This window comes from Harpia harpyja, chromosome 23 (genome assembly GCF_026419915.1).
Source record: "Harpia harpyja isolate bHarHar1 chromosome 23, bHarHar1 primary haplotype, whole genome shotgun sequence".
NCBI classification, from domain to species: Eukaryota; Metazoa; Chordata; class Aves; order Accipitriformes; family Accipitridae; genus Harpia; species Harpia harpyja.
This window is the reverse complement of record NC_068962.1, coordinates 11,343,019-11,586,811: the sequence shown is the minus strand read 5'-3', so window position 1 is coordinate 11,586,811 and position 243,793 is coordinate 11,343,019. Positions and strand designations below refer to the sequence as shown.

General features: G+C 38.6%; 2 protein-coding genes and 1 long non-coding RNA gene across 6 annotated transcripts; 1 reads left to right on the top strand and 2 right to left on the bottom strand.

The window, feature by feature from the left end:
* Nucleotides 1–10,404: 10,404 nt before the first annotated feature.
* PAWR (pro-apoptotic WT1 regulator) lies at nucleotides 10,405–94,350 on the bottom strand. 3 transcript variants are annotated; one of them, XM_052774676.1, is made up of 8 exons: nucleotides 94,120–94,158; nucleotides 93,271–93,948; nucleotides 51,268–51,396; nucleotides 29,067–29,101; nucleotides 20,890–21,037; nucleotides 19,373–19,477; nucleotides 14,509–14,591; nucleotides 10,405–10,751 (listed from the first exon to the last, which is right to left on the bottom strand). In XM_052774676.1, exons 2-8 carry the CDS (start codon nucleotides 93,790–93,792, stop codon nucleotides 10,679–10,681), a joined length of 1,095 nt encoding a protein of 364 aa, XP_052630636.1. In that variant the 5' UTR covers nucleotides 93,793–93,948; nucleotides 94,120–94,158; the 3' UTR covers nucleotides 10,405–10,678. The 3 variants fall into 3 exon arrangements, with proteins under 3 accessions (XP_052630636.1, XP_052630634.1, XP_052630635.1); XM_052774674.1 differs by lacking the exons at nucleotides 10,405–10,751; nucleotides 94,120–94,158 and adding an exon at nucleotides 94,329–94,350 and having other exon boundaries at nucleotides 12,641–14,591; XM_052774675.1 differs by lacking the exons at nucleotides 10,405–10,751; nucleotides 94,120–94,158 and having other exon boundaries at nucleotides 12,641–14,591; nucleotides 93,271–93,954.
* A 53-nt stretch (nucleotides 94,351–94,403) lies between these two features.
* Nucleotides 94,404–108,771, top strand: LOC128135621 (uncharacterized). The gene is made up of 5 exons (XR_008233170.1): nucleotides 94,404–94,540; nucleotides 105,471–105,579; nucleotides 105,706–106,526; nucleotides 107,696–107,775; nucleotides 108,074–108,771. It is a non-coding gene; the product is annotated as an uncharacterized LOC128135621 (long non-coding RNA).
* Nucleotides 108,772–108,900: 129 nt separating this feature from the next.
* PPP1R12A (protein phosphatase 1 regulatory subunit 12A) lies at nucleotides 108,901–235,879 on the bottom strand. Of its 2 annotated transcripts, XM_052774673.1 has the most exons (25): nucleotides 235,505–235,879; nucleotides 184,687–184,817; nucleotides 166,928–167,046; nucleotides 158,113–158,272; nucleotides 156,064–156,208; nucleotides 153,075–153,149; nucleotides 152,538–152,626; nucleotides 152,251–152,408; nucleotides 148,771–148,898; nucleotides 145,161–145,376; nucleotides 144,270–144,364; nucleotides 141,148–141,270; nucleotides 139,128–139,289; nucleotides 138,509–138,685; nucleotides 134,680–134,770; nucleotides 132,624–132,821; nucleotides 132,278–132,446; nucleotides 130,155–130,273; nucleotides 129,385–129,450; nucleotides 125,247–125,263; nucleotides 123,918–124,059; nucleotides 123,120–123,224; nucleotides 122,186–122,233; nucleotides 117,622–117,672; nucleotides 108,901–111,049 (listed from the first exon to the last, which is right to left on the bottom strand). In XM_052774673.1, exons 1-25 carry the CDS (start codon nucleotides 235,739–235,741, stop codon nucleotides 110,963–110,965), a joined length of 3,108 nt encoding a protein of 1,035 aa, XP_052630633.1. In that variant the 5' UTR covers nucleotides 235,742–235,879; the 3' UTR covers nucleotides 108,901–110,962. The 2 variants fall into 2 exon arrangements, 1 of the variants encoding a protein (XP_052630633.1); XR_008233169.1 differs by lacking the exon at nucleotides 138,509–138,685 and adding an exon at nucleotides 118,668–118,698 and having other exon boundaries at nucleotides 110,997–111,049; nucleotides 125,247–129,450.
* Between the last annotated feature and the right edge of the window lie 7,914 nt (nucleotides 235,880–243,793).

Below are 243,793 nucleotides of genomic sequence, written 5' to 3'. Positions count from 1 at the left end.
GCTTCCTCCGCAGCAAGTCAGAAAGCAGGGCAGAGAGTTATCGGGAAGAGACTATTTTGTCCGGAGAGGTCAGTGTTTCAACCAGAGCTTGAGTGATTTAAGCAGCCTGTAGTCAAGTGGGCTATGGGATTTCTCTCTCCTCCGCTCTTTAGCATTCCATCCAGCCTGGTCCCTCCTGAGGGCTGACATCCTTCTCTAGTCATTATGCTACTGAAGTAGATTTCATAAACAAGTTAATACCAGTGGTTTCCCAAGTATGGGCCACAAATCACATGCCCTGGATCTACAGAAAGCTGGCTAGCTCTGTCAAGCTGACTCCGCTCACTTCACTTAGGAAGAGAAACAACAAATGAGAAAAAAATGTACTGAAGAGAAAAATGGATTGTACAGTTGTATCTGTATTAAATTAACAGAAGAGGAAAGAAAACCTTATAGAGAGACAAGCTAGAAACACAGATGCTTTCCTACTGTTGCTTTTCCATGTAGGCATTTTCTGTAATTGCTACAGAAGCAGTTATGCAATCCTGAACAGATCCTCTATTTAACATGGTTATATTTGGGAGGAAACTTGGGAATTAGTTTTTGTTCTTGTACAATGAAATTACTTGTGGTGAGACTGCCCTCTTCCTGGCTTTCTGGCATACAGCTCTCACAGGAGGACGGCATGGTGACAAGGGAAAGTACATGGAGACTAATTAATCTTGTGTTGCATCTGTTTTTAATTCCTAATTTAGAAATACAGTACAAACAGATTCTAGAATGGCCACCCAAAGTTCTGAACATCTTTTCCAAAATATCCAGCTCTCCAGTAACACTAAAACCCATTAAACCACAGTCTTAGCAATGATCATCAAATCCACCTCTCCCCTTCTAAGAAATAACTATTTCAAATCCTTTCCCTACATTTTACCCTAACTGAAAGAAAGGGGAAGGAACGAGAAGTGTTTACGGTATCTAGATAGCGAAAACATTAGTTCTCTTGAATACTAAACGTGAGTTATAAAACACAGAAAATTTCAGAGTTGAGGAGTTCTTGTGGAAAGTCTTAGACTAGCAGATCTATCCCCTTTACAGAAAAAAAAGGTCCTTCAAATAAAATCAGAATCCTTCTACAGCAGATCAGAGATGAGAAAGGTAGGCTCCGCTTCCTTCAAATGCACCTGGCACTATGAATGACATAATGGCATTTCTCCTTCCTTTTAAAGGATCCTTTCAAAGGACTAGATGCTGCCCAGGTATTGGGTTTTTTTTTTTTTAAACACAGAGCACAGAAACCACCCCACGCTAAGATCATCCCATGCTATTCTTTAGTTTCTCTCACAGACATTACTCTTACTTTGCTGTGATTCAAAGGAACAGGTTATTACTGCTAGTGACACTGGTCCGTAGAGTTTGGAGTGCTCTGTCCTTAAGGCTGCTGCTCATAGTCAAATTCCTCCTTTCCTCAGTGAAGAAAGTCCCATCACAGCCACTCTGTTATCTCTTCATGAACTGTTTTTTAAATTCTGCCTGGTTCCTGCAGAGCTTGCAAACTCCCAGATTTCTCTGCAGCTCCACTGAACCAACCTTGCTGTCAGCCAGTATCAGACTCACCCACACAGTAATTCAAGGAAAGACGTAACAGAGTACACAGCAGCACACACACACACACTCACAGCTGTTGCTCAGAATTTGCTACTGCTTCTGCTGAGCTGTCTTCATTGCCTGCGGATACTTTCTCATTTCTCTTTTTATTACATATCACTGAGACAATTTTAAAAACTACATGTGCCAAATACACTTTCAAAATACACCTGAAAACATGTAATAAGTTTTAAGCCTTGTACTGTGATGTTTACCAAAGATCATATAGGCTTAATAACAGCATATAGATCTTTTTATCAGCTGAAAACTGACAAAAGCAGTAGCCTTTATAAGCTTATCTGCCTGAAAAGGAAGAATCTCCGAGCTCTCACCTTTCACAGCCCCTAACCTTTCACAGCCCCTAGTCTGGATGCCTTTCTAAGTTGACTGGATGCCTTTCTGGTTGACTGCTGTTATTTTGCTGAGTGCTGGGACAGGCTGTCTGCTGGCAAGAGGACTCCAGCCACCCTCCTCTCGCATTTGACTTACTGTGCCCGTTTTGTTTTAAAGCCTTTTTGCAACGTCCTGTTCTTTCACACTCTGACCCCTCTTCTGTCCCTTTCTACTTCCTCTGTACCCCATAGCTATTACTCTCTGTTGCACTAAAGAAATAAAAGGAAAAACAGAATCAGCATGCATGAGGACTTATTTTTAAGTAATGGTATTTTCCACAGGTTCAGTACAGCCTAGCTACTGTGATAACTATTTCCATGCCAACACATCAACCAAACAGCCTTGTCTTTTCCCCTCCCAAGCCAAATATCATCATCTCATACAAATATACTCCTTGCAGGCATACTTACCAGCGCCTCGATCCCTACCTGCCATCCAGCCTGACCTTTGCTCACGTTCCCGTCTCTCAATGACACACCCTAAATTCTCGCTGTGACACACAAACAAAAAATAGTGTAGCAGACCTGCAATGAAGTCAAGCATCATAAAAAGCATAGTTAGAGGAATGAGAAAAGGCTGTATAACACACCCAGCCTTTTCCCTGTATGACACTGAATTTGAGGCTTGCTTTCCCTGGCCTTGCAGCTTCCCATCTTAGGCTTGGGATCCTAGAGCCACATTAGCAAGAACTGTAGCAGTACACGTGTATTTGGTCTTTGCAATTCACCAGGCAGAACATGACTCACTCGGAACTTGTGCTAAATTAAAGTGTTTCCTCTTCTATTTTGGAAAAAGGCCTAATATTTAGCTATATTCTGTGCTCACTGGGAAATTGTTTTATAGAGAACTGATTTCTTAAGCACCATAAGAAATATTCTTCAAAATGCCATTTTATCTCTTCTTGGAAGTGCCAAGAATGCTTAACAAGCTAAATAACATAATGTTACGCAGGGGACAAAACAGGGGAAAAAGTTCTGCCCATGATTTCAAATTTAGATGCTTTATTCAAAGTGATTTAATTATTGCTTTTCTTGAGAGGTGATTAAAGTTCATTAAAATCCAGAGTAACACTTGCCAAGATCTCAAAACAGTTTACTATTTTAATTCTTGCGTAATGATGAGAAAAAATATGTTTTGTTTCAGTCTCTTTGGTGAGGAGATATGGTATTTTGCCAGATTACAAGGAGGAAAATTCTCCTTGGTGCCAACGCCTAGTAAACTGCATCCTGTGTGTCACTGCCTCGGTGCTGAATGGGGCAGCTGACAAATCAATAGCTGACTTGCTTTAAAACCTTCCTGTTTCTGGGCATTGGGACACGCTGTTATTTGCAAGAGAGCAGTGGGAAAGACAGGTAAAAATTTCATAGAGGAAGAGCAGAGGAGGAACATGACATTCCGCCAATTTGCAAATAAATGGAAGCTGATTCATCCTGTCCAGTGGGTTTTCATATCAGCACTCAGTTAATGATACTACCCTGAAATATGTTGGTTCAGCTGCCTAGCTGCAGCAGCTTAGCGGACAGCACAGTGTATCTACAGCATGGCCTGAGAGAGGAAAAAACCAAACAGAAAGTGCTTACCTATAACTCTTGCTCCCCGCATAGGTACTTCAGTTGTTTACTTTCTGTAATCGCTCAGCTCTGACTGCAGCACGGGGCCAGAAAAGACTGCTAATAAATTCAAATATTGAGCATTTGGCAGCATCGATACAGGCATTTCCTGAAGCCTTAACTGTTTTTGCATCCACAGCATTAAAAATGAGTAAAATACATAGAACACTTCAATTGCAGAGGTAAATAGTAATCTGCTGGGATAACCTTCCTTAGATTTAGAATGTAAACTGAACTATATTTCAGCTTAAGCACTGAAAATCTCAAGAGGTATCAATAAGGCAAAAGATAACAGAAACAAATGAAACCAAGAAAAAGGACAATTACACTCGTCTACTGTAGAATCCTCAAGTAGCCAAATGAGATCTACTTAAGTGTCATAAAAAATAATTCAGTGCTGTTGAAGAAAAAAAGGATAGTGAAGTGAGAGACCTGGAAAGCTTGAGTCTTTAGCTACCTATAGATTAGAAGCACCACTGCAAAAGACCCGAGAAGTCTGCATCTTCACTGACCTACAGAATAGACAGCCCAAAGACATCAGCTTAATTCATCCATTTCAGTAACACTTTCGGATATAGGAGTTTAGTTTCTACTTTGAATACTTCTTTGACCTCTCATCTGAGCTAACGTCCAATTTACAACCTTACTGTGGATCTCTTAACAAAATTCAGTATGGCACATTGCTCTCCATTACAGAGGTAGCCCTGTGAACACCTGCTGGTCACTACTGCCTTTGAATCGGCGAACACTTCCACTTCTTACAAATCCCAAATAGCAATCCACTTTCTTCAACTGGTGGAGTAAGCTACACTGTTATTGCCAGGAACAGTTGCCAAATATTGGAATATGCTCCAACAGAAGGAAGCCAGTACAATTCTTTCTGCTCTCAACTGCCTCAGCTACAATATTAACAGCATTCAAAAAGCAACGTAAACTCAATGGATGGGCTGCCAAATAAAAAGGATGCGATTCCTACATAGAGAGTTTCTCAGTGGAGACTCCTGACAGCTGCTTAAAAGAAATCTGAAAGAGCAGCATACTTATAGAGCTGCACAAGCCGTTTTATTCAAAATAAGCAGCACCTTTCTGGCGATCCTTATCCAGTTCTGGGCTTTTACAACTGAGTGCACCCAGAAGAGTATCCTTCTCCTGCTGCTATGCAGATCAACCAAAAATACACATGTGAAATCTCAGTGAAACAGAAAAAGTTAAGAAAGTGAGTAATGAATGCTACTGAATACTAAAGAAAGTAGGAAAATGTAAATAACGTTTTCTTTTACCTATTTTTTTAGTCTTAGGTACTACTTAAAAACCAGTTAGTAATCATTGCAGTTCTTACAGGAACATGACTTTCAAGCAATCAATTTTTGGATTACAATTTTTAGTATTAAAAAATGACGGCTCATTACACCAGCAACAAATCGCTAATTCTAGTTAGCATTTCCTATAACAAAACAGTTAATTTTTCAAACAAGTACAGCTATTTAAATGGATGCAAGGGAAGCACCTGAATAGAGTCAGTTACATAAAAAAAAAAATCATTCTAACCTTGTAAACATAAACATACGATACGTATATTTATAATTATTCTAAGCATTTTTAAAAAACTCATACAAGCACCACCACTTTAGACAGGCACAGTGAATTACATTAAAGTGTACTAAATGACTTCACTCAGTGACATTATATTCAACGTGCATTTTAAAAGACTTTTCAAATCATTTTGTTCTATAGCACTTGCATATACCTATCTGGTATACTGCAAAAGTAGTTGTCTATTTTTTTTTCTTCCCCACCCATAAATCTGTCAGCAGCTGTTGAAGACGACTTTGTAATACCTAAATCTGCAGGATGCAGCAAAAGGGTGCTCAGATGCAAGCAGATCAGAAGTCCTCCATATGGTCCCAGTGCTTTAGCAAGGGGCTCCCACCATATCCTGAGAATCAGCTCTATCACATTTCTGCTAGAGATCTAAACGCCTGGGGCTAGCCCTACACACTCCCAAAACCATCGAACATACTAACCAATATTACTGTAGTAGTACCACAAATTACATAATATTTGAAAAGTAATGTCCTAAATTTCTGCCTACTCATCTACAGCCTAGCATGGTCTAGGAAAAATATGACCAAAGCTCTGATTTTAGATAGCAATTTGCATAACTTGGAGGGTGGAAAGTCATATTATTTTCCTTTTTAAGTAAGTATCTGTGCAAAGGTGAGCAAATGAAAAGCTGGAGGTCATATTTTTCTCATAAAAACACTAACTATACTGCAGTGACAACTGGAACCACCTTTAGATCTTTATAAAATATCCAGTTTGTTGGCTTTTCCTTGTTGAAAACTATGTGAAAAAAATGGAGAAAACCCAGATTTTCTTCACCCTTACACACCTATTCCTCTCCCTAATATTCAATCCTGCACAGTCTCAAGCCCTACATTTTTTCCTTATTTTCTCTCTGCTTTTAACTATCTTTATAAATCCTAGAATCTGACAGTGCAAATTGGAAGTGGCCAGTCTTTTTTAAACATCACTTCTCATACAAAGCCAGAGCAACACAATTACAGGGGGTTTTAAGTGACATTTTATTACAAACTATAGTGAGCAGAAGCAGTTAAATGGGAACAGTGATTCAGTTGGGAACAATTAGCATTTTCTATCTAATTGCCTCACAGAGAAATATGAGAGTTATTTCTAGAGAGTCTCAACTTGCAAAGCTTCAGTGGTTTTATTGTCCCCACCCATTAAATATATTTGGTAGCTGGCTGTAACCACACTTACACTGTTGCAATCAAAATTTTAAACTCTAAAATGCATCACTGTTGTAACGAGCCTTCAGGCAAAAGCAGAGATTAACATTTCTGAGAGACAGAAAAACAAAGATTTCATTCCACAGGCTCTCAGTCTACAAAATCTGATTTCCAGAGATAAATACTAATGCAGAATGTGTCAAGATGCCAATTATGAAGATGTAGTTTTCTCAAATATAATCTTGTGCAACAAAACCCCACTGTTTTTCTTTTAAATTATGCTTTGGGTTCTTAGAAAATACCCTGGTACAAAGAAAGGACAAGAGTTAATGCTGCTTCATTGCAGCGAGAGATTACACAATAGCTTGTTGAATGAGTCTGTAATACCTAAACATCTTCAGGTCATTTCATCAAGGGAAACCCATAAAAATTGCTTGAGCTCCTGCCCTCAAAGACTAAGCAGAGATTAAGTTCTCATTTTTGCTGTCACCACATTTTAAGTGCATCCTTTTGCTATTTCAGAAAGCATGGATTTTATTAGCCATAACATCTAAAGAAGTCAACAATTAGAAGATCAATTACAAAACGTGTTCATCTTCAACAGCATTTGTATACCAGAAAAAAAGGCAAAGCATTAGCACCAAATATGCCTACATTTTCATTATCTCCCTTATTAAAGAAATTCCAGATCTCAAAACAAAGTTTGATACCCATGTTATTTAATATTCTTAAAAATTTACAGCATATTGATTAAAAATCAACATAGACTTGGATTATGATCTCAGCAGTGTAGATAAGGCTTTTACCTTTTGTTATGTGTAACAGAGCTTTACTATGTAACAAATATCTACAAGTCAAAGGCATTAAAGATATCAAAGCTGGCACCTCTTACCTCAAAGATTCTAAAACTTACACAATTACTGCCAAAGTTTACTGTTTAATCTCTCAGCAATTAACACCACAGACACATTTCTTGAAGAAAGCCTAAAATACAAATTAAAAAGTAAGAGAATCTCACTTTTTCTTCTCCTTCATCAGCAACATCAACTACAATTCCATCACTAATTACAAACAATGTTTTGCGTGGTTTGGTCCAAACTAGTAGAAAATGCAAGTCAGATACTTCTAGAACTCTGCTGTTATTCTTTGCTATGTTAAGGTACTTGCAGGACTTCAGTCTGCAGAAACAACTGTACTCCCTAGAAGCCCATCAATGACTACCAAGGTAGTCACTCAAAAACACTGCTGGGTTTTGTCTTTTTAGCCAGATTTTCTTCAATGAAGAAGACAAGGACTTACAGATTTCTTTTGATCTTAAAGTGCTTAACCCTCAAATGTGCTCCTAGAACTTTTCCAAAGATTTAACTTCTAGTGCTTGTTAAAAGAAGGCTTGGAGGTTTTGGGTTTGTTGAGGTAAGCAACCTCATCAAGACTATAAAATGAGCCCAATTTAAACGTGTTAAGATTAAAAAAGTCTTCTCTGAAGGCAGCAAGTTTCACTTCCAAGAAAAGGCCTAGGGGACTTGACATTGCCTAAGAAAATGAAGCGCTGTCTTTTTATGTGGTATAGAAGACTCCAGCCATTTCCTAATCAAATATTAAAACATGCCAAATGCTTGATATTACTTCAAATGCCTTGAGTGAATCCAGAGGCTGCCAGTCAATTTTTTCTTAAACAGAACTCCCTACTGAGGTATTAGCAAGAGAGACTATGGGTATTGGCTGTGTAAATGGACCTTCCTGCTCAAGGAATGCCAAGTGAAATGTAAGCATCAGTTTCCACACACAAAGGGTTGTCAGCTGCTAGACCAGAAGCTCTCAGCGGCAAACCTGCAGATAGATGTAGGTGGAAACCCACTAGACCTCCATAGAGCATTGTGCTATTTGAGACCATTAGATACACATCAAAAAGATATCCCTGTTGTTGACTCCTGCCCAAATGCTTTCCATACATCAACATCACTCTTACACGTGATATTCCTACAAGGTTTCCTTTTCATTTTTAACAATTGGAGACTAACAGAACTTTTTATGGTATAACTAGAGCATTGGATCATCTTAATATCCACATCAATATTCAATCCCTCTCAAAACCTTGGTAAGTTCTTGGTGTCCCAGAGCAACTTCCAGCAGCAGTACGTTCCACAGTGTAATTATCCACCAAATGAGAAATTCTCACACAAATGTTTGAGGTCTGTTTAAGAAAGGAAAAAAATCCAGCAAAGAATAGTTCTATGGACACTGTTACACTTCATAGATACCACTTGAAGGTTCTAGCAGAACAAGGGAAACAAGAAGATACCAACATTACAGAAGAGAATAAAATTACAAAAGAGAAAGGAAGAGATGGGCTGGAGAAAAATTAGAACATCCACAGGAAAACATACCAAGTGCTAAGATCAGGTGGATATTGTATGGCAAATCCAGTGACTAAAGGAGGAACACAGAACAGGCACTTGTGTACTTGAAGCCAAAATATCCCAGCAAGACTGAAGAACCTACAATGCCAAACGCAAAAACTGAGGAAGGACATACTTTTATATTTTAAAACAAAATCCAAAGACCACTGAGTTTTCATAAACCAAGTCAACTGTAGGAGAAATGATCCTAAACCGAATTCACCCAACATTTTAAAATTTATTAAGTGCAAATGCTCATAATGTCTTATCCATGAAGTAACCATAGTGTTGAATGCATGGTTTCTTGTGGTATTTATGTTTCAAGTTGGTTTTTTAAAACAACATTACAAACTTTATGACAAACTGTGATATAGTTACTATCTCCCCAGTGTTTACTGATGATCCACTTTTTCTCCTTATGTGTAGTCTCCAGCAATGAATGAAAAGGAGGTTGTCTTTAATGATTCTGCCTGTGCAGGAGAAGAGACCATGTATTCATATAGAAACTTCAGAAATTAAATCTATTGTGAAGTCAACTCACTTCATTTGTGTAGAAGTAGCACTGTAACATCCTTCATTATCTTTTCCTGGGAAGGGCTATACTTCAACTTTGAAGTACAGGAAAAGGCCATTTCCATCTAACTGATGGAAGGATACTCACTACATTCCTGAAGCAGAAAATTAGTATAGTGGAAATATGCAGATTTCTCTCTTGTGTGTGTGCAAACACATGCACACTTGAAGAAGTGAATCTGAACATAAAAATAATTCTAGCAGCTAAGGTTGGGAGCTTCCCAGTATGGGTGACAAATCCAGCTAGAATTTTAGTCAGACAATATTAATTCTCCTTTAAAAACAATAAGTAGTCAGCCTGGATTAAAAAGAATTTTGTTTTATTTGGACAAAGGCACACAGTCTTTATTGTTAGATTAAACACGTATCTTTTACCTGCAATAGCAAGAATCTCAACATTAATTTTTAATCTGATATCACAAATAATATCGCAACTAGTCAATGTTCAAAACTAAAATGGATATTTAGTTATTTATAGCTTAATGCTTCAACTTTTTAAATGCATATAATGGGTATTTTAAAAAAATGACTCTGCATTATGAGACTATTTTCAGAGAAAAACTCAACTATCACAATTTTTCCAGACCAGAAAGATCACAACTAGCCCTGAAGAAGAATGGTTACACCAGAAATAAAAGCAAAAGGATTAAATTAACAAGGTAATGTACATCTGCTACAGTACAAGGAGAAATGGTAGGCAGAGATTTGCTACAGTAAGTCAACATACTTGGAAGATCATGAATGCTACTAAAATACGTATCAAAGTCCTTTTTGTCCTGGATATATTTAAGTAGTCCTAAAGAAATGCTTAATAACAGAAGTAGAAATGCTTCTAGAAATGCTGGTGTCAATACCTTTTGCAGGTATCAACACCAGAATGACCGGCATGGAACAGATCTGTAGTGAACCTCTGTATCATTAATTTACAAGATCCAGAATTCATTTGTTTCATTTTTAACAAAACTTTTAAGTATAATCCTTGGCCTCTCAGTCTTAGGCAGCTACAAGTACCAGCACGAATTTTTTTTATTGTACTGTTTTTAAACTAAGCAACTAAAATAGTTGCTTCTTATTAAACATCAGATGTTTATGATCATTAATACTGATGCAGATGGACCGACTCAACTGACATAAAGGGTCTGAGCCCAAGAAATACTGACACTCAGTCATATGTCAATGGTATCCATAGTTATTACTCATGTATTTGTTTCCCAATAATTACCTTTCCTCCTGGCTACTAATACTGATTTGTTTCAATTCAAGCTGGAAATAGCCATGAAGAACTTACAGAAAACCATAAAAAAGCTGGAGTCAGTGTAACTCTGCTCTCCTAGCAAAATCTTAATAGGTAATTTGATCTCCAGTATTCCTTTTGGTCTCTCTTACGGTAGCAAGCTTCCAAGCTGTAATGATAGCAGACAAGTTGAAAAGAGCTTTGATGTAGGTTAATCAGTTGTTTCCAACATACTAAAACCCCTGTATTTTTTGTAGTACTTATGCCAATCATAAATCTCTCCACAGCTAATTCTCAGTACAGCTGAATTAAAAGAAAAAAAAAAATTATTAGGTTATACTTCCTACTTTGGAAGTCATTGATTTATTTCTTGTTACCCTCTTTTCTCACTCTACCTCTCAAATTCAGAGCCAATCTAACACAGAAATAATTAATCTCTGAATGTGTAAATACAAATCTGGTAATTAACCAAGAAAAATTTTGCTTTAAAGACAGAAAAAAACACTCATTTGCAAATACAGACTGTACTCTTTCAGTTAATAGACACATCAAGTAACACTGAACTATAAACATGGCCATTTATTTAAAAAATGGAAAATGAGTTACTTTGAATTTCCTTGTAAAAAACACCAACTTTTATATATGGTTGAACCTCTTCTTTAGGGAATAAATCCCACAAACATTAGTGCATATTATCAATGATAAAAATATTTCTGCACAATTTTAACCTTCAGTTCTGGATGTAGTATATGTTTTCTATATGTGACCATAACAGGAGTATCATTGTGCATTATCAAAATAGGAATTATGTACTGTTCGATATTGAAGTATCTCCAAAAAAAATTTTCTTAGTTGTTTTAGTCAATGGGAGTACTTTTCTGTCTACATTTCCTAGATGACCCAAGTTACCCAGAAACACAGATGCTAGACCTAAGCGGTTTGGTATGAATTTTAAGACATGAAAGTTCAGAAATCTCCAGGAGACTTACCCATACAATTAATATTGCATATTAATGTGCCCCCCGCCCCACCCCATCCCCTACCTTTCCCCCCCAAAAAGCCCTAGTAAATTAATTTAGTCTAGGTACGTTAATAACCAGATTCATTCAGGAATCCCACAGCCTTCCCAAGTGAGGTGGGTTCCCAGTTACTGTGCTTTCTCTGCTTTTAAATCACACAACTGAAAACAATCGAGGTGTTAGACTGGCAAGGATATAGACATGGGTTAGTGAATTGCTGGTAAGGTAGCTAATTTAACACCTTCGAATCACCTAGGAGAAAAACTTACTCTATGTTTAAGCTTGACTATAAGGTTACCCTACTGAAATAAAAAGATAATGACAAGAAGTGAATAGACAATTATTAATATTCTACGCAATACATCATTTTTCCTAGAATCTACTAAACTCCTCCCAACAGTCTGATAATGTAAGCAATAATGAATTGTTACTGACGTACTTTTTTCCAAAACATCATCTAAATCTTCCAAACTGTCAGCAGACTGTTATGCTTCAAGATACAATTTGTGGGAATTTTTAAAACCATGAAGAGCTTTATATTTTTATTATAAACAACAATGATAATGTCCGCAGGTACTTTTATCTGTGAGTACCCAACAGCTCCTTTGTTCACATGTTCTGGCTGAAGATTACTGGTTTCAAATATTTGGAAACTTCCCTTGCCAGTACCTCTTCGAGGTAGGGTATCAGAAGTACTTCTGCCAAATATTCCTATCAGCTAGATGTCCAAGTTAACAAAAAGAAAAAAAAAAAAGTTCTAATTTTGGCATTACTACTGCTAAGTTTTAATCAATACACATGCAAACCAAGAAGAGGTAATATGAAGACAAGTGATTTTTGTTTATGTTCTCTGTTGTCACTGTTCTTTGGTTTAAAATGTATGTGAAATACAGTTTATGAAATACCTCATTAACAACTTCGTATTAATATCTGTGTGTTCTGCATTAACTCCTTAACGATGCTTCAATATGTTTGACAGCCCATGCCATAAATCGGTACGTATAATTCCTACCTAGCACACAGAGAAGGAAATCAGAAGTTCTTCCAGAGAAAGTTTCACATTTATTCAGAAGGCATACATCTCAACTGATTTTTTTATTACTTTAGATTTTTAATTTCATAAAACTGATAAATTAAGGGACTTTGTACTGTTTGAATAATATTGAAAGCAATATTCACTGGTGTATATCGTAGTTCAGAGGGCCTATACACACACACCCCCCCCATACCATTTAAACCCCTGAGTAAAGGTTTTAAATGGTGTCTAATTGGGATCTCATCCACTGTGAAAGAAAACACCGAGGCATCCTGGAATATAAGTGTCTTGAAAAATACTTTAAAGCTTTGAAAAGTTCCTCCTCATTAGAATATACAAATGCAAAATAACCTATCCTATATCCAAAACAATCCAAGGCGTAACAATATTACCTGGATTTGAACTTTAAGAAACTCTTACAGTCATTAAATACACATTATGAAAACAATTGGCAAATCTGAAAAGGTCATCGTTATTATATCTTAAAGTTGCCTTTACGTTTTAAGGTAACAAAAACTATATGCATGCAACTTTCTGACACCAAACTTCAAAATCGTCAAGAAAAAGCCTGGACTCTTCAAAATGTTTTCATTTCTAGTGTCCTGACTCAAACGACATATACATTTATTCTGATCAGGAATGAAAAATGTGCCGTATTAAGATGAAATAAAGTACATAAAATTCTTGTTAAGCTGAAATTTGAAGAGAATTGTTAACTGAGGTCTGTGGTTAACGTCAAGTGAAAATTTTGTCTACTCTCATGTTATAGAAGAATCAGTACACAGTCATAAGTGGATTGTAACATCTAAATAGGCACTTTTTAAACACCTTGTTAGTTTAAAATCAAGGATAAAAGGGTTTTTTAAACCATTTGATGTTTCAAAAGGGCATGAATCACTTGTATGCCCCTCTACTTTGTTATGTACAAAAATCTTCACCCAGCTTAAAAAATGAAAACATCAAAAAACTTATATTGGCTATGATCACTACAAACTTTAAGATGACAGCTTTAAGCAGAAGAGTATTGAAAAAGTGTCTTTGCTAAAATGAAAGCTCCAGGCTTTGTTTGAATTCTCAACACAGCAAACAAACTTACTGTCTGATAGCAAACTTGCATTTCATCGCTAAAGCAAAAGCTTTAAAATAAACTGCAGTGCACAACTTCAATATGATTCTAGGAACTCATTAATGCTGATACCACAGGTGATTTAGTGGTTTTTTGGTGGGGTTGTGTTTGTGGTTTTTTTTAATAAAACCTCTCCCTCCTGCCAGAATACTGTTATACAGAAAAAAAAAATTGCTACTCTAATATTGTCAGTCTTTCAGATACAGTAAAAAAACCTCAACATACAAGAGTTTTAGAGCAAGTAATCAATCTGCAAAATGTTATACATCAGTAATAAGGCATCCACTTTACAGCTGTTTAAACACAAAAGGAAATATTTCCCAAAATATATATTTTGGATCTGTGTAAACAAAGCTTCTATGTATTGCTTCCATTCATTTCAAAAATATACACCCACATGGACTGAAAGTGATCTTGGTGCTATGAATTTTAAATTACTGTAATTTATCCAGATGCAATCTGAAGATACAAAACCTGAATATTTTTGAACTTAATATTTTGAAATATGTCAAAAATGTTAATTATTCTTACTGAAAAGAAAGCTAAAAATATACCCCAGATTTGATGCCATTTCATTGAATGAAGAAGAAAGTACTATGAAAATAAACATTCATCTGGTTTCCTAACAATAAATATAAAGACAGTTATTATAACATACTGCAACACAGGAAGTATTACTATATTGACCTTAACGTTCAATCAGTAGTTTCTTAAATCTTTCCTCACTGAGGCTTGAATCTTCTACCTTGTCAGCTGTCCAACAACTTTTAAGAGGGTTTTATTTTCTTGCTTCAATTGTTCATTTTCATCTTCTATATCATCTAGGTCCTGTGAAAGGAAAAAGAAATACAAACATTTCTCAGGACATAAATACAAACTTTCACTTAGTTCCAGCAGGAATTTAGCATCTTAGCTCTGAAATGAACAAGTTGGGGTTGGGAAGAATTAGTGCCACAGTAGCTACCCTTAAATCTGTTAAACTAGCCTTTTTCCACGTGTTACTGTAATTACAAAACATTAATATTATATTCCCATGTAGAAGCACCTGTAAATGGAAACACATTATCAAAACTAAAGCTACAGCAGAAATTAATGCATCAAGAAACCAAAACAGGATGGGTGCGATAATTTTATTGGCATATACAGAGAGTGTATTAGTCAGCTATTGCCTCTGCTCCCCAGACTGTGCTTGTCTGCAACTATCCTGCTCACATATACACATTACTGGTTATTACTGCAAGGTGACCTGCTTTGTGTTTTAAATTAAGTATCAAAATTTTCACAAACTGCCTCTCCACTTTTTTTTCCACTTTCTGTGAAAAAAATTAAAAGGCATTTTCTAACTTCTGTGTAAACTGCTACTGAAAGAACAGACAGCACACACAGTAATAATGGATGCTTAAAACAGATTGCTCCTACCCCAAATGTTCATCCTTCTTCCACCAATTACCATATTTACCCAGTTCCCATTTCACTTCTTCGCTTCCTACCACGTCTTTTCAAGCGTTTGGAGTGAAAACCAGTGAAATTGGCTGTTTAATGTAAGCATTACTTCAGTAAAAATAATTTTGCTGTACAAAAAAACCATGGAAGAAAACAGAATGAGAACAAAAAAAATGAAGAAACAGAAGAGAGACCTCAAAGTCAGCACTTTAAGGAGGAAAATGAAAGCCAGGCAAAGGAGGAAGAACCAGGATTCTCATTAGAGATCTTAGATGCCTTTTGATTGAAGTCTGCAAAACCCTACTGTTGCCATGCTAGATTAAACATAAAACAGTAGTACAGATTTTCTCTCTCTTGTTCCTTGAAGTTGTTAAGCAGTATTTGATATACAGAGACTATTTTCTTATTTCTTTTTAGTGGGGTCATTCCAGAAGTGCATGCTAGAGATGTTGTGTTTAATCGATACTATGGTTTTTAAAAGCCTCTTCAGTTTGCTAAGCCAAAATCCATATCGCAATACCTTCGCAATTACATTATTGGTTTTGTAATGTGGAATCAAGAAATCACTAGCAGAAATTCCTCTTTGCCTCACAGAAGTAATGCTGCATCACAGTATGAACAACTTCCAGGAAAAGCATTTGACCACACCGACACAACCGATACAAGTGACTTAAACACCCAAGCATGGAAAGTTTTGATGGATAGCTACTATAAATACAGTTTACTATGTAATTGTAAGAAATACACTTTTTCTCTCATGCAGTTCAAATCAATAGTCAGATGGAAGGGACAACGCTTTTTCAATAAAATGATTTTTTTTTTCGTTCAGTAATACGTAACTTCTTGTTAACCTAGCCATCAGATGCCTCAAAGCTTACCTAAAAACCTTCTGTTTACAATACCTGTAGTTTACTCAAAATAAAATATTAGAAGTTTTTTAAATGTTTATGCTGTAAAAATAACATTCCAAAGATTACTACAAGTAAGAGTTTCTTGAATATGAGCCAGGAAAAATAACTACTGCAGTTTAAATATCTACAGAAACAATGGACTGAGAGACGCAGGTGGGGTTTACTACTCTGAAATTTAAAGTTTCTTATTCAAAATTCGAAACTACAACACTAATTTATGCTTATTAGTGAAAAAAACGCAATAACAGGAAAGCTTGGACTTCACATACCAAGGAACAAGTAACTACACAACTAATTGGATTGTAAATCCTCACTGACGGACTCTCTCCAAACATACATTTAACTACAATGACATCTTAGTGAGGTCAGAGATGACCAAGTATAAACTAGTCGACAGTTGAACTTAGTCTACAAATATTTAAATGTCTTGAGATGCCTTTCCCTTCAGCCATTTGAGGTTTTTATGAAGCAATTACCCCTTTCTTAGAAAAAATGTGGCAGACATACTTTAGTGGCTAATGTACTGGAGTGAAAGAGTGCCATTTATAGCAGAAACCCTTTTCTGTTTCTCAATATAAATGCAGCTGATGATGTTCTTTAAGTATCTTTGTGATGCACCGACTGATGTCAGTAAAATTATATTGTTACATTAAATAAATATATTTAATTAAAATGAGAAACAGTCTGCCAAGAAGTTTTCAGGATTCTTGGAAAAACAGTTTTTCAAGTGTAACACAAGACCTTTGCCAATCAAGGATGCATCCATGGTTATGAACTGACTGAAACTTCTAGAAAGAGCATTTCTTTAAATATGAGGACTGAGCAGTCAGAAAGCTATGCAATAAAACGGCATTTTAAGAAGTAATTTAGGCTCTTTGATGTGAAATTCTTTCCATATCTGTGCAACTTAACATGCAATAACTGTATATTTTGATTAATTGAAAAGATGGAGAAATACCATGAATGCGTAGATGGTCAAATTTAGAGACCCCTATTTAGGTTGCCTACCAGCAAAACTTTTTAAAAAGATCTCTGCATAAACTCACTAAGTAAAGTTTAGTCCTCAGGACATTCTTTTATCTGAGCAGAAGGCTGAAGATCACAACTGTTCTTCTGTGTGAAGCATCCAATCCTGGTGCCAGGTCCACAGAGTAACATTCCATGAAGAACAGATGGATGTCCAAGTGCTGGCTCTCGTGATCTCAGTTATGACAATAAACCTTAGGCAAATATAACTATTAATTTCCATAACCTTCTATCATGGGAATGATGCAGTATTTCTGTAGCTTTTCTTAATATTCTAAACCTTTCCTCTTTCTAAATCCACATGGATAGTCAATATAGAAGCAACCATAAATCCAAGACCTATTAAAAAAGAAAGTAAAACTATATCCGTTTTAATGGAAGCATCATTTGAGACATGATTCAAACATTTTGAGACAGGATTCAAACTTTTTAAGAAGATAAATTATTATGCTGGCTACAAAGTCAAAAGGCAGCTATTTCATCATTAAGAAAAGCCTAAGGGATGCAAACATAAATAAATTGCACTGCAATTAAGCTAACAATGTTACAGCTATGAGAAATGCTGACCTGACGGAGAAAAATAACCATTCTCTTACGTGTTTTAGAAAAGCTACCTAGGGAGCACCAATAAGATGGCTTTGTAGATCTCATGGAAAGGTACAATTTTAGTCATTCTATAATAAAGAGGTTTTTGAAAGGACTATATTCTGGTTTATGTTTTCCTTCCACACAACAAGCAGAAATTGCCATCATACTTAACACAGGCAAGGCACAGGCACTGCTTGACTTTACTACAAATGTTCAAAGACACTTTCTAGTCAGCCACTCAATGGATTTAATTTAGGACATCGTACTTCAAATATAGCAGAAAAAAATAACATTGTTTCTCGAACAGCAAACCTCACAAACAGTCAAGGTCCTAAACCACAGGCTTTCAGTCATTTACATTCTTTTGATTTGTTCTTTCTGACCTCTGACTCAGGAAGTCGGGTGTGACCAGCAGTATTAAGTAGCTTTACTATCCATTATGTAGAAGGAATGAACACTTGCCTTGACTGCAATTAGGTCATCAGTTTAGATGTGACAGATTCTTTGCAGAATGGAAGAACGACATGAAGATCAATTCCTCGATTAAAATAGGAATCCCTCCAAAACAGACAATACTTCATTTATCCTACAGATTAACTCCCAACTTTCTTCATAAAAGAATAAAAGATACCTGTTTCAGAATAACCTTATCTCCTTTCTTTCCCTAGATTAGTTTGCAAACTTCTAAATGTTGTCCTCCTTTGCTACAAATGAATAGCGCAAAATGAAAGTTTGCCACTACACACATAGAGTTATTGCCTCCCTTCACTGCTAGATTGACCAAGGCCAGCTCTGAAAGTTTCTTCTGAATTTTTATAGGCATGTCTGCACTGGACTAGTAGAGGCATATATACCTAGTACATCCAGACTCTGCACCTCAGCCAGGAAGTGCAAGATGAAGGTCACTAATCCACTCTATGAAAGAGTTCCAGCCTGTCCTTAAAACCAGGACTTGTTAAAATCGCAATCTTCTATCCACTTGAAAACTTCTCAACCTGTCCCATTCCCAAGTATGTCTGACTCTTCTACCCTCTCTTCTCCTGCCTACACACCTTGCCCAAGCGATACTAGCCCAAGTCTCCTGCCCCCTGTCTCTTTCTGCTTTTACTTGGGAATCAACAATAAAGAGTATGAGAATATGTGTAAGAATATAAAGCACTTACTCCCAAATATTTCTAAGATCATCTAAACTATTATTAGTAATTAAAAGCTGACTAAAATGAAATTAAATTTCTAATTACTTTGTCTAACAAAAGTCCTGGGTAAAAATTTACTGAGAAAACTGTCAAAACCCCAACTTAATTATTTCCTGGTATGCTACGTAGTGAATTTGGAAAGAAGAGGCAGTAAAGAACTCTTGCTTTTATAACCTTGCTCTACGAACACTTACAGCAACAAGAAATACAGGTACTCCAATAACACACAACTTACGGAAGTTAACCATGACAAACAGAAGTCACCTGGAAAAAATATAACTTATTGACATGCGTCTTGAGAAGTTACACAAATACAAAAAAAACTCCACACTTAATTCTATTCTGAACTTGCCCAGTGGATGCAGGTGCCTGAAAAAGAGCACAGAAAATACAGAGACTTTTATCCCCTCTTTACACAGCACCATATAAGAAAGTATGTGCTTACTCTGTTTAATAAATCAATTTCTTCCTTCAGCTTTCCAATTAGTTCCTCTTTGTCCTGTGTCATCTTCATTAATCTCGCATTTTCCTGTCTCTCCTTTGCAAGTTCCTAAAACCAGAATATGCAATGAAGTTTGAAATGTAATTTGGGGGTTTAAGAGAGAGTTTTAAGTTATTACCATTTAAAACAAAGAAGAAACCCCCCCACACACTTACCTATAATTCCTTTTCTACAGCAAGTCAAACCCACGTCTTCAAGCCCTTACATTTCAAGGAGCTAAAGAATCATGTCTAAGAAAATATTTTACCCACAACAAACCTGTGTGATATTTCTGATACCAGAGATAATGTTTTAATTAACATTTAACTTAAGCATGAACCCAAATTGGATAGGGGCCCAAACCAGAAATAAATCTAAAGTATCAGCTTCCAAATTTGTTACACTGGCAGAGTTAGTCCTCCTTTTTTTTGTTTGTTTGTTGTTGGCTTTTGTTTGGGTTTTTGGTGGTTGTTTTTTATACTACCATTAACAAGGAATGAAGACTCACTGTTAGATCTGTGAGCCTGAATGTGAGAAAAAATGAAAGTGTCCATTAGGAATTCAGTAAATCAGGGTTCAGGATACTGAAAGAAAGCCCTTAAATCTTCCTCTATTTTCTGTGTTACTGGCAGTTAAATTATTTCAGAAGGAAGCTGATTTGGTAGGGAGGATTATGGTGTACTTCACTCAAATCAGGCTTCCCCAAGTCTTTTAAAAAAAAAAAAAAAAAAGGAAAATTAATTTCTACAAAATATGTTTTATTTTCATCCTTTCCAAAAAAGATCTATTCAAATTGTGTTTACTTAGTAACTTTCACCCATACAAATTCAAGAATATTTGGCAAGTTACCCACAAAAATCCACTTCAGAGGAAGACAGAGAAGCCAGTAATAGATTACACAGATGACATTATTTAGTAAAATACTGGTTTAGGTAAAAAACACAGCTTTAACGTTATTACATTTTCCCAAATTGTTTGTATGAAGAATGTCTGAAGAAATGACAACTTTGTTTAAAATATGTATTTTAAATGTTTAAAACTTTAACAAACAACTGGATAGAAATTAAATTTTATAATATTTCAGTACATTAAAAAAGTCCAAAATAAGAATTAGATCAAAACCAAGCTTGCGAATTTTCTGAACAGCCAGTGAGCCCCTCCTTCCCTCAAGTTATTGACCCTGTGTTGGTGTGTCACGAGGTACATACAAGAAATACACAGAGCACTGCTGGCTCTCTAAGTGTATTATCTTCACCTCAACTATTTCTCACTTATATACCAAATGAAAACTAAACATCTGTGATTAGAAAGTTCACATTCTTCTTAGTCAGTCTGACTCTTTATACATTTTTATAGACATAACTATCTGTACTTCAAGCAGTTATCATCATTTCTGTGTATTTTACTGGTAGATTTCCCCATGGAGTTTCAAAGGTACTTTAATTCAGATACATGCCACGCAGATATTAGTTGGTACTTACCCTTTCAAGTTCCTCAATCCTCTTTTCCAAAGCATTACTTGGTACAGAACTGCCAGAAGAATTTGCATCCCTGCTGTATCTGCTGTAAGTTGTCCTGTCTGTTCGGGAGTATCTATTTGGAGCATCATCTTCTGGTGCATTAGCTGTGCTACAAAGGCAAAGAGCAAAGCTGACACCTATTTATATATTTAACAAAATGGAAATGGTAGAAGTAACAAGAAGTGCTTTCTAAAGCACTCAAAAGGTCAGTCTAATAAACTGCAGAGAACTTATTTCACAGCTCTTGTGATGCTAAGAACTCACAAAATTCACTGCCTCAAGGAGTCAAAAACTTGGATAATGCAGCTCTCATCACATACGTAATCAACTTTAAACACATACTTACACTTACCCTATCTTACTTTTAAACTTTTATGAACTGTGCACATTAAAAACCAAGCTAAACAACTTTATTTTAAAAAGTAAAGTACCACTATAGAATTTAAACCAAGCACCTTTTTAAGTAGATGAAAACATAAAGGATGAAAAACAAGTGCATGTCCAAAATGTAAGAAGCTTATACCTATCAACTGACTTTTCAGGAACTATGGATATGGCCTGTAAGGAACTGGAAAGCAAACCAAAGTGAGAAAGTGATGTGGCCCAACATATTAATTTTATGCCATTTCCAAATATTTTACTTCAGAACTTGGATACACACCAGTTTGTCATTGGTCAGTTGGTAGGCACTCACTCATTAACTGGCGGTATGTTTTTTGTTTTAGATCATGTGTCTATTCCTTAAAAATCACTGCCATGGAATCTTAACAGACAAGCATTGCAAATGCACATAGGCTAGTTTTAAAAAAAGCTTACAGGTTCTCATTTATGATTGCTATGTACAAAACCAGTGCTAATTTAAAAATACATATGAGAGGTCAATCATTTTCAAAGTCACAAGTTTACCACTGTCCTTCCCATAGCTATTTTCTTCCTAATAGCAATGTTATTTACCTTCAATGTAGAATATAATGAGTAATTAAGAGCAGCAGAACAGAATGCCCTGGGACCAGGCAGAGATATACAGATCTTTTCCTCCTCAATCCACCAAAACCATATACTTCTTAGACTTTGAAAATATACAGCTAAATGGCAAAAGAGAAAAAAGAGGGAAAAAAAAAAAAAACAAACAGAAAGAAGGGGGGGGGGGCAAAAAACCCCAACTTGTTCAGTCTTCAGCAGGAGAGCTAGAATGGAGATACTCAAAAGCCATCTGGACATGATCCTAGGCAACCAGCTTTAGGTGGCCCTGCTTGAGCAGGGGGGTTGGACCAGATTCCTTCCAGAGGTCCTTGCCAACCTCAACCAGTCCGTGATTCTGTGAAATCACACAGCTGAAATATGTATACAATGGTTTTCTAGAGCACTTAGGAAAAGAATGAAAAGCACTACAAGTATCCCTACAACATTTCCTTTAAAACATAGAAGAGTATACGATTAATGTGTTCATTTAACAATTTTGCATTTCATAACTCTAGAAAACCCCTGCTGACAATGTGCAAATCTAGATGGATACAGTGCAAATCAAAAGCAGGAGCGTCTGGCAAAAGGCTGTCTTTTCATGGATATAAATACTGTTTTGCTCCAGTATGTGTGAAGTTTCCAAGGCACACTGACACAATTGTAAGGAATTTTGTAGCTTAATGTTATTACCATATTTAGCACTGTTTATTCTTCATCTAGAAGATTTTTTTAAAAAACATTTCTAGGACCGGATATGCATGTTGCAACACAAAATAAGAGAAATATTTTAGCTTAACTCTATAAATTCTAGATTATTTAGCTTTCTGAGAGATGTGTTGTTTCATGCTGTTAATGTCTCAAGGACAGACCACACAAAAAAGGCTCAATTTTTCGTCACTCAAAAAATGAACCCTTTTGCCAATATACTGGAGTATCTCAACTCAGCTCCAGCGAGTGATAGTGGCAGATGCTCCTACAGGAAAGTTAGAAGAAAGAATACCTAGATAGGACGGGTTTCATTAGTACTGAAAATTAAAACATTTTCAGTATTTTCCCTGAAAGTCACTCAAAAATTTCCTCACCTATTCCACTGGGGAGCAGACCCTACTGAATACACTCCTTTTCAGTATCAGCAAGTACAAAGGACATATCATGAAGATTTCTAGGAAACGGGATTTTAAAAAAAACATTTAAGGAGGCATTAGTACATAACCTAACACAAGGAATGTGCCAGATACAAAGTTAGTTATTTTGGCTGTTATAACCAATGTCCAGTACATAGCAACAGCAAAAGAGGTACCATACGAGACACAGTAGACACATCTTTTGCAAAGAATGAAATTTTAGTCTTCATATACAATGTCACTTTGTGAGCCTTAAACAAGAAGGAAAACTTATCTAGAATAACAGTATCACTGAAATTGGTGTCTATGCTTTACTAAAAGAAAATACCTATCAATCAGCCCCAACAAAGATATCTCTATGGAAATAAACCTGAGTGTGTGTGTGTATATATATATATAAAATCTATTTTATATTTATAAATATGTAACAACCATACTAATACTACTAATAATAATCTGTCCAAACTGAAGCGCTTTGTATACTACTAAGAAAACAAATTGGGTTTATGCCTTCTTTTGGGGAAGAGGAGAAAAGTATATGCATGTGACAGCAGAACTCGTTTAGTTTGAGACTGCAGCTGAAACCTTGCTTCCTCTACTTCCCAACTGAACAAACGTTTACAAATACTTGCAACTTGGAAGTTGCTGGAATCTCACAAAAGGTATGAAAGAAAAGAAAGCCTATTGTCAGTAGATGTACATTGGGTAAAAGTTGTCATTAGAACCAGATGAAAATGATAGAGTTCTGCAAGTTGAAAAAATTTAGAGTCACTGCTCAAGAATGCAGTTCAAAACGTACTCCACTTTTTAGCATTCGAGTAACTTATGCACATATGACTGTTTCAACACTTGCAGTTGAAACATCTAGCCACAGGCTATGGCTGCAGGAAACAGTATTTTTTTAATTATTTTTCCAGAAGAATATCTGAGATTGTATTTGTAGCCATATGTACACTGGATCAGAGTGCCCACTCGGAGAGTAGCAAATGAGAATGCATCTGGATAAAAACATCCCTCACTACTGCTTCAAAAGGGCATGTTTAACAAGATGTTTAACAAAATTCAACTTCTTGTTCCATCAGCTTACTTTCAATTAGCCACTATCAAAACCTCATTTTAAACATGTATTCCTGTACTAGAATGCTGAAAACAGCAAACACTTTTGCAACTTAGCAAGATTTGCTTTTCCAACCTTTTTCTGGCTGTACTTAAATAAAAATCATATAGCGAAATCAACCCACATCACACTTTGACTCTCTTACACAGAAACAAAAGGTTTGTTTCAGAATTATGTTCTAGTAATTTCCTTTAATATAAAATAAAATCAGTTATTCACACAGGGGTAGGTTTAACAGCAATATTACAGAAATGTGGAGTAAATCTTGCTCCTTCCAGTGTCTTCCCAAAGCACTGTCCAAATTACAATTTCATCCAATTAAAGTCACCTAGTCAAAAGCAGATTTCATTGATTTCAACTCCAACACTTTTTTTTTTTTTTTAATTGTCAGAATCTTGTAACTATTGTAACTATACTTGATTTGGAAACTCTTAATTAAATGATGTCACTGAAATCCAGCCGGTTGCTGACAGCTTCTTTGGAAGAATGAGCAAAAGACAGTATTTCTAAATAGGCCACCCTGGACTTCTGTTACTTCAGACTGCTTAAACCAAGTCCACGGCTTTCAGAGCTGAGCTGAGGAAAGGGAGTCTTGTCTTCTCTACAGCGGCACGTTCCCAGCCTCCTCCACTTTTCCTGGCTCTGGCCTTCAGGTGACTGAGTAGGAAACCATTCAAAGAGCTGATGCAGCAATCCAGCAGCCCAGCAAAGGAAGCCATCGACTTTCAGACACAGTGGCTCCCTGAAGCATCACCCTGTCCAGCTGCACGAGCACTGACACAGGGGACAGCGAGGGACTGCAGCCGACTCAACTTAGACCATCAAAAACTTCTGCAGAAATAAACGCTACATGTTTCTGCCTTCTCGTAACATCAGCATTGGCTGAAAAGGGGATACAAAAGTCAAGAAAAGCACCTCGAGTGACCTCTGTCTATTTTAAGTGTTCATACCTGCACAGCAGAGGTCCCGATGTAACAAGTTAGATGAGACAATGCTTCAACAGCCAACCCTCGCTGCAAAACTCCCAAACACAGGCAAGCAGGCAAGTCTGGGCATAGTGTTATGAAATGGTACTTTGCAGCTGTATTATTTTTTTTTAATTAGTGAGACCAAGATTAGTATGATGGAATGTAAATTGTTATAGTTTAAAATTTGTAGTAATCTAAAAACACTGAGCAAGATAATTTCAGCAGCACTCTAACATTTCCTTCAGAGCACCTCCAATGAGTGCTCTGAAGCACTAGCTTCTTCTCTTCTTGTGATCTCTTCATCCTCATTTACTTTTCAACTCTTGCATGAATGTTAAACTTGAGTACAATGTAGTGTTTTAGAAGTAGTAGGCAAGGGTCTCTACCTGTTGGGTTCCATGTTAGTGTGCCATACTATCCTAAAAGAGGGGGAAAAAAAAAAAAAACAAAAAACCCAAACCAACTCTCTGACATTTTGTCTGGAAGTCATAAAGCCATACCATATTGTATTCATTTCAACTAATAAACAAACATATAAGGGGAACACACCCCTGAACCACTAAGAGATTTTAATCTAACTCTTTCTGTAAACTGATCCAGCCTGATCTGTCTGATCCATGAACCATGCAAAAATCTTGAGTTATTTTAAATCCTGATTTGCAAGGTTTTCTTTTCAATTTAAGACCATTCTAAAAAAGACACTAAATTGGTTCAAAAGCTAGTAGACAGTCTTAAAAATAAGCTGCTAAAACAAATTCTCTGTGCTTATAAAAATATTCCTATGTCCACATACATATCTTGCTTTACTGTTACTTGCAAGCAAACTTTTTAGTTCACAGAACACCAAGAGAAACCCAATTCACGTTTACATGTAGATTACGCTCAAATATTTCAATAAACAGAATACACTTTGTCATTCTCTTGTTTGAGAAATCAGTGATGACACCAACTATGCTGACAGCATCAGACCAGAATCAGAAAACCATTCTTGCTAATGGCAATGTTGCTTTAAAATAACTACTCACAAAGCAGTGCAAAAACTGGTAGACCCAGTTACAGTAATAGTAGCTTGGAATGGCCAAGATGAGGCGTATCACATTAAGAAAAGCCTAGAGAAAAATGAAAGATGAGGAAGTTGATACAGGCTATTACAACTGAAGGATACCTACACATTTTAATCACATGAAGCTCACAGTCAGATCAGATGGCTGATCACAGCTCCCAAATACTCTCACGAACATGTCCTGTGGCCTTCATGTCAGCATGACCTTGAAGATCCTGGTCACGCTTTTAATAGATCTTACAGTACCACTCCAGATCACAACAGAACCATCACTTTCTTTTGAAAATATTTTATGCCGTTGATCATGCAACTACAAAGGAACCCCTCCACAAACTTTTGGGGTGCAGGTGAGGGAATTTTGGAAATAAATTCAGAAGGCGGACTATGATTATAGACTAAAGATCCTCATCCCAAACTTTTATTTACTTTACTGCATAAGGAGACAGGCTCAGTTTGTCCAAGTCAGCCAGAACAGAAGTAGAATAACACATCAGCAGCCAGCAGAGTTCATTCGTAAACATGTCTTCCAGTCAATGGACACTCAGTGAAACGGGTTTCTCAGCAATGTCATATAAATGTTTAACCACGGATTGCTGCATCCATATAAGGCAAAGTAGCCAGTGTGTCTGATTAAATAGGTAGTAAAATCTGTGCAATTCCTTGAGCCCTGGAACATATTGAGAGAACAGCGATTCCATGAAAACACACAGCACAGATCCTCCTCTGCTCTTAAGCCTCTCTTGTCTTGTTAGGTTCAGGAGTCTGGGTACCTCAACGTAGACACAAGAACAGTTATATGGGAAGGGAAAGAGAAGGTACTGGAAGCCCGGGATGGTATCGGTAACCCAGGACTAGAAGTCAGAAGAGGACAGAGGGAAGGGGCAAACAAGCCAAACATTGTCAGAACAGAAGAGAACTCTGGTCTTGACTCCTCTAGCACTCACACCAGAAAGTGAAGCCACTGGGAGACATACTTTGTTCAAGTACTCTTACCTGAAAAATTACTTCAGGGGAGATAGAAATTTTCAAATAAAGAGGAAAACCAATAGATACCGTTAACTCTAATCACAGTGGGCATTGTAGACCTCATGGAAGAAGTACAGTTAGAATAAAACCCAGTTAGTATTTGTGAGCACTGGGCACTGTGCTGACTTCACAGGAAAATAATCCCTTCTTTTCAACATGAGGTTTGAAGACTACGCAATGAGTAAGATAGATGGCAACATACATAACAAAATATTGAACAGCAGCTCACAGCAAGTCAGATTCCTCCTGAATGTGATGCCAATCCTGAGGGGGAAAGTTGACAAACAAACAAAGAACCTACATCCCACACATAACTAAAGCTGACTGAACAAACACTGCACAAACAAGTCTTATTTTAGCATTTTCTACCTTTGGAGTCTCCTATTTTTGCAATGCTAATGCAAAGAATTAGTTTATTTTCAAATAAGCTATGAATGTTACTGTGCGAACTTCTATTTATTACCACCACACACACAACCAAGTTTTTGTAAGTGAGTATATACAGCATGTGAACAGAGTAAAGATAAGGGTTATGAAAACCACAAATCCCTATGACACACACGGCTAAGTATTCAGGAGTTACAAATAGCACAGAAAATCTGCACAGGGACTGAAGAGGAAGTGGAGACTGAATTAAAATGTGTTTGATTAATAAGAAAATAATCATGAAATTATATAGTCATTAAGGTTGTGACAGTAAGTTCACCCATTCCGCAGTGACAAAGTGATTTAAAAAAAAAACCCCTACAGCAATAAAAAGCATCACTCAACTAGGTTTATGAAAACCCAGGAATATAAATATAAAAGACAGCACCACACTAAGAAACCTAAAGCGTAACAGGATAGGTTATTATTTTTTACAACAAGGGTGGTGAGGCACTGGAACAGGTTGCCCAAAGAGGTTGTGGAAGCCCCATCCCTGGAGGTGTTCAAAGTCAGGTTGGATGGGGCTTTGAGCAACCTAATTTAGCGAAAGATGTCCCTGCCCATGGCAAGGGGGTTGAACTTTGATCTTTGAAGGCCCCTTCCAACCCAAACCATTCTATGATTCTATAGATGAACAAGTCTGAGGGGTGGAAAATACACCAGTGAAGGCTAGATAATTGTAGGTACTCTTTGCGCTTACTTCTACAGCCAGGATGTACATACACAGATGAATTAACCACCTACACATTTTACTTGAGTAAAGGGTATCTAAAAGAGACTACATTCATGTGTCAAATAAAACTATGTTCACACAAGTGCCTTGCTTCAGTTGATGTTATTTTAGACCCCATGCTACCATGACATTTTCCTAATAATTGTGATAGCTGTGTCAATATTAATTCCACATGGGCAAAAATTGCACATGTTGGTCAGGTGCGTCAAGAGCTTCTGAAATATTTTTCTGATTTAAGAACTTGAGTAATGCCCAGGGTAACACTTGGCTCAAAGACAAACAAACAGGACATGCTACATGTGGGCAGCATCCCCTACAACTGAGACAGTAGTATGACAAAAGCATAGAAATTTCCTTCGATATTACTGTGGAGAGCAACAAAATTATCTTCCTGTATTAAACTTCAGAAGACAGTGGTTCATAAATTAACTGTGAAACCGCTAGCTCCTAGGTAACATGTAGTCAAGTTAGATATTTGCTTGGGAAATGTCTGCAATGGTAGACCCAGCAGAATACTAGCTGAATTTATTTTAAAATAGTAACATAATAGAGGGGTTTGGATAAGTTTGCTGCATCTCTCAGGTCCTTACCCCAAAATCAGGCTATATATCTACAGTAGCAGTATGACGGCCTCTACTACGAACACCCATTTTAATCAGCTTTATTTCTAGCAGAACTATGTATGTAAAGAAACGTGTTGTGTACAAAGATCTCATACCTTTTATACCTGCTTGAAACCATCCTGGAGGAGTCCTAAAAGAAACAGAAAGGAAAAACTAATTAATTTTCCTTGTATTTGTACTTCCAAAATACTTTATCACGCCATAGAAAATGAAGCCTGCAGTTAAGAGCAGGAGGCCCACGCCTCAAACAGCTGCTGTACAACTTAGTTTTGCACTATTTTGCTGTCAGGAATAAACAGAACGCCAGTATTATTGTCACCGTGTTACTGCTTCCAAACACCAGCTCACAACCCTTAAATGACAGTTTCTGGTTACATCTTAAAACTGGATGCACATACTCCATCCCCCAGCATCCAGAACATGCAGCTTACCAAAACTGTATACACCCTGCCACCAATATACCTTCACTACCACTACCAATACAGAAACGCTTGTGCACTTTGATAGCTGTTCATCTACTTGTCCAAGAGCAGCAGAGCAAAACTGTTGCAATTCTTCGGCACCATGGCTGTCCTTCTGGACAGAAAAAAAAAAAAGAACTGAAGCCAGCCAGTAGTCAGGGTTGAGACCCAAATCAATTTATTACATATAAGATGGGTCATGGTAACTACAGGTATGCTCTTCGGCATGCTAACCCAGGTGTTGCAACCTGGGTTACCTCAGTTTCTTTCAGGCTAACTGAAGTGGTCTTCTCCTGGCCTTTGCTGTTAAGCAGGTAGGCTAGAAGTCTGTACGCGGATGTTTCATGCACTCAAATGTCAGACAGTGACTTGTCAAGCTACATTAAGTGAATTTTCAGATCGTTGCTTTCTAAGCACCTGCAGATGCTTAATGTATTCTGACTACAAACTTAAAGAATACTCTGCTTCTCCTTTGACTGCTATTTGGAAATTATCTTAACAACTGAAATAGCAAGAAAGAGAACACATTTTACACATGAGTACAGATTTTACATATGAGTTTGATGGTGCAAGAGCTGTGTATCTGGCCCTTTAAAGACACATACCTGGATTACTTGCAGATTACAAGTCTTACCGTATTTTTTTTATAGCTTAAGGTAAAGAATTTCATTACTTTTCAGATTCCCACAATGCAGTAAGATATTTTCAGTAAGACTACATTTTGTTTGGGGTTGGGGGGGGGGTGTTTGTTTTGTTTTTTCATTTGAAAAAAAAATCCATTACACTGTTATTCTGGCTCTGTGAAGATGGAAACAAAAGGAACAGTGGGGAAAAGGGCTCATTTATTGTTACACAATCCTTGAAAAAACATTGATGCATTATGTACAAATGAGAAAACCTGAAAGAATATATGTGCATCAATAATGCTATACTTGTAGCTTCCCAATACCAGTGTGATCACATAGAAAAATTAAGACATGTTTCAACTGGTTAATGATGGCTCAGATTAGACAGAGTAAGTCCACAAATATTTTTTAGGATGTTGTAAGAAGAATATGAACCAATTATTTTATTAGTCATAGACAAAACTCCCCACAGCATCAGCAAATACTAGGTAAAAAGTCAGGAATGCATATTTAAGGAATTAATGAACTGAACAATTGCCTTTACTGGAAAAAATAATGGCAAAGCATGAAATACTGTCTATTTATGACACAAACTGCAGACAACAGAATGAGTTCTCAAAACAAGATGCAAGAGAAATTCCATCCCCTCCAAAAATCCTACAAAACATTACACCGCCTTCACTGATCAGTGCGTTAATATCTTTGTAAGTAAATAAACAAGCTAAAAAATAGGATAAAAAGAATATTCTTTTATTATATAAAATGAAGTTGACAAAAATATTTGTATTACAGAAACAAAACTTGATCTTAAAGTGCATTTTATTTAATGAAGCATTTTCAACTTCTGCAACATGTGCTACGCTTTCCCTAATACAAGCAGAAGAACAATATTCAACAAAGTTACGTCATGGGAATTACTTAAGGAAACCCACAAAGCGTTGTAAAATTGCTGGTTTAACACTGATAACTATTTTATCATTGATGACAGCATCTGAAAAGTAGCAATTCACAGCTATGGAACAGCAACCTAAATTCACGTCTAAAAGGGCAAGGAAACAGAATTTTTAAAATCAAAACAGTACCAATGCTATTTTTAAAGTTTACGAGAAGTTCGTTATCTTGAAAGGTCATGGCAGTAGGGGGAGGTTTCTGAGGACTGGAAGGAAGTAAATGTCACTGCTATCTTCAAGAAGGAGGATCCAGGGAACCAGAGGCCAGTCCTTACCTCAGTCCCCGAGTAGGTGATGGAACAAATCCCGAAGGACAAGAAGGTGAAATCAGCATGGACATATGAAGGAGAAATCATGCATGACTGACCTGACAGCCTCCTACAACAAGCTGACTGGCTCAGTGGATGAAGGGAGAGCAGATGATGTTTATCTCAATTTTAGCAAGGCTTTCAACACCTTCCCACATAACATACGTATAGGCAAACCGCTGAAATATGGACCAGGTAAGCAGACTGTGAGGTACAATGAGAAGTGCCCAAAGGGTTATGAACAGCAGCACAAAGTCCAGTTGGACGCCAGTCACTTAGCAGGTTGACAGAGGGGCCAGTACTGTTTAACATCTTCATTAACGATCCGAATGATGGGACAAAGTGCACCCTCAGCAAGTTCGCAGACTACACAAAACTTGGATGAGCAGTTAATAATATATCAGACAGCTGTGCTGCCATGCAGAGGGACGCTGACAGGCTGGAAAACGGGCTAATAGAGACCTCATGAACTTCAAAAAAGGGGAAATGCAAAGTCTTGCACCTGGGGAGGAATAATCCGAAGCACCAGTACACGCTGTGGACCGGTTGGAAAGCTGCTGTGCAGAAAAGGCCCTGGGGGTCCTGGTGGACAGCAAGTTGAACATGAGCCAGCAATGTGCCCTTGCAGCGAAGAAGGTCAATGGCATCCTCAGGATGCATTGCCAGCAGGTCAAGGGAGGTGATCCTTCCCCTCTGCTCAGCTTTGGTGAGACCACAGCTAGAGTCCTGGGTCCAGTTCTGGGCTTCTCAGTACGAGAAAGACATACTGGAGAGATTCCAGCAAAGGGCCACACAGATGGTGAAAGGTTTGGAACATCTGACACGTGAGGAGAAGCTGAGAGTGCTGAGAATGTCCAGCCTGGAGAAGAGAATGCTCAGGAGGTATCTTGCCATACGTATAAACAGCTGATGGGGTGAAGAAGATGGAGTCATACTCCATTGTGCCAGAGAAAAGGATGAGAAGCAAAGGACAGAAACCAAAATACAGGAAATTCAACTTAAACATAAGAAAAATACTTTCTTACTGTGAGATTAAACACTGGAGCAGGTTGCCTGGAGAGGTTATGGAGTTTCTCTCCAGGGAGATAATAAAAACCCACTGGCCACAGTCCTGAGCAATCTGCTACAGTTGACCCTGCTTTGCCTGCAAGGGTTGGACTAGAGACTTCCTGAGATCCCTTCCAGCCTTAATGATTCTGTGCTTCTGCTCCGCTCGTCTGAGTGTTCCATCTGCATTCTTCTCTCAACTTAGTGAGTTTAAGTGAACACATACCTAACATCTGGCAGCTTCAGAAGATTTCATTCTGTCCTGTAATATTGTCATCTAGGGGCTTGCGAATCTGAACTTTCACATACAGAGGACTGTAACGGCCTGGGTTTTAGCTTTAAGACAGTCAGCAATGACTGACAAGGTGATTTGACTCTGATGTATGTGAAGAGATTCAAGTAGTTTCATCTAATACATTAAGATACATGTTCACTGTACATGAAAACTGAAATGCCGTATCGGTAATACCAGTCACAGCTCTTTGTGGTGATGGTCTCAGAAACATCCTGGTTGTCCCATTAGCCATAGACAGGTGGTTCAACTCTCTTTTTAAGCTTGGATGGAGAAAGAGACACACATAGGTGACTGAGTCAAAATTTTGCCTAACTGTCTGTCGATACAGTTCTTGCCAATAAGGTAGGAACTCTGGGCTCTAATCTTCCTCGTTTCATGTTTTTTAAACAGCTTCTTTTTCAGGAAAATGCTGAAGCCTTGAGATTATGGCCATGCTTCCTGGTGAACATAAGCCTCTGCTTACAGTGAAAGGCAGAATTCACGAGAAAGGGAGAATTTGCATATGACATTGCAATCTAGTGAAGCACATGTACCCTTGTACAAAGAAATCTCTGGATCTCGGATGCTTGTTTTCTACTCTAGACACCAAAGGGATGCAGCGTATGCATCATACACCCTCAAATCTGCCAAGTCTTTTTCATATAGTAAATGCAAATATAAGGTGTAAAGCAATTTATATACATAGACTTGTACATTTACCTCAACAAGAGACTTCTAAAAGTTTGGCACTACTATTCAGAAAAGCCAGTTCTTCAGAAGAAGAAAGCTGGGAAAGCAAACAAATGCTCAAGGACAAAGTACACTGCAAATACTCTCATTTGCTACAAATGACAGCTCTTAAAACTAAAAGAAAAAAAAAAATACTAGCCCTTTGTAACAGGTGTTTCTAGAGCAAGTATTAGTGGTTTTTATTTTTGTAGTTTAACTATGAACAAAAAAGTTCGAAAATACACATCTGATGCATAAAAAAAAATTTCCTTTGATAACCAAATTAATACTGCAGATTTGGTAAATTGTGACTTTTATTATTTTGGAATCTCTAATGTATATGCAAACCAATCATTCTCTAAGGTGATGATGCAAGCACCAGGGAAATATATAATTTATCTCTGTTCTCATGTTACGAAATTTATTTTGTGTGTGTTATTTATTCAAAAGTTGCTGGGAACAGGAATATATGTAGTTATACTATAAACAGCATTATGCATCTATTTATCAAAAATGAATCTAAGCTTTCAGACTATTCAAAAGCTCTTAAAATGAGGCAAACGTGTCTTATAATTTAATATCTGGTCTCCTCCACCACTTTTGGAGAAAATAAGGTTGGCAGAAAATGAAGAAGGGCAAGGAGAAAAGAGGGACACCCCTGTTCTGCAAAGAATTAACCTAAAACCAGATGATTAGCCATGTATATAAATACTAATTTACAAATCTTGCTTATATTCTTTAGTATTTTTAAACTTTGAGTTTCAACCCATGTTTAAAATATCTAGTCATTACTATAAAAATGATTGATTTGTCAAAATAATTGTTTATGAGCAATGAAGACATCAGTTTATTTGAATGTCTCCCTTTAAGGAATTCTCTTTACTGCCTGTGGAAATCCTGAACGGAAAAGCAATCAGTAAAGAAGTAACCCATAAAAATTATGCTAATGATTTCCTTCATACTGGTGAAAAAACATTGCTGCCAAAGACATCTAACAACATCAGTTCTTCATCCAGGGTTGAAAACACTTGTTTCAATACAGTATTCAAACAAAGCTTTAAAATTACTTTTACTTCTTGCATATGATCTCTGGCAGCTTGCATTACCTTTTAAGAGTATATACTACTGCTAATAAATTATATAATCAAGTAGTCTTCCTCTTCCTCCATCTCAAGTGGGAGTTCAGGAACACTGCAGACTGACGATATGTCAGCATTGCTCCAGAAAACTGGTCATGCTCCCTTTTTGTCATGTCTACAAAAGTGTTTGTGCAGCCACGTATTAATGCACAACAGGGTGTGAGCTAAGTAAAAATAACTAAGGAAAAAGCAAAGATTTGTCTCATTCCACATGAGCTCCTTCATCTGACTCACCACACAGCCTAACACACGCACACTTGCTGCACAAGAGAAAGAGAATGTGTAAGGGCAGAAAAGGCAGCTGAGACCATTTCCATTAATGAAACCATTTAGTGACAATTAAATTTTTGTCAAACTAGGATGTAAGCAACTTTGCTAACTCCCCTCTCTGCTCCTGGCTCATCTTGGTATTTCATCTGGCCAACACAGAGATCACACAATCTGGTCATCAGGCTTTAAATAAATAGAGTTGTCTGTGTTTACAAGTGTCTGACAAAGATTTCCAGATGTTAAACCAACCCTACCATTACAAATCCACTAGTTAAAATGCACTAACAAGCATTGTTTTTAAACATGTACAAACTCTGGAGTCAGCTAGACTATGAAAACAGTTCACTAGGAAGCCTTGAAAGACTACTTAAAAGTTTTGCAAACAATTAAAGCAAATTCTCTGGATCAAATCAGCCTGCTAAACTACACTGGTATATATACTGCCATGTAGAATACCTGCACTATTTCAGAATTTGACTATATACTAATGTAAATTATGACTACATAATAATATTCCTGCAACATACAAGGTTAAATTTTGACTGAAATTAGGCCATCAGAACAATTTATTTTTTCATATGCAATCCAAATACAGGCTGCCTACAAAGTTTCCTATACATTCTTCAAGATGTGAGTAAATATGACTTCACTGCATGGAAGAAGGAGGTCTGCTGCGGTTTCTTGCCTTTTTACATATCAAGGAACAGGTAGATTCTATCTCCATCCAGTCAATCAAGTTAACTCCAATCTCCTTCGTGAGTCACATCTTGATTCAACTACATCTATTTTCTTCTTACATTCAGTACAACTTTACATTGCCATTTCCTTGGAAATGGCAGTTACATATCTTCTGCAATGCAAACAAAGTTTCATTCAGATATTAAAGTGAGATAACATCTGAATGCATGACAACTGAAAGGCAATCTGATCCTACTACAAACCAGGAATAACTCTAGGTGTGAAAAGTAGGAGAGAGAAAGATGAAATATACTTCTTGCCCCTCCCCATCAAAATTCCCCAAAAGCAAGCATCTCTCAGGAGCAATAGAGTCATGGAGATACCATTTACCTTCCATTCCTGATTCTAAACCCCTTGAAAATTTCTAGAGATGTTTTTCATGGAATGCAACACAAAGTCAACTTTGAATGGACATGCTTTCACCACCCGGGAGGGGGAACGGAACCTCCACTCATTATTTCCACAGAAACCATTCTTTCCAGAAGCACTCCAAGGTGCTTTCAGTAAGCTTAAAGCAGCAATTATATCACTCAACTATTTGCACCCCTTGTAGCTGTGCACTTTCTAGATCTCTACTTGGACAGAATACTTGTACATACAAAACCATCCCAGGCTCCTTCTCCTCCCCCCTTATTCTCCTAGCTGCCAAGATTTTACGTCTATTTCTGAGATTCATTACATTTTATTTTTTCCTGCTGTGGATTTCCTAGAGAAGACCTTAAACACTCTTTACTCACCCAATAAATCTCTTTTATAAGCTGTCATTCTAAATATAAGCTTTTATTTCTAAAACTGTTAGGAAAGTATGAAGATATCACCACCTATTAATCAGTTACAAAATAAACTGAAACAGGAACCTGGTAAGTTTAAACAAAAACAAAAGCTGACCTACTGTTATTAAATAGCCTGACAAAAATTTTCGTATTTTGATCTTCCTTTGATTTGTACTCTGTCAAGTTGGAACCAACACATTTTAAGAGAGCCTTGTTTAATTTACATCCAACTGATCTTTTTAAAACATGCCATAATGAACAACACATAACAGAATAAATCTTTGAGAAGGAAAAAGATATTCCTGTATTCTGGAGATTAAAATTCAATTGCCAGAACTATTTTGATATTGCGGCACCCAGACACTTAATTCCAGATCAGCAATATAGAACAACCTCTTACATGCGAAGCAGTTCATGTAGACAAGCAAGACCTAAAAAAATGTCTTAGGGGAAAAGGAAGATACAGTTTCTTTACCTGTGCTAAAGCGAGGAAATTTAAGGTTAATATACCCTCTGGTCACATATTTCTGAAATACCGAGTGATTGATTCAGGTAAGCGTTTATAAAAGTGGAAAGGCAATGGCATTACAGTCTATAAAAGGATGATGCTTTCTTTAGGAAGGAAGCAATAAAAGAAAATATAAAGGTAAATTCAGTAAGTAAATTAATCTGTCAGAGTGGCTGCCTATATTGGGGGTAGCAGGCAGGCGCAAACGGAAGATCCAAAGTGAAGACACTTCTCCAGATGTAGAGTAACTTAAAAATAAATTAGGACAGCACCACAAGTTACCAGTTCCGTAGACTGACTTTGAATTTCCCAGGCCCTTTCACTGCAGCCCATTATGAAATCCACACATCTCATCAAACAGGTTTCAGGCAGTCTCTTCTATCCCTTGACTATGCAACCCTTTGGGAAGAAAAGCTATTCCAATTCTTTTTTCAGAAGCAAAATCTGAACACATGTCATTCTCTGCGACGTGTGCGCATTTCTGGACAGTGGATGAATGATGTCCTAGGTGAAAACACCGCAGTTTTCTTTACCTGACAGAGCAGAGCCTCAATGAAGTACCACACGCAGAGCCTGCTCCTGTGCAGGTTTTGCTTTTCTAGAAATCAGCAGCAATGAAGACACCCACGCAAAGAACACCTCTTCCCCAAATCTGCCAGGATCCAAGGGTACCTATGAGCTCTGGCCTTGTCTGGCTCCTGCAGAGTGACTCAAACGTTCTTACACACAGGCTGCCCGGGCACCACCGCCCGCAGACACTGCGGGGCATGCCCCTTCCCAAGCCCAGCCGAGTGGGAAGCGTGTTCAAAGGCACTCGAGTGCCTCAAAGAACCAGCCAGGCTGCAGCACAGCCAGCAACGTGGAAGTCTGCCGCAAGGATGTTCATCCTATCCTGACCTACTGAAATATATTTGCAGCATGTTTCCAAAAGTGTTCTGTAGTACACACATTTTCTGTCTTTAATTACTTCACAGGATAAATTCCAGCTATTCCAACTATTAATTACCTGTCCAACTGTGAAGAAAAAAAATCAAATACATTAGTACACCAATTATTAAACTGTGGCACAATTTTAGGTCAGGCTTATTTCGTATCATGTTAATATAATTTAAAAATCTTAACATAAGGGGTTTTTATCTGTTCTTACATAATTCCACAGTTGCAAAGGTATCAATGTTTTGTATGTAGAAAAACCTCAATAGAATATGTAAGTTCATGGTGGTTCTCTGCCTAAAAACCAGTATGAACTAAATCTAATGCTTAAATTTTTGGTTTACTTCTTGGCCAATATGGTTTACACACCTATTTGTATTTTTATACAAATAAATGGAGGATTTTAAAGTTTATTAGTTCTTATACTTCACCAGTATCTCTTTATCAGCTTTAAAATAGACATTAATAACACAGAATCAGAGAATGGTTAAGGTTGGAAGGGATGTTATATTACATATATTACATACTTACATATAAGTATTTTTATATATCTTCTCTTGTTAGATTGTAGCATATTGTTTTCATGTTGAGTGATAAACATGGTCATGTGATTTAAGACTATAGTATGTTTACAATGTCCTAGAGGTTTCAAAATTATTACCTATAACTTGTAAAGCAAATTAAACCAAATTATTAATTACAGATGAAAATTTGCTCACAAAAAAGAGACACCAACATGAGAAAATGAAAGAAATACAGTGCTGAAAGAAATACAGTGCAAATATTACTTCCACCTAGTGATCAGCCTCTGTAGTGAGCTAAACCCCAAAGGAGTGGGGAAAAAGAAAAAAAGAAAAAAAAACGAAACAGATTGGAGAAACAAATTTCAGTCAGGGAAAAGTTGAATGTCCTCAGTTCTGTTCACTTACTTAAGTGAACCTTAACATTAGGTTTTTTACAGCCTCATCTACTACCTTTAATTAATATGTAATTAATAAGGACTTCAAACAAGAACTAACATAGACATGCTAAAATGCCTGTGTGCAAGTGATACATCTTATTCCTACGAAGTTATGACTCATCTCCCTGTTTACATAGAGCCAGGAAGCCACAGAGAAGCACTGCAAGAACATCCAGGGAATCAAATCAAGACATCTAGCACGAAGGTAAGTATCCTCAATTCCTACCTATGAAGAAATCTATCAAGGACGTTAGGTAAGAGGAAAAAATTAAAGAAATACCTGCAGGTAAAACAAGTAACTCCCAGGGAAGACAAGTGTCTTCAAGAAGAAAACAGCGCCCAAAAATAAGGAAACCAGAAATACTAAAATATATGAACAGAGTTTTTTTCTTTATTTGTTATTTTCCATTTCTATGCCCAAGCAATATTCAACACCAAAGAGCCAGAACAAGAGCTCAGGACAAGCAGTTAGGCACTTGGAACAAAAGCTATGAAGGAGCTGATCAGATCAGGCTGACAAAGCCTGAGTAGATCTCAGGTGACTCACTGACAGAGCAGAGCCGGAAAAATAATCAGACAGACAGTGATTATATCCAGCATATGACCGTCATGGATCAGTGTTGAATAGTCATAAACTGAAAAGGTAGGCTTCCTAAAATTCCCTGAGAAGAAAGGGAACTTGGAAATACTTGCACAAAGCTCCAAAATTCAATCTGTCAGTCAGTCATAAAAAAAATAATCAATACGTTTCCAGAAACCTGAGGAACACCTCCAACATGTAAGCAAAAAGCACAGGATCTAAAACACATAACTTGACACTGAAACAGGAGAGCATTTTAAAAAAAGATATAATTCAGATGGACATAAACCTTTACAGAACAGAGAAATTAAGAGAGTATTCTCAGTTCTTAAGGGTCTTTTGCAATCTAAATGATTATATGATTCTAGGATCTTGAGTCACAGAAGAGCTAAGTCACGATATGAAACCCACAGCAGAGATGACAGTGAAAACACAAACAGAATTTGCTGAGGTACTTTATAGCAAGTGTAAATATAAAATCCTGCACGGAGCTTTGTGCATAGACCCTTCACACCACACTACCCTGTGTCCAGACATACAAACAGACAAAAGACAATTTCTCAAAATTATTTTTGATGGAATTTGTCTCACATTTTACAGAGCTTTATAACTTTTTCAACCACACCTTAGAGTGCCAAGCTGCTTGTTGACTTGTCTACACAGTGGTTCGCACACTATGTACTAGAAACACAACTAGTGATAAAAACAGCTTCTTCAGTGAAACCAGTTTAAAACAACGAACCCTCATGCCCACCTCTACTCGGTGCTGGTTCCAAGAAAAGAGAAGAGGCCCTCGTCGGTGAGTTTACCAGCAGAATGGGCCTGACAGCTTCTACTAACAAAAGAGTAAATGGAGGCAGACAACCCAGAGACTACTCTATGGCTCCAAAGCCAAGTGACACAAAAGTCGCCACATCCATACTCCAAAGCACTTGACGGCGGATCTCCTCCATGTCCCATGTGGCGTCCCTAAGAAATAATAATCTGTAGGTTCCCCCCCAGTCAAAAGCATCTCAAATACTGAGACGGCTGAACTACAGCCCAAAGCGGTGTTTTCATAGCATGAAACCTAGGTCTGTCTTGCACACCCTAGCATGTTGATTAAGGGCATGCTTTCTGAACCAGCAAAGGCTAGTAATGTCCTCGTAGCACTACACAGGCAGCCAAACCTGGTGCTGTGATGTTCATACTACATGCAAGGACTGGTTCCTGGCACATTATTCCTCAAACAGTCCCTCGGTATGAGATAGGAGAGCCCTAGGTAGCATGAACCAAAACCATGCCAGAAAACCTTTCTAATAATTAAGCCATAGGCTTTATCAGCAGTGCAGCAGTTGAGCTCACACCCAGGTCTTGCTGTTTTTAGCAGCATAAACTTAGTCAGACTGTCTCCACCAAACCACCCTGAATTCCAGATTCCTCCTCCCTCCTGAGCCATCACATTAATTACACCAGACTACAAGGATGTAGAGAAGCAGGCTCCCCCCCCATCCTCACACCACTACAGAACTGGAACATGCAGCTTCTAAACGCACAAGCACATCTGCGTAACTACTACCACTATGATATTCTCTAAGTTAGTATGAATAACACGAATGTATGATCCGTGTTATAAAAATTTTTGACAACTATTGCTATGTCTATTTCTGCAGAGCTGTATAAATATCTGCTCATCTTTCTGCAATAGTGAGCAAGTTGTCTCCCCTCTCCACCTTGCACAAAGATATTCACAGCATGGATCCCCTTGGTCCATGTAGGTTCTTGCAGAAGAGCATTCTCCTGCTCTGTACATACCCCACAAGTACTTATAACTTTGTTACCTAGGCTTCAGACTTGTTCCTGGCATGAAAGCAGTATTAATGAAAAATCTCTCTCTAGAATAGAATAGCAGAAAAGTGCAAGAATCAGGAGTATTACCATACCTTACAGAAGCTTTTGATATCAGTCGGGCTGTGTCATCTATTTGTACAAGCAGATATGGCAGGAAATCCTTCCTTTTTCAATAAATTTGCATTTACCCAAGGACTCTTCTTCTCACAGAAACCTCAGCTAAAGTGTACCATTATACTCTACGGGATCACATTCCCCACCCCAAGAAATTTTAAGAGAAGACTGGGCAGAGATATCCACTTAGACATCATCATTTTTGACAGCTGACCAGAATTTCCATATTGACTCTTTCAGAGCTAAAACAATCTTCTCAAAACAGCATTCAGTTAGCTGAGTTAAAAAGTGATGCCAGTCCAAAAAAGAAAGCACGTGGGAAAGAAAAATTAATTCCTTCACATGAGGCCCCTGCTGACTGCTCAAAACATTAGCTGGGAATTTGAGAAACTGCTTCCTATTCTTTATGTCTCTATGAAGGCTCCAAACCAGTGTAACACCAGCTAATGCACCAGCTTATGCAGTTCTGGGGCATAGCTTCATGAACTCAACAGTGAAAGAAACCAACAGTGCAACACCGAAACAAACACTTGCTCATACAGGCTGAGTACATAGCAGCAACATCTCTAGAGAATAAAAGTAAACAAAGCCCCCAAGAAATAAAATCTTAATGGAAGGATCACAGCCGAACTGGAGAGAAACTAGAAGGAAGAAATCATAACTCACACACTTTGCTTCCCACTTGGTCTGCACAAGGATTTAGAAAGTACTTGAAGAGCAAGCTGTGCTGAAACCCCTGCAGTTCCTAGGTACAATGGTGAACCTAAAGCAGGAGTAAGAAGCCTCCACACCACCTTGCCTTCACAGATACAGGCTTGATTCAGTTTTAGTTTTCGTGCAGGTCCTGTCATGAATAGTTGTCCATGTGCATAGGCACACAGAACCAAGTATTCAATTATAAGAGACTTCATGGGTACGTTTAACTTTATTTACCGGGAGTGAAATGCATTCCTGAAACAAAATTTTAAAGCTTAAACCACTTATCCACTAAATTAAATTTTAAGGAACACAGATGTTAAAAATGTTCATCATTTTGTATTTCTTTCTAGGAAAAGCAAGGTTTGCTTGTCAAAGGTAATCAAATTTATGCTGACAATGATCAGGCACTGAACACGAATGATGCCTTCCACAAACAAACGGAACGATTCCTCTTTTTGATCAGTCATTATGAGGACAAATGTTGGTAACTATGTCCTAGTATTTCCCTACAAGAGCAGAGGTCAGATGACTCAAAGTAGGGATACCCAACCTGCATCCCCAAGGCTACGCATCACCAGCCAAACAACTTCATCTGGCTGGTACCCAGTTTACAGCCACCCGCTTTCCCTTCGGTCTCGCATTAGTAACTGCTAGCTCTCAGCTTCCTGATTTCTTAGGGGCAAAGGGGACTGTGGTTTCACTTGTAAGCACTTTCTGAAAGCAGCGGTATTAGATAGTGCACGCACAATATAGTTGAATCAGATTTGCTGAGCAAGTGCAGATCCTTTGGGAACGTAAAACCCACTGAACATGCATGGATCAGCAGCACTACACATAGGCATACACATACTAAATTTGCTCACATGAGAGGAGAGGAGGATGATTTTGGCAGAGAAACCCATGCTGCTACAACATTGTCTATTACATAGCCCATTCAGCTGAGAAATCCAGACTCCACTGTTTCAGAATTCAGTTTCTACTAACACACACACAATTTAACTAAAAACTAGCAATCTCATTTTTGCAAAACAATTCATTCAGTGTCTTTAAATACTTCAGTTATACCAGACAAGACCACCATGCAACACTATTACTCCTAAACTCAGAGGAGTTACCTTGCAGATTAATTAAAAAGTTACTACACGGGGTGGGGTTTTTTCCGGTCTTGCAGTAATACAGACAAAAAGCATTTAAAGAAAATCAAGACTGCAAAGTCAACCAATTCAGTACAGGTCAAAGATGCTGACTTATGCAACCTTCATTCAAATTCTTACAACTACATGCATCATGATACTGCCTTTCCTGACATCACCACAAGATGCATTTTTCCACAAGATCTCTTAGGTGGAAACAAAGAAGAGTACTCAGTGAGTAGTGTTCAGTATTTTGCGTTTGCCTGTTTTTCACAAAGTGGCCACCATGCCTTATTTACTGCTATTAACGTACTCAAACTGCTCTGAGAATACATGCTCATATTGCTAGAAACTACTTGAGTGATGGCCTGATTATACGTGATCATGGAAAGATGAAATTCCTGTGTTCCTGTTTTCCTTATACAGATCACAGGAATATTTTGGGTCTCCCAAGCCATACCAACCCATGGCAGTTAAACATCTGAAGCACCTGGTTCATTTCATGAACTGTACAGGGCAGCAAATTCCCTGCAACTGGTGTCACTTACCTTGAAAACACTGCGCACACAGGATTGACTTCAGATGCAAATATATTTTTAAAATTAAGTGATCTTTTAATACTTGAATAACATTGAATTTGAACACTTTTTAACCCATTTTTATGGGAACATTTTTAGACATACAGTAAGATTTCCACACGAGTCTTTCTATTGCATTCACTATTATTAAGTGCTCTGCGAATACTAAGGACTGTTTTCATACCATCTCTGTGAAGGGGATCACATTCTTAATCTGCAAATAAAACCCCCAAGATTAATATTATCTGGTAATTAATTGTCAAATATTAGAGTCCCACAACCTGATTTGGCAGAATTACATACAACTTCATGTACACAAACACAGATCCTCCTACTTTACATATTTCTGTATTTTAATCACATTTTATTTACTCACTTTTTTCAACAATACCAATATTATAATCACATTGTTATGTAAAATAATCTTTGGCCTAACATCTGAAGAAATATAACACAGAAAATAAAACACATGCCTTAATACATTTGGGCATGCCCTGTAGCACAACTGCATTTCTACAGACAGAAATTAACACCAAGTAACATCATGACAATATACTTATAAAAGAGTAATTATTACTCTTGAATGCATGCACACAGTTCTCCTTTGCAAGAGCTACATGAAACGTAGATGCAAAGCATCTTTGAAAGCTGTGGTCAGCTATGAATAGATATGAATATCATTACCACATACTTTGGATAATGAGAGTAATTGCAAAACGATGCTGTATGACATTACACTGCTGCGCAAAATAAAAAGCCAGCAAATGCAAAATAGACAGGTATAAACTGCAATGCCAGTTGAGAAGCTTATTTGGCAGCATATTCTTGGCAAAAGATTCAAGTACAAAACTCTGGGGAAGCTTGTGTCAAGCATGTTTTCAGCTGTGTTTCCTAACAGAGATGCACGTAATACTTCAGTTCCCTGCATGCCTCAGTTTGTCACACAGCTAAGAAGTCACTAGAGACTTTTATTCCCTAACTTTATTTTTACTTACTGCTTTCAGCATAGCTTATAAGGTACCTCTATTAAATATTTACATAAATATTTCTAACACTGGCGTAAATCACTGCTTCAGAAAATTTCAACGTGTTGCGTCCCATCTGAAGTAAAGGATGGTATTTAAGCAATCAGAACTGCACCAGAGCACTTTTGTGGGAATACCTTTAGACCACACTCCTCTTAGAAATTGCCTACAATGTTCTGGTGAAATGTACAGCTTTTTTAGAACAAAAGGTTAAAAAAAGATCAGATGTGGTTTTCCTTCCATTTTCATAGGCTCTTGGATGACTTACGACTAAACACACAAGTCATGGTCATCTAAATGGTCATGCTAATAAATCAAGTTTAGATGACTTCACCAACCATCTAACCCATTCACTACTGAAGTTAACTATGATGGACCCAATCTGCTGTGGCACAATTTTATAATTATACCATTAGGTGAATGCTGATTATGTAGACATTTCATCCTATCCTCCAGTCAACATAGATTCTTTCAAAGGTACTGGGTAATTTCTACACTGAACAGAATGAATATCCAAGCATCTATCACAAGCTAATCTCTTGCAGAGAACAAAAACCTACATTGCTGCTACAGAGAGAGTGAGAGCAATCCAAGACATGGCAATACTACTGTGTATGCAAGTCAGTGTTGTGGAGCTGAAAACTAGAGCAACTTCTCCTTTTGTTGTCTTGGATTAACAGCTCCACAAGAATTCAGTACTAGGGTCAAGGTTTAGCCTGTCTACTAATGCACATAATTTGAATTTATTTCAAGAATATGGTACAACATAGAGTATAAAGACAAGTTTCAGTGCTACAGATGAAGTGACACTTTTTGTCTAGCAAATCTGTCTAGCATTGTTGACTGTGATACATCTTACAAAGTTGTATCTTGTATAAAATAATTTGGTAAGATTCAACACCTTCATTTCTTGAATTTCTTGTTGCTGCACAATCTAAGAGCAATACAGGTACTCCAAGAAATGCACATTACAATTGCATACTCAAAACAAATTCATGGTTGGAACAAGATGATCACAATTTCTAACTAGAATGCAAGGGTCTTGAATGAGGTCCTGGGCTTTGCAGCACTATATAATATGCAATCAGGTACAGCAAAACAGTTGGTGTGGCTTAACAAAAAGAGTAAGTCATGCCTCCCACTGGGGTCCCAGGCTTCAGAACACTTGAGAAGCAAAATTCCCCTACTAGTTTTGTGCCAGCAATACAAATTCAGAAGCAGGTTTCTAGCAGATGACATTAGAGAGATCTTTGGCAGTCAATCCAGACACAAAAGGTATTGTTAACTGTGACAGTGATGATCTGCAGTTTCTTAACTTGGAATTAAGAAATACACTGGACAAATTTTGCTATTATGTAGCAATAATAAAGATCAGCATTCCCTTTTTACAGCAGGATACTCTAAATTATTCTCATTTTTATAAATTGTTACCTTTCACTTGAACGATTCAGGGTATTTATTTCACAAAGGTTGAACCTCATTATCTAAGGGACTCAGAGCTTCCCCTTTTCATGCCCACAGGCACAAAAATTGGTATCTCACACTCTAATTGATCCCTATTTCCAAGTTAAGTTAGCGGGGGGGGGATATCATTCTGACATGCTTGGTCCAATTTTGCCAGGAAGAGGAAAGGCTTCAGCTGATCTAATTTTAGATGCCTACATTTGATCTAGTGAGACCCCTTTTGTCATCAGTGGGGAGAAAAACACACACCTAGAACACCATAAACCCCATCTCTATGCCAATTTCAAAACTCTGAAGATCTCAAATACCTTGTTGTTTCTTGGTGCTTTTGCCAATACATATTTACTCAACTATTTCCCTATCTTACACTTACATGTCAAACTGTTCACAGCTGATGAAATTTTTTGCAGTGTGTTCATACAGTGCACAGCACAACAACTAGCATTCACAGACACTACAACATTTGAAATAAAACGCGAGCAGAAAGGAACTAAAGATAACATGAAGCAAAGGATTTCAAACTCCTTCCAAGGTATTGAGAATGACAGTTCTGTGTGATTATGGCATAATTTCCAGAAAAACAGCTAGCTGTGAATTGAAGATTTTAAGGGATGGAGGACCTACACATGTGCCTCCCACTGCAAGGCTTCATGTTGGCTTTGGATTAATCTTCTCAGCCTTCCCAATTTGCTCCCCAATTTTCCAAGAACACCATAAAGTAATACAGACACCACAACATGTTATCACACTCGGGTATCTCTTCTATAATGACATGGAAGTTATGTTAACCCTACTGCCACAGGATCACACTAAGAAGGGTGCATATTTATGCATCGAGTCTCCTAAAATATTCTCCAAACAACTGAATTCCAGGAGGCAAGTGACCATGGTTATCAGCACAACCTGAATGCCTTGATGTAAAGTTTAAGGCCTTGAATACGGTGGGTTTTGGGGGGGGGGTTTTGAGCATTAGCACAATATTAGCATTTGTGCACATTCTGGAACTCAGCAAGTCTTCTAAGAGACTTAAAAAAAAAATCATCAGTAAACCAACTATTTTTCCAGCCAAATCTTGTAGGTTCTTTGATGCAAGTTTTCTTTATATGGAATATATACTAACACCTTCTTCAATTAAGAAGAGAGAAGATGTTCATTACCCTGAACACAGTTATCGTTTCTGTCCAGCTGCAAGACAGACATTGCTGTCAAAATAGTTTCACAACATTTTCAATTTTACCGTCTCTGCTAAGCAAGAGCTAGTTTTATATAATTGCCAAACTCCACTGATTCCTAGTTAAAGTAGTAACTTTAACTATGCTTGGCCTTAGCATTACAAATTTTTAGCTAATTTGTAAGAGTTCTAAGCTTCATTACATGTAACTTATCACTCTCAGTCTGCATCCCCATACACATCAATGAGTAGTCCACAGCACTGTGACTCAAGCTGAGAACCACTGAATTGCAACATTAAAAATAGGAGGAAATCAAGCAAGGAAGTCAGAGCCAGATGTAACACTTGTGTTTGGGAGCAGATCTAGTGTTGATTCACCTGGTGAGGTGTGGCTTTCCACACTTTCTTTTGCTAAAGTAAAGTAACAGTTCTGATTGTAATTGTTTTTCAGTGTTTGTAACGTTGCCAGACATATCATTTTCCATATTTCCAATATAAAATAATTGAGATGCTGATTTCTGCTTAGTTCTGCTTCAGGGAAAATACTCTCAGGTCTGGTATATTTTTAGACCTATTCTTAAACAAATCTCCTATCTCTGTGCTTTAGATCAAGGACTTCAAATTCAGCCAGAGTTTTCAAAAAAATGTGTGTTTTGCCCATGAGAAGGAGAACAGCAACTTCTGAAAATGTTAAAGTAGAACCGAAAGATCAGATTAAGGATTGGAAATAAAACCTTATTAGCAATGTATTTGCCCATCAAACTTGAAGTCAATAACTGTCTTGTTCACCATAGTCACAGTAATTATACATTTACAGATTTGTTAAAATGGTAATAAATGGACAAATCAGTGAAAACATCTGTAACTACAGAAATGTATTTATTCTGCTTAGTAGATAGAACTAGAAGAAATAGATAGAACTAGAATAAATATTGGTCAATGGCAACTAGAACTGACTGAATTCTTAATCCAAAACATGAACTCTACTTTTAAGAACAGAATTAGGCTTAACTTGCATAGAGTAGAATCAAAAGGAAACCAAGTCATCAAATAACACTGAAAGAACACTGTCAAATTCTGTTCAAATTGGGCAAGTTGTAAGTCTTCTAATAAAAAGCGAGTTGACACGAGTCAGTAATAAACTGATTAAGTCTTAGCAGCTACAACTTTCTAAGGTTCCATCTGTTCTGTACATGTGCCACCCTGGGTCTTTGCCAGATCTGAGGCCTGGGACTTTCTTCTGTATTGTCAGTGACAGGACACCCCCGCTGTGCTCTGTCAACAAAGTAGTGCCTGTTTGAATACAGAGGTGACGAACTTGGAACCATGTGGGATACAATTAATACAGACAGCCTGGTAAACAGAAACTGAGATTGTTGGTCAAGAAGAATAGAAAATATGGATGAAAAAAACAGGGCATGGGAATATAGCCAAAGCACTAAGTAATAACACCACTAGGGGAAACTGTAAGTGACAACTTTTGGAATATTTGCTGAAGAAGTTAAACCAGAGTGAATACAATAAGAAAGAGTCTAACAAACAACTTGGAAAAAGCATAAAAACATTTCAGAACGAGGAATCCTGCCAAAGAATCTGCAAAGACAATAGGTAAGTTGTAAGAGGCATAATCAGAGGAGACAGTTTCTCTGCAGAAATATTTTTGTCGCTGTTCACCATGGAAAAGCACGGTAAGAGTCTCACATCAGAGCACTTCTTCATGGAAGACTCAAAGGGCCTGTTTCGAACAGAAGCACTGGTAAAACTTAAAAACAAATTAACAAAATGGAAAAAGCAGCTAGTTGCCAGAATGAGAAGGTACTGACTCCTTGAGCTTTGAAGAAACTATTGATGTTACTGAAAAATGTAATAGCTGAACTACTCAAGATCATATACAATCTGTCACTTAAAACTGCCCTAGTATCAGTGGTTAACATAATCACCATCTTTAAGAAGATTTTGAAGCAGACCAGAGAACTACAGACTAGTAAACTTGATATTTATACTGAATAAAGTGGTGTTAGTAAGTCTAAAACAGGGAATAAGTGAGTAAATACGATACACTGTGGGAAGAGTCACCAGGGCACTTGTAAAATAGCTACACTTTACAAATCTAATACAGCTTTTTTTAAGTAAAAAAATGTCCAGAAGAGAAAGTTGGTTGACAGCCTACTGAATTTCAAAAATGCATTCCCCAAAGCCTCTTAAAGAAATTAAGCTACACTAGAACAAGAGCCAACATCCTTTTGTGAATAAGTCACTGGTGAAAAGACAGGAAACAACGGTGGACCCTGCTGGTCAGCTTTCGCAGTGGATGGGAGTACCCAGAACAGTTCCACAGGAACCTGGTCAGGGACCTGTGCTTTTCAATATATTTGGGGCAGAGATGTCCACAGATGTTATTCAGAACAGAAAAGATAAGGGTCAACTGAGAAAACATGCAGGATTTCTCTACTGGGAGTGGCTAGGAGGTGAAACAGGAGATGAAATTTGGTGTACATAAGCACAAAGCGAGAAAAAAAGGTAAAAATGCTTCTTAATTTGCATATGCATCAGCCTCTGAGCTTGTTATTATCACTCACAGATAACTCCAAAATGTTAAGTTAGAGTAGACACACACAAAAATAGTAAACTCAGTGCTCAGCAGACAAACAGGCAGGTATCAGGAATTGTCAGGAAAGAAACAAGAGAACAACACAAAACCCACTATTAAACCACGCTACAACTGCATGCTGTACTGAATGAACTCTTCAGTTCTGTTTTCTGATCCCAAATAAAATACAGTCAAACCGGAAAAAGTACAGAATGTTATTGAATATCTCCTGTACAAGGAACAACTAAATAAAATAGAATTCTTCAGCCTAGAGAAAAGGCAGCTGAGAGGGGCCATGCTCTTTCTGCGGCACTGAGGCACATAGAGGAAGCAATTGTTCCCCATGTCTTCCACTGGGACACCTTGGCAAAGTCATATGGAAACAGATGGCAAATGACAGGTTCAACTTAAACAAAAAGGAGGCTGTTCTTCACATTCCAGGTAATTAAGCTGTAGACTTCTTTGCCATAGGCTCTTCTGAATGTTAAACACTAACATGAGCATATGAAAGACTGGGCAAAATTTTAGAAGGAAAGCGCATCCAGACCCACTAAATTCAGTGATGCCCCCTCTGGTTATGGGTGGTTTGAAAACTATGACCATGTGCTTGCTCTTATCGTATATTTTTCTCCCTATGCATGTGCTATTGCCTCTGTTAACAGAGTCAACAGGCAGAGCTGGATAGCCTCAGTGTGTACAGCTGGGTTTGCACATGCTGTTAGGTAACAGAAAGGGAGGAGAAACAAGACAGGCTAAAGAGACTAAGGGCACAAATGGAAAGAGGCAGAACATTTGCCACAGGTAGTATAGTATGCAGGAGGTGTACTGGGCATAACTGGCAATGTTTTGATGGAGGGGGTGGGCTGCAGGACTGAGTGTAACCTTTGGCGAGGGGATTGGAGAACCAAAAAAAAGGAGAAGAGATTTTACAGAGGCAAGGGGTGTCTTCCCTAAGAGTGTGCATGTTCGTTTCAATCCCAGAATCAGTAATTAGAAGTTTGTTAATTGACAATAAATTAAATTAGGAAATTGGGTCTTAATCTGAAAAGTCTACCTCCAATTAATTGAATATTCTAAACCCGTGAGTATTTTTCACTTGAACCTCCAGGTTTCTCTTCCTCTCATTAAATATTAAGTTCTACGGTGAACATCAACACCATTACCTTCAAAGTCCCTACAGAAATAGAGGATTCTGTTGTCAGAACCGGTTTTCAGTAGTGTTGAGTTTGGGGAATGGAACCTCACACCCTGTTTTTAGTAATGTGACAACTCCTGAACTTCATGTTTGTTTCCATATAGTGTATAATTTACTCTTAAGTAGGAATACAAAGAAGGCAGCAGTACGAGTTTTAAAACTGAGTAAAATATCAAAATGAACAAGTGTTAAGATCTCACCTGTAACAAGTATGAGCCAGGGGTATCTCCACTGGAAGTCTCATTTTGTATCGTATTCTGTTGGGTAATAGCATCCTCCTTCTTCCGTTCCTTCTGCCCTGCTTCATCATCTTCATACTCATCGAGGCTCTAAAACCAGAAATATTCAGTTATAAAATAGTTTTTCTATGTTGCTTCACATGCTTCCCATATTTCACAAAATTCATGCATCAGTGAATATTTTCAAAGATTAATTTCATATTTCAGAAAAGTTTAATTAAATGTTTAAATGCTTTTCTTTCCGTGGATATTGATATCTCCAATACAAGAATAAAGTTTGACAACTAACTGCTTTTTCTTAATCACAAAAATAAGAAATAATCAAATCAAGATCCAACTTGACGAAGCTTTAAGCAACGTTGTCCAAGTTCAGTGCTAATCCTGCTGTGAGCAGGAGCTTGGACTATACCTGAGGTCCCTTCTATTTGAAGGGCTCTACAATCCCGCTTGTCATAAGCAATAATTTTACCACTACATAAGAGATTTTGAGGAAGTACAGAAAAAGAAAAGTTAATTATACTCATCAGCTGATCTTTTTTGACGCAGTGGCATCTACTGAGATTGAAGTGTCAGTCTCACCCATCTTAATTTTGCTCTCCTTGTTTTTAGTTTTGTCTTTGAAAATTTACCATTGAAAATTAGTCATTTTTAAATTAGTTGGACAGTCATTAATTACTAACCATTAACACATATATAACATTTTGGCTCTTCAACACAAATGTTTCATACTAGATTTGCTGAAATACTTGATTCAAAAGGATTAAGTTTCTAAAGCACTGACTGTTGCCAGGTGAGAAACAGGAAAAGTAAATAAATAAATAAATATTGGTAACACTGCCTCTGCTCTAACTCAAAGCCACACTGAGGCCAAGGTAGAAATGTGAGGACTCAACCAGCTTTGGACCAAGTCAGCTATGGCTAGATCATTTAGTTTAATGTACACAAATTTACAGAAAGAAAAAAAACACAACCTCATGTTTGGAAGACCAGCTTGAAGCAGACATGAAGCTCCCCAAAAATTTGACCACAACATCACAAGCTATTTGCCAGCATTCTGCATTAAAACAAGAGGTGTGTGAGACCTAGTTACAAAAACACAGGGAACTAACCATTCTAATACCTCAGAAAAAGCTTCTAGATTAATGTGCAATTGCTTGGGAAACAGAGAACAGGGCTACAAGAGAACAAAGATGAATGTCAAATTACTTCAATGGAAGTTTCTAACACACAAAACCCAAAATCACTATTCTGAGGCTTAGATACTGACAACCTCTGATATCTTATCCAAGGGATACAAAACTAGTCAAAAGCATATAATGAGAATGCTGGATGTAGTATTTTTTATTTTTTAAAAAGAAAACCAGTGTTATTTACTAGCTGAAAATAGCACTAGCATACAAAAAACTAACTTTAGCTGCTCCAAAGCAAACACTACAGTGATAGAAGTGCTAGAAAACTGACAAACCAGAAACTTACATGTTTCCAAAAGTGAACATAATAAAGAGAACATAAGTGAACCTGAATGAAGGCCATTTAAATTCTCTACAGCACTCATGGCAGAATACTAATGCAATTTCACCAGACTACTTATAACCAACATTTTAATGCAACTGGTGTAGACCTGTCTACTTCTATCACTAGAAACAGGCATATTTGAAAGATTATTACAGCTGAATCATTATATATTCAAAAAGACTTTCAGTAACTGGTCTTTTCAAATAAAATAATTATAAGTAAGTATTTAATTTGGTTCTCTCAGGTCCATTTTTAACAAAGCCTTTAAAAAACACTGTCATGGCACATTCTAGGAGATCATCTTTAAATCAACATCCTCTATCTTTTATCAACTGTAAGGCTTAAAAATTTTGGTTACATAAGCTTAAGTCTGTATCCTAATTTATCCCATTATCCTAATAATCCATTCTGAAGTGACAAAATAAGAAATAACGAGCCACTACTGTGACAAGAAATGGAGTAATCTTCAGCTCTTACAAAACTAGTCTTGTTCCAAAAGAACTACGAGGCTCACAGAAGGTAGCACATAAGACTAATGTCATGCGGATGAAGAATGATAGTGTGTTAGAAAAACAGGAAAACTTCTGGATTGTTCTGCTGGTCTCCAAGTTGTTCATTTAAGAGAATGGAGATCCCAGATAAACTCAAAGGAAAGAGACAGCTTGACATGCGTTTGAAATAGCTGCCTCTAACAAGTGTAGGAGAAAACCAACTGCAGACAGAAGAGACCAGTAATCTTCACACAACTCAAAAAAGCTTTGCATTTTCAAGGAACAACATTCTTTAAGGAGAAGCATAAAGCTCAAATTACAATACCGTAGGTTAAAAAAAAAAAAGTCTTTGTGGCGACTAAGTAGACAAGTGCTCCTTTCTTCACAAATTCTCTCCTTCTTCAGATACATGCTTCTCACAAGCCTTCCAGAGACCATCAGCATTCCACAGAAATATTTTTCTCTGAATACAGTTACATCTGTGAGGAAGAATGTTCTTCTCTCTTTCGATATAAGATCACCTGCTACTAACTATTCTCTTAGCAGTTTTGGACAGGAACAACATGTCATCATCCGATACGAAATTTCCAGCCACAAAATTTTAAACTAAGCATTTCAGTTAGGATTTGCCAGCGATGCCCATTCCCACCCTTTCCCTTCTTCTCAGGAAGGTCCAAGATCACAAAAGACTGCTAATCTATACCATCAAAAGGTATTCAACCCCCCCAAATAATTTGTATTTCCAAAGTTAAAGGCTTTCTTCCCAAGCAGTGACCAGTTAGATAAGCAGTTTATGTAAATCTAATTTGGAGCATATAACCTCTGCTTTAAAGGCTACTGGGACTTGCTCCCACTCGTTTCCCCCTCACTGGAGCAGGCACCAAGCCAGCTGGGTCCAACACATGTTTGAGTGGTGAGAACCACAGAAGCAGCGGGTTTTTATTTCTTGTTATAGATGAGGTAGAAGAGTCATGGACAGGTTGATCCTCACCGTTTGCAGCCCATGTGGTGCATTTGGCTAGGGTTGCCAATGCCTTCCTGCCCTAAAGCAGATTACTAGTCACTGTCAAGGACCTTCTCTGGTTTCCCAAACACAAAGGTTATGCACCCCTTCCAAACATACAGACAGGCGCATACCCGCACACTAATGTAAACCACGTCCATGAAATGCCTGCTGAGCACAAGTCAACATGATAACTACGGAATTTTAACATTTTACTGCTTTTTATTGAAGTTCTTAAGTTTTGTTTCAATAAGCATTAGCCTTAATAAGGAAATCCATTTCTTTTGTCTCACGATGAAATAGGCTTTCTTACGCAAAATACTACTTTACATTCAATATCCTGCTTATGCACTTCTCCATCAGCTTCAGTTAGATAGCTAATCTTAATGCTATTTATATTCTAAGCTAACTTTTAGAGTAATAAAAATCAATAAAAGCCAAGTTTCAGTTGCTAGATTAATTATTATTGAAAAATTTAAAAAGTCCAAAGTGTTGTTACACACTTTAAAAGCCATTTTTGTTCAAACTGCCCTGCAGCTGAAACCGCCTCAGCCCACAGGACATTTCAGTCAGACGGATTACTGTGTCGCTCGCATTGCAGGCTTCTCTCAACTGCTACACTTTGCTTTAGAAACTAGTTTCACATCATTGAAAAAGACATAAATGCAGTAATTACTTTCTCTGTCAGCACAGCGGAGAAATGGACCTGTAACCACCGAGGTATAATTCTGACCCATTATATAATTCTCTCTGTCCATTCCCTTCCCCCTGCTTTTTTATTTTGCTGCTAGGCACATACCATTTGAGATTCTTATTTTCCATTAAAATCATCTGAGTTTTGTACAGCAGATATTCAATGTGACATTCCCACATCTGATCTTAATATAAGGAATCCACAGAAATTCTTTAGGTTTTCTAGCATTTCAGTAAATGTTTGAAGCTGTAGTATAAACATTTTTCTGTAAACCTCCAGTATGGAAAATACAAGCAGAATAAGATGCTTTCAAAAGAATCAGACTGATGAAAGAAACAGCCACAAAGATATCCCCACATTCCAGCGCACCACCAGCCTGCAGTTTAAGGAGACGTTGTACAAAGAACATTTCTAATGATTCACTGCTTTGCTTCCTATAAACATTTGTGCATTGCTAATAACAAACAAAAATTGGGGAGGGACTGCCTTTTCCATGAAAACAAGCAGTACTCCTACATGCAAAAGATCAGATTCTGAGCACACACAAGCTGCTCTTGCCACAAGAAATGGTGCTGAGTCAAAATGTCGCTATCCCCATCCCCCTTCCTGCACCAACTTGCTTTTTGCCTTGCACTTCTGCTGGCCAAGCACATATCTAAGAACTTCCCAGTTCATTTCATGAAAGGTCAGTCAGGTTAGTTTCAGCAGTTTTAATTACCCCAGCTGATTTTGCCTGAACCAGATACGAGCCCATTCAAACTATTTATTTCGCAAAACTCCAGGAATGGTTGCGCTGCATCAGCTTTTTAAAAATGATGAGCGCTTGAGATAATATATTTAACCAGTGTAGCAAGATGTGCAAGCAGATACTGTCAGTAAAACCCTGTGTTCAACTTCACATTCGGCAATAAATAGAATCTCTACAGCAAAAGCACCATCAGTTACCTTGACTTTTTTTTAGCTTCTTAACCATGCTAACAATCTAGGAGAGGAAACAAATCTAAGCTCCTTTCCACTGCCCCAAAACGACTTTGAACAATTAAAAAAATTTTTTTTATAATCAATTTTACCGCAAGGACATTTTCCATGTTTAGTAAGAGTTCAAAATGCACTATCACAAGTTCGTATCAAGATGCTGGGTAAGTGCAAAGGTTTCCATTAAATGTAAATATTTCCTAAAACCTTCAACAGTAGAAATACAAGACAAGACACAAGAATTGTTTTTAACTCTGAAAAAAATGTAACTAGGCAATTAACTACAATAAAATACATTTTGGGAATCAAAACTATTTTTCCCTCCGCTGATCATCCAGAAAAGCCTGCAAAAGTTAACCGCAAATAAAAGATTACTATTTTACACATCATTTCTTTATAATCACTCTTCTTACTGCAGCACTGGGAACCAAATGCTTCTTTGCTTTACCACGCACAGCTCTGATATCTGTTAAATACCATCTTCCTACCTCTTTGCACAGTATCAAACATTTCTGTCATCACCTCCCAAAATACACAGCAAAACAAGCAAAAATCCCAAACCTCAATGATGAGATTATAGTACATTTCCCCTTCAGAAGCACTATTTTTAATCATACTTTTTAAACACACTTTTATTACAGTGTCCAGACAATACCCAAAATATTTAAGTAAAACGGATTTACAGTAATATATTCTTTTATTAGAACAACGGGATAATTGGAAAAATTACGTCTTTTTCCCTAGGTTTTCATCAGGTTTAGCTTGCCTAAGTGCTTTTAATTTACAAGTCGGAAAACATCCTTATAGAGGTGAAAAGAGCTGATGTTATTCATAGGAACTATCTAAAATCTGCAAACAGTTTTATGGGTATGGACTACCCAGTAAAAGATTTTATTTTTTTAAGAATACTTGACCTTAATTCTCACATTAAGAGAGTCCAAAAAAGGGTACTGAACTCCAACACGTTATCTGAACGATCTTTGTGCACTTCTGAAAGTCTACATATCCAAATGGAGCAGTCCAATATCAACAATGAGCATGATCACAAGCATGGATTTTTAACCCAGAAAAAGAGTAAAGGCAGGAATCTTTGGTATCTGAGATCAAAAGAGACCTGAATGCAGCAATGGGTCAGTGACCAGCAGGTGGGCCAGAGCACAGCTGACTGCAGCCATAGGATGCGCTCATCCTTGACAGCACTGCCAACAAAGCAATCCAAAAAGATGAGCATCACTTAGAGGTCAGCGAGATGCACATCTTGCTCTACAAAACTCATAGTATTCATGATTATAAGTCACATTTACATTTTGGTTGAACTCTATCCTTTTCTCACCATAATGAGAATTTACAAGTGCCTACTTCGTATACTCAGTTGTATTTCAGAGCAAATACAAATTTGCAGTCATAAAATCCACTTAGAAATGTTTCTGGGGAAAAAAACCCAACATATTTGTCTGTATTAGAGCAAAATAACAAAGTACTTTGAATTCTTTTAAAGCTTTAAGTAAAACATCAACTACACCAACACCAGAATGTCAATTATCCTTCATTATAATAACAAAAAGCAGCTATGTTTGCAGTTTGTTATTCAGCAAAATACACTGTTTGGCCACCACTGTCTTCAAACATACCACAAGAATGAGTTCAAAAGTCAAATGTTTAACTTAAACTAATCGCCAAAAAATCCTTTATCGCAAGGCTTGTCACGAATGATTGGTGGAAATGCTCAATTTAACTACTTAGTACGTGATATTAATATTAAAGTCACAGAGTAGAATGCCAGGGATACAAGAGAAACTGCAAAAGACAAGCTATCTAGCATTATTAAAATCCTTCGAGAAAAAATGAAATAAAAAATATGGATTGGCAAGCTATCAGAATTAAGCACCAAACTATTTAATACTACAATCAAAGTTAGCATCTTAGAGCCTTTTCTGATTGATCACCACCTAAGAATGGAAATACTGAGCAGCAGAATTGACTGAAGATCATTATGCAAAGAAGTCAAACTGGTGACACCTGTTCCATGGGGAAATTATTATACAAACATAATGACGACTCATCCAAAAGCACCACCAATGCCTTGCTCTTAAAAAGAAAATAAAAAAACAATAGCAAATAAGGAGGCTAAGAGAAAAGCAGCCAAATCCTCTTCTTGCTGTCGGTATGCTCCACAGGCAGTTCCAGCCCACCTGACTTGCAGAACTACAAGGCCCAGACTTCAGATACAGCGCAGCTCTATGTGCTAGAAGACTGAAATTAAACATCCCGCTCCTCTTTGAAATTCCACACACTGCTCTTACCTCTATGCTCTAATCACATTTTGCTAGTGACAAGACATCTTTTCCTTTCTCTGCTGATAGTTTACATCTGGTATAGTGTTAATGAACACTACATTCTATACACAGAAATCACTAATAGCATTGAACATACAAATCGTATCTAAAAGTTACAGAAATGCTCCCCAAAATCACACACACTCACACAAAAATTTGCTCCAAAGTGGAGTCAGTCACCAAACCCATCTCCTTAGCCTCCTAATTAACATTCTGAAATGATGCATCCTACCTAATACAAAGATTGGAAACCAGTGGCTGAGCAGAAAAAATCTGGCAAAAAAAAGTTTGCCTGTTGCAGCCAGGAGGAAAAAAGAGAATTGTTGAGGATATTTGCACTGTTCACAGAAGAGCTAGTTCTCAGTTTGCATCATGCCATCCATGTTAGGAAACAACAATCACAGATTGCAAGAACAGAAAAGAGAACTCGTCCTGGATGTACAGAAAACAAGCTATAGTTTACAGACTTGATGCCTGCCTACACTATCTTTCTTGTAAAAATTGCTCCTGTATTAAATAGGATTCTGGGAGATACTGGTATTAGAGAGCATGTAAACTATCTGAAACGGGAGCAGTTTACCCACCCGGAACAATGGCTGAACAAAAGCCACTCAAAGAACAGTTAGTAAATGAAGTTAAAATGCCTGTAACCACTATCATTTTGACTTCCATTGCCATGTACTTCTGCCAAAACTAGGCAAATAGAAACAATGATCCAAAAGAGAGAAAGATGTATTGTCATGTAGATAAAGACCATACAGATTGAGCACCCTTCTCTTTAAAATCGAAAGAACAGCAGAGAAACAAATCTTGGAGAAGATTAGCACACTATTTTCAAAACATAAGTATTCCTTTTAAGGTGACCATGTAACATAGAAGGCATCCAATTCCTGTTTTCTTCCCTAGTACATCTATGGTATTTCTAAAAAGAAATAAAGATGAGATCAGTATTTGAGGAATGTTCTGAAAGGAGATCAAACAGGTTAATCAGTGTACTATATTTCTAACTATCCTATACTCTGAAGCATGCAGTTTGTAGCGATTTATATTGTCTGAATATCAGGTTGCATTTAAAGTGGGTTTTTTTTTTTAAAAATGCAGTACAGTGCCTTCATAGGTTTCTGCTCTCTTGCTTAACAGGCTAATTGTCATTTTTCTTTTTCTACCCAACTGAATCTCATTCAGTGTTTACACACAGTGGGTGTGGGATTGGTCAAACTAAACAAAGCCAAAGAGGCTGCTGACAACCAAGCGAGCACGGACAAGCCACGACAATAGACTCAGAACCAATTCCAAGGGAAAAAGAAAACTTCGGCACAATGCCTTTCTGAGACTTGTACTGCATTTCTCATTTGGGAGTGGGATCTTCTGAATCCGTAGAAAAGCTGATAAAAATATCAACCAGCTTCTCTGCTTTCCCAGCTGTTTCGAGTCCTCATACAAATAGCTGTTCTAACCGGACAGATATGAGGACTCTACACTCAGCCATGGGGCAGAAAGGGAGAGGAAGTACTGAAAAAGCACCTTAAACAGGATAGGCACATATCTGAATAAAAACTGTTGAATTTGACTTTCAAGGCAATAAATAAGGACTTTTAAAGCCCTCAGCACTGATGTCAGGAATACAGTACTGATCGAAACCATACAAGCAGACAAAGCATATCTGTAGTACTGAAGCCTGCTAGGATGGCAATACACAGGTAAGATCAAAAAAGTTTAAAGCTGCTGCTGCAGTCAATATTGTAACTATTTCTTGGGAGAACACCTTATACCTACAAATTAGTCCTAGAGACAATGCTGTGAAGCTGTTTCCCAGCCTAGACTTCTGAGATCATTCTTTAGCTCTGCATTTGGAAGGAAGACCACTTCCTCAGGGGCTCTGCCAACACGTTGGTTTTTTTTTATAAATGCTCGTATCAATGTCCAAGGCTCCTGATGGAAATCCAGTCCAGGTTCTCATAGTGCAATCCTATGCTCTAACAGCATGAAAGTCTTCTGTCACCAGCATTTGTAACCCTGCTTCTTATGGAAACTGTGCTCAGAAATCACAGGTCTTTTGTACCCATATTTTTTTGAATTCACTAGTGATGGGGGGATGAGGTGCGTGGTGGTAGTGCATTCCAGGCAGTAATAAATAATATTTAATAATAGATTAGTATCTTCAAGATATTAAAGTTGCACGTGTGGGTTTTTTTTTTTATTCAAGTTTGCTAAAAGTGAAAGATGCAGATTAGCTGCCACAGTAATTCAAGAGCCAGACAAAGCAGGCAGTTACCCTTCCACCTGAGCAGTCAGCGCTGTACACAGCCCTGAACCAGCTCAGCAGGTGTTTGACTCTTCCCATTCAAAGGCTCCGTGAGGAACTGAGGGAACTATAGTATTGACTTAGGAGTCAGGGGGAGAAAGCGTGGGAGACAGAAAGAGCTGTGGGAAAGGATGATAGAAAGAACATGTAGCTGATGCCTGGTGAGAGGGAGCTACTCAAGTAAACAGATTACAGTAGCAAAAATAAGCAAGCAGGCAAAGGACAAATCTGTTTCAATCGGTCTGAGAAGCAAAACTACGCATTATACTTTTTTGTGGTCTTTCTGTCGCTGTCAGAGTGATCTGCCTAGTTTCCCCTGCAGCACTCACCCAAAATCTTCACATTTTGATTACCAGGTCTAAGACAGAGCTGGACATACTCCGCTGCCAGAAGATAAGGAAAACTAAGACATCAGGATGGGAACATGCAGATAGACAAGACTTCACTGCTCAAGAGCATTTCATGTGCATGCTTTAAGCCCACAAAGCAGTACCAGCAGGTTCAAGAACCTCAGTACAAAAGTAGCATTTGAATATGGTGACCTCAGAACAGAGAAGAACATGCATAGACACAAAAACAAATCAGTCTAGGTGTGAGGAAATGTAGGATAGAATCGTAATGGGAGGAATGAGTCACGTCATACCTTTAGTTCAAAACAACTGCACTCACTGCAACCTTACACTAGTGTAACTCATTGCGTAAGAGAGCGATTGTGTATCTACAGCAAATCAAACCAGAATAAAGCAGGAATAAATAAAGCAGGGTAAATGCTGGATAAACAAAAGCTTATATTCACAAGTGCAGAAAAAGTTTGCACAAAAAAAGGCATTTTTCCATTAGTGTTTTTTAGATTGTTGACGGACTGATACAGTTTGGGGTTTTTTTAGCTATACAGTTACTTGCATGCAATACAGCATAAGTCTTGGCCAGGTCTTCAGCAACCAAGAAGTTCTTTGCATGTCAACAGGTCTACCTTTTCAGGCCAGACAGCTCAAGCACATCATTAAGATTTCGTCTTATACAGCATTTGTTATCTTGATTCATAACATGAACTATAACATGCATTCCTCAACTGTAAAATAGGAATAAAGGGTAAAGTCCTCTTTTCTGAAGTACTCAGAAATCTACCCATTAAAGGTGCTCAGGAAACTTTGTTACATGCTGACATGGATCTGCTCTGTGCTCCAGACCCAAGGCATTGGGACGGGTCTCCCTTGCTGAGGCACAGAATAAAAGGGCTATGACACCCCTCCCCCCCATTTTCTATTGAGTGTAAAGAGAGCCTGAGGTTAAGGTTAAGACTGATACACAAATTAACATGCATCGTCTTCTCCATGGTAACTGTTCACATGCGTTGTTTTCTGTAGACCAAACTGTGGTAAACACAAGGTAATTCACGCTTTACCATCCCCCAGTGCAAGGTAAACAATTTTACATATCCTGTAGGTAGCAGAGGGTAGGAGCATTCACACCGTTACCATGGAGCAGCCCTGAGCCATTCATGTGTCCAGCCCCACAGCCTTTCACTCCGACCAAAGAGGACAAGGAGAGGAATTAGCATGAGCTGACAACACTGGAGACGGAATTCAGAGCTCAATTCATCTCGTGCAATAACCTAGCACAGCCAAATGATACTTTAAATCAAGAAAAAAAAAATCTGTTATTAAGAAACTTAGTGACGAAAAAAACTTCCAAGGATAAAATGATGCTCCGGTACAGTAGGGGTCTTCAAGTTGTAAACAAGGGTGGGAGGGGGAACCAAACAAAACCAAAAACCAACAGCAACAACAAAATAAATCCCCCAGCCATTGCTACACTGGCACTCCAATCCAAGCCAGGGGAACGCAAGTGAGGAAGTATCCGAGGAGGAGCCAGGACTGAGGATTCTGTTAACGTTATTAAAACGTGCTTTTAATTTCTCAGACTACAAGCTAAAGCCTGTAATAATGTCACTTGGAAAACAGAAGGCTGAGTGAGCATCTGAGGGTGAAAAGGAATGTTTTCACAGGCGCAGTTAGTAAATACCACTGGCTCCTGCAGACATTCTTCCTTAAATGGAAATTAACATTGCTTTAGGTTAGAAACAAAATCTCTTGATACAATAGGAGTGATAGGCTAGCTATTAACCTTTTAGCACCTGCACTAAAAGATACAAAAATTAGCAGAAGGCTATATATATATATATAAAATAATAATTTTTTGTTCAATAAATATTTAAAACCTTTCCCCTCCCCTACCACGTGATTCTTGTCTGTAGATTTGGAAGAGTAAGGAATCCAAAACTCTCTTAAACGCTATTAAAACAATGTGGAAATAAAAAGTCTCTCTGCATATCTATAACTAACTGTATGAGGGCACTAGACAATTTAAAGAAAGGAAACTACGCCAGATAGAATCAGAACTGAACCTTCACCCTAAAGTTGAGCCAAACTTTATTTGGACACTGAAATAACTCTGCATTGCTTTGATTTTATTTTTACTTCCTATTTTTTATTTTCACATGCCCCCCTGCAATTGCTTTTTCCAGCCAAGAAAACAAGACTTCTCCCTCCCCCAAGATTCCTAACAAATTTAACATGATGGACAAGGGCTGGGGCTCCACAACTGCTTAAATTAGCCTGTGGCCATTTAGCAATACTCCAACTCTCCCCCTTTCCCCCTCCTGCCCATGGGCATCTACCAGCCCTCTGCATCACCTCCCCTAACACCGGCAAAACACGTCAGGGTAATTTATTTACTAGCAGAAAAAGTGAATAGTCTTTTGTACACCTTGGTCTAACTAACTACAGGATCAAATGAGTCCCAGGGTCAGCACAGGCGAGTCAGGTAAAAAGCAAGGAGCCAAAGCAGCCTGGACATGGAAAAGGTTAAACTCTCATAAAATTAAAACCTCAGCAATTCAAACCAGAGAAATATTGAAGTATTCATGTAAAAGTACATACTAATGTGGAACATTATTAACTATTTTGGGATATAAATAGTGTTCCTGATAATAGTAAACACCATCTATTTCTAAGGGGAAACAAACTATTGATTCAGATTTCAGAGCTCTGACACATGGCCAAGGTGACTTCTTTAACTTGCAGGTTGTACGGGCTACAGAACAGTTTTCCCCTTCTAACCTGCACGGCTGCTAATACTCTAAGTAGCAACAAGAAGACTACTACAGAGCTGCAGAGCTCATCCAGCCAGCCACTGGAAGTTTCACCACAATGCCATGCAATAGCATAGCCTCATGTTATGATTCCTAAGGTAAAAAAGCCCATCAGCAGTCAAGGACAGTGGATTAACATACTCCTTCTTACAGCTTGGCTCCACACACAGCTAGGCCCTTGTAATTGAAAGAAAACTGCAACATAAATATAAATGAGCCGAATGGAGAGACGAGACAGGCTGGACTTCTTAACGTGGCTTTTCTACCACAAACAGCATGAACTTAGAAATACCTACAGACTGGTCAAACAGCCCAGCCTCATCTTCTGCTCCTCCTGGAGCCTGCACTGCCCATTCTTCTGTCCCAGCACAATGTTTACCTATACGGGAACTGATCCCACTGTAAATTAATTCATCAAAACACAAAAATGTTATTTTCAGACCTGCCACTTCCCCTATTATAAAAGCAGGTGTCCCCACAGAACAAAAGGGATATAGCATAAGGACAGGAACCACTAGACCTGGCCTAACTCCTTGTGAAATTTGTATCGAATTACCCCCTCTCTTGGCACAGATATGCAAAAATGTCATTAAAATATGTATACCTTGTATACATAGCGTTCATGTTAGTAATTTCTCCTGCTAACATATGTGAGCATAGAGAACAATAATTTTAGGAAGAAATATCCATTGAAATCAAGACCACAAACATCGTAACACAGCTATTACACTACGCCCTGTGTACTACTGGTATTCTCTTACTACTGCTTTAAGTAAAGTTTTCCACATTTTTTTTAATGGAACTCCTTTTTCTTAAAACAATTAGAACTCTATTCACACTTCCATGATTTTTTTTCTTGTAATTCTGACATGGATTTGTAATAAGATAAAAAGAAGGTATCGTTAATTAAGCTGTAGTAGTTTATGCCTGAAATATAAGTCTGGCTGGCCTAGAATCTTTTCTGGCTGTGAATCTGAAAATGTGAAACAGCTAGGTTAACATTTGACTATCTTTATTTATATATAATAGGGTACCTTATTAACTGGATTTGGGGTAATAAAAGGCTTTGGCTCTCTTCTGTAGCTGCTTTTCAATTTATGGTTTGTGTTTGAAGACTGTTTTTAGAATGTGTGAGAAGGAAGACGTTAAGTACATCTATGCATTATCGTATCAAACACCCACAAAGGCTTTCACAGTCGTTCACCACTGATAAGAAATGCTGCAAGAAAGGATTTCTCCCAGAAGTCCAGTTAACATTATAAACAACCTATTGGGTCGGTGACAGCAAAAAATCACCTTGCAAATAGGATGCTAACTGATTCACTTATGCATCTCATTGAACTTAATAAGATTTTGTTGCAAAAACAACAAATACATTACACAGAAAAACCACAAACAAAAAACCACACACACAAAAGAAGGGCAGAGAGCAGTCTGCCTAGAAAAGCAATCTTCATCAGTGGAGATCTTAAAGAACACATCAGTGTCAGATAAATGTCAGGGATAACACAGGTACAAGGATCCTGTTGGGACAGGATGACAAACTAGATGATTCAAGGTCCCCTGCAGCCTTATTTTCTAGGATCTTATAACAGTACACTCTTTGCAGGAAAAGTTGCAGTAGCAACACATATAACAAGGATAACAAACTGCACCAAGAATGTATTTCTCCCCGCCAACCTTCATGCGTACATCCCACATAAACCAACTGAAGTTGCACAGCAAACCAGGAGAAGCAAGAATAAGAAGCAGCAGGGGAATTATGCGATTGCACCATCCAGCACGTATGGGACTGCAGCACTTTGGTTCTCATCAGAAGACATGGGCATACACATCAAGAACTCCCTAAGCAGAATATTGCTCTAATCTGGGAAGGTAACAGTATAAAAAAGGAACCAAAAGTTTGTTTTACACCTGCTTTGCTCTCAAACACATTCCCACTCATCCCTGCCAAGAAAGGATGTTGCGACGATTGGAGTGTTTCCCTGAATGAAGACAACTGCTCTTATGTAGTTTTGATGTACACACTTTTTTTTTTTAAAGCACAGAATATCAGTTCTTAAATTAACGTTTTTCCCCTCCTGACCTTATCCAATTGTCTGCACCATAGTAGTAACTTCAATTACTACTAGTCTGTTGTATCTACTGAAGAAACTGTGATCCATATCCATTTTCCCTGCTTGTTCAGTCAAAATTACTACCAAACTCTGCCTTCCTATTAACACAAGCTATTCACAAGAAGACTACAACAGACTTCTGTGGCTAGCATCTGCTGATCTAGATTTATGCTCCTGGATTTCCTTTTTTAATTGTAATCATAATTTTATGCTCAAATTCTCTGAAAACTCATCCAGTATTCCAAGGTTTCTTAGAAATCAGTATTACTGGACCAGAGACTACTTTGGTCAATTGCTTTGAGTGCAAGTTATCTGGACATGCTTATTTCCAAATGTTTGTCCTTACTGGAGATGAACTGACTCCCTGGAAAATCCTCTTTTGACATGAATAGTTATCCCCGTTTCCACCAGGCAGAAAACAGAAATATTTCTTGAACATGTGCTCCTAATGGCAAGCACTCAATGTAGCATAATAATACCAATCTAACCAGAAAGACATAACAACATGACTTAGATTATGACCAAATAATTGTTTGAGGAAAAAATGGCACGTTTAAGTGAGACGGGATCCTCCAAATGAAATGTAGCACTTGGCCAAGGCTATGCTACCAGACCTCTGAACTGAAAGGATTCATTTAAAGTATCCAAACTGTTTGAAACAAACCCCTTATTTTGCATTGTCATGGGCTAACAGCACACCCACTATCAGTAACTCTACTTTAAGTGAGAAAGGCAAGCAAGAGGCACAAAACTAACACCATCATAGCTGATGGCTGACCATAATCCCAAGTCTAAAGCACATCTCTCTGGCAGATGAATGCAGCTTCTGCTGGAAGAAGGACAGGTCCAACCCACTCCGTAGTGGTCACAGTTCTCAGTAACAGATGCTGCTTCCAGAAGAAATATCTGAAAGCCACCAGTTGAACCATCGATCTGTGTGTGGTGCAAAGTGCTGGAAACATTGGGGATTTATCTGACTGCACTGGCTTTGATACATTATACTTAATTTATAATCTTTTAAAGGAGAGACAACAAATGTAATTTTTTTTGTTTTTCTTTTTAATCAATCCAACAGTTTGTTTTATTTATTACACTCCTACAGTGCTTTAATTTGTGGTTTTCTTCAAATGCCACCCTCCACTCAGCTGCACCACTGGCGAAGCTAACCATGCTGAGCTTTTAGTTATTCAACAGTGTAGACTAAACATTTACCTCTATTTGCCACAAAGCACATGCACTATTATAGTCTATTCTTAAAGACAAAATTTTAATTGAAGTATTTGTAAAGAATGCCTATTTTGAAACACAGCTTTCAACTGCTCTGTGAAACCCTTTGGCAAGGATATTGTGCATTCCTAGGAGGATTTAAATTAGTTTGCTGCAGACCAAAACCTGGGTTACGGATAGTAACTTGGATACAGTCACACACACACACACACACAAAAGAGAACATTCTCATTCCTCCTGATCTTTTTCCTTGAAAAACACAACCATCAACATGCAATGTCCGTTTTAATAAGATAATGTGAGGGGGTTTTTGGTAAGTGAAAAATACTTACTGCAATACTGTTTCTAAACCACATTAAACCTGTTTGTACTTCTCAAAACTACTACAGAATCTAACTTTGTAAAATCCTATGATATTTGAAGTTGAAGCTGCTAGTTTTAAACTGACATTTGAAAAGATAATTTTACGTTGAGGACTGGAATTGTACATCTCTATTTCAAATGCAATTCCTGATTTTTTTTAATAGGATTTGAGACATGCTTGTCTTAAAATAATTTATTTGTTCACTCCAATCTGATTTTTCCCCTCAGCCTATCAGTAGGGCATCAGAATAAAAACAGGCCTTAACATAAAAAAGAAACTTAAAACAGTCTCATTAAATCACATCATCTCAGCATTCAGTTCCCATCTTCTAGGGATTCTTCATATACATGATAATTAGTTTCCTGAAAGGCTAAGGCTTAAATGTCATTTCTTTGTGGTGTAAATTCTAAGTATTCAAAGTAAATAAATTAGTGATACTCTTTTATTGCTTAAAGCAATGCAGAAGCTTGAAGCAATCATACAACTGGCAAAAATTAGGAGTTCCCAAAAAAGGAAGTAAAACTTCATTCTTCACATTCCAGTAGACTTAAAAAGGGCTCCATTAACACTAACGGGGAAAGGGCCAGTGACCTAGAACTTTACTCGTGGTCCGAAACTATTAATGAAGTCTGAGGAATAAAGAGTAATGGGTATTCAAAATCCAACTCCTGTGATGCAGCAGGAGAATGAATAAGCTGTGCTCTAATTTACTCTGACGTGCAGCACATCATGGCTGCAGCAGCAGTATGTTAGAACAGACCATCTTTCAGGAGTCACATTCTTGGGAAATGGCCGATTCCTGGGGATTCTCACACAGCCTTTAGTTTAACAGCAAAATAGTTTAAAAAAAAAAATAAATAGATCAAACAACTTTTCTTACACAGAAGTCAAAGAAAGAAAAAGAGTTGGGGGGGGGGGGGGGGAGAACATCTTATTTAGCCTTATGTGAGAAGGAGACCATAAAATCAAATGGATTTTATGAATACTTTAGCATTATTATTGAACACTATTGAGCCTTCTCCCATCCGCAGATTTTACATTATGGATGTCACATTTACTCACTACTGGAAGACAGAGCCAATCTGAGTATGTCCCTTGAGAAACTCCCTCAAACTGTCAAAGAAAAAGACTTTGGGGCATCTCAGTTGCCACCTCTTGTTACCTAGCTAGCACATGCTTTACTGATAAGTAAAAATAGAACACTGACAAGTATTAGGATGACAAAATTACTTTGAACTTCCCCCAAATTCTTTTTGGGCTCCACAACTAGACCAAGCACTTTATTCACGAACAAGCCATTCCACACCATTCTGATTAACAAAGCAAGTACAGATTTCATTTTTGTATTGCCAAAGTATAAGTTTAATATCAGCATGACTAAAGAGTCAAATCAAAATCAAAGGATGGACCTTACTTTCAACCCAGGAACAAAGAACTTCGCCACCAGAAACCACATATTTGAAGATTCATAGTGTCCATTAAGCAAAGCTAAAAAAAAAAAAAAAAAATAATTTCTTTGGACACACAGTTTAGAATTTGGCTTTCTGAAAGGAAACCAAGGAAATAAAACACCATTCTTGAAAACAACAAGCTAAGTGATGCTTCACAAACAGTAGCATCATTCAACTTCCAAAACCCTCCTGTAAAAAAAAAAAAAACAAAACCAAAAAAAAAACCAAACCACCACACACTATGCGGTCCGTTCTATTCTAAACATTTCTTAAAACTTTTAAGAAAGAACATATACTCTTCTTAAAATACTGGAGTAAGTATTTTTTCTTATCAGCACAAAGGCAGCAAATAACTTTTATCAAAATAAACACTACCAGAATGATTAAGATATTGGGATGGACTTGAAAAGTTATGATATTTTTCTACTGGTCAGAATAAACATTTGATGTTGTTTTCACATTCAAATTTAAACCTCAACTATCTATAACTGGAGAACAGATACATTTGTATGTGCGTTCCATAACTTACCAAGATTATGAGTCTCCTAGATGGCTCCTGCAAGCAATAGCAGAATTCTTTAAAATACTAGAAATACATGAATACATATCTATCCAAATAAACACTGACTATTTTTGTTACTAGAAATACTTTTGGTTCTGTTAGCAATTAAAATGCTTCAGTTTAAAGAATGAGGAACAACCTAAAAAAATATTTCCTACTTAGAATTACTGTATTGGACATATCCTTTCTGGATCCATCTTGATTCCATCATTGAAAGAACAGTTGAGTTAGTTAAGCTCCTTAGGCCCCTGAAACATCTGGAAAGAAAAGGATCTGAGAAAAATGTAAACTTTAACTGGCTTCTGAGAAAGAATTATCTGTGTCTCAATGTAGTTTTCATCGTTTCTTTCGCCTTAAAAATAGCCCGAACGGCACTCTCTCTGATACGCTTCTGATGACCAGAAACTCCAGTAAGGAGAACCAGCAAAAAAGAAACTTCTCAGATATGCTTCTGCTCACCAACAACAAGGGCAAGGAGAACCCAAAAAAATAATAAACAATGCCTTATACTCCCCTTACTTGTATTAAAACATGATTAAAGTACAAAATCAGAGTCATTTCTGAAATGAGGGAACCAAGTAAACAGGAGGAAAAGAAACTATAGAGGGTCTAGAGCAAGAGCACATAAAGCAGGGCTTGTTTAGTCTGCTGAAGAGGAAGTCAAGGAGCAATTTAATAGCAACCTAGAACTATTTGAAGGTTGGTTACAAAGATGACGGAGACAGGCTCCTCTCAGAAGCAGCAGATGACATACCAAAGTGTACAAAATGCATCAACTGGACACTAGGCACATTTCAGCGAGAGGGCAGCACAGCACTGGGTCAGGCTACTCAGAGAGACAGTGGAACCTCCATCCCTAAGAGGTTTTCAAGCTTCGGCAAGACAAAGCCATGGCTGACCTGATCAAGGGCTGCCAAAAGTACTGCTCTAAGACTTCCAAAGGCCCCCTTCAACCAACATTTCTGTGCGTTTACAGAACCAGTGAGGTGGTTCGACTTCTTTTTCATGCCCTGTCCCCCACTCCCCCCCAAACTGGAAATCTCAGGATCCACTTGGCTTTTATTTTACTTACATTTGAGCAACAGCTGAGATTAATACTTCCCTTCCTAAGATGATTCAGGCAAAACGTTCTGTGATTCAAAGCTCTGTGCAAAAAAGGATTCAGGCACAAATCCAAAGATGCATCCAAAAAAACATGCAGAAGCAAACAATTTGGGGAAAAAAAAAATCCAAGCAAACGAGCAATCAGATGCATTTGTTAAGAAGAATGTGTAGAGAAGTTCTCCTAAAATATGCAAAGGAAAAGCTTTTAAAAGCCAAAGTTTCTGGTTTTGAAACAGCCAACTGAGATCCTATTATTCATTAGGAGAATGGAGAAAGAGTGACTGTTTAAAATGCACACTGATAGATGTATACTTCTTCCTGTAACATTTGCATAATAGGTTACCCACCTCCAAGAAGTGAGCTGCCCTATCCAAAGGTTTCTTTACCGCTTTACTGTTCCAACTCTTTCTCTACTGGCTACATACATAATATACATATATATATATATACAGTCAAGTCACAACTCGTATCACACCCCATGACAAAGACCGTATATTGAGCAAAGAGTTCTGAATGCACCAAATCCAATGAAGGTCAGGTTCCAATGGATTTGTGATCTGATGGTTCACTTCAATCAAAGTTGAGAAACTCAGAAATCTCTCTCCTTTGCATGAATTATTTTCTGCTGTGTTCTGGCAATGCATTCACTTTCATTACATTTCCTTCTGTTGCATATTAATTGACTCTCTTCTTTTATTGGCCTTCCATTATGGAATATGTAAGAGCTTTATTACTACTGAGAGAGGCAACTTTCTCAGATTTAAGGAAAAAAGAAATCGGACTCATGGGTTAAAAGCTGTAGAGGAAAAACAACCACAAAAGATTACTTTTACCACTACTTTCCCAATAAAGAAAGTTATCAACCCATATACAGGGCAGCCCTGCTCATCTTCTAAAGATAAAGAGACAATATGCATGCTTTTCACAGATAACTCTACAGATCCTATTCCATTGCATACAGCTGCATGATCTTAGTGAGAAGCCACAGAACACACGAGTGCAGGCTTTAGCTATTCATTTTGCATGGCACTGAAATAAGTCCAATGAAGGCCATTTGAAAAGGTATACTGGATGTAGGAGTCCAATTGTCTTTCCAGTACACATGAATAAGACCTAGCTCCGTAACTGAACAACCTACGGGAATAATGACTTCACACTCATTTTTCCCTCTGATTTTGAAAGGCTGCTTTCCTAGGTTCCCAAGCAGGACTTCTGAGGAAAGGTGATACAAATAAAGATAATACAAATATGACTTCTACAAAATTTCATAAACTGGATTTGTCTACAAAACATAGGTTATTGAAGTCCAAAAGGTACCTACCAGCATTAAACTAACTTATTTTTCACAATGATTTGGTGTACAACAAGGCACATTAGGCCAACTGTATTTTCACTATAAAGTAACTTCTTGTCCTGGTTTTGGGTGGGAAACCACACCACTTCTCAAGATTTTCCCAAATGTCCCACTTAGACAGGAACAGGCTGTTTGATGAAAACAAATAAACCTGCAGTCAGTAACTACAGTAAGCAGTGGGTGTACTGACAAAGGCAGATCTATGCCAGAAATTAACTGACAGTAAGTATTTTACCAAAATTAGGAACCAAAGACAAAAATAATGAAAATCTTTGGCCAAATCATAGCAGCACAAAATAAAGTCGGTAAGGCCTGTCTTGGGAATAAAGGCTGCCTTCAAACTAAGCTCAAGTAAAAAAGCACACAGCTCAGTGTATTTTAATTTTATTTGGTTCTCAAAACAAACTGCACTTAACATTCCTAGTAGACATTAACATCTGGAAGTAACACACGCATTTTCTGTTACAGTACTCTACTAGCAGGTACAGCACTGTGATTTCCAGTATGTAGGCTTCACAACACCTTTCCCCCTTGCTATTTACTATCAAGGGATGACTATCAAGGGACTTTCTATGGGGACTAACTAGGCAGCTGCCAAATGGCTGAAACGAGTAAATGGCCGGTGACAATTCCTTCTGCCTCATTACAAGCACATTGAAGTATCTTGTAGCATGAACTAAACCTTAAAAAAAAAAAAAAAGTAAAATTAAAAAAAAGTCTCCACTTTGCTTCCTAGTTCTCTTTCCAAATACTTTAAGAGTTGAGTGGGAATTGTTCCTTCTTGTTATCTTTTGTCCAGGTTTTGGTGCTGCTGTTGACGACATACCAACAACGAAAGTCACTCCAACAGAGAAGCAAGTTTAAATGTAACATGACTGCATGGACTGAAACCCTGACAAGTTCTTGTTGGATCAGCTGACAGCAGCAGTAGACATCTAGCCATAGTTCAGCAAGAACTGACCCAGCCGTAGTGCTGAGCTGGACATCTTCAAACCCAATATTCCCTAAAAATCAAAGGATTCAATCCAACTGCTGCGTATAAAACTTTCTGACCAATAGATGAAATCTTTAGAGGACAGGATTATGTTCTGAACAATAAAAAGAGCCTTCTGGAGATAAACGGCTTTTTATAAAGCTCTTAGAAATAAATCCACCTTTCAAGGATGGTTCCATCTTTTGAAGAGGATTGGTCTTGAAAGTAAAAAGCACTCATCTATAAACTCATTAAAATTATAAGCAGCAAATGCATTTAAGCAGAAAATAAGCACATTCTTGAAAAGCTTCCCAATTAAAAAAAAAAAAACAAACACTAAACATCCATGATTACACTTCCACCTATTTATATTGCAGACTTCCAAAGGTGTTAAAACATTTGAGGAAAAATAAGAGCAACAAAAAAACCCAAACAACAGCAAATGCTTATTTTGTTCAAAACCAAACCATTTCACAACTAATAAACTGATTTTTAATTTAAAAGCAAAATCCATGCACACTTTTTCCATCCCAACACTACCAGTTCTGTGATCCCTTGTAACACGTTGTCTGTTCTGGGTGAAGTGTATTTAAATACCTCCAAAATATCCCCCTCCCTCTTGCCACATTCCCTTCTCCCCCCCTCACATTTTCAACTAATACTTTGACATTACTGGCCTCACTAAACTCAATCCCACAAATTCCTGACATTCATGTCTTCTTAATCTGAAACGTAACTTGAGGAGGTGGTTAACATTTGACCTTTGCTCTACCTCAGACATACCTGGAGACAAAAAAAAAAAAAGTCCAAGGCATGCAATATGCATTCACAGTCTGAGAGGATGTTTTATTTTAAAGGTCCCAGCACAGAGTTTTTCAAAAAAACAACCCATTAAAACTTCAAAAGGTTAATTTAATAAAAATTCCCCTACAAGCATAGTTTTGCATAAACATTGCAAATTCATACTAAGAATGATGATCTAAAGCAATAAATAAGAAATAAATCCCTAGAAGCATACACCCAAGAGTCATGGTGAATTTAAGAATAAAATGGCTACCATACTAATGAAAACAGTCTCATTTATTTGAATTGGATACTACGGCAGAGAATGAACAACTACAAATCATACATTCATTACAGCAGTAGACACAGTACCTAACAGGCTATTAAAAAAAAATTAGAAACAAATTACTAAGACAAATGGAGGCTCAAGTTAGGAGACAAATCGGAAATAAAAAAGCAAGCTACTTCTGCAAAATAAGAAAATCTAGCTATCTACTTGCTCTAAACCAAGCCAAGCAAGGACTCAAATACAGTTCCCTCTGCCCTTTTCTTTCCCCTTTAAGAAATAAGTTTTAAAACTGAATCTTAAAGATTATTCTAGCTTTTTATCCACCCTCCTACCTTCCTTCATTACACACACACAAAAAGAATAGGGACTTTAGAAGCTTGCTAGCTGCACTTCAAATGGGTTACTCTCTTCGTTCCCCTCAGTAAGTGGGGTTTTTTGTTGTTGTTCTATTTTGGGAAAAAGATTTACTACAAATTAAATCCTGTCAATGATCAATGAGAAATTTTGTACTGATATCACATATTTTAACCTCAAATGAACTTGTTCGGGCATATAGGCTTCACATCCTTTCTCCTCTTAATTACTAGTGCATACTACTGCTGGCAGTGCCAGAATTTTGAGGGAAGAAAGAAAAGAAAGGGTTGGAATACCAGGGATGAACATGATTGTTTAATGAGCCAGTGTCTCTTTGCTAGGAGATAGTCCCCATTTGCTGTTATCTCTGTCGGCTTCAGGCATTTTGTTTGCCATACAGTTAAGGCATGACTGCACATGCCATTTTGAGATTGTTCTTGTTAAATAAAACCTGCAGCTACAACTGATTAAGGGAATGTCCTCTTACAGACATGATGTATGACACCAAAAATTTTTATCAAGTACTTAAAGTAAAAAGTGAAAAATAAGGTGAATAATTTTCTTTTGTTTTCAATAAATTTTCACTTTCACTTACAATTGCACTTTTCAAATCAACCTCTACCAGCAGCTGCTGACTCATGAAAACACTGACTAGAAAATTTGTAATTTTCTCAGAGCAAAATATTTTAAGGTACACATTTCCATAATTACAAGCCAAGTAAACTGTAAAAACTTTGTTTTCAAACAAGCTTCCTCTGTATGTAAAAAAAGGAGCAGACAGAACATATTATTTGAAGTCTTCTTTGGAAGGGCTGCCTATCACACAGAAAACATGCCCTTCCTTGTACCTGTAGCTGACTCAAAGCCCAGGCCCTCCAAATCAAATCAGCTGCACTTATTTTGGTTCAAGCCTAGATGCAGGGCTGATTTCAGGTCAGGTGGCTATCTCCACGCACAAACATCTGCGACCTACCACTGAATTCTTTAAGTTTCTTTGCCTGGACAGGCTGCTTCCCGCCTCACCCAGTCCACTCTTGCACATCCCGTTCAGCACATTCGGTTCCCCACGCCAGTACCATTCCCTCTAAGCTCACTTCTTACACCCCGTCATCTATGAAGTTCATAGCATGCTGGCTTACAAAGAGTTTGTGCACATGAAGGGAGCTAGAAAACTATGGTCCAGGCTAAATTCCTGATATAAGGCAGCATCTTTTATAAACATCCTTGATGGCAACCTCTTTACAGCGGTACACAAGCTCCCACTTCTATGCAATTTCTATAGCCCTGTCCTGATGTAAAATTAGCCTTTCCTTCAGCATCATCCAAATGAAATCGAACAACCAACAGGTATTTTGAGCTTTGATCAACTAAAAGATCCCAGTATGACATCTGAGTACTGATTTTAATTTAAAGAGGAGAAGCGGCAGTCTTTCCTATGAATGCAAGGCTAATGAGCAAATGCATTTCATTATTCCCTTGTCAGATACTCCTCTCATATTTCATTAGTCTGTCTGCTTTTGTGTTGGTAACTAAAAACTACCTTTTTTTTAAGAATATTTTTATAATGTTAATGTTCGAAGTTTATTATTTTAATACTAGTATCAGCAACATCTAAGCTGCACTTAGAAACACATGAAAAATATTTTCATTTATTTCTCAGGCTTTTCTTTAAACGCAAATCCTAATGGTAAAAAAGTGTAGTCCCCCTACCCCACTATACTGTGATATTTTAGGGGATTCATTGATTATTTATTAGTGCAGCTTCCTCATAAAACAGTGTCCAAGTGGAAGAACCATCCCTGCACAAGAGAGAGAAAAATCTGAGTTCTGAAAGTTGGATAAAAGCAGATAATGGAAAAAACTCCACTTAGAACTGTGGAAAAATACGTTACAGGCCCTACTTCCCTTTTGCTAATCAGTAACTTTTGATATTGACAAAATACTAGTCCAACAACAGATCCTGGTTCATAAGGTCCCTCTGAACTTCAGCCGGAGTCCTGCTATGCAAAACCAATGATTCTGGCAAACCAACTGAAAAAAAGCCTCTTTGGCTTTTGTTTCAGATTGAGATCACTACACTAAACTATTAATTACATAAATACTACCAGTTCAATTTCTCAGATCCATGGGGGAATAAAGAGGTGTAAATTGTACATTCTAAATACTGGCTCATATAAACGTGACCAAGGTAATTTTCACATTTTAGCTTGGATTCATATACATTTATATGAACTAAAGTTTTGGTCACCTGTGTTTTAAGAATGCCTGTAACATGCTTTCCATTTCAGAACCTATAATTAAAAAACACTGTACACACAACTTGACTGGAACACACTTTTCTTTCTCCTTTCTCAAACTCAAATTATGCCCCTCTACTTTCTCTTTGCCACATGCTCACCTCTGTTTTTCCAGTACAAGTTTTGTCTGACACATACTCATTTTGGAAGTGTTTTGGAATATTAAGGGAGAATCCAGTTATCTAGTCATTGCAGTTTTAAAGCAGTTAATGCTTACAGCAACCCAGCCTGGTTGTTTTCCAGGATTCTTCCAAAAAGTTTATCTCAGTCTCAGAATTATGAAGAAACCCCAAAGGCTCTATAAACGCAACCCCATATGCAAGTATGAGCGCTAGATACATCATGCATTCAACAGACAAAAAAGAGCAAAAGAAAATGAAGATAAAACAACAGATGACACAAAAGAAGATCATATAGGAAACATTACCAAAAACTAAGTTTTCTTCATGTTAGGTTATTGACTGAAGTTCTGATGTTCTAGCAGCAAAGGGAATTTATTCTGTTCTAAAATTCCATTTCTTCACTTTAGTTACTATGGTAAATAAAGTATAATTATCAGTGATGGCAGTAATGAAGCTGAAGACTTGAGCTTGGGCACTTGAACATTTAGTAGCTTTTAGTTTGCTTGTTAATAAAACCTATTACAACTGAGTATGACATTACTCAGATAAATAATCCATCCTTATACCTCTGTTTAGTGAGCTGCTTATTATTTATCCTGTTCATCAACTCTCTACAGATAGTGCGACCTGTAGCCCTAACCAAGAAGAAAATCCACAAAACTCTCTTCTAAATGATGTCTATAGTTAGCTATCATTCCTTATCATCTGCTTTTTTAAATATCACAACATTTGTGATCTTTGTCAAAGTTCTGTAACATATTAAGGGATAGCCACATCTTGAATTTATCCTCCAGTTTAGCCTTTTTTGTTATTTATTACAACTCCAGTAAATCTTTTTTTTTTTTTAATTAAAAAAAACTAAACACATTTAAAGAAGATTTTTACAAGCGTATTTTAAAGGGACAGGAACACATTTTCAGATACATCTTTACCATTCCATTCTGCCAAAGTGGTACAAAAGCTATTCTTTGTAATATCACCACTTCCAAATTAAGGTCTGTGACACACAGACCTCAGGCACACAAATCAATGTAAAATCTGCACTGATTTAAAAACATGGCTGTACTTATGCAACGTAGTGGCAAGTCCACTAAACACTCTTGGAAGTGGGAACCAACACTGACATTCAAAGGTGTGAGAGTCAGCTTGAACATCACCCCATCACATTTGCATACCCACACTTCCCGGTACCTCTAGATGGAGCTAGGTTAGGTCAGCATGATTTATTAACTGCAGGTTCAGCAGTGCACAAGCACCATCATGGTGCTCCCAGATTGACCCCAGTGGGATCTCAAAGCAGAACAACAATTCTCAACCTAAACCAGTAAGCTGTACAGCTTATAAAAAGCTGTAGGGATGTCTACACTCATCATAATGGAATAAATGATTACTGATAGCTTACAATGTAGAGAATTCAGGCTTCAGATCTCCATTTCCAGTCTCTCTGAGCCAGCTAGCAGTAAGTGCTGAAAGCTTTAGAACATGAACACGTGAACAACCTGCAAATCTTTCTAAATAAACAGAACACAAAAAAATTTATGAGGAATCAAAAAGGGAAGCAGAATGGTAGCTGGGAATATTTCACGCGTGCATAAATACATTAATATACCCATTTCTAATTTCTTGATTTGATTCTCAAACATTCTTGCATCTTATAAAAAATGTAACATGCTATGAGAAGTGGTTTCTAGTGTTGAGCTGCTTAGCAACACCTGCGTTCAAATAGCCTCCGGGTAAGTTTGACAAAAACTGATCTGACATCTGATGAGCTCAATTTTTTTTTTTAATTGAAAGAAGCAGCAAACCCACAAAATGGGATTATATTAAAACGCCCATTTATGTTTTACAGTAAAGACGACTGTCAGATAATGGGATGCTCCTCTGTTTCTGCCTCAGGCTAAAAATAACTCCTACATTTTGCTGTAAAAGTCAACTGCCTGAGGTGTCTTTATTTCATGCAAGATAATTACGATGCACATCATCTTCAACAGCATACGAGATATCTTTATGTGCACTCACTGTGCAACTTTTCTTAATTATTAGTTTATTTTCCTTTTCACAAAGCATTACATTTAGGGTTTCTATGTCTTTCTAGCCATAGGAGTTCACTAAGAAGTATTAAGGACTCTGTCCTTTTTCAATTTTTTTTGATTACTAACAAATCAGAAGAGTAGAGAAATAGGCTGAACAGGAAATTCTTTCACAGATGTGTTAGGACCAACTAAACTCTAGCTATGCCATTATTCAGAAATGTCTGAATGCAGGCCCCTAAATATTTGTTTGTCAAGTGCAGGCCCCTAATTTAATTGTTAAGTATGCTCAAAGTGCCCAATACCAATATACTTCACTGGAATGCTTTATTAAAGTAATTAGCACACCAAATATATGCTACTTACTTAAACATTTAGATGTAGATTTCCAAATCTGAGAAAATTATCACATTTCTGAGTTTACTAGAGTATTTAATACCTTTGTGAAAGAAATGTGACTTCTTTGTGAAAGAAGTGCTTCATTAACGTAACAACCTTATAGTCAGACTTCCAGGAACGCTTTGCCATTGCCCACTGTACTACAAACTTCCCTAACACCCAGTTCTGTAACATCCTTTAGAGTACGATTGCATGCTCCTCCTGTCTCATTTTTTTTCTCCCCAAAGCAGAAGCCTACAATTTGGTATGCTCAAGTGTCATGAACAAAAATGAGAAATCTGTAAACTAATAATGTAAGCCCCAAACATATCCTTTAACCGCTTCTCAGCATACTATAGCAGAAATGAACATAATTTAAAAAAAAAAAAAAAGTTTTTTGGCATCAGTTACTAATGTGGAGCCTCTCAGTTCACCACATCTTCACCTTTTTTTCTTAAAGGACAAACCCAAAGGACTGCTCTCCAAAATTTTCTCTGTACATTCAGTTTTTAAATCATCCAGCATGTCTCAGCATTTTATAGATGTTTGCAGCTTTTGTCTAATTCAAATGACAGCAACGTACAATCATCCTTTGAGGCACAACATTATGCACACAAAAAACTAAATCTTTGATCTTCGAGTTAGTACATTAAATTAAATAGCACTTTTTCACATAAGGATCTGAGAGCTTTTATAGGAAGGAAAAAAATGGTAACACTAAACACGGCTATGTAACAGACAGAAGTTAAGCACTCATTTCGTACAGTTCTAGAACACAATTTGCTGCAGGACCAAGCACTTCCAGGTTCCACTCCACCTCCCACATTGCAAAATACCCAGATCTTTACTCAAAACAGACTTCACAGAAAACTTTCAATATAAGTACATAAGAAGTTACATGACTATTTACATAAAAGCCTACAATACTCCAGGAAAAAAAGAGAAAGATAAGCTGACTTTTTGTTCTGGAGGCAACTCTAGTAGCTACCAGCTTCAGGAAAAACTACAAATCATTAAATGGTACCTCTGAAAAGATAACAGTTACATAAACCAGCATGAAGAACAGAACAGACATGCAAGGAATTTTCCCGGGGTTCCAGGTTACATGTGCTGAAATTGCGTTTTTACATTCTAAAGAATGAGTGCCATATAACATAGTATGAGGAGAGCTAATCGGTTAACTAAGGTATTAGTAGGGTATTGCTAAGTACTGTTGTCTGACCAGTGATCAGTATGACTTCTGATATTTGGCTTGTTGAAAACATGAAGATTGAAGTCATGATACTATTTCAGATTGGATTTAGTCTACAAAAATTCATGAGCCACATCAGCACAACTAAAATATATACTCTACACCTCAATTTCTAATTAACAGTCTGGGACACAGACGACAAGCATAGCTGCTGCCAAAACTAAGGCTAATAAGGCACTGGCATAGTTCTAGCTTGGCAAAGGATTGCTTAATTGATCAATAATAATAATAATGAATAATTCCTAGTTTAACATGCAAACACATAAAAGTGGTTTTATGGAAAAAAATTGAGATTATACTTAAATCATTGACTAGTCTGTTCATTGCACCTCGTAAGAATTATTCATATCAAATTAGTTCTAAGAGCTCTGAGAGCAGACTAAGAGTTCTTAGAGCTCTTTCTAAATGGCTATCACAGTATATTGTTGTTTTAAGAGCTTTTTTTGAACTTAGGTTTGTTTAATAATCTGCTTCAGGGTACCAGAACATTAATTAGCTCCTAAACTTTGCAGTAAAGGTCATCTTTCATAAGCTTAAAAGACCTTGAAGAATATATTTATATTTTAAATTCAGGAAAACAACATATCAAATTGAAAAGCTTCATAGTCCTAGCCAGAAAAACAAATGTTCTTTTTTTTTTTTTTTTTTTAAAAAAAAAGGGGGGAAGGGAGGGAAGAAAAGCTGTTTTGTAAAAAAAAAAAAAAAAAAAAAAAATAATTTAGCCTAACAGTTTTCTGCTCTTTTATTTTAAAAAAAGACATTAGTATGCAAATATGTACCTAAACACTGAAGAGGATGAAAAAAAACCCCAAACCTGCAAATAACTCACTCTCATTTGCTACCATCTAATTTAGCATTCAGTATTAAAAACTTCTCTACCCTTTCCAATTATAAAAGATGTAGGTCAGCTTAATTTCCTTTAGTGCTGCTGGCTTGAGAGAGGAGGTAAGACAAGACAAAAAAGCACTATGTTAACAATTAAGAAACTATTTTAAATCAATGACCCATTCAAGAATGAATATTGCATTTGTTTATTTTGCCACCACTTCAATCATTAGGAGCTAGCTTCTTATGTAGCCTTTATCCACATACAGTTCATAAACACAGGAGCCGCAGCCTCTACACTTTGGAATTTCTACATACAAGCAAAAAATTTCAACAGCTATCAGCAACGCTCAAGTAATTTTCCCCCTTCTCTCCCCAGAACAAAATATAGAAATGAAAAGATAAAATATACAAGAAAAACAAATGTCAACATTTTTAACCTCAAGCCAACTGTTTATCTGGTAGGGCCTGGATACTTCTAGATGTTATAGCACACAGGTTTCTTATCTGAATTACTAAACGAGTAGGAGATTGGCTTTTGGTAACTAAAGAGGACATTACAGAAGAGCAGGTTTTATGACATAACTTGCTGTTTTGTACTGAACAACCACATGTGGTTGGTCAGATAATAAGATATTCACGTTTCCACTGTAAAGGTCTTTAACAAGATACTTATTTCAGAAGTCTGCCCTTATTACAAATTCTGATAAACTAAAAGGAGCTGGTTAGTGAGGTCACCTGAACTTGGCCGCACAAGGACTTGTATGATGAGGATCCAGAACTTCTCGTTCAAAGTGGTACAACAGTCAGGGCCTGTATGTCAAACAAAACAGAAGAGCACACAAAAAATTTCTAAACCTATCTGGATGAATAACCTACTTCCAAAAGCAAAAGTCTACAAGGGAGCATGTGGTGGATGTGAACAGATCAGCAAAAACACCCTCATCTTCAGGTATGGCTCCACAGTGGCTTAAGCCAAGGTTTACATCAGGTGAACCATCTTCCTCAACAGCTGAGCCACAAAAATCTGAAAGTTCAAGTGCTTGCACAGAATGAGGAAAAGTACTACAGCCACCCCTACGACAGCCTTGCTCTAGAGTAACTAGTGAACAGGGATCATGACATGAGGCTAACAGATACCACGTTGGGTTTTTGGAAGGAAGAGGAGGAAATAATAATCATAATAAGGTGGCTCATCATATATAAGGGTTCTTACAAATGTGGACCTCATTGCCCAATGATTTTTTTGTAAACTAACAGTTTCCACAGGTTCAAGGGGAGACTGAACAAGTACTCGGCAGATAGGAATTAAAATGAATTTATCTATTTAGTAACCTTCATCTGATGCTGCAAGCCTTCAAGATGAAAACTGCCAAGAGGCTAGAAAACTAATCCACAGGAAATACCTGATAAGACTTCTACATTCTTTTTCCTTGCTATGTATCTGTTATCCTTAGTCAGACCCACTATAATCAGTCTTATTTTCTTACAGTGTACAGAGAGGAAAAATTCAGCTAGAGCTTTACAAAGCAATTAAATGCACCTTGTGTGCATACAGTGGGAAGAGATTGGTCCAGATGACAGCAGGTTTCAATTGAAATTCCATGTTCCTACAAACATTAAACTGCATATTGCATGGAAAATAATTCACAAAATACGTACCAGTAACTACAGCAGACAAGCAGGACATGCACAGGTTCCCTTTGACCCATCAAAAGAATTAGTAAGGTCAGAAAGTGCTGAGAGGAAGAACAGTGAAAGGGGAAATCCCAATTGCTGCTTGCTTGGCTTCTGCCTACCACTCTCGTCTCTGGTCATTGATGTATTTGGTTTACACACCATATATACAGACAAACAGCAGTTACTCCACAACACTTTTTCCACATCCAAGTGCTGTATGCATTCTGCCCAGCTATCCTGCCTCTGTGCCTCAAATCTCATTATAGCACCTCTTCTTTCTGCTAAATAAAGCATGCCTAGGTTGTTGCTCTGCCAAAAACCAAAACTATCTTTTTTCCAGTTGTCCCAGGCAGCCATCAAGTACAGAGCTAGGCTCTTTGTAGCAGTGCATGGCAGGAGACAACAGATGTAAATTTAGTAAATTTAAAGGAGAGAGGTTCTGACCAAAAGGGAAAACACTTTCATCGTAAGGACAGTCAAGCACTGGAAGGGTTGCCCAAAGAGGCTGTGTCGTCTTCACCCTTGGAGGTTTTCAAGACCTGACTGGGTAAAGCCTTGAGCAACCAGGTTGGATTAAAGACCTCCTGAGGTTCCTTCCAACCTTAATTTCACTTAGATTCAACGTCTACACACAGAAAGCACTCAGTGCTGCCCCAGACCATGCTTCTACAAGTCTTTCACCTACTAAAAAGTCTCTGACTTAGAGGTTCAAACTATTAGCTACCTACATAGGCTTTAGATCATTAACAACAAGATAGCATTAATTTTCTTGAAGTACTGCGTAACACACTGTCCGAAGCCCGTGCCTAGCACATATTTTTGTTTCATATTTTTGTTTAAAGGTGGATGAGAGTTGAGAGTTAAGATGGGTAAAATTTGCAGTCAACAGTGTTATTTTTTTTCTCTGAGGGTTTTTTGTTTGTTTGGTATATTTTGTTTTGTTTTTTAAGCTTACCTTCACCCAGGATGATGTTCTCATATTAGGCACCAATCCTGGCTACATCTAAGATGACATATTATTACATGGTAAGACTATATGAGAGAGCTGAATATGACATTTGCAGACCTGGAATAACAGACTTAAATGTTCCATCCAGTCCTTCCTAGCAACATGCAAGCAGATCTAATGCAGTAAAATCCTGAAATAAAACATCAGGGTTGTGGTTTTTGTTTTAATTTCCCATGACCTTGTAAAGCACGGGAAATAGTCATCCACCTACGGTCTTCCAATTGGAAAGTCTTTAAATACACAACTTCAACTTAAAAAGTAGCAGAGAAAAACATACATGAGTTTGCGTATATGTAATGAATATAAACCAGATAAAGATAGTTTTAAGAAATCAGTACAAACTTGTGTGGAACTGAACACTTAACAGTGACCTTTCCAAAACTCCCCTGGACACTTTGAACTACAGGAGGATTTAGAAAACAACTATGCTCCAGAGATGCAATGAAGAAAGAAGTATGAGAAGTTCACGCCAATAAATATTTTGCTTATCAATTCATACTATGATATTTAATTTAGAGTTGGGGTGGGATTTGTTTTAACCTTTCCTGTGAAAAAAGGAATCTATTTCCCACCAGCTCTCACTGGAATATACAGAAACTAAATTTTGACACAGGATCTTTTTTTTTTTTTTTTTTTTTTTCCCAAGTGGCACAGAAAGATCTGCTTAAACTCAGTTGCCATCAGAGATGCATGAATATTCAAGCTGCATAAAGCAAAACTGAAATAAGGGTAAGGTGTAGTCAATGGACGGTTTTTAGGAGGATGGTTTCTTCCTTCTCTCACACAGGAGGTGGAGAGTTATTTGTTTTGGGAGGTTTTATGGGTTTGGTTTTGGGGGTTTTTTTTAGCTTGGTTCTTTTGAAAGTAACACATCTGGGATACAGTACATTCAAAGCACAAACAGGCTGCTGTAAAGTTATAATGCAAGTCTGGAGACATTATCAAATAATTCACAAGGCTGGTGGTTTACGAACAACTGCAGAAATCAATCCATTTGTGGTTTTTACTCTCCTGTACCCTCAGAGAAAGTTACATCTGTGGAACTCAGTGGAGAAGGGTTGTATTTTTTACTTTTTTCCATGTTTTTTAATTAATAATTTCTGAAAGTAGGTCTCAAATAAAAAAAATTGCTATAAAGACATAAATCACAACTAAATCACATACCCCAGTCTAGACAGAAACGTCTCAATCTTTTAATAAAAATGCTCTCCTCTCCCTTCTTTGAGGGAGTATTCTTCAGCCTACTGAACGTACAGCAGAAAAATAAAAAAAGAATTATAGACTAATTTACTTTTAGCTTTGGAAATTAAGAACTCAAGTCAGCAGTTTCACTAGAAATAGTCAAACAGAAGTCAAAATGAGGAAGTCTAAAATGCATGCAGTCTATAATTTGTTCCTTCTAGTACAGAAATAAACACAAAAGACTAATTTTATCTTAAAACATATTTTGTATTACATTATTTATTCCAATCATCTCCTTCCTATTGTGTTCAATAAATGAGTCTCTCAGTAATTAGTTCTGAATATTCACGTTTGGGATGAATCAGCATCCCCAAATTCACGAAGGCATTTGGAAGTCATGACAATTCCAAACGCTGAGGTTTTAGAAGCAGCAGCTTTGGAGTGCTCCTCCATTTATCCTTGCATTTTTTTCAACCTTCAGACTTTAATCTTTATTTCCTCCACAGCTATGAATATATCAGAACTTACTTTTGAAAACACTGTTACAAATACCCGAGACTGCTATTTAATCCCATTACCTTCAGAAGACAGTTCTAAGTAAGTGTTACAAGAGATGAGACAGCAAAGGTGGATCCAGCTGGAGAATGAAACCAAAGCACCACTCATTATTCATCATTCAGGGTAGTTTTGTTTATAATATTATAAAGTTTTAGGGGGTTGTAATATTGTTTAAATATTAAATATCAAAATACCACAAGTTTTCCACAGAAAAGCTATTTTAGTATTACTCTTCCAAAGTATTAATAGCTTCACCTACCTGAAACAACACAACAGAGCAACAAGATGGACTGACCTCTTGCTGTCTTTCAAACTACTTATTCTTTTGTCCTGCTGCCTTGGAAAAAGCAAAAGTTTTCCAGCACTTCCACTACCAAAAAGGAACTAGAAAACCCTAAACAACTTCTCTCACATAGACAACTTTAACAATTCAGCTGTATTACTGTACACAGCTCTCATATTAGGGTTTTCTGCACCAGCAATTCCAGAAACTTTGAAAGTTTCCTTCAAGGGTGAAGAAGGGCCTTTGCCTTGGTCTCCCTGCAGTATCCTTAAAGCCAGAGTTGTTAAATATGGCCCACAGAAGCGTACTATCAGGTGGTGGAATACTGGCTGCATCTTCAGGCTCAAAAGGTTGAAACCATTATAAACTTCCACTGGCAGCCAGGTAAGCGGCATCCCTCAGGGGCTGGCATTAGTGCCAATAATGTGCAACACCTTCATTAACAACCTGAACAATGGGATGGAAGGTACTCTAAGCAAGTTTCTGGCTGACACCAAACTGGTAGGGACTGGTTAAGAGGCTGGAAGGCAGAGCTGCTATTTATACCAGCCTCAACAGGCTCAATATATTCAAAACTTTACTAGGCAAGACCCTAAGCAACCTGATCAAAACTGGCCCCAGTTTGAGCAGGAGATCAGACCAGACAATTTTTTCAGAGTTCCCTTCCAATCTGTATTACTGTTACTATTCTGTGCCTGTTAGAGTGTAATGTATTATACACCAATGCTGAAAAATCTTTAGTACCCACCTTTAAACACATGATCAGACCCAAGGCAGGTTGTCCATACCTGTCTCTTGTGATGAAGCTTCAGCTACAGTATAACCTCACAATATTATTATTCATGTTTAGGATATGAGTTTAAATCTCTTGAAATTACCTTGAGTTATTATTTTCACATTTGCATGCCCGAGACACTAGGTTCAAATAGCCAAAGCAGAAGTTTCTTTTTGGTTTGTAGGAAACCATCAGTCCATCATTTAAGAAAAGCATTTCGAATTTGAGGATCAGACTAAGGCATTTTTAAAGAACAACAACAATTAAATATTTTCAGAGCAATTACCTTTTACAGCGATGCTACATACAAATTTCGGAAAAAATTGTCAGGTAAGTCATTTTTAGCAATACTTAGCGGTGTGTTCACTTCAGCGAAGTAACTTGTCATATCAACACTTCCCTCCCCATGCTTTTCAATGAGACTGAAGTCACCTCAATTCCACTGGAAAGCAAGATGCTTCATATGTTTATTTCAGTGTAAAAGTAAACAAATGTACAGCTGACAGGCTGTTTCTGCTCCTTACCCTACAATATTTTTTCTTCTAGATTATCTTGTCTTTTAAGTAGGCTTTAGGAACAATCAACAACGGGACAGTGTTTCAGTCTTAAGTACTAGAGAAGTAGCCTAGAAAGTACACACACACAAAAAAAATTATCTTCAGCCAACCAACATCTACATTTATTTAGGGTTATTGGCTACATGACAGACTGGCAAGAAAAGGCAGTAACTGGCAAGGCTGAACATTAACAAGCTTTCAACCACCAATTACAACCTAAACTAAATACTTCGCTTACTTGCTCTAGAATTCAGTACTCAACATGAGAGGAAATATTTTACTTACATTGCATTTATTTTCCACCTACTAACTGTATCATTTCAGATGATTCACCCCAAAAACAGGAGTGAAAAGAACCAACCATACAATAATGTTTTCCAATTATACCTAACTATTAAAAGATCATTTTAAAAACCAACCTTCCCAAAATTTCACTTAGATATAAATGCAAAGTCAAAAGAATTAGAGGGGAAATTAATGGCTTCTGATACTTTTCCATCACAGTCCTTCCCATTCCAGTAGGAACGGGTGCTGAAATTAAAAAGAACTAAGTACGTAAAAGAATCGGTACTTTCTGGTAGAGTCCTGTGAATTCCAGCTGTAGGTACTGGTCTACAATCTGCTTCTCTATGAAAACAGTCTTATTAAATTCAACAAGAAGTTATCCATATCACCTCTTTAAGAGAAATTACATGACTTCCATGTATCTTTTCCTCTGGAAAACTACTGCACTGCCCAGCCTTATTGCAAAACAGCATTATCATAGAGCATAGAGACCCCAGGTTTGGAAGGTCCACATGCAATTATTTAGAAGGTGCTACACGAATTTGGAATTGAGGACTTTCCAGACTTCTAAGTTCATTACGTGATTTATTTGACCAAATAACTTCCCTTACCTAGCTAAGTGTCAGGATATTAAAGCATACTCTTAAACAAAACAAGCCAAAAAAAAAAGGGGGGGGGGGGGAGGATATAAGCTTACCACATACTAAAAAAAGACAGAAAGAAAAGAAAAAAAGAATATGCCCTTTGAACAGGTACTGCCCAGGGGATTGGTTAAAATCAGAATTCACAAAGGCTTCAACAGCAAAACAGACTGGATGTAAACAATCTCAACACAATCCTTTTATCGGAATCTGAAAAGGCTTGTATTACTTCTTTCACCCCGCCACATCTAAAGAAGAACCACAAATGAAACCATAATAAAATGAATGCATTCACTAGACAAAGCAAGCAGGAGGATGGCCTAACATATCATGAATGGTCACCCAGGTCAAATAAACATATTTCAGACTTCCGCCATAACACTAATACCTCTGCATGGATGGTAAGGGTATCAGTGGCCAGAAATGGGGGGGGGGGGGGCTCCAGTACTTCGAACACACACTCTTTTTCCCCCAACATATGCACAAAGCAAGTATGCTGTTTTACAAGAAAATGCACAGAGATGTTAGACAATGCAAAGACACTACCTCATTAATATGCAGAGATGGCTAGAATGGCTCTTTCATTTAACTTAATCCTTAGGTAGAGAATCACTAAGAAATATACTGCTGAAGGCAATCTTCTGGTCAAAAGAGTGCAACCACTAGTACAGGATTCCACTCCTCTCTCTAGTTTCCAGCCATTCACAGAAGGGTTTCAATTCCTTTACAATGTACCCAGTAATTGCTATGCTTGACACATTTGGCATTTAAATTTTCCTGAAGTTTTTTTCCAACTGGAACACAGCAACTTTCTGTCAGTCTACACAACTCAGGACGCTGGACTACTCTAGTAGCAGGAACTCCTTCTTTCCCCACAGAAAATGCTCCTTGCTCTCTGCTTACTTACAACGCTGGCGTTTGGTGTGACACCTACCAAGCACAACATATGCAGCGCCTTCTGAAGAGGCAGGCAGACTCCTGGCAGCAAGCCAACAGTGTAGTTTCAAGAAGTCATACCCTTATTGCTGTTAATAAGAAGGTAAGAGATGAACATGGACTGGCTAAACATCCTATGCAGATTCCACATTTGACTCACTTCTACCTACTTTTACTCTATTGGTATCTCCAGTATTTCCCACAAAGTATTTTCCCTCCCAACAGCTCAGGAGGCTGTTGTATCTCAAATCTGGCAGCTTCACGTGCAAAATACACAGATCCAAGTTCTTTACACCTTTTTAAATCATTCATCACCCTGTTATTAACAGAAGAACACTTCTGAATTTAGATGACTTCCATCTGGTTAGGTGAAAATGTAAACTTTGTCTATAAGCACACATTAAATAAAAGCCAGCTATCTAACTGTCCTTCCTAGACAGACCAAGATTTTGATTGTATATACACCTTTTTTTTTAAAAAGGTAACTACAAAAATAGTTGTTATTCTCCTGGTTGGGGTTCAGGAAAAAAAAAAAAACAACTTACCCACACAGCTATGCCAGCAGAATCCTCCAGTGTAAACAGTTACAAAAGTAAAGCTGCACTTTCACCAGTGCAGCTTGTTTTGCTTGGAGCAGGACAGAAGAATTACTACAACAATACAAAACATAACTCTCATCCTATATGTGGGTACCTCACAAAGCACTGTCAGTGTAGCATAACAGGAACTCTATGTGTTTCTTGGATAGATACTAGCACAGCTGTAAATGAGAAAAACGTTACAAGTAAACTTAACACGTGCATCAAGTGAATACCTACAAGCTGAGAAACACTTTCTAACACAGCTAAAAATAGTTATAAAGCTTAATATTTAGAAAAGGAAACTTACATAGTAATGAGAATTACATACAATTTAGTTACCTTTCACAACCTGAAGAACTGCTACGAGGCAACAAAACCCAAATCCCACAGCACTTAATATTCAGAGTGAAATCAACTTTCAAGATTCAACAAGCTATCAAGAAACTACTTTACAACCACTGAAAGGGAAAAAAGCTGCAAGTATTTCAAAGCCATTTTCAAAAGCCACCATTATTTAGATAAGCACTAGTGCTGAGAAGATAAAAATCCGGCCTTTACTTCTATCACAACGGCCTCTAAATACAAAGTGTCGCCACTACTCCCAACCTGTCACCATCTGTTTTCACAGCTTCCCCTATGGTTTCTGTCCTCACTGACTTCAATACAAAATACATTTAAGACACAGAACTGTTTAAGACCTAGCTCTGTTACCTTCCTATTGAACAGGAGAGAAATTAATCATTAATGAATAACAATCTGCTAACATTTTTCATGCCTATTTCAAGATAATTGAGACAACACAAACTTTTACTTTCCTTATTCCACCACCTTTCATACCATTAAATTTTCCAGCTGCATTGCAACTGAAATTAGATCCTACTTCTTTGGGGTAAAAACTGTTTTTGTATTCTGTTTTGAGCAGAGAAGCTTGTAGGCACTATGTATCTTCTGTGAGTGCATTTTGTCAACAGTTACCCTTTTTCAGAGTATCAGAATCTCCTCTTATCATCCTTCTCCACCACAGTGGCATGCTGATCATAAAAGGGAGTTTAGCATAAAATGGCTACTCCATTCTAGAGAAAGGCCATTTTCTTGAAAAATAAGACAATGAAACACCCAGTAGAGCTCTAAAAGAACACCTCCTGAAAAGTAATTTTAAAACATACACCACGCAGAGCTACGAGTGCTAAGTGGTTAAATTCAGTGTGTACTGCTACCAAGTCACTATGTACAGCATGGTAAAGCTATGCCTAGCATCTAATGAGAAAGAGAGCAAGAAACTGGAGTGTTGTAGCTTATTCCAACAAGTCATCATCCACATCGCGGCCTTCTTTTGTCAGAGAACTTCAGCTGACCACGTTGAATCAGTGCTTTAAAGTATTTTCTCATGAATAAATAGATATACGAAAGACAGTACAAGTAAATACATTGCAAAACATTCATTGGTAAGTAGTTACCTACATTTGACGCTGGAGACAGTTTTTGAAGCTGTCCACCATAAGGAATGATCTAGTGTTCCCTAGTTAAATAATTCTTCAGAGTGCATGTGGTAACAATTAAAACCATTTAAAATACCGCAAAGAGATAGCTTTGCTTAAGTATATGCCAGTCAAAAATGCAACACTTACTACTAGCAAGTTTCCCCAGTAATACCTTGTACAACAGCCATCTACATTATTAAAATTTGACCCCAAAATTGTGATGGAATGCTCAATCGCTAGTTACAGAAGTAATTAGTATAAAGATACAAGAAGTTTCCAAAAAGTGCCAACACATGGTGACAGGCAGCAAAGTTATTAGGCCCTCACAAATACGAGAACGGGCAAGAACTTGCTTCTCAATGCCTAAATATGTTGTTAACCTTAATAAATAAACCACTCTTAACAATGCAGCGGAAACTACAGTAGCAAATTCACACATAAGATTCTAATGGCTGCTGAGCAAGGAATGTATTTTCCTGGAAAGCAAAGCGTATTTTGAGCAATACTTAAACAAAACAAACAAACAAAAACCCCAACCACCACCAAACCCACCAAACTAGCAAACCCCAAACCACACCACCCAAAAACTACCATAGGAACACTAGTTCAGAAAACTCATTCGAAGAACTAGGACACGAGTCTCAAAGCGTGAAAAGAAACCCACCAGCCAAAACCAAACAAAAAGACCATGACTGTGGACGGGGTACACAGCAGAGGCCCCCAAAATATGATGTTGTACAATGCTTGCTGCAAGGCACAAAACCATTATTAACTGGGCTAGGTCTAGTTTACTTAGGGAAGTAAAGATACAGCATTTTAAGAGTTCCTACAGAAGCACAGGGGTCAGGTATTTAGGAGACTTTGTGTAAAACAAACAAACCACAGTCTAGGAAGCTTGCACACTCCAAGGGCAGAGAATTAAAGAACTCACTTGCATTCCTCACTTTCCGAAGCAAGAATATTGAAGACTTATGCCAAAACACTTCACCTCAAACTGAAGGCTATGCAAGTAATTATTCTGAAAAACACACAATTATAAAAATTTCTACTGTTCCTAAAACTCATTCCTCAGCTTCTCTCATGAAAGTGTCTGCTGTGAAAGTGCCCAGGATTCACAAAAAAAGGATTAGTGACTTCAGGTATGGAGAACATGATTTCATCTTCTCCTGCCGCTTCAGAAACAAAGATCTTGCTTTTTAGAGTTATTTAATAATCTATAATGTTAACCAAAAGAAGAGCTGCAAGTTTTTTCAACAGTGATGGTGGTCATCCTATTAGTGCAAAACTGCAGACTAAAATCCAGCTTTGTTCAGTTTCCTGTGGCCTTTCTTATTACGTGCAAAAAAAGCTGAAGACTTAGTTATCATTCTTCTGAATTCCTCTAGGAGTATTATAAATCAATGCCAGATTTTTATACTAGTAGCAAACCACAGAGGACAGTGGTGTTGGCCGATAAAAATATCTTCCTCTGCCTTCAAAAAAATGCTCTTTAAACCACTACATTTTTTCCAGTGCAGGAAATTCTTTTGGGTTCCAAACTGAGTAATATTTACACCTGAACATCCATTCAGAGCCGATAAATCAAGCTTCCTTTCATTACTATTGTTCTGACCGTACTTTAACAGGCAGGTGTCTCGGTTGGGTCTTCCAAAAGCCCTAGAACTTACCGTCTGCCAACAAGAGGACATTCAAAAAGCGTCGTGGGCCGTGACAGGTCTAATTTATTTAGATTAAACGGCACCTCGTCCGTCGGGATGCCGCATCCTAACGACCACAGCGTACCCCTCCGACCGCGTGCAGGCCTTCACGCTGCTTCACGCGGCGCGGGGAGAAACCTTCACCGCCGCAGCCGGCCCACGCGAGAAGCCCGGGCGTGGGCGAGGAGCGCTCAGCAGAACAGCACCGGTGCGCAGGGCCCCGCGGGACGACCACCCTCACCCCCCCACCCCGCGCCGGGCGCTCCCCGGCGGCGGCTCAGCTGCGGCGGCGGCCGCCCCCCTTCCCTTCCCGTTGCGCTCCGTTCCGTTCCCCGCGGGCTCACCTCAGCGGCCGGGATGTTCACCACACCTGTCGACCTCCTCTTCTCCCTCAGCTTCCTCTTCTCGATCTGCCCCTTCCCCTTCCTGGCGCTGGGGCCCGAGCTCTTTCCCTTGGCGGCCAGCTTCTCCTCGCCCTCGGGGGAGCCCGGCGCGGCAGAGGCGGCGGCGGCGGGAGGGGGCTTGGCGGCAGGCTCTGCCCCGCGGCCCCCGGCGAGGGCCGGCGGCGGCGGCGGCTCCTTGCCGGGGGCGGCTCGGCCCAAGGCGGCGGCGGCGAGGCTGACGCAGTTGACGGCCCCGCCGGCGGGGGGCGCCGGGCGGTCCGGGGGGGCGGCCGGGCCGCCGGGGGGCAGGTTGTTGTTCAGCTCGGCGGAGCAGGCGCCCCCCGCGGGCCGGGGCTCCCCCCCGGCGGCCGCCCCCGGGGCCGTTGGCGCCTGCTTCGCCCGCATCTTCTCCCGCTTGGCTTTCCACTCCTCCAGAAAGTCCGTGGTGCTGCCCCCGGCGCTGCGGTAGCCGCCGGTCGCCATGTTCCCGGCGGGCTGGACGGCGAGAGCGTCCCACCAGCACCTCTGCCGCCGCCCGCCCTGAGGCGGCTCTGCCGCCGCCCGGAGAGGAGAGGTCCCGGCGGGGCGGGCGGGAGAGAGACGGGGGCGGGGAGAGAGACTCGGAGAAGCGCAAACACCCTGGAGAGAAACAAAAGGGGGGGACGTGAACCGTCCCGCAGCGCTGCCCGCCCGCGTCCCGCCGCCTCCCCGGGAAGCCCCCGGGTTCGGGTCTCCATCAGCGCCCGGCGGGATCCCGCCGCTCGGACCGCGCAGCCCGGCCCCGGCTCAGCCCGCCGGGGCTCCCCTCACCCCTCGGCGCGGGGCCGCCCGGAGGTGCCCGCCTCCCCCGCTCGCCGCCGCCGCCCCGACGCCCGCCCGCCGCGGCCACGACGCCCGCGAAGCGCCGTCCCTCGCCCCCCGCGGCAGGAGCGTCTGCCGTTCTCCCCCCTCCGACGCCCGCTTGCCTGCCGGGGGACCGTGTTCCCGCGCGGGGCGGAGCGGAGGCGGCCGGAGCTCACCTCCCGCCCGGCGGGGCCGCGGCTCGGGCGCTCCCCAGCGCCGGCGGCACCAGGTGAGCGGCACCGCCTCCCGCCGTCCCGGAAGGAGCGGCGCGGCCCCGAGGCTTCCCGAGCTTTCCCCCTCCCTCCCTCCCTCCCTCCTCCTTTCCCCATCGCGGCGCGGACAGAGCCGAAGCCAGGGCGGAAACTGCCGAGATGGCCTCAACAATGGGGTAAGGGCGGGGAGGCCCCGCCCGGCCCGGCCCGGCCCGGTGCCGCTGCGAGCCGCGACCTGAGCCGCGCCGGCTTGCCGGCCCGCCACCTGCCCCGGGCAGCGCCGGTACGGGGGAAAGAACACGAACCCCGGCGCTCTCGACGAGAGGGGGCGAGGGGCGCCGCGGCCGCCTGAGGAGGGGAGGGGAGCGGAGCGGGACGGACGCCGCCAACCGCCGCCCGCCCGCCCCGCCTCAGGCCGCGCTCCCGCCCGCCTCAGGCCGGGCTCCCGCTTCGCCGGCAGCTTTAAGGGGCGGCGGGCGGGGGCTGCCGGAGCCCGGCCACGAGGGGCCGGAGGAGGCGGTCTGGTGTCTTTCTCTCACACACACACACACGTACACCCCGGCCCGCGGGGGGCTCCGCCGCAGCCGCCCCGCACCTGCCGGAGAGGCTCCGGTGAGGGGGGCGGAGGAGCCCGCCGCGCCCTGCCGCCATACCCGCCGTGGGGCCGCCTCACCGCCGGGCAGGTGGCCGGGGGTCGGCTGTCAGCAGCGGCGAGGCGAGAAGCCGTGTGTAAAGCCCGGCTGGGTCAACCTTTGGCTTCGGGTGTCATTAGGGAAACGCCGGTTTGGCCTGAACAAGGCGGTGAGTGCCGCGGCTCTCGCTCCGTCCTGTAATGGGGTGGACGGGAAGAGCCTGAAGTTAATTGCTCCTGCAGCATAACAACTTGCTCTCGTCTGCGGCTCTGGTGGGCAGACCGAATTTATTCAGTGGAGTTCACTCCCGCAGGCGGAAGGTTGGGAAGGAGCCTGCCTTTTTGCGGTGTTACAAGCATTCAAAGGGTTTCCGCCGGTCACGCTGCGAAGGCTTGAGAGATGTCTCGTTCGTAAATAATACAGCCTTCAGTGGGGAAACCGAACTGGGTTAAATATTAGGAAAAAGGCACGTGCAGGGAACGTGATGGGAGTACGCGGTACCCGTGAAACAGTCTGTGTAGGTGATCAACTGGCTAAACCTGCACAGAAAACTCAGCTTTTTTGGTTTGGCTGAATTCGCTATGACTTAATAGCACCCTGAAAATTGATCGTGGTGCTTCTGGAAATCATGGTTTTCAATAGATTTGTGGCTTGCTTAAGCCTGCTTTTTTATAAGCGGTATGCTGAGGGAAGTGAAGGAGTGCATCGGTGCAGCCTTTCCAGCAGGCTCGGGACAAGATACGAGCTTGTGTTAGAGGCAGAGGAAATCCATATAGCCTGGGCTTACGTAGCTGGGAGCACGTTCTCACCTTTTCATCACCTTTCTTCTCTCTTTCAGATTCAGTCCTGAATGTGTCCGCCTGGTTAATAAAATTCATTAGGAGTTCAGAATATAAACTTTGCAAAAGTTTTTGGTTTCTTTTTACAGAAAAAAACCAACCCTATAGATACTACAGATATAGATAAAACATATCTAGCAAAATGGGGCCCCAAATATCTGGCACTAGTCTCTCTGCGCCCTACAGTGTAAATTACAGGCTTAGTCCATGAAACCGCGTTCACTTTAGGTATTTCTCTACCCCACATTGGTATTTCTCTTCCACAGCAGTGGGCACTGTCTCACCCTACCAAACTTCTCTGCCCTTCTGGTGATCATTCATTTCCTTGGACTTTTCACTTAACTCATATCTGATTTCTGCTCTGGTTTGGGTTAAGGAGGTTTTTTTGGTGCGGCGGTTGGTTTTGAAAGGGTGTTTACATGTTTGTATGTATGAAAGTTAAGGTATCAGGATCCTCAGTGCAGACAAAACCTCTTTTCCTTCAGGCTAAGGGAAAATTCCAAAACAAAACAGGCTAGTTGTTCTCTGTTGCGCTGGAAAGCTGTAAACGGGCAGAAGAGTAGATGGTGAAAACTCAGTTCTGTACTAGCTCCACTCTTTAATACTCAGCAATACAAAATTAGTAAATTTGGTCATATCTCTATTTGCAGATCAAGCGCTTAACAAAAAGTTGACCTAACAAAAGTTTTGACCAAGCACTCTTCTGAAAAAAAACATTCTTACCTCAATTCTTGTCTGTAGAGGTTTTAAGTTAGAAAACTACTTGGTTGTATTTTTAGAAAACACAATTTAGAAAAAGGATCCTTCGTGTGAATTCTTGTCTGTCTTTCCCATTCTGTCATTTTTTTTCCTTTTATTCGATGAAGAGCTTTTCTTGAGAGAATTGTGTAACTGTGACAATACCAGTATTTCGCCCCTCACTATTATGCCCCATGAGCAGCACATCTTGCAAAAAATGAGTAAAAAGAGTCAGATTAGAAAGTTGCCGCTTATAGTATGTTGTGTATATGGAGAAATATAGCAATGCATTTTAGTTCTTAGGATACCCTCAGTTTTCCATTACCCCAGGTTTCCTCAGCTGCTGCCTGGGCCCCTCTCTCTTAGCTAGCAAGGCTTAGACATGCTCGCCCCACTTTGTGTCTTATCTGTCCACCTTTCTTATGTGTAGGAGGTGCTGTTGCCAGGCTTTAGCTACATCTACCATTGCTGTTGGATTTATTTTTTTTTCTCTAATCTTCTATAAAAAACATTGTGGGGTTTTTTTAGTGCCAAAAGGCTTTGTGTTCCTTACAGTCTGTTATATATTAACAGAAGTTATGTTGTGGTGAGTGAGGTTGGGTTTAAGTGCCCAATACAAAAACGCTGACTGTCAGATGTTTGCATCTCAATAAGGTTGTCTGTGCTGGAGAGCTTTCAGGGATAAAGTCCCAAATAGTTCAAGTATCACGCTGCATGTTTTCCTCTGCCACAATGGAGAACAGCTTAATAGCTTGCAAACGTTTTTAGAACAGCACTTTTCTCTTTTCTTACCAAAAAAATCTTCAGGATATTCTTAAGGCCTAGAAATACAATTCATTTTATTAGCTACGTTTTAAGCTGGCATAATGACAAGGGTCCCTAAGCCTTAAGATACTGGGTTTTATATATTCAGTATTATGGAATAAGACTCTCCCCTAGAGGTAAAATTACCACCAGGTTGGGTAGGATGATCTTGATCATCTTTGCCAGGCAAAACTCAAACACTTCATTTTTCAATTTAGAATAAAACCCAGCATTTATTCTTAAAATCTTGAGGAAATGAAGTGCCTTTTGGAGTTGGGCACTTCAAAGTTCGTTCCTTTGTAAAGGGTTGCAAGCTGTTAAAGATTTTTGTGATTTCTTCTAGAGATTCAACCAAATTATCCAACCTTACTAAGGTTCTGCGTACAAGTTTATCTGAGAATCTTTTTCGAAGTGGCAGTTTTCAAGGGCTGGAAAATAAAATAGCGAACACAGTAACATATTTCTGGCTGAGGAAATTAAGGACAACATCCAAATTCCTGCTCAATGTCTGTTTGCTTGTTACCATCATGCTCTGAGCTTAGTGAACATTTGTTACAGCCACTGATGCCCGTATGCTCTCCACTGAAACACTCCCTCCCTCTCACCCTCTTCAGCATCTCTGGAAGCTCTCCCCAAAGCCTCTCTTGAGATGACTGTATTTGCCTGCCTGTCTCTCAAATAAGTACACTCTTCCTTCTGCTCCAGACTTCACCCCACCTCTGCCTGCCTGTCTTCCCTGAACTACCATGAAACTCTGTCACTTAGTACACCCATCTACCGCTTCCCATATCTGATCCCCTTTGAAGTCCATTCAATCAGCGTTCTTCACGTTTCTTCTCCCAATACAAACTTTTTCAGTCACATACTAGTTCTACCTGCTTTATCACTCATGCTTTTTTAAACTAGGTTTCTCTGGTGCTGTCCCTTTAAATCTTCTCTCTCTGCTGCTTTAAATTCCACCTGCTGGATAATCCTCACACCCATCGCTGTACCCCAACTAACCTATCTACCTACTTAATTCTGCACTATCCTTCCATAAATGCTGTTGCTTAAAATTGCTATAACTCAGTGAAATCTTACTGCCGCCTTTTTGTAGAAATATCTGTTCCTTTTTTTATCCATAAAATTTCAAAAACCTCTCTTTAAACCTTTCACATTTAATCTCTTCCCATAACTTCCCTTTAACCTTCCTGTAAAATCCCTGCTTATGACATTTCTAATGTCAAATCTCCCCCTAAAAGTAAAATAATCCTCAAACACAGTACCACTATCCCTCTTGACTCTTCCTTTTAACCTTTTCTTACTAATGCTTTCCAAGCCAATGCTGTGCTGTCCTGCAGCAGTAATTCTCTCCTCTTTCCAACCGCTCATGCTGCCTTAGCCCACGTGCCTAGGATGAGACAAAACCTAGGGAAACATACTTTGCAAGTGTCTTCCTCCTTGCATGCTTTTGTTATCCCCAGTTATATCGCTAACAGAACATTTAATATCTCTGTCAGAGATGGTCAAAAGAGTTTAAAAAATCAGGTGGTGCTCCATAGTCTTGACCATTGGCCTCTTTCCCATCACTTCAGAAGATTCCTTTGTAGCGGATCCCAGTGAAGGCGTGAGGCTGTGAAGAGTAACGTGGAGATGCTGGTAGTCTCATTTCTGGACAGTGAAGTGATTGCATATTTTCTCTCTAACCAACTTCCTTTGAGTATGTAGAGGGCGTTTTTATTTCTGTTTACATCTGTACTGTTTGCTTTTCAGATTCTCTCTTAATCTTTGGTTTATCTCTTCTTACCTACCAAATTCTGTTATCGCTTCGTCTTGGTTGTTTTTGCATTGTTGTCGAAATGCAGATAAACTGCTATCCCTTGCAATTTAATACCACTTTCTGCTACTTCTGAGCTATGCACACTATCTAAATCTGAGAGGCTTAGCCTATCATCATGGATTCTTATTTCCTCAACTTTTCTTCCAGAAATTAATTAAATTATTTTTTTTTTCCCCTCACTGGAGCTTGGTGTCACAGCGCTAACCTTCTGGCAAGGTTTTCCTTTGTAAGGTTCTAACAATTAATTATGTTCTAGTCACTGTAGTCAGTGGTTTAACTGGATTATTTTCTTATGACTTGCGCCTGCAAACTCATACAAATCTGACAATCCTACTTTTACTGAAATACCAGTTTTATCCTATTTGCTGTGCTACTGAATGGGATGCTTAAAACTTTTTTTTCAAGTGCTAGGGCCTGATTTGAAATCTTGCATGTAAATACAACAGAGCTTTGTGAAATAGCTGGATTTATCAGGAGGTATTAGCATTCAAGATCAATCCTACAGTCCATCTTCTAGTTTGGTTTCTCTATGTGTTTTACCATTCTTGAACTCTGCTATCATTTCACCAAAAATAACTACGTAGTTTCTTTGAACTAGTTTGGTTTAACAGACAAACTAGTATTGTTTCTTGCAGGAAAGTTCATTCATCTAGCTGATGGAGGAGTGCACTGTGAAAAGGCAAAAAATACAAACTTGCAGAAAGAAGTTTGCTTGATTTTTCAAGTATCTTCATCAGAGATTGCCATCTGTCTCCAGCTGGCAGATAAGAATGACAGTGGGGATGGGAATGAATTCAGTATCTGTGCAGATGACTTCAAAGGCGTGATGAGAACGTTTTCTGCCACAATTCACAATCTCACTCTGTAAGATGGTCTGTTGCTGCTTCTCGTGTTCTGCACCATATGAGGGCACAGAGCGATGACTCAGCTTACCTCACTACTCCTTGCGATTTGTGATGAAGTTCAGTCAGCATAGCTTTGAAACAGTTTATTGAGCAACCATGCTACCTCTTTTTCTGTCCAAATAGGTACTCTCTAGGGCCAGATTTGAACAGTGAACCGGTTGAGTATGCTGTAGAGCAACTTGTTGAGGAGTAGGGATGAAAAACAGAGGTGGAGTCAAAAGGTTACACAGTGAGGTATAAGAAGGTAGAGAAAAACTGATGCTGACAAGTCTCACAGCGCTTGCGAAAGAAGGGAGGAAAGGGTGGATGCTTTAAGGCAGGCTATAAATATGCCTGAGGACCAGTTTGCAAAAGGCATAGAAGCAAATCCCCTGATGGCGAATTAGTAGGGCCAGGATATGATCGCCATACGAAAGAAGCGCTTGGAGGAGACAGTTTTTCCATTATGGTCCCTACTTTTGTCTTCACTGTGAAGGAACCTAGGGAGCGTCTCGCAGCACAGCTCTTCATTATGGAGGATCCATCAAAATCAAAGTGTTGGAAAGAAACACAACAAACTGAGAAAGTGAAAAATAACATTGCCAAACTGAGTGGCAGTGATAAAGTAGCAGATGGAATTCAGTGTAGATAAATGTAAAGTGACTTATGTTGGGAAAAATTTTCTAAGGTAAGATACCAGCTAGACATAATGGAGAAGCGCTGAGTCTGCCAAACAAAAATGCTCCCACAGAATGCCCATGCTTCCTTGCAATAAGAATACCAGGGAGCATAATGCAGAGGCATTGGATTTGGCCATATGCTGGTTTATTAGTCCAGCTCTACACTTGCTGTTTTCGGAACAAACTGCTTTCAAAATAGAGGTGCTCTGCTCTCTTTGCATTCCTTCACGAGAGAGAGAGAGAGCTCATGTAGTCTTATGGACATAAGCTAGCCTTGGGTGTTTTCTGGGGCCTGTCTTTGTGTCACGTTGTCCTCTAGACTCCTGAGTTCTCGGGGATACCCTACGTGGGCAGCTGGGCTCCCACCATCTTAGCTAGTGGAGGAGCAGCCAGGTTACCAAGCTGTTGTGCCATTTTAAGGTACTGTCTGTCACCTTGGTAATGAAGAGCTGACTGTACCTATCCATGTGACAGAAATAATATCATAGGCTTAAGTTACTCTTATAAGATAACCTTAAGTTATCTGAATAACACCACCTTTGTCACTTTTTATTATACGTTTCTAGCACCCAAGGAGCCTATTCATTCTTCTTAAAGACAGCATCCTCTGACAATACGCCTGGACAACACTCTCAGTCACGTGGTTTAGTTTTAGGTAGTCTGCGAGGAGCAGATGATCCTTATGGGTCCCTTCCAACTTGAGATATTATATGATTCTATGACCTCTATACAGCTTTCATAGTAAGTTTAAAACATTTTTAAACAGATTTTAGTCCACACCAAAGACAATTTGGTTCCTGTCTTCCTGTATCTCCAAATGTAAGCACGCAAATGAATAATTAGAAACCAAATCCAGTGGTTACTGGCTTACTGTCAGTCTGTCTTGTTGGTACTGGTTACAATTCATAACCCTTCAGGGCTGTTGTGTTGTGGTGGGTTTTTTTAATTAACAGTCCTCTAGCTCTTAAAAAATTATTTTGATTTTTTTGAAGAACCAATACAAAGTCAGTGAAAATTAATTAGGTCTCTTAATTCTCACTGTGTACCTCTCGATTAAACTGTTAGACTGCATCCTTTTGATCTAACCTTACGCAGGTGACGAGCTGCATGCAATAGAAAAGTGCAGCAGGCACAAAACTATGCCCAAAAGAATCAGAGCTAGGGCCGATGGATCTCCTCAGAGAGCTGACTAAGAAACTTGGCCTTCACTGAAATGCAGTAGATGATGCATGCAGAATTTAGTGTGATGGCTTTTTACAATGCTTTGTTTGAGCTATCCGTTCATTTGGCGATTATTTTTCTCCTGCACCACAGTATTTCTAGGGCCTACTGTGTTTCATATGACGGACTGTAATGAAGTTGCCTTGTAGATGGAATCAGGCAGATATTTCAGGAATTTAGTACTGGTTATTAGTAGCAATCATCTGGAAGTGTCCAAAACAAACACAAACAGCAATCAATCAATGGCTGTGACATATCAGTGAGTGTAAGCAGAGGAGGGAGAAGCACTGGGAAGAGTTCAGAGTCTGTGTGTATGAAACCAGACAGACTACAAAGGGAGAGGATCGCTTAAAGAACATAAAAAATAAAATGTACTTCCTATTGTTAAAATTATGTTGATATTTTATATTATGAAACTTATTTCAATGATATATGGCCGTGCTCTAAACATCTAGGATAAAAGCTTGGGACTGAATTTTTGTGTGAACAATTGGAACAAAATCTATGTGCTTATCTTGTAATGATTTTATATAAACAAATGTGGACAATGCGTAAAAACAAATTTTGTGTTTTGCTCATAATATACATTATTTGCTGTTTCAAGGTAAAAACTGCCAAGGTATTTGACAAGCTTTAAATACATATTAAAAAGATGGTTTAAGTTTAAAAGTTACTTGGAATAGGACAAGCTGCATACTTTGTCCAATGCTCAGTTTATGCTATTTATTCCCAGATAAGGCATTAGGACCCAACAGGTATCCCCTTATGTGTTTGCTTTATTGTCGGACACTCAAAAAGGGATGAAAGGAAACTGATGAAGAAATAGTGAATGGCTGTTTGCCTGCAAACACCTCGATGGGTTGAAAACAAGGGAAGAAGTCTAAGACCTTCCACTGCTTTCACCCTGAAACTATTTAGAGGTATGGAGGAGAAAAATAGGAAAGGAGCCTATGAAAAATAGTGCTGATTCCTGAGGAGGGGAATAACTGGATTAAATGGGAACAGGTGACTGGTAGAGGGTGCTTAGTTTATGGTAAAACCATCCCCTTGGATTAGAGAGAACCGAGAGTAGGTGGGAACTAAATGGCTGGGTAGAGACATTCCTACTGCGTGAAGATTAGATTATCGGTGAAAAAAAGATCCAGTGGTCAGGAAAAGATTAATGGGGTCTTTGAAACCATTAGGGATGTGTGCTTCTGAGGAGCTCGGGATAAGGCGGTGCGAGGAAAGGGGGAGCGGGAGGTGAGTAAAAGAGGAGGAGGGAGAGCACGGATGCTGGCGTTGCGGAGAGAGGAATTGTGGACAGTAGAGGAGTCGATAGAGGATACAACTGCAGAGCAATTAGCTCAGGAAGAAGAGACCAGTGCCTAGGTCTGAAGGGGGAGTGAAACAGGAGAGAGAAGCAGCAAATGAGTAGAAAATGCAAGAAGCAAGCAGAAGGATGGGGAGGTGGTGTAAGGGGGCAGAAAGAGGCAGCAGGTACCAGAAGGACTGAATGAGAAGTGCTGGGAACTGACTGTCCAAGGAAGGTCTTGGTGGTCTGGGTGGCACACAGGAGTGACTGGGAAGACTGACAGCTGAGGAGAAGACGGAGGAGAGCCTGTTCTCTCCAGCAGCTGTGGCATGTTGGTAAGCTTGTAGTGACTTGTCAGTAAAATATGAAGGGAGTTCTTGCACTCAGTGTCTGCATGTAGCAACTCTGAGTGCCGCTCCCCACCGGCGAAATTCAGAGTGCTCAAGGTCCCAGGGGAAGTGGCTCCTGGGGTCTTTTGGTTATTGTGGCTACCACCAGGGATAACAGGGAACGTAATTAGACCTCAAAGCCCTCTCTTGCACAGAAAATAATTATATATGGTGGCTTGGAAATAGGGGCAGAACCCTATCCATGCAGAGCAGAGCATAAAAGGTTGAGGAGGCTGGAGAAGGATGCGAGTGCCCATGGTGTGATGCACATGCTTGCAAGGCAATGAACAGGGAGGAGAGAGTGAAGGGGGCAGAGGGATAACTACGGGGACCTTGGAGTGAACAGACTGCTCTGGTCACAAAGCGAAGCAACACACATCACGATCGTATTGAAAGGGGGTTGAGCAAGAAGGAGTTAACCAGCGTTTTGGCATTTCAGCCAAGTGCAGTGCTGCGATGTGCTGCTGGCTTGACAGCTTTTGATAGGGCGGATTATTTTTTTGCTGTTCCTCTCTCTCGGCTGTAGCAGAGCCGTCCAGTGGTGCTCGGTGAGGGTCTACTCCTAGTCTGCAAGTCTCTCGACGCAGCACGGGAGCGCTCGCTGCGCAGCGGGCCCCAGCCTGCGCTGGCCCAGGGACCCGTTCCCCCAGAGCCACCGGCCGGCCCTCCCCGGGCTGCAGTTTCTGCCTCCCGACGGGATGGACTGCAGCTCGGCAGCCAGGCCAAGAGCTCTCGCTGCCATCCCCGGGGTCTTAAATCGTGAGCTCCTTTCGGTAGAGAGAGACCCGAAACCGCTCCTGCCCGCGTTCGGGCTGGCTCGGCGCATCCCTTGTGTCCGATTCATTGGAGGTTGCTGGTCTCTGCCGCGCTTCGCCTGTCCTGCTGGGACGGGCTGGGCTCGGAGCAGAGGCAGAATTTCCTCTGGTCGCTGTCCTTTGAGCCATTCCTACGTACAGCTGGAGGGGGGCGGAAAGCTGCGGAAACCGGGCGGCCCCCCCGGGCCACCCCCGGCCGCTCTGGGAGCGGCGGCAGCCGGCCCGGCCGAGCGGCCCCGGGGGACCGAAGCCGCCTGGTGCCACCTCCCGGCCCGGGGCTCCTCCGCCGGCTGCGCTCGGCGGCTGTCCTGGGCTCCAGGCCGACACCGGGCGAGGAACACGGGCGCTCGGTCCCGCAGGGGCATTAGACGCACTCGCCTCCCCCCCCAGCCCTTATAACTTCGGAGTTGCTCCTTTTTTTTATGCGGGGGACTAAGGAAGGATAAGGAAAGCTCGCTTGTTCTCCTAGAGCACTGGCATTCTATACAGGAGGAGCTCAGGAGGAGTTACTGGGCAATTTACTTCACGCAGCACCGATAGCCCTGAACTAAGCGGGAGGGAAGAACTGAGTGAGATTCGCTGCTTTTCATACAGCTAGAACTAGAGGGGTGAGCTGGCAACAGCTGGGGAATCATCCCCCTGGTATCAGCAGTTGATGTAAATGCGGATTTTTAAACTCACTTTTTCATTAAATCTTCTTTCTGGGCAGCGACTAGACTACGTCGCTAGATGTGTATTTTGTGTAAATGTTGTGTAAATGTGTATTTTGTGCCAGCTGATGTAATGAAGCCATGCTCCTTTCTTTGGAAGACTTGGGGTGCAGGTCCGGGTAACCCCTCAGAGAGCAGCAGCTTTATTTTAGTTAGCTGTAACGTAGCAACTCCCTCAGATCAGGCCTGTCGTTTTTTGAGGTAGGGACATATCGTTAAAACAGGGGCACATAACTTAGACACAAATGAGGGCAACAGGGCTATTTTCCGTTTTCTTTCAGGGGGAGATGAAGGGCACGGGGATGCGCAGCAGGCAGAGGGGACGCACAGGACAGCGGGATGTGCAGCAGCTTCTCCCTGCACTGGTTTGCTGGAGAGGAGTTCAGCCCAGTGAGTCTCTGCTCAAAGGACTCTGTAGTAGAACAGGTGGAGCACAGAAAGACCGTACCAAGGAAATAAATAGGTTCTTCTCACACCCTCCCCCCCCCCCCCCAGTTGTTTGGTTTTTTTCTCCAGCAAATAAAACAAAGGGAAAAGACCACACTGGAAGATGAATTGTGCTGTCTTGGCTAACTACTTCTAAGCTTTAACAGGTTCCCAAAACAGACATGTAGAACCCAGGTAAGAAGGGTGAAATAATTAAGAGTTGGAATGTGGGGCTTTTGTCTCTGCTGTAATTATCTGTGGGCCAGATCAGAAACGTTAGACATCCAACAGGTGATGATGTTTTTAGAGGAAAAGCGAACAGTTCCTCCTTTCTCTAAAGGCTACATACTTTTCCTATCTAATCAGTAATACAAAATGGGGAGGTGCTGACACAAGCAAGAATAGCCGATGACTTCATCAGTGTGGCAGCAGCTCTCCCTTTAAAGTGTGAGCAATTCGTTGTGGGTTTGGGAGGTTTTGTTTTCTTTTTTTTTTTAAAGTCTGTCTTCTATGCAGGAACCTGCAGTCACCTTTAGGACTGTTCTAGTCTTACTTCAAATCTCTGCTGAGACAGAGCACAAGACTACTTGCTGTTCCTCTCTAACAAACCCTAACTGCTGCTCTTGCAATCAAAACAAATGTAAAGCAACTAACTCTAGTCACCAGCATTTTTTACCCTTGTTATTAGTGGATTTGACCTAAGAACTCGAGGAAGCTGCATCACCATAGCTAAGTGTTAACATTGTGTACGTAACCATGAACTGCGAGAACTTCTTCTGAAAAACTTCAGCAAATACTTTCTTCTGTCCCCCAACAGACGGAGTGGCTATTCCTGCATGGGGAAAAAGACCTGTAGTTTCACAGAGGTGCCCAGCAGAGCTGCAACAAAACTATTCTAAGATTTGAAGCAGGTGGGAAAGCAACACTGTACAATTGCTTCTCCACCTTCTAAAAATAGGCTCCACAAAAAACTCTGTCATGTTTGTATGGCTGTGGAGTTTTTATTTTTTAAACCATACGTTACGTAGTGAGCTCGTGTTGTGTTTTGCTGTGGCAGTCCTTCAGATTGTAGCTGGAAATTAAATTTTATCTATAAAACGTATTAACCTCTCAGTTACACAAAGCGTCAAAAATTGTCTACTGCCCACACTGCATCACGTCAAGCTAGAGAAGCTGAAGCTACCACTAAAAGAGGAAGAGTGACTTTCAGCGTCACGAAGAACGTGGCTGCCCACACCTTCCATCCTGGACAGGCTCGAGGCCACCGCTGCCACCCTCGCCCCGGGAGCTCCCGGGACCCGCGGCTGCCCCGCATTGCAGCGTGGCAGACTTGGCCACCTCCGTTGATGCTTCTGCCGCAAGACCACAAGGAACACGACAGAAACAAAAGGGGGGGTGCGCCTTTCCGGAGGAGCTGGTGTGCTACACAGGTGGGTAAGACCTCAAGAGGCCCATAAAGGAACTGTGAAGTGCCAGCCGTGGAGAGTCAAGCCACTTCCAGGATCACCCAGATGAAGTTCGAGTCAGTGTAACGATTCTTTTCATAATCGCTTCATTTAAAAACAAATTAATACCTCCTCTGAGCAGTATTACAAGCCAGCAGCAAGGCATAATTCACAGTGTTGGTAGCTTTGGACAATTTTTTCTCCCTGAACAGGAGTTCGGACGTGATGGGGCCCTGAACTCTGACTTCGGAACAGTTTTGTTCTGGTGTGTCCCCTGCCTTTCTCCACGTGAACTGTTCATTTTCTGACATGGTGTTGCCTCTCCACATCCGGCATCGCGGCATACTTCCTCCTCGCCACCTGCTTTTCTTTGTGTAGATTTCCTGCCTACCGACATGCGGATGTTTTTGGCGTTATGTGGTGCCCTCGCTCTTGGCTATAAACCTCATGGTTAAGTCAGCTGGCAGGGGCGGGAGCCATCTCGTATAGAGCTCATTTCTGTATGATAAAGGTGAAGGAAATGATTAAAATTTCTCCCTTGACGCACATCTCCTAAAGCAGGTATCTTCAGCTACCCAAAAGCATGCTTTTTTTCTCTCCTATAAGATGATGCGTAAATAGTTCCTCTAAAAAAGAAACGAGGACATTCCTTCTATGACAACACATTTGCTCTTAAAAGACCACCAAATGGACAGTGGCCAGGAATACTGAACAGGTAGATTAACACCCATTGGTTTAATGTTCATCTGAGCACAAACCAAAGTTTAGTATGGAAGGTATTTCTGAAGGAGGGTATACCGAGAGTCACGTTTTGTACTTGGCGCTGAGCAAACAAATGCACCAACCTATGCAATATGAATTATAACTGCTCTTTTTGGAATCTGGCAAGGAAATAGCAGAAGTCTGAAAGCGGTATGCGGTAGGAACTAGGGAGGTCCAAAGGGAATTGTTTACAATGAGGGAGACAAGGTGGGCAAAAAATGAAGTTCCAGCTCCCGCGTCTTTTCTTCTAGGTAACTGCTACCGTTTGGAGCCACTAAGGTGAGGCAGTCCTCGCGCAGCCGCGCTGCCTCCACCCTCCCTGCCCTCTGCTGCTCCGGCTGCTTCCCCAGCTGCGGTCGCTCCTCCTGCCCGGGTTACGGCTTCCTTCACGGCCGGGGCTGGGCATGCCCTTCGCCTCTTAACTCGCCAGCACCAGCTACGTCCATGCCTCCATGTGTATTTGATGTTAATTCCGGGACATAGAGATCCCTTTCCGCACGGTGACAAGTCCCCTGAAAATCTAAGCTGCTGTTCTGAATTACCATTTAAGCCATTAGTCGCTTAAGGAAGCTTGCCAGAGTCAGCAGCCAGCAATAACACATTTCTTGTATGCAAACTGTCTCCTAAATAATAAAAGTGTCTCCTCCACTGCCCATTTTCTCTCTGTGGTAGAGCTGGATTTTCTGGGGATGCGTTTGATCTGCAATACGATCAGTACAATAAGACGGTGACACAAGTTTAGCAATTGCTTTGTGAGACTCGGCTAACATCATGTAAAAAATGGTTCTCAGATTCTGCACACAGACAGGTTTATGTAAAATGTATAAACATTTGTCCAAGTTGTTACAGATTGCATAAATATGGCATTTTTACTGTTGCATTTACAGATGTGCATGTACAATGATGTGCAAATAATCACAATTTGATTACAATCTTTTAAAGGTACTTGAACCTTGCATCCAAGTAACGCCATGAATGAAAAATGCCCACCAAAGAATTTAAATAGCAAACTTATAACATGGTTTAAATTCATAACAAATTTCAACGTCTTCTCAGTAAAACTTTCACACATTTAAAATAGTTTGTATTCATTTTATTTGTATATGTCAAAATACAATTTTTTTTTTCCAAAATAGTGGGTTTTGCAACTAGTTTCATGCAGATACAAGGTCTGCTCAGTACTACCAATAAAATCAATATAGCACAGTAGCCATTCATTTTTTAGATATAAAGAATAAATAACCTAAATATAAAACACTAAAATATTAGAAACACGTATTTATTCATTCACAGGCACCCAAACTTTACCAAATATAATCCAGAATATGCCTAACTGTCTTGTAACAGAACTCAATGCGTTGCAGCCATTCAATTCTGTATTTTATGTTAGCGTAAGACAATGGAAGTCCCTATGGTTCAGACCTACCTCTCATACAGATCAATTACAATAAGATATCTCATACTATCCGTGTACCTTTAAAATCAAGAATCCTGAGCGTGGTAGTAAGAGCATAACCTTACATCTTCAAAAAACCAATCAACAGAGAGAGGACATCACGTCTTCCTTACCAAAACATACCCCACCCCCGTAAAACTAACCCCCACCCCCCAAGTAGGCAGTAGAACACAATGACCTTTTTAAATGAAGGGGTACAAATTCACATTTAATATAGTATACAATATATCAATAATACAATAGCTACTACAAGCTTTACAATGTACAATTTGTTTTAATGGCTGATCCGTTCAGTGGTTTTAGGCAATAAACTATGTGCCAGTAGGATGTTGTATTTTGAATGGTTTAGTGAAAATATAAAAGCTGTTTCTAACAAAAGCGATCTTCACTTAAGTACTTTTTTTTGTTTTTAAAGGCCACTGAAATGTATAAAATGGTCTGACATGATGGTGTTATCAAATTGGATGCCTTCTCACATGGCAACAACAGTGCATATAAACATTAATGTGAGTGTAATGGGTTATGTTTTTCAAATGATTTAGTACATTACTTTGGCTAGCACAACAGTTTTGGACAGCACTCAGATAAATACAGGTATGTGAAATGTAGTGAAGCAGTTATATTTATGCAACTTTTTATTATGGTGAACACTATCAAATGAAAAAAAAATGGGAGGAAAAGATAATAAAGTATTTTATATAGTTTAGACCTTTTGTAAAGATAGGGCTCCATACAATGTACAATGTCTAAATTCTTTATACCATAAAAATTAATGAACTTTGTTAAACACACTATTCTGGAGTAGCCTAATTTGCATTAACAGACATTTGCAATAGGGAAATATATTCAAGCATGCCACGTGGTGGTCTGAAAAATCAAACCAGTACACATTTATATATACAGCATCACTCAGTACCTGCTCAAATGAATGTGACGATTACAGGATCTAACATCTTTCACTACAAACTTCTTTTTTTTTTTTTTTAAAGTGACCAATAAAGGCAGAAAACAGGACTCTTAAAATATTTCTAGTTTCAACTGACTTTTAAAGCATTTTGTATAGGAAATAAATGCATATTGCACAAACAGTGAAAGCAAATGTTCCACCAAACATCTCTGTTCCAGGTGGTTGGACAATACAACTCTAGGTAGCTACACAAATATGTAATTTAAAAGGGTGTGTGGTCTCTGCAAATGGTAAAGCTGTGAAAACACTGTACAAGAAAATCTGGTACATGAATAATTAGAAGGGAAAAAAAAATTCCAAACTTAAGATTTAAAGAAAAACTGAGTATAGAAAAAACTGGGAATTGTGGCACAACAAAAACATCATTGAGTAACTGTCTTCTGTGAGAGCTGAAAGCTTTTGTTGATGTAAAAGTGTTTATGTACAACTAAGGCTTACTGGTTAAATATCTGAGGCGTATCTGGCCTTGAACACTTTCCTTATTATGCTGTAGCTGTAAACAAGATTTCTCAGTCATTTTATCTTCTCAGCAGCTGCATTTTAACAGAAACAATGATCTTGATACAAAAAAACACACAGGTAAGAGGGCGTTTGGCAGGATATCTGAAAATGACAGTCTCCAAGGGATCTTCCCACACTTCCAGTGACTGCCATACTATGGTCCACTGGAGTTACTAGTGATGTGCAATACCGTTATTTGCTGCTGTAGTAAACCCTTTATTTGGAAAGTTTGCTTATAACTCTGATCAAGGCCCCATTTTCATCTTTTAGCCTCTGGTTGTCTGCCTTCAGGTCTGGTAGCATCTGTGAAAAATGAAACATGATGGTTATTTGCTATTACACCCAAAGTAAAAGCAGCAAGACTAAACAAGCACTGGGGAGAAAAATCTTTATTCAGCTTAAGCACCTTGGCAGTTCTCCCCCTTCATATCAGCAGTTCAGAAAAATCTCACCTTTTAGCACGATACAGTTAAGAGTTATAGATTAGGAGTTTTCACTTGCTTGGACTGGACGCACTAAAACTCAGTGGTGCAGATGACAAGCCTCTAACACAAGCATTTATAGTAGCGTGAGGAAAGTAATTAGATGCTTCAAATTTCAGTGCAAAACAAAAAAATGTTAATTACCAACAATTTAAAGAGGCTTGTCCATACTGCACTTGCACACTTTCAGAAAAACATGCTGTGGCTAAGCATATCTACCACTGTGCTCTTGGATGATTTCAATCTGATCAGATACAGTGTGATTCAGCTCGTTAGCTCATAGCATTAATCTTCCAACCACTTCCAAACTCGTGTTGAAGCACACATCCTATAATTTGAGATCATATCCCTGAATAGCAGAGTTCACACAAGATCAGATCATCGAAAGTGATCACTGAAACACCAGGCTGCATACTCAGGCACACAAGTTAGGAGCTGGCAAGTTAAGGTTGCCACAGGAGACGGGTGACACGCAAGCACAAAAGCTGGAAGGCAGAAGCCAAGTGAGGTGAGAGTTGGACAGGATCAGACAGGAAGGGAGGACAAGTCAGTGCACAGAGGTTCCAACTGGGAGAATTTAACCTGTCAGAGAAACCAGAAGTAATCTCGGCAGTTCTCCGTATCCACGTTCACACACTGATAGCAAACCACCTATAATACTCATGGCTAAATTACGTGTATGGTTTCCAGCAGCAGGTTTACACAGGAGGTAACAGCCTATTCCTGCACAGCGGTTATTCAGTAACCTCCAGTGCAAGTGCATGCAAGAGGTCTAAGTCCAGCTAGCGACCTATGTAACAACTGCTACACAATTTTTCATGATGAAATTTCCTTGCCGCTAGTTCTGTTTTCATTTTATTCAAGCAAAATCACACTTTCAACCCGATTATATTCCGAACATTATTAGGGAACAGAAAGAACTGAAAAGTTTAAAAATGCAGGGTTAATTAACTGTGCATTACACCAGAGGCTTCATTTACACATCTCCTCTGAAGGACTCCTGTCCACACTCAGTTCACCAAACAGCAGACACTCTCACAGAGTGAAACACGATGGTGCACTGAGGATGACTGAGGTTATAGGATCTCTAGTTCATTTACCTGCAAATACCAAAGCATGTGAAAGGAAGACGCCAGGAGATCATAAGAGGAAAAAAGGTGATCTCTACAATTAGAGTAAGTAAAAATCATTCTGCTAACCTGGATTCCAGCTCTGCTCCATGGTGGAGCTTAGGGCAAGCCACCTAAACTGAGCTCTTCACAGAGTCAGAGGGAAGCTTCCATTATAGTCAAGTGAGAGCTGTGCTCTGAACAAAAAGTGCTGTAAAATGCTGATTACTTTCAAAAACCGTGTCGAGATGTTTGAAATGGGGCAACACAAGTAATCATTTGGCAATTTTCAAGTATTATCTGGATTAAGTTTTCTAGGCTGTAAAAAAACCTGCTGTTGTCTGAGACAGACGTGCTACGGGTCATATCCAGATAACAGGCACGTGTACCGTGCATTTGTGTATGCACCTGTAATACTAGGATAAACCTGGGGTTGTTCTATGACATGTATCTGCAAACAATGAAACAGCCATTTGTTCAGGCAAAGCAACTAAAACCTTTCCTTCCTCCTTTTCATTCGGTTACAGACTTCATACCAAAGATCCTGGGTGAAACCACAACAGCCGTCATCTAGCTGTGCAAGGAAGCAAGGGAGTCTGGGTTTGTTCTGTTAAATGGGTATCTCGACAAGTGTTGTCACGTATGCTACCCAATGAAACCTCAAAGTGACTCCAGGAATGTCACAGTCCTCTTTCAACTTACTGACTAGGGAGATGGAGCCCATCACGCTTAATTACATACAGGCAGACCCACAGAGTGGTGCATTTTCTGGTGAACTGTTTTAACAAAAAAGCTGCTGTTCAAATTTAGAGCTTTAACATAATCATTACCATTATATGTCTGCAAATCTTTGTAGATAGATTTTAATCCTGATTAAACTAATAAGTAGAATAGGTATTAAGGAAATATTTTCTCTTTTATTGTGAGTCTGCTAAAGAATAGGGGAAGACTGGTGGGAGACAAAAGCAGTTATGAGTAATAGGAGATTGATCAGGAAGGATAAGCTCAAGTAACCTAAAATACTTGTGCTTCTCATCTATACTAATCCCCACATACTTTAAACCTAGCCAAAGACATTTATACAATTTTCTCGGAGCAGTGCATTCCTATGGTACTCAAACTTCTCATGAGGTGACACCACACACCTTCAATGTGCAGAGGCAGGGAAAAAACGCTTTGCAGTAAATTCAGTAAAATTACAGTTACATACTGTACTTAAAACTTTGAATTCCAACTTGCTTCTCACTAAAATAGCAAAGTATCTTCCTGTGATGAGATTCCTGAGTAAGATTACAAATGCACTATTTTGCCTATCTGTATTATATGACTAGCTAGTAACTTTGCAGTGCTGTCATTGAGCAAATAATTATTCAGTAATCACCTGAGATATGTGGAGCCAACTCAGATTTGTACAGGAATAATAATGTCTGTGTTTGCTGGAGGATTTAGCAGTTTTTAGATATGAAACAGCTTTGTAAATTAAGATTACAAAAAGCTCATGAACAGTTAAGGTACCTGTTCAGATTAATCAGGCTATGGTTAAGCTACCATCACAATGTCAAGCCTCCCTGCTGTGTTTTTATTGCTTTTATTTTGCTAGCCAGGCTCCTCAAGCTCTACAATGATCTGCCATTGAAAACTCCCCCTACAAAAAGGAATACTGAATAGTTTTCTGTGGGTTAACACCCTGAACTGGCTTACCATGGTTAAAGGAATGCCAGTGCTAGCAAAAAAAGATGGTATGGATGTGTGGCTGTGGATGGCAGTCATTAGATTAGCTCAGCTGCATTGAAAAACCACATTGCTAGCTGAAGCTGATGTGAAACGGGCTGCCCTAAAGGGACAGCTCTCCCTCCTCACGCAGCAGTACGCTCCTGCTGCTGTCTGCGTGTTAGTTTAGTGATTCAACAACGCTGGGGTGAGATGGATCAAGTAATATAACGAATAAAGGGATTTGTTTTCAGCCAGGTCAGTGAGCTGACTTGACTCGCTCAGCAAGGGTTAAGACAGGGGAACATTGAGGAATGCAGGGCCTGGACCAGGAACAACCTCTCTACCCATATCCTGTTGTTAGGCCAGCTCCAGGAAGACACGAAGCCAAAGGATAAACCTTCCTCTTTATTTCATGCCTCTTAGTGGGGAAAACCTGAGATTGGACTCTGAGCAGAATGAAAAAATGTACGCTCATTGCCTTGCTTCTAAAGTGGGAAGGGGAGTAGGCGAGGGAAAGCAGTTTAGCAAGAGTCACTGTGCAGAAGGAATTTTTTTTTTTTTTTCAACCTACACATCTTAAAAGCTCACTGAAACCTCCATCCTATGCAGTTGTTATGTAAGAGGAAGAAAGGCATATAGATGTGGTGTGGAATGAAACCACATTTTGTTCCTCATAGAAGTTTTGAACCTTCAGTGGGTTTCTGAAACAGCCCTGCAATAACACCAAGGACAACAAACTGGCATTTTTTTTCCAAGATGAAACTCAAAACAGCTCATACCTTTAACAGAAAGGGACTGAACCAGATGACCGAGTAAGTATGACCCAATCTGACACACCAGGCAGGTTTTTTTGTGTCTGTGTTTGCACAGCCCATGCACTATAGGATTCTGGTCCACGACTGGAATGCCTGAATATGTAGCAATATAAATCAATAACCGTAACTTAGTGCTAAAACTGGGTGTTTTAAGCTGTGTAGATAAAAATAAGGGTTGGCCAGAACCACACGGGAAGTTAATATGTGAAAATACTAATCGACTTGAAATTCCAACAGATTTCTGAAAGAAAAGACTTTGGTCCCCTCTAAACACTAAAACACACAACTGTCAGAAATAAAGTTGCTAATGCAACTGTTCAGGAATGCACAGTACTGAAATCAGTTCTCAAACATTCTTTAGTTGAGACTAGATTCATATCAATTCTATGCACTTCAATTATACTGCCGTAAGAAAGCTCAATTCCTAATTTCAATTTGTTAGAAAACTGGAGGCAAATCTATTTGAGCATTTACTCAAACATCAAAACAAGGGAGTGACTCCAGTGTATCCTAATGCGAACTCAAATCCTTTCAATTGTTGCCCAGGTTTTAACATGTCAAAGGTCTCCTGGATCATTGCCAATTTATCTTCAAGTAAGCAAGGACAAACTTCAGTGCTAGTAAGGACAATACCATACCATACCGACACATCTGTGACACCTCTGGTTGGTAGACCGGACACCATGCTTTAGCCACACTTCCATAACCGAGCAGCGGTAAGTCAGTTTCTGACACACAAGTGTTAATAGTAAAATTCTACCCAAGCACAAACTGAACATCAACACCTGCCTGGCTACACAAAGGAGAAGGAAGAAATTACAAGTCCACAGAGCGCAGTTGCCTACAGGACCCTGACAGCTTGGCAACCACTCGGGTCAAGGCCCTATTCTCAGTCACCAGTCGCTCATTTATGTGTCTCAAAGATTGAATCTGCTTTATTTGTTGCAGGTTCTGCAGGAATCAAAGAAATAGGAGTGAAAATGAGAAAAAAACCCACATGTATATTATGTTGATAAGAACTAGAGATGAGCAAAATTGAAAGAAAACTTAGAAGAGACAGTTCTGTTTAAAGTAGATAAGTCGCTGTGAAAGGAAAGTATCAAAGAGTGGCACATTCTTGAAAAGCAATCTAAGAACCAGCAGTGATTAGTCACAGCTTTCCAAAACAGTTCAGGATACATTAACAATGAGAGCTATTCCTGGAATTCTTTACTTAACATCCTAATTGCACAAACTAAATCTCCTATTCAAAAGTCTGTAAATAGTGACACATTTAACATATACTTTTACACGGCAGTGTAACAAATGATAGCAAGATTATTTAATCGTTCATTTAAAACCTTCACATACGGCTTATTGAAAGTAAGCTTTTGAAAAAAGGCATTATATTTGCATTCTCTGTTTTTCTTGGAAGCCCAACCTTCCCTGACAGGAATTTACAGGTTGATGATAGAAGCTCACATCCTGTCTTCCACTCTTAGACAGAATTATTTTCCTATACCATAGTTTGCTTTCTACATATTTCACTTCTAAAGACCCCTCAAGGAACCACAGACATTGTGTCCTCCCTTACAGCAAACTATCTTGGTCTGAATCCAAGGGAGCTGGCGGCATCGTGGTTGCCTTCTGCCTACATCTGCCTGTCAGCTTCAATTATTTCAACAAAACTTCGTGCATGTATTTTAATGGAAAGTATTTGGAAGTTAATGCCATTTCCAAGCACCAGAGGGAGCTCAAAAATGAGCTTGAAAGGAAAATTTTTATTAACCAATGACAAATATCAAATGTCAAAACAGTGGTACTTCTTTAAAATTTTGGAGTGCAACAATGTTTTCTATTTTATCATGTTCCACTAGTTTTCTAGTCATACTTTAACTCTATCAGTTTGGTTTGCCCTGTCCAATATTACATCCAAGGACATCATAGAAAACAAACTTGCCAAATTCCTCACCCTTCTTATTAATTCTATCAGTTTGGTTCACCCTGTCCAGTATTATATCCAAGGACATAGTACAAAACAAACCTGCCAAATTCCTCACCCTTCTTAATCATATCAGAGAACGTAACATTGATAAACCAGGAAATGAGAAAAGTCATACCATGACTGGCTAAAAAAAAAAGCCAGAAATGTACTAAAAAAGTATTTTTCTTCTGGGATTCAGTTTATACATAGTTGAAAAAAAATGGAAATCTGCGCATGTGGTAAATGTTACTTATTTGTCAACGTCTGAAATCTATCTACTGCTTTTTGTTAACTAAAACCTGATTATTATTCACTCTATAAAAATGAAAGTTTTTCTTTCAATATTGGTAACATGCTGTCTAATACATAATTTAGAGAGCATGAGGTAACAGCTGAAGCAACATTTAATGGTTAAATACCTATGGAATTATATGCTACCATTATTTTTAAGTTAATAAAACATAGGGTATCGCATCAAAATCATAGATTGTGATTCCATCTTGATTAGATCAAGATATGTTTCGCTCCAACCATCTCTGATGTTTCTTGTTAGCCAGCATGTTACAGAAGCCTAAGTCTCAGCACCTTTTTAGAAGTCGTACATGTATGACTGCTTATGCCGCTGTAACAGCTTCACTACAAGCTCTATGACATGAGTGATTTTGAAATGCAGCTGTAACTTAGTTATTTTCTAATGAAATTACAGAGACAAGTAATACTGCGAGACTACATGTTGCACTGACATAGTCATACACTTTGTTATTAATAGTTTAACGTGTAATAGTTTACTTACTTTCAGTTCCTCTTCCATTTCAGATATCCTTCTTTCTAGAGCTCTTCTTTCCTAAATCAAAAGATGTGTGTTAACATTGAACAATACCATTTTTAAAAAATTACTGCTTGTAAATACTGTGGTAACAGTGAAATACTTCAAGTTTCAAAGATCATACAACCAAAAGCATAGTGTGGATAGGAAACTTGTGATGGCAGTGATATATAGAAATTTTGTCACCCCTTCCTTCACACAAATTTAGACAGGCTGTTAAGTACCATTTGTTTGGATCTATTTTTCATGAGCTAGGCTTCTGTAATAGCTTAATATACAAGAAATGCAGAAAATGATCAGAAACAAACAAGAGTATTAAAAGAAACAAGCACAAAAGCATAAGCTTTCATAGACAAGCAAACGTAGCTGAAACATCTGTCTCAGCTCAGTGGGATCTGTCCACACTATAAACTGCAACGTAGTGTAGATACACCCAAATTTACATTAAAGGACTTCAGCTGAGTACCAAAGAAATCTAGCTACGTAAGACCACCTGCTTCTTGAGTAAATGTTTCCTGAATATTTTCTGCGTTTCTAGTATAGTTTTATTTTCCTTTTTTCCTTTTTACCTGAGAAGCAGGAGAAATTATCCTTTGGAGAGAACTTCAGGTTGTTTTGATTACACTGATGACAGTACCCAAGCTAGCTTATTGAAAGTTAGCTGAGGGTTTTCTATACTATGCTGCAGTCTGCAGTGCAGACACTCTACCATATTTCTACATGACGTTCTTTCGTTTAAACCTAATTTTCAACACATCTGACATATGAATAGCTAATGCAATAGACTTCAGGGGTTTATAGCTTGATTGCTTGCTCTCCTGTGTCAGACAATGCAGTGTGCCTCATTTAAAAGCAGCTGCGGTTATCAGTACTCTACATTCAGATTCTTCCAAAGTGTGAAAGGCAAAAGCAAGAGATTATTGCGAAGTGGACATATGCATCTGCATACAACGGTGTTACGCAAACAGCAAGCAGCATTGACTGAGGTGTGTAAAACTTTGGTTAGATCATACCGCCCAGTAGATACTGACTCTTGCCGGTCACCTTTCAGATATAAATCATTTGAATTTAGTTTAATCATAGTGCAGTTATACCCCAACATTTTCCCATTTTAGCAAACAACTTTAAAGGTTTATCAAAGTAATAGATTACTGCAGTTGTTAGTACTTAATGTACTTAACTCCTTCGAGTTAAGACCTTTCCCATAATGATACTGACTGATAGTAATGGGCATAGTAAGTACCAGCAAGTTAACTGCAGTAAGCAAGTGACTAACAAAAAACCCACACCGTCTTACATCACTTAGAATTGTATCAGTTACCTACTAGCTTTGAAGAATAACATATATTACCAGTGTTCTTATATTAAGCAGTATTTGACAATTCCTGCAATTACCAAGGGATGAATGATCAAATAGATCTCAAAATTTCAGATGGTTAGAATTTGTTAGTCCTCTTGATGCATTTGCTTAACTAGCATGTTGAGTTTGTCTAAGAACAACTATTAGCAATAAAAGCCAATTAAATAAAATCTGTATTTCATTAACTTTGTATACTTCACATTATATAAAAGAAACATTTAAATAGACTGGCCTAGATACAAGATTTTTTTTAAAACTTATTGTTTTGATTAGATGAAGCTATGCTTCTCTTTTTCCTGAACTGCTTACTCTTTTAGGAAGTGGCTTGAGGAATGCCAACAAAATAACACATTGCAGTTTCACTGGGAAGATTTGCCAGTATTATTTGATTAGTCCCTGGACTCAAAGAAAGGGTTTGAAATTTATGCAGTCTAAAATTTTATGATACACTTCAACAACTCTATAAGGTACGCCAAGGAACTTTTGTAACCCTCAAAATGAAAAAAATACATGCTAGTCTCTCAGCTTATAAAATACAATAGCTCATTTGTATTTATCAAAGCAACTAGGAACCACAGGCTTGGTGCAGTGAGATTGAGGTATGGGGGTATACATAGGTGAAAAATTGAACCCAGAGTTATAAAATTATTAAGAAGTAAAACCAGATGTATATACCTACATATATTTGTATATTCAGTAATAGCAAAAACCATAACTCTCCACAACCCAAATTCCCAGCTCATGAATTCTAAATTTGGGGGAAACTGGTTAAAGGTACCTACAATTCTGAATTCTAATCCAGACTGAAACCTGGCAGTTTGAGTTTTATTATCACATCATATGAAATCCTGCAAAGGACTTTTAGCATACTTTTCAGAGTGACAGGTCATTAATGAAACCCTTATTTTTCCCTATTTATTGTGAGGGCCTTGCATCTGTGATCCAATCTTCCCCCCCATCTCCATGGAAATAGCCCCTTTCTGGTAAACAGTTGTCAAATGAACAATATCGACAATCACCAAATCACATCATGGAAACCCACTTCTGAAGGCTGAGTTAAAAAAAAATTCGAAGCCAGTATTTTCTAAATTTGATTACTGTGCAATTCTAGGTTTAATAAATGTTCCCATCTTTTTTACTGAAAAGATATGTTTCAGCTTGAAAATGTCATAGTTCAAAGATGCCTTCACGTTTTCTCTGCCAGCCTTTTATTTCTTCCAATTTATTCTCACCACTTTACTTTTTCCCTCCCCTTTTCTCTGTGTAATTTATATAGACATCTTCAGGTTTGTATTTTGTTTTAGTGAAGTCATATACTTGGAAAAGTATACTTAGAAAAGCTCTACAATTTGTTTCTACGTTTTACATTTATGTTGTTACATTACACACTAAAAAGATGTCTTTAAAATTATTCTTAAATTCTGAATTCAGTAAGCTTATTTCTAGAGACCAGTTATTGATGACTAGCAGCTGAGAGACTGCTTCAGTCACTTTCAAAGCAAAAGTAACTCCAGATTTTAACAAGGGAAATACAATCACAAAGAAATTCCTGTTTTAAATTCTTGTCTGAGAAGAAGTTTAAAATTATAAAATACAAGGAACATCTCCTAAATCTTATGTAAATCATGTTTCAGCCATACAGCATCATCACTAACTTTATTTTTTTACCTGCTAGCTTTAATACCAATACATTTAGGAAGAGTAACATTTCTGAAAGACATTTTGCTGTTGGACTAAATGTCTTTACAAAAAAAAGGTGCAAGAATTTCTAATATAGCCAATTGTTTTAATGCAATGGCCTATTTGGGGAAAACGCAAAGCAGCAATTTAAAGCTGAAATAATGTTTAGCTATGCAGTACTGAACGCTCTGCAGTATGGAACCTATATAGTAATGGACGCAGCTAAATCTATGAAATAATTAAATGTCCACTTGTGTGGCCATGACAGCAAGCATGAAACCAATTAAAGCTGCTGATGAAACTTTTTTACTGATGAAATCACTGTCTACAGCAGGATGCCAAAAAATCAAGGAGAAATAGGTGCTAACAGGCTGCTGCAATTATCTGGAGAGATTATTAAGATAAAGATAATGGAACTTCAGGAAGTGCCTGAGAGTATTTCTACACCTCCATGTGCCCTATAAAATCTACCAAGTGTTTGTTTATACACCAGACAGGTTTGTAGAACTAAAAGTTGTGTTCTAAACCTCAAATACTGGAAAGTAAACATAGAAGGCTAGTGAATGTGAAGTTTACCAGAGACAAATAAATGTATAACTTATTACTGTCAAAGTCCATTTAGTTTTCTTCCCATTTAAGTGTCTAATGTGTCACTCCAGGATCAGGGGAGGAGAAAGGAACATGTGGCCAGGGTCATGCAGGAAGCCAGGACCACAACAAAACCGACGTAGTTTGCTTTACATTGCTGTGGAACTAAACTTTTCTAGGGATGGATTTTAAACTAGCATGAAACTACAGCCTAGAATTATCATGTGTCCAACTTCTGAAATAATTCCTGTAGTCCATCTCACATATGGATTTATTATATGACTCCTTTCCCATTCAATTTAGGGTTGTCTCTGACCCTGATGCCTCTCTTCCCACACTGCTTATTCATTCTTCCTCCCGCCTCAGTATCATATTCCCTCTGGAAAAAGTTACAGTACAGGGAAAGAGACAGATTATGATTAATTTTATATCATTGGCAGGTTTAAGGTCTCACGTCTGTGAGGTAGAAACAGCTACTTCATTACCAACAATAACTGGTAAAACAACGCACATGCCTCTGGAAAGCTCTGAGGAAATTAAAGTCTCTGAATCTTGGAAATGCATTAGAAGATGAGGCACTCTGAATCTGCTTAACCCTCTGGAGTGCCAACATTGTTTTGGATACGATGGATCAAGCAGCAGATCTCTGGAGGGCAGTGGGGTTTAGAACCTGGTTATCACAAACTAACAGGCAACCTGAAGGCAATTCTTAAGAGTAATTCCATCTCACAGCATCTCACATTCATTGCCACTTTGAAACCTAAAACCCCCAAATCTTCTAAAAAATGCAAGTTATAAGAAAGGCTTCTGTTCCCACTAAAATATATCCAGGATAGGGGTTGCAAAACAAACTAAAACAAAGCCTGAATTGGAGTACTTAAGAGATCTTTGGCAGAAACTCACCCTTTTCTCCATTTCCAAGAGTGATCTGTCAGCAAATCTTTCTTGTCTCTGTAACACAAAATTAATAAAGACATTGATACTTGTTCTTAAACAACATAAAACTGAGGAAAAACAATTCGATTGGACATTTTAGTATTCTGTCCGAAGTATGTCTTCAAAAGCATTTTAAAGTGTGTTCAGGGAAGTAACACTGAAATAAAGAACGAAGAAGAATGAACTGGATTTATCACGCACTTCCTCTGTGACCATCCCTAAGTAATTTGATCACTACATAGCTTTTGGCAAATAGGAGTAATATAGTATTTCTACCTAAAAGCATTACAAAACAAACATCTTTTTAATGTACATCACTAATGCTTACAGGGTACACATGGAAGACACAAGTACAGGTAAACTGTGGCAAATACGATCCGAGAATAGAAAACTCTTTCTACAGCAATTTATGACTAATTTAACTTTTGTGTACATATTTGGCATTACTGTATGCAGCACTGTTATCTGACAGCAGTTATCTGTAACTGGAATGCACTATTTGCTCTTCAGTTCTAAGATAAAGCTATCTAACCAGCCAGGAAGAACTGGCAGGTTATGCCAATCTGCCAGCAGGTTTATGAATTAATCAATCAATCCCGACCGACAGTTTGAATATAAACTTAACAGTGCAGAAAGCGTTTATCTCTACCCTGCAAAGAAGTTCTAGATACATGCTGGCAAGAACCACTACTACTTAAATAGGCAGGAGGCAGTCTCACACATTTTGTTCACAGCTGTAGACCAGAATCCTGCGCTGTTTTCTCTTTAGAAACAGAGAGGTACTCTTCTTCACTTCCATCTTTTGATAAGAAACAAAGCCGATGCCTAGTAAAGAGCAGCCCATAGCCTGGGGTGCTTCTAGTTTGTCAGCTAAGTACATGCTTTTTTGTTTTATACAAACCTGAGTGGTCTTCTCCAACTGTAGCTTAAGATCTGTAAGTTCCATGTTGGTATCATGTAACTGTGCTTTCAGTTTTTCATTTTCAGCTAGAATCTGTTCATAAAGCTAAGAGAAAATATTCATTTAAAAAACAGTGAGTAATAATTCAGTGAGATTAGCTGAAAAATTCAAAAACCATGATTAAGCTGCATGTAAAATGAACAAATACCCATTGATAGTCTAAGAAGTAAAAATCAGTCATAGATTTTAAAGGTGTTTAGAATTAGCAAGCACTTTAAAGAACTGTTACCAAGTATTCCTAGAAACAAGCAACTTTGCATAGGGAGCACATAACTTACCTTACACATATTAAAAAAAATACTTGCCACATTTTTGCTTCAGACTTCACAGATTAGACACCACAGTAAACTTTCTGACACACTCCTCTATTTTAAAGCAAGATCTAAACAATTTACAGTATATGTATGTGAGCTAGCAAACACATAAAATAAAAGGCTTCACATATGTATAAAGCAGTTTCAATGATACAATCAACCAAAAAAATAGCATGATAGTATTTGTCATAAAAAATGGATCTTGGCTCCTCTGAATTTCTTCCTTGCCTCAAAGAGAAAAGTGCAAAAGCCAGAAGCTGTTTTGTAATGTGCATTTTCCCCCACTGTAGTGGTTGCTCTGCTCCTCCATTCAGCTGAGTTGCTTTAAACTGCATTTGTTATGCAATGTGAGATTATTTCCAGACAATTTATGAATAACAGTAATAAAATTCTATTTTTGCACCAAAATTACTGAATCAGATACCTTCTTAAAATCAGTGCTATCTTCTTTTTCTAGTCTACTGCAGTATGGTTTCCGATCTTCAAGGTAACTCTGTGACCCCGATCGCCCCTGCGCTGAATCATAACGATCACCTGAAGACATGCTGAGGGATCCCGTATCATATCTGTAAAAGAAAAGTTCTTATTTTTCTTCGCCTTTGTGTTCAAAGTGAGACCATTCACTGTATCAGACGTTGTGAGTTTGCCATTACCGGGCTGAAAAGAACCAAATGCAATCATGTATTTTAGTTAAGCCACTGTCTTCTAATTTGATGCAAATTTAATTTTTACATTCCCTCAGTACTTGAAAATTCTGTGTGAAAATGTTTTTAAATTGCTCAGTCTGCCAAGTAAGTGCCTGCCTTGTGTGCGCAGGAATCTTTTAAATTAAATTAAAATATTTAATTCAAGCAAATATTTACATGTCTTAAAGGACTTTATGTTAGCTTAGATACTTTAATTCTTTATTTATAAAAAAGACCTATTTTTAAAAAATGTATTACTTTAGTTGAAGGGTTTTAAAAAAGTAATCTCTAAAATATCAGTCTAGATGAATTCTCCAAGTTTTATTATAGAAAACAAGGAGATTTCAAAACTATTTGTTGTGAATTCTAGTATTTCAACAGAAGTAGTTTATGAAACAAATCTTCAGCAAAGTCTTTATCCTATTAATCACTAAATTACAGTATTAATAAAGTTTAGAATAATTTCACTGTTCACTCTTCACTGATCGTGTGCCGTAGTAGTTCTATTTAACAGATCTTCAGCACAGACGGGACATAATAAAATCCAATAATTAATTCTAAAGGTCTAAAAACAAATGAAATTTTTAAAAAATTATTGATATTTCTGAATTTCCTTTTTAACAAATCTTAAGGAAATCTGATTTTCAGAGGCTCTAGTACTTTTCTTGAGATTCCTTAGAAAATTTTCAGTAGAGTATTCTAAAAGAGGAACAACAAGAACCTCTTGTCTTTTTGTAAAAGCTGACTTCATACTGAAAAATTTGTAGGGAATGGTACTGTATCCACTGTGTTCTACAAAATGCCCAGCCTGCCTTCAGTGCACTACAAATAGAGAGTCCAATATATTCCCCAGAATGGAGTATCCCACCCACATGTGGAAAAAAACATTCAGTACTGTAGCTTTACAATCGTATTTCATACAAATGTTAAATATGATTAATGCCTTTTAAAGCTCAACCCAGCTGACTGCTGGGGTTAAGCTGAATTTTTACATAAAGAACTTAAAATGAGAATATGTGAACAAAAAGTGTAACGATTTTAAATTAATTTGTTTAAATTGCACATACCTTGAAAGGCTATCACTCTGAGGTGGGAAGGGGTAAAAAGAGAGAAAAAGAATAGATCAAGTCAATAATTTAATTAAGTAAAATATATAACAATCTGTGAATAAGTACAGCTAAACAGTTAGTTATGTTAAATGCACATGTTATCCAACAGCATGTATTATCTGAACATTGTCAAGCTTCAATTCTGTTATGTCTGGAACTGAAAAGAAATATGTGCTAGAATGTACTTGCCAAAATATGATTTACAAGGACATTAACATTACACTCTAAGTCTGGACTGTCCTAAACATTGGAGTCATTTCAGCAGTCAGTGCATTCTGCAATTTGCCTGCCTGTTATCAAAGGCATCAGAACTGTGTTCCCTCAATTCTCTATTCCTTCTTCTTCTTCTTCTTCTCTAACATTAGCAATGTTTTGAAAGGTCAACATAATAATGACTTCAGCTCAAGATAATAATATAAACTAAGCCACAAGATCATAATTTCAACATAGCTCGATGGGAAACAAGCTACTATACCAACAACATAAGGAAGTACTTATTAGACTTAATTTAAATGACATAATTTCATTTTTTATATTACTTTCATTCATTCATTAATTCCACGTGAATCCACAGGCACAAAGTTCACTCACTTTACTTGAGAAGCGAAATTTAATTAGAAGTGATGACTTAAGAGTGAGGGAGTGCCCTCTAAGCATTACATCAGTCATACAAACCTTTTTCCCCTCCGGGCGGTCAATACAGATTCATCATTTATTCCAATTATAATAACAATCTTGAGCAAAGAAATTTCAGTCAGGAAACTCTACTGATGCATCACCACCTGGACATCCTCCAACGTTATTCACCTAGCAGTAGCTGAAGCCTTCCCCATAGGTGGGTTTTTTAGGGGGTGGTGTGGTTTGGTTTCCTTTTTTAGAAGGAAACTGTATTTTTTCAACATGCATAGAGGAAGAGAGCCACATTCTCCACAATACACTCAGTTTCCCCTTTGACGCCTTGAAGAGCATTTATTATGCATAGGATATCAAAAGTACGTGTTGTAGCCTAACCACTCCTACTAAAACATTGTTATTTTCTGTCAAGAGCATGAATAACGCTAAGAACTTAAGAGATTTTGTAGAAAATGTCACAGTTAGGTGGCACACACCTATACATGGATAGTTTTTAAGCTACTGGCCACAAGAAGATTAACTTCCACCTAAGTATTAGTCTTATCTTGCATTATCGTATACTTAAGTAAGATCAGTGTGAGATTACAGAATTCCACCATGTAATCAACAACCTACGAAAATCCCTTTTCCACTGCTTCCTTCTCACCTCAACAAAACAGAGGAAGTTTTGTCCATAAAGACTTTAGGTTTTCTCTTTTTATCTTGAAGGAATGCCGTATACAGAAAAATGCTAAGCTGGTCCTTTAACCTTTACCTACAATCTAGGACAGCCACCACAAGGAAGTAAACCATTCCTACGTTATTTCTTAACAAATACGCTTTCTAAAGGCTGTTTTTCTTTGCTTCTAGTGGACTCCCCATGGTGCCGTGGGAATGTGAAAACCTTCCAGATCTCCATTCCCCTGCTGCACTACAGCTTCCCGAGCGGAAAGGCAGGTTATTAAGTCACACACAGACCATCTTAGAAACAAAATTTTCCAGCTACACAGGGGTACAACAAATGAACTGGTGAGGTAAGAGAGCACTAATTACTAGAGGCAGGAAAGCACAGGCGCAGCCCATTCCCGTTCTCCTGGCTGAGGCTGGGAACCCGAGAAGCCGGACAAGGACGCCGTGATCTCCAGAGAAGTGCACACCAGCGGTTTCCGTCCCCCGAGAGCCGCGAAGCCCTGCTCTTGCTGCTCGAGCACCGTCCAGCCTCCACACCTCACTACAGGAGCAGCGCATTTCTCAAGCACATGCCTCTTCTTGCTCCTCTCGCTTTTCACAAAACACGTTTGGGTTTGGGGTTTTTTTTTAGCACAGCCTTAGCTGTTTTCTTTCTTTATTTTCCCCCTCAATTTCTATCAGTTCAGCTCAGTCACAGTTTTTGACATTTGACTGTGAAAAGGTGTAAGTCTACAAACTTTGCATAACGCTTGAGAAGAAATGATGCCAACCCAGATATCCCCGTGCATCCAAATCACTCCAGATGGATGTTCTTCGTTCAGTCGCAGAACTGAGCAGCCACAGTTACACTGGCAGCACACAAGCAGTAACGAAAAATTAAAACATACGTATCCTCATCTACACAACCTGAAATAATACTTACTTCTAAGCCTATGCCACCAGTCTCTACACACCACAAGGGTGCCCCTAAAAGAAACTGTATTTGAAAATGTACACTAAGCTCCTAGAGAGGCACATCACATTTTGGTGAGGTTGGGATAGTTACTGGTAATGGAAATAAAATATCAAAGTCAGGTGGAATTTTCTGTACTGTTACAAATGAGTGTTTCTGTAAAACTGCCACAGCAGTGAAACTGAGAAACAAAATTTGAGTACAGCATTTAATCAACACTATTAATGCCAGTTTCTCATGTTTACTCCCACAGAATCAGAAGACCTAATGACATTTATTATCCTAATATTGCTAGTTTTCACCTTTCACAAGTCGCATATCTGATATCTGGCTAAAATAAAATTTCAGCCCATTTAATTATTCATCTGAAATGAATAAGAACATATTTTTTCTGGGTCCTCAAATATGTCAGGCTAGAAATTATTTTGTCTAAGGTCCTTTGATTTTCTTTGTAGCATGCATCCATGTGCAAGGCTTGTTCTTGACCTCCTCTCTCTAGTTCAAATTCTTGAGTTACCACCAAAGCCTTTGGAAGGTTATAGTTATCATCTTCTACCTCTCGCTTGTAGTTTCATCAAGCAAAAAAACCAGCAGCAGCACCACATAAGGGAGTAACAGAGAATTTCAGTATTTCCAAAGTTTCTGTCTTCTGAATAGCAGTACATCAAATAAACAGCAGAATTGAAAAAGCATAACTATTTTCTGAATGTCTTTCATTGCAATTCTAAGTTTATTCATCTCTTTCCTTTTCTCTTCCTAGAACTGAAAAGGATTTATGAGCAAATAATGATGAATTTCTACAATAAAGCATGCAAGATTTGTGTCAAAGTGAAAGTAGATTTGGCAAAAAGGGAAGTGCAACTTCTTTAGGTATTTAAAAAATAAAAATAACACTGTTAATGATACAGTGGGAGGAAAGGAAACAGGGCTATGCATTTATGTTAACGTAACGCAGAAATAAAAAATACAGCAAAACAAAATGGCACGGAGTTAATCTCTTTAGTAAAGTATTTAAAGAATATGTAATGGAAGCTTTTACAAAAAGGAGAGAAACATCACTTGAGTTTCATTCCTCAGTAATGAACCTGTTTCTGTAGTGTGTTACTCCAGGGTTTAGGTCAAAATAAATACATTCTGCTATACCATTTTATAGTACAGCTTAAGTTACTACTTCCCTTTTAACCCCTCTTCATCCCATTGCCACACACCATTCAGTTTATAAGGATTTTTCCACCAAATCAAGCCTATTATACTGTTTTCCACTGACTTTTTAACAAGACTAATAATACTGAATTAGGATGCTCAGAAATCCATTTTCTTCAGTGGAGAAATGAGGCACATTGTGCTCTTCAACTTTCTATGCTTCCTTATATTAACTTCTCATATTATTTGTTAATTACATTATTGACAGCACTGGGTTTAATTTTAAAATGTTCTAATTAGTGTGCATAAGTCACTGGGCATCACTTATCTGAAAATAACAGAGCAGATGGAACAAAGATTTTTGCAATGTAGAAACTGAAAGCTCCCTCCAGGAATTTGCTGCAACATGTCCCTGACCTATGTGTCAGAAATTTCACTTACATTTTCTGGATGCTAATTCTACATAATCAGAATGGAAGAGAAAAACATCAGTTTTAGCCATTGTTAATATGTTAAAAATTGTTATTAAAGCCTGCAAAGGAAATGGCACTGAACCATGGCCACAAATTATGAATCAGAAAGCATTTGTAAGAACTCTACCATATACACTCTTTTAACTGAATCCAACTGCAACAGAAATTTTATGATCAAAATGTATCTGTGAGAAAGTTAATAAGCCAATTATCTTTTTTAAATTACCTGAGTTTCTTTCTTATTTGTTCCTTCTTCTGAATCGGACTGGTGTTCCTGTTCATTTTCATCACTCTGGTGAAAGAGGTGGGAGAGGAAAAATAATTAAAATATTGAAAGCTTACTGAGATTTTAAGGCATTCTAGATTTTTTAATATGAAAGCTAAGAGCAGTAGAATTATACCTAACTAAATTGTATAGAGAATATATAGGATATATGATGAAAATTCTCAAACAAGTACATGTTTTCAGTACCAGAGGGAGAGGAAACAGAACTTTGCATTTGGCACATGAAAATCTTGCTTTTACAAAATTACATATTGATCCCATGACAAAGAAAAGGGAAAGGGAATCAGCTGAAACATCAACTATAACCCTTCTAATCTGACAGCAGTTCTTTCAGTTGTAAGTACATGGCTACTTGTAATGTGCCAGATAATGAGTCTCATTCTTATAGCTTTGGTATGCATGCAATAGAAAAGAATTGTTCAATTAGTATTTTTTTCCTTAGATTATGATTAATTCCTATTAAGTTATGCTTATTACAGTATTCTAGAATTCTTTTTAGCATTATCAACATAACTTAGACTTCATTTTGATTTTGCTCCTGAAAGCTTCAAAACAGAGAATACGTAACTTGAACAAGCATCAGTTTTTCCAGAACAGTTAGTTATATATTGTATTACTCTAAACTATTCTCTATTTTAAGAATACACTATACACATCCCATACTGCTACATGCTAAGGCTATAAATCAGCAGTAGCAGTCGTTCACTTACATCTTGAGTCCAAAAAGAAACTCCTGTAGATCGTCGTTTTTCTCTCGGTCGCCGCCTTTCCCTTATAGACTTAGGCTGTGACTTATCTTCTTCCTTTTCTTCCTCTTTTTTGCCCCCTTCTGTTAATAACAACTTGCTTATTCATTTAAGTATGACACAATCTAATTTTCTGAAAATTTTCTGAAATAATTGTCAGTCTTTAAAATGCTTACAATTACTTTTTTTACCTGAAATAAATTCACTAAAGAGCTTCTTGCCACATACAGGGTTTGCTGCAATATACATTCCTCAGAATATAGTTCTAAAATACTGTAAATATTGTTCCAATTCTTGAACAGCAACTGCAAAATACTAATTCCATCTCAGCCACCTAAACAAAACGTTACAATGTAACAGTAGTACACTACAAATTGGACTTAAAATTCAATTTTCAAACCTGTCACATAATAATTCAAACATCTCTGTCAGTAGAGGTATAAAAGTACAAAATAAGAGAAGATAATTCTTCATCAAACAAGGTTTTTTTGCTTACATCAAGAATTTGACATTAAAAAAACCAAAACCTTTATAAGTCTCTTAAGTCCTCCTTAGAGTCCCCCTTTTCATCACAGTCCTCTCCATTTTTGCTCTAAGGAAGAATAAAGTGGAATCTCCTAGATTAGATTAATACTGTATTATGGACTTCCTTTTTCTTTAAAAGAAATGCAGTTGCAGTTCAAAACCAACATAATACCTCAGGACTGTGTTTGTTCCCCTATGTGTTTACAAGTAATCTGTACCAAAAAAAAAACAAAACAAAAAACTTGCCCAAACCAAAGTTATTTACCTATTATCATGCAGTCTATTCAGTATGAAGTTCTTTTATTAAAGAATGAAACCACAGTTTTGAGCTCAGATACAAGCATCACTAATAACTTTACCGTCACTAGTCTTCAGAGGTAAATAAACATTTTAGTGTGAAGCAAGAACTAAACAGAAAAGAACAAAATACAAATATTCTTGGTGAACATACACCTTTCCTAATTAAATAATTATGATTTTACCTCTGGGCTTTCAGATGGTAATGTATTTTTCCTCCTAAAGTCATAATTTGAAAAAAAACCTGCATGCATTACTAAAGAATCTTAATCTAAGTTTCAGTTCATGTTAGGACAGAGGGAAAAAAATGAGAAAGCATATCCCTGAAGCTTAGCCCCAATAACTTTCTCAGAAAATACCAATCTAGGGAATATGGCAATACTGCTACATAGTTCATGAAGGTTTGATCAATGGATCATTTAATCTGATCCTCCGTATAACAAAATTATCAATTTCAATCAGTAATTCTATTCAAGTTACTGATCAGTAACTTGAATTAAAGTATTTCTCCCAAGTCAACTGTGGCATGCCTCCGACAGAGAACAGGAGATCAAACGGTATGTCAACAGTCTCCTCCTTTGACAGGCTACTAATCAGGCACAACATCTCTGAGAATTATAGCAGGTAATTCACAGTTGAAATGAGGGCAAAAACTCTGTGACATCAGAGAAAAGCTTTTTTCTGACCTCTGAATCACGCACCTGATCCTCAGCTTAAGATTACATAAACGAGTTAAGTATCTAGAAGTACGGTTCCATTCAATGTTCTGAACTACCACTGGAAATATCCCCTCCCCTTTGTTTTCAGCTGCTCATGAAACCCTGAGAGGTCCTTAAAGCACTAAAGCATCCTTCCAGTCCTTCAGGGTGGAAGGACTGAAACAAAACCCCACTAATTTAGCAATTATTTCATCAAGTAAAATTCCTCCTCAATACCTGCAGTATTTTATTATAGTTGCTGTCTTAAAGGAGAAATGAAAGCATTATGTGGATACTGATGGCAGCATATTTGACGCTTCTATGACCCACCGATGGAAAACACAGATTCACATGCTAAACGGCTGCAAAACACCAAGTACAGAAAACCTTTTTTCCTCTCTATATGCAAGTCTTGGAATATCTTACAGAAGATGGGAGTAAGATACGTCCCCAGTGGTCTTATGTATCGCACCCCATTTTGAACTACCTTTAGAAACATAAGCTGCCCTTTGTCAACTAAAACAAACAAACAAACAAACAAAACTCCTTCACAAACAGTACTCCTACCTCTCTCACTTTCCTTTGTTCCACTCCGAGAATAGGCAGAAGTTATACCTATAAGGCTGTTTGGTCTGTTTAGTTGACTTGAAGTTGAAAGAGAGCTAGTAGAGGTGGAGAGTGAAGAGGTGGACGATGAAGAAGTTGAAGTTGAAGTTGGTCTATAGCGATGATACGGCTATTCAGCAGAAAAATGTCAAAATTAATTTACCAAGATTAAACAAATATAAACCACAGGATATTAAAACATTAAAATATATAAATAATTCTTAGAGTAGTACCAAAATTAAAATAATATAGTTGGAGTTAAGATTCGTATAATTTATCTACCTAAAGAGACCCATCATGAAAATACCTCTTCAACAGTTCGGGAATATCTTTGTCTATAATCATCATCTTTAGTTTCAGATTCTTTCTTTTCTTCTTGCTTTTCTTTGTCTTGCTTTTCTTTCTCTTCTTTTTCTTTTTCTTCATTTTCCTGTTCTCTGGTTCGCGTGGGACGACTTCTTCCTATAGTTTTTTCAGCTTCTTGAAGATCTGTCAGCGTTACACCCTGTGAAAACAGCAGCCAGAAAACAACGTTTCATATATCACTCATATTAATGTAGATGATCATATTATGTAAATACATATTTTAAAGACAAAATTCAGCTTAAGAAAACTAATTCTATCTATTAAGAAATAAATTTTACCTAGATATTCTACCTATAAGCTTTTCTCTCGAATCTTGGAACCAAACATCCCTCTCTGATTAGTGGCAAGTGTTTGCTGTAACGTGATCTACCACAGATTCTCCAGCAACACAATTTTTAGTTGAACTAGTATATACAGATCATGTAGAAAATCATATAGAAACCATTTAAGAACCCACTAGATCTTTCCAATATCATCGTAGGCATACTTAATATTTTTGAAGGAACCCTAAAAATACAATACTTATCAAATTTTCAGAAATGTTGATACTTTACAAATTCACTCACTGCAACTGGATTTTCAGGTCAACAACACATAAAAAATGGCATTGACAGCACCGGAGAAAGTTGCAACTCATTTCTTATTTCCTTGGTATTCTGACACCAAAAACTAGTTTTGAAATAAGCTCAGAAAGCAAACAATTTTTTGAAGACAGCTTTTCTCTACTGCACTTTTCAGCTGATGTATCTTACTGAGATAATGCTCAAAACATTTTGTAACCAATTCTTCAAAGCCAACTTTGCAGCTTATCAGTTATTTAATTGCTTTTGTGTTAATGTTTTAATACAGTAATTCCTGGTAGCTTCTTCACTGTAAAGATTCAACAACAATTGGTCTGTAGTTTGACCATCTCTCAGGGCTCTGAATCAGTATCAAGAGGTAAAAAAGAACTCCAGTAAGATAAAGTTGTATCAAGCAGTGTGGATCTCTCAATAGGAAAGGTAACCAGAAATATTTGAGGGGTTTAAAACTGCAAAGATTTGAAAGTAACATCAGTAAACAATGTAGATATAGACTTGGCCTTATTTCTTTGTGCTGTTTTATCAAGGAACTATTTGCTGATTTTTCTCAGTTTGTCAGCAGACACGGGAAGAGAGGGGTAGATGCACTCCAGAGGATAGTGGTTGGAAATTGCTCCACTGCCCAAAGAGCGTTCAAGTACCATTTAGAGATAATCTATTTTGGTACTGTCACATCCTTCCCTAGGTTAGGACTGCACTGGTTGCAATTCAGTATGAGGTAGTTCTGACAGAAATTGGGAAGAACCACCAAATATATCGGTATGCAAACTAAGAGAGAGAAATGCTGAAAGGAGACATGCAGTTAGATTCTAGATTATTAGCAAGTAACAAAAAACTCTTCCTTAGTACTCTTCCGTGCCCACAGAAACTAGGTTGCATGTATTTTTTTCCATGCCATGGATCTTATTAGCTAAATGTTGGTCAGCTCAATCACATTATCTTCAATAGTCCATGCACAGAAAAAGACATAGAAATGGAAGTGAATATAGTACGCTATGCTTATTTCTCAAGTATTAAGTCTTCAGCCAGAAGCGTATAGCTGTTAGTTCTTGAAGAATTCAAAGTCTTAGATTTAAACATCTACATAACATCAGATACAATTACTTGAGTAAGCCATTTTACCATAATGCAATCAAAAATTTCCTTTCAGTGGATGAGTCTGTGCTTTCAAAATTGTATTAAGTCACTCTTCAGCGATTAGAAAAAGCAACTTTCAGTACACAATGAAGGGTCCTAAAGCTTTCAGGGAAGAAAGGGGAAAAAAAAAGAAGCTTTATTTCATCAGGTACAAGTTGTTTTATACCAGGAAGACCCATCAGTTTATTTGGAGCTTTACTGGGAAATTAAAACTTCACTGTACTCAGAGAGCTACATGGGTATGTTTCCATAAATGTAGAAGTTTTAATAAAACTATACCTGCGTAGATCTTCTAGACTGTCTTGCTTGCCTGGATCTAGCTTTTCTTTGGGACTCTGACTCTTCATCCCGTACTGGAGTGAGGTATGATCTAAAGAGTTAATTACAAACAAAATTGGCAAACGATAATTTTTGTACAAATATATTAAATGGCCAGAAAAAAAAAATCCCACAACACAGTACGACTGAAAACCAAAGCAGTTAGAAGAAAATCTTTAACTGTATAAGACTGATTACATTGTAGACATTTCATCCGTATCATAATGATCTGTTCATCGAGAGAGTGGCTTTAGAACTCAATTAAAATACACAGTGTTTTCCTATTTAATTTAGATTTCTTTTTACCATTTTCTCTAAATATAAATTAAGCTTTTTTTGGTATTTCACTAGTCTATAACATAGGGGTAGAAGACCTCAGAGATTCAGCCAGTTACACATTTATACATAAAATTTGTGTGTGTGTGTGTATCAACTTTTAACATAACTTGTAGGCTTTTAGAAAAAAACTAAATGTACTGCTAATGCAGAAAAGCTGATTATACCATCTATTGTACCAGAGATTAAAAATCCATGGGGAGGTGGTTACCGTATTTTCACATGAATCATCCATGCTTTGAGTAATCCAACTACTTTGAAAAAACTGTACTTAAAAATAAATCCTTATGAAACCCACAAAAATCCTGTAGAATAATCAGGTAATTGAAATCAAAGCCAAAAGGCTACTAGAGTAGACATACGAGGTCTGAACTCTTTAAAGAAATTCTCCAATCCAGGTAACTGGGGTAAAAAAAACAAAAAAAAAAGAGATACTTATACATACATAAATGTATATATTTTGTAAGAATGCAACATGTATATATATGTACATATGTAAAACCATCATTAAAGAACTTAAAAGTTTGGAATGTATTTATTTTTTATTACAGAATATTCTGAGAATGCCGTTATAATTTAACATTTTAAAAAAACCCTTAGATTAGCTAAAAATGAGAAAATTTTGAAAAAGCAAAATCAGAAGGTTGCGAAAAGGTTGCTTAAAACACAAAACCTCTCTGAGCTTCTTTATATCCTAAAATTAGCTACATTAAAAACAGTAGAGTCAGATTCTGTAATATTTTCTGATTGTCTATGTTTTTAAATGTCATTAGTTAAGAATAACTGGCTAATGATTCAATAATTGGCTAGTGGTTATGTTTTAAAAGCCATCACCTATTAACGCTTAAATCATTTACCTATGGAAAGAGCAGTTCTTTGGTCACCTGATTATATATTTGTTAGCCTTAGCACATACCAAAAACAGTTCTAAAACAACTCTAAGTTTTAAAAATAAACTTCATTTACACAGACTTATGGATTACTGTCCATGTTCTACCTCTATTAAACGAATTACTCCCAAGCAGGAAAATATTTATAATTAGCTGCTATACTTGCAAATGTAGAAACATCTCCTATCTTACGACGCATCTTAAAAATCTCCCACTATATTAATTTGATTTCCCTATCCTGTTCTCTTGCAAACAGCATTTTTGACAGACTTTCCATTTTCCCAGAAGCCTAGGCACTATCTTTATTAGGAAATGGGTGCCTGTTAGCTGTTTTAGCTAACATGACCTGAAATATTACCTACCTAGGAGGTACTGATTGCAGAGCAGGTGTAATCTTTAGGGCTTGAAAATTGCTACAAATTAGTCGATATAACTTGCTCTTTAGTAACTGGTGTACATACACCTACCCTCCAATAAATCTGAAATACTTTAAGTCTCACTGAGGGAAAATGAAAACTCTCAACTTGCCAGGCACACACTACAGCTACTGTCAGAGTAGAAAGTGCCCTTCCCTAGCATCCCCTGTGCATGCCACACAGGTTACCTATGCAGTATTATTCATGATACAAAGATTTAAAGTTTGTCATTCTCCTCCCTGTTTCTCTAAACCAATCCTAAACATTAGATAAAGAATATAGCTTCTTCAGCTATTCCAAAAGGATGCACCATTACATGCTTCATTACTAAAAGTAGCTTAGAATGTCTTTACTTTTCAAATATTCTTTGAAATACTATTTCAAACATACTTTCTAAATACACACTTTCAGTCCATAAATATGTATTAACCAACTTCATTTCTTAAGAAAATATTTAGCATATATTTCACATACAGACAAGTTTTTCATGTGCATATAAACATACATAGATACACGCACATATATATATATGTATCTGTATATATACAGATAGATATGCATGTGCAGATACTGAAAGCACTACCTTCTCACATGCACGCAGTAATTATTCCAGTTTTGCCGATTTCTAAGATTTAATGGATATTTTAATATGCCATCAAGAATGCATCTGCAACAGTATATTATACAATCGGCCCAGGGACAGACAAAAACAAGGAATTTCAGGCCAACTGCAGGTATCTAAAACGTATGTAGTATATGCGCATTAGTATACACACACTAGTGAGAGCAAACAAGACGGCAAAAGCCTTAATTCTAAATTTCCTTGCTTTTCTAGCTCATATGAGACTGAAATAGCATTTGCATTTAAAAATTGGAACTACTTTTGAAAAAGAGATGAATTTTGTAGGTTTTGCTTTTGATTTGTCAGGTTCAGTCAAATTTCGCTACAGAAAATGCAGGTTCCGACTACGGTTGTTACTGAAATGGATTGTAAGCACGTGTGGGCATCTCCTGAATCATGGTGGGGAATTAAAAAAATAATCCCCGTTTCACAGAATTTCTTTCATCTCAGTTTTGTGTATGAAAGGAAGACTATGGAAAACACACTATCTTAAATAGGCTTAAAGCTATGAGGAATCTCTAAATGTTGTTGCTGCCTTAAGTGAATCAAAAGAATGCAGGTTTCTTCTGTAAGAATGAACAGCTTCATTATCTCCGTGAACATACAGGGATACACACATCTGGCACTGATACAGGAGATGCAGTTTCAAAACTACTGCAGGAACAACACAGAAATCTGAACTTGCATTTCAGCGGAAGTGTTAAAGGGTAAACATTTATAAATATCCAGAAGAAGAACAACCCAGGGAAAGCTAACAGGTATTAACCACCTTGTGAAATCTTATTTTTGCTTCCATAAATAGCAGGTAACAACTCTTTACGGAAACATAAATATGCATGAATCTTAATTCACCCTCCACATAACTGTAACAGAAAAAACACCATATTCTTAAAATAAGATTTACATCAGCTTCTTAGTCATTCTTCATATTGAATAGCTCTTAAACCATTGCATTTACAACTGTATATTCTGTTTCAAGTAGAAGAGACCCTAAGTGATGCAATGAACTAAACAGAATGTGTTGGGTTCAATACTCTTTCCTCAGTAGTGCCAGGCACACAAAATGACCAGAAAAATGCACGTAGTAACTTATCAACATACTGCCAGTGGCACAGTAGCTCAATCAGCAGCAATGTACTGGTAGTAAGTAATTAATTATTGATTTTCTTATTTTTAATTCAGTGTTTTTACATAGTTCCATTATGGGTATTTTAAAGAGGACTCATTTAACCTATTAACAGAAATACAAATATGAAAATATCACATACCAAATGAGAACCCAAGGCCAGTTAAAAATACACAATATCAAGGTTTAAATTTCATGAATGGTCTCTACCATTCTTGAATGGTACTAAGCTCTCAGATAAACTGAGGCACATTGCTAGTTGTTTCAACACACAGCAAGCAAACAACACTGCTTTACATACTGTACTATCCAAATTTGTGGTAACCAACACATTCCTTTAAATAAGAAAAAAATATAACTTTTGTATAAGAGCAACATTACTCTTAGGACCTTTACACACCTCCGTCTCTCCCTGACCTCTGATGTTGAGGACACAGTGCCAGAAGTAGCTGTAGTCATGGCTGTGGTAGTGGCTGTAGCATTTACAACTGATGGTGCAACAGGAACGGTCACTGCTGTAGGAACATTGTCCTTTTCTTTCTCAGTACTATCCTCAGCCCACAAACGATTTGAGGTACTACAGCATAACAAGCAGCAACACAAAAAAAAAGAGAAAAGGAAACAGCTAAACAATGAAAGCACTTTACTAAACAACTAGTAACATGTAAATTGAGGGATGGATTTTTTTTAAAAGCAAACTGAGAAATGTCTCTACTATGAAAGCTCAACTTGAGCTATTAAATTGAATAAATTAAGAATTGAGCAGTTCACAATAATCGAATTTTTATTCTTCACACCCTTCTAACATTGGATTCATTCTTTTATACCAACACGGCTGTCACTTTACAGTGGAAAGCCGTTCACAATTTTCAAGCCAAATTGTATAAAATCAAAACAAATTTAACAGGAAAGTGAAAAAATCCAGAGCCCCAGGATCTACTAAACAAGAACGCATGCACATACATAAGCACACAGTAGACCTGACAAAAAGAAAAAAAGAAATGTGCTGGTGCCATTACCTGCTTTGTACACCTGCTGAAGTAGAACCCGTTGTACTCTTTGTAGTAGTGTTTGCGCTGGCAGGCAGTGTTTTCTGAAGACCAGCAGAAGAGGTAACTGTTGATGCAGTACTTGGAACATTAGAACTAATCAAATCATCTTGTCTTCTACCAAAGGAGCCACTGAAGGAGAGACATGTGCAATGGATGCATTTGTATTACTTATCTTTGCTCATTAAAATAACACAAAGCTGTGAATGATCCATTAAATTCCCGCCCATGTATTCTGTGTCTCAGTTGAGCCTCAGAAAATTCTGGGGCAAAAGAAGCATTTTCTTCGCTATTTCCTTGACTAGGACTTCTAATTTATTACTTCAGAGGGCAGCAGAAGTGTCCCTTAGTCCTGACCATTTCTCCACAAGAAAAGGAGATAAAAGAATGAAATCTCACTGGTTTATGTATGACTGTCTTGATCGCATCTACTGAAGTATTCATACAGGGCCCCCAAAGTCCCATTTTTAAACTGCTGTTTCACCCACACTGAATACCTCATAAAATGCAGAATTTTACTCCACAGCTTGTCAGAAAAGAAAATGTCATCAATATCACTCCTCTTACAATTTTCAACCAATTAAATGTACTGCTTTTTAAAAAAAAAAACCTTTAATCATTCCCAGAAAGATTAACCTCCCACTCAGGCTTTTCCCTTGCTGTTCAAGTTGTAAAGAAGATCCAGTGGTTTCCACATTTTTATCCATTGGTTCTGGCTGAATAAATTTGGCATTACCAAGTCAGGATGTTTGCCCATGACTAAACCTCAGAATCCAGAGTTAGGACAGACAGAGCATCCTATTACTAACTGCAAAAGATTTAAGGAAATATGCTGCTTTGTCATTCTCCAATTGATCATTTTTTTCTATTACTATCAATTCTATAATGACAAAGAAAAAATAACTGTACAAGAATGACTAAGGAAATACACCATTAAAGCACCACATGCAATTTAAAAGTGATTAATACATTTTCTTTGAAGACTGGAGTGTAAATAGTGATAAAAGCTAATATGCAAAGATTATTCTAACATATCAACTGCTGATATTTTTCCATCCAGAACAGGAAATCTGTGCAACATCTTTCCTAAACCTAAAGTTAGGAAAATTGAGTTTTCTTTTTAAGGAAGGAGGTTAACAAAGATGTAAGATGTATTATGCTGTATGAAACAGCCTGACTACATGCCACTGACAACATCAAGGTCAAGACTACAAAACAGGTTAAGTACCCATCACCATGTATATCAGCAGCACATATCAATACGCAGCTTAGCTACCCAAATCTTTTATTTTGATCTATTCATTTTAGATATTTGTTGCTCCACTGATTCCAGTGAAGAACTTTACTCAAATAACTACATTGAAACTACACAATGGAGTAAAGTAGATCATGTATATATTTGCAGGATATCATTCCGAGAAAATCCTGCAAGATAGTAACCATGCACACCTGAAAATTATTTTCACATTAATCATCATTTACTCTGCATTCAAGTTAGTTTTACATATGCATTCTATGATGCTGATACTCAGTGTAGGTATGGCCATAATCTACCATTACGGAGAGCAGCTCAAGGCCTCTGATATTGTCATGCAAACCCCAAAATTCAACAGAGACAATATTTTTCCCCTTTTCTTTTCAGATACCAAGCAGAATTATTTCTATTCCAACACTTAAAATAGTTATCTTTGGCTACTGAACTAATCCGTAAAGAGTCAAATGAACCTCAAACTGAAATAAACAACAGAAGAAAGAAAGCACATAATTTTAATTATATAGCAGCTGCTGCAACACTCCAAGGTAGTAAAAATGGAGTAGCTTTAAAATCAGCACGAGCATTGCATCAGCATAAGTACATACTTTGCAATTATTATGAACATTTCAGTGTGTCACCATTCAACTGTCCTTACAAAGTGATTCAGTACTTAATTTGTTTCTTTTAATTTGTAAGCTTATTTTGATTAAAAAAAGATAAGAGAAAATCCCACACCTTCTTTGATAGCTTGTGTTTAATGATGTAGGACCTTCATTCAAACTGTTTTTCTTGACATCCTCCTCCCATTTTCTCCTGGTGTAGGAACTGCCACCACGTATTGAGCTAGCAGACAAGTCCCTGTAAAAAAGATTTTAGTTTAGTTTAACTTGTATTAAAGGTTGTTCTTGATGTAAGCTGAAAAGCAGTTTCAAATTAAAGATTAAAACCCTGGATAACACACTTAAAATAAACATAACTGCACAGAACAGGAATAAAATGACCCTTACAGACAATCATTTTCAATGATTAGCTAAATACTGGAAAAATACTACATTTATACTAACACTGTTAGAAATATAATAGAAAAGTAGCATCAAAAGAAAACTGCTAAAGAGGTTTTAATCAACATGAAATCAATCATCAGCTTTTATCTGTGACCACTGCTGGCTTTGTTTTTCTCAAAAAAGGAACAAGAGTTTTTTCCTATTTGCTCCTGAGATTATCCAGTGCAATAAAGGGAAAACTACTCGGGTTTTTGAGAAATTGATTTAATGTGATTTTTCATTCTTGGATGTTATAAGAAGAATTTCAAAAGCTGACTAGCCTTTAGAACTCATGATACTGTAGACTAGTATAAACGGGCCTGCAGTAGCCATTCCTGAGTGGCCTGCCACATATCACTAGCTGACATTACTTTAGTCATAAGGAATTTCCAGCCTGTTGTTGCAGTTTATAGCAGCAAGAAATAACCTTGCAAAAATCTACTTAGAAAAACTACCCTGACAACTGATACCAAGATGCAAAAACCTAAATTTCTAATAAAAATGTCAGCTCAAGATTTGAAGTAAAGTTCAGATAGAAAGAAGAAAAAAAAAGTCTTTCACAAAAGTATATATAAAAGGCAACCAGGTGTGCGAGGGAAAATAAAACAAAATTTTGTAAAGGTACATTTTATGTTCAGATACCTTTGGCCTTCAGAATGTACCTCTTTTTGCAAAAAAAATTACGCTAGCACTTCTGTGGTGAGAAACAACTTTAGAAAATTATCAAATACTGGCCAATGCAGTGTTATTTCTTACCACCATAGAGAAACACAAATTCTGAGATACCATCTACCACAGAAAGGTCCCAATGCATGACAAATTTTTCATAATTACTGAAGGTTTCACATTGCCAAGACACTACAGACTTCAGCACTTTTGTTGTAGCATTGGCTACTCGACTGAGGCTGGATGTCTGAGATTTGTTACATCTAAAAGCCCAGCGGGGATTCATCTTGAAGTCTTTTCCATTACTCACAGTAGGATGTTAGCTGGATTACACTACATCATCGAGAAGCTAGACAAGCAGGTGTTCAGAAAGGCAACAAGAATGCAGCATTAAGCTAAGCAACAAGCACAAAGATCTGGGACAAAGGCAGAAGTCTTAATTTATTACGGTACCTGTAGGACAGATGGTTAAATTCTACATGTAAAGAAGGTCAGACTAAATGTCAAAAATCTCTTATGGCTTTCAGTAAGCTGGGTTGTCTGCCACATCATACACTAGGCAAAGTACTGGTGCCTAAATAGGCTGGCCTAAAAGCAGTCTTCATCTTTGGTACACCAAGGAATACAGAAAGTTCTCAGCTTAGTTGTTTGGTCAGCACTGGGACTAGCAAGACTGATGACCCCAGCTCACCCAATGCATATGAGGAAAAATATTCCCCACTTTGGGAACTGTGTCTGTGAATAAGCTGTGATGGTTAAGCCTGGCATGTCAAGGACACAAATAAACCTTAACACTGAAGCAAAATTTAATCCCTTTGTTATAAGCAATAACAGTCTCTAAGAAATAAAATTGCAATGAAATATTTATCCCAATCTTGACGTACCATCTAGTTAAGACACTTTTGGAGAACAAGAGTTTTTGAGAAGATCTCAAGTGATTAAAAATTGAAATAATAATAATCTCTCTTATAAACAAATCAAAACTGACAAACTCAGCTTCACACAATATAGCACTCCAGGAAAAGATAAGCACAAACAGAAACTCCAAGCTGCCCTGTTACAGAAATACAGATTAAAAAAATCTGGCCAAGTAACATGAGAAATGCTAACAAACTAAGCTGAACTTTAAGGGAGCACAAGAGCTGGAATATTCCTGTTTTGAAACAGAATTTGTCACCCAGAGATTAAACTTAGGCAACAGTATTCTGCAAGCATAAGAAAAGTCAGTATTTATCTTGTGTTTGCACTGAAATGAACCATTCTCAAGAGTAGCGACAAAGCAGCTCCTCTTCAGACATAAGGAGATTTATCAGTCTTACAGGCAATGATTATAACAGCACATTTTGAGCAATGAGAGGAGTTTCAGTTCAGCTCATCCAACATTCAGCTATCTAGATACGATCCAACAAAACCAAAACATTAGGCAGACTTCTAAGTTTTGTACTATGCATTCTATATTAACTCAAGAAAATGTCTGAGTAGAACCTCAATAAATGAGAGAAGTGAAAAATGGGAACGTTCTGACAACGTAAATATGCCACGAAAGTACCCCTATGCTAACAGGTAACAAGCCTATGCACCTAAACTTTTTGTTTCTTTTATACTGAAAGCTACAGAAGAAATATCAGCAAAGGAAGTAAAAATCTCCAAAAAGAAGATGAAAGGTCAACACGTAAACAAGAAAAATAGAAGAACTGCTTTTGTAACTTAACTATGATTTTTGTAAATCATTGCTGTTGCATGATATGGTTTTAAGCAAAGGCAGTAGAGAAACACAGCATTTTATTATTATCAAAAGTAATAATGGAGCCCAGTAGAAGCACTCCGTGGCTCAAGACAAAGCAGTAAAATGCTTTTAGCACCCTTCAGTAGATTAAAGTTTACAACTTCGTATTTTGGATTTTATTTATTTTCTCCCCCAAGAATACAACACTTATTGCCCAGTTCTGCTCTTGTCACATAATAATTTGGATTTTAAAAAGGGTCATCATAATTTACAAGATCAAAACCTTCAGGAATTGGATTACCCTACAGATTAGCATAATCTATAGAGCTATAAATTAGCATTGTCTTAAAATCTCTAAGTTTGTCAGCCACTCTAAAATCAAGTAATTTTATATTTAACAGAAATTATAACTTCAGAGTCACCTGTTTTCTTTTTCGTCAATGTCAGAGGTACTGGCCAGTCGTCTTGGTATTGTAGGTGCAACATATGCAAGTCGGGTTCCTTTTCCATCTTTCTCCTGAAAGACATGTATTTTTTTATTACGTGTAACTATTATTGATTTTACTGCTATTGGCTGGAAAATCATCATTATGACAACTTCAGCTGTATTTGTTGTAAGTCAATTGTACTAAAGAGTTTTAAACTTTAGTTAAATATCACAAGGACTACAATAGGAAAAGGAAACTGTTTATGTTTTCATTCTAGTGATGCAAATGACTTGATTTCTCTTTTTTCTGCTTTGCTGCAGTACAATTCCAACACTGATTACTAAAAGCAACTCTTTTAGTATTTTTAGATAGTATAGTATAGTATTATTCTTAAGCCTGAAAACATTTAAATATTTGTATTTGAAACAGAACCACAAGTTCTATGCTGCTCAGTTACCTGTTCCAAATTAGTCCTTCATTTGGTTCAGTGTATTCATGTTTAATTACAGAACTAAATTTTTGTAAATAAAAAGTGACTATGGAATACAAAGAGATACTCCTTTTTTACAAGATTCTTTGAACATCACTCTCCAAGTGATGCCGAAATGATCAAACCTCTGATCTCCCTTAACTGTAAAAACTACTACTAGCTTTGCAAGTCCCCAAAAGGGAAAAGCCCGAGACCTATGCACCAGGTCACCAGACAATGAAGGTGCATACTACACTTTTAAAGAGACTACACAGAAGCTGCATAATTTAACTTCTCGGAATTTTGGTAAAGAAGAGATGTGTAGTACAGTCTTACTTCTACAATACATCATAAACATCTCTATAAGTAAGGTAAATCAGTTCCTCAAAATGTTGTTTCACACTGAAAACGATTACCTTTTCTTTGTTGTCCAATGAAGAGGAAAGTCTAGGACTTGAAGCAGAACGCATAACACCTGCAGAGTCTTTTTCTTTCTGAGCTTCTTTGGAAGCAGTAATCTCTGCAAGCGCACCGTAACTACCAGTTTTTCTAAGACCTAACCTCCACGAAGCAGGAGATTCATCTTTCCTCTCTTCCTCTTTGGGAGAAACCTTGGTTGTAGATGTCGGAAACTATAAAACACATGTAAATGAATTTACTTTATTAATTTACATTACTTGTGGTAATCCACGCTCCTTGCAGAGATTTAAGAACACAACTGGTTTTAATAATCATAGAAGCGTTGAATTCGTAGGGGAGTTGTGGTGAGAGACAGCCTACACACTCTTCTCTTAAATTAGTTAATGAGATAAGAAATGTAAGACTGGTCAAGGTATACTACTCCTCTAAAAGTTAGCTTAGAAAAACCCACACTTTGTAATACACACTGTGATCATGAGATGCAAACTTAGAAACATGCAAATCCAGTATCAACGTTTTGATTAAATATGTTATTTTGCAACCTGTACACAAACCTGTGCACACCAGAACCTCACCATAGATTTTTCACCCTTATTGGGCACAAGAACAATGCCAGTTTTGCGCAAGCCCTGCCTCCATGATGCAGGATCTACTGACTCCACGACAGGCATGATAGGAGGAATGAAATCATACTAAAGCCAATTAAGACAAGACAAAGATGAAGATTGAAAGAATGGAAAATAGAAACAAAAGGTTGTTTTAAAACCACATAGTTTGTTCCTACGTTTATGTTATGTAGCTCTTCATTACAGCACAAAATACCAAAAAGCAGTAAGAGACTTATAACCTTAGTAACAGATTCTTATTAAACACAGCACAGCATGTTTAGCTAATTCAGAGACAGAATTACAGTTTGCATAGAAGAGGACAGCAAAGTCTGCTGACCTAACAAGGTCCATGGCCTAAATCCTCATATGGTTGAGAATACTGGAAGATTCACCTTAACATACCTCTTATTTCATTCATATCCCTTAATCACATCCCATGCTAGCGTAGCTATCAAACCCATACCTTCACTCCCAAACTCGCCCTACTTCAGTGCCCTCAGAGAGAAAGCAGCATTACTGAATGACATATACACTGAAGAAAACCCAAATTCAAGCGTAGTACACTGCATCTGCACCAATTGTGAGCAACATATAGTTTGGCCATCTCTGGTGTAAAAGCAGAAGAGCAGCTGCAGTAGCACAAATAGTGCAAACCTGAAAAGGTAGGTGCAAGAGTAGGTGCAAGATCACACATAAAGTGCAGTTTTACCTTCATTAGTAAAAACAGTTTAAAGCCTTTTTGTTCATTGATATGAGCTGCAACTGCTTCTCTAGATCACACATATGTGCTATGTTACAAGACGATCAGTCTTGATATAAATGTGCCTTTATTTTGTAGCTACAGAAGGCCCTGAATTTTTCACATATAGTATTAGTTACTTTTAACCTCCACCTTTTACCTTTAAGACCCAAAGATAAGCCATTAATTACTGCATAATAAAATTAGAACAAACTAAATGCCAGTGTATTAATGATTTATAAAAGGTTATCATTCAGCTTAAAATCTTATTTCTTCTTCTTATAAAAAAGCTTTTTCCTTCCATACATCGTCATTTCATCACATACCAAAAAATTATGTCTATTTGTTCATTCAACTCTGGAATATCAAGCCACACCCCAGCTAGCAACGATTTGGTAACGTCCTATTGCTGAAGGTCAAATAGCTTAGAAGGCTTTTGCACAATACGAAATAAATTGATGGGAAGAGACAAGCTAGGAAACTTTTGACTTCAAGATGAAGTTCAGACAATCACAAGAAAACTTAAGTGTTTGAAGTGTTAGATACCTTAGAACCTCCAGCGTGCAAAGGTAATTAAGTGTAGTAAAAAAACTTTGGTGGAGAGCACATCAGTTAATCATATCGTATCATAACGAGTAATCAACTGTCACAAATACTTGTATTATTGAAGTGATTTCAAAAAATAAACTATATAAAGTAGGCCTATTTCCTTGCAGTAAAATTCACACTATATATTTGAATTCATTCCAGTTAGGCACAGTTAGTAAACCAGCAATTACTTGCAGTGTCTTCCCTCCCTCATGCATTTGCTGTGGTTTGTGTGGAAAACTTGTGGCTCTTGAGTTCTGCACAGCTCCTGAGCAGTGCAAATGCAGTTCCCATGACAGAGAACCGTAATTCCTTATTGAGCCAGCAGGAACTGTTTAGATTAAGGTCACAAAATCACCCTGGAATCTAGCTGTCTGCCCAGCCACAAAGCTCAGCGAGGGGAAACAGTAGTCATTCCTGCTGGTAAGCCGTGCCCATAATTCACCTTTTGGTCTCATGGTTTTTTGAGATAAATCTCGTGGACGTCAGTCACAATGATTTTTGTAAAGCAGCACTTGGGATCAGGGAGGTTGTACAGTATCCTGTACTCCTGTTGTACAGTATCACATAATATGATGCCGTTGGGCAATATATTCCCTGCATCTGCCACATTAAAGTATACTTTGTATGATGAATCGACATTAGGTTCTATTGTGAATATGAAACTGTAACTCCAATAAGCTGCTGGGAACTAAATACAATACATACTATTGACCCAGCAGTATGTCTTCTCTCTCTACTGTGGCTTCAATATATCATGGCTACCATTTCTCCTGAACACACTTTTCAGAAGCATCAGTAGATGGTAATGCTTTGATTGTGATTTGTATAGAAGAGTTGTAATGCTTGACAAATGAAGCCTTTCTGGCTTACTATCCAGTTTGCTTTGATATTCTAAAAGTTTCACTTGTATACCACCTTCTGACTATGCAGTATCTACTGTAATTTTTTTCCCCAGGCATAGATATCTTCCCTTTGACAAGCAAAACTAAATTAATTCCAATTAACTTTTCACATCAAGCTGTAAAAAGTTTCTTGCATGCAATATGGCTTTGCTAGGTGTGTTTTTGAGTGGTGCATTGAATAAGTCATGTGTCCCAACTCTCTAGCTCTTCCATGAGGTCCTAACCATACTGAAATGAGGGTTGAGATCTACAGCACTTTCTACTTGTTATTTCAGGTACCATTTTCAACTTCTGCACCTAAGCACTAGCTGAACGCTTCTGAAGACTCCTGAAAGTACCTTAGTCACACCTGCCTCCCTTGCCTTAAGTGCATCACAAATATAGGCACAGAGAAACACTAGAACTGTAGTTTCTAAAAATTTTGGAGCAGTCTGGCATAGAAAAGACTTTCAAAAGATGAAGTTTGGCTTCAGAAAAACAAGAACTCCATTCACTGTGCAACAGATTTTTGCTTTTTTAATAGGATCTTATGTTCAGCTCTTTTGTAGTTCTGCATTTTAAATCACTTGTTTAGAATCAAAACCATTCAAAACTTAAAAAAATTGAACACAGTTTCTGTAGAAAAACACAAAATATTCTAGGAATCTGTGCATATTTTCATCAATCCACTGGATAACTCAATCCACTTCTTATACAAGAATCAAAAAAAGTATGCTTACACAGAAGATTAGAAATCTAAAATCACAAGAAAGGTATTTTATTTTACCTTCTTAACAGGTGATGTAGGTGCCCCTTGGCCACCAGCTACTGAAGGCGCTGTCACAGCTACTGATGCTGATTGTGTACTTGTGGTATTTGCATTATTAGTTACAGCTGCCAAGGTTTTAGTTTTATCTGCAAAATATTTACAAGATTTTAATTTTCATTTTTCATTCACAATTTCTTCACTTCTACAACACAGAGTTGAATTTTTTTTGAAGAAATTTGACAGTTAACTTTCTGAACAGCATTTTATTATTTATTCCTCAGTGTTTTCCCCCTCCCTCCCAACCTGTATCTTAGTTAGGTCCACCTTTTTTCCATAATGGTCATGCATGTAACTTTTTTTTCTGTTATTTAGCAAGTGTTAAACACTCAGAGACGCAGAGACAGAACCACAGAATCATTCAGGTTGAAAGTGACCTCAGGAGGTCACCTAATTCAACCTCCTGCTCAAAGAGCATCAATATTGCTTACAGACAAGGTTGCCTGGGGCTTTGATGAGTCAGCTCTTGAAAACCTCTGGAGACAGAGATTCCACAGCCTTCCCAGACAGCCTATATTTTAGTAGATGGCTAATGACCACAAAAATCTAACAGCAGGAGGTATGTTGGCATCTAATAGTCAATCTGAACTACAGAAGATGCTAATTCAAAGTAAAACGTTTATTCTTGGATAACTGTGTATGTTAGGTGCAAAGAAATAATTAAGTGCACAGAGAACCCAGGCAGGGATCCTGGCCACTAGAATGAGCTGAGGCAGGGACTTGCCTTCCAGAGCTCTGACTTTCCGTTTGCTTCATTCCTTCTCTGTCCCTCATTTTTCCTACCCAAATTTCACTGTCTACCTACTCTACCCACCTCTGCTTTGTCCTCCCTGCCCACATTTCTTCCTCTGTCCTTTGTCTGTGTACCTTAATCCCTCTTACACAAACATAAAGAAAATGTCATGGTTGTGATACAACAACTGTTGTCACTGCACTTGGTTGAGCTTCATAATCTTACACGTCACTTCTGTTTCACTTATTCAAATTGCACATTCTTTGAAGTGGGATGCTACATCCTATCTGTGTAGTATGGAGCAACATGGGGCTCAATCCCCGTTGGTTTTGGCCCTACTATAAACACACCTTTATGTCTACACTACCCATACGGCATAGGAGCAGTTAATTTAGAAAGTATGCAATGTTTTCATACAGTGTTCTCTCATCCAACATTCAAATTCCACAAAGTACCAATCCACAATTGGAAATTGTGTAATTAATGGTATTGCAGTTACACACTTGTTTTAGTTATGGACCTAGATGAACAGATGTTTTGAATAATTACTTATGCAGTAATCAAATACAAATATAAAAAAGTCAGCTTACATGACTAACTGTGCACTTAATGGAAAGCTCTTTTTAAACACAAGTGAAAATAAATCATGGTAAACTTCTAGGTCATGGTGATAAAAAGTTCGATAAGGCAATGAGGACTGAAAGTACGATTTGAGATGATGCACAGGCAGATCTGCTGGAAATTTGCACATGAGTAATACAGCTTTAATATATACAGAAAAAGTTATCAGGAGTGAAAACATGGAAGGAGAAAAATGAATTTTTCACAACTGTATTCTGAAATTATTTCAAGGACAGCGAGAACATACTTGTATGCACAATTGAGCTAATATTGACTAACTTTCAAAAACCATCAAACTACCTCAAACAAAGTAAGTTAAAAAACCTAAACTGCTGAAAAATTTCTTTTTCAGCTTGTTTCCCTGTCCTTTAGGAGATGCTAGCTTCATATTTGTATTTCCCTTCTTGGTCTTACAGACAGAAATGTATTTATTTTTAAACTGTATTCTCATACAATCAATGAAACAGGATGTAAGTTTTAGGAAAACATTTCAAATATCCCAATAGATTAGAAATCACAGTTTCCAGTACTTCAGAATATTGAACACTATTGAAGTATTTTACAACCAGAATGCTGCTTATAATCTTAAGAATTTTCACTAGAAAACTACCTTAAGCTGAATAATGGGAAAAAGGGAAAGTACAAGCTTGGAATTTAGAGATGCAGCTCTACAGGGAAAAGCTTAAAGTCTAGCTTGCCAAATAAAGTATGATAAAGACTTGTTGATATTAAAAAACCCAAAGTTTACATAAATTAATTCTTGTGTCACAGTCAAATTTTCCTGGCACAAACTATCTACTGGTAACGAAGAGAACACAGTTACCAGAGTTATAAAGTTCAGGAGACATTACAGTTGGCTCAGTGACTGAGAAATTACTACATGTTACATATTACAAGTGGTTTGAGTTTATCAAAGTTCAGTCTCTGTACATAAGGGATGCAAGTATACTAAGGTGAAAGACTAATTACAAAGTTTGACAGACGGCTTTTCCAGCTTAACACTGAAATGCTGGTTTATTTCAAAATAAGAAAATTAGTAAACCATAGTAGACAGTTTGGTTTCGCAACTTATTTTTATTTCTGCCTATGTTAAATATTTATGATATATCGGTTAGCTCTAAAATCCCTTCTCAGTCTTACCTTTTCAGGTGAAGAAATCAGAAAGAATGTTTTAAAATGAGAACTGACAGCTCACTAAAAAGGGTTACTTATTTTAAAAACTGTAAGTATAAAATATTAACAAGATATTTCTAATGACATCTGTGTCTATGTATTGTATTGCTGCACTGTAATTCTAAAATTCTTTATTTGGATTGAACATACATACATCTTTAAACACTGATTGTCTGACATTTTCTGATTTGAAAGAAGAAGATGCTATGCTGTTCTTACATCACTACTTGCTTTAAGACTCTGATAACTGTTCAAGAAAAAAAAAAATTCCACTGAAGAGAGAAGTATGGAGTAACATGATTCTCTGCATAGAATTCCAAACTTTTCAAAGAACATTCCTTTTGAAATGAAGTTGTATATGAATTAACTGTTAACATTAAAATAGCACCTTTAAAAGTTTATTTCAGTACACACTGAAAACATATGCTCCGTTACTTTATGACTACCTGAGCCAAGATTGCCTGATTAATTGGCAATTACTTCAGGATGGCAAGAACAAATGAGTATGTTTGCACTTCTGCTATTCCAATCTCTCTACCAGTTCTACATACAAACACTGCTATGAAGCCTTCATTTCTGATCTGATCTTCTAACTTCTTCAATGTTTTCTGACACGCTACTTAAGGCTTATATTATTCCAACTAATGAATTAAAAGTATCAATTGTTTAGTAGCCAATCAAATAAGTAATTTAATAGCTTTAACCTAAATAGCACCAGTAATGACATCTGTTTGATATCTCTTGTTATGACTTGACTTCAGACATATATAAACTTGCTTTAAAATGATTGGAAGCTTAGTGAAATGCAGAAGAATAAGTGCAACTTAAGATACTTAACTCTGTATCATGTGACATTTAGTAAGTAAATTTATAAAGCAAAAACTTAAAGACAGACAATACTCCAAATAACGCACCTGTCTCTGCTTCAGATTCTGAGTCGTCATCCTCTTCCTCTTCACTAGAACAACTGGATTCATCCTTCTTTCCCTCTTCTTCCTCATCTACTTTTTCTTGCTCCAGAGACTCTATACTAGATGCATTCTTTTCTTGCTCCATAATCAATGTCTCCTTGCTAAGTTTGAAAAGAAAAATACTTACTAAGTCCAGAAAAATTTACTAAAGCCTATCAAGTAGGACTTTATGACAGCTTGTAAAGTTATCTTTTTTATTAAGAGCTTATCATTTTTCCTAGTTTACTTACTTTTTGAATGTTTTCTGTGTCTGATTATTATCCATGTTGGCTGTGGATTCAATCAGGGGAGATTTCTTTTCCCGTTTTTCACTATGAAGCTTCAAAACATATAGAATGATACAGTTAAATTGATAGAATGGTATCAGTGTGATAAAATTATAAATGGAGGGAAATCTTCACTAACTGCTACAAACACTAGAATATGTATAAGCTTTCAAAGTGTTAAAGTTCAAAATTCTAAAATCTCAGAAACTGTTATTCCAAGTAAGTTGCTCATTGTTGATGCTTCAGATCATAAAATGCCAACTGGACAAGGCGAGTAGAAGAGCACCTTCTTTCTTCCAAGGCTTTTTGGTCACCATAATTGACCAAGTAAGGGCATAAAAGATCTTTTGAGATGACTGTGGCATTACCTGAATTGAAGCTCCAAATCAAACCTTTGTTTTTAATCTATATGCTGCTCTGATCTGTATACCATAATCATTTGTACAATAAAGTATAACATATATCTATATCTATATATCTCTTTATATGCAAAAGGCCTACCAGATTCTGCTTCTTTTGTAATTCTTCTAAATATCCTAGAATATCTTCATCTGCCACATCAAACGCTGTCTGCCCCTGCAGAAGGGGAAGAAGTAGAACACCGTAATTGTAGAGCAGAATTTAAATATAATGGATTACGATGCCTTGTCATATGATGATACAGGTAAGGAGCACATTCAGAGAGAGAAATTAGAAAGTATAAGCCAAGCTCTATTACAAACTGTTAGTCTGTCAGTAGCTGAAAAGAATTTTGCAATATTACTTCTTTCAGGTAATTGAAACAGAAACATCTATACCTGATAAGTAAACACATTTTTTAAGAGACAAAAACATGACTTCAATAAAATTTTGCTGTCCTTTGAAGGAAAAAACCACTATCAAGGAAAAGCAGATTGAAAGAATATGATTTTCACAATATTAGTTCCAAACAACTATTCCAATGGCAGTTGTATGGATGGATCCTGAGCAGTTCAGTATCCTGTCCATCTTAGACTACCATAAGCTTGATTTTTTAAAGTTTAAATTATTTAAGCAAGCTATACTAAATTTAAGTAGTCATGCTTTCACATTTTTATAGTAAAACTGTAATTACATTTTACATTTCATTTTAGAAAAGATCTGCTACAACTATTTGTTTGTATCCCCCCTTAGTGTATGATTTCCATGGGACATGTACAGATCATCATGTGATTCGTTATCACAGAGTAATGCTGTCAGCTGGAATTTCTTCAGCTTGCCACATCTTATATCTACATAGTCGCTGCAATTCTCGACTAGACCAGATGCCCACAGGACGTGAGATTCTATCTTTAAGGCCTGAATTGATGAAGATTTTGAAAATTCCCTTTCTTCATCTCTACTTGAAGACGGGAAGGGCTGAAGCTCACACAGTTTCACAAAGAAAGCCTAACTTACTTTGATACTGCAATACAACGTTTTGTATTTGGAAGTTTGCATTCAAATACAAGAAGGCTGGAATCTAGGCAAAGTCCTAGATCCACTGGTATAAATGCAGCTGCATCAACGCACTGGGCGGACATACTGAAATGTTGGGAGGATCATGACAAGATCAGTCATGTAAGTACTTCTGTACAATAACGAGCAATAAAGACAGAGCTGTCATTTAAAAGTGGTCACAGCAGCTTATAATGATAATTAAAGACAAATCATATTTGTATCTGCTTATTTCAGTTTCTCAAAATGTTAACTAAGGCAAACATATTCCTAATTACACTGTGAAGGCTATCTTAACTGGTTAGAAATGATGGACCTTCAAATCACTAATTTTCACATCTGTAAAACTTCTGACCGTACAGCAGAAGCACGTGCACCTTTCAACAAGCATTACCCAAACAGCTTGAGGTCCTCTGACATTTGAACTATTCCATTTAGTATTACACAGCACTAACCTGGAAACTAAACAAAAAAATTATCTCAAGTTGGTATTTGCATTATGACTACAGTTTTTAATCTGGCTTTCTATTTTTAGGTAGCTATTAAGTGGGTTTATTTCCAAAAAATATGAGTTAGACCTACCTTGACCACAAAAAATCACTTTGCAAAAAACTGTTATAGTTGGAAGGTTATATCCAAATCCAATCCATAAAAGTTAATACCTAAAGTCAAGTGCTTAAATAATAATGGCTGAGTTCTCTGAGAGACTAAGTACCTACAACTGAAACCAAATCCAGAGGAGTTTTCAATCTTCTTATCTCCAAAAGCAAAAACACTTACTAGCTTACTTAAGAACACAACAGGCAAAACTTTCCTAGCTTGCACAGACAAGCCCATCCACCAAATAAAACAGCTTGTGACTCCCTGTACCTCCTTTATTCTTATTCTTGCCCAAGATGAGTTGAACATACTTTCATGAGAGTGATCTCTGGAATACCACCCTCCATATTTTCACAACGCCAGTAAAAAGTCTAACAGACAACTTGATAAACTGGCTTCAATTAATTGCATCAGTTTTTGACTGCCTGATACAAAATGCAGTTATACAGCTGATACTTGGAAGTTCTCTAAGCATTATAGAGAAACAGTGTTGAAGCTATTTCAAATTTAATTCCAGATTTCATTGATTTTATTACAAGCCACCTCATTTTCTAAGGAAGAAAAAGTGAACAAAGACTAAAAATGTTAAGCAGCAGTAGTTTTGCCCTTATGTGGAGTATATACTTGCTAGTTTGTGATCCATATCTGCATATTGTCCTAATTTATTTTAAAAAGTTTATGAAAAAATTCAATGAAGAATCCATCTCAAAAGTTGGGCAGGTAATTTACATATATAGTATTGACAGAAATTGGAAGCAGATCAGAATCTATCTGTAAAACATACTGCAAAGAGAAGAAAGAGAGCTTCAGCACTTACACGGTTGAATGAAAAGTTTTGGATCCTTGTGATGCCTATGTGAATCATGAATGTATTTATAACTGTTGGGAGCAAGATCTTGCAAAGCCAGCAAGCTATGCAGGCCTCTGTGTCAAAATTGAGGAAATATAGCTTAGGAAGCATTCAAGTTATGTCTAGGGAGTCCAGAGATGCCTACAAGTTTCTTCCAGCACACCCAAACCAGCATATAGTGATAACTCTTTAGTATGCCAACACAAGCTGATTTTAAGAGTTAGAACACTACCCAAAGGCATAATCATTGTTTTCAGTGATCAAATGAAACCTGTATACAATCCGTCAAGTCACTAATTTTGTACCTCTGAAATGTCAATAAACTCATTCTATTTTGAATTTCTGTGTCAAAGATTATATGGATCATTTAATGTAGAACTAAGCACAAAGAGGGCCTAGAAATTAATTTAGACAATCAGAGTATTTAGTTTTGAACACAAACATGCTGTTTTGACAAAACATGCATTATATAAAGCTCCACGTACAGTAAACAGCAGTTTATCATCACTTTTCTTACCCTGGCTTCTAAAGTCACTTTAGAGACCAGAACTTTGTATCTTGACAAGGATTACATAAAAATCCTACCACTTTGTTGACAGCCTCCATATCACATAGGTTTTCCACTAAAATGCGACATGCTTCTTCTTTACCCCAGTGAGCAGCAGCATGAAGTGGTGTCCAGCCATCATAATCTTTAATATTTACATCGTAGCGAGCCTGTATTAAAAGCCTAAAGAAATTAAAAGAATTAGATCTTGACACTGCTGACAGGGATAAATAAATTGTCGTAAAATTATAAAATTACAATAATATCCTTCTTCTTTTTCATCATACGTATTTTAGTTGGGCTTTTGTCAATTGATTAATTTTATTTCCTCACAGAACATTTGCCTTTTCATTTTTCAGTAGGTATATATATTTTTAATGAAAATTCAAGAAAAATAGCCTTTTCCATTTTCTTCTTTATTCACTTCCTCTTCATTCAAAGTCCACTGTTTCTATACAGTTAGATATTTTTCTCTACATGTGAAGTAAGAGAAAAGCCCTTTCAAAGAAAGGAGAGCTGTAAAATGTCAAAAATTGTTACAGTGTTCTTATCTAGTAAATTATTAAGACCTCCTCCTATTCTAATATTACTTGCTTGAAACTTGCACCTCCTCCTGTCATTAACATTTGATGTTGTAACGATCTAGTGTTCACATGCTTCAACTGCTCTCTGAGCAGGTCCTAAAATAGAGAACCTGCTTTTCAGCCTCCATTCAACACTCAAATTCAGCATGGTTCTGATGTGAGTGTCAAAGTGACAACGGACACTTAACCTGACAAACAGTTTTGTGGAAAGGGCTATCAGCTCTCTGAAACACTGTCCATAATTATTAAAAATCACAGAACGGTGAAGTATTCTTCTCAAAAAATTCTCTCTGTTTCTCAAGATCCAATAAATGTATAGTAATATCCTCCAATGAGTCAACTTTCACACATGCTCAGCTTCAAAGTCTTGCAGTCTTGCATCCTACACAGAGCACACATTTTTGATAATTTGAAGCCATCATGAAAATTGCCTGCACATATATTTTTCCCCTCCTAGGAAAAGTACATGGACTGGACTACAGAAAAGACACCAACTGAGACAGCTCAAAAAGCCCCAGTTATAGATAAAACTCCTTTACAGACACATGCTATTCTAAAACAAAAATTATTCTTTTCCAGCAGAATAATTTCTCTTCATCATGTTGAAGCATCAGGGTTTTTTGAAGCAGAACTCCCATTCAGTACATTGTATGTAATGGTTATGTTTAGGAAAGCTCTGTCATTCAACTTCTCTGTTGAAAAAGCATTACAAGGCTCTGCAGACATTAAAGGTAGCAATACTTACACAGTCGGGGTATGTGCTCGTTTTCATTCATGTTACAATATGTAAGTGTTCCTCGAACTGCTAAAGCAGTCAAATACATTTACAATCACAGTAAAGCAATGTATTATTAAGAATGCTTTACTTCAATAAAAGCAGAGCTTTGGTTAAAAACAAATTAAACCTCTGTTACGGTAAATACTTGTACTGTATTAATGAAAAGCTACCTGTGAATTAGCGGCAACCAAAAGCGTGAAGCTTTCCAGGAAAGATTTCAAGAGTCATGATTTTCAACAACAGTATCAAAAATGCAAAATTAAATTCTCTGTTCTTTAGGTCTAAAAACCTTTAGTCTGGATTACTAGACTCTGGATTACTAGAAGCATAAAGCTCTGCTTTATGTATGCAAATAAATATGGTGTCTTGAAAATATGCATCAACCAGAATGCTAACTGGCATTATAAAAAAGTATTAAGCTTGTTTACACAGTTGGCTTCAGAAACAAGGCAAGTTTTTTGTCAACTTTCTTCTTTAAATAAGTATTTACTTACTGTACACTGTGTTCATATTTTGAATGACTTCACGTAGAAAGCTAACAGCATCATGATTTATGAGTGTTTGAAAATATAAAATCAAGCTTTGAGGAAAAGATAGTTCCAAAGATTGTCATTTCCCAAGATACAAGCCCTAAAAGTCAGAAGTGTCCAATCCTATCAATTCCAAGCAGCATTACATCAACAAGACAATCAAATATGAAAAACATCCATTTAAACCACACTTACTTTAAGACTTCTGTATAGCCCTTAGCAGCAGCTACATGAAGTGCTGTACCACCAGATTTTGCATGCCTGACATCATTGATATGGCCACTGTTGAGCCACTGTCTTGCATCTCTTAGCATTATTCGTTCTTCTTCTTTTCGAGCTGCCTCTATATCAACCCCTAATTCAGACAGGGAGAGAGGATACAAAATATTTTAGTTCAAATACTTCAATTATGTAACAACTATGTATATTATGTATATCATGTTTATGTGATACAATAAAATAATAGCTAAACAATATGAATAATGTTCACAGTTAGATATAAATATCTTTTTGAAGATGAATACCAAGAGGTTATGGAAACATCCATTATTCCATGACACTTTGCATCCACAATGCATTTTTTTCCCAAAAGAGGGGGGGGGGGGGGGGGGGGCTACTAAAACTGGCTCTTCAATTTTAAGAATGACTACCAATACAGTAATAATCACTGAAGTGACCTGTTAAAAAAAGAGAAAAATTATATTTTAACCTTCTCAGCACCAAAATACAAGTCTTGTTTGATATATCTGTAGAAAGTAAAAAACAGCTACAATTTTTTTACAAGGAGATATCTATGGGAAGAGGAACAGCCTAGCTTCTCAACATTGATGATAAGAAAGATGGAGCTATATTTTTTTATACTTTCTAAAGAATTTCTGGTTTGTCTTCTATCACTGTGAAACACAAAGCTTATACTCAAATAGCCAAGCCTTTCGAAATCTCCCTTCATATCTCAGGAAAAAAAAAACAAACACAAAAACATGGAAAACTTTTTATAGTACATCTCACACAAAATTATCATACACTGATGAAAGGGGAGGAACACAATATAACATTTACAAGTATACACATCAAGTTAAAGAGACCGAAAAAAACCCAGACCCTGAATGGACAAAGCAAAGCATGTATCTGCAAGCATTTTTTAATTAGTACCACATGGAGTGATCTAAAGAACATAGCAGGAAAGGGGTCTTGAAGAGAACTATGCATAAGCATTGCTCTACCTATGCTGACCTAACAGTGACAACTTTGTGAGGAAAAGAGACTTGGGAATTGTACTCATGAAGAGCACAAATTGTATCTGGGTTGACCCCTAAGAGAAAATCAGTGGGCCAACCTTCAGCAAAATTATTTTATGTATATGATTTGTCTAGTCTTAGACACTGGTACGTAGAGACTTGGGAAATACATACTGTTCTTCTGCCTTCTGAATTTTTAATTTCTCATGGAGCAAAGCATTAACTCGGGACATAATAAAACCAAGTGAAATCTAGAAACAGGTACTGATTTACTAGATAAAACCACAAACCTCAACAGCCTTATAGCCTATAAAACAGAAGTTAAGATGATTTTTAAAACACTTGAGATAGGTGCTCCTTGACTCGTACCTAATTCTGCCTTCTTTCAGTACGTCCTGCTGAAGCTTCATCTGTCCCCAAACCGTTTTTCTCCAGCAACCTTGCTTCTATCACTTAACTCTCCTAACTGTCCAACTAATCAAAGCACAACAATATAAAGCAGACCGCAAACAAGACTATGAAAAGCTAGGACATCTCTTTTCAAAACTACTCTACATAATTAATTAATTTTAATTAATTTTCAAAGTCTTTATAATGAACAGCAATTTGAGGCTCTAATGTCTTCAAAGAAACTGTGAGCTATTAATCCTTTACAGGGTGAATGAATTCCCAGAATATGGAAACCAAATGAAATACAACTTGACTGTTGCCCATTTAGACACGCAGCAGAAACTGAGCTAAGGGATGAAGTGGCCTTCATTAAAGAAATTATTAACATCATGAAATGAAAAGACATAGATAACATAGAGATGATCATACGTAGTGCAATGCATCATTCTACTGTGTAAAATGTGATAAAACAGATTATAATAAATTCATCAAGCTCTTATCAAACCATTGGCAACCAGAAAGCCAGAGCAACAAACTGGCAAACTGAAAGCAATTTTACTGGCACTGCTGAAATACCCTTAAGGCAGTGGAGAGCAGACTGATATATCTATTACGTTACGTATGAATTAGTATTTCACAGATGCTGCAATTCCCCAATTATAGAGCAAGAAAACCCTTGAAAATGACAAGCCCAAATCAAAATTTCCTGAAATGCAGAAAGAAGGAATGTAATTACTACATGCTTTTGGAAACATAACATGCCATTTGTTTGGTTTGCGGTAGCATATGACAGTGCTACAACAGAGGTCACTTCTTTGTTATTATTCTTCCATCAATTCACACCATAACGGATATTCCCTGTCTACAAATATAGCAGGTTATACATTAACTGTTCTAAGCAGTTGACCTAACTCCTAGACTCATCCACTTAATTGATTAAAACAATCATTTTGGTGTTGGCAATTTAATAGAAATTAATAGAATTACATTTAATAAGAAACTGATGAAAACCCATAATCTGGAGGCTAAGTCTGCAAGATCAGGAAGATACAAAAGATTGTTGAAGGAAAGGAAGCAGAGGAAAAAGCTAAAATGTGCTTGTTTGAAAGAAACTGTCGTAAAAATTAAACACATGGAAACCTCTAAAACTGTCTTGCTCAAGACAACCCAAGACTAAATAAATCTGAACAGAGATTAAATTTTACATATCTAATAATCTTTATAACTCTGACAGATATGAAGAATGAAAACCAGGAACTCTGAATCAATAATGTATTGATAATCACCTATTCCCATTCCTCCAGAAGGCTCCTACATACTGATGTGTGAACTACCGCAAACTGTAACTTCCTCAGGCCTTTGCATCTGCTTGCCTTCCAGAACAACACAGCAGTGCAGATCAGCAGATCCTGGGAAAATAATTCTCTAGAGTACAGTCATTTACATGTCAGTGTTGTCTGCAAAACACTACTATGCAAATAAATAGTTTACATGTCATCTGTTAGTCACATTTATGTCGATCCTCTTCTTGCATGCCCAAGGTCTAACTGTGAATCCTTATCAGCATGAGTAACCTTCTCCACCTGAAGAATCCGATGTAAATTCCTATCAGTGTAAAACTGTTCATATGTGTGGCTGGTTGTTTTGAGGCACTTTTGTATAAAGGAAGAATAGAGAAAAAGTTCCTTCCAAACCCTGACCTTGAACTTCTAACGGTTAATGTTTAAGCATACTTGCCAGGTATGCCTAAAGGCCTAGAGAATTATGATAGAATAGCAATGCTTTTGCAGAAAAAGTAACTAATACTGAATATAGACTTCTGAGTATCACAAACGATTGCATTTCTGAAGCCCAAACAAGGTATAATGGCTGCAGAGGACTAACGGCTGCATCAGTACATTATTTTACAAGACAGTAAATTTCTGATCATACTGCAACAGAAGAAAGTACAAGAATCTTGCCAATCTAAACAAAACACCCCCCATTAACAACTGGCACAAAAACGGGAATTACACTTTGTGTCATAGAAAAAAAGCTGCTCTCTGAGGTAAGCTGAATACAATTCCCATTATTAACTACAGAAAGCGGAATGCAAACAGCCTTTATTATACCTTGTACGGACCTTTCTCCTTGCTTTTGTTTTCCAGACTCTATTAAAGCATCGGGGAAGAAGAAAAGGCTCGTCATGCGTTTCACAGACTTTCCTCATACGGCCCATAGATGGCAATGCGCTGCCTCCCAGCTCAGCTTCAGCCCCAGTGTTCATTCCCTCACACCACCGGGACACTTACCCTCTCTGGCAGTCCAACAGCTTCCTAAATCATTAACAATTTATTGCTAAATGCTGTCATTTTTTCTGATCAACAAGCGTTCTTCAACAGTTCCAAACAGGTCTGAAAACAGGGTGTCGTTCAGTGAGCATTTAATGAAATTCAGCATAAATTTAAATGCTGAATCTTGTTTCAGGACTCCTCAGCCATATAAAGGCATGTTTTATAGATACTGCATGGAAGATCAACCCACTTTTTACTTCATGTAGTGAATGTTTATATACAAATGTAATAGTTCGCATTTTATCCACATAAACAAAGCTGAGTTAAGCAATACATCTGAGAGTCTCATTACGTTTACCTATAATTAAGAATGAGGAACATTTGCTTCTCCTTGGAAAAGAAGAAGTGATCTCTCTGGTAGTTACTCAATAGCTACCACACTGTATCATTAACTCCTGATTCACCTCACGTCACCTCTCCCCACTAACTCACCTCCTGAGAATGTTTCCTATAATTCAAAATAACTGCTTAAGCAGTTAAAAATAATTTTAAGAGGACATCTGATGATAAACAGCTAAAAAAATCGCTTCAAACCATTACACTTAACCACTTAACCCTACTCGAGACCTGAAAAGAGGCAACATTTAAAACTGGCCAGGGCTAGCTGGGACTAAAGCCACATCTCTCTCAAGTCCACTAGTTTTCACCAGTGCAAATGAAAACTTTACACTACTGGCAAAACACAACTTCCACGACTATGGTATGTTGAAACACTGCAGAGTGGAAACACAAGGGATCATACCAAGAAACTGTAAATAATATTTTTCACGAAGATAAAGAATTACGTGGATTGCAGTGGCACCGATATATACATGGGATTGGCCCATAAGGAGAAACAACAGAACAGGTCCTAGTAGAAGTTTTTTTGTATAACACATAAAATAGTTAAAAACACATGGCATGCAAAAAGAATAGCTGTTCAGCACTATTTTGGAATAATTTCCATAAAACACCTAGTTTTGCTATTTGTGAAGTGTTCGTAACTGCGTCAAAAAATCTTTATACCTTACCTGAGTGCGTATGTAATTTATCTTCTCACAAAGAGAGATATAAATATATAGTTATAAAATTGAACTAGGTTTTAAGCTTAAAAAATGATTAAGTCAATAATTCCCCTTTGACGATTAGGGTAGAAAAATGCTTTCCTTACTATCAGAGTGCTATGGCTTCGCCTACAGGACAGCTAGTCCATTCGTTCAGAATTACTGCATAGTCCATTAGATCAACAGGGTCCCACTGTGCTCAGCAGAACACTGGTGGACTTGTCTGGGGATCTGTGGCCCACACAAGAGGACACATGAAAAGATGCCTGAACCAAGGGTCACAATTTAGAAGTGTCGCATATGGAGATCAGAATAACTGACAAAGATAGACATCGGATAATAATACTATACAAGCTCTCTTCTTTCATGTGCAACGCTCCTTATGACAGAACTTGTAAATCAAGAAGATTAATTTGGATCACCGACCATCTCCTCTCCAATTTAGCACTGGAGTCTGAATGCTAAAATAGGATGAGCCAACACTGCAAATCCTTCTTTCTATTAAGCCTGTAATGTCACATAGAGCTGAATTTTGTTGTATTCTGCAATTTATTTCTGTGAATTTAGTGTCTCCAGAGGCTCCCATTTTTTGTCCTATAGTTAGACATGTCCTTAAAATATAATTTGATACCTGTAAAAACTGGGCATAATTACAAACAAACTGATGATCTGTAGAAGGCTGAGTGGTTGCACAAGTGGAAGGCTCTGTCTGAACTTCTACAAAGACTGAAGGTCTGCAAAAGCAGCAAAAAGGGTAAACTAATATGGTGATTCTCCTCAGATTTCTAACAGAAACAAACATCAAATGTCATCACTTAAACATATCTGAAATCACAATGAACCTCATTGATCCTTCCAGGCAATCTTTTGCCACCAAACGACTCTGGCTGCTGCTGTCAGTATGTAGGAAGTCATACTCACAGCCTTAACTGAGCAACACAAAAATGAAACTTTAATGAAGGCAGGAATAAATACACATGGAAAGGCTGCAAGGCAAGAATGTTACAGAAAACGTCTACTCCATTTTCACACTGCATGTTTTACCTACACAGAGGTAAGATTGTTTGGCACCCAGGTTTGTTTATTTTCTAAATAGTCTGATCTTCCACTACCAGTAACACTGAGACAAGGCTGATCATTCCACAGACCCCACAGTTAACTCGCATTATCAAAACTGCGGCACTACTTTATTTTATATGAGGAGCAATGCTAAAGCTGGAGGGATAATTGCATTTGGCCACATGTATAATCAAAGATGAAACTGTCACAATGCATCAGTGTTAATTCCACATTAAGATAAACAATTAAGTTCCTATTTTAGAGCTATTAACTTCTCTAGCCACAACATACACAGAATTAGGCACTTTCCAAGTTATCACGATGACTAAATAATTATTCTGTATATAATATTAACTTTATATGCAAGTTAAGGATGCCATCAAAAGCACATGATTAAAACCTTATTCCTGAGACAACTGCCTCGTGATCTAATAAGACATACACTACAAGTTCACATCCAGATTCATACCCTTTCTATTCCATTCTCATCCACAATCATTAAATATTTCCTATGATTTCATCCCTGCAGGTAAAAGCACCTTCAGACACAAATTCAGAAGGAGGGTTGATGCATGCTTGCTTCCCTGCTTCTGTGAAACTGAAACTCCTAAGTGGTCTAACAGTAAAACAAGCTAGGTAGAATAAATATATATAAATGCATTCATATATATATATGTGTGTGTGTGTAAACTTACATATAAATATATATAAAATAAAATAATATATATAGGCTATATATATAACCATAGGCTTTAGTGTCCTGTTAAGACCAGGAAGGCAGGAATGCTGTCAGGGATGTTCACAGTGTGGTCACTCTTCAGGACAGCATCCAGTTCCTGTTCTCCACAGAGGGAGGTCAAACCACTCTGAAGCACAGCCCTAGCAAGTTGTTTCTCATCTGACATGGTGCCTCATTCCACCAATATATTTTTCAAATAATCTGAGAAGACCAATCTTCTGAAAATCCTTTAGCTAGTCAGCAAGCCAACTGACATAAAAATGTAAGAGGAATGCTTGGAAAATAGGTTTTCCATAGCAAGTGAAACTTAGTATTTTAAAACAACCTGAATTATCCCTTTAGAAGCTAACAGCTACAGTGTGGGAACATCTACATTCTTCTCAGACTTACAAAGACAGTACCATAGACAGTTTATTGTAAGCTTTAAATATGAAATATGTAAACCACACTGAAATTTTCAGTGAATTGTGGCATTTAGTTTAGGTTGCCAATGCTAATTTTACAATTGGGCTGTTCCAAATAATTAAACCTGCAAAAGAATAAAAATCAGCATGTAATGTTGAATCTCTGCATTGTAAAAATGTACATAAAAACCCCATGTAACAAATAATTTTTTTAAAAAAGCAGTAACATATAAATAAGAGATTTTGGAAGAGTTCTTCTCTCAAATAATGACAGTTTTACAAAGAACTACTACAGGCAATTAGTATATCCCATCAGTAAAGTCAAACATTTCAAAAACAACCTTAAAGAATTTAGGCTGAGGCACATTCCAGAAACAACTCTCCAGCAAAGATTGACAGTACTGTTAGAAAAGAGAACAACAACTGTAATTTTTTCCAAACTAATTAAAATAGACAAATGGTAGTACAGACAAAAAAAAATATTCACAACTATCTAACCTGATGGTCTCTGTGTGTTAACTATAACAACTGTTAATCAAAATTCCGTTAACACTATCAAATAATTGAATCAAAGCCTTTGTCAAATCTACAGTCTACTTCTGTGTATCAGTAGGTATCTCTTACTTCCCTGCATATCATGTCATCCACTTTCTTTTTACAATTTGCTTTGGGCATTAAATGGGTTTAACCGTACAAATTACATCAGGGCAAAGCCTGAAGCAATTACTAGTTTACTGTTACTGAATGTCATCTTCCTTCAACATAGATAATGTAACTCAGACCATACCACCCTAGTTCCTGTACTGGGAGTTCTGGGATAGCAGTGCATTTCTATTGGACTCAAGGTGGTCAGTCAACAACAACTGAATATTCTTTCCTCTGTGGAATGGAAAACCCAGAAACTTTCAAAGACCTTTCACTGGAAAACCCACCTGAGGACCTGAACATAGAAAACAGCAGTGTAAGGAGGGGGAAAAATAAATCAATACACCTTTTCAAAGGCCATTTTCTCTTGCAAAGACACCCCCTGCCAGTACTAGCAATTTTCTAGGAGCAAGATGCATAAATTTAGGGTATACGTTCTTAAACGATACTGTCAAAACTTGATACCTACCCATCAACTATTACATGAATGCTCACCCATATTGTGCTCTCAGAAGAGTACACAAAACTGTGAGGAACTTAAAGGTTCGTAATAGGTTCTCAGGCCTAAAACAAGTGCAATCTAAGACTACTTCTCCCAAGGAGTATTTTCAGACATTTGGCATTGTAGAAGGGCATTCAAAAGGTCAGAACTAGACAAAAAGGGTGATTTACGGGATACAGTATATTTGCTTACTCTTGTTTTAGTTATTCTAGGCTTTCTTGTAGTCAACAAAAAGAAACAGTTACCTTAGGGCTGGATTCACCTCATCCTAAAACTGACATCTGAGTCACCCTAAAAGTGCCTATTTCATTCCTCTCTAAGGCAGGAATCTCTTTAGACATGGTCTAAAGCTGGGATATAGAAGTCTGTATCCCAGATGCACTGAACACCATCCATAGCATCTGAATACCACCTCAATTCTGTTGAGTTAAGCGAATGCAGGAATCCAACCCAACACCTGGGTGCACCTTCCGACCTCCTTCTTCACAAGAGGCTGGGCTGAGTAAAAACACCTAGAAGACAGCTTGAACACTGCACATTGTATTGACAATTCTCTTTAGAAAATAAATTGACTTTAAAATTCCTAATTTAGCATAAGTTTTCAAATATGTCTTTAGAGTCCAATAAACAACACCACTCTTCCATATTCAAAATTACCTTGTCTATTTACTTCATTCTGAAGCAGCTCTTCCATTGCCTCTTCTTCAGCAATATCTAATGGAGTGTCTCCTTCACTATTTACAGCTCCTACATGTGCTCCTTGACTAATTAAATACCTGCCAATAGAAAAACAAACTGTAAGCGACATAATAAAGCTGATGCAAAAAAAAAGCAGCCACTAGGATATCATATGCAATGGGTATATACATGCACACATACAATTAATAGAAACAACTGTATTACGTACGAGTAAAAAAACCTCATGACTGTTTACAATCCCTGAATACCTCTGTCTTTTCCACATAACACCCATTAATACAAATAGCCCTCTGTTTGCTCTTCAGTTTGCCACAAAGACTCCTGACATGTTTAAATACATCCTTGCAAGAACTGAAAGAAGAAAATGGTTATATGATGAACAAAAACAAGCACAAGGTGAACAGGGGTTAAACCACCCGATTGCCATGAGCCCCTCATATTAAGCCACTCTTCCTAGAACTTCCAAATTCAGTGGCACATTATGTTTCTGTACTTTGTCAGAATGATGACTCTTGCTCTCTGAGGCAGCTTCATAAAGTTAATAAAACCAGAATCACCTCTGCTCCTAAGTACGCATAAGGTCAGCTTTTGGTGGGGAAAGAGGCAAGGGGGAGAAAGGAAGCAGTACTGTATTCGAACCCCACTAAGAGTTTTCTTAAAGTACTACTGTCTCAGGAGTCAACAAACCAGACTCAGTGGAATTTGTTTCTGAATTTCCAATTAAGTCAAATGGATCAATTCCAATAATAAGTCACAAAAGGATAAGTTATTTCACTGTATTAAACCATAAGCTTATAAAGTTATTGAGAACCTACAGCTTAATACATAGTCTGTTTCTAAGTAGGCAATGAGCAATAATTAAAACATCAATACAGATCAGTCTTATGCCTTCTGATCATAACAGTTCCACTTCCCTAACAAATTCAACAGTTTGAGCCACGATAGGACTCAACACAAGCAAAAAATTGCAAACGTACCTCCTGCCTTGCAGAGCTTAATTTACACTTTCCATATATTTGCGAAAAAAAAAATAATCAGGAAATACTCAGACCTGAAGAACTAGTTATCCATTCGGTAACAGGCATATGACATCAAAAACTCTCTCAGCCTATTCTCACAGGGGAAGTGCTCCAGCCCTCTGAATCATCCATCTCTGTGGCCTTCGTTTGGACGCGCTTGAGCAGGTCCGTGTCTTTCCCGTGCTGAGGACCCCAGAGCTGGACGCAGTACTGCGGGGGGGTCTCACCAGAGCGGAGCAGAGGGACAGAATCCCCTCCCTTGACCTGCCGATGCAGCCCAGGATGCGATTGGCTTTCTGGGCTGCAAATGCACGCTGCTGGCTCATATTTAGTTTTTCACCCACTAATACCCCCAAGTCCTTCTCCTCAGGGCTGCTCTCAATCCACTCATCGCCCAGCCTGTGTTTGTGCTTGGGATCACCCTGACGCATGCGCAGGACCTTGCACTTGGGCATTAGAACTTCATGATGTTTGCACGGGCCCACCTCTCAAGCCTTTAGCATCAAGTACTCTCATACGTTTCTATATTTCAATGTATGATTTAAATAGCACTTGTTATTAAACCCCCGTAATTACATCAAGAAGAGGTAAGAACTGACAGATCACAAAATGGACATTAATTCCCAAAAGTGTAACCATATCTCCTGGGATATGCATCACCCGTTGCTACCACTAACTTTGATGCTGGTATGCGGTGCTGTTTTTATACTGTTCCTCTTAAGAGAGTGCTGCTGTGACTCTTATCTCTCTCCAGTTTAAAGATTTAACTTCTGCAGGAATGAAAAATTAATACAAAGTAACAACATTTCTCAACAATACCAGTTGTACTGTTTTAACAGCGACAAAGTCTTCCTTCCTTGTTACAGATCAGATAATTGCTATGCGGCGTGTCTGCTAAACAGGCAAAAACAGCAGTGGGGAAACTAACTTTCTTACAAAGTCAAAATGTTGATTCCAAACCAAAGTCAACCACTGACAAAAAAAAAAAAAAATTAAAATAAAAAAAATCCCAAGTCAACATTCATTTTCTTTCAACCTGTTTTTTCTAATATAGACATGAAAAAGTGATGCTTAAAAAACCTGAGTTTTACTTGTTTCCACGTAATACCTACAGGGAAAAATTAAGCTACTTTTATAAGGAAAATACATAACTCATTGAGGTGGTTGTATTTGGTCAACTGGTCAACAACTTATAGACATGATAAAAGAAGCAATGCATAAGAAAGTGTAAGGAATGGACAAAGGCTACAGTAGCATTTCAGAAAGTTATTATTTAGATATATCAACAAGTTCATGATCAAATGATCCTTTAAAGTAGACTCCAAAAATGAAGCTGCTTACAGACCAAAATCAGATCAGCAGAGCTGGGGGGATTAGTAGGGCTGGAGAAGTAGAGTTATCTGAGTTGCCCTTTGCACGTGCTTACAGGGCTTTGGTTTTCCTGGGGCAGCGAAGGAAGGATGGGTGAACCTGCCCTAAGTTCACAGGATTTAAAGGGATGGGAGAAACAGAAGAAAGATGAAAGGCAGCAGGCTCCTCGCCAGGGAAGTGAGAACAGTCCTTTCCCAACCTTCTTTCAGCCACTCTAACTAGGCCTCCCCTCTGCTACTCCCACCAAGAAATTCATATTGATCCCCTCAAGTAAATTAACAGTGAAAGAGCAACACCCAGTATAAACCAAATTACTCAGAATCCAACTATTTCAAAGACACGTTTTAAGCCCGCTAATGAAATCCATGTTTGTTCTGTTCTCCACATCATTCAGTAACAGATGACCATGTCCTGAAAAAGTTTATGCATTTGTTTATCTTCATTTACAGTAAAAATAGTTTCAGCAAAGCAATGACAGGGTTCAGAGGGTGCATGAAGTCACCCTGGTGCTTACAGGATCGTAGCTTTTATTAGGAAACCTAGCACTACCAAGGGAAAGGACAGCAATCATTTCAGATGTGTAGGTAACTTGACTCTGCATCACATACAGAAAGGGAACAGATTTGGTAAACAAGACCAAGAAAACGATGCTCTGAGTTTGTAAGGCATAGCTGAGCAGAAGCCAGGACCAGAATAACCCTAAAAATCAGAAGGTTTTGTTGTTTCTTTTAAAAATTACTTTCCAAACAAACTGTACTTCAACCTAAATGTTAATTAAAACTTACAGTATGACTTCAAATATGGGGTTATTTGACATTTCAGTTATTCTGGTACCATATACTAAAATCTTCACATGCAACAGCATATTATTATGTGTAGGTATGAATGTGTATTTTAAAAGTCATCCATGTTTTGAAAAAAAAAAAACCTGCAAATAATTGTTTGCATTTTACTTTATTAAGTAGGTGTTACCTTCATCTTGAAATTTCATCTTTCTAAAGCAAGTAAACATAATATAGCTTTCATTTCGTCAGCTGACATTTAACTGATACAGCTACACATGTGCAGTGAAAAAGAAATTGGAACTGTGTAATAAAAAGTCCAGAACCATGCCCTTTAATAACATGCCTTGAAAAAGGTGCTTTTTGCAAAGATGGATGTAGTGGAAAAGTAAAAACATATAGGACTCCCACCATCACCTACTTACAAAACCTTTTGGTATAGCACTTAAATTTGTGTCTTTTGTCATTCACTTGCTGCAACACAGCCATGTTCAACAGACAGCTACAGAAGAGTAATACAGAAAATCTGATGGTAATTTGTATAATATTCTGGTAGGTGCTAATTCAAAATGTAAATAAATGAGAAGGAAACAGTAGTTTGATCCATAACATGCTTATTTTTGGAGCTAAAACTTTCAAGTATTGATACTGAGCTAAAGGTACCTCTTTTAGACACTCTTGTGGTCTAAGTATAGAGAATTGCAAGTATCCCAGGAATACTAGGAAAGACAACAGCAGGAAAATAAAATAAAATCGTTCCTGATACTTTTGCCCTGATGTTTCCACGACAAGCATTATGCAGTCTGGGTAAGAACTGGAAGAACAAGTTTGCTTTGTGATACCACTGTTTTGTAAAGGCAAAAATACTTCTATTTGAAATTTGTCTTTTAGGAATCACTGCTGTAAGTTCCTCAATAGCTATTATAGACTGAAGTTAACAACCTTGAAAAAAACATGAAACATTTATTTTCTATAATTATTATGAAACCCAGATTCTTTCCCATCATTTTATGAAAAATACATTTCAATACCTTTCATAAAGAGTTGGAATCTCAGTATCTCTGCAACAATAAATAACAACCCTCTCAGATTACTGTACAAAGCCAAACAGTCCACATCAAAACCAAGCTCAGGATCTGGAAGTTAAAGATTTTAACTAGCAACTTGGCTTACACTCTGAATTAAAAAAACAAACCAACAAAAAACCCTTACAGCTAACTTTTTTTTTTTAAGTCTATTAACAAAATGCATGTAGAGACACAAAGTAAACGGAGAAGACGACACCTCTCTCTCAAGACAGTTATATACAAACTTGAGTCTTATTTTTTAATTTAGAACTTAAGAAACTGGAAGATGCTCGAACTTTGGCTTCACTAAACTTTGTCAGCTGCAGACAAGATCTGCTGCAGATAACATTTTAATATTATTTATCTCGGCAACAGAAAGAGGGGCATATGTTTACATTCGAACCTTGCCCCACTTCACAGTATCTGGAAACAATTTTGTGAAGTCATTAGGGATATAATTAACTTTAAGTACTCGTTGAACCTGAAGGTCACCAGAAGGGTGGCAAACACAAGGCAGGGCAGAGAAGTGGCCACTGAATTGGTTCGGTTCATTAAAATTGCTTACTGAGGTCACTGGAGACTCACTAGTGAAAACAAGAGGTCCCTTCAACTACTTAGAAGACTGGACGGCAGTCTCTAACTCCTAAAATGTGAGCAGAGGGACCCTCCTAAAAAATCTGTTACTGAATAGAGGTTCAACATACACATACATTTAAAATAAAAATGTTCAGCGTGGCCTTCCAGGGAAAACATGGCTTAATTGCTAGTGGGGGCACTAACCAACAGCACAACCCACCACCCAACAGCTGAAACTGGCAATTTCAGCTAAACCCAGCTGTTTTTTTCTAAATACAAAGATGGTGGCATTCAAATTAATTCCATGAGTGTCTTAAATGAATGATAATAAGGAGCCAAAGACAGAAAAAGTGTCACGGTGTTCAGGCAGCTGTGCAAGCCATCATTTGAGGAAACAAACAATGAAAAAAAAATCTGCCCCATAGTCCACGGGATGTAAAAACAAATTAAAAACTTACACATCTTTGGAATGTGTGTTTTAATTGCCTTCTTTCAAAATGCCTTTCAGAATTATTTCACTGATTTTTTAAAAATATAAAGTATCAATACACTTTTAAAAGTACATCTTTGTAAATCATTCAATTTACTAATAAAAAGACATCCATAATAAATCTGGCCAAACAATTAGACCTTCAAGAGACATTTAACAAATAAAAAATAGAAAATTTTAACATTGCTGTTTCCAATTTTTTTTTTTTAAGTTCAAGTACACTGAAACTGTAACACCTGATCCTTTTCAGACCTTCTATTGGCTTGAGTGTCTTGGAATATTTCTTTAAATATTTTCATAGAATCATAGAATGATAGAATGGTTTGGGTTGGAAGGGACCTTAGAGATCATCTAGTTCCCACCCCCTGCCATGGGCAGGGACACCTTCCACTAGACCAGGTTGCTGAAAGCCCCATCCAACCTGGCCTTGAACACTTCTCACCGCAGAAGAGTTTCACTTCAAATTTAAATTCTTAACAATGTTGTTATTAACCCAGAAGCAGAAATGCTACCTCAAGCTCCCTAGCCCTTCTCAAAAGTGGTTTTGGTTTGGGTCAGGGTTTGGGGTTTGGGGTTTTTTTTCCCCTTTAAATTTGCAGCAAAAATAACACTTAAAGGCCAGGCAAGCAGAGGTATACCTACCGGCATATACAACATATCAAGAGATAAAATTACAACTTCTTTGTGATTCTTGAATTTTTAAGGTGCACTTCTCAAAATAACATATTAAAGAAAGGCCTGGCCTTTTTCTTTTTCTTTTCTTAAAAAAATCTTAAGTAATACAAACTTGAAGCAAATACAATAGCATTAGAATAACATTGTGCTAAATTCTGTTGTGGTACATAGTACACATATGTCCTGTGTCAGTGGGCAAGTTTCAAGGAAATGTACAGTCGGTTGAATACGAGTGAACAGCCAGTACCCAAAATACTCAAATACTCTCTCATGCACCCTCACACTGTCACACTTGCTTTTAAACACATTATTCAAAACCCATATAAATGTAAGAATAAAAGCCACAATTTCACTGTTTTTGAAATATATATCGTAACCCTTGTAAGCATTTGGCGGAGATGCACAACGCGGCATCTCCTCGTCCTCTTTAGCAACAACCTACACATAATTTCCCTTGTCCTCCTTTCCCCACAGCTGAGATACCCCTGCAGTTGTCTTTTCTCCTGAATCTATGATTTACAGAAGAAAATGAAGGCTCCATGTTCAATACTGGAACCAAAACTGTACAAATTCAATTGGGCCAACAATACTTTCTCCTGCATGATTTTAAGACCGATGTAGAATAAATCAAACGACTTGAAAAACAATTAAGTCAAACTCATAGGGATGTCTTATTCAGGCACTCTGCAAAACACCATCCCACGCTGTCAGTTGCTGCTGTGCCTCAACCTTCTGCTTCTAAACTTTTAGAACTGAATAGAGACTGACACAAGAAGACAGGATTCTGTGTCGGCATTTAAATTAAAATCACATCATGATAAAACTCAGGCACATTTAAGGTTATGTTTCTTTGCAAATTCCAGAAGATTCTCACTCACATCTCTCTTGGAAAAAAAATGCTGCAGGACTTCTAAACAGGAATGCTCCCCCTATGAGCAGTATCATCAGCCAGCAGCTACACAAAACACCAAGTTAAATAAGGCCAATTAGGATTATTTGGCAAAACCAGATATTACTTCTCCTGAAATACGTGAGTGATGATTTTAAAACAGTTGATATCAACAAGACATCTGAGGTGAATTTATGATTTCCTCTTGCAGAACACAAAAGCTGAGAATTTCAGATAGCTAGACGTGTTTAAAAAAACCAAATCAACAATAAAAAAAAACCAGTTGAGAAACAAATGGCCAAATGATTTTAAGCAAATGAGAAGGGATGCTTCTTTTCAATTTTCACCACTCTAATCCAGATTTCAGCATATGTGTTTTTCTAAATTATGGACCAGTTTGAAAAGACTTTTTTATATCCTTCAATATGCAAGAGCTCCTCCAGACAGCAGCAAATCCAGCTTCTGATTCTTCCTTATGAAGCTGTTATGAAATGCATCTTGGACAGACACACACCCTTGCTTCAGAATTGTCAAATAGTCCCAAAGCTATCAAAGTAGTATGCCACAGAGATGAGAAAAAAAATTCTGCCTACGCAAACAGCACTTTCTATCAATTCTAAATACTGTACCTATATGAAAAACGTATTTATGTTTATGAAGCAAACACTCCACAATGTACACCACACCACTGAGCTCTGCACATAGCTGGCTGTCCCTAGCCTCCACTGCAACTTGCACACCCGAGGAAGCACAGTAACTAGAATCACATCTGTTTTCCTTCTAGGTATGCAGGAGCATAGAAGAAACAGTGTAGATAACAGTACCTGGTTAGTCTTAGTCCTCCTGTGTTCCAAGAAACCTCTGAAATAAGCCAGCAATAAGATCTAGAAATATGTGTACATAGGCAGCCACCTAAACATTAACAGTGCAAAGATGGAACAGGAATAATTCCTACTTGCAGCCTACGAAAAGCAACTAAGCCTTCATATTTTACTGTATCCATAAAGACATACAAGAGGTGGCAGAGCAATGTTTAGGTGAAAGTAAACAGTGACTGAGAAGAGGAAAGTAGGAAACATGAAGTAAGCTATATAGGGAAACATATGCTATAACCTATTTACAAAAAAGAAAAAAAAAAAGATCCGGAGCCTGGTAATGCCAGGATGGAATACAGGGCAAAAACTTCAGCAGGAAAGAAATAATGCGAAACAAAACATATTTTTAAAGTGTATATCAAATGTTAATTTCACTATGCACTTTGTGAACAAGTGTTTCTCTCCTTTACTTTGAAGTCTGCACCCCTTAGCACAAAAATGAAGGTTAAGTTTGAAAAATATCTCGTTGCAGCTGCAGAAGAGTACATACAGTAACTCCAGCTCACAACACTCTCTGTGCTCAGGATGCTTTCCTGCAGCAAGTCTCCAAGCACTTGTGGTGATTTACAGAAGTGGCATCAAGGTCAGCATTTGGGATTGAGTTGCACTGGTTGAAAAGAAGAGGTGACAACACCATGGAGGCAGAAAAGGAGGAAGAAGGAAAACCGTGCTGCTGCCTACCTTCCTCAGCTAATTCCTCACCAGCAAAAGGTGATCACACCACTAGCTCACTGTCCCTCCTGCCTTATGCCAAGAGTAGCATTGCTATATTTGGATATAGTAGCACCACAAATTCTGATTTTTAACTGCTGCTTTGTATTTCAGTGGTAGTCATGAGTGTGGACCTAATAATTAACAAGCATATTTTCCTCCAATAGCCACGTGTTAGTATTTATATCAGAAAAATTTAAACCGAGATCAATTCTTTTCTTGTGCTTAAACACATATTAGCACAGATATAATCACTACATCACAGAACTTATCTGGTTTGTAATTATATTATGCAATAACATAGTGACCAAATCTCTCTACAAAGCAACATTACTATCACAGTGCAGCTTTTAGTATCACCGGGTAGTACTGAACTTGGTCTGAGTTGCAATCTGCAATTCAGAGCAGTTGTTTACCTGTCCAGTCCACTTTGAACCTCCCTGAAAACACATTTCTTCCAAAAGAAACTCTATTTATTCAAATTTGATAAGCAGTATCTCATCTGTAATCAAGAGGTTTCAATTAATTCCTTTTTTACACTTTTTTCCTGCCATACCTACTGTGTATAAAAAACTCTACATTTTTATGTCTTAATATCTGAATTGTATCCCAATAACTCTCTCTCAATGCACAGCAGCCTTATGTCTCTAGAGATACCACACTAGATTTACACGGATTCCAGAAGAATTCAAGCAGCTTTTATCCTGCCTCAGTCAGGGATAAGACTAGAAAAATACACACAGATTAGGATCATTTGCACTGAAATGACGTATCCAACAAAAGACACAGCTGCAAGAAAGGGTAAGTAGGTCATAAGTTGCTTTAGTGTCATTAGAAAGTCTACTGTATGTGGCAGAATAGGGTCAAACTCCCAAAAGAGAAAAACGCTCAAGTAAAAGCTGGAAGAAAATAAAAACTGAGATGCACAGAAGTGCCAATCTACATCACACCCATGTTTTCTCCTAGAAAACAACACTCAAAACCAACTTTACTGTGAATTAAATATTGAGCATAGTGTTTATTCAGTTACCTGATATAAAAATAATTTAATGGCACTGACAATTCCACAGATTCTACAATCTAAGAAGAATCTATCGGCACCTCTCTCTAAAACAGCAATTTTGAATTAGTTGCTGAGGCCCCCACAAGTGACAGTGTGCCATACTTATCAAGCACTTGCTCAATTCAAAACCTGGTTGCTCATGTGTCTAGAGCTGCCCTCCCATGTTCCAGTCACCCCGAGAAAACAGGAGTCGATCGGTGGCAATGGGCAGTGACAAGCCATCATCCAGGGAGGACCTGATGCGTTACGTTTCTCAGGAGTCTACCCAAGCTCCCAGGCTTCCCTATGTATCACTCTCCCATATGTTCTTCTCTTCCATACGTATCACATTCAACTTCAGAATTCACAGGTAAGATATCTACCCTACATTGTTCTCAGGATACCAATAAAACCAATGCTCTGTGATAAACAAGTAAGATCTTTCCTATGCACATCACTTCTCAAAGCCGGATGGTTTTTTTAGACATGTGCTGCACTTTCAAATTCTTTTTTCAGCCAAAAATTAGAGTGCTCTGAGCTTTACACTGGGCATCAGTCCCTTGACTTTTCATTAGATGCAATGAACTGCTAAAATATATTAAAAGAAAAAAAGATACATTCCACTAAATCATATGTCCCTGAAGAAGCTATCTTTGAACTGAAAGGTCTAGTAGATTTACCTTTAGAACAACAGAAACCCAATATACTTACTAACAAATATTTAGGGTCACAAGTGGAGATGCACACAGTAATCCCATCTGAAGAAGGCAGCTATAGAACACTGTGCATCCCAGAGTGACCAGCTCTCCTAGACTGCCTCTGTTGAACAAACAGGTATCAAATCAGTTAGGTCCTATGATTTCCTCTAACCCATCAACCATATCTTACTGTGTATTTCTGCCAGCTGTTTTTTATCCAAACATCAAATCACAGCTACACAGCAGGAAAGATTAAACTCTACCACATAATCACATGATTTTAAAAAGGGAATTTCACCATCAACCTAAACAACTTAATTAGTGTTTCATTATTATTAGGACATACAGAATATGCAGCAAAAACATGTTGAAAACAGTCTACTGCCACAGTACATCTTTGTAAAAGAAAATGCCAGTTGATACTAGCTCACTGATCTTCTCCAAGTTTCTCCATTATTTTGTTTAATGGAATTTAGCTTTATCCTTGCAGATATCTAATACAGTTTGGAGGAGGAAGAACTTTTATGTTGCTGATAAAGAACGAGCATCACGCTTTGTTTAGGGGGGGAGAGACTACCATACTACCATATTTTCTCTCCCATTAACGTTTTTTCCCAATCTGTTCTTCCAGAAAGAAACAAGGCACCAAATAGAATTAACTGAAACAATCTCCCAAAGCCTGCAGTGACCTTTTCGCAGCTCTCAAAACAAACACTGCATCTTTACCAGTGTCAACTTGTAAGAAGTCAGTCATTCTTCTAGAAGAGCTGTTCTTCTTTGGCTGAGAATAAATCTCTTTCCCTGCTTTTATTTTGTCACATGGCTTGTTTTATAATATATCCTTCTGAAGTTCTCATTAAATGAGTGGGTTGTATCAAGTTTCATCTTTGGTGCTTCTTCTTTTTAATTCTACTCCTCCAGCTACCATTTCCTTGTGTCATATAAAGTAACATCTGGAATCCTGACAAAAATGTCCATTCACCTTGTAGCATCTCTATCAGACCAAACCCTGTATCAGTTTGCATAACCAGTCTCCATGTGGTTTACATCAGACCACCAACTTCACCTTGTCATTCACAAATCCAAACTTCTGATTATCCTCCAAAGATCCATTTCTGAATGTATCACTAATAACATCGCTTCATACTCAGTTAGTTAAAACCATAACTGGGAACAAAGCTAAAGGAGATGGGAGCCATCCCTGACATTTTTATCAGTCTGCTTTGCCTAAATAATATCTTGCTCTTCTAGGATTATAATGGGTTATGGCAAAAGAGTTTAGATTAAAAACACTCCAGCAAGTAACAGCTTTAGATGATCAAGTTATTAAAACTTAGAAAGAAATGGATTAGAAGCAACTGCTTTGAAACATATTTTGTGGCACCACCACCCTCGGATATCGTGGAAGAACATTCAACAGTACCAGCTAGTTGAGACTCATGAGGTAGGAGATGAAGGAGAGGACTCCACCTCAGCACAGGCAGCTCTCCACAGCCAGGCTTCTGATCAGAGGTACAAGCCCTGTCTCAAAAGCAGCACAGAATTTTTTTTTTATACCCGCGTATCTATGCCAACTGCTGCTGGCAAGCCAGACCAGCTCACTGATCCAAAAGCGAGCAAACCCTCCAAAGCCCCTGAAGGCTAGTCTTACACTAAGAGTTCCCACATTGTTGTGTGATCATTAGATAACGCAAGAGAGGGGGTAAGAGCCTGTGGAGGAGGGAAAACCAAGGAGAGAAGGGAATGACTGCCTATTTCTGCAGTAGTCTCAAGTTAGATCGCATTAAGCATATTGTGAAACGGCACTGAATCCCCTTTACTAGCTGCTGCCGGAGGAGCACTGGTCCTGTCCTTGTACCACGGGCAGGAATCACTACCACCCAGCACCCACAGCAGTCCCCGCAAGGCAATTAGAGCTGTAAGTAAACCACCGATCATGAAACATCTATGCGTTCAACTCCAGGTTTGCAGGACTGTCTCTCACTCCTCCATATACCAGACAATCATCACTCATTTAGTCTTAATGGACTGTTACTAAAATAGATCCTGGGACAATGGCTTGCTGAGGCTTCAGCAAACTAGTTTGGCTGGGTTCACTTTCAGGTGTCTGGAGTCTGGAAAAACAGACGGGCGTCAGCAGCAAGGCAGTGGTTACACACAAGCCTTTTAAAGTCTGCTTGAAGTATTAGGGGAAGGAGGGGATACAACATAGGAAACTTTGGGCAGGAAGGAAAGCGGGTGAGCTGGGTTTTAGAGCAGCAGAGTTGGTCAAGCTGCTATTCTCTTCCTAAACGAACTGAGTGAGGAGGCTCTGAAATTACAAAGTTACTCTCTAACTGTAATCATATGCTTCAGCCTTTAACACCTGTACAATAAAGGTGTATTTTGAAACTGTGTTAAGTCTTATGGTCTGTGTCTAAAACTACGTGTACCAAACATGCCTCCCAAACATAAAAGCAACCATGCTGAGTTAGACCAAACATCCATTTGACATCTAGCCTGTCTCCAAAAGTGAGCACATCTTCAAGGAGGGTAAAAATGGGGCAAATACATGCTACTTTTCCTGTAATAACTTTCCAGTCTCCAACTACTTTCATGGATTCCCTGAACCAGATCCCATTTGTATGTATGTATGCTGTGTTTGTATTTTTTTATGTATCCACCCTCAGTGGATTTCTCATCCTTTGAACCCATTAGAAATTTTAGTATCTACAGCAACATTTGGCAAACTGTTACTCAGATGTAGTACCCACTCCATGAAGGTATAAAAACCCCATTCTTCCCTCAGGAGACATCTCCCTCCCCCTCGGTTTTTTTTGCACAGAAGTGTAACTGCCACTGACTTCTAAGGTTTTTTTGAAAAACGCTTTTCTTACACTTGCTGGAAGATGCACCTTCATTCATTCTGGGGAAAATGAAAAAGCATTCGTATTTAAGTAGTAAACTATATTGTAGCCTCTAAATACTTGCAAACTAGCTTCAAAATACATGAACTACACACTCACAACTAGGCATGGTATAAAGCCCACAAGAAAATACATTTTTAACACATACTTTCATTCTTGAACAGAAAAGAAATTTCTACCATTTCAGATTTATTTTACATTAATCTGGTACAATACAAAGCAGAGAGAAATAAAAAAGTATGCATTTTTGAATTCTGTTTCTTAAATGCCACTTTGCACTATTTTTCTTCCTCTAATACATTTTTTGCATTCTAAAAATTTATTCCCTGATACTGAAATAATATACAAGCTTTTAAACTGTAGAAGAGATCAGATAAAAAAATTCATTATATACACCCAAATATTTTTAAAATAGTTATACAGAGGTAAATTTAAAGGGTCCTACCCATTAAATACCATCTTAAAGAATACACACACAATTTCTGTTGAAGTCCTCCTGCATTAAAGTTTGTTTCCACATAACTATAATTTTTCATATCATTTGATGCTGACTTTTTAATTCATACTAACACATTGGAGACTTTGTGTAAAGCTTTCTTTATATGAAAAAATTGGAGAAGAATAGAAAAAGAGAACGTGCTACACAAAATCCACCTGTTTGGGCAATTTTGAAGAATTTTAACTTAAAACATTCATATTACAATTATTTGTAAGCTAATTCACATGATCATAAACTAGATGAACACTAACTTAAGTAGGCAATTCTAAAATTAAAGTATTCAAAGAATTTCCAGTAAGCTGAAGCACTCCCAGCATTTACAGATCTCAGAAACAACAATGGAAACAAAAGGAGCAGTTGCTCTCCATGGCAGAGTTTTTGCTTTTACAGCACAACTCTCCATCTGCAACCAGCTGACACTTTATTTCACAGTGAACTGTCTTCTCTTGCTGTATTGCACCTGAAGTGGGCTTCTACAAGACTAACATTTCTTAAACTAGAAGATGCATTATTTAGAGGAGACGGGAAGCATATTCAAGAGAAGGCGGCTGTTCCAAAGGAGCAGAAAACTGAAATGGGATGGGAGATACTGCTGGGAGAAGATGCCATAGGACTGGTGAACACAGTGGAGGATGACGGGGACAGGGAATACACCCGCAGTGAGAAGCCCATTGGCCAGACAGCGCAGTTAGCAAGAGCAAAATAAAAACCCCAACGAGTGCGGGCCATGCCACAGATTCACTCGGCCCATTAGCAATTAGCACGGGACCGGCACCAAAACTCGGCTGAAGTGGTGGCTCCCTGAGATATCCAGAGTTTTTTCTGGAGAAGCTCCCTACCACCTACATATCCTGTTCTTCTCCCAGTTCTCCAGCACATGGGTGCACTCACTCAGGAACAGCTGAGTAGCAGCAGGTGCTGCTTAAGAAGAATGTGTACATTACAGAGCAAGAGAAAGAGAGAGAGAGAATCAGGTGTTCAGTGAAAGCACAGCAAAGATGGGAAGGTTCCTGCATGGATCAAACAGGCAGGCACCATTCTGTATTAACCCAGAGTGACTCCCAGTCATTCCTATTTACTGTACGTAATAGGAAATGGGTGTTAGTAGCAAATGGATGGAATACATAGAAAGAATAGCTGAACTGTGAGATTGTTTGTGTATGGATTCAAATATAAAAGCAGTCTGAACAGAAGCCTTTCTTACTCTATAACAAAGTACATTAACCACCCCAAATATAATCCTATGGAAGTCAAGTGAGCATCAGGAGAAGAAAAACTATGATAAAGATTGTACTATAGAGGTTTGTAATGATTAAACTATTTTTTTTTAATTTTGAAAGCAAAACCAAGGTTTCACATCCTATTAACAGATCTGTAAACTCCAACACACCCCATCTCAGTTATATTTCATAGACTTTAATCATAGTGATGAATCACGCAAGAGTTATCATGCAATGTTAACAGAACTTCTGCTTTCTTTCCCCCTCTTTTAAGCCTAGAAAGTGATGTACACACATACATGAAGAATGTTAAGGTTGAAAGGTGAACATAGTCAACACACAGAGGACATACTTAGTGCTAGAAAGTCCCTAAATTACATTATAAACATAGAAATGCATTTCCATCTCCTAGCTCTGTCGCTTTCTTAGACATCATTTTAGATTTTGAGACATGAAAACCTGAAATAATTAAAGTATGCTATCATGCCATGTTTTTCTTATGAATTGTAAAAATATAAGCATTGTAAACAAAATCAATATATTAACTAAATTTGCATATTTGGCAGATTTTACAGATTGTGCTATTTCAAGAGAAATAAATTCCAGCTATTTCCATCTGAAGGAAGCCCTAAGAAGACTTAAGATGGCAGCAGAGGAAGCAGAAACAGATTGCTGAGTCTCCAACTGGAGAAGCCCTACAAAGCTGTGCAACAGGCAGTTCCACAGGAGGAGGAGAAAGCAAAGCACAGGTCAGACTCTCCACAGCCCTTCATTAACAAAGTTAGAAAACACCAGAACCCATTGCCTGACTCTCTTCTCTCTTGCACCTTGCAAGAAAACAGGAAATGAACAGAAGATGTCATAGTCCATATCATATAGGACAGAAAGACGACAAGCTATTAGCTGTAATCTTTTCAGAACTATATCTGTAAGTTCCATAATTTACCCAAATTAAAAGCTTCCTTCCATGAAGCAGAAAATTTAGTGCTACAAATTAAACATATCGGATTCAGCCACAGACACACAGAAACACACATTCTCATGCTTCCCAAGAAAGATGCATCCTCACTAAAGCAGATGCTGGACCCAGAGCATACCACAGGCCAAATAAAAATCAAATTTCTAACCTCTGGTAAATTATTGTATCGTCCTTTCATCTTCCCCCAGTTTTGCTTCAGCTGCAAATTCTGCTGTCAGTTTTGTAAATTATTTGAAGCTGAGCTCCTGGAGAAGCAGTTTGAAGAAAATCTGAACTCTATGGGCCTCATCAGATATAAATATTGCTCCATTCAGGTCAGGTTACCCTTCTCAGCTGTATGTGGAAATTTGTTTCAACAGCTTATCTTCAAAACTCCTTGCACCTTAAAAACACTGCTCTTCCAACAGCTTAGATGTCCCACATCCAACAGGATTATACTCCAATAATCTTGTTTCTTTAAAGGATATCTATAGAAAATATGCAGACAGGTCCTGTCCCAGTCTGAGAGAATAAAAAACAGATGACAGTCTTCAGCAATATTATAGATTTCAGATACTCAAGTTAATAGTGAAAAACCGTCTTGTGGACAAGGGACATTGCTCTTTCTTCCCTGAACATCTGCCTACATTAGGCTGCAATGCCAAACCAAGAACATTTATCCAACTTTTTCCTATTGTGGGAAAAAGGCAGGTGTTTTACCTCCACTAAACTGAAGAAAGGCTTATATTATCTCAGCTTGTAGGGAAATTCTTGTCATAGTATAGCCAACAAGTAAACACTTCCAGCGTGCATGCAAGGGAGATTACAGCATCAAACATCTGCACAGTGTAGAAAGGCAGATTACAGAATTTAGTGGTCACACCGTGTCCCAGTTAGAAAAAGGATATACAAAGCACTTCACTCTATGAACACCAAAAAAAAAAATTTTTCCCAGTAAGGATGATATACAGGAGCCTCCAGAATTTTTCCTTTCCCTTAAGATTCAAACAATTAAACCTCTCAAACTCACAGAACAGAACATCAGTAAACAGTCCCCTAAACTTACAATTTCCATCTATCGCCACTGTAATTAGTACAGTAACCTAGTTACATGATAAGATGCTACTTCGTATTTTATCCAAGTCTTACACTGGATGAGACATCACACTGACTTTAGCAGAAGTAATGAAGTTTGTGTTTACCCAAAGGGTCTTTAGTCTACACTATTACCTTCTTTACTGCAAGAACAGCATGCTGAACAACATATGCCACACATTTTCTCAAATCAATCATTACTTCAGGTTACAACAGACAACCTCTGGAAAAATTTGATTTTAGCATATCTTCAGTGGCCCTCAACAGGCTTCAAGAATAACAACAAAACCACTCCTGGAATTTAGTACTGAGTAAGCTTTAACTCGTACCATAACAGGCATCTAACTTCAACTGTAAGATTTTGCTCCATAGCCAAAATAATTAGCAGAAGTCACCACTTTATACCACACCTGAAAAACAAGTTTCGAGACTGCAAATACAATTGCAAAATTAATCTCCTACACATAGACTCATCCCGGGATATTGTTTGAGACTACTAATAAAATGTAAATTTGAACTTTCTCCCTGTGCCTCCCCCCATAACAACCTTTCTATAGAAGAAAATAATTTTAAAAAATAATTTGACAGTCATGAACAATCTTAAATGTTTACATCTTACAGCTACCTAAGATACAATGTAAGAAAGCTAGAAAGAGAAAATGCAATGCACAGTCATGCAGACAGCACACTTCATAACCAACACACAATATAAAAGCATTCTCTCTCACTACACGTCCCAGAGGCAACTATAAAGACAATTTATGAACGCCATCTGCTTCTAGTGCCCCTCTAACAATGTATGAGCAAAATACATGTATTACAAAAATAGAGGAAAAAGTCTTACTCTGCTATATCAAGATATCCACAGGAAGCAGCTGCATGTAGAGGTATCCAGCCTTCATTATCTGGTTGATTAATATTTGCTCCATTTTCCACCAGAAATTTCACCATATCTACGTTATCATCTATACAAGCCTATAAAGAAAGAAACATTTAAGAAATAAGTTCATATGAAAGCTGTTCTACAATACCATGCATCTTTAAGCAACATCTTCAGGAAAAAAGGTAAGTATTTTCAGGTCTGATGAGGGAGTAGGGTTTATTTGTTGGGGTTTGACAGCAAGACAGGAAGAACTTGAGAGAAAAGCAGCAGGTGTTACAGATTTGTAAAAAAATCCTTAAAAAAATGAATTAAAGCAGAGCTTAACAAAACCAACAAATATGATTTCCTCAGATAGATTTGTTCCGGTTTTCTGAGAAGCCGTTTGCAATCCCCACTGCAACCTTGTTCTCCAGTACAAAGTGGTTCCCTCCATAAAGCCCCCAGGCCCTCGCTCCATCCCAGGCCCAGCTCAGTCACTTGAGTGGATATTACAATTGAATAAACAGCTACACCACGAAGTAGAATTGTTGTGACCAAGAGATGGGGAGCAGTTTGGAAAACAATACCGTAACATGGTTTTAATTATAATGCAGTTGAGACTAAGGAGTATGGAAGGGGATGCTACATTGCATTTCAACACCCTCCTGCTATTTTCTACTGCAGCGTATTCTATACCACCATACATCTTTTAACAGTCTATTAATCACTGCTGTTTATAAACTTACTTGAGTATCAGTTTGGGACATTGCAAAAATACCATTTGTGCACATCTCTTAATAACCAAGCAAACAGTGTTGCCCAGATGCAGAACTACTGCCGTTCTCCAGATCTCCATCTTGACTGGCTCCTATTTTGCCTTTCTTCTCTGGGTTTGAGTATTTTTCTCACAGGGTGCTCAGTGAGTTTTCTTGCCAACTTCCATACTGCTGCCCTTAAAAGGGCAGAGCAACAGAGAGAAAAGTCCCTCTGCATTTCAGGACAGCAAGGACTCAAAACAGCTAGACCCCACAAGACTGGTATTAATTTTTTAGCTTAATAAATCAACAATACTACATAACCAGAGGGCTGAAATGAGAACTTCTACTGCTGGGCTCCTAAATCCTTCTAGAGAATTATGCCTCTAATTAAATGCAATTAAGGTATAAATTTTACTTTTCAGAATGCTTCTACAGCAATAAAGACTGAAAATTATATACTGCTTTATTATGGCAAAAAACCCTCAGATTTCCTTATTTAAGCAATTGTGCCTTCCAAGATGAATCCCAAAGCTTTCCTCCATTAGTGCTGAGGCAACAGCTACACTGTGAGGGAGATATGTTGCTGCCCCATTTAACCAGCCAAACAAAAACAGCAACAAATTATCCCTCACAACAAATTATCCCAACAAACATCTCTTTGACCCCATTTGCTTTAGTTAGGTACAAACTTAAGGCTTTGTTCATCCATAAACGTGCAGCTAGACTGCAGTACACTGCTTGCATTATTTGTTTTTCAATTAAAAACAAAAACACATTCTTGATTGAAACATTCATAAACCTTCTTACATTTTCAGGTACTCTTGAAAACTGCCTTCCTAAAGGATTTTTTGAATTACCTTTTTAGTCATATCCATTCCTAAAATCAGCAATTCTTTTAATAAAATAATTTATGAACATACTCCAACAATAATGACTATGAATTACTCAAGCATATTGTCTTCAATTTCTTCCACTTGTCATCAGTGTACAATGCTTATATGCTAGTAATAAGCTCTGAAAGAAAAGAATCACCTCTCTTTGCAAGGCATTTTGTTACTTAAATGAAAAGGAACTAAATGCAAGACATCATAACTCAGTTCAGGAGGAAAACAAATTCAAGAAACACAGATGTTTACACTTAACAGAAACATTAATGTAGCCATATTTCACATATGCCATATATCCAGTTTTTCTGGATATCCAATTTGCCTGACCACTGATATCCTATGTATATCATAATATTCACCAGTTTATTATAAGGAAAATAAATTTGTATCAGAAAACTTTGGAATTGCCTAAGCATTTTTAAATAGAGATCTTTTAATATTACATTTCAATATGCTGCATACTCATATATCTTAAAATCCTCTAAAATTCATAATCTGTGAAAAAAGGGCACCTTAAAATTGATTAGCACTATTTAAAAAAAAAAAAAAAAAAAAAAAAAAGCCAGACCATCTGGTTGTGACACAACCCAACACCGAACAATCCTTGCCCATTTTTCAAGTATACATAAGAAAAACTGGCAAGACATGCTCATAAAAATACTGTTGCTAAGTGAATCAAAGGCTTACATATGCAGCACATTAAAAGACATATGACTAAGTGGCTAAAAATATTTGACCAAATTTGGGCAGTTTATTGTGCCATACATGGCAAGGATCAGGAGAGCTCAAATACACTTCTCATGTATTATCAGAGATGGCACATTCATGACAAGCCAAGATAAACAATCTGTGAGATTATATATATTAGGATGATAGAAGAGTAACTATTAAGATAATAAAAGAATTTACTTGCATATGCAAATGGGGGAGTACTGGCATTACTAGTGATCACATTTGTGAGGTTTAAATAATGTTCCTCATAACTGATTATACAATCTGAACAACTGTTCTAACAATTTTATTATGGAACAACAGGAGCCACAGAAGCTGAAGTTGATGAAATGCAAGACAGTTGTGTAATTTAAAAAATACGACTTTTGAGCTTCCTTCAACAAAGATTACTTGAAAACGAGCCTTGTACCTGAATTTTATAGAAAACCCACTGTGGCCTCCAAAAAGGTTATTACCTATCTTAAGGTGAAGAAAAGCAAATGCCATTGAGCCTATCACTGAAGAACACTTATATAATACATTCTATTTCTCCTTGTCCCCTTTTTCCCCTGAAGAGCACTGCAGGCAGGTGTTTGACCGACCCTATCCCACTCAGCACTTTCCATATGAAAGACACCTCTGACTATCAGCAGGTACATTAAGTCAGAAAGCAAAGAAACAAATGTTATAAAAGAAATTTTATCTCAATGTTTTTCCATTTCTACTCCGCTTGTCATTGCGCTATCTTTGTAGTCACTTCTAAAAGCAGTATTTATCAAGTGCCAAAAGTGCCTCTGTTGTTAAAGACTGACATCTCAACCCCAAAAGGAAAGCTTGTCAGAACAGCATGATAAACTTAAAGCAACAGCCTCCGAAAAGTCTGCCCTTCTAGACCTCAGCCTGAAAGTTACAACAAAGGAAAAAGCAACCTACGTGCAAGATGTAAATAACAAGAGTCCCACTGATGTTACAGTGACTCAAAAAGATAAATTCCCATGATGACTCCTGTCCCAGTCTCTGCACAGAGGACAGATAGCCACAGGCCTTCCTCTTCCATGTCTGCTACAATCCTTCCAGGATTAACGTCAGTTCTTGCTGTTCATCTCCCCATCCCCAGCCTCTCCCTTCATGGTCCTTGGTTCCCACCTAGAGCCTCAGTCACCACTTGGTGAAACAACAGGTCGTCCTAAAGCTCTTTCCGAGCGCTTGCTAATCACCGCATCTGTAAAGCACACGCACCAGCCAGCTCCTGGGGCAAGCAGAAGAGCATGGGAGCTCACGCTCAAGATTCCCTTCATCCTATGCACTGGTTCTGTCTCTCAAGCCCGTTCCCAGCCTCCACAAACTGGTAGAAAGGCAGCATTTCCCCATGAAGCACTCGCTACCCTGCCAAATTCGATGGAAGTTAGCCAACGGGCACCAAACAGAACAACAGCTGGACAGTGCAATCATATAAACCTCGTTTCCTTTGGGAACTAATTTGGAAACTAGGCTAATTAGTCATAAAGGCAGCAAAACAAAGCAAAGTTGATAATACAAAGTCTGGTTACTTTTTCTGATAAGAACAGAGATGAAATCTCAAAGGAAGTATATTAAGGGCCAGGAAAGAAAACCGCTTTCTATTTGTACAACAACCTGAAACCTGGACTGCAAAGACCAGCAAAGATCAACAGCGCCCGGCTCCCACACAGACCAGCCCTAGGTGGGGGCAACCTGTCCTGGAAACAACGTGCCTATGTTAAGTGAAACAACATTTTAAACTTCTCCCAGAAATGCCTTCTGATCACTCCGAAGGGGATAACCTGCTGAACATGCTAGATTTTAACTGTATTCACCATGACTTTGTATCCCAGTGCAAGTGGCATGTGACCTAGCTGGCTCTCCTTACTATCAGGTGTTAAGCACATAGGTGAAGGGTAGACCTAAGTTAGTAAGTAACCTTAAAAATAGATAGCTTTAAAAGAGATATCTAGAGCGCTGGGTCCCTCAGTGAGTAACCACCCAAAGAATTCAGCAGACAGTACTACTCCCCAAATGACAGGAAAAACAAGTCTGTATTTTTTCTTTTTTTTTTTAAATCAGAAATCTTGCAGGGAAAAAGGCAATCAATCAGAGTACTGTCCCACATACATGCAGCAAACCTATACAGTATGTACCTTACGTTGGACTACAATTTTTATCGTTTTTCATCAATTATGAGATCTAATGAGGTAATGCCATCTAAAGAGGTTTAGATGTTCCATTTTCTACCAGTATTTTCTAGAGAGAGATTAAAATCTACCTTTTACTGTTACCTGATCAGTGTCCTAATCTATTCCACAAATTAAGATATTTTGCCTCTAACAGCAGAAAATAAACCTTGTATATTTAAACTCTGTCATTACATTTCATTTTTCCTTATTTGCTCTTAGTACAGAAAGGAGCCAAAAATATGAACACAGAATAATACATTAGACTTAAAGGGATAAAACAAGCCAAACAACCATTTTCAATTCCTGTGGGAATGCTGGAAACAGGAGAAAGACCTCACACAGTGGCCTGGAGAATAGTTTATCCCTTCCTTTGATTTAGCTAGTGAACCACGTCCAGTGACTCCAATGGAACTAAGCAGGACATTAACATCTTTGTTAACGTACCCAAGAATCAAATTAAGTGAGGGCATCTACACCTAGCAGCAGAGCTGGTTAAAAGCGTCTCCTATTCTCTTCATCCTGGATTGCTTTTTCCGTCTGCAATCACATACCAAACACCCTTATAACTATGCTGACATACTTTGATGAACTGGATCTAAAGTGGATCAGGAAAGCAATTTGAATTTAAAATTAAATAAAATAATAAAAGGACAGCAATACATTATTATCTTTATCTGATTAAAGCAGAATTATTTGCTTTGATTATATTGAAATGTTTTTTATATTCCGAGAAGAAGCCTTGTTCTGAAATTCATCTTCATGTCCTAATTCCACTATCAGAGAAACAAAATTTTGTTTTACTGTGAAATTTCACCCGTTACAAACCTTGTGTTAAAGCTTCTGCTTTCAAACTGACACTTTTCAAAGAACACATTTCTAAATCTGCAACCAATTCTACCACTCTCACTTTTAAATTTACAACACATTTTAGCCTACTTTCTCATTTGTAGAGACTTCCTAAGGAAATCACATTACTCACTCTGTCTACCTGGCTATCCTCCCTCCCTCAGCAATTTCAACTGAAATTGAGACAGGAATAGAGGTTGAAGAGAATTAAATTCACTGCTTGTCATGAAAAGGTGGTTAAAGGATGAGGCCTCTGAAATAACGCTGCCAAAGAGCAGTTCACAGTGTGAACTCAACAATTACCACTTCTACCTGGGTCCTCTCGCTGGCCCTCCAGTGAGCTCAGCACCGCCAAATAATCCCCAGTTTGAACACTAGTCTGACTCTGCACTGATTTCTGCCCTCATGAGGGAAGGTTTTGTTAGGACAGAGGACATTACAGTTCACTAGTCACACTCTTTATGAACATCTTCTGTTCACTTTCACTCTACTTGGGGAAAAAAAAGAATAAGCTTACATATTGCAATTCTTAATTTTGTTTTTTTTTTTCTTTCAATAAACCACTAACTGAGAAGTTATAAAAAGGAAATTGGTCAAAAGATCCAAAGCAAGCTTGAGCAACACTTTCCACTTTCGGTAGGTCACATATTTATGCTGCATATTAATTAAGAATGCAGCACAAACAACTGAAGTGGCAATAAGGTGTATGAAATGAAAACATAAGCCTTATCTAAGTTCCAAGCTACAGATTTGAGGAAACCTGTTACAGCCACTAGAACAAAGGAGGAATATTTTTTTGCACCTTAAATTTGTTCATAGGTCGTTAATTCAATGTTTTCGTACAAAGTATAACATCTGAGGGTCTAATATTAGTAACGACAATGTCCTAAGACTCAATGAATATTTGGGAACACTTCCAGGATAAAGGGTAATAAGAATGGCAAACAAATTAGGTCACAAAATATTAGTGATTATTACACTTATTTACTATTTAAGGAATCACTATAAAAGCATGTGTTTTACATTTGCTGAGTATTCTTTTCAATGTAGTACATACAGGGCGGAAAGCCTGCTGTTGATGTTCATGATGACAGTAAGAAACAGGACAGTTTTGGTGTTGTAACAGAACTTCAGGCACTAATCTAGTATTACAGATGACAAATGTTGCTCAATTATGAAATTAAGTATAATCTTTCCAGTGTTCATTTAGCCAACCCACAAGTCACAGCTTCTATTTTTCAGTGAGCTGAAATAATACCAGTGAGCTGGTAATAGCAGATGTCTCTGCATACTGACAAAATCTAGTTTTAGGGTTCAATATTTTACTTTTTTACTTTTTTAAAGCATGCAGTAAAACTGCAAGTTTACCTTGCAAATATTCTTGATAAACTAGTAATATTACCCTTTTGCTACACAAGTGTTATTTTAACTTGTTTGTGAGCATTGTGCGTATGATGCATGTGTGTGTATTTTCAGTTAAGAATGGCCAACTATTTAAAATCCTGGAGAGCTGGTCCATACATAATCGTTAAAATGATAGTTGCCATACCCAATAACTCAAATTAACAAATCATTTCAAGAGCATCTCATTGCTTCTGCAAGTTCCGGCAGTTTCAAGTTTATTGTTTTTATTTCTCTCACCCCCAGAATATGAGTCAATCTTGGCATAAATTTCAATGTCAAACCCTTTCCCCCACTGCAGGGCAGCAAACTTTTCTCTGGAGAAATTTCTTGGAAACATTTCACTTCTAAGTGTAGCAAATAAGAATCCTTTTAGACACCTGCAAAAAGCAGGTGGGCAAGACACTTTCTCCTAAGGAGAAAACACTACTTGAGGCTGATGCAACGTTTCATGTCCGTTCAAGTCTCATGGGGAAGGCATGCAGAGACTATTGAAACCAAGCACCCATTAACCATCATTACTTAATTCGAATGCCGCAGAGCTGTCAAACATTGACAAAAATAGACAAATCCTCCAGAACTCAAACTTCTCTAGCTATTAATTCCACTTCACGTAAACACCTTGTCATATGCATGAGTATATCTCAATAGAAGTTCACTTAGATTTTACTTCAGCTCCAAGAAGTGGATAAAACGAGGAGCTACAGGAAATTGATAACTGTTTAGCTCAAATATTCAGTAAGAGCTCAAATAATGTAATTTCTAAACTACAATTTTGCCTTGTTTTCTCTGTTACACTGAACTACTAAATTAATTACACACCCTTAAGCTTTGCTAGTTTGTAATTCATAGTTAAACCTATAAATTTAATTAAGGGCACAATTCATGAAAAACGCTAAAATCTATCACTGTTGAGACTGATATAATCTACGTGCTATAAAACTGATTTCGTAGGGACCTTCCCACTATTGAAACCCTAATGAATACTTAATCATAGCTCTTAATCAGGACTGTAATAGAATACATATATTTAAGTGGTTTTAGCATGTTTCAAGTAGAGATAGAATTATTCTTGTCCTCTAACCTCCTGCCAAGAAAAATAAAGGGAAGAGGAGAGCTGGCCATAACATGTTATTTATTATAACCAGAGATGCTACCACTCCTGTTAGCAATCCCAGTAATGGATCAAGACTCACTCTGACAGACGCTATATGGACAAAACAACCAGTCTAATGCCTGCTTTTTGCTGATAAAAACCCCAACTATTCCAGGCTACCTAGTATTACATGTAAATCTACTTTCAAATAAATATTTGTTTTCTTTTTTAGCTGCGTGCAAATCTATTTTCAGGAACACTTGAAATTCCCACACTAAAAGTTATCTCTTAATTAAAAGTACCATACTAGAAGTTTAGTACTAAACTTTAATGGTATTCGTGTATTTCAACTTAAAGCAAAATCTCAAGACAATCTGCCAGAAACATACCCGGAAAAAGCCTGCCAAAAAAACCCAAACAATCCCAGAACAATGAGATGTCTTGGAAAAAAATGCTAGCCCTTACAAAATTATTTTAGAAGAGATCAAACCTAACAGCATTCAAAGACTAAAACACTGATACTAGAGCAGATCTATTTGCCCGAATGCCCTTTTTTGTTCTGGCTCAATATATTGACATGAAGTTGATAAAGATACTGGACACAAAGGGCTCTATGAAGCAACCTTTGCCTAAACTTCACACAAATGAGGCTCTCCCTTAAACTCATGGTATTAAGCATCTGAGAAACAACTTCTGCTGTTCTTTCTGGTTTCTTTCAATTTAAAAACAAAATTAGTACATTCTGTGGAACAACAGAACTTGCTTTTAAATGTAGATTCGGGTTTCTTAGCTTTATAACCACACTGCAGGTGACAGCATGAGTTTACTAGGAGAAAGGAAGAAATGGAAGATCTGACAGCGTGGTATTACAGCTAGCACAATGTACAAATTCACAAGCTGTCTTGAACCCTGAAGGCTTGGGCAGGTAGGTATGTACAAATTACGTATGACAGATTCTCATTTTAGCTACACATTGTTGAAACCTACAGCATTTGTCTAGCAGCACCAAATCAGTGAATTTGGGAGTTAAATCCAGAACCAAATTTCAGGCTCATTCATTTCACAAATGGCTTTCTCACTCCTCTGGCCTGTGCCTTTGGAGTTTGCTTTCTGCGGCAATTTTAGCAGTTGTGGCTGATGCACCATGCTACGGAGGACGCAGACATACAACCCTCCACATCTACCTCCTGGCAGGTACAGAGGCAGTCTTTATTCATTGAAAAGAAATGGTTTTTAGGAGTAAACAAAATTTTCACACTGTAATAATACAGTGCCATTATGCAGCTATGCTTTCATTACGTATTTATCGTTATAATTTTGGCAGATAGTGATTAGTTTTCATGGTCACACAATGTGTAAACATTAAATTTGAGAAGAAGGCAGTGTCATATAGTATACATATTTCTGTCCCAGGCAATTTTAAAAATATGCCAATTCTATTTCAAACACTTAAATTTTTTTCATGAGTAAACATAATCTGCTTTTAGTGTATGGGCAACTAAACAAGTTCATGCGCCAAAGCAGCTTTTCAATTTAAAATACCTAACATACTGATACCCTCTAATACACGTTCTTAACCAAATTAATCATCTAACAAAACAAAAAGGCATCAAGAAAACTTACTAGAAGAATCTGTTTACATAAAAAGGCATCAAGAAAACTTACTAGAAGAATCTGTTTACATAAACAAACAGGTTTGTTCACTTTTATGTCTCTTGGATTAAATTTAAACCACGTGTGCCAAGTTTCCCTTTTTTCCTCTGCTTCTGACTATCACCGTTACATGGCTCCAAGTTCTTTGGAGAGGAAAACTGCACTGCCTTGCAAGAAAGCAAACCTGACCACATCTATCAGCGCTCCGCTGTGAACTCTTACGGGCTACATTAGCAATCTAGTCGTCAACTGACATTTAATCTTCTCCTTTAGCAGGATCTAGGGGAAGTTTTCATTACTTTCTAATTTTAGCCAAGTGAAGTGGCAAAGCTGAGTAGAGTAAAAGTAATAACACTGAATTTAATAAAAACAATGATAACCCTTCATCCCACCAAGGGAAAAAAAACATACATGTTGATAGAGCATACTAAACTAACCAGACATACTTTCTGTGCACTTACTTTCCTACTACACATAACTGTTGACAGTAAAAAGCACCTTTAACAGAAGAAACCAAGACTACAGGTACAAAAAGGCAGTAAGACACTCAAATTTGCGACTACACACCTATGAATGCTTCATTCAATTAGCAATTGCCATGTGTGGTTTTATCCTCATCATTATACAATATATTAGAAGTAAAAGCATATTTTTAGTAAGCTGATAAGGCTGGTATCGTTCAGGGCTTTTTTCCTCCCTACGTAGGGGAATCTGTGTAAATAAACAACTAATTTGTATAATTTGATTTAACATAATAGAATAAAAAAGTACATGTGAAGTATGAATGTCAGTTAGATTTATGTATATTTTGTATGTAAAAAATTAATATAATCATGTCATACCTGGATGGAAACAAGAACTACATTAGAAGTAAAACTGGCATTTTGAATTGCTTAAACATTAATCAAATTATCTTAATTGTGGTAAATATAGTAGTTTATCAAAACTCCATTTTGTACACAAAACCAATTAAACAAAGGTAGTACTACATATAAACAGGAAACTTAACTGTTTCTCATAATTTTCCATTTTTAGGGAAAGAATATGTTGCTACTTCTACTTTCTGTTCCTAGACTGGGAAAAGAAAAGCTACCCTTCTCTAACATAAATCCCAGCAAATTTTTCAATTTATGATCAAACTTATGATTCATTGAATTGAACAGATAAATTGGAAAGAACTTTCAGCTCTTCAAAAATGCTATTAAGTCTTGAAGCTGACATATGTTGCAAATCAGCAGGTTCAGGATGAAAGCGGAATATTCTGACAGTCTCATTAAAATTTTAGCAGAAAATCAAGGATTGTCTAAAACCCAATTAAATAAAGTTTTAGTAAAATTATCCAAAAAGCAAATTAGCCAAACTTGTTACAGCAAATATCAAACAGTTGCTCTTTCTTAAAACTGTAATTTTTAATACAGATTTTGTCTATTCAGACAGTAACAAGGTGAGAAATCTGCAGCTTCCAGTCCCCGCAACCCTGCAGGTGTCAGACAACACCTTTGCCAGGTGTACCAGAAGTAACACCTCAATGCTCCTCAGGGCAGCCCCAGCTCCAAAGCAGGGCAACACAGACATGTTGATAAACCTCCAGGATAATCTTGTTAGCATTTTAAACACCTAAAGACAGGACAGCGTGTTTTAGGGTTATCAGTAATGTATACGCATTTTAACTTCACTTTTCAACAGAAAAAACAAGCAGCAGCTCTCCAATTTTCCTTTTTAGAAAAGACTGGCTATGGCGCACACATATATACATAACTACATTTTTAAATATCTCATTTTATTTCTGACTTCGGAAATATATTCAGCAGAAAACCTAAAGAAACTGGGACCTGGTTTGCTTTCTCATCTGCTGAAAGTTTGAAGGAATTACTCAGGGAAGCATATAAGGTATAGACAATGCCAAAAAATTCGTTGTCAGGTAATTTCCATATACATTTTCATATTCCACATTGTAGGTAAACACACAGCATCACTTGAACAACCTGTCTGAAGCCTTTTTTCTCATTTAATCTGCACAAAGAAATGTCACTGTGATCCCCAAAAGGTAAGGTACTTGCAAAAGACAAAGGTCACCGAGACTCAAGTAAATCCTCTGCAAGGATAAGATCAACACAGAATATACCTAAAGCCAAAATTCAAGTCAGACTAGACACTTCAGGAATTCCTGCAAAGTTAAATAAGGGTGTGCTCATGCTGTGCCTTTGCTAAATTTGCTAAACAATCTTCTAAATTAACTTGCATGAAATACATTGCCATGTTTTAGTATAGTTAACAAAACTGTTTGTACGAACAAATGAGATGATAAGCAAATGCACTACAATCCTCTGTCAAGCACAAAGAATAAAAAAAGTGTTCAACACCAAACTCCCTCTCTCTCAAAGGCTAGCTATGCAGCTGTTCATCTACACAGATATGGTTTGCAACTTCTAAAAAAGGCATTTTTGCCACAGTGTAACTTAATACTCTATTTTCAATAAGCTAGCCACATCGTGAACTTGCTGAGCAAACCCTCACTGGCTGGAATGAAGAATAAACTTGCGCTCACTTGCGTGTGCTTCCTCTGCCCCGGCAGCAATCCCAGTCCCACCTCCAACTATCTTTCGACCGTATCCAAATTTTTCACCCACACAAGAAAACAGCCATGAGTACTTCTTAACAGAGACATCTAACAATTTATCTCCAGCCAGAAACATAAAAACAACATCCACTTTGTGAACTTTCTCTCTCCCAAAAGATCACAAGTGAGGTACCAGCTTCGACGTCCGACTCCCTCTGGCCTATCTAAACAGGAAATACTTTGGTACAGTTGTCCCATTAGAGACTCATTATGACAGATTAAAGAAGAAACTGCAAGTAATCACAAGTTCCTAGGAAACCACTTAATCCCAATTACATTGAAAAAATGGACAGGAAGACAACGGTCAACAAGTAAAATAATCTAAGTTTATATAGATTCATCTACAACGGTATATACCACTGTATATACACAATAAATGGCATTTTAAAAGGGCCAGTTTTCAATTTGTTTTTGGGGGGTTTTTTTCTGAATGGGTATCACACGGACCAGAAGCCATTATTCCCCAAAGCAATTTGATTAGGAAGTTACAGTAGTACAGAGATAAAGCAAAGGAATGGCAACAATTAGAAATAAAATGTTTAACAAATAAAATGGTGAAAATCAATATAAAACCAGAATTTTAAAAATGAGTATAAATGGTATAAACTTAAAGTAACAGAGTGTAGAAATTTGGAAAGGAAATCTATGAACATCAGTGAAAAAACACAGCCAGCAGGGTCAGGAATACTACAGCACTTCTTAAATATATTAAGAATAGTAAAAAAACTAGCAATGATAAAGGGCATATATAAATTATATAGGAGAGAATTTGTCAACAAATACCTCCACTTTGTGTTTTGAAAGAAGTAGAAAGTTTCATCTGTCTTGCATAATGAGGATTATGTACCTTCTAGTCTACTAGTAACATAGAAAAATGCTAAAACCCCACAGATCACTATTTAACTCAGAAGATCTTAGTAATACAAATCACAAGTATTCTTAGGCAGATCTCTAGCCACTATTCAAGAACTTAATGCAGCTTCAAGTTTGCCAGTATTTGTTTTCTAAACAGATCTTGAAATACCTGGGAAACAGCAGAGGACTGTTAACACTGTACCAGCACTGCAAAGTAGTAACACAGATGCCTAAATGAGTTAGCTTGTCAGCCATACTGGGTAAAATAAACACAAAAACACACACAAAAAAATCCATGTGACAGATAACCATCAAGATAACTGCGGTTCATTAGGCTTATTAGCAGGAAGGCAATACCATGCCAACACAGTTATACTGCTTCAAAGGCTTGCTTAGCTTCACCAGCAGCACCGCTGCTTTTTTTGCACCATGGAGTCAGACCTGACCAACACTGAAGGACCTCACCTGACATACACTCCCAAGACCTGGGGGACCAGCAAACACAGTTTTGAACCAACATGGTTCCAACAAGGCTTTTTAAGCTTGTAGCCTTGCCAAATGAAAGTTGACTCCACCCCGGGCAACTGTTAATAAATGTTCATGAAAGCTTATGAGCAAAGACACCTTAGGTGCAGAACCTGAACAGCCTTCCTCATCAGAAGACACCTTTAAGCATGTCTCCCCAAATCTGAGTTAAACAGATTTCTCCTTTTTTGGCCATAGTAGCCCCTCATCACATCAAGTATCAAAGACTAACTCCATCATTTTGGCACACAATGCATGAAAAGCCAGCAGAAATTGAGTATTTTTGAGAAGCAATTCTCTAGATTGCATCTGCAACCAGCATCATTGTTCTTCTCCTCACGGCATGAAAGGGAAAAGCAAACCAGACTCCTCGGCTCCATATTTACTCTGATGCAGGAGGAAAGGAAGATATATGCTGACTTTTGAAGACAGTCAGTATACTAAGAATGTTACATCTTTCATCAGTGTATTATGAAAGCTGCTTCTTATTCTTCAAACTGCTGCATGTGCTCCAGTACTGACTATGTCTCCAGCCTCATTCTGGCATATTTGTTTGTATACTATGCTTCATGCTATACCACTTTCACCACTGCCACCAAACACTAGACAGTAGATCTGCAGCACCTCACATGGCAGGACTTAAGGACTCTCCAAGTCACAACTGTGGTCACTGCCTACTCTGTGTGGCACGACCTGCACTGCCATCCCCTAATTCCCTGCAAATGCTAGGGCTGAGCTTACAAAAAGGGCAAGGATACAGCTGTGTTTTCCCCATCCTCTACAGAGCCTTTGGTCCTCACAAACCAACTTATCTCTGTGTGCAAAGGTAAACCTGTAGTCTAGTAACCTCTAAATTTTCCACTTCTTACTAACCTTCTGAAGAGCATTTTTATCCAAGCAAGCAAGCAACAAGAAAATACTGTACGTAGATGAGCAATTGTAACCCATAGCATACATGCCAAAAACAGCATGGCACTCGTGTCATCTGCTCTTTTGCCAAAGTACAGGGAATTCATACACTCTTACACACACTGCAGCAGTTCATCTCTAGCTTGTCAGTCCTGCGTGCCAGATTTTGAAAGCTCATCCATGAGTTTCAAGGAGAAAAGGCACTAAAGAAACTTGCCAGAAAACCAAAATATTTCTTAAAAAAGGTTAAGTACTTATGCTCACTACTTCATCAACAGTGTCACTTTGCAGGAAGCTTTCACTGGAGTTAAAGACATTGATGCATTTCTTCCACTGTCTTTAGCAGCACATAATACCACTTTCAATAAGTTAGCAGAAGATACCTTTGGTAAAAGTTCTGGTAGTCTAATGTTGATAAAAACACATGCTAAGAAAGTATTCTAAATGAGCTTATAGGATCATCTTCCCCTGCTATGCTTGATTTTAGGTAGTTATATGAAAACGATATCCCAGTTGATAATAATCAGACCCTCACCTGAATATTCTGCATTAGAATCTCTGTCATTCAGGAGATGACAATGTTGCAAAGTACTCATAAATACCATCCCTATTGGGTAATTTGCATTTCTATGTTTCAAAATGAGTTTTAAGCAATATTCTGTTCCCTGCAGGAGGTAGTATTATAAAACCAGCAAACCCTAACTCCTTTGAGCTAACATACCCTATTCACTCAGGGCATGATTCTACAGGAGCTCACTGTTGACAAACAGGGAGGTCCCAGACTCCCTCCTCATTCTCAATTGCACGCTCCCAAAAGCATCTGTCAGACTCTCCATTAGCCAATTCAACTCACCAGCAAGGCAGAAACAACCCTTTCTCCCTCCCCACCCACTGAAATAAATAAATAAAAAACAGGAGGGAAAGAAAACAGCGCGGTGGGAGGAAGAAGCAAGAGCACACTCTTTCAAGGCAGCACAGTGCAGTATTGCCTTAGTCGCACCTGGAGCTGCAGCCACTTCTGACTTTCCTTCTCAGAAAGGATTCTGGAGAAAGGGGTAAAAGACTACATTTCATTATGTAGTGACTTCCAAGTTCTGAGAGACTGCTGACATCTTTGAATTGCACCAGGACAGAAAACATGCTGGCCTTCTCTTTACCACGACTGTGTCAGCTTGAGAGCAATAACAAGAACCCAGAAGTCTATTGCTTACCTGACCGTAGCAGTATGCACATCATCATGAAATTAATCATAAATGTTTTAAAGTCTGCTTCTTGCACATCAGACCGCTAGTTAAAGATGATTATTATCAAAGAGCACAAAAACGAAAGCCTGGTGGAAAAGCACATTGGCTTCAAGGTCAGTCATAGCAATGTGACTGACTTTACTGACTGCATTTCCCCCACAAATACTTAAGAACAAGCGCTAAAGTAAACAGGTGGAAAAACACAGAAAGTGAAACAGAGTTGATTATATGGAAAAAGCATACACCCTGCCTGAGCACGGGGAAAGTTCTAAGCGCTGCAGAGTTTTGGCAGGTAACCATTCAGTGGCCCTGGCAGGGACAGAGCAGCGGCAAGGGCAGGGGTAGGGTTTGACGGGGAAGACTTCCAAGTTTCCTCATTTCAAGCAAACGGACAAAGGCCCATCTGGCTTTCTCTACTATTCAACCATCCATCGTTCATGCTGCAAACTGAAAGCTCCTGCAACACAAACTGTTTTTAAAACTGGTTCTCAATGTATTCTCATGAAAGATCTATCCATCTGGCTGGGGGCTATGCTCCAAATACCTCAGAGTGCACAGTGAGAAACTGCCTTCATGTTAAACAGAAAAGAGAAACCCACTCCCTGACACGCCAGAAGACTACCTTTGCTGCCTTGAGCATGCTTTTTTCTCCTCTATGGTGCGCACCTCTACAAGAATTCCTGGAGGGGAAAGCTGTTCTGCCAGCTTAATTTACACTATTAAATTAACCAAAACGTGCTTAAGCTTTATGCTTCTCTAAGGACTCTACTTTTACATTAAATATTCATTTATGCACAGACCTAGGTATAAGCAATAGTAAGGCCAAATAGCCAAATATTCCAGGACTAGGAAATGCTTTAATTAATGCTGCCTAAGCCAAAGCAACTGGCCCCACAAACATATGACCTGTATACAGTCCTACACGATCTCTATCTCCCTGTGGCCAAAGGAACTTGTTTCATTCAATCTATGAGATGATCGGTGCTTTTGTAACATGCAGCTATTCAAAATTATGGATTTTTCCTTCACTGTTTAGTGTTTGGCCTGTATTACTCAAATCTTGTTCCAAACAGAACTCATTTTCTCATGGGCTCTTCCACCTATCAGTGCTTACCACCATTTAGGTATGTAAGCAGGATTTTCATAAAACCTCCACCACAACAGCTATCATTTTACAGATGGTAAATAGACAAAAAGGTCATCATAAGCCATATCCCCTGATTTAACCATACAATTTGAAATACCATGGAACTGAGGTTTTAAAATATATACCATTTCATATGCCCTTTCATTACACTTACAGCCACAAGTGCATAATGTTTCTGCAGATTTCCCTGTAGTCTCCTACCCCATACACCATTCTCTTCTTTTTCCCTCACAGATAATGCAGAAGTGCCACGAGCAACAGCATCTTTTATCAGATGTCCTGACCTATCCCAAGAACAAATCCTCTATACAGGCCCTATAATCTAGGTATGATGACATAATAGAGTATTAAAAGGTTAATGCCTGTTAAGTCCAAGTACAGATTTCACAGGCAACATTAATTACCTGATATACAATACACCAACACACGAGTTTCAGTATTTCAGTATTCCCAGTATCAGCCTTTCCTTCCCACTTCCTTTTCCATACCGCCATTTAATTTTCCTAACTCTCAGTTTCATCCTGACAGCCAGCCCATATCTGACAGCTTGCCTTTGCCTCCACTCTTCTGACTCACTCCTACATCCCTATTCTATTTTTGCATCTTACAGCTTCCTTCTCTGTGCTAGTGGAGGCAAAGAGGTCACAGCACAGATAGTACTAGCATATCTCTAAATGAATTTTAGATATCCACAGCAACCTGACATCTGTACTGCTTCCATGCTCTGAATTACCATATTCAAAATTAACTTAGATATATCACTGTACAGTACTGCATTTTTTCTTTAGGTCTTGGTAAATTCTGTTGGATATTAGCTTTTCTCTGAAGCGCTCTTCTCTTCTGGTGAATCTGAAAATGTTTGAAAAAAGGAGTTCGTCTGAAAAATCCTAGCACCCTCCAAAATGCCAGAGTATTAAAAACACAGATCCATCCAAGAAGACTGTCTCTTTGCTACTCCCAATCTGATTAGGTATAAAAAAAAAATCATCCTCCTTTACAGCTCTTAGCTGAAAATAGTAAGAGAACAGGCTTTGTAGAGATCCATGTTTTTAATCAAAGGTATGGACTCTCTTCCCGAAAAAGAACTCAATAGGCCAGAACTCTTCAGCCTAGAACAAAACTACATTGATGACCATATAATAAATGACTACAAAATCATGAATAATACAGAGAAAGTAAATAGGAATCAGCTGTTCACCCTTTCTGCTAGTACAAGGAGTTGAAGTCATTACATGAAGCTAGTAAGAGCTGAAACCAAAAGACGTAAAGAAACAAAAGCTGCTTTTCTGAAAGCTGATTGGAATGCCCCATATCAGCAGAAGCAGAGATGACTTATTACTGAGCTCAGAAGATTGGCCTTTCCTCTCCACACAATCAGGCACTGGAGCTATATGATTAACTGAGAGAGACCTAAAGGCCTTAGGCAGCCCCGATATAGAAAAAAAACCTCTTCACTACAAGTCGAATACTATAGCATTTTTACTGCATACTAGTCTCAACACAGTAGCTAAGTGACAAAGACCTCTGGGTTTTTTCTGCAACAGAAAATATGTTGTGTTTTTCATTAGTATTCCAAATAAAGGTACTGACATTCTTGCATTCTCGATTTATCGTACTTCTTGTAAAACAGGATTCTGCATATCTGAATAAAGAGATATGACTAAGTTTAACAGTCTAGCCTCTCATTCAGGAGGGTTTTTTAAAGTATAGGTATATAAGTTACCACAAGGAGAATTACAGTAAAGCTTATGTGCATCCTAATACTTGAGAGTAAACACAGGGTAGCTTACCTCACTGCAAACATAGTCATTTTCAATGACTGGTGCTACCATACTCAGATGCTCTTTCCAGAGGAACCTGAACCAGATCTCTCTGAAGCAATCCCTTAATATGCAAGCCTCAACAGGCGCTTATTTAAACTGTTAGCATCTATTCAAGCAGTTAACAAACAGGTCAAACACACAGGAAAAAAGCATGCTGGATTCTGTCGACTAAACTTTGTTTATGACAGCTACAGGAATTATCACTAGTTTACAAGCTTGGGTAAAGGCACAAGAGCTTATCTGATGGCAAAAGTTCATTATGCAATAAAGCTGTATTATCAATGTGCTACTACTCTTTATTAAATTAGCATTAAATCTTTAGTATACAGTCACCGCCACAAAAGGAATTTCTTCTACTAGCTACATAGGCCCTTGCCACATTTTTAGTTTTAATAATTAGCTACTGTGCTACTGAAGGAGGCCAAGAAAGAGGGTATTATAGACAAAGCTAAAGCCAGCTGGGCTGGTTTTTTTCGTGTTGTTGGATGGCTGCCTTCATTTCACTGAAACACTACAAAGCAAGTTGACCATATAAGGCACTGGGATTCCCATGGAAAATGCTTACACAAATCAGATCCATCCAGTCTTTTTAGTTTATATATCTTATAGTTAATACGAACATTTGCAGTACATTTTTAAAAGACACTTCAGAATTAAATCTTACAGATATAGCATTACTTTTGCCTTAACTGAGTTCATGTAAGTAGCCTTCCAGAAGAATCTACAGCTTAACATTCAACTGAATACATTTCTTTAGGTAATATTAGACCAGATCAATTTCCAAACTGCAGGCAGCATACATAAACACAGCGTCCTTGATTTCGGTGCAAATGAAAAGTACCAGAAAAGCCTAATTCGCAATTCAGGGGTCTGACAGCACATGAATCTCCCTGCCAGCCACTGGCCGCAGCCTGCATTTATCAGAGGCAGCAACTTGCTGCATGGAAAGATTATTTGTAGCCTAGATTCCAACAAGAATAACTCTAACGAGCAAGGGCTTATAAGGAGATGGTAATACACAGTCTACAGAGAAAGGACAGGGAGAACTGGAGAAAGCACTATTCTTGAACAGGCGGGGGTGTGAAATAAAGAGGACTGCAGGGCTTCCACTTCAGAAGGGCAGGGGAGATTTCGAGACGTTGGCAGTCTCAAAGAAGGGGCAAGAAATAAATATACGCAGCCTTTAGCGTTAGACAGACAAATACAGGAATACAAAAAGCCTCGGTTAGAGGTATGTGCCAGCATGACGACAATATCCTCCTAGCTCTAGGATTTATTTTTCAGAAGGAATCAAGCACTTAAATGTTGGAAACAACACTTATAACACAGTATCAAAATTACTAGAGAACTCTGCAATTCCTTTTACATCCTACCTTCACTTAGTATCTGCATTTATTAAAAGGTTAATTAATTAATTTAATTAATATCTTTTTAGGTATGAATTTCACAACACAGATCAATGCTTTATGAGAACTGGATTTTGCCAATACATTGTACAGTTCAGTCAACACAGCGTTTCCTTTTCAAACAGATATCCAAACCTCACAGTATTCTGTATGCCAGACTACCTGATCTGTTGAACTAACTAGGACATTTGCACCTGCTTTAGCTGGGACTAGAACATAATTCTTCCATGAAGACATACTCTATTGATTCATAAGGACAAAAAATGTGCCTGTAGCTTAATACAATCTGAACAGAACTATTCCTTCCAATAACTTCCAGCTGCTGACAGATCTAGCTGCCTTCTTGGACCTCAGAGAGTATACTCCAACTAACATAGACACTAACTTCTGTATTAATATTAAAAATAATACTCAGCAATTTTTGAAAGCTTCCCTACTTCCTGATTACTATATGCACTTGTTACCAACTGCCAGTATGACACAGGCTCATGGAGCATGATGCTGGAAGTTATTATTTTCGATACAGAATTCTCCACCTAAAAATTTCCTTCCCCTAACAGAGAAGTGAAATTTTAGATTGTTGCTATCCTATCACAGGAGTAAGACATGTTTAGTGAAACAATGTGCAGTAATAACAAGTAGTAATTAGTATCAGTCACCAACAATTCTATCCATTAAATACTCCAAATTTAAATGCTTCCTCCATTGCATATGGCTTATGCTATTCATCTTTAATAGCTGTTTTGGGATTCTCTCTGCCACAACCCAACTGCTTACAAACTGAATGACAATGTCACCAATCTATTAGCTACCATTCGAATCACTCACATAAAAGAATCTGTTTATGACAGGTAGTGAGATCAACTTCATATATCTTCCATAAAAGTACAGGGGTTTCCGATTAATATAACCATTTTCATGACATTGTCTGGAAAAGCATTTGAGTTTTTCCTGCACGCACACTGGAAAACTACGTTAACTCTCAACGCACACACCACCTGCTCTAATGCCTACCCAGCCACCACCACCACTATGGCACCCCTACATAAAACAATTCCTGTATCTGAAAACGAAAGTCAACTTTAAAGATTTTTCTTAAATTTTACATCCCCTAGGTTTGCTCTGATTTTTATTTTTTTTAATTTCCTGAGGAAAAGAGGAAGACTGTTCCACTTCAGTGTTTAAGTTTTATGTAATCATTAACTGGCAATTTTAGTTGAGGCAACAGTCAAAATACAGGGTTCTGATTTGGAAAAGCAAAACTACTTGCAGAAGGGTGAACCTTCTATTCTAAGTACAAAACTGATTCATATTTGTATCCATAACCAGAATACAACAGCCATAACTGATAAATGCAAACAACTCAGTGCTCATTAAGAACTTTAAGCACAGACTTCCAAGTACTAAAAGAACATGTAGAGTTTTTTCCTCAATGCAAATAAACAGATTCAGAATGGGATGGGCTGACAAAATAAAAAGTTTATTTACAGAGACAGTCCTCAAGATTTGGGATAGAACATAAAAGCAGCAAGACTCAGAAATCTGCCTTCTTTCTGGGGAAAGGCTAGTTTGGGCATCCAAAGAATGAACTCTCCAAGCTTTAAATCTATGAGGCAGGTGGGATGCACATCTTTGACCGAGTAAGATTTCACCTATAGATTTAATACTTATGGATTACACTAGGGTCTTCTAAGTATTAAGCTTAGAAAGGATTAACAAATCCACTGCATTCTCTTAAGATATTTATTTAATACACCCTAGCCGGGGGCGGGGGGGGGGGGGGGGGGGGGAAATCTTTTCACAGTCATTTAATATAAAATGATGGCTACCACTTTAAGTCAGAACAGAACTTTCTGTTAAGAGACAATTTTCTATTTAACTATATAAATATATACATATGGATCTGAAGATGCCTATTCTATTGCAGTTGAGGTGTGAGTTCCTGGCAAAAGTCTCAAAAATCAGTAAGTCCAGATGTTCCAGGAATAATCTTTCAGTTAGTTTTCCCCCACACGCCGATGGACTTGAAGATTTTGCTCATAACTAAAGAGGACTTAACCATATAGCATGGTTTCACACTTACTAAGTTTAGTATGTAAGTTCAACATCAAAATCTAATTATCAGAAAACAAAGATCACTTTGGACCCATAAAGACAGAAAAATGAACCTAGAGAAAATTTTCTGGGCCAGATCTCTACAAACTTTATGTCTCAACTTTGCCTCATATATATATATAAAAAATTAAAAAAAAAAGTGTGATGTTTAAGATAGTCTTAAATCTCACAGTCACTAAGATTTATATGATGAATAGTATAGGCAATTACACTAGTTTAAAAAAAAAAAAAAGTAGAAAAAGAAGCAGTATGTAGCCAAACAGGACCCATAATCAGTTTTATTACAGAAATTAAGTACATATGTGACCACAGTATAAATACACCCACAAAGAGGAGAGATGACAACTACATTTGTGTGTAAGATGAAAGTTTGGTCTGTTCTTAAATTCGCCCCCAACGCTAACCACCTTTGAAATCTATGTGCCACACTGGGAATCAGAGCCATATCTATTCAAGTTCATTTGGCTAGCACTCCCCCAAATTAAAAAGATCCCTTAAGGAGCTGTAAAGCATTTAGATTTATGCGATTTTATCCACAGAGGAGAGCTAAGACTCCAGTTCACAAGACCTTATTATTGGGTTGTCCTAAGCAGTAATTTAATGGACTGCTCCATTAGTTCTTATACCAATATTTTAGAAGTTACTGCACTCCAACTGCAAGCTCATCTACCATGTGACTTGCCAAGTGGACAAATTAAACTTCTCTACACAAGAGTGAACGAGCATGGGAATATACAAGAGCTGTCAATGAGTAAGTACTGTGTTTAAGTAGGCATTTAGTCTACAATAATGACAGCACTATAGTTCAGAGTATCTACATCCCTAGCTATCTAAAGTAAACGCACACTTAGTTCAGAAAAAAGCATCATTATACTAAGCTACTTCAGATAACTTTATGGTAGCTACAACTGTATTTCTGCTCTGCAGGTTATCAATTTGCTAAAAGCACATTTTACATGGCCTTGGACTCAAAAAGCCACATACATGGGCTCTTCTTAGAAGAAACGTCTAAGGAAGTGTACTCATTCAATTCCTATGGGCATCCCAGAGATTGCCTCTGCGGCAGCTGGGATGGTGAGCTTTCATTTGGAAGGAGTGTATTCAGTATTGAGACGCTTCTAGAATCTAACAAAGTTATTCTCTAACAGTCTTGCACTAAGTATATCACATCAGGTTAACACTGAAGCCATATAGCATTAATATACTACCGGCCTTAGGAATGGCACAGAAATTACCTACTGCTCTGCTGAGGACTTGCTCTTGTTGGACTAAATTAGGTTAGGCAAAAAATGCAGCACAACTGTAGCATGCTGCAGACATATGAATACCATGAGCATGTCAAAGTCCTCTGCAATGTGGTAGTAGGCAAGAGGGAGCGGGAAATGAGATGGCAGGTGAGATTTTGCCTTTCCAAGTTAGTCTGGCCTACAGATTACTTTCTTCCCATGGAAATAACTAACGTCTGAGACAGAACAGGTTGCTAAAACAGCTGAGTACTTTGCACTTAAATATCCTAAGATGCAGTCTACAAGGAGTGGGCTTCTACACAGACAACAGCTGATGGATGCTGCACAGTCACTCTGGACCCTCTTATCCAGTCACTAGGAGTCACTAGCTTAAAATTTTAGAATCAGTTCGTATCATGCCCCTTCCTCATTCCCCTCCTGCTGCTTAGGAACTGTGAGAAGAGAGGGTAACTGATTATCAAGAAAATTCAGCCCAGCAGCCTTTATGATCATTTAGGAAAAGAATGGAAATTCAGGTCAGGGCAAAACAAAAGCATACACCTTCCTTAGTTTAATGAGTGACAATTTAGAAGCCTTGTAAGGTCACAAAGAATAACAAGCACTCTTCTTTCAAAAACTTACAAACAGCTGACCTTGATCACATGCTGGGGCAGTGCTCATGCTCATTCTCATTCTTATCACAAAGTTGCATCTCACAAGTGTGGAAGACAGTTGTGAAAGAAGATGACATTGCAGAACGCAACCGTCGCTTTCTGAGGTCAAAGTGAAGAAAAGTTCAGATCCAGACTAGTTGAATCCAAATCCAACTCAGTCACTTTCTGGCCAAGAAGCTTCCAGTAACTTTGCAGTTGTTCTTTGTATGTTCATACAACACCATATTGTTGATATATTACTCAATAAAATAGCATGTGTATATATTTGCATTAAAATCAATGTAGATGTTGAGTTTCAGAAGAAAAGGCTTTGTTTTAAGATGGTTATGAGACTCAATTCTCTCAGCCCTAATGAAAAGTAACAGGACATCAGGGACACCAGCAGCAGCACACTTATGAATGGATGAAGTTACTATCCAAGTAAAAGTAACAGCTGGGTTGCGTCAAACTCAAAGTTCCTTCACATGAAGACAGCAAGCAAAACCAGTGGTGAGACAGAAGACACTCGCACCACCTTGCTGCTCTAGAGGTTTGCGTTTAACCACACTATTCCAAAAGCAGAGTATATAATTATCCAGCAGACCAAAAAAAGTACTTTGATATTGTCTGCAGTAAAACAGGTTTAGGTATTACCATAGATGATTCCTTTTGCTAAGCAATTTATTTAGTTGAAACGGATGCAAACTGTGTGCTTAGGTAAAAGTTGTTTATTGTTCTAAAGATGGGGAAAACAATGCCTTTGCAAACTGGAAAGCTACATTAGAGTTATAGCTATAGTTTTAGAGAATCTAGTATATATGATTTTAAACATGAGAACTGAAAAAGGATGCTCCAAGTATACCAAGAGACAGCTGTAGAGTTTGGCCCCACCTGGGCAAGCCTTATAGATAATTCTACTAAAGCTGTGGCATTTACAGGAGTTTAAGTGTTTCCAGGTGTAGAAGCAACATCCAGTTCTTGAGTCTGTGCTCACTACTATCTACAGTAGAACCCTATGAAGACTTGTAAATAAATTAATCACTGTTTCTTAGACAAGCATTGATAACTGCAGTTTTCAGATGAAGGTGTCAGACATGGATTAACAGTGTTCTTCAAAGAATGATTAGTAACATTTGGTTAAGTAGTTATCAAGTGTAACTTGATTCAATTTTATCACAAATAAGACAACAAAAAAGGATGAATTGTATTTATTTTCCTGGTGGTTTAAATCACTGTGTTTAGGTGATTGTAGAGTCTAACAATGAGACTAGAAAACGTTGATGGAGTCAAACGTGGCCAATGCCTACAAAGGCAGTCCAAAGCCCTTGCTTCAGAACTTCCTCATTCTTATTTGGAAAGTTGATGCTATCTAGGGAAGAAGTCTATGCATGCTTGTGCCTTAAGCCACCTACATAACAGAGACATCATTCATGGAGGAGCCAACATCATCAGAGATTAGATGTGGGAAGGTAAAAGCAGTGTAAAACTGAGAATTATCACCTTGAAAAAAGCGATTAAGAAGTTTAAGAGTAAGTTGTGTTTAATTTTCATTTCCTCTTGGGAAACCAGGTGATAAAGCCAGTTTTCTGTAATTTAGAGCTCATCTGGATGTCATAAAAACAGGAGTTAGTTCTTCCCATGTTATAAGCATGTTTAGGGAGCACTGAGGTAACAAAAGAAGTGTCTATAAAATAAACGTCTACCCAATTGCAACATGTATTACAACACAAGTTCCAGGTATTGTTTTGGTAGGTACCTGCTACGTGTCTAACAATGCAGAGTATAACATCACAGAACATGACTAGGTAATTTAAGCAGAATATTCTAGTTATTAGTTTTAGTTTGGGCAAAGGTACAGTTAGAACAGCTTGAATTAGACAGGAATCCAAGGAAAGAAGCACCTTATTGTTAATTTGATTAATACCATTCTTTATATGAGACATCTATGAACTATCCTCACTCATAACTATGAAGTAATGACTCCCTAATTACAGCAATCTTCCCTATTAATGCTTAATATTTAAAATTAGCCTGTACTTAAGGTCTTGAACTGAAGATACGAGGTCTAAATAAAGGTTAAATGTGGAACTGCAATACATGATTTGTCTTGCTCATAAGGAAATGGCTTATTTCTTTCATTTGAGATTTATTTAATCTACATCTCAGAACCCTGGCGTGTAGACACAGAACCAGAGAAGCTGAACAGTTGATGGCCTTCGTGTCACCAGCAACCTCCTCGTTACTCCAAAGTAGTACGCACTTATTGGCACAACCAGCACCAGATGAGCAAACTGGCACCATCCTTATTCTTCAGGTGACATTCTAACACAGCATGAGTTTCCTCAGTTAAACTGTACCTTAATCTCAGATGACTGCACTTGCGTTGGGTTATGGTTCTTGAAATAAGGTAGTAATTGACCAACCCTAGAATACCAAAGTGTGAAATCCATTTGGCAAAACTGGGAAATTTTAGTAAAAATGATACATGAACACTATGACTGAAGTGCTTGTGTAACCAGAAAACCAGCAGAATAGACTGATCTTCAACCTAGTTTACAAAGTGCTTAAACTCAGCTTCTGTTTTAAGGATTACTGTTTGCCTTTTAGCTAATTTCTGTTCTCAACTTGTACTGAGTCATTTTTTCCATTACTGCAAGCTACTTTGTTTTTATTGGATGCTTTCAGTCTAAGCATGTTCAGAACATCACAACTTCAGGACTATGGTTAAAGCAAGATAAAATTTGCTGAAATTAACAATTATAATGAGCTTGAAGCAAGAGTTACTGCCCATCTACTTAAAAAAAAAAGTTCTGTAGGATACTTAAATACCAAAGTACAAAATTTAACCCATTGCTTCTTTGTCATCAAGTAACACATAGTAACAGTTTTATCACCTTTTGGATGGATTTTAGGGACCAAACATCTAGATTTTTTTTTTTTTTATCACCAGGGATCTTAACTTATGCCATTACAGCTGCTAGAAGGTAATCAACTGTGCAGTTTAAATTTATTACTTTAGGATCTTGGCTTGATAGAAATGAAAACTTAACAAAAACTACAGACTGTTGAAAGACCCTCTGCTTTGTCGCATTACAAATAAAGTGTCTGAACAGCAAGATTGCATATTTGTTTCTTTAATAGGTATTGCATTAAATACATGCATACACTATTACAAAAAAATCTTACAGTTTACAGGATCAGATAATTTTACACATGTGACAGCATTCCAGTTTTCAAAGAAAAAAAACATGTTTAGAAGTTGGAGTAAAATTGCCCTAAAGAAATTCTGTATAATTATTCCTACCCAGCTACTCCAATTAAATTCATCAGGTAAGGGAAAAAAAACACCACAAACCAAAAACCGAACAGCATAGGAACAGTGGACAATTTTTTTTTTGCCCCCAGTATTACGATAGTGCCTCTCGATTTGCAGGTACAGATACAAATGAAGTACAACCTACCTTTGACAGAAGGGTATAATAAGTAAAAAATTTATTTTCCTTCAACAAGAAGCTGACATTAAAATGCATGCCAGCATAATTTCATGTATTTGATTGTATTCTTCCCCCCCCAACCTTCATATACATCTTCCAGTATGATGCACTGTAGAGCAGGAATGACATCTTCAGAGGTCTGTACAGAGCCTAGCAAAAGCAAAGCCACTGTTTTCATTAAGAATTTCTGCTGGGTCTGTATGTCAGGCAGATCATGGGAGAAAAGCTATTGAATGCAACAGTTACCACATAACTCCCTGTATTACTGTAACACCTAGGAGCTCTAGACACAGACCAGGATCTCCAGAAGAATCTATATCCCCATCTGTGCAGCAATTCAGTTTTTCTTGAAAAGGTTTCTGCTTCAGTAGCCAAAAGTTTGCCCAAGTGTAGCAAAAAAACAGGAGAGTCTCCAAAAACAAACAAACAAACAAACAAAAAAAAAGAGCATTAGTTAGCATGCCACCAAAAGTCCTGAACTCCACAAACAATACTGCTGAAGAACTACCCTGGGCATCTAAATTCTGCATCCAATTCTAACAATGATTATTCAAAGCAGACAATCTACGCCATACTTCCATTAAAAAAACCCCTTCTGTTCAAACTCATTTCTCATCAAGCCACTGCCACTCACCTCTTCTCTTACTCACCTATTTGCACATCACTTTTTTTTTTTTAAAATCAAAAGCTAATCTAAGGCATAGATTGCTGCAAACTCTAGAAAGGTAATGCAAGATAACCTACATATTAAATAACTTTAGTGCTGTACAAGTAAGAGAATATTTAAGAACCGCATTTTACATTGCTGCTTTGTGGAACAAAGAATACTTTGCTGTAACAAAACTTGCCATTCTCTTTTCACATCAAACTTTTTCTGTTCAGTATGCCGTTGCCATTCCTCCTCTCCACTAGTTTCTCTGCTTCCTACGTTATGCTTTTCAGGAACTAAGAACACTTAAAACAAGCACAACTCCTGTCCAGACTAACTTTGCAGTAGGTGGGAAGATGGTAACACATGCCTACCTACCTGTCAAAGAAATAAGCTCTTAGGTCCGGGTATAGGTTGAGCAAAGACATACCCCTTCTCAACAGACTGAAGCTTGCATACTTGCATTTAGACTGGAGAGAAACTCCTTGTTTGGACTCACTGAAACAGGTAAGACCATGCCACAAGCTATTGAGGTCAATGTAATACCAAACAGCATTCTAAAACTGTCTGCTAAATGTACATAGTTAAAAGAAGAAAGAGCAGAGCAACAATCATCTTGCTCCTTCTGGTAACTTTGGAAAAAAAAAAAAAAAAAAAGGCGGCCAACCAGAATATAGCAGGAAACAGAAGTTGGTACCCAACTGCAGCAAGTACCCAGTCTCCATATATTTACTTGCCTTCCATGGCCAAGGACTTGAGGAAGTCAGAATTCCTTAGACCCTATAAATCAAAAGCCACATGAATAAGACTGGGGGGATGGAGGGGAAGTCTCTAAAGTAGAAGACAGCCCTCCCATTTTTATTTCACCTAGAAGTACTTGAGATAAAGGTTCAGCTAGTATCTTCCAGATACTTCAGTGGTAGAAGTAGTACAGCCCTCCACTAGGCACTAAACAGCCAGCATCTAAAGGTACTTTATATACAGTCCACCTCATAACAGAAAGTAGTACCATGTTCACAGTGTCTCGTCCTTGAGAGCTGAATCAGGAAGGTTGTTAAACCCATGCAACAGCAGCTTCTTGTCTTTGAGGCCCAGTAGAAGACTTTTTTTTAAAATATTTTTTAGCAAACCACAGCTCTACTTTGTCTTTCACCTTCTTAATGGTCCTCCAAATCAGCACTTCCCACCAAAAAGAATTCCTAGTCTGACCTGGCTATTGGGAAAGGATCCTAACCATTCTGCATATGTATGCCATTGTAATAGGTTTTTTGCAGCCCCAGGGCACAACTACAAGAGCCTTCCTTCTTTCTTTAAAGGCAAGGTCTGAATATGGCTACCAGGACTGCAGTTTAAGGAGGCTGCATCATTTCTCTTCCAGTTTATGTAGGACCCTTGGGAACATGTTAGCAGGACTGTTTGGTAGTTTGCCTGCATATATTCCCAGCTCTGCTTTCACTTACATGTCAGACTTTTGTCAAAAACAAAACCTGAAGTAGTGCTAGTTGCAAGCCTCCATCAAAACCTGAAATACACAGCAAGCTTTCACACAAGACTGAAAATTTCTACATCAGTCCGATAATTGTTTTGTAAGTTTAAATAAATAGTCCCCTGGGAACAGCACAGAACACTAGTAATAAAAGTAATGCAATTTCACCCAGTTTTTATCTTTAATTTCCAAAGCTAAACTAAGGATGGAACAGTAAACCTCTCATATAGGCAAGAACATTTATACTGAGCTACAGTGGAGCACAGATTCATGGAAGTGTCATATATAAGCATGTAGTTTCTGACTTCTACTTTTAATAGCCCTTTTAGTTCAGCAGTTCCACACCAACCTCTCAGACCACAGGTAATCACAGTCACTGCTGCATGCATAGGAAAATGTGCACACAAAGTTGTCAAACTATCCTAGTTTCCTGCCATTCAGTCTGTAAGAGCTTATCAAACACTAACAGTAAGTCCCTGAAACAGCAGCCACAGAAGTAAAGGTTGGGGGGATAGCGAGAGCTTGTTGTTTTAAGGGGAGGAAGCTAGGGAAGGCAAGGATTATGAAGAAAAGACTTATTTAAAAAAAAAAAAAAAAGACAGCTTTGGATATTAAGCAGTGTCCTCATACAAACACTTGCTGGCTTTATGGAAAAGATCTTTGAATCACAGATGAAAGCAAATGGCAAATACTGGCATCAGCTCTCATTTGGTTGTTGAACAGAAGAGCAAAGTTATGAATTTGTCTCAATATTTGCCTCCTGGAATTCTCAGCTGCTTGGCTCCAATTTCCATCTGCAAAATGAGTAATTTCCATTTTAGGAGACCAACTTGCAGGAGGTCAGAGCAATCTGGCTATCCTTGATTACACATCATGGTTCGTTACAAGCTGAAGGATCTGCTTGTGCCAGTACATGCACAAATTACAATCTAAGTTCATCAAAGCAAGTGTACAAGAACTTCATCAGCTGAGGCAGAAGTTGCCCTGAACTTTACTACTGAGATTCAGCTACTACTGGAGAATTCAACATCTGCTTCTAGCAGTTTTAGCTCAAGTGTTGGATGAAATTACAAGTTCAATAATCCCATATCACAGTAATGGTGGGTAAGCATTTTGGCTTCATGCATGCAAAGACTTCTCCTCTATCTTCAAATTCATTGGCATGTACAACTCAACATATGTTTGCCCATTAGCAAGTGCAGAACATCCATCTTTCTGCTTCCCCACAGTCCTTCAAAAGAACTCAGGAAAAAAAAGGATTATTGGTTTATGGCACTTAGTGGAAGTACAAAGTGTTACAACTACTGGCATAATATAGAAAAGAATTACGACAATACAGAAAATTCACAATTCTTTCATTGTATGTGGTACGTATATTGAAGTCACAGGTCAAACCCAATGCAAACATAAATTAGAGAGGGCAAAGTTAAAGCTTGCCAATTTGAACGTTCTTCTAAAAATAAAGTTAGTGCTGACATATTCGCTTGAATTCCCAAGCTCAAAAAGAATGCTGTAAAAGTTTATTCCATCAAAGATTCAGAGACATAAATTAAAGCCAAAATTTTCACTATTTGTTTTATGGCTGAAGAGTACTGTCAACCAGCTAAGCACCTGTACTGTTTGTTAATCAAGGCTGCCAAAACTCTAGTAAAAGAAGAATGAAAACCTAATAATAACACAGAGATATTACAGGTTAATTACATCACTACTATACACCTGAGGTTCTAGAGCACACCTGCCTATCCAACCCTGAACTCAAGGGATGCCATGAGACTCAATAAACTATAAGGCATGGAAACATCTCCTCCTAATAGCTGCAAAGCAACTCAGAATGTTAAGAATTATTAACCATAAATGTAGTTTACACTTGAAGCGGGAGGGTAGAAAAATATATACACTTACACCATAACCATCACAACATCCTGTTTTAAAAATACACTACCACTCTTTGGGCTAGAGAGTAAAAGTTCTTTAAGTGGAATAGACAGATCAGAAAGTGAAATGCCTCCAAATACTTTTAAAACTAGACAAACAATCAAAAACACTATGAGTCTGCTCTTACCTATAACCTCCTGGTACTTGCTGATAAAGGATATATATTTCTGTTGCAAAAATATCTTTTCTTCTCCACAGTTGCTTAGAACTACAGCATCTTCTGCACAAGTTTTTCAGTGAGCTTTACTTCATACTGCAACTCCTACACAGCCTTTACCATAACCAGTCCAATCTGACATTTTGCACTCACTCATTCAGCAAGATGCAGCACTTCCCTTTGATTCTTTCTTTTGTGGACACTAGCTGTGACGGAGCCAAAGGGATAAACCTGATGACAAGTCAAAAGCCTCAGGTTAAAGAGGCCTCAGAATACACATTCAAATGGGAGACAGCAAAGTAGCCAGAACTACTGGCTCAACTGCAGAAACGCACACCTTACTGGCTAAAGAAAGGATTCTCTTAGCATGATGGACCAGTCCATTTAGCCAGTAACTTGCTGCCTAACTGTATTTTTTGGTTTAGACGTTGTGTCAACCTGAAGGTGTAATTTTACAAATTAAGTGCTGTTCTCATCCCCTCCACCCCCACAAAGCAGATGGGGCAAATTACCTTTCCCTCATTATTCCAGCTGGCCACCAACAATCTGCTACTCGCCCTTCATGTATCAGCATAATCTTGTAAACAGCAACTTCCCTTCATTCAGCATCCTCTTCTAAATTGGCAACAGTATTATTGTTGTATGACTAGAGTGTTTTGGAGGAGGGCATCGTACTTTCCTCCAACACACTGACAACTTTTTGCAATATTCACTGGAGTGGTTAATAACTTTTTTCCAAGCATTGTATTACCATAGAGTCATGTTCCACCAACTGATAAAACTCAGTCACTGAAGCATCTGGAACTTTAAGTCTTACATTCAGAAGTCAAGAAAATTGCAGGAAACCCAGATGCCACACTGTGCCCAAAGCAGGCAAATTATCTGCATCTTAACCTAAGAATTTAAGAAAGATTCTTATATGCAACTTCTAAAGTCAGAACATTACTAAAATTGGACTTCACCCAAGAAATATTTGAGATTAAGAAGGTAAATAGCCTAATGGAGTCATCAATATTCTCAGTGAATCGAGACTCACTAGAAGTGCCAGAAGTGCCAGAAGCATTTCACAATCTACACACTGACAAAAGCAAGAGTTCACAGAAATCTTTGGTTCATACAGTTGGCTTTACAGGAACAACTCCTCACATTCTGCTATTCCTTGCATTAAGCAGAATTAAAATATTCCAGAGAGAAATTTATAGTGCAATCATGGGTTTGGGGGGATGGGGTATCATCTTAAGTATCCTCACAAAGTCAAGAGGAGCAGAGACATAAATCCTGTGTCTCAGTGGTTGCTGATACTACCAAAGAAAGGAAAGGAAGCAAACCTGTGACAGACCTTTCTTGGAGGAAGAAATCAAAGTAAGGCACATGCTGGGTTTCCATAAGCATCAGCACCGTGTTTAACTCTCTATGGATGCAGACTTGAATTCAGAGCCTGGTTTTGTAACTCTAATAACTCTAATAACCACAACTATATTAATTATAACAAATAACTAACCAGTGCTGCTTATTTATTAAAAGTTACGAGGCAGAAGAATTCCATTGCCAAGATCCAGTTTCTGTAACAAAAGTAGAGCAAGGAGACAGGACTACAGAAAAAGGGGCAATTCACCTGGATTAAAAAAATTCCTACCTCTGTTATTGTTCTATCTTATGATCAGGGGAATATTTTCTACCCTGTCTTTCCCTGTGCCCACCTTTGTCTAGGTCGAAGAACTTCTTCAAGGAGCAATTTATGCAACTGTACAATGTAATATGGGTCTCATGAATCAGACAGCTACCAAAGGTAAGTACAGAAGTGTACTGATAGAAGCTGGTGATGTCATTCCTAGTTAAGTGACACTCCTTGGTTTTACGGCCTATCACATGAGCTCAACTGCTAAACATTTGAAGCCAGATTTTAAACCATCTTTGTTTTAAAAATTGAAGGTTCTGCCTTAAGGTTTAAATGGTTTTAATACCCAAGTAATATTTGTAGTTTAAGCTGCAATAAAGCAGTCCAAATCAGTTGACTTAGGCTGTTATTTGCTTCAATTTTGCATAAACACCTTCCAAGTTTTAATAAAATGCAAAGGATTTTACCAAATACATGATTAGCAGTGAAACATGACAAAGCAAAATGAACAGGAAAAACACACCAAGGAAATTCTCCCATATTGAAGTCATTTAACTTGGCTATAGAAAATAATATTAGATAATTATAAAGAAATGAAAAGTCTTCAAAAACCTAGAAGAAAGAAATTAAGACAGCAAAGCCTTCCAAATGCAGTCACAAGAGTTTCTGTCTTGAAAAGACTAAGAACTTGTTACTATATATGCAGGTAAGCAAATAGCTGCAAAGATACAAAGTCCCTGGAGGATCTCCAAAAAGGGGGAAACTACACATCAGCTCTTCAAGCAAACACTTGAGTCATATCTGTGTAGCTGCTGATAAACTATGTCACTGAAGAATCTATGGCTCTTATGCCAACAAAGCCTCTTAACAGAAAGATACTTTTAACTGCTGCTTGGTCTTTTATTGGAATACCCTTAGTTTGCATGCCTTCAACTTTTACTGATGCTTTTTATTTATATGCCATATTTTGAAAGGAAACTTAAATGGAAAAAAATCTTCAATAAGACTACTATCATCTAAGTTTTTTCCATGCCAGAATTTTCTTGTTTTCATGTTTTAATCCAGCATATACACCTGATATGACAAGTCACTCTAAAAAAGAATGCCAAACAATTAATAGCATCAAGAGCTTTTAAAATCCACTGTCTTATTAATCAAGTATTTTGTTTTAGTAGGCTTTTCTGGCTTTTGTAAAGTTTTTATAAGTCAAACTGAAGTTGACACCCACCAGCTGACCTTCCCTCAGGAACTGCTCCATACACATCCAGAAAAACTCCCCTATTTCCATGTTCCTTGTGCCAGAGAACCTACTAATGATTAGGCTCCAGAACACAGGTACAGCGATTCCCATATGGGTAGGCTTCTTGCAGCAAAAATAGATGACAGCTCCAGACACATTTCAGTTGATTTTAATCCCTCACAAACGTGTCATCCAGTCAATCCGTCTGCCACATCAAAATACAAAACTTCACCCAATGCAGTGTGCCCTCCTCATTTTGAGTTGTGTGTAAGTTTTTTCTTTCCTCTGTTGCACCGAACATGGAGATGAGCATCTTCTTGGGTTACTGTACCATTCCTGCCTTGGTGACAGGATGGACAATTTTGCTAGAATCAAGAGAAAAATTCAAGTCACCAAATTGTTCAGTAGGCTTATTTGAGTTTCAGTAGGATATCCGTAATCCCAGGCAGAAATTGGGAGGTTCTGAAAAGAACACTAGTTAATGGCACTTTGCATCAGGAACTGGCAGTTACTACAGCATTCTGGTCACAGTACAATTCTCAAACTGGACAAACTGAGTTCATATGTGTAAATCTCAATTGGTAGATACAAAATAAGGCAACTACTTAAAGTGACTAGCTAATCAGTTATAGGCCTCCAATCATCTCACCAAACATAACCAGGTACTGAATGTTGTAGCAGCTACTTAGGTATCATGTTTACTTTACATGATCTTTCTGAATTGTGAACTGAAAATGCTGATTAAGAAAAAACTCAGAACTCCAATAGTCATTTTACTGAAGACTGTATTCAGCTGTACTCAAAGCCATATTAAATATTTGTACTAGTCTTTAATAAAGCTTGTTCAGGGTGGTAGTTTTTCTTGAAGGGAGAAGGGAAATTACATGTTTGAGCATGAAGTTCTTACTGAAGGCAATGTAACATTCAAATACTTTGGGGAAGCCTCTAGCCTTAAACAAGACCAAAACCAAGAAACTAAACCTGAATACTAGCTAACCTGTAACTAGCAAGACGATAAATCAAACACTCCTCAGGCATGCTAAGACAGTACCACAGAATCACCTAGCACTTCAAGCCTACGACACACGTTTCTCCAAACAGCACTTCCATCATCTGTGGTATACTCATACCTACCAATATAGTATAGCTTTGCTTTTCTAGGGACTGTGGGGAAAAGTACTGTGTAAGAATTTAGATATACGGAACGGACTCTAGTGATTAAGATTTTTTTTTTAAATATAAAAAGCAGTATCTCAAGCTGCCACAAAACTGCATGATAAAAAAGGCAAAGGAACAGCTAAATGGAAATGGGCTTTTCCTCCGAGTGAGATAAATACATTCTCCTGCACATTCCCCTTAATGAAAATGAAAGGGTTACATCTGACATACTGGTACTACCAAAGAGGCAGAAGTGATCTACCACACCATCACATAAACTGAGCATCTGACACTAAATATTTTTTCCCAATTAATGGTAGTCAACTAGCTACAATTATAACTATAGAAAGCTCAGTCTCCTCTATGGGGAGAAAAATAAAAAAATGCCTACTCTGTACTTAGCTTTTTTAAAGTAACCTCATCATAAGACAGTATTGTCTTTAACATTGCTTAGACACTAGAACAGCACATAGATTCCAAACTCGACATCCTTATGAAATTAGATTATCATTGCTATTCAAAAGTGCAAAGCTAGTCCATTAGCACGGAATTAGTCAGGAATTAGGGATGTCACTGAGAGACTACCAAACCTCATACAGTCCACCGACTTACCCGCTGCCATTGTTTCACGTGGGCACCAGTGACACAGCCGGGAACAGTCTGAGGAGTATCAAGAAGGATTACAGAGTCCCAGGAGCAGCAGTAAGGGACTCTGGAGCACAGGTAGGGTTTTTTTATCAATCCTCCCAGTCAAAGGGAAGGGGTTTGAAAGGGCCAGTTGAAACTGGTGAATCGACAAACACTTACGGGACTGGTGCCACAGCCAGGGGTTTGGCTACTTAGACCATGGGACTCACATTGAGAAACGTGGTCTACTGGGGGCTGACAGGGTCCATCTGTCAGAGAAGGGGACGAGCATCTTCGGTCATAGGCTTGCCAAGCTGGTGAAGAGGGCTTTAACAATAAAGTTGCCGGGGGAGAGGAACCTCCATCCATCCCACTCCTACCAGTTTGATGCCAGTGCCAGCAAGAGATGCCCAGAGCTTGGAGAAGGACCACAGGTCAGCAGGAGAGCGCGTGAAGAGCAGCACTAAGGAATTCCAGCCAGTAAGTCAGCTTCATCGGTGGCCCAACTTGAATGCCTCTATGCAAACGCATGTAGCATGGGGAATAAACAAGAGGAGTTAGAGACGTGCGCACGATTGCAGGGCTATGATGTTACTGGCATCACGGAGACGTGGTGGGATGGCTCCTACAACTGGAGTGTTGGAATGGAAGGACAGAGGCTCTTTAGGAAGGACAGGCAGGGGAGACCAGGAGGGGGTGTTGCCCTCTATGTCAGTGACCAGCTGGAGTGCATGGAGCTCCACCTGGGGATGGATGAGGAGCTGGCCAAGAGCTTATGGGTCAGGATTGAAGGGAGGGCAGGGACAGGTGACATTATAGTGCAGGTCTGCTACCAGCCACCCAACCAGGAAGACCAAGAGGATGAGGCCCACTATAGACCTGCTGTAAACAGACAGGAACAGCCTCACGTTCACAAGCCCTGGTCCTCATGGGGGACTTCAACCACCCCAACATTTGTTGGAGGGACAACACAGCAGGGCATAAGCAATCCAGGAGGTTCCTGGAATGCGTTTGTGATAACTTCCTTCTCCAAGTGACAGAGGAGCCAGCAAGGAGAGGTGCTGTGCTGGACCTTGTCCTCACCAACAAGGAGGGGCTGGTGGGGAACGTGAAGCTCAAGGACAGCATTGCCTGCAGTGACCATGAAGCAGTGGAGTTCAAGACCCTTAGGGCAGCGAGGAGGGTGCACAGCAAGCTCACTACCCTGGGCTTCAGGAGAGCAGACTCTGGCTTCTTCAGGGATCTGCTTGGTACAGTACCATGGGATACAGCCCTGGAGGGAAGAGGGGCCCAAGAAAGCTGGTTAATGTTCAAGGATCGCCTCCTCCAAGCTCAGGAGCCATGCATCCCAACAAAGAGGAAGTCAGGCAAAAACACCAGGAGGCCTGCATGGATGAACAAGGAGCTCCTGGACATACTCGAACACAAAAAAGAAGCCTACAGAGGGTGGAAGCAAGGACAGGTAGCCTGGGAGGAATACAGAGAAATTGTCCGAGCAGCCAGGGATCAGGTTAGGAAAGCTAAAGCCCTGATAGAATGAAATCTGGCCAGGGACGTCAAGGGCAACAAGAAAAGCTTCTATAGGTATGCTGGTGATAAAAGAAAGACTAGGGAAAACGTGGACCCTCTCCAGAAGGAAACAGGAGACCTGGTTACCCAGGACATGGAGAAAGCTGAGGTACTCCATGACTTTCTTTGCCTCAGTCCTCACTGGCAAGTGCTCCAGCCACACCACCCACGTAGCAGAAGGCAAAGGCAGGGACAGGGAGAATGAAGAACTGCCCGCCATAGGACAAGATGAGGTTCAAGACCATCTAAGGAACCTTGAAGGCACACTAGTCCATGCAATCTGATGAGATGCATCCGCGGGTCCGAGGGAACTGGCGGATGAAGTGGCTAAGGCACTATCCATCATATTTGAGAAGCCATGGCAGTCCAGGGAAGTTCCCACTGACTGGAAAAGGGGAAACATAACCCCCATTTTTAAAAAGGGAAAAAAGGAAGACCTGGGGAACTACAGGCCGGTCAGTCTCACCTCTGTGCCCAGCAAGATCATGGAGCGGATCCTCCTGGAAACTATGCTAGGGCACATGGAAAATAAGGAGGTGATTAGTGACAGCCAACATGGCTTCACTAAGGGCAAATCATAGCTGACAAATTTGGTGGCCTTCTCAATGGGGTAACAGCGTTGGTGTATAAGGGAAGAGCAACTGACATCATCTACCTGGACTTGTGCAGAGCATTTGACGCTGACCCACACGACATCCTTGTCTCTAAATTGGAGAGACATGGATTTGATGGATGGACCACTTGGTAGATAAGGAATTGGCTGGATGGTTGCACTCAAAGAGTTGCGGTCAACAGCTCAATGTCTGAGTGGAGACCAGTGACAAGTGGTGTTCCTCAGGGGTCACTGTTGGGACCGGTACTGTTTAACATCTTTGTCAGTGCCATGGACAGTAGGATTGAGTGCACCCTCAGCAAGTTTGCTGACAACATCAAGCTGTGTGGTGCAGTCGACATGCTGGAGGGAAGGGATGCCATCCAGAGGGACCCTGACAGGCTTGAGGTGGGCCCGTGCGAACATCATGAAGTTCAACAAGGCCAAGTGCAAGGTCCTGCACATGCATCAGGGTGATCCCAAGCACAGACACAGGCTGGGCGATGAGTGGATTGAGAGCAGCCCTGAGAAAAGGACTTAGGGGTACTGGTGGATGAAAAACTAAATGACCCAGCAATGTGCACTCGCAGCCAGAAAGCCAATCGCATCCTGGGCTGCAGCAAAAGAAGCATGACCAGCAGGTCGAGGGAGGTGATTCTGTCCCTCTACTCCGCTCTCATGAGACCCCACCTGCAGTACTGTGTTTGGCTCTGGGGCCCACAGCATAAGAAGGACATGGACCTGTTGGAGCGAGTCCAGAGGAGAGCCACGAAGATAATCAGGGGGCTGGAGCACCTCTCCTATGAAGACAAGCTGAGAGAGTTGGGGTTGTTCAGCCTGCAGAAGAGAATGCTCCAGCGAGACCTTAGAGCAGCCTGCCAATACTTAAAGGGGGGCTACAGGAAAGATGGGGAGGGACTTTTTACAAGGGCCTTTAAACTGAAAGAGGGTAGATTTAGATTAGATATTAGGAAGAAGTTTTTTACTGTGAGGGTGTTGAGACACTGGAAGAGGTTGCCCAGAGAGGTTGTGGCTGCCCCATCCCTGGCAGTGTTCAAGGCCAGGCTGGATGGGGCTTTGAGCAACCTGGTCTAGTGGAAGATGTCCCTGCCCATGGCAGGGGGGTTGGAACTAGATGATCTTTAAGGTTCCTTCCAACCCAAACCATTCTATGATTCATTCTACAAAATGGGCACAGGTTTTGTAAGGAAAGCAGATGAGACTGAAAGAGATCTTTTGGGCTACAGTCAAGGAGAAAAGAGTTGAATGCTTACTAGTACTTAAACTATATTTTTTTCTCCATTTAAAAAAACTCTGTTGCTTATTAAATATTTGAAAAATCAGTTGAGTTGCCTCATTTCTTGAATCCCATTTGTGCAAGGCATCTATGATTCTATGAATTACTAGTTTTAAGTGAAGGATAACATACATATAGAGGTTAGCACTAGGATAATCTAACTCAACAACTCTTTAGAGGAAATTAGGAAAAGGATAAAATCCCCCCCACACACCTCTCATCCTACTTTCAGAGAAGCAAGTAATACCTCTTTTAAACAAGAATTCCTATATACAGCAGCCAGAGGTTGCCTGTGTTTCCATTCTTCACATCAGTATCCACAGCAGCATCCAGCACTGGTATATTTTGCCAAAGCGTAAGTTTCTCAAGACAGCCCCTTCCTGGATCCCAACTGCAGCTCCTCTAACTTTGGTCTTCCTTTTCCTAAGCTATTACGATCTAAAAATTAATTTAGATGTCCTGCCCCCCCCCCCCCCCCCCCAGTTTTACATTCATGACATTTATACCTGGAGCTATTTGTGTACCAAAATGAAAAGCAGCAAGCGCAACATTTCTAGTAGTACTTATCTGCAGCAGTCAAATCTTTTAACAAACAGTAGAGACGGTATTCTAAAAATCCAAACGCCACTTAAGCTTGCAAATGCAGGGCTATAATTACAATCGACACTTTTTTACTCTATTATGGAGTACAGCATCCTCTTCAATTGCTGGGAAAACAATTGAAAAAGAGCTCCCCCACTCCCAGGTCATCTTACACAGGTCAGTAACTGATAAAACATTTTTACAAAATATGCAATGTATTTTCCGGCATTCAGACTAAGTTGTTCTGTATTTTCCTTTGAAATGGTAGTTTTTAAATCACCACTGCTATATTTACCTACAGCTATAGGTAAAACCTGTTTATACAGTAACTTCATGAGCTTTCTTTGAAGTCACATTTGACAGATCAGGCCAAAGCCAGGTAGACTGTTGATAAGATATGACATTGCAAATTGCAGGTAAAAATATGAAGAAATTATTTCACATAAAACCAAGTTTGAGGGCAACTCAACTAAAACACAGGGCAATCATATACTTGTCAGTGGCCGCCTTCAGTATTTTACAAGTATATTACAAGTATTAAGCACAAGAGCCACTAGATCTGTTGTTACTCCTTTACAGAGATGGGGGAAAGTTGTTTCTCTTCCTAAGCATCAAATACCCAATAAGCACTGTGACATACAAGTATGAGCATTCAATATTACACACATACAAGTGTAGCTATACAGACACAAATGCCAAGCATTTGGCTAGGTTGTCTGCAAGTAGAAAATGAAGGACCAGAAAGCCATGTCCAGAAAAATTCACAAACAAAAACCCAAGGACAGTCACAGTGTTAGCACAACCCACCCTCTCCACTCTGCTATACTCAGAAGCCAAGAAACTGACATTACACAAAAATTCTTCTTTCAGAGATAAAGTGTTAAACTTTTATCTTCTACTGAGTAGGAAACAACATGCAGACTCCTTGTGAAAAAAATCATTATCATTAGGACCTAAAATAATTCAAGTTGCAGTAGTTGAACAAAGTAAAAGTGGTAGCAAATTGTAAAGTTTGGCAAGCTTTCTAAAAACTTTGTTTTATATGGTTTGATAGAATTGAGATTATTACTTAACAACAGGAGTCCCTATTCGGCCCACAGGCACAATGCTGTCACCCCAGTCTTCACTTTTTACTTTGATTAAATCCTAAGGCAATTCATTTTTGCCCAAGTTTGCAGCAAGTTCAGCATGTAAAGCACCAGGCTGGATTGATTTGAAAACAATTCCAAAGAACAGGTTAGTAAAACAAGTCTAAGAGTTGTTGACTTTTTGTAACTAGATAAAAAAATAACTTACTGCTGCAACAACCCTGCAATAAGCAGGGTTACTTTTAATTTTGACTACCTTCTGTGTATTCTATAAAATATGACTGATCTAGGAGATAATATCAATAACTTCGGATTGTTTCATCTCTGGGATGGGGGGGCACACTTTTGATTTCTTTAAGATTACTTAATTAAGCCTACTCATTCAAGTATAATTGCATACATTTGTGAGCATACTGCAAGAACCAACACTTTTGTTAAAACTTGGAACAACATGCTTTGCAGCTTTAAAATAACAAATTTTCCACTTCAGTAACGGAAGCATAGGTTTTCAATCAAGAATGCTAAAGCAAATTTCAGGACATTAGTAAGCCAAAACTTTCAAAGCCAGAAGTCAGAGATGGTATTTTAATTTCAAAAGGGGCCCACAAGGATCCTGGATTTGACAGAGGAATGCAGCTTCTCAGTGAAAGCTTCATCCAAGTTAAGTGTTTCAGAAGGTAGCACTGACCACACACATACATCAGTGTACACACTTGTCAGCTGTGCTCACCTTTGTTACCAGATGAAGACAGTGTTATTTTGCCTTAGACAAATAATTCACATGTGAAATTTTAAGAAAAATACTGTCAGGTAAGCTCATTCTGTAAGTTTGAAGCAGAACTATTAACAAACAGGTTTCATGTTGCTAACATGCATTTTAGTCATTCTGTGAAAGAACCAAAAAATTAACAGGAAAATGAAATTCACATGAGAAATGGCATATATGCATTTCAGATCCACAACACAAGGCCAAGACTTGCATGTAAATTCCCTGATGCACAAGAAACCTCAGATACTCAATATGTACATAGAAGACGCTTTGGTTACTCTTCTAGCTTCACTATCAGGGTAGTAAAACAGCAACAGCAAAACTAAATAAATAAACACCCCAGAACAAAAACTTTTGTAGTAATCACCACTGGCTGGCTAACTGATCACATCAAAGCAAGCTGTCACAATGTGAACTCAAGACCCCAAATGACAATCATAACATGGGAAAATAAATCAAAGGATATTTCAGACTGATTTTTAAAAAAAAAATTAAAAAAAAAACAAAAACAAAAAAACAGTGAGACTTGGCCCCTGACAGAATGTTTTAGAGCTGGAACCATTTCTAAAAAGCACAGCTTACAGATATTTTAGTATCAAAATAGATGGCTATGTGCTAGTTATAGACCAAATGTAAAACTGAAGTATTCAGAAGTTACAGTAGTATAGAACTATTTACTTGCAGCCTTGAAGGCAAACCTATGTCTGTATGTAGGCCCAAAATAAGGCTGCATTTGCTGGTCAAGTTTTTTTCAGGGGTTTCACCCTCTTCTTAAAGCGAACTCCACTCTTGACTCTGTTCAACAGCCCTTTAGAAGCCATTAGTCTAAGAAATATATTGTTAATGGGGTAAGTGCTAGCACCACTCAGGCATAAATGGGAAACAGTCTTCTTCAAAGACTTCATCATATTGCTCTAATTTTGGTTTTGTGAATGAGTTGTCAAAGATTCAGTGTTTCCAGGATAAGCACAGTGGCTGATTCAGTGTTCTCAAAAAACAACAGAAAAGCTGGGTACCAGGTCTTGTCAAAAGAAAGCATTTAAAAAATATATCCAGAAATGCTTCCTCCTATCCCCAAATACCCTGATCATCTTTTGCCTTCTTGTTCTATCCTTACAGCCTTGAAATTACTAGAAAGGAAACAGCTGAGGAATGCTGCCACTCTTATGCCATGCTTTCCATTGACTGTCATTTCAGGAATGCATATAGGAAAGTAAAGCAGCTTGGAATGTCTCCACCCATCCGCAGCATCAGAAGCTGCCCAGCTTACTGACAGCTCCACTGCTTTGCAGCTGCATTCCAGTTTGCATTTTTACGGTTGCCCAGATCAATGAAGAAAGACACATTGTTAAGCACTGATAACACTTGTTAGGTAAATGTCCTCATAGGTTGCACGTCCTATAGGCATACACTCTATATTGATACTACAGTATGGCAGTAACAAGGCATAATTCACAATTTCTTGGTTGCAAGAGTCCCAGAAGGGTGTACTCATGCTATAGTTGTCCAAAACTACCACCACATGGCTTTCAGAGCATATTAGTTTGTCCAAGTCTAACCTGTCTGAATATATTCTTGGATAAAAAAAAATTTAAGTATTTGCTAGAACACATGCATGTTCCTCGATTCCACATCCTATCAGCCCAGCCTCAGGAGTCACAATTACACAGAGAGGCAAGCAATATGCTGGGCTCTCAATTTTTCAGAGGATTGCAATAAGTGTCTTACTAGCCCAAGTAACAACTTTGAGAAAGAGAGCAAGTGAGAGTACAAGCAAAGGGATAAACAAGTAAAGAATTGGCCAAGAGCCTGTCAAACCATCTGTTCCAACTAAAATTTAGCATATACCCTTAAGCCTGGAATACAGATCCTCAGTTAGAAGACCCAAGTTGTATCTTTACTAATGATTTATACTGACTGCTTCTGTCTGTCTCCTAGCCTCAGATTTAGCTAACAAATTGAAATTTAGTAATTTCGTAAAAAATAACACACTTGCTACTACAATGCCAAGATCAAAAAGGCCTCAAATCAAGCGTGTTCACTTCGGTTTCATTCATACATACAAGAGCACATCTCATCTACTCTTACAAAGTGATTTTGATGATTTATCATGGAAAAAGTGTTCTAACAATACCAAGAATATGCCAGAATACATAAAAAAACATAGATAAAGCTTTATTGTAAAAGCAGCATTAATGCTACAGTGAAATTCATGGCTATAGACCAGCAGAAATCATCCCTGAACATTAGCTTCGGTAAATACTAAAGCCCTACCAGCTGAATTCATCTTTACATTGAACGTAGAACTCATCCTCCATGACTACATAAGAAATCCATCAGTTACACTAACACGGAAGCTTGCTTTAAATACTTAAAATAATTACTATATGCTAGAATTCACTTGGGTTGTTCTGTTTGTGCACTAGAAATATCCATAGCAATGAAAAATGCTATGTAACTACACACAGAAATCACAGGTTCAAACTTGACAGACCGTGAGGAGGCCAAGAGACACTTGGAGATAATAAACCTAAAAAGGTGGAAAGATTGTTACTTGTTTCTTTTACAAAACACCAAGCAGAACAATTTTTTTGAACACAGCATTTAAATTTCTACTATTATACTTAAAGTATATTATGAAGAATCACTTCTTTTTTTCCTCTTCTTGCCTCCATTTCAAAGGGTAAAGAAAAAAAATCTTAGATGACGAGATCAGTAGGAAGTTAACAAGTACTTACTGTAGAATCTGAACCTAGCTACTGTAACTATGGAAAGATCTATGGCCCACACAAGAACCAACTCCTGTTACAAAGGGGATTTTAAACAAATATGCCTCTGTAGTCTAATCACTGAGTGAAGTCAACATTACACTTATTTTGGGACTCATTTTCTCTGTGCTTTGTTGTACAGATAGAGAATTAAAAAAATAAATAAATCAGGATAACATAATACAAACTGAGCAAATGAGTCCAAAATTCTCAGTTGTGTATCATCTACAATGAGAGCATAAGGGCATTCAGTGGGTAGGAGGTTGTTTCCCCTCCAAACAGTGAGATTTAGGCATCAGGTTCCTAACAGAGTATGAACCTTTCTGTACAGAAGTAAGTTCTCTTACTTGGTAGTCTTGAAATATTAACAAGTTTACCATACACACCAGTATTTGCACTCTCCAAAAGAGGCAGTGCAGAAGTCATAGCTAGGAGGTTACTAACATGGCTTTGAGCTATTTCTATACCTTCCTTACCCTTGGTTGTTGGGTGCTGCTGCTACGATGCAAACACCCTAGAGATTTAAGACTGTAGGAACCTGTTCTTTGCTCTCATGACTTGACATGCTCTGCATGCTGTGGCCCCAGCTCAAATACATGACCTCTGTTATCATTTGTCAAAAAGGATCCCAACAGTGCAGCCTTAATGCCCTCTATCAAGTTCTAAGGCAAAGGGATCCAGCACTGGTAGATTTTATGTCCCTTTTTCATCACTCCTTGCTGTCTGAAAGGATGTCGTAACAAGGACGACAGTTGATGCCAATCGTAACAATACCCTTTACCGTATCAGGTCCTAGAAGCATGCCACCAGGAGTCCTGATAGAATTTTTCACATAAACTATTGCAGAAACTCCTGCAAAGGAAGGTACTTCTTACCCAAGAAATAAATCCCATAGAACCCACAGGAAATATTAAGACAGCAATAACAGTCCTTAATCAGTTAGAAAGAATAAGCGTTCAGTGAAACACACTTGTGAAGAGTTTCTCAGCATCTTAAATACTACTGAGGGATCAACACAGCAGAGTCCTACAGCACTGGCATATTGCTGTGCCTGCAAACTAATACATAACTATAACGTCAGTAAAACAGTCTCACCTTCATATTCAATTTAGTACTTGAAGAGTTGCAGAAAAACACAGATATTTGCAACAGACATAGCCTTTGGGGAACTTTGCTTAATTAAACTGTAGTTGTCCTGGACAAAAAAAAGAGCATATGAATCCTTCATTAAGGATCAGGAGCCTCTCTTGCTGTTCAGCCTTCACCAATGACAACACCTACAGTACTCAATGAAGCCCATGCACAAACAGCCAGGGCAATTTCCCTTATCTTATTACCTCTGAAGCTGTACCCTCCCCCAGGACGAAACAAGCTCAAGACAGCAGGACACGCTCCTTTCACGCTATCTGGTGGAATTAGGCTGCAGCACCCACCTTCCTCACCCAGAGAGAATGAGGCCAAAAAGCAGGTTACCACCTCCTAAATCTGAGCAGCCTCAAAGAAAAAGGGCAGCCAAAAAGCAGGCTGCATAATTTGTCGTACCTAACCGCAGCCTAATCTCAGCCTCCTTTATCAGGAGCGTGCAGGTACTCCACAGTGCACACCCCGTGCTCCCAGGGGAGCAGCGTGCGCAGGAAATCCAGAATCCAGCCTTCCAGGAAACTGGTCACATCACAGTCCCTCCCCACCACATGCAGCCTTCCCATGGTGCTGCCCAGAGAGGCTGGGCTCCTCTTTCCCATACAAAGCTCTACGTAACTTTTAGACAAACTACTTTCAGTCACTTAAGCAATAAATTCCAATCAGAGCTAGTGAACGAAGTCCTCTTTCATGGAAGAGAAGGAAACAGAGGAAGAGAGAGTCCTAACCCTGAGGAAGGACAGGCGCTAAGCTTTCAGGATAATAGAACCGAATCCCACTCCGAATAAATGTGTCTGCCCTAGAAGGGACCAGGTTTTATTGAAAACAGTATACAGTCTCTTGTAAACATTATTTCAGAATATGCCACTCTTCTCCCCGCCTCTGCAGAAACTATTAATCTACAAGGTCACAACTCACCTTTGGGCTTTTTTTCCTCCCAAGTTCTCCTTACATTCAGTTGTTAAGGCAGATTAGAAAAGCTGCTCTATCTGTAAATTAGATCTCATCCTGTGTGACAACTGTCTGGGAATGCAACATTTAAAAACAATCAACTTCAGCCTCCACTAAATTAACGGAACAGACATCTGATTGTAAATTCAAGGTCTAATTTAAAAGTAAGTTTTCTCATCTTACAGACATATACGCACACAATATATCTGTAATGCAGTACATTGCAGCAGAATACATACTACCCTGCTGCAATATCCTACGTTGCATATATCTCCCATAGATTGAAAAATGGTACACCCAGTTTTGTCCTTCGTGCTGAAGGCCTAACCCGAACTTACACCAAAACAAGTTCTTAAAGAGAATGACATTTGAACCCAACATTACATACACGAATAATAATCATCATCTAATGACAAATTTCTCCCCTTCTGCAAGATCTTTAATTCCAAGAAATTTACCTGACCTGTCCTCAGATATGATGCGCTCAAGTCCACTCATCTATGCGCGTGCAAATATAAAACAAAATCACTCAGTGCCAAGAGATGAATAAAGTACGTGCACATATACTCTCCCCCTTCCTCCTCTGAGCTGCCAAGCCAATTGTAATTTTTCCTTTCCCATATGCATTAAGAGAAACGATTCTACATAAAGCTTTCTGACGGTGATGGCATTCTACCCCACTGATGTAGGAGAAGTTTAGCTAATGGCTTTAGTAATAAAGCTTGATGCTCCATTAAAGACCAGATCTGAACTTCACCAGAATTTCAGGATTAATGGTACTTTCCCCTCAGCACTTTCAACCACCTGGGCTGTGGAAAAGAAAACACAGCTTAAGTCTCTTCCGGTAACTGTCATATCTAGCAGGAAAAACAAAGGCTGAATAGTATATTAAATATTTAATTCTATGGCTATTTCAGACACATGCATTTGTTCTCAGTAACTGCAAAAATAGTTAGATGCAAGACAAAAAGGACACAACCCAAAAAAGGTAAGAGTCACTTTATCTTTGCTGATATTATTATTTGTTCCTGTGAAGCAGTAAAGTCTACATGGGATCTGACAGACAACACAAAAAAAACCCCAAAAAACAAAAAACCAACCACACAACAAATCAAACAAAAAACCACAAAGCAACAGCAAACCGTGGCAGTCTTAAACACAACAATGTGGACTTTGACACAACTGACATCAGTCAGTCAAAACTCTGTCAAGAAGAATGACAAGTTTTTGAAGAGTTTCCTTTGGGAACAGATACAGCTTTGTTCCATGCCACAGCCAAATCTGATCAAATGAATTCATGTTAGAGACTGCATACTGTATGATTTGCACCTTTTATATGACATATTAGAGGCAAATAAGATTTATTGATAATAATGAAGTGAAACCATTCAGAGTTGGTCACGGGCAGGGATTTGTTATAAACCTTTTTTTTTTTTATATAGCAACAGGCAACATTTGAGGATTCTAACTTCACAATTGATCATCTTATTTGATTTAAATATCATAAAATGAGAAAAGGCTCTTTGGTATCACTGCGGGGGGAGGGGGGGGCAGATGAGAGCAAGCAAGAGTTTTAGCAGTGATACAAATCTTCACCTCTGTTCCTTTAGACTTTGCCCTTTCAAACTGCAAGCTGACTACAGGTAAAAAAGAAGGGGAGAAGCAGCTCAGAATGATCTTGTTGAAAGCTTTGTTTTATGTAGTATCAAAGACGTTGTGAAAATGCCATCTGGACTTCATGAAGAGAGATAACACCATTCATCTCTTATTCTAACAATAGAGTTAAACTAAACGTCATCCTTTCCTACCAATCACTGGACTACAGTAACTTGTAGACCCAACGATCTAACCAGTCAAGGTATGACTTCTAATACAGAGCTCCCTGGAAGCACGAAGCAATCATAACTTGGTTAGAGAAGGACAAATACATAAAACCTTGGTATGAAGCGACAGGCTAGCCTGAAGTCAGGTAACCGTGCCGCAGTAACATGCTGACAGGCTTAACCGCAACGCACATTCATTCTTCCAGTTCAGTTCACAACTGAAAGTAAACCAATACCCTTTACAGGGGAACAAGTGACAACTTATACACAGGAAATAGAGCAAAGCGTAGTAGAATTCTCTATCTTATGTTCAGGAGGGGATCCTATCCAGCACTATGGGGCAACTTATGTATTTGTAGAGCGTCACATCCTTGAAAAAAATCTGTATGGGATGGATTAAATACATTAAACAAAAATGAGGTGGTGAATTTAAGAAAAGCACTGCATAACAACAATGTCCTATTTACCTCACCTAACCATTTGGGGAAGATTTCTACTTGATCAACCTACATCTCATAATCATTAAGATTTTTTTTTTTTTTTTTAAACTACTGAACAGCTTGCGAACTTAAGAATAGGAAGCTAGCCTGTCAAAGATCATTTTTTGCTGTTTGGATATCCAGCAAATCTAATATAGCGTGGAAGCTTTTGGCCTTCTAGAGAAACAAAAACTATTCAGGCAAACCCGCATTATCTCCGGATTGCCACAGCCTTTCCTTATTTGGCTAACGTTTTGAGATTCCAATCAGACTGCTATGAAGTTCAACATGCACAAAGCATCCATTTTGAGGAAACTTCACAGCCAGTTTCCCTTCCATTCCCCCCCTGCCCCAAGTGAAAGTTATCTCCCTCAGCACCAACCCCCCCTCCCACATACCCACACCAGAACAAAGCAATATGGATTCGGTTTTTTTGACTGCTCTCCAACGCAGCGAAGAAAACCGTGAAGAGCCCCGCTCCCCTTAAAGTTCAGCTTTCACACTGCGGCAGAAGCCATCGCTACAGAAAGCGGGCAGCCGGCTACCGATACACGTTTCTAGATCAGGAACGAAACACTGGTTCCCCTTAGAAACCGGAGAGAAATAAGAGGCTCCGTCCCTCCGCCCGCCCGCATACACGACCGGCGTTTCATCGCCTCAACGCCTGCGAAACCGGGGAGACGGGGGGGCAAGCAGGAAACTGCTACCGGGATCCCGGGCGAGAAGCGGCCGCCCGGGGCGAGCCCGCCTCCCTCACCTGCCGGCCACCACCCCTCCGCCGGGGGCAACCTGTCCCCGTGTGTCCCCGTCCCCCCCCCCCCCCCCCCGCCCGCCCCGACAACGCGGGGCAGGGCCCGCTCGCCCCCGTCCCTCCCGAGGGAGGCGCTGCCCAAACGGGGGAAGCGAGGCGAGCCGGGGAAAGCGAGAGAGGGTCACCGGCACCTCCTCCCCGCCGAAGCCAAGGGGAGAGGCCCAACCGCCCCCTTCCCACGTCCGGCCTGCGGGGAGCGAGGCGGGGGCCGCAGCCTCTCGCCCCTCCAGCCCGCCCGCCCGCCCTCCCCCGAGCCTGACCCCGGTCGCCGCCGCCGCCGTCTCCCGCCCCGCCGGCCCCTCCCCGCCCCGACACCCCCCAGCGGAGGGGAGAGCAGCCGCCTCCGGCCCCTTCCTCCTCCACCGCCTCACGGGCCGGGAGCGGAGGGGGGGGGGGGGGGGGGGCCTTCCCCGCCTGTCCCGCCGCCGAGCTCGGCCAAGGCTTCCCCCACACACACCCGCAGCCCCCGCCCCGGGCGGCGGGAACGGCTCCGCACCGACCTGGTGGAGCGCGGTGAGCCCGTCCACATTGGCGTAGTTGATGTCGGCGCCCCGCTCCAGCAGCCGCAGCACCTCCTCGGTGTCCCCGCTGGAGCAGGCGGCCAGGAAGACGGCGCCGTCGTCGAACTTCACCTTGGTCTTTTTGCGCTTGACCACAGGCGGCTCCAGGTCGGTCTCGGAGCCGATCCAACGCTTCAGCTGCTCGTTCCGCTTCTGCTTGGCGTCCGCCATCTTCATACCCCGCTCCTGCCTGGCCCCCTTAGCTAACGCCGCACCGAGGATAGGCTATATACCGCCAGTATCCCACAGCGCACCGCGGCCCGCACTCGCCCTCGCTCGCTCACCCACCCAGGCGGAGGGCGCAGGGCGGGAGGGAACGGGAGGGGCGGGGCGGCGGCGGCGGCGGCCTCCTTAGCATAATCCCGCGAGATTTACCGGCGGCGGGGAGGCGGGGCTGAGAGGAGCCGGGGCGGGGCGGGGCGTGACACGACCGACGCGGGAGGGCGGGGGACGGGCGCGGCGGGTGGCGTCACTGGCGGGCGGGGGCGTGGCCGGCGGGGGGCGGGGCGTCAGCGGGGGGCGGGGCGGGGGAGTGGTGCTGCCGCCGCCGCCGCCGCCGCCGCCGCGTGTGTCGTGAGTGGGGCGGGCGAGGCCGGCTCGGTTTGCCTCATGCCGGCCCGTGAGTTCAAGAGTTCAGCCGGAGGGGGTCACCGGCTTCCCCTGCCCCGCGCGGCGCGGAAATCCCCGCCACCGCAGGGGAAGAGCCCGGCCGAGAGGCGTCCGGCGGGAGCGGGCCCCGCTGCCGCCTGCCCCGGGGCCTCGCCTCAGGGGCGGCCGAGGGCACCGGCCTTCGCCCGCTGCGGCCTGGTCTGCCGTCAGGGCCGAAAAAAGGCGCTCGAAAAGCGAGGAGGGCCTTGCCGGGAAAAGGGCCGTCACCGGGGACGGACTTCTCCGGGACGAAGTGTGTGTGGAGAGGGAGCAGTGTCGTTTATTGGGGCGCCCGGTGTAGGCCTTAGACCCCAAAACCGAAGGCGGGTGCTTAGCGCCGTGCTCCCCCACCTCAGCCGGGCAGCTGAGGTCAAGGTGCTGCCTGTCCCCGCCGGCCGCCAACGCGGCGTCACACGCAACAGCGTCTGCGCTTCCGCCTGCGTTGGCCAACAGGGCAAATGCAGCCGCTGGGGGAAAGAAGGAAAGAAACGGGGCGACTCGCTGAGGATCCTTCGTTTTGGGGGGGTTAGGCGTGACGGCGTTAGGGCAGCCTGCTGTACGAGAGCACAGTCGTCTCCCATTTGCCCTGACGCTTCCGCGTGACGGTGGACAAATCCCTGTGCTTGTTGTCCGTTTTACTTAAAGTTCACTTCCGTTATCGGAAAACCTGGGGTAGCCCAACCATCTTTTCTGTTGGGAGAAAACAAGTAGTTCAAAAGCATACAGTATTTGAAGATGCAAAGACTGAAATGTATTCGTTCAGAGCTGCGACTTCTAGGAACCGAGCTATTACATGTAGTAAATTTTCTTCCATGCGTAGCATGTTTTCTTTAGCTAAGAGTAGTATGTATTTTGTTTTAAATTGAATCATCTCAGGGGGGAAAAAAATGTGGTTTTAAACTTCCTGGAAAGAAAGTTTTATTTTCAACTAATTATAGGAAACAAAGTATAGTTTAAGAGGGTCACCAAACCTCATACACTTCGAATTTTGCATGGTTTGTTCTTCTCTAATTATAATGTCTCCTTATGGTGGACAGTCTCACAGCCTACTCAGGCTTCCTATTTCGATTTTTATTGATAAAAATGTCAGCGGCATTTCACAAGAAGTAGTAGTTGTAAGGTACCTGCAGCAATGCGTTGTTCTTAATGTCTTTCAGAACGAATTTTCATCTGGAGATATTTGCGTAGTATCCATCAGATTTACTCATCTGGAGATATTTGCGTAGTATCCATCAGATTTACTCATCTGGAGATATTTGCGTAGTATCCATCAGATTTACTCATATAGCAATGCATGAGATACAGTGCACTGACAATTTGCAGGCGCAATGCGATTGTGAACGAAAGGCGACATCTTGTAGTCAAGATGGAGGATTTGCCAGGGGAAGATTTGCAGTCTGAGTAGGTGGATGAACAATTACCTGGCACCTAATTTATACCTTCCCATTGACAGCCTGTGTGACTATCCAGAGGTACAGTTTAGGCTCCTGGGTTTGAAAGTATGGCTGACTCTGCATAATGCACTTCAGAAGCAGTCTTTGCAGTGTTTATTACTCACGCGGGTGACTGAGTTGTGCTTTGGCATAGCGCTGGTACCATCGGCCCAGTATGGACAGTTACCAGCCTGGAGCTTCGTTGCATCGACAGACTCGCATCTAAGGAGGGGATTTGTGCGGGCTCCAGCCACCTGCTGTGGTCCTGTCCTCGTGGGCAAACTTCCCTGGGGAGAGGCTCTCAATCCAGTGCCATTTCCTAAGGAGCTGAAAACTATAACCCAGAAGAAGCTAACACAAGATAAAAGCTGAGTCCTCCTTCCCCAGATGTCTCTGATATTTTACATGTACCCTCCCCAAATGCTGCTTCTCTCTTTCTCTCTCTCAGTTGGCTGTCTGAAAATTTGACTCTTCAAAGAAACCACACAGCTGAAGAATGTAATACACTGATTTCAGCAAGCAATATGTAAATCAAGTGCTTTACTAGCAGCAAAGTAATTCTAGGCAAATTGATAGGCACTTATTCAAAATGCACTCTCTTAGGAATTTCATTGTCATGGAGCATGTTTTTAGGTTTCCATCAGAGCTCCAGTCCCCTCTCCTTGACTTCATTCCTCCAGCTAAGCTTTTTCTTTCTGGTCATGGATCCTCCTTCAACACCTTCATCTCACTCTCCTTGGCTCGTTAGCAAAATGCAGAGGTTCTAGAGCTCAGAAAGCATGGCCTTTTCTGTTCTTAAGTATCATACAGTCTGCTTTTAAAGACCAGATCTAGTACTTTCCTTTTGTTTCTTTCTCCAGGGCATTTTTTCACTGATTCAGCTCCAGCTTTTCAGAGAACTTCAGCAAACACCTTTCCTTACACTGCAGCAATTTGTATGTTCTACATTCTTGACTTTATTTTTCATCGACTTTTTCATTTTTTTGGGTTGCACCTCATTCGGGAGTTATGTTATGTTTGAGGCTTTTTACAGACTCCACAGGAAACATATAATTCATTCGTGCAGCCAGCTGAAATTCAGATATTCCATATATATGGAGTATATATGCCCTTCCTAGATAGCTGTTTGCTCTGCAGTAAATTATATGTGGTCCTTGAATGTGATCTAGCAAAGCATATGGTCTTCCTTAAGCAAAAAGTAGAGCTGTAATTCATGTAAACTGTTGAATCTCTGCAATTGTTCACATTTTCTGTATTTGACAAAATTCAGAACAAGAAGGGAATGATGATAAAAGTAATAAAAATAATTTTTTTTTTAAAACTTGTTTTTAATTTCTGTATTTTTCCTATCTCATATCTCACATAAACGTTTATGCAAAGGCATACCGGGCCATATTCTTCACCCCATCCTACCAGTTTGATGTCATTCAATTTCATTGTAAAAGCAGTGTAGCTGAGCGGAGATGAGACCGTCTACAGCTTCTAATTCAGTACTAACTGAGATAAGCATATACAATTACCAATAATATTTGCTGCTGAAATCTGATACTCTTTTCCAATTATCTGCCTAAGCATGGAGGGTGAAATTCAGCTGTGCAGATGGTTAGACCAAACCCTATATATTAAGCCTCTCTTTGAAGACCATATTGAAGGTGAGTATAAAATTTGTCCTAAACCAGTCATTGCTGCAAGACAGTATCACAAGATTGAATTTGGTAACTGCGTAAGTGTGCATGTGTGTGTACAATAATAATAGTGTGCTAACAAGAGAGACTTACCATTTTAGGTACCTGATGTGTGCAACTTAAGGACACACTGAGTAGACCTAGATCTGTCAGGTTATTTTGATGTATCTCTACCAGACTACCCAACACAATAGATGTGCTGTGAAATCCTTTGTTTTCGTGTATATACATAGCACTAAAGGTGATTGAATGTGTAATTTTCCACATGCAAATACTAGCACTGATTTCAGTAGGGCTACTTTTCTCTAGAGCTAACCATGTAAACATTTGCAGAGATAGCATCGATGCATGTATATATTTTCAGTTAATTTAATGGCAGTGTTCAAGTGATCAGTAAAATGATTTAGCAATGAGATTGTTATGGGTGTGCTTTCTGGTTTTCCATTTTTTCTTAAAAGCATTACAACCATCATTCAAAGCTATTTCACACAGGCTTCTGGACCACAGAAGTACACAGATGAAGCTTTTGCACTACCCAAAATAGTCAGCTTCGGGGATGTAGAATTTTTTTTCTGACCTCCTAAGGATAATTGTTGTCTTGTCCTTCATCTTGAACAACAACAGACATAGTGTGCCTTCCAAAAATTTTGTCCTAACATTTTTCTCTCCCCAGTGAAGAAAACTAATATATCAAAGTTAATTTTATCAACTCCAGCTCTGGGAAAAATGGGTAATTTGAAGAGATAGTGACAAATACTGTATATATTGACACAAAACTTTCTACTAAATCTTGCAGATTTTTATAAAGAATCACGGATTGTAAAAGGAGAGATGGGACAAAAAAATATAAAAGCCTTTTTCAACATGAAAAGGCCGTGACAGAGATACTTATCATAAGAATAAGGCATTTCTTTCATTTTTTTATTTGATAGTCATAGTCCTTCCTATTTTTAAATCTGGTGTATTCTCTACTCTGATTGTGTGACAAACCCATACAAGTGACAGTGAAAACTCTGGTACATTCCTTATCCAGCAAAAAAGAGATAAGAAGACTATGCACAAAGTGCTATCAAAATCTTAAAGTAAATTATGTAAGAAGCAGACTTCTCGAAACCCCACATATCAAGGTGGGTTACTTTTTGATGCTGCATAATCCTGAGTCACCGAAACCAAAACTAAAACTACCATAGCAACCAGGGCACATATTTATAAACTATGCAGTTCTGAATCAGATTTGCAATGATGTATTCTCCCAGCGTCTTTCATGAGCTTTACACAGATTGCTGCCTCCGTATTCTTGGATGGCAATGCAAGCTAACATTTAAACTTGATTCACACAGAGATGCTCTCACATACTTCTGCGTGTACCCATCTGTTAAAACAGCATTCGGTCTACTGACAATTTCAACAGTGCATGGGTTAAGCTAAAAATAGTTGTCTTGGCTAGTAAAAAGTAACACCATGTCCTTTAGAAATAGGGAAATACACTTATTTATAAAATTGACTTTATAAAACCAGTCTTACTTTCAATTAAGTTTTGCCTAGTCACTTCAGAAAAAACAGAAGTGAGCCGTATGTTGTGTAACAGAAATACAGGCGCTCTGTTTCTATTCAGTCTCTGCAGTCCTGGGAATGCTGCATGTATATGGATGTAGACACGGTGTTAGACACTCTGCCATGACAGTTGTCCATTTTGGCCTCTTGCTGTTGAGAACAAGTATCTTTGGTTTATTCTGATGTCCAAAAGGCCACGTCATCTTATGAACCCTGTTCAGCATTTCTGCAGGTGAAGTGTTTCTTTTCCACGGTTGTGTGTGGCTCAAGTCAAGGAGCGTACTATTGAAATGTGCGATTTAAATACTGAGGGGGAAGGGAATGACCTGTCCCTCTGAAATGCATGCAAGATGTTCCCTCTGAGCTGCATTCTGAACATATCACAGCTGAGAAACATACTCCCAGGGCTGCAGGAGGGCAATTTGGACAAAGAGAAATGAAAGACATCCTGTTGTAGCTTCTCACTCACAATGCAAATATCCATACACTCGAGGGTTATTGACAGCTGTGACACTTCTTAGATTTCTGCTTTTCTGCTACCAGGAGGTATATGAATTTCCTTTTGAAACATTTGTTTTGGTATATGAAAGTGTCCTTTCTCTAACTTGGGGTTTGAAAATGCTGAAATCTGTGTGGCTGAACAATTGGCTTGGCTTGGATTTTGGGCATCTAGGAGTATGCCCTGCTGCTCATGGTGCCTACAGGCTCTATTTTTATGAGCCAGCAGAGCATATGACATAACTGTGCGCTCACATCATGTTTAGTCTTAGCAATGTAGTAACATAAGTAACACACCTATATCAGTGACAAAAATAATGTCGTCCTTTAGCCTATTCAGACAGCCGTTAAAAGGAAAACCAAGTGGTTTTTTTAAAAAGAGAACTGGCTGATAGAGTATAGCGATGCTTATTTATAAGAATATTCATAAAGACCTGTTTCCCTGAATACAACAGAAACAAGCAACTGAAAGCAGTTTCCTTGCTCAGAAATCACCTTTTCTAGTAGTTTGTTGTCCTAATAAATGCTTCCACTACAGTTTTTCTGTCCCCTGTATTTGTTACTAGCCCTGGTTTTGCTACGGAAAGTTACTTCTTCTGTAGGTAACTCCTCAGGCTACAGCTTAACTGATCAGATGTCATCCCAAACCATCAAGTGACTCCTTTGGTGGCCTCCTATTTTTCCTTAGCACAAGACCATAAAGAAATTTAATTGCTTCATCGTGTCAACTCAAAAGAAGAGTGACTTAATTGAGACAATTAATCTGAGGCAACATTAGTCTGCAGCAACCACTAATGTAACGCTAAGGTACTCCAGAAGCTCTAATGTCTCTGTCATGAATGCACACAGATGTACCCTTTGGAATCTTCTTAACTGGCCTCTGGTTTGACAAGCTTATGACTTTCAACCCTCATCTGCTGAAATCACATTTCCTAACCATTCCTAAATTGGCTCGCTGGCCTGCAACTCCCCCGTTCAGTCATCACGATAACTCAAAAGGCCCCATTGAGAAGGGACCCGTAAAAATCCTTTTCCTTTAGCAGATGCTTAAAGTAACTCAAAAGCAGCTTCTTCCCACCAGAGCATTATTTTGTGCTGGTCTAGCAAACTGAGCAGACTCATCAAAGGGTGAAGGGAGGCTTCCAAAAGAGATGGGAGTGCGTGGCCAGGCCTGGGGAAGGACAGACTCACTCTCCTTAGAAGCAGGGAGACATTATGTAGGCTCAACCATCACATGAAATCTCACCTGTAGTTCTAGCTGTGACCATTAAGTCATTATTTTTCCTCTCTCGGAAAGTTTCTTTAATGGTTTGGTGTCCTTTGGACTGGGATTCTGGCTTGTGGAAAATAAGTCTGCTAACTAGAGTAAGGCAAGTGAGCACTGCCAAGTTAATTCCTCACACTCCTTTACCCACCATTTTGTCTTCTCCATGGAGGTAATGTATCTGTCTTCATTTCACTTTTTGTTTGTTTCCACGTGGCAGCTAGCAAATTGGACTCTGTGCAAACACGATAGTGAGTGGAGGGCTAGATCATTTTCATATTAAATAATAAGAATAACTTTCTCCTTCTTGGCAGTCTTCATTTTAAAAATGAAGCCCTGGGAGTACAGCAACAGCAGCGTGAAGCAAGCCAGGACCCCAACTGAAACTCACCCCCCAGCCACAACCGGGCAACGCACCTGGCAAATTCACCTCCCACGTCCGTCTGCCCCTTCCTCCGGGCATGTCTGGGTCATGGTCACTTCCCTGCGCGCAACACTGGAATAGCTACTTCGTTATGATTATGAAACAGTCATAGTATATTTTTACTTCAAGCACTAACTGAGATCTGAAACACTGATTTTGTTGAGATCAGACACTTGGCTCCAGGTTGCATTAAGCATTCCTTGATTTCTGTTTTTATTTATGTGCATTTTGTTGCTCTCTCCCTCTAATGGAACTGGCTCAAGAAAGTAAAGGCTGCTCCTAGACAAGTTCTACATTACACTTATTTTAAGACAAATGAGTGGATAGATAGATAGATGTGAAATGACATTATTTCAACTAGGTTAATAACAGTAAAATTAACTTTCTACTTGTATATATAATTACAGCTTAAGGATACGATTTTAAAATTGAATTGTTTTGATTATTTTGATTATTAACATTTTGATTACTTATTTAGAACTGTGGGCTGATAAGTAGAATAACTAATAGGAAGTTGGAACATTTCTGGCTCTGCACCTGAATCTTGATTTTACATGGGATAAATAACTCAAAGTTCTTAATTTTGCATTTCTGACCTTGATTTGTATTTAAACCTCAAGAGCTGAATAAAGAATTTTGATCACATTAATTAGAATCTTTCCACTCCCGATGTTCACAATGTAAGATTTAAAAGATTTAAATTAAAGCCTTAATAAAGATATA

Bases quoted from the DNA above. Each gene is read 5' to 3' on its own strand.
- PPP1R12A (XM_052774673.1), bottom strand. From the start codon at position 235,741: ATGAAGATGGCGGACGCCAAGCAGAAGCGGAACGAGCAGCTGAAGCGT. The intron at 153,150-156,063 runs GTAGGATTTTTA...CCCCTTCTGCAG, and splicing joins TGGAGGCTGTCAACAAAGTG to GGGCAGACAGCGTTTGATGT. The intron at 152,627-153,074 runs GTAGGCCTTTTG...TATGTTTTGAAG, and splicing joins TACAAAAGAAGCAGAATCTG to CTTCATAGTGAAAAACGGGA.
- PAWR (XM_052774676.1), bottom strand. From the start codon at position 93,792: ATGGCGACCGGCGGCTACCGCAGCGCCGGGGGCAGCACCACGGACTTT. The intron at 21,038-29,066 runs GTATGAGATCTT...TTGCCTTTGTAG, and splicing joins GTTTCAAGCAGGTATAAAAG to CACAGCTAATGCACCAGAAG. The intron at 19,478-20,889 runs GTAAGTACCAAC...TTCTGGTTTTAG, and splicing joins GGATTGAGGAACTTGAAAGG to GAACTTGCAAAGGAGAGACA.